The sequence below is a fragment of the Oncorhynchus gorbuscha genome, linkage group LG12 (genome assembly GCF_021184085.1).
Source record: "Oncorhynchus gorbuscha isolate QuinsamMale2020 ecotype Even-year linkage group LG12, OgorEven_v1.0, whole genome shotgun sequence".
Lineage (NCBI taxonomy): Eukaryota > Metazoa > Chordata > Actinopteri > Salmoniformes > Salmonidae > Oncorhynchus > Oncorhynchus gorbuscha.
Genome location: NC_060184.1, coordinates 20,105,928 through 20,351,787, shown reverse-complemented (window position 1 = coordinate 20,351,787; position 245,860 = coordinate 20,105,928). Strand labels below are relative to the sequence as shown.

At 42.3% G+C, this 245,860-nt stretch overlaps 7 protein-coding genes, 1 long non-coding RNA gene and 1 pseudogene across 16 annotated transcripts; 4 read left to right on the top strand and 5 right to left on the bottom strand.

Moving 5' to 3' along the window:
- Positions 1 to 10,838: 10,838 nt before the first annotated feature.
- On the bottom strand, positions 10,839 to 23,473 carry LOC123990672 (tyrosine-protein kinase SRK2-like). The gene is made up of 8 exons (XM_046291410.1): positions 22,816 to 23,473; positions 20,060 to 20,181; positions 17,676 to 17,839; positions 16,443 to 16,611; positions 15,687 to 15,845; positions 13,153 to 13,355; positions 12,795 to 12,960; positions 10,839 to 12,464 (listed from the first exon to the last, which is right to left on the bottom strand). Exons 1-8 carry the CDS (start codon positions 23,190 to 23,192, stop codon positions 12,256 to 12,258), a joined length of 1,569 nt encoding a protein of 522 aa, XP_046147366.1. The 5' UTR covers positions 23,193 to 23,473; the 3' UTR covers positions 10,839 to 12,255.
- A 10,932-nt stretch (positions 23,474 to 34,405) lies between these two features.
- Positions 34,406 to 125,302, top strand: LOC123990670 (5'-nucleotidase domain-containing protein 1-like). The gene is made up of 12 exons (XM_046291409.1): positions 34,406 to 34,719; positions 35,387 to 35,478; positions 35,727 to 35,798; positions 35,969 to 36,078; positions 36,293 to 36,372; positions 36,501 to 36,582; positions 77,858 to 78,032; positions 102,254 to 102,351; positions 111,606 to 111,727; positions 115,901 to 116,074; positions 123,382 to 123,550; positions 123,853 to 125,302. The coding sequence occupies exons 1-12, from the start codon at positions 34,627 to 34,629 to the stop codon at positions 123,966 to 123,968; spliced, it is 1,383 nt and encodes a 460-aa protein (XP_046147365.1). The 5' UTR covers positions 34,406 to 34,626; the 3' UTR covers positions 123,969 to 125,302.
- On the bottom strand, positions 36,744 to 44,424 carry LOC123990669 (collagen alpha-1(X) chain-like). Of its 2 annotated transcripts, XM_046291407.1 has the most exons (4): positions 44,268 to 44,424; positions 43,657 to 43,795; positions 42,796 to 42,831; positions 36,744 to 39,202 (listed from the first exon to the last, which is right to left on the bottom strand). In XM_046291407.1, the coding sequence occupies exons 2-4, from the start codon at positions 43,778 to 43,780 to the stop codon at positions 37,344 to 37,346; spliced, it is 2,019 nt and encodes a 672-aa protein (XP_046147363.1). In that variant the 5' UTR covers positions 43,781 to 43,795; positions 44,268 to 44,424; the 3' UTR covers positions 36,744 to 37,343. The 2 variants fall into 2 exon arrangements, with proteins under 2 accessions (XP_046147363.1, XP_046147364.1); XM_046291408.1 differs by lacking the exon at positions 42,796 to 42,831.
- On the bottom strand, positions 70,409 to 127,288 carry LOC123990671. The gene is made up of 3 exons (XR_006830688.1): positions 127,168 to 127,288; positions 76,611 to 76,716; positions 70,409 to 70,513 (listed from the first exon to the last, which is right to left on the bottom strand). It is a non-coding gene; the product is annotated as an uncharacterized LOC123990671 (long non-coding RNA).
- LOC123990667 (dermatan-sulfate epimerase-like) lies at positions 125,482 to 152,608 on the top strand. Of its 6 annotated transcripts, none has more exons than XM_046291402.1 (6): positions 125,482 to 125,614; positions 128,710 to 129,181; positions 134,260 to 134,513; positions 140,475 to 140,714; positions 149,940 to 150,147; positions 150,363 to 152,608. In XM_046291402.1, the coding sequence occupies exons 2-6, from the start codon at positions 128,754 to 128,756 to the stop codon at positions 152,110 to 152,112; spliced, it is 2,880 nt and encodes a 959-aa protein (XP_046147358.1). In that variant the 5' UTR covers positions 125,482 to 125,614; positions 128,710 to 128,753; the 3' UTR covers positions 152,113 to 152,608. The 6 variants fall into 6 exon arrangements, with proteins under 6 accessions (XP_046147358.1, XP_046147361.1, XP_046147362.1 ...); XM_046291401.1 differs by having other exon boundaries at positions 125,520 to 125,671; XM_046291405.1 differs by lacking the exons at positions 149,940 to 150,147; positions 150,363 to 152,608 and adding an exon at positions 138,884 to 138,931 and having other exon boundaries at positions 125,519 to 125,671; positions 140,475 to 140,612.
- A 5,521-nt stretch (positions 152,609 to 158,129) lies between these two features.
- On the top strand, positions 158,130 to 160,979 carry LOC123991593 (NADH dehydrogenase [ubiquinone] 1 alpha subcomplex assembly factor 4-like). The gene is made up of 3 exons (XM_046293220.1): positions 158,130 to 158,328; positions 158,708 to 158,799; positions 158,905 to 160,979. Exons 1-3 carry the CDS (start codon positions 158,187 to 158,189, stop codon positions 159,205 to 159,207), a joined length of 537 nt encoding a protein of 178 aa, XP_046149176.1. The 5' UTR covers positions 158,130 to 158,186; the 3' UTR covers positions 159,208 to 160,979.
- Positions 160,980 to 161,711: 732 nt separating this feature from the next.
- Positions 161,712 to 171,142, top strand: LOC123990666 (probable G-protein coupled receptor 63). Of its 3 annotated transcripts, none has more exons than XR_006830687.1 (2): positions 161,712 to 162,277; positions 163,946 to 164,099. XR_006830687.1 is itself a non-coding variant. In XM_046291400.1 (2 exons), the coding sequence occupies exon 2, from the start codon at positions 169,504 to 169,506 to the stop codon at positions 170,761 to 170,763; it is 1,260 nt and encodes a 419-aa protein (XP_046147356.1). In that variant the 5' UTR covers positions 161,732 to 162,028; positions 169,378 to 169,503; the 3' UTR covers positions 170,764 to 171,142. The 3 variants fall into 3 exon arrangements, 2 of the variants coding, with proteins under 2 accessions (XP_046147356.1, XP_046147355.1); XM_046291400.1 differs by lacking the exon at positions 163,946 to 164,099 and adding an exon at positions 169,378 to 171,142 and having other exon boundaries at positions 161,732 to 162,028; XM_046291399.1 differs by lacking the exon at positions 163,946 to 164,099 and adding an exon at positions 169,378 to 171,142 and having other exon boundaries at positions 161,732 to 162,277.
- Positions 171,143 to 176,562: 5,420 nt separating this feature from the next.
- LOC123990665 (E3 UFM1-protein ligase 1-like) lies at positions 176,563 to 196,488 on the bottom strand. Its single transcript, XM_046291398.1, has 19 exons — positions 196,237 to 196,488; positions 188,843 to 188,988; positions 186,635 to 186,663; positions 186,438 to 186,535; positions 186,230 to 186,344; positions 185,699 to 185,829; positions 185,541 to 185,599; positions 185,211 to 185,357; positions 184,899 to 185,074; positions 183,226 to 183,405; positions 180,408 to 180,534; positions 179,795 to 179,917; positions 179,386 to 179,506; positions 179,079 to 179,245; positions 178,849 to 178,979; positions 178,640 to 178,720; positions 178,408 to 178,493; positions 178,105 to 178,285; positions 176,563 to 177,855 (listed from the first exon to the last, which is right to left on the bottom strand). The coding sequence occupies exons 1-19, from the start codon at positions 196,311 to 196,313 to the stop codon at positions 177,646 to 177,648; spliced, it is 2,385 nt and encodes a 794-aa protein (XP_046147354.1). The 5' UTR covers positions 196,314 to 196,488; the 3' UTR covers positions 176,563 to 177,645.
- A 505-nt stretch (positions 196,489 to 196,993) lies between these two features.
- Positions 196,994 to 197,802, bottom strand: LOC123990340 (annotated as a pseudogene).
- Between the last annotated feature and the right edge of the window lie 48,058 nt (positions 197,803 to 245,860).

Genomic DNA, 245,860 nt, shown 5'->3' with positions numbered 1-245,860 from the left:
GTCCTTCTCTGTCCTGTCCTGTCCTGTGTGATGACCTTGATCCTGCAAAAGCAGCACCTGCCCGGGTCCTCTCAGGACCCAGCCACTCACAACCAGAGGAGTGAGAGAGAGAGAGAAAATAGATCCCTAATGGCAGGTCAGAACCACAGTGGCCTGGCTAACACTGCTAATGAAGGCTACCACATGGCCAGGCAGTGTCCTCTTCCCTTCCCACGGCTGTCTGCCGGCCACCGCCACCAGGTATTTATCATCAGCCGCCAATCGAGGCGTGATTAAAATATGGTGTTGGGGCCCCGGGATGGGAATGATGGATGGCCCTCCTACCCCGAACCTCCAGAGTCCCAGACTACGTTCCAAGTGGCAACATATTCCCTTTTTAGTTCACTACTTTTGACCAGGGCCTTTTCCCTATTTAGTGCACTACTTCTGACCAGGGCCCTATGGGCAATTATGCCTGGCAGGATCAATATGACCAGGCAGGGCCAGCCAGGGAGAAGTCCATCCATCATGTCAGCCACCCACACACTCATGATGTCCCTTTTGGAGCTGGCCCTGACTGTGAACCTGGCCTGACCCACCACACATGTAATTACACTCAGTCTCTCTTGGACTCCACCTTTTCCACTCACATGACATTTCTATTTTGAAGACAACAGAGGTCGCTATATTGTTGTTGTGAGTTGTTGATTGTCCATCTGGTAAATAAAGTAAATGTAACTGATGAAGGGGAATTGTCTGTCTGATGAGAGGGAATTATAATCATGTGCTTGAGAATTGGTGGTTGTCTGTCATGATCTAGTTCTGCTCTGCCTCATCTGACTTTGATCTATAAGGTAACATGAAATAGCATACATTTGCAAGGACGACAGAGGTTGGAGTTTCTCTTAACTTTCTGTAGTGCCTTGTGAGAATCAGTGGTGTTCTGGTTTAAAATCATGCCTGACTTGATCAAATAAGGTGTATCTGCAAGACTATATCAGATTAGATATGGACCACCACCATCACTTTCAGAGTACACAAAGGATCAAAGGAGGACTGACATGATTGTGAAACATGATTGGTTAATAAGCCCCCCCCCCCCCACACACACCCATTGATGTCAACAGCACCTCTGATCTCATCTAGATTTCTACCTGAGATTGGAAATGATTTTGTTAAAAAAGGATGCAAGATGGCCATTCATGTCCGAATCCAATTTGACACGACACAACCTTGACTAAATGCAGCTAATTTCATTGACAGGGTGTTCTTTTTTTATCCCTTCAAAAACATACCTTTTCCAGGTCGGCAGTAAAACACAAGAAAATGCTATACCTCCTGTGTACTATCTGCTTATTATTTACAAAAGACTAGTCCATTTCTATGGTGAAACACTCCTGGAAACACTCCTTCATTTTGGCCGGCACGTTAGGGGCTCTGAAAAATAGCCTTCCCGTGCCTTTTTTCCTGTGATATGGAAAGGCCAGCATTTGGATGGTGACAGAGTGAGTCTGATTGTCTCTCCTCCCTGGGCATTTTCTCAGATGCACAGTGACATTTGCAGATAAGACTTTAAGTGATTGATTGATCTGCAGAAAAAATTGCAGAGTGTGATTTCTGAGAGAATTCATCAGGGAGTTAACTACATGGAGCAGACAAACAAGCAAGGTTTGGCTCTTGATGCTGAGGAGGTGGCTGTTGACTCCTCCTGGGGGTTACACTGCATCTTTCGAATATGTTAATTGAAAGAGTTTCATTTGATAACTGGCAGAAATATTTTTTTGTTTAAACGATCAAAGAGATTATTTTGCATAGCTAAATCTACTATGTATTAAAATCCTACGAGCAACCATTGCAACTCTGGCCTAATTTGAATCCCTATTGTTTATATTCATGTTCCTTTTAAAAGCAAACAACAAACAAAAGATTTCCAACGATGATAAAAAGTATATTACACCATGAAAGGGGATACTGTTTTGTTGTCTCTCAAATAGATTTTTTGATATGGGGGCCTCATATCAAAACCATGTACTGTAAATCACAGAGCTTAATTAGACTCTGTATTGAATGGCGTTCCAAATGCCTTCTATATCACTTCTCAATACTGTTACTCTGTCAAAGTCACTCATAGATGCCTGCAGACAGAGAGGAGGGGAGAGGATAGAAGAGGTGAGGATGAGGGGAAAGGAGATGCACACAGAGTTAATCCGAGTTTGTCTCTGTGAATAAGGGAATTAACTCTGGACACATAAATATGTTGGGGGAAGAAGAATTACCCATCCCATTCTAAGGAGCCCGTCATCTCACAATCCTCTTTCTCTCTGCAAACAGGAGCAATTCATTTCAATAGTTCTCCCTAAACCTGTCTCATCCACTTGTTCTCCCTTTGAGGAGCAATCACCCCTTGTCTGCTTGTAATTTATGACCACAGTCAAATCCACCATGGTTCTACGGGGATGCCTAGGAAGACCTACTTTGTGTTATTGTGAAATGTTATGGTAAATGGGGAAAAGTACACTTTTAATTGGAACAGACAGGTAGTTTCCGAGGTGGATCTCCATCCCAGTGCCTTTTTTCAGACACTGAAAAGAAGATTGATTATTGTGCGTTGCTCACTTGTGCATCTTCGATAAATCATATCCCAAATATGCAAATAGTTTATCATTCTGAACAGTTGTAGAAGACTGCATAGTTCCATGGATGCTGTCTTGGTAGTTCACTCCTGCAAAATCTGTCACGCCCTGGCCATAGAGAGGCTTTTTATTATCTATTATGGTTAGGCCAGGTTGTGACTAGGGTGGGCGTTCTATGTTCTTTTTTCTATGTTTTTTATTTCTTTGTTTGTGGCCTGGTATGGTTCCCAATCAGAGGCAGCTGTCAATCATTGTCTCTGATTGATAACCATACTTAGGCAGCCTGTTTTCCCACTATGGGTGGTGGGTGTTTATTTTCTGTTTAGTGTGTGTTGCACCTGACGGAGCTGTTTCGGTTGTACCTTTTGTTACGGTGTATTTAGTGTTCAGTTCTATTTAAATAATGATGAACACGAACCACGCTGCACCTTGGTCCTCACCTTCTTCCACCAACGGCCGTTACAAAATTATACTTCATTATTTGTTTTAAGTGTTTGTAATGTGTATTGTTTTTTTGATCGTTTATCAAATATAGAACACAGGAATCTAGTTTTTTAAATCATTGTTAAATTAGCTATCATATTTGGCTACATCTCCATTTCTCCAATACACTAGCTAATTGTTTGGATTCAAATATACCAGCCTAGCTACAGTAGATCTTCCTAGATCCTCATCTCATCTATTGGACCAAAGGCTGGACCAAAAGATTCAGAAATGGCAGCAACCTACATTCATTATTCAGAAGGATTCTTCAGCAGTTTCACAGATGAACCCTTTTACGGCACTCACGAAAAGCAATGTTCAATACGTGATCCTTGTTCCGAAAATTATGTTCTCATTGTTCATAAACTGAACTTCAATTAAACTACTCGGTCTGCTACCCAAAATTTGTACGATTCTTGTTGAAATGAAACAGACAGAGGCCAGTCTACAATAGTCCGCAACGTTTATTTATGAGAGCTCTCCCCATCATATCATGTACATTGGTTTATATATCTCCCATTTCGTCATAAATGTCCCTCCTCTTCTCAGACAATGACAATATAGTCTACAAGTTTTCTCCTATTCATACATTGCTTATCACATCCTGCAACATGTGGCACAATCTACTGCAAACACAACGGTTTCTCCCCTCTTTGTGTGGGGAGACTTCCTTCCCTGTTATCAGTTTGACAGAGGTCACAAGTTGTCTGCCACAGTTCCTCTTCTCTTATGGACAAACATTCTTCATCATTATACAGAGACAGGGTAGAATTCTGTTAGTTATAGTTCTACGTTAAATGTATACATCATTTATTCATTATTCATCAAATTCATAACAATCCACCCTTTGACTAAATCTATTTTTATTATAAATATCTATTATACCCAAAATCAACCACACAAAAATCAATATATGTATTTACAATGACTGTTCTAGGCCTACATCAGAATCATAACTCTTGTCAGGATTTTCGTTATAATCTTCATCAAAAAAACAGTCTAAACATTAAAACAAGAAGGAACCTAAACGTACAAAAATGGTCTCATCTAACACAGGCTCCTCATAAGTGAAGGAGCCGGGTCCATCTACTAGGTCTGGGGGCATGTATTCATCATTCCACTGGTCAGAGCTCGGAATCGGTCCGTATCTCACCATCTGTCGAGCGATGCGTGAAGAAACCCGGTGGCTGTACCGACTCTGATAACATATCCAGAGTGAGCCATGTTTCCGTGAAGCAGAGAATGTTGCAATCTCTGTCTCTCTGTAAGGCAACCCTTGCTCGGATTTCATCTACCTTGTTGTCAAGAGACTGAACATTGGCGAGTAGTATACTCGTGAGCGGTGGGCGATGTGCGGGGCCTGACTAGAAGACCGCTCTGTCTGCCCCTTCTGCGGCGCCAATGTTTTGGGTCACCTGCTGGGATCCGATCCATTGTCCTGGATGGTGGACCAAACAGAGTCGTATTCCTAGTCATAATGTAGGCAAGTAGACGTTGCTCTTATATCCAATAGTTCCTCCCAGCTGTATGTAATAAGACTTAAGATTTCCTGGGGTAACAGTGTAAGTAATAAAAATATAAAAATACAAAATACTGCAGTTTCCTAAGAACACGAAGCGAGGCGGCCATCTCTGTCGGCGCCGGATGTGGACCTCTGGTTGGACGACTGGTCCCATCTGACCGGCTGACTGGTCCTATCTGGTCGGCTGACTGGACTTATCTGGCAGGTCGACTGTTACCTATCTGGCTGACCGGTAATAGGCATCTGGGTGGCTGGACCTAACTATCCGGCATGGCACAACCTAGCAATCTGGCCGGAAAGAGCTAAGTGGACCTAGCTATCTGGCTGGCCGGACATAGCTATCGGGCCGGCCAACTTGGCCTAGCTATCTGGCCGGTTGGTAGCTGGTCCTATCTGGCCGGCCGGCCGACTTGGGGAATAGTTAAAGGAGAGAGGAGGGGGGATGAATGAGTCAATTGGAAGCTAGGGATGATTAGGTGTGGCATGATGGTATGAGGGCCAGATTGGGAATTTAGCCAGGACCGGCCGGCCAGATAGCTAGGTCCGGCCTGCCAGATAGGTAGGTCCGGCAGGACGTCCAGACAGCTAGGTCATATCTGTCCGACTGGGCCCATCTAGTGGGCAGACCTGTCCCATCCGGCCTGCCAACAGGTCCTAGCTGGTCGACCGATCCTATCTGGCAGGCCGAGTGATACTATCAGGCCGGCCGTCCGACTGGTATCATCTGGCCGTCCGACTGGTAGCATCTGGCCATCCGACTGGGAGCATCTGGCCGGCCGACTGGGAGCATCTGGCCGGCCGACTGGGAGCATCTGTCCGGCCGACTGATAGCATCTGGCCAGCCGACTGGACCAATCTGGAAGACAGAATGGTCCTATCTGGCCGACTGGGCCCATCTAGCGGGTAGACCGGTCCCATCCGGCCTGCCAACAGGACCTATCTGGCCTGATAGCCAGGACTGGTTGGACGACCAGATAGCTAGGTCCGGCCTGCCAGATATGTACGTCCAGGCCGGCCAGAGAGCTCGGTTGGGCCGCAACACACGGACCATATGGCTAGGTCCAGACGACCAGCAAGATAGCTAGGTCCAGCATACCAATCTGGCCAACTGGACACCTAGAATAGCAGATAACTGGTTGGTTAGATAGAACCGGCCTTCTGTCTGGCAGGCCTGACATAGGTGTCTGGCCGGCCGGACCTTTATATATATAGTGGGGAGGAGAAGTATTTGATACACTTCAACTGTGAGAGACGGCATCTAAAACAAAAATCCAGAAAATCACATTGTATGATTTGAAATGAAGTAATTCATTTGCATTTTATTACATGACATAAGTATTTGATCACCTACCAACCAGTAAGAATTCTGGCTCTCACAGAACTGTTAGTTTTTCTTTAAGAAGCACTCCTGTTCTCCACTCATTACCTATATTATATTAACTGCACCTGTTTGAACTCGTTACCTGTATAAAAGACACCTGTCCACACACTCAATCAAACAGACTCCAACCTCTCCACAATGGCCAAGACCAGAGAGCTGTGTAAGGACATAGGGGATAAAATTGTAGACCTGCACAAGGCTGGGATGGGCTACAGGACAATCGGCAAGCAGCTTGTTGAGAAGGCAACAACTGTTGGCGCAATAGAAAATGGAAGAAGTTCAAGATGACAATCAATCACCCTCGGTCTGGGGCTCAATGCAAGGACTCACCTCCTGGGGCATCATTGATCATGGGGAAGGTGAGGGATCAGCCCAGAACTACACGGCAGGATCTGGTCAATGACCTGAAGAGAGCTGGGGCCACAGTCTCAAAGAAAACCATTAGTAACACACTACACCGTCATGGATTAAAATCCTGCAGCTCACGCAAGGTCCCCCTGCTCAAGCCAGCGCATGTCCAGGCCCATCTGAAGTTTGCCAATGACCATCTGGATGATCCAGAGGCGGAATGGGAGAAGGTAATTTGGTCTGATGGTTGGTTTGGTTTAAACTCCACTCGCCGTGTTTGGAGGAAGAATGATGAGTACAACCCCAAGAACACCATCCCAACCGTGAAGCATGGAGGTGGAAACATTCTTTGGGGATGCTTTTCTGCAAAGGGGACAGGACGACTGCACCGTATTGAGGGGAGGATGGCTGGGGCCATGTATAGTGAGATCTTGGCCAACAACCTCCTTCCCTCAGTAAGAGCATTGAAGATGGGTCGTGGCTGGGTCTTCCAGCATGACAACGACTCGAAACACACAGCCAGGGCAACTAAGGAGTGGCTCCGTAAGAAGCATCTCAAGGTCCTGGAGTGGCCTAGCCAGTGTCCAGACCTGAACCCAATAGAAAATCTTTGGAGGGAGCTGAAAGTCCGTAATGCCTAGCGACAGCTCTGAACCCTGAAGGATCTGGAGAAGGTCTGTATGGAGGAGTGGGCCAAAATCCCTGCTGCAGTGTGTGCAAACCTGGTCAAGAACTACATGAAACGTATGAACTCTGTAATTGCAAATGAAGGTTTCTGTACCAAATATTAAGTTCTGCTTTTCTAATATATCAAATACTTATGTAATGCAATAAAATGCAAATGAATTACTTAAAAATCATACAATGTGATTTTCTGGATTTTTGTTTGTTTTGTCTCTCACAGTTGGAAGTGTACCTATGACAGAAATTACAGACCTCCACCTGCTTTGTAAGTAGGAAAACCTGCTAAATCAGCAGTATATCAAATACTTGTTCTCCCCACTGTGTGTGTGTGTGTGTGTGTGTGTGTGTGTGTGTGTGTGTGTGTGTGTGTGTGTGTGTGTGTGTGTGTGTGTGTGTGTGTGTGTGTGTGTGTGTGTGTGTGTGTGTGTGTGTGTGTGTGTGTGTGTGTGTGTGTGTGTGTGTGTGTGTGTGTGTGTGTATATATACACACAATTGAAGTTGGAAGTTTACATACACTTAGTCTTTATAACTCGTTTTTCAACCACTCCACAAATTTCTTGTTAACAAACTATATTTTTGGCAAGTCGGTTAGGACATCTACTTTGTCATTTTTCCAACAATTGTTTACAGACAGATTATTTCACTTCTAATTCACGGTATCTCAATTCCAGTGGGTCAGATGTTTACATGAACTAAGTTAACTGTGCCTTGTAAAATTCCAGAAAATTATGTAATGTCTTTAGGATCTTCTGATAGGCTAATTGACATAATTTGCGTCAATTGGAGGTGTACCTGTGGATGTATTGCAAGGCCTAAATTCAAACTCAGTGCCTCTTTGCTTGACATCATAGGAAAATCAAAAGAAATCAACCAAGATCTCAGAAAAAAAATGTAGACCTCCACAAGTCTGGTTCATCCTTGGGAGCAATTTCCAAACACCTGAAGGTACCACATTCATATGTACAAACAATAGTACGCATGTATGAACACCATGGGACCATGCAGCTGTCATACCGCTCAGGAAGGAGACGCATTCTGTCTCCTAAAGATGAATGTACTATGGTGCAAAAAGTGCGAATCAATCCCAGAACAACAGCAACAGCTTGTGAAGATGCTGGAGGAAACAGGCACAAAAGTATCAATATCCACAGTAAGTGAGTCCTATAATCGACAACCTGAAAGGTAGCTCAGCAAGGAAAATGCTACTGCTCTAAAACCACCGTAAAAAAAAGCCAGACTACGGTTTGCCACTGCACATGGGGACAAAGATCTTACTTTTTGGAGAAATGTCCTCTGATCTGATGAAACAAAAATAGAACTGTTTGGCCATAATGACCATCATTATGTTGGGAGGAAAAAGGGGGAGGCTTGCAAGCCGAAGAACACCATCCCAACCGTGAAGCACTGGGGTGGCAGCATCATGTTGTGGGGGTGCTTTGCTGCACGAGGGACTGGTGCACTTCACAAAATAGATGGCATCATGAGGCGGGAAAATATGTGGATATATTGAAGCAACATCAAGACATCAGTCAGGAAGTTAAAGCTTGGTCGCAAATGGGTCTTCCAAACGGACAAAGACCCCAAGCATACTTCCAAAGTTGTGGCAAAATGGCTTAAGAAAAACAAAGTCAAGGTATTGGAGTGGCCATCACAAAGCCCTGACATCAATCCCATAGAAAACGTGCGGGCAGAACTGAAAAAGCGTGTGTGAGCAAGGAGGCCCGCAAACCTGACTCAGTTACACCAGCTCTGTCAGGAGGAAGGGGCCAAAATTCACCCAACTTATTGTGGGAACGTATACCCGAAACGTTTGACCCAAGTTAAAAAATGTAAAGGCAATGCTACCAAATACTAAGTGAGTGTTTGTAAACTTCTGACCCACTGGGAATGTGATGAAAGAAATTAAATCTGAAATTAATCTCTACTATTATTCTGACATTTCACATTCTTAAAATAAAATGGTGATCCTAACTGAACTAAGACAGGGTTTTTTACTAGGATTAAATGTCAGGAATTGTGAAAAACTGAGTTTAAATGTAGCTGGCTATTGTGTATGTAAACTTCTGACTTCAACTGTATATACAGTGTGGCAAAAAAGTATTTAGTCAGCGACCAATTGTGCAAGTTCTCCCACTTAAAAAGATGAGGCCTGTAATTTTCATCATAGGTACACTTCAACTATGACAGACAAAATGAGAAAGAAAAAAATCCAGAAAATCACATTGTAGGATTTTTTTATGAATTTATTTGCAAATTATGGTGGAAAATAAGTATTTGGTCAATAACAAAAGTTAATCTCAATACTTTGTTATATACCCTTTGTTGGCAATGACAGAGGTCAAACATTTTCTGTAAGTCTTCACAAGGTTTTCACACACTGTTGCTGGTATTTTGGCCCATTCCTCCATGCATATCTCCTCTAGAGCAGTGATGTTTTGGGGCTGTTGCTGGGCAACACAGACTTTCAACTCCCTCCAAAGATTAACTATGGGGTTGAGATCTGGAGACTGGCTAGGCCACTCCAGGACCTTGAAATGCTTCTTACGAAGCCACTCCTTCGTTGCCCGGGTGGTGTGTTTGGGATCATTGTCATGCGGAAAGACCCAGCCACGTTTCATCTTCAATGCCCTTGCTGACGGTAGGCTTTGTTACTTTGGTCCCAGCAGGTCATTCACTAGGTCCCCCCCATGTGGTTCTGGGATTTTTGCTCACCGTTCTTGTGATCATTTTGACCCCACGGGTGAGATCTTGCGTGGAGCCCCAGATCGAGGGAGAGTATCAGTGGTCTTGTATGTCTTCCATTTCCTAATAATTGCTCCCACAGTTGATTTCTTCAAACCAAGCTGCTTACCTATTGCAGATTCAGTCTTCCCAGCCTGGTGCAGGTCTACAATTTTGTTTCTGGTGTCCTTTGACAGCTCTTTGGTGTTGGCCATAGTAGAGTTTGGAGTGTGACTGTTTGAGGTTGTGGACAGGTGTCTTTTATACAGATAAGATCAAACAGGTGCCATTAATACAGGTAACAAGTGGAGGACAGAGGAGCCTCTCAAAGAAGAAGTTACAGGTCTGTGAGAGCCAGAAATCTTGCTTGTAGGTGACCAAATACTTATTTTCCACTATAATTTGCAAATAAATTCATTTTAAAAAATCCTACCATGAGACTTTCTGGATTTTTTCCCCTCATTTTGTCTGTCATAGTTGAAGTGTACCTATGATGAAAATTACAGGCCTCTCATTTTTAAGTGGGAGACTTGCTGTAACTATATGATGTCATAATATGGATATCATACATTCTTAGATTTACAAATGCAATCTATGGAATAGGATATTCATGAGGAGTCAGAGGCTACTGGGGTCAATGTGGCAATGACAGCCCTGTGTCCCAAATGGCACCATATTCCCTATATATTGCACTACCTTTGACCAGAGCTTGTACACTGTATAGGGTATAAGGTGCAATTTGGAATGCACAGAGCATTTATGAGGCTTCCGGCAGCCCTATTCTTTTTAATGCAGGGAACACACAGTTGACCGTTTTGGGATTTCATCATGAACACTGGGGAAACCTATTCAATATTTAGGACTACTGAAAACCTGTTATATTATGGAGAGCTATTCAGTATCCTTTAAATGATTAGTTATAGATTAGTTATTTGATAACCTGATGTGCCATATTTACAACTGATTTCATGTCACAGAAAGGCAATTGCAGAGTTATTCTAAGCACTAGGAGAATGTTAGCACCATCGTGTGGCCATTATGGCAAATTACACTTCAGGAATCGGATAGAAATGACCATCGCTTTGGATTATAACTATTACAACTATAATTTATTAGAAAACAGAAAATATTACAGAGAATTCAGTGTCCCTTGACCAAATCATTTGGCAACATATGTTAAACAAATAATCCTAAATGATTATTAACTAAGTCAGCGATTCAGAACTATTACGTAGACTCACCCCAGATTAATAATTAAAACTAATGTCATATGAAAAAAATGAAATCGCTAAATTTAAATTATTCTTATGCTTCAAACGTAACATTCAATTACTCTTACAATGAACAAAACTAAATAAATATTTTCATTTTTCTGATCAAGTGTACACTGACACAGGTTACGACCAATTATTAGACATTGTTCAAATGTTTTAAAAACATTGCACAAAATGATCAGAACAAGCCATAATCAACAAGCACTTGTACAATTCCAGTCTCATCAAACAAGTCCAGTGTAAAAACTTACTTTCAGTCATTGAACCATAAAATACCAGTTCATAACTCAAATCAACATGGTCACTGAGGTGTGGCGAGCAAGCAGTCTTTCCGGTTATTAAATTCCAGGTCCTATTGCAGAATAACAGTATCCCCACTATGACATCAACAGACATTGGTGACTGCACAGTAAGGTTCAATTGAATTCAAATCCAATTCTGTCCAGTCAGAATCAAATCTACAATTTATGTGAACATATTCTAACTACATTATCCTCTCATTCCTATGGTGTGTGTATTGATAAGTGCTCAGAGATAACAGATCACTCACTATGCTTCAGAGACGTACATAAAACAAATACTTCTTAGTGAACGTGACTCAAGCACATCCGTACAGGAGACTCCTGATAAATACTTGGCAGCCAACCAGTGTAGTGGAAGAATGACTGCTATGCAGAGTGAACACAGAACCGGTTTGCCCGGCTTGATAGTTCCGTCAGGCTCACCTGAGAACAGCGGCTGTTCTGGAAGCCCGACCGGGCCATGGACAGGGTTTTGACTTCGTCCAGTGTGTCTAGTGAGTTTAGCTGAATATGAGATGTCGCTCTCAGTAAAACCCACTTAAAAAGTGCATTAAATTAGCAAACAAATCAAAAAGTTACAATAGAGGATTCCCCATCGTAGTCACGACAACTATACACAAGCAGCCAAATAAAACATCCACATACAACATTTTCTCATCAAACCGTTTGTGGTCACACGTGTTCAACCTCATAATATAATCCTAACAAATGCATATCCAACCATAATGGAATCAGGACGTAGACGGTTCAACTATGCTAAAATCAATAGCACCTGCATTCTGGATACTAACTGTTGGGAGAATTAAATGCCATTTATCTTAGGCATATGATTATATTACCTGTGACAGTGGACATACTGTACTTTCCTCTGCTGACTCTTGCTACGAGTATGAGGAGAGCATCATTGAACACTCAATACAACACAGTACTAGTAACGGTTGGCATCATCGTAAGAGGTCACATCCAGGTCAAAGAAGTCCTCCAGCTTCCACTGCAGGGTTTCGAAGGTGGGTCTGTCGTTCTCATTGTCCTTCCAGCAGTCAGACATGATCTCGTACATCACCTTGGGACAGTTTGGTGGGCAGGGCATCCTGTAACCCGTGGGCACACGTTGGACCACCTGGTAGTTGGTCATGGCTGGAACAGTAACAGAAGGGATAATTATTATGATCCTGATGTCACACAATGAAACCTAGGATATGCAAAAACATACACTAGTACTGCGAAAGTACATGTTGGGTCAGTCTAGGCTGGAAACACTCTCTGGACAATCAACTGCAATGGCAGGTTGCATGCAAGTTGTACCAGGTGATGAACAGGTGCCAGATACATTTTTAACATTTTTAACTGTTAACCAGAGGGCATGCTCCTCACTCACAACATCCCATGGTAGTAAATTACAGGATTAACACTGACTGATTTGATAAGCTTTCCTACCAAAGAGATGAACATGTTATTATGTCTTACTCGCATAGGGCATCTGACCGAAGGTCATGATCTCATACAGCAGAATGCCGAAGGACCACACATCAGACTTGATGGTGAACTTGTTGCCATGGATGGCTTCAGGGGCTGTCCATTTCACAGGAAACTTAGTGCCCTCTTTGGCTTCATACACATTCTCACTCTCCATCTAAAATGGCAAAAGTAACAAAAAAATATTCAATGGGCTTTAAAGAGTAGAATTAATCATTGTGGTGGACTTACCACAGTTTGGTGTCAGGTCTTCAAAATAAAGAAATTGAGACTGGTCTTGAGTAACACCTTAGTTGACAAACAGTCAAGTCCCTCCTTGTTTTTCTTAGAAAAATAAAGAGATACCGACCATGAAGACTCTGGCGAGTCCGAAGTCAGCCACCTTGCAGACGTTGTTTTCTCCCACCAGAACGTTGCGTGCCGCCAGGTCTCTGTGGATGTAGTTCTGCTGCTCCAGGTAGGCCATCCCAGAAGCCACCTGAGCAGCCATCTCTATCTGGTCCGAGACACCAAGCTTCATACCCATGTCCTTGGAGGAAGAGCTATTGGATTCTGTCAAAACATAACATGTTTCAAGTTAAACTGTAGTTAGTTTGTATCCTGTGTAGTGAATGATTACTGTGAGTATGAATGGAGTTTAGGCCATGGAACTGTGTGTATGCTAATTTAGAAGAAAAAAAAAAGACGACCTAATCAGGTAAGAGGAAATTGCCTAGGATCAGAGAGCAGGGTCAGGCCCAGAACAGAAGGACAGGGTGTGATTATGGCTAAACAAAGAGAGAGGACCATGGACATTCCACAGGGGAAAGTAGGGAAACTCACTGGAGTCATAAAATGCATAGCTGGAGAGGTGATGCCTACAAGGGAAGAGGATAAAATGTGTTGTGATCTTTCTAAATGTATGCACTCAGCTGACTGTACCCTTGGTATTAAACACTTGAATCTTCAAGCTGTTGGTCTCAATTCCTTATTGCAAAGAGGTTGCAATAGCATTTCTTTTTAACAGAGGGAAGGACCAGGATGAGAAAAACCGGCATCTCATTAAGATGAGTACTACCGTAAAATTGTATAGTACTACGTCTCGATGTTTTTCACTTGAATAACAAACAAATATTCGACGTAACGGAGTGTGTAAGCAAAAGTATGACTATGCGATTCTTTGTAAACATTTACGAAGTTTAGTTCCCAAAAAATGAGTTTGTAAAAGACTGGTGAAATATGGGGGATGCAATGCAGACAGTCTCAGGGCCACAAATGTCAATTTCATATGACCACCTCAAAAGGGGGACCATCACTCTAACAGGCAATGTTACCGCATATTTCACGCAATGGCACAGCATCTGTTATGCGAGTGGACAACATCAGATAATCTAGCAATGCAACTGGTAAATATAGATGGAATTCAATGCACTCATTTAGAGCAATGATGAAATGCACGTGATTATGTAAGGGAAATGGGGATACCTAGTCAGTTGTATAACTGAATGCATTCAACTGAAATGTGTCTCCGCATTTAACCCAACGCCTCTGAATCAGAGATGCGGGGGGCTGCCATAATCGACATCCACGTCATCGCACCCAGGGAACAGTGGGTTAGCTGCCTTGTTCAGGGGCAGAATGACAGATTTTTACCTTGTCAGCTGTGGGATTCGATTTTGCAACCTTTCGGTTACTAGTCAACCACTAACCACTAGGCTACCTGCCGCCCCAGTAGCAATAATGTTAAACACCATGACAATCACAATCATGCTAAACCACAAAGATCAGCATTTTGTGGTGTAGCACAGCTAAAGGAGAGGAGATGGCACAAAGCAGGTTGCTTGAATTATCTCCTTCCCATTTTACACGTGTTGCTAGTCCATAGCATGGCACACGTCAGCCAGACATGATCCTGTAGTCACGGACACATGTCATGAGGGTTTAATTTTTTTTATTTATTTATCCGTTATTTTAACAGGTAAGTTAAATGAGAACACGTTCTCATTTGCAGCAATGACCTGGGGAATAGTTACAGGGGAGATGAGGGGGATTAATGAGCCAATTGTAAACTGGGGATTATTAGGTGACCATGATGGTTTGAGGGCCAGATTGGGAATTTAGCCAGGACACCGGGGTTAACACCCCTACTCTTACGATAAGTGCCATGGGATCTTTAATGACCTCGGAGAGTCAGGACACCCGTTTAACGTCCCATCCGAAAGACAGCACCCTACACAGGGCAGTGTCCCCAATCACTGCCCTGGGGCATTGGGATATTTTTTAGACCAGAGGAAAGAGTGCCTCCTACTGGCCCTCCAACACCACTTCCAGCAGCATCTGGTCTCCCATCCAGGAACTGACCAGGACCAACCCTGCTTAGCTTCAGAAGCAAGCCAGCAGTGGTATGGAGGGTGGTATGGTCACGGAGCTTAAAGGGATCATTCAGGATTTGTACGTCTCTGTGTCAATTAAGAAGGAAGTTAGAGGTAGTTTTGTGAGCCAATGCTAACTACAGATAGCGCAATGACTGGAAGTCTATCAGTATTTACTAGTATACTAGCAGATACCCATAGACTTCCAGTCATTGCACTAATGATAGTTTGAAGGAAGTTTCTAACGCAGATACCATTTTTATGTATCGACAAGTTCATCTGACTCTTGAGAAGTAGATAAAGGGCCACATTAATTTTATTTCAAAAACATCACTTTGTATCACTTTGATTGTTGCCAAACTTTCACTTCCCCATAACACACATAATACAAGTTCAACTTCTGCACCTTATTTAAACTCTTGCTACAGTAGGCACATTGAGATGGTGTTCCACTCTAAACATCCCGTTAAAAAGGAAGGTGCGGTGGGCTTTTACGTGGGTAGGTTATAATGCAATACAACAGTGTTCTTACTCTGAAGGTAGTCCAGCAGACTGCCATTCTTCATGAGCTCTGTGATGATGTAGATGGGTTCCTCCACAGTACACACAGCGTAGAGCTGAATCAGTTTGGGGTGCCGCAGTTTCTTCATGATCTGGGCCTCCTGTAGGAAGTCCTTAGCGTCCATGGAGCCTAGGAGAATAACATGTACATGAGGAGTTGTACTGCACAGTAGCACCGGCTGCAAATTTATCTTACCTTAGATTTGATTAAATAGTTGTTTTTCATAATAATGGGCCTCTGTATGGCTATGTAGATATTCAAAAAAAAATTTAAACAGCCGTTTCCAGCTACAATAATGATTAACATTAACAATGTCTACACTGTATTTCGGATCAATTTGATGTTATTTTAAATGGACAAATTATTTTGTTTTCATTCCAATAACAATGACATTTCTAAGAGACCCCAAACTTTTGAACGGTAGTGTGTGTGTGTGTGTGTGTGTGTGTGTGTGTGTGTGTGTGTGTGTGTGTGTGTGTGTGTGTGTGTGTGTGTGTGTGTAAACCTATCACACATACATACAGTGCCTTCAGAAAATGTTCAGACCCCTTTTCTTAGGGTATAGCATTATTCTAAAATGATGTTAGTTTTAATGACTCCAACCTAAGTGTATGTAAACTTCAACTGTATACACATATATAAATAAAATAATGGAATATAATCATGGATTTGAAATGGTGATTTTCTGGGTTTGAATCCAGTGCTCGTGCAAAACAGGCCATTTACCATGTTTCAGGGTCTTCACTGCTACTGAAGTGGTGTCGTTCCAGATGCCTTCATAGACTTCTCCAAATTGTCCAGCGCCCAGTTTATTCAACAGTTTGACAGACGACCGGTCAATCTCCCAGTGGTCGGCTGTGTTGTAGGACAGACCATGGGTTTGAGGAGCCTCCGTCTGACAGGAGAGAGATGCAACATTTATACCATAAGAAGAGTCAGAACAGAGAGGACAGTTTGTCAGGTCTATATTTCAGTAAAACCACATTACTGTTGTTCTATTGTCCTTCGTGAACGGTTGATGGCGCTAAACACTCATCGGACAGTTTATTTGTTATGCCACCCCATTCACGAAAAATGATCGTTCCTACTGACTGAGTCAGGTGGCCTGCTACATAAAGCAGACACAGGCATTCAGTTCGATTGGACGTTAGAAATAGGCTAAACGAATGACCTAAGCGACTGAGCATGATATGATCGTCGGTGCCAGGCGGGCCGGATCCAGTATCTCAAAGATGGCTGCCCTCCTGGGATTTCCGCGCCCCAGTGTTTACCGAAAAACACCCACAGACAGACACATAAAGCAGCAGTACAACAGTGGTGTGGAGAACAACATCTTGGAACGCACAACTCATCGATCCTTGTCACAGATGGGCTACTGCAACAGACGACCACACGGGGCTTTACTACTATCAGCTAAAAACAAGAAAACCGGCTCCAGTGGGCACGTGAACACCAACACTGGACAATTGAGTGGAAAAATATCACCTGGAACATGAGAGCGAGTTCAGTTTACTTGAGTGGCCTGTGAAGCCCACAGACCTCAACCCAATAAAGCATCTTTGGGATGAAAGGGAACGGGGTGTTCGCAGCATGAATGTACCACTGTCTAATCTACAGCAACGGTGTGATGCCGTTGCTTCAGCATGAACCGACATTCCTGTGGAATATTTCCGACACCTTGTAGAATGCCTGGAGAATTCAGACTGTTCTGGAGGCAAAGGGGGGGTCCGACCCAGTACTAGATTGGTGTACATAATAAACTGGCAAGTGAGTGTACATGGTTGACATTGAAAATGATCAGGGTAATGCATTATCCCCAATATTTGAAGGGTGTTTGTCAACTAGATATCTTTAGCAAATTTGCCAGGCAATGTTTTGGTTCTTGAATTCAGATAAAAAGGGTTGCTAAACAAATGTGCTTAAATCACAGTCACATGATAGTTAAAATAAAGTAAATACCTTTTTACATGGTTCAAGCAAACGCACACAGAGACCATCCTCCAGTTTGGAATAGTGTTCCACTAACTCCCTCAGAGTCAGAAAGGTCCTAGATCTTGACACATAGTAGCCTCCAGTGTCCACCTTCCTTAATTTGTAGTGCTTCACTTTGTCCCTGTCCAATACTGAAAGATACATCCAAAAGCATAAGGGCACAATACTGAAACGAGAAAACGATGACAGCAAAATCAACTATGGTCATGCTAATCTGTGCTGAATGGTAAATGAATAGGGAAATTATGAAATTGAGATGTGTACAGTACATGGCCGTTATGACATAAATGACTTAACCCAGGGCTGACCACATTAAAAACCTTATTTTGGGTGATTTGACTGAACTTATGTATTTTGTCTAGATATTCAAACATTACATAATGAATGTACCATTAGAAAATGGATTAAGTTTAGATTTTTGTTTGGGGGGGGGGGTTCAAAGGCCTACAAACAATAACCCATAATGTCAAAGTGGAATATTATAATATATATATACAAATTTAAAGCTGAAATGTTTAGTACAAGTATTCAACCCCTTTGATATAGTAAACCTAAGTAAGTTCAGGAGTAAAGATTTGCTTAAACAGTTCACATAAGTTGCATGGGCTCACCGTGTGCAATAAGTGTCGATTGACTACCTCATCTCTGTACCCCACACATAAATATATCTTTAAGGTCCAGCAGTCCAGCCCTGAATTTCAAACAAAGATTCGACCAAAGACCTAAGAGGTTTTCCAATGCCTCACAAAGAACGGCACCCATTGGTAGAAAAAATATATATACAGTATACAGATCCACACATCCTTCCCAACTCAAGTTGCCGGAGAGGAAGGAAACCACTCAGTGATTTCACAATGGGGCAAATGGTGACTTTAAAACAGTTAGAAATGAAAGGCTGCGATAGCAGAAAACTTAGGATGCATCAACAACATTGTAGTTACTTCACAATAGTAACCTAATTGACAGAGTGAAAAGGAAGCCTGTACAGAATAAAAAATATCCTAAAACATGCTTCCTGTTTGCAACAAGGCACTAAAGTAACACTGCAACAAATGTGGCAAAGCAAATAACTTTTGGTCCTGAATACAAAGTGTTATGTTTGCAGCAAATCCAATACATTACTGAGTACCTCTCCTTATTGTCAAGCATAGTGGTGACTGTATCATGTTATGAGTTTGCTTGTACATGTTAAGGGCTGGGGAATATTTCCAGATAAAAAAATTAAACATAAAGGAGCTACGCACATAGGCAAAATCCTAGAGGAAAACCTAGTTCAGTCTGCTTTCCAGCAGACAGTGGATAGATGATTTCACCTTTCAGCAGGACATTAGCCCAAAACACAAGGCCAAATCCACACGAGCTGCTCACCAAGAAGACAGTGAATGTTTGAGTGGCCGAGTTACAGTTTTGACTTACATCTACTTGAAAATCTATGCCAAGACCTGAAAATGGTTGTCTAGCAATGATCAACAACCAATTTGACAGAGCTTGAAGATTTTTAAAAAGATTCATGTGCAAATGTAATCGCTGCCAAAGGTGCTTCTACAAAGTATTGACTCAGGGGTGTGAATACTTATGTAAAATGTGATATTTCTGTATTTCATTTTCAATAAATCTAAAAACATGTTTTCACTTTGTCATTATGGTTTATTGTATGATAAGAAAAAAATAATTTAATATATGTTGAATTCAGGCTGTAACAATTAAATGTGGAATAAGTCAAGGGGTATGAATACTTTCTGAAGGCACTGTAGTGAGAAATGTTGGAACATCAAATCACAAATTATAAACATGTACAGTAGTAGAGGCTGATAGGAACAGAATTGTACTTTCCTGTAATCAGGTTGCTATGCCATTATTGTTTCTGCAGAGACTAAGTTTACAGCCAACTGTTAATGTATAATCAAGGGACCGTTTCTGTCAGACTGACAAGGAATGGCCAGCTAGACTCATGTGGTCCTAGGTGATGTTATCAGTCTCTTTGAGAGCAGAGGTATACGTTTGTTTACTTTAAGACCTTGAACCTTCAATCACTTGAGTGGACTATGAGAAACTGTGATTTACACAGAACAAATGGGGGATTGTTCAGGAATGAGGAAACAACTTGTGTTTTTTTGTGCATCGAGTTCCATTCTCATACCAGTAACAGAAATAGATTGATCACAATAAAACCATAAAATGCATTCCTGAACAATAAGTCAGTAAAAAATAAACAGACATTACAAAGTCATTCTAAACCTAATACCAGCATTGTGAGTATACTGATCTGTGTACATCTATGGTAGTATACAGGTTTGACCTGTAGTCTCTTGCAGATGCAACAAGTTCAAGGACATGAGGCTGAGATTTACCTGAGAGTGAGAGCTCTCCTTTTTGACTCTCACAGTGTCTAATGAGGAAGGCTCCATGCTGGTTCCCCTCTGACAGAAGCAGCTTCTCAGCATCCACTCTCTTGGTGTCTGCAAAGTACCATCTGCATACAAGAACAGGAAGAAACAACACAACAGCAGTATCAAAGTATGACAGCAACCCATGCCGTGGTTGTTTACCTCACACCTATATATTAGCATTGACATGCTTCATATCCAGATCATCTAAAAGTAACATCATTGAGTTACACAATCAAGTTTTAGATACTTTAGGATGATTTTAACAGGAAGTGTGATTCATGAACATGCTAATATTAGGTGCAATTGCCTTGGATGCGGAGGGTCTGTGGGAGGGTCTCTGGGAGGGTCTGTGGGAGGGTCTGTGGGAGGGTCTGTGGGAGGCTTTTGACCATTTCTTTGGATTTCTCATGTCTAAGTCATTGTTAGAAAGTGGTTTGGTCAAAATGGGATGTAACATACTACATTGAATATTATATGAATCATATAAAAAAAAATAATGGCCAATGTGGATGTAATCAATAAGCTTAAAGGCCCAGTCATGTCAAAACTGTGGTTTTCATATACATCGCTACACTATGGAGGTTGGAATATTACTGTGAAATTGATGATTATGCTATTTCTGGTGTAAGAGCTGTTTGAAAAGGCAGCTTGAAATGTCAGCCTGTTTGGCTTACCTGGTGATGTCACCAGATAGGCCATAACTGGGGGTGGCAGGTAGCCTAATGCTTAGAGCATTGGACCAGTAACCAAACAGTTGCTAGATCGAATCCCCAAGCTGACAAGGTAAAATAAATCTGTCATTCTGCCCCTGAACAAGGCAGTTTGCCTAGGAACAGTAGGTTGTCATTGTAAATAAGAATTTGTCCTGAACTGATTTGCCTAGTTAAATAAAGGATCCATTAAAAAAAATACACTTTAAAATTGCCAGGCGGTAAATGAGTTAATAAATCAATAAGAAAAAAAGTTCCAATCCTCTGCCAATAACATCTAGTTTCCCCCTCCCCACTGTGACCAATCCCAGAGTCCTAGCAAAAATCTTGCATGAGAAATTACTGTTATTTTTTAAACAATTAATAGAACACACATCACAGTAAGGCACTTAATTGTTACCCTGAAATGATTTGATAGAGATTTAAACATTTATTATTATTATTTTATTTTTTTAAACAGCTGCATTGGTACCGTACTCTACACATCTGCTAATCAAGTTAATCAGGTTACATACAGTGTATATGAGCCACTGTGATACTTCAGGGAAATGACTCCTAATTACCAAGACAAAACCCTCAAGAGTTCCAGTCAGAGACAGTGTGAAAAAAAATATGAAAAAATGTGATTGCAGCTGAACGGAAAGCTGTTTCATGGTGAAGATCAACAGGATAAGACGACAACATGGGTGAGTCACAGCCAAGAGTACTGACGTTGTTCAGAAGATGGACACCTAATTTCCATAAGATTCATTTTGTCTCAAAAAGGCATTGATAAATAGGGTATCGTAAGCTAATTTAGTTATGAATGGTACCTGTTCCATGATTCCAAAAAGTGTCACCAAAACATTCACCTTCACCAAGAAAAGCAGAGTGTTTGGTTTCGACAAAGTGACGTTTCACTCTCGGTCATGTCATGCCAAGTGCAACTGCCTTGCTAAACCAGTTTCTTTCTATATTTAGCCAGTACACTTGTATGGTGTTTTGATGCTACACACAGTTGTAAACACAGTATGAATCAGCTACATGAACTATTCATATTTTTAGGGTTGGACCTCTGCATTTTCCAGATGCATTTTCCTCTGTGATCTGGGGAACTATTAACTAATCCATTGTACTTCCTGGTCATTGACAATCATTAACCAGTTTGATCTCCCACTTAGGTCTACACACATGCAACGGCACCAATAGTGTGGCATTTGACTATTGACCAAATCTGTTCACAATATCCAAAGTAGACCTGCATTAAACCAAACTAGTGCTTTAACATTTTCAAAACAATTACATTACAGCTGGTTAGTCGTATCATGTGTTTGTTAAGGAGTAGTCACCCAAATCTGAGGCCTTACCTAAAACTAGATTATATGAATCCATAAAGCACAGACATTAATCCATAAACCACCAACATTGTGACTCATCATATTCCACAACTCTGGCCGTAGCAATTATTTCAATTGCCATAATATAAACACACCAGAACGTACCAAAGTATCTAGATTCTAGAACATGCTCATTAACTGTGAATGTATGCAAATATTTGCCAAATCCATCTTGGAATGGTCCAGTTGTTTAAGGGATAACAACAGGTCAGTTATGGTGGTTAATCAAATAACCACAACAGAAGTGTGGACGCTAGTGTCCCCTTCAAAAATATTATGGTAAAGTGATCAGTAGGACCAAGGGTAAATAAGCCCCTTTGGAGTCTATGCCAATACTGCTTTTATTCTGGCAACAAGTAACCCAATATCCATAATAAGTAAAGAGGATTTAGTGATGTCGACTGAATTTGAATAGGCTACCCTACTGTATAACTGAAGAATGATACAATGTACTTTTCTGTAGCCTTTTCAGTTATCTTCACTTCTTTGAATGAAGCCATAGAAACACCGTCATTCTTCAAACTTTACCGGTTGCTTTTCTAGTCCAGTATAGCCTACTACATACAGTATGTCAAGCATTTCAACAGAACAATTCATCCAGTGCATAATTGTGTGACTGTAGGCTACTTACGGCTCAGCGTCCAGACTCTCCACAGGTGCCACATAATTGGCTGGAATGTAACCCTTCTTGGCAGCTGAAATCCCAGTGAGCGCTTTTGCGTACCACCAATCGCCAGCACTTTTTTCCAAAGCTTCTAACTTGTCCCCAGCACTGAAGCTCAAGTCCTCCTCTGTTCGGGCGGTATAATCATAGAGAGCGATATAAACGTATCCCGGTTTCTCAAAGGGTATAGGTGGCAAAACCCTGTTTTTGGGACCCTGCGCGTGATCATTTTTAATCACAAAGATTTCTCTCTTTTCGGTCGCCGACTCTGGATCTGACCGTGGTTTATTAAAACACGGGAAAACAGTCTGACAACACAAAAAACAATTCTCTCGAATGTCCATTGTGAAGACTGCCGGGTTAATCGCACTAAATCATTTTGTGATCAAATAAAATGTCAAAGTTATATTTTGCGCTCATATTCCATTGCGGTTCGAATAAATGTTCTCACATCATGAATTGGATCCTAGAAAGTTTGACTCATTTCCCAAACACTTGTCAAACCTGGTCTTTGGACTGGAATACAATTTAGTACACTGACTAGCAGTAAAATAAAATGATTTATTGCCCGAGGCCAACTCACCGCGTCACAGTGTTTCCTGGTTACCTTTATGTCTCATTCACCTGGGGAAAATGGTGTAATTGCAGACCGAAATTCCAGGCGTTTCTATGTGTGGGTGTTCCCTCATATCAGTAAACGCCAATTGATACCTGCCATTGGTCAGTTCCAGTGTTATGGAAACTGATGGTTTCTCGACATAGATGATGTGCATGCAGGTCGCTTGAACTTTTTCTGCGTTGCGGAACGGTTTGTACTGGACTACATGGTTCCACAAAACGTTCGTGTACGTTCTTGAACAGACTGAGAGGTTACGTTTGTTCTGGTTTGGTGGGTGTCGCTTGAAGTAACGAGTAACGTATTTAATGGGCAGTGGCCATGCTGCCAGCGATACCCAACCTCTCTCAGTTTTTCAACTGGTCGTTCAGTACAACACCATTTCTGTTCAATTGTATTTGTATTTATTCGGTATCCCCATTACAGCAGCTAGGGTTCAATCACATTAAGGCACTTACATCACACATAAAACAGTACATCATATTAATCACTTATTACACCACTACATATCTACAATACAAAATGTATAATACCACTATACAACAATGTTACAATGTACGCGTGTGTGTTTATGCATGTGTCTGTAACTGTGTGTTCCAGAACGTAAAAACGTACTGAATGCAGCCCTTATTTGTTTACATAGCATGTTAGGATAATTAACGTGGCAGGTTAGAATAACTAACGTCTCAGGTTAGGATAACTAACAGGGCAGGCTAAGTAAAATAGCGTGGCAGGTTAGGAGACTGAGGTTAAGGTTAGGAAAGGGGTTAGGGTTAAATAAATATATTACTATTTATTTAATATTGCAGATAGATTGTAGCTTCTATCAATGTCATTGTCTTTATCATTTCCAATCCCCAAAATATATTTTATTTGTAAAAATATGATTTTAAATATACCCCTCACCCTCCCCTAATTGGAGTAAACTAATGGAAAACAATACTTAGGCTTCCACTTCCAGCACATACATACTATATACATATAACGGACAGTATATTTTACATGAGTTATCTTTGTTTGTTTTTAGTCCCAGCCTACCCTCAACCCCTCCCATCTATCTCTGAAGACCATTCAGTTTTGGTTTCTGACATATATTTTCCTACTGTGCTGTGATGTTCCACAAAAGTTCTGAACCATTCTATTCTCATAGTTTCTACAGATGCTGAGAGGAGGACGGCTCATAGTAATGGCTGGAATGGCATCAATCACATGGAAACCAATTGATGGCTCCAGCCACCACCACGAGCCCGTTCTCACCAATTAAGGTGCCCCCATCCCCCTGTGTACAGTTGTCAACAACTGTTGCCCCCGACTCGAAGGAAACGGCACGTCCATGGACTAATGCCGAGCATCAATGAGTGTAACTTGACATCAAGAAACTCAGAAGATGTATGTAAGTGGCTCTGGATAACAGTGTCTGCTAAATGTCTGAAATGTAAATGAGTCTAGCCAATGAGAGGGGCAGATAGAGAGAGGACTCATGATGCATCTGTGCTACAATTGCGTTTGCGACAACATGGGCATCACCATTGAGGCTGTCTCTATTTTAAAGTAGTCAATATTCTTTGTCTTCATTGGCTGATTGCTCCCAACTCATAGGAATCCCAACTACTTTAAAAGGGTAGAAGCCTTCAATGGTAATGTCCATGCTAAAAAGGGTTATATCCATGATTAGTCCTCCATCTATATGACAACAGGCACAACTCTGATATAAAGTTTTTTTTTAATTCAAATTTGCTGAAATGCCATGTGTGGCCTTTTATATCATTGCATTCATAACAACCTAACCATTACGAAACTTATATTTGATCAAATAAGCCTAACATAGCAAAGTAAATGAGAACTTGAACACAACTGGCTTACCTGGTTAAATAAAGGAGTAATAACAAATGTTGATAGACCTCCATACAATTCCTAACTTCCTGTGATTATTTTCGTGGACAGGTTCTGGGCTGAGTAAAACCTCTCGCTTCGCCTCTTCCTCTCTGCCTGTGTGCATATTAATTATTTAATATAATATTATAAATAACACTTTTATGAAACTTGCATCTTTGGGTAGCCTTCCATATGCATGTTGTCAGTATGCTCTGGTGTCGTGCACGTGTGACCCCCATTTGAAATTCTCCACTCTTCGGCTAAAGCATATACATTTATTACATGTACTACGGCACACACCTTTTGTGCACATTCCGCGCACCTACACCAGATATATCACCGATGCGGTTGATAAACAATATCAAACTATAGATACATAATTCATAGACTTGATTAAGTCTGGATTAAAATTGTACAATATTGTCCGGTTGTTGGAGGAAACCTCCAATGCATCCCCTTGCCTTTTGTAACATCCCACATGTTTCCGGAGAGATAAATACAATGGCTATGTTCCAGAGCATCAACACGACTGCAGTCGACTGCTGACTGACTGATCAACAAATCACCTTGCATCATAAGTAACAACTCATTATTATTTTGAAATCAGTCAGTCAGTCACAATTTACCATTATACATTGCAATGTTGAGCCTCTCGAACACGGCCATTGCCATTGGAGGCTGCAGACTCGTCATTGATTTTGGGCGTGTTCAAGCAGATAACTTTTGTCAAGTCGGTGACTGTCGTTAGTCGTCATCTTCCAAAGTGTGTTGCATTATGGGATAAAAATTGTCCAACTTGCGCAGACATGATGACTGTGTGAATCTTACAAGAACCATGTGATCAAAGGTCATAAAGTTGACTGCAAATTTCTGCAGTTGCTCTTCATCAAATTCATCCTGCAGCCAGCGCCATTGTCAACCAATCATTATTGTGCTATTTCAAATAATAAAAAAATGTACCAAATGAATCACAGAAAAGTTGTTCCCTGTTTCAGTCACACTTGTGTATAGACTTCAATGTACAAATGTATGTGATTTGAGGTTCTATCACCAATTGAATTGATTGTACAATGTACACACATACTGTATATTAACAGTTTGTGAATGTGTGACATTGGAGACAGGTTTATTTCGACATTACAAAGAAAAACTTTAGAAACAATGGCAGCACTGCCATGTTGCATTGAGCCTTGCTGTTGGAAAACCACATCTGCGTCTGACTGTTGCAGATGCACCTCCCCAACGTTACGCTATAAACACACCGACTGCATCCTGGCATCAATGCTGCATAACATTTTGCACAGATAGGCAACTATACTGATGCAGGTATCTTTTGCAGATGGTCGCATGCAGTTGGACACATGGAGAGAATCATGTTCGCAGTATCCTCAAAACCGTGTCTTTTTGACAACCTCTGACAGCTACAGGAACATAAACACAAAAAATGCTGCTTGGAGACAACTGTCCACGATAGTAGGATTGCCAGGTCAGTTTAGTAGTGAGCTTGTGCTAGATGTGGCTAGTTAGCTAGCTAACCTAGCTTGTGTGTGTAATAAATAATATAAATTATGCTAGTTACTACCCCTGTTAACTTGCCCAAATAATCATGTTTGAAAGAGTGTGTGTGTGTTTAAATAGTAATTGGTAGATGGTAGATACTACTGTACCACTGATAATTGTCAGATAACCGTGTGTCTACAGTAGGTGACATGTCCATGATAGCTATATAAAAACTATAGTTAGGTAATGGTATGGCTTATCATGTTCATATCTATGTAGAAGAAGACTGTAGGAGGAAGTGGAGAGGACTCAGGGACAAATATCAGAGAGAGAAGGGCAGAGAAAGAGAAGAAGAGGTCTGGGTCAGCAGCTTCAGGCCAGCAGCCTGGGTCAGCAGCTTCAGGCCAGCAGCTTCTGCCACATTTTCTTTTCTGGATCCATTTAGTGCCGAGAGCAACGAGTGGCAATTTTAAAGCCAGACCCCTCACGTCATCCACAAGTGTTGTCGCCACCGGTGCATCTAGACCCTCTACGTCATTTACAAGTGAGACCACAGCCTCCACAGGTGCAGCGAGCCTCTATGTCATTTACTAGTGAGACCATCACCGGTGCAGCGAGACCGTCTATAACGCCTACATCATCCACAAGTATGACCACCACCGGTGCAGCCATGGAAGATTATGAAATGGAGGAAGCACCTCTGGATCTATGACCACCTGAGATCATTATGACCCTCAAGGAAGTGACCCCTGAGGACCTTGAACAGGATGTGGCCGTGGAGACAAACAAGGAGAGTAATGAGGATAGAAACATGGAGATTAACGAAGAGGTACAACGTCCCACCGGGCGCCATCGGCGGTACCAGCCCCGAGATCCAACAACTCATTTCAGCAGAGGCTCCTCCAAGCCGTCGAGAGGGATGAAACCAATCCTGATGTTCACAGGAAGGATGAAGAGACCCTCTTTGCCATGAGCCTGGTGCCAACCCTGAAGAGGCTGCATCAGCAAAGAAAAGCAGCAGTCAAGGTTAAAATTCATCAGCTGCTTTTCGATGCGAAGATCAATGGTAGGTTTTTTTCTCCACACCACAGGTAGTGTCATAAGTATTGCGAAAGATGGTCATTTTTACAGTATACTCATGTAGGCCATGTCATGTAGGGTAGGCCAGAAGGCTATACTGGAAAACCTCATCTCTATCAAAATAGATGGCAGAGCCGCAAAAGTTCTTCTGTGATTCCGGAACAAAAACAACACTGCTACCATCAAACTTATACCTTATGGGACAGCTAAACACAATGCTACCTTATGGGACAGCTAAACAAAATGCTACCTTATGGGACAGCTAAACAAAATGCTACCTTATGGGACAGCTAAACAAAATGCTACCTTATGGGACAGCTAAACAAAATGCTACCTTATGGGACAGCTAAACAAAATGCTACCTTATGGGACAGCTAAACAAAATGCTACCTTATGGGACAGCTAAACAAAATGCTACCTTATGGGACAGCTAAACAAAATGCTACCTTATGGGACAGCTAAACAAAATGCTACCCCCATTCACAGCTCAATCCAAAATGGCCTCTCCAAGAACTGAAAGAGAGGCTCCTTTTGTAGGGCTAGCCCCTCCCCTCAGAACAATTACCCCTAATTAATTAAGCAATTACTTTGTCAAACCTACATTTTCCATTAACTAAACATACTAAAGGATATACATTGCAACACGTTTTTAAACAATATCACCACAAAACATTTACAACATTATATCACTACTGACAGTGTCTTTCAATATGCACATTGACATTAATGAGCCATTTGGGACAGGCACTACAAAGTCAGCCCAATTCCCTTTGCTCAGGTCCTTATCCAGCATACCTGGAAGCTACAGAGATAGAGAGGAACAGAACAAACAAACGCGCTCATCCACAACATAGATAAGTATAATACATATTACTTATATTAAATATGAACATTGACACAAGTGTGAAATGTATGTACTAAGACAGAAGTTAACTTGTGTGTCGACCCACATTGTTACCTTATCTGATAATGGAGCAGGGAGGAGTGATGAATGTATGCGTGCGTGCGTGCGTCAAAGAACCAAATGCTGTCCGCGGCCAGTGACGGACTTCCACGTCACAGGCTAATTGGTATTTCAGATCAAAGGATTAATATGAGGCAAATATATAGCTGTTGTTTCTGGGTTAGAAAATATCCTAAAACAGTTTGCTGTCTAAATATTTGCCTGTCATATTCATCTTCTGATCTGAAATACAAATCCCATGAGTAAACAGCAAGAATTACCAACTTTACCACACTGTTCAACTATTTATGCCACTAAGTACACTTTACAAGCAGTATTTAGTTAACATAAATCTCACGTTTTATGGTGTTATATTATGTAATGCTTGTATGTGTTTTTCTCTTCCCCTCCAGAGTTGGAGTCAATTTAGCCGACAAGCTCACAAGAAGGACAGGAAGAGGAGTTGTCTACTTTTTGTTTTTACCTTCTCATCCAATGGGATTTTCTAACTGTCCTTATTCCACTTACTATGTCCTTGTTAGTAGTTTCTCAATACTTAGGACAGCATTCCTTATTAGTTGTACATAGATTTCAGGAAAATTGACTGAATTGAAACTGACACACAGGAGAATTCAGATGCTCTTGTTTTTCTTTTACAAGACTAAAGGTGAAATGTGTGTTTACCTGTATTGTGGCTACACATTCACTTTTAGTTTTTTCAGACACACATGTCTCCTCCACTCCTTTCCGAACCTCATATCTCCAGTGCCCTGCCCTCTCTCTCTTTATGGCCATGTCTGAAGTTCCCCTACTATGTCTAGGCTTTGAGTAGTCCCTGTATCTGTCTGCAGTTGTGCCAAAAAAACATGCTCTTTGTTCTCTTATTTTTACATGCACATACATGCACACACCTTTACTCCCAAATTTCACTTAAATATAACTTCCAAATGAAAAGAGACAAGGAGACTTAAAATAATTTTGGGAAAATACTATTTTATGGACAACGGTGGATGGTTCTTAAAATAACCTTAGTGTTAGGAGGTTCTAAAAAGAGCTGTTTCACTCCACGGCATACTGCCATGGGACTTCACCTGCTGGTGATGACAAGTAGGTGGTCACCTGAAGTGCCTGTCTGGGGGCATGTTGGCACCTGTCCTGGTGACATCAGGTAGGTGACCATTTGGCGTGCCTGTCTCCATCTGGAACGGCTCCTGGAATGACCTCCGCAGGTAGTTGTGGAGAACACATGTGGCCTTCACGCAGGCATCGATATTTGAGGGGCTGAGACCAGGCACTCTCCGATACATTCTCCACCGGGCTGCCAGAATCCCAAAGGCGCATTTAACAACTAACCTTGCCCTGGATAATTGTTTGTTAAAGATCCTTACAGGCTTTGGCAATGGCAGCTGGCGTCCTGTCTCATGAGGTTGGGTCTCAAGGCAAGGCCTTGTCACCGACGAGGGAGTGGAATCTCCAATGTGCCATCCTGAAGTGCCTGGCCAAAGGCAGAGTCCCACCATCACTTCCCGTAAGCACCAACATCGATTGGCACAGAAACAGTAGAAGGCAGCTACCTAATTCCAACATGGTGTAACAGTCAGACGTCTGTTTTTGTCTTGTCCCGTGTATATATTGTTTTCTTCATGTATATTTAATCTATATTTTTAATCTCAATTTCCTTCTACAGACTGAACATACTCTCCCGCCTCACCCAATGTGGTACAGATCTGCTATTTTGTTATACTTAATTATTTCTTCATTTAACTTGGCAAGCAAGTTAAGAACAAATTCTTTTTTTCAATGATGGCCTAGGAACAATGGGTTAACTGGCTTGTTCAGGGGCAGAACAACAGATTTTTATCTTGTCAGCTCAGGGATTCGATCTTGCAACCTTTCGGTTACTAGTCCAACACTAACCACTAGGCTACCTTCCGCCTCAGGTTAGTGGCATACTTTAGAACCGGAAACCCAATCAGAAGCTAGCCAGCTAACTAGCTACTAGCTAGTAGTCAGTTAACTACTGCTAGCGGTCATCACCGTTACCTCGGACATCAACCAGCCTCAGCCCGGTCAATTCCTGCCAGTCTGCACAGATGTGGTAGACTGCTTTTTCTCTACCACATCTCTGGATTCCTACCATAACCTCTGAACCTTTACACCGGATCATCGCTGCTATCCGAGTGGCTACTCCTGGATAATGTCTCTGTCCCGAAGCAAGCACCAGTTAGCCTGGAACTAGCCTGGAGCTTAAACCATCTCCCAGCTAGCAGTAGAGATCCATTGGCCATTTCCTGGGCTACAATACCTCTTTTGCCAATTGGCCTGGGCTCCTTCACTGCCGACACGGAGCCCCACCGATCCATCACGACTGGTCTGCCGACGTACCGGTCCGAGGCATGTTTCTACAGGCTCTTCCGTTGCGACATCCCCCAGAGGACCACCTGCTAGCCCCGGCCTGCTAGCTGTCTGAATCGCCTTGTCTCCAGCTCGCCTAGCTATTCATTGGACCCTATGATCACTCGGCTACACATGCCTTTCCCTAATGTCAATATGCCTTGTCTACTGCTGTATTGGTTATTGATTGTCTTATTTCAAAGGGGGAGACACTCTAGACCCAAACTGTTATAGACCTATGTCCATCCTGCCCTGCCTTTCTAAAGTCTTTGAAAGCCAAGTTAACAAACAGATCACCGTCCATTTCAAATCCTATCATACCTTCTCCACTATGCAATCTGGTTTCCGAGCTGGTCAAGGGTGCACCTCAGCCTAAGGTCTTAAAAAATATCATAACCTCCATCGATAAAAGACAACACTGTGCAGCATTCTTCATGGACCTGGCCAAGGCTTTCGACTCTGTCAATCACCGCATTCTTATTGGCAGACTCAATAGCCTAGGTGTCTCAAATGACTTCCTCGCCTGGTTCACCAACTACTTCTCAGATAGAATTCAGTGTGTCAAATCGAGGGTGTGTTGTCCGGACCTCTGGCAGTCTCTATGGGGGTGCCAGAGTTCAGTTCTCGGGCCGACTCTTTTCTCTGTATATATCAATGATGTCGCTCTTGCTGGTGTTGATTCTCTGATCCACCTCTACGTATATGACAGCATTCTGCATGCTTCTGGCCCTTCTTTGGACACTGTGCTAACAAACCCCCAAAAGAGCTTCAGCACCATACAACACTCCTTCCGTGGCCTCCAACCGCTTTTAAATGCTAGTAAAACTAAGTGCATGCTCTTCAACCGATTGCTGCCCGCACCCTCCCGCCCGTCTAGCATCACTACTCTGGACGGTTCTGACTTAGAATATGTGGACAACTACAAATACCTAGGTGTCTGGTTAGACTGTAAACTCTCCTTCCAGACTCACACTAAGCATCTGCAATCCAAAGTTAAATATAGAATCGGTTTCCTATTTTGCAACAAAGCCTCCTTCACTCATGCTCCCAAACATACCCTCGTAAAACTGACTATCCTACTGATCCTTAACTTTGGCGATGTCATTTACAAAATAGCTTCCAACACTCTACTCAGCAAACTGGGTGTAGACTATCACAGTGCCATCCATTTTGTCACCAAAGCCCCATACACTACCCACCACTGCGTCCTGTATGCTCTCGTTGGCTGGCCCTCAATACATATTCGTCGCCAAACCCACTGGCTCCAGGTCATCTATAAGTCTTTGCTAAGTAAAGCCCCACCTTATCTCAGCTCACTGGACACCATAGCAACACCCACCCGTAGCATGTGCTCCAGCATGTATATTTCACTGGTCATCTCCAAAGCAAACACTTCCTTTGGCCGCCTTTCCTTCCAGTTCTCTGCTGTCAATGACTGGAACGAATTGCAAAAATCACTGAAGCTGGATTCTTATATCTCCCTCTCTAACTTTAAGCATCAGCTGTCAGAGCAGTTTACCCATCAATGTACCTGTACACAGCCAATCTGTAAATAGCATACCCAACTATCTCATCCCCATATTATTACTTACCCTCTTGCTCTTTTTCACCCCAGTATCTCTACTTGCACATTATCATCTGGACATCTATCACTTAAGTGTTAATGCTAAATTGTAATTATTTTGCCTCTATGGCCTATCTATTGCCTTACCTCCCTACTCTTCTACATTTGCACACACTGTACATAGATTTTTCTATCGTGTTATTGACTACGTTTGTTTGTGTAACTCTTGTTTTTGTCGCACTGCTTTTGCTTTATCTTGACCAGGTCGCAGTTGTAAATGAGAACTTGTTCTCAACTGGCCTACCTGGTTAAAGGTCAAATAATACAAATCTACAACAGCACAACTGAATATTTATTTTTTTGTAATTTAATGGGGCAAGTCACTTAAGAACAAATTCTTATTTACAATGACGGCCTAGGAACAGTGGGTTAACGGCTTTGTTCAGGGGCAGAAGACAGATTTTGACCTTATCAGCTCGGGGATTCAATCTAGCACCCTTTTGGTTACTGGCCCAATGCTCTAACCACTAGGCTACCTGCCGCCCGCAATATGTACCCTTGCGAACCCGAGCACGGTGGAGCCTGGATTACTACATGTTTCCCTTCAATGGAGCCAAGACAGTTGTGGAAATTCCACCTCTCCAGGAACTTGGCAACAATGGCCCTCCAGTCTTCCTCCTTGGGGACAGGCATGTATTCACCTACAAGACAGTCCCAAATGGTTTGTGCCACCGTGGACCAACCAACTCCAAAGCTGAATCTGATGCTCCTGTAGGAGTCCCCTGTCACCAAGAATCTGAAATATAATTCAAAAGAATTATCAATATGGTCTAATTTAATATTCCACCCACATATTCTATCTACTCATATACCTACCTCATTGCAGTTTATGCTCTACTAATTATATTGTAATACTCATCAACCATCATTAACAATGCCTTGAAACAGTACAAATCAGTCTGACTGTGTCAATAAACTGTAGCCCAGGCCAACTCTAATTGTAGAAAAAAAGGTGCTGTCTAGAACCCAAAAGTGTTATCTGGCTGTCCGCATAGGAGAACCCTTTGAAGATTATAACAGCTCCAACCATCTGGAGCAGGTGATTGAACTCGCTTCGGTCCAGACGAAAGTAACCTCGAAATTGCTCTCGAAATAGTCGAAGCTCGTGAATGTGACCGTGGAACTCCCCTGCATGCTTTCGGGACTTCAACCATCTCTGGACCCACACAGACCTGCGCTTTCGGCGGGGCTGGTCCCAGTCCAACAGTGCGATCAAAACCATTTTCTATCTTGACTATTTATTACTGCATTTAGGAGGGAAATTATATTGTAGGCTCTCACAATACATTTTTGAAAGTCTTCGAATAAATAATATGTATGCTGCATGGCAAATAAATTAATAAAATATGTAAAGAAATTACGCAATCAAACTGTTTTTATTATGTAATCCCACATTTATTTACTGGATATGTGTACAACAAATATTCAACATTCAGATTTTGCTACTTTCTGTTAAGTCTACGCATACAATTTGATGCATACATTCCATGTATCGAACGCATGACCTACACAGAACACACAGGCAACGCAACACAACGCTGCAAGGCAAATGCAGCGTTCCATTGGAAAGTAAAGCACTTCTGGTGTCCAAAACGCACAAATACAGTCGGTGTGTTCGAAGCGTACTCATCGGCTTTCGTCTTCAGTCGGTTGCTTCAGCCCAACCACGCAAACGAGCCCATTGATTGACAGTAGTGTGCAGGAGTGCACCAGGCAACATCCTTGTTTTCCAGCATTTTCGTTAAAATGAGCGAATATTTTTCCCTTTCAGATTGTGATGTCATTGGTTTTGATTTGGACCACACACTCTGTCGGTACCATTTGAAAGAGACCTCCAGGGTGAGTTTATTTGTAGCTCACGAGCTAAAGCTAACGTTGCGTGCTGTTCTTCGCATTTCTAACAGCACGATACAGTAACAATGTAGCCGGCAATTGCTACCAAGTAGCCTAATGATTGCATGCAACATCACCATCCTTTCCAACTCGCAGTGTCAAGTCAGACATTCACGGTTCACTGCATTTCATCAATAGCTAGTACTCGTAATGTATTACGAAACGAATGGAATATAAAATACTTCCTACATGGTGTTCATATGCTAAACGTTGTAGTCGTATTGCACGCGCCAAAAACCTAAAACGATATTGTTGTAGTGCAGGGGAGTCTTTCTCTTTTGCAACATGAAATAGCTAACATGACATGTATAAGCAACATGCTAGCAACAAAAGATTAGCCAGCAGGCCCTTAAGGTGTATGGTATGAGTCACGTTTGTGTGACATCTGACTGCCAGCTGCAGAAAACCAATGGCATCCTCTGTGTGGAACGTAAATGACATTGAAGCCATGACTTTACAAATCGGTTTAATGCATACGAGGCAGCTCCATCGTGGTAGCTGTCAGTACAGTACAGTGTATATGTATCGTACAGTAATACATGTTCAGTGTCACTGAATGTTCACCCCACCTGTGGATAGATTATAACAGTGACCCCATTGTGCCTCTCTGCAGCTGATCTATGAGAGCTTTACCAGGTATCTGGTGGAGCATAAAGACTATGACAAGGACCTTCTCACACTGACCCCTGCTACCTGGGATTTCTGGTGAGTCACTAGCAGCAGAAGAATGACTGAATACAATCATCCCTTCCTCTCTATGCTGTAATGACCGTGGTGTGCCCTTGTAAATTCAGACTACCCCATTTTCAGGTTGGATAAAGGGCACTTTTTAAGCATAAAGGAAGATGCTGAATAATGCTCACAGATTCTTGTTATTGCCTAGCATAGGACATGGATCAACATGCGTTTTCTTTGGCAAAGACCACTATGAAATGTCTATTCTGTATGTCCAGTTTCAAGGGCTTAGTGGTAGACCTTGAGGATGGAAACTTGGTTAAATTGGCGGAAGATGGAACTGTCTTACGGTAGGTTTACAGTTAAATGCATGCCTTGATATTGGTTTCTGTTAATATTGATAGGAAAAATGGCTGTTTTGAAGTGTTGGTACAGTATTTGGGCACGCATGTCTTTGTTACTCCTCTTTCCACCCCAAATAAATAAAAAACCTGACTTTAAACCTGTTTGTTTTCATTAGAGCAACCCATGGGACTAATAACCTCAGAACAGAAGAGATCATTAAACATTACGGTCCAAAAAGGGAATGGAAGCACTTTAATAGCCTCAATACCACATTTACGAGATCTAGTAAGTCTTAAATCTTGAATCTGTGTGACCCCTTCCTTTTTGTTTGTGCTTTTTTTCTTGTTTTTGTAATGCAGTTGAATTTTCATGATAATGCATGATAATGCAATCTCCTGAAAACATGGGCTTTTTTCTTCTCACTTTATTTCCAATTTACAGAGTGGTGAATGATTGGATTGTTTCTCACAATAAATATATTCTGTTTTATTCTCCGCAGCAAAGTACTATTTTTATGACAACTATTTCGATCTACCCGGGGCTCTTCTCTGTGGAAGAGTTGTGGATATGTTGCGCAAGGTAAAATCTATTCAAATCCATGTCCATTATGATAGTTAATGTTTACACATTTGTTTAAATGAAACATATAAAAACAACAACCTATAAAGCATTTCATTTCAAGAACATTATTTTGTTTTGGTCAACAGCGTGGGAATGAGGTGAATTCAGACTTTTGGAAAGACATGGTCGCTGCCATCGACCACAATTACAACACCTCAGCATTTAAAGGTAGGTTGATCACTTATTTTAGAATCAATCATTTTCCGTTGTTGAACCGGTGCACCATATCAGAATCACTCATTTAATTGGCTGTATCAGTGGGCTCAAAATCAAACAATATTTTCAATTTCCTATCGTACTGTCACAAAAAAATAAACAAGACAAAAGCATCAGTTTCAGAACTTCGACTTTATTCTTTACTTTGGTCAGTAAGTTAAACAGCATAAATGCATCCTCAGGCATAAAGTTGTTGTTGATATAGTACATTTTTGAATGACTGTTTCATAATGCGTGTAACAATAATACACTGCTTGTTTGTCAAAGGTTTGTTACAGCATTGCAAAAAAACAAACACATGATTTACTTTGCATGTATATTACAAGACATTTATTAAACACTTTGAAAACAAAAAATCTGCTGTAAATGTTGCAGGCAGTCAAAGAGCACCATTTTGTGTATTTTCAAACTTTTTAATCATTGTTTGCTGAATACTTGTGCAAATAGGGAATAGTGATAAAAACCATTTAATTCCTAAATTATATTCTTCCCCTGAATTTATTGCTTCCATGAACTGAATGCCTGTCTCAATGGAATACTTCAGAAAATTGCTGCTCTTACTTTTTTAGCTTTTTGAAAGACAAATGAACTTGAAGAATATTACGTACATTTTTTTTTATTCTACAATGACAACCAAATCTCAATGGAAGTTGTAAACTGATCTATTCTTTAAGTAGTTTCTTTAAGGTTTCACGGTTTTATTAGTGTCTGTATCACGTTGAAGCAATCAGGAACCCAGAGAAAGAGCAGTGAACATTGTCGGCAGCGAAGACACCATTGGTCTCCTCATCAGGGACCTGAATGTAGACTTGGTCATGGGCATTCAGCATAAGGACAGTGCTGCCAGACAACTGATCCAAGAAGCCCTTGTTGTACTCATCGTATGAGAACATGATTGGCTCACCATTTTTGTACAGTGCCACCAATGCATTAGCACCATTAACATGCATATGGTAGGAGAAATAATAGAGACCTGGTACCTGGCAGGAGAAGATGCCAGTCTGGGAATCATAGTGCTGCTCACCATTGTAAATAATCTGGTTGAACTGAATAGGTGATCCCGCTGAAGGGTAAGCCCTAGTCAGAACAGCGCTGAAGGCAGACATGGGGGCCTTCATCATCTCATGATGAGGCATCATAATCTCATGGGACTTTATGGGCATGCTCTTCTCATGGTGGTAGACCATCTCACCAGGGGGACCAGGTGGGCCAGGAGGTCCCATAGCACCTGGGTTACCATTGTGACCTCTGGAACCAGGAGCTCCAGGTGGACCCATGGGACCAGAAACTCCCTTCGCCATCTTGCCAGCTGGGCCGGGTGTACCGGGAAGACCTGGGTGACCCTTAAGACCTGGTTGACCTGCTGTACCTGAAGGCCCCACTGGTCCTCTTACCCCTGGGATACCGTTCTCACCTGGTTTCCCAGGTCCTCCAGGTGTGCCTGTGTGTCCCTTTGCTCCTGGAAGCCCATTTGCACCTGGAGTACCTGGAGCGCCAGTATGGCCCTGACCTCCCTTATTACCCTGATGTCCGGTAGCACCTGTTGCACCAGGAGGTCCTGCTGCCCCGGGGATACCTGACTTCCCTGCATAACCCTGATGTCCCTGATCTCCCTTGGTTCCCTTTGCCCCAGGAGCTCCCACCATGCCGACATCACCTTTAAGTCCCTGAATACCTGTCTCTCCCTGGAATCCTCTAGCACCCTGGGGACCAGCTGGACCCGTAAGCCCAGTAGCACCTGTTGCCCCAGTGTAACCTGTTGGCCCTGGCTCTCCTTTTTGACCAGTGGTTCCTGATGTACCTGGTGATCCTCTGTCTCCTGGCATGCCATTAGCTCCTGGTTTACCAATTCCTGGCATGCCAGGTGCACCTGGTTGTCCAGCATGTCCCTGGGGACCTTTAGGTCCCATATTTCCAGGCATACCTGGACTGCCATTCTCACCTGACTTTCCTGGTGCTCCTACCCCAGGGTTTCCATTGTGGCCCTTTGGCCCTGGCAGACCCATGGCTCCTGGAGCTCCATCCCTACCTGGAGTACCTGACTTTCCAGGCTCCCCGGGGTATCCAGTGGCACCAGACTTACCAACTCCAGGTTGACCGGGCATACCAGATGGTCCCATTGGTCCCACTGCACCATTTGCACCTGGTGCTCCATGAATACCAACTCCCTTCTCTCCCTTTTGTCCTGGCAGACCAGGGATACCTGGATGTCCTTTAAGTCCGGGCTCACCCCTTGGCCCCATGCCGCCGGGCAGACCGTGTGGGCCTGGTTTGCCAACAGAAGAGGGTCCAGCAGGTCCTGGGCTTCCAGGGGAACCGGGAGATCCTCTTGGACCCATGGCGCCAGTTGCGCCAGTATGGCCCTTCTCACCAGGCATGCCATTACTACCTGGTTTCCCAGGAGCACCTGAGTTGCCAGGCTTGCCAGCTGCAGAGTATCCAGCAGGTCCGGGGTTCCCGGCTGGGCCCTTTGGTCCGGGATGTCCCATGCCACTCTTGCCGGGAGGCCCAGGGGGGCCCATAGGTCCTGGCTCACCAGGGGATCCTGGAATACCTGGCTCCCCTGCAACACCTGGATAAATGGATAATTATAATTACTTAAAGGTGCAATAAGCATAAATCACTCTGCTTCCTGGTAGCTATAATTCTAATAGTTCGACATAATTTAAGTTTGTGACAACAGCAGTGTAGAGAATCATTGTACCATCTAAACCTCTGTAAAATATGTTTTCAATAACCAAAAATATAGTTTTTTTCAGCTGTTAGAAGCTCTGATGTACAAAACCGAAAGGGAAGCATAGAAATAGCACACACAGACCTACGGCTTCTTAGACCTGACATAAATTAGAATGATCTATAAATGATCTATAATTTTTATGTGAATTTGGTCAGGTCGCCCAAAAAGTTACATATTGTGGCTTTAAGATGCAGTTAACAAGTACAGTCAACTGTAATTGGTTTAGATTTGTAAGTCGCTCTGGATAAGAGCGTCTGCTAAATGACTTAAATGTAATGTAAATGTAGATTCAGGATCTCTTTTTTTTTTTTCTCCATCTCAATAAGTTTGTTTTTCCAGAGTTCATTATAATTCACTCAAGGTGAACTTAGACACTTAGTCCATTGTCTGCTATCAGAGTATTCTCAATTGAAGAGTTGAGTCCACTTTTTAAATTTCTTTAATGCATCTGAATTATTTGTCTTTCATATTATATTTTGATGTATTCTCAGTGAGGCCACAAATGGATTTTAGATATTTTAGAAAGCTGATGACTGATATCTGTGCCCTATTTGTATTGGTATTGAGGAACAACATGCACCAGTCATTTGTTTTTTGCTATTGAGTCCTGTTGCAAACATGTAGTGGCGGAGGGGTTTCCCTGATTGGATTAAACTACCATCTCTCAGATGTCCATCCTGTGCAAAATAGAAGTCATAAAGCAAAGTATGAAATTATAATCTCTTGAATTAGGCTTGAAAATGTAACATTTTGCCTCTGCTTGTCACTGCTCTATATACACAACATGGTCAAAAGTATGTGGACATCCCTTAAAATTAGTGGATATGGCTATTTCAGCCACACCAGTTGCTGACAGGTGCATAAAATCGAGCACACCGCCATGCAATCTCCATAGACAAACATTGGCAGTAGAATGACCCGTACTGAAGAGCTCAGTTACTTTCAACATGGCACTGTCATACTGTAGGATGCCACCTTTCCAACAAATTGTAAAATTTCTGCCCTTCTTAAGCTTCCCTGGACAACTGTATGTTCTGTTATTGTGACCTAGAAACATCTAGGAGCAACAACTGCTCAGCTGCGAAGTGGTATGCCACACAAGATCACAGAGTGGGACCGCTGAAGTTCGTCGCGGGTAAAAATCATCTGTCCTCAGTTGCAAACTTCCTCTGGAAGCAAGTTCAGCACAAGAACTGTTTGTCGGGAGCTTCATGAAATGGGTTTCCATGGGCAAGCAACCTCACACAAGCCTATGATCACAATGCCAAGTGACGGCTGGAGTGGTGTAAAGCTTGCCGCCATTGGACTATGGAGTAGTGGAAACACGTTCTTTCTAGTGATAAATCACACTTCATCATCTGACAGCCCGACGGACGAATCTGGGTTTGGCGGATGCCAGGTGAACACTACCTGCCCCATTTCATTGTGCCAACTGTAAAGTTTGGTGGAGGAGGAATAATGGTCTGGGGTTGTTTTTCATGGTTCGGGCTAGGACCCTTAGGAAATCTTAACGCTACAGCATACAATGACATTCTAGACGATTCTGTGCTTCCAAATTTGTGGCAATAGTTTGGGGAAGTCCCTTTCCTGTTTCAGCATGACAATGCCCAGTGCACAAAGAGGTCCATACGGAAATGGTTTGTCGAGATCGGTGTGGAAAAACTTGACTGACCTGCACAGAGCCTTGACCTCTACCCCATCGAACACCTTTGGCATGAATTGGAATGTCGACTACGAGCCAGGCCTAATCGCCCGACATCCGTGCCCAACCTCACTAATGCTCTTGTGGCTGAATGGAAGCATGTCCCTGCAGCAATGTTCCAACATCTAGTGGAAATCCTTCCCAGAAGACTGGAGACTGGTAAGCAGCAAAGATGGGACCAACTCTATATTAATGGCCATGATTTTGCAATGAGATGTTCGACTAGCAGGTGTCCACATACTTTTGATCATGTCATGTATCATTGTTAAGTCAAGTCCATTTCTCCCTCTCTTTGACCATTTGCATGTCAATTGTTTCCTTTGTCCTGAGTCCTTTGCTTTGGTATTCCCCTCTGAAACACCACAATGCAATTTAAACAACAGAGTCTGTGATTTATGGAGGGATGTTGTGGGAACGGACTGCTTTTCCTAGGGTCATCTTGACAGCACCAGTGGTCTGAGGAGATGGTCACATAAACACTGGTGTACAATGCACAACATGTTGAGACTATATTAGACTACTGTAGCCAGTTATTTTAGTTTAATTTACCCATACTATGTTGAACCCTTTAATTTCCCAAGTTGTCTGTAGTACATGGTATGGTTTGTGGTCCTCCAGTTGTTGATGAATGTGCTTCACCTTTAAACCTTTCCTCCTCTTTGCTAGTGTGGAATTTGTGAGGCAGTACAGGGTAGGACATATTAGGGTAAAATGCAGGCCATATTGGGATATAATGGTTTAAATGTGTGGCATCTGGTCTAAGTCCTGAAATGCTGACAGGATACTTTTATCCCTGTCTTTGAGAGGTTAGCCCACAATACCTCAACAATTTCCTGAACCCATGTTGTTTGTATGCCCAAAAGTAATTAACTACTGAAAACACTACCAAGATTTGAATGTAGTTCAACTACCTCCAAGCTACTGCTAAATTTAGTTAAATTACATAGTTCACTATTCCCCAACACTGTCCTCAAGTAATGTGTGGTGTTGTATTGCTATGGTGTAAAGTACTGATACAAAATCAGTAGGGAACATTTGGTTACAGTGAACGAAGTGGATTGGATGTACTATTTGTTGAAAAACGTGTTTGCCTTTTCCTGCTTTGGAATAGCACTTTGAGAACAAAACGGCGAGACAGGGCTGTAATTTGAAAGCCACTGAGGAATAGGTTTGAAACCACAGAAGAGCAGAATGTGTCAGAACTGGACACTTTGGCAGCCAAGTCATACCTCAGAAACTGGGAGGTGATGGTACTGATCACAGTGGCATAGCCAGCTGTTGAACCTTGACTTGTCTTGTCTGAATGGTTTAGGCCTAGATCACGTGTCTATTGTCAGCATCAAACCATATATATTTCTATATGTAGGCTATGCCATGGCTCTCACATTGTAATATTATATAAACTGAGGATGCATATTTGAGATTATGTGCAATTTTGTCTACTCTACTTTAGGGTGTTTGTTTTGAGAGGTATTGAGACAATTTAAGCACACTACAAAGTGTTTTGTTTGGGAGTGCAATGTGGTAACATCTGTTTTCATTGTTGACTTGTGGAAAAGTATTCTATTTATATGTCAGAGGTCACCGGCCATAAAAACTGCATCAAAACATCTTCAACAAAGCTACTGAGTGCCGGAGTCTGGTTGAGCGGCAACACTTGACTCCGGACCATATTCTTGACAGAATGGTATGATCTCTTCCATTTTGTCAAGCCCCACTGTCTTACCCTCTCTACTTTCCCCGCTGTCTTCTGAGCTTTCTCCTGAAGAGAAGATAGTAGGATATTTAGCAGGATATTTCAATATTTGTCAAGAGTGAGATATCTCGGAAGCAGTGTTATGTGGCAGCTGGTGCATGTTGGTGTTTCAACAAGGCATACAGAAGTAATAATTGCCCCTGGCTCTCACTTCTACAGAGCCTCTGTGGTCTGACTGTCAGCACCGTTGCAGCCAGAAGAATAGTTGTTATCCTAACTAATGTTTATTATCCACTTTCTGTTGATGAACGAGTGTGTCATGTCTTGGGAGCGTGGAAGGATGCATGGGCCCATGGTTTCCTATTGCCACCACAACTATGGTCAGGTGAAAACCCTCAACAAGATTGACTGAGACATTGCCTCAGGTCCCATCAATAAATTTGTTACTGGTTCCCTTGTTAAGGATAATGTGCTATGTAGAGTGTTTTACTAGAAACTGTTAACTTCCACAGTGATGTAATTTTTGTTGTTGTAAATTAAAGTAATGCTGGATATTCTGTAATTTTAAATTCATTAATTGGCTAAATAACATTAAACTGGTTGGCTAATTAGTAACTTTTTAAAACATATATTTTAACAAACCATGCTTACTAGGAATTCAAAACAGTCATGTAACTTCCAGGTTGACATTTTTATTCTCTGGCCAAGAGTTTTTCCTAGTCAGGTGGTGAAGAAAAACTCCTGGTCTGACTGACAAACCTCTAGTACATTCTAGAATTGGAATGAAATCTTCCATAAGCTTTCCACCAAGAGAATGTACTGCAAAGCTGATGTACAAAATATTTTTTACAGCAATAGCATGCTGATAGACATGAAGATGTTGAGACTTACTTTGGACATGGCTCTTGGTAGGATACTGCTGCTTGGCTACTTTCTGTACATGGTAATATCTCTCTGGCGTTGCCACGGCCAAGGCCACCAGGAGGAGGAGAACACTTGTCACCCTGAGGTCCATCTTGTGACGTTAAACCTGCATGAAATACATTTTCAGACATTCTATTAGTTTGTTGGAATGTCAATGGTCTTCAACATACAGAGACAGTGGTGAGACACACAGTACCATTCTATAGTAGGGCCTGCACAACGGCAAACTAACATTTCTGAGCCAGAATTACAAGAAACAAGCACAGTAGGGAACATTGCAGACCCCCAATCTTCAGTCAGATATCCAGAGCTACCTCAGTCTGTTTTGTATGGGTTGTCCCTTCCCCACCGTCAAGTGAACCATCTCATAACAGTGATGATTAAGACCCGTGCTACGGGGAACACTTGAAGCTAGACACCCTCAGGACCCTCTACTTACAACTGATCCTCAACTATGCACCCAACTGACTCCCCCAAGACCCCAACATCCTCCTCCATGGCCCCATACACACTGTACACCTCACAGCACCAGAAACAGAGGGCCACACAAGAGTCACACACACACAGGGTACACGTACCAGCAGAGAAGACTTAGGCTCCAAAAGATCAGTGGGGCTCGGGAGGCTGCTGTCCCGGCACGTTGCTGTATAGTCCTTAAGTCTGGAGGTTAAGTCTGAGCTGGCTGCTGCTACCCAGGCCACTGGGCTCAGGGTATTTATACCAAATCTGTCTCTAACATCACCCACAATCGACCTAGTATAGGCGTCCCGCCCCGTTGTGATGTCAGCTTTAATGAAGGGTGCCATGTCTTCAGAGAGAGAAGGCATGTCACTTCAGGATGATAGTCTCTCATAGCATTTAAAAACCCCACAGCTCCCTCCCTCCCTCCCTTGCCCCATTCTCAATGGAGCAGCACGGAAAGAGGTTTAACTCAGTGTAGGAGACATTTTGATATTTTTGAGGGTATATGTGGTTGTAAGTTCAAGTCGTATACAGAGCTATATGGGTATAACTTTTTTTCTGGGATGTCTTTGACATCTTAATTGCTGTGTTTTTGATGAAGTCTAATAATAACATAAGTGTTCCCCTCTTTTACCCATTGATGCGTATTTTCGACTGCTCAAAAACAGGTGCTGAGGAATGGGTTTAGTACATTACATGTTTACAAAATAATTATATTGACAGTGAGTGAGCATTTTACCCTGGAAAAACGTCTATACTTGAGCTTTTTCCCGGTCACCCCATGCAGTCCCTCTGTCAGGGTAAATAACAATGTGAATGGCCCAGACCATTGAGTCCTTATGGCAGGAATTTTCAGGCAACAGTGTAGTTTCTGCCTTGTGCACGCAAACAAATATTAATATATTGCTCCCTTGCAGGATTTTAATGTCAGATCGTGTATTGTGGTAACAAAATCAATACGGTATGTCAGCTTAGTGAACTCTGGTAAACATTAGTTACATTTATAGCCATGCTATTTTATTCACTGGAGAGCTAGATTGTTTTAACTGTGTGTGGTGTAGAGTGCATACAGCGGTACTATGCCTCCACTGAGCCGCAGTGTAAGATGGGTACATCAGAGGTCAAAGTTGAGTTTCTGTCTTCAGACCTCTTGTGGTCGGGTGTTATCGAAGGTCCACCATGGTCTTTATTTGTGTAATTTTCTTTACTTCTATACTTTTTCATATCTTGTTAACTGATTTGATTATGTGCAGTACCCTTATGTGCATTACCTACCTTTTATTTTTCCCAAGGGTCTCTCAACTGTGTTTTGTGATGTCACCATGGGCTATATAGTAACATTCGTATTACACACAATGTCATGTGGGACAGTCACATGCAGTGGACAAATATACTTAAAGGTGCAATATGAAGAAATCAGCCATTTCCTGATTTCTAAAATTCTAATTGTTCACCTAAATTCAGTTTGTGACAAAACAAGCAGAATCATTGTACCAACTAAACCACTGTGAAATATATTTTCATGAAACTCAAAACATTGTATTTTCAGCTGTTTGAAGCAGGTGTACAAAACTGGAAGTAAATTAAACAAAAACAAAACTTAACGGGAAACAGAACAGTTTCTTAGACTTGCTTTCAATGAGAATGTAAGATCTATAACTCACACTTCTATGTGGATTTGGTCGGGTAGCCCAAAATTAAATATCGCAGCTTTACATTTTGTATAAAGAAGCTTGTGAGGACCAGAAGTCCTCACAAGAATAGTAGACAAACTAAAATTTGACCAACAGGGGACAAATTGTTGGTCCCCACAAGGTCAAATGCTATTTCTAGGAGGTTAAGGTTGGAATTAGGGTTAGAATTACATTTACGGTTAGGAGCTAGGGTTAGTTTTAGGGTTAAGGTTTTGTTTTTGGGTTAGGGGTTATGGAAAATAGGATTTTGAATGGGACTGAAGTGTGTCCCCACGAGGTTAGCTGTACAAGACTGTGTGTGTTTGTCTCCTTATCTGCAGTATTTATCTCTCTTCTTCTTTGAGCTGTTTTGCACTTGTTAATCCATGCCAGCTTAAGTTTTACTGTAGTTACAACTGAAGTGGACTCTAGGATGTGTTTAGGTTTCAGAACCTAACTGTGCTTTTTTGACATATTTTCAACTCTTAGTTTACAGCCCGCAGAAGAAAGCCAGTCGAGCCACTGGACATCCTTGGTAAACCCCTTTAGTTAAATGACAGAGTCACAGGGGGTGGAGTCAACACTTAACTTCACATGTCCCTGTCCCTCATCACACTTTCACCATGAAAGCTACGTGGACCCCACAGTGGCAACATGTTTATTTTTGATTTGCATCTATGATTTCTTTCTGGTGTCCGGATTGTCTTACAGACCGTTTTTGTGCAGGATAGAAGTTAAACACTTTCAAGACCACTCTATTGTATTAGTCATCAGAGTGTTTCATCGTGACAATGGGGCCTGTTAAGAAATGCACAAACGTTGGCATTTTTACAGTAAGCCTTTTTCACATCACTCCTGAACCACTTTATGATGTGGTGGCATTCTTGCTACTCTATTAGAATGTTAGGAGAGTCTATGAAAGGTTCTGACGTAACCTTTGTAGTGCTGCTGTTGAAACTGTTGAACAGTAATGCTTCTCTCCAGACGTGACTAATTCACGTTCATTGGGTTTAATTAGTATGCTGATGACTGGAATTCTGGGGCAGTCGTTTATCCCATTATTTTAGTACAAGATACAGGCACACTGTGGAGATCAAATGTAGATTCCTATGTTTCTCAAATTAGTAAGCACTAGGCAGATGTTTTTAATCTAATTGAAAGCTGAATATGTGTGTGTGTATATATACAATTAAAATAAGCATTTTGCATTCGCCATGGTTTCATGTGTCTGGTGTGCAAAATACCCTGTCAAAACAGCAACTGCTTTTTGTAGTCTATTTATTCTCATGGGTGAAGTTGGACTGGTGACTGGGACTACAAATAAGTCGTTTTGGATTTTTAAATCCTATAATTGACCGTTCAGATAATAGATACAGATAAATATATATTTTATTCTTACAAGCCCAATGATTTACAGCACTCTGTGTTAGATTTATGAAATTAATTATTTTGCCCAATATATTTTTCCATCATAATTGCAGTGCAAACCTTGCCATCATAAAATGATCATCCCTGGGCTTGTCTTTGCTGCCCGGGTTATTTGAATCATTGTGGTGGTGGTTGCTTCAGTTTTAGATTGCTGGGAAGGCATAGGCTGGGTGAGACAGACACGTTTGTCTGTGTTTAGAATCTCTCTCCTCTGTTTGCTCCCAGTGATTTGAGGATGCCACACTGCCTGAGAGAAAGGAGAAAATAATTGCAGGTTGATGATGTAACTATGCCAGTTAAAGGAGTAGAAAGTGGGAGTCTAAAGATAGCTTGTTTTAGCTGGGAAGTGACTGGGATACAGATATAACGTTTTAATAAACCCAATATGCCACTAAGAGGCAGTTGCAGCTTTATGAATGGAAGGATTGATGTTGGCCCTCCAAGCTGAGTAAGGGTGCAATTACAGGGACCCAAAAGAAAAACATCTAGGGTCAAAAGCAGAACGGACCAACCTGAGGAGGCTGAGGTTGTGTTTCAAATAGGAACCAGAAATCCAAAATGCATCCCTCCTGACTTTGTTGTTGTCATTTTAAGATGTAAATACTTACATTAAGAAATGACTGACAAGCTGATAATCAGAGAAAGGGGGGATTAAGGCCAAAAGCGTTGAATGTTTTATTTTTCACGCTAAAGTCTTGAGATTGTTCCAAATCAGATTTGGTTCCAATTTTAGGCTCTCCTTGAGGACCAGGTAATGGGAGGGGATTGTTGGAAGTCAATTATGTTCATTGAGGCAGTACACAACACAAAGGAGAACCTTAATGACTAGTGCCTTTCAGTCTAACTATGCCTTCCACAGCTCTTTAAGTGGAACAAACGGCTCACATGGATGCCTGAGCCAATCCCATGGCTTTTTTCTGCTATTGAGACACCAGCACTGTTGCTCAATCTTCTTTCAAATGTGTGTGTGTGAACTCTGACCAGGACAAAATAAGATGGAACATTTTGTCCCAAGTGCATTATTTTTGAGTCTGAAATAATATTGTAATTTGCAGCATATTTTCTACTAGCTATGGATCTAAGAGTATTCTGACCAAGAAGTCTGCCTCTGGATTAAAATCTGCAAACTATATACAGTACCATTCAAACGTTTGGAAACACCTACTTTTTTATTTTTACAATTTTCTACATTGTAGAATAATATTTAAGCCATCATGACACACATACATAATCATGTAGTAAACAAGAAAGTGATAAACAAATAAAAATAGATTTTATATTTGAGATTCTTCAAAGTAGCCACCCTTTGCCTTGTTGACACCCCCAGCTGCTGTCTAGTTTGGCGTCCCCAACCCAGACCCAGAGTCCAGCAACTCATGACCCAGGGACGCTGGGGGTGTAGAGGGCTCTGGCCTGGGCTTGGCTGACCTGGCAGTCGGCCTTCAGGTTTCCGCCTCTGGAGGCGGTGTAGGAGTTAGTGGTGAGATAGCAGTGTTTTCCCCTACCGCTGCTGATAAATCATGGCCGCCACAAAAACAAAACTAAAGAATATATATATATTTTTTAAACATACATGTTGGGGGGGGGGGGTGAGAATTGTAAAATGTTTTCAAAGTGAACTTAAAAGACTAAAACCAGATATGAACTATGTGGAAAAGACAATAGAGCTATATATAAAAAAAAAAAATAAGATCATCTTTGAGAACGAACAATCACCAAAATAAAAACTAGACAGATTGAGAGAAACTAAAATGCAATAAATATCATGGCATGGGGCCCCCATCAACTTTGAAATAATGTTTGAGTCACTCAGATAGCATGAGAACATGGCATAAGCCATGGCAAAATGTTTTGAATAGCATAAAATGAGTTTTTAAAATAGCACAATACATTCTCTGTGGTCAAAAGGAGGGCCTCTAAAACCATGTCACTGGACACACCCACTACTCCGAATTGACATATGTGCCCAGTAGGATGCACTTTTTTTTGTTTTTTTGCTATTCTGGGAGGAGCTCCTGTGTTTACCAAATTATGAAGCTCTCAAATTAATTATGGTCAGATAAAAAAAAGAATAAGACGTGCAACCACTATTGAGAAATCAAGCCGTTGCATGTTGGTAAACATCCCATAGTTATATTTTAGGGCTATCTTTGTATACTGCATTTTCACTTTGGTCTTTTGACAAGGATTTGGTTAAATGCCTTGACCCGAACTTAGAAGTGCCAAAGCTTGCAAACAGCATTCAAGAGTGAGCAGCTTTGTCTGAAACAGTAGATCCACCTTTTGGTTGAATATCCCTAATATGTTGTGGACCGTGGTTTAGATTAGCCTTGAATCCTAATCTCTGCACACATTGTTTCTAGTGTTTCTGAAGCTGTGGCCTATCATTCTTAGTGCCCTGTAGTATGTCTTCATACAGTAGTGTCAAACTTCTGGATTTCCCTTTTTAAAGTTTGTCATTGGTCAGGACAGTTTTAGTTTTTCTTGGTTGGATCTTTATTTTAGGTGTGTGGGTTAAGAATCTCTGAACACCACTCTCAGTATGGTGGGAAGAATGTTTGGTTTAAGAGGTACTGTAGGCTAGCTACTTCCTCTTTGAACAGAAACCCAGGGCCAATGAATGAGGAAGAACTTCTGAATAAGTCTTTTCTTGTGAATACCGTGGTGGAATAGAAGGGGGGGAAAGCTAAATGTTTATTTTGTTGGAAGTTCATTTACATTACTATCATTAGACTGGCTAAAAAAGGATTCCATTACTATATCTGCTCAACCAATTATTCTTGATGGTGCTAAATTGTCTGGATAAATGTTTAGTTTTCCTCTTATTTTTTGGTCCATATGTTACAAAATGTCAATGTTTGGATCTTTGTAGGTCCCCACCATATGTGTTCCCTCATTTTATGCAATTATTGTTGGCCATCTGTAGGCTTAGGTGCTGTATGCGTGTAGCGATCATCAGCTGAGCTCTGAAATCCATATATTAAAGGCTGTTGACACGTGTTGTTGTTTAGGTGTGTTTGAGAAATGAAAGAGTGGGAGGAGAATTACAGATTCTTTCTGGCATGACAGGATTCTTAGTTGGAGCAGAAAGCACAGAACATTTAAAGATAGTGTTGGGTTCTCCTCTCTTCCCAAAATGGGTGCTTATGTGTCCAACAGCTAGAACAAGACAGTTTTAGAAATGTGTGGAGTTATATTTGTAAACAAAGGTAAGGAGCAAGCTATTTGTAGAATCAAGCTTTTACCGAATTGTTTAAATATTATTTAAAAAAAAAATGTTTTCTTTATTTTTCTTCTCCACGTCCTTGGCCTCCTCACAGGAGATGAATTAAATAGGTCTGCACATCACTGACTCTTGAAGCACTGTCCTACCAGGAAAAAAATCATTACATATTGCCTATTTGAAATGTGTTAATTTGAGAATTTTGTCTCTGTGATCATTTTCTTTAATATGGCATCTAGCAACAGACGCTACTAGTGATGTGGCAGTCAGACAAAAACAATGACATGGAGTACCAGATTGTTTAGATGAGCTACTGTAATTGGCAGTGTTTAACAACTTTCACTCAGCTGAGGTGAAGTCAATTTCCCCCACGTCAAAAGACTCCCGTTGTTCCTCCACAACTAATAGGCCAAGTGTGCATGTGAGATATGAGTCTGGTTTAACTGCTTTGGGCTCTGTAACTGTCCTATAATGACCGCTGGTGAGGGCCTGTTAACCATGCCCCCGACTTAATCACTATGAAACATCAATGTCAGTTTTGCTCAGTGGCCATATTTTTTTACTTTGCAAAGGAAAGAAAAGTGATTTAATAGAACCCTCAATTTTCTCGTTTTTTTCCCCCCAGCAATTAAGTCAGAATTAACCAAACAGCATACCATCATCAGCAAGAATAGTTGTACTAAGACTGCTTATTTTGAAGTATTTTGGTGCCAAGGAAAAAGTGACTGAGTCATAAATTGCTGATTTGGTAAAAGCCAGTAAGCTTACATTAGCCTTTCAAGATACTGGTGTTTACAATGGAGTATCACAATGTGAATGAAAATTGTCATCAAAGATATGTACTTGTATTAGCCTATTTCGCACGTTGTTGTAAGTGGATTAAAGCTGCATAGATAGCCACTATACCTATATTTTACTGCACATTTGGGACAAAAGCATATGTACTGCACTTTGCCTGAGTTTTGCTGAGGGGCCGGGAGGAGCACACAGGAGAAAATTCATGCTTAATTGTGCCAGTAAACACATAGATGACAACACTGAAATGTGCTTTGTTGCCCGGGAAATCCTGCAGCTCTTAATAAGAAGTACTATGTCAGTTAATGCAAATGTAGTATTTGAATATCAAACTTCTCTCATCAAACCAACCACTTCAAATGTTTTCATTGCTTATTAGTGCCTTTCAAAGTGAATAAACACCATAGCAGTTGCTCAAAAATATCTAAAGCCTTTTATATCTTCTTTAAAATACTTTATTCAACCAAACTGTTATAATTCACAAATAGTCTTACAAATACATGGAGCCATGGCACAAAGGTGAAATCTGTCAAGATTCCAACTGCTCTGGTCTGCAGGGTAGAGAAAATCAAGTGTATAGCGTAGACTTGGCATATGCCTTCAAAATCAATCTAATAAATGTTTTGCTCACTACAGTACACCGCAGCCATGATAAGTGAGCTACGTGGTTTACCAACCATTATCTCCTGCCTGAAATGGTATTTATTTTCTGAGTAACCAACATTTGTCTAAAAAAAGTCCCAACTGATTGGAAGGACACTTGCTACAGAAGGTTTTGTTTGGTGGTCATCCTTCTCTATCCATTGGGACTCTCTGCAAAAATTTGTGAATGGATCTTGTCTATACTGCTTTTTTTCAAGACAATCACCAAACTAGTGTACTTTACTTCTGTAAAATTAGATTGTGAAATTTAAATGAGCAGAACTTTAAAAAAAATCTTCTTTGGTCTTTGCTTTTAATGAATCGTTTAAGCATGCATGGGCAATGGTTTAATCTAGCCATGGATGTGTTTCTCTTTAAGGTTGAATGCTTGTCATGAATTGAGCATGTACATGCAGCTTGTGTGTTGACATAGCAACTGTATCCATGTACATGCAGCTTGTGTGTTGACATAGCAACTGTATCCATGTACATGCAGCTTGTGTGTTGACATAGCAACCGTATCCATGTACATGCAGCTTGTGTGTTGACATAGCAACTGTATCCATGTACATGCAGCTTGTGTGTTGACATAGCAACTGTATCCATGTACATGCAGCTTTCTAATGCTACATGTTTAACTTGGTACCATGATGTTATCCATGTCTTCGCACACTAACTTTGTTATAAATGATACGACAGCTAGTCGAAAACTGGGCAGGAAAGGCAATTTGCCTGTCTATGTTTACATTTACAGTGTACCCACAACCACTGTGAAATGAGTTGGCCAAACGAATTTGCAGAAACATGTAAGGAGTGAATCATTGAGGCATTATAGTAGGAGATCTCAGGCTTTGGTCTTTATTTATAGCAGTCATTGTGTCCTGACTGCTTTTCAGTTTTGTATCCATAACTCCTGGTTTGTTTCAATGGCATGGCAGAAGTTCAGTTATAAGGTTGCACTGGTGACATAAGTTGCATTTGAAATGTGGCTGGGCTGTTTTTAGGGTTCACATACAGGAAGGGCACAATTTACCTTAGAGATATCCTCTCCTCAGAGACAAGCTATTTGAGTGTCAACATTTTCACGAGATACAGCTTCTTATTTTATCAATTAACAGTAGAACTCCATATTGTTAAAAATGGTTTTGGTTCTTGAAAACATGTATCTATTGTATGGTTCAGTTTATAGTAGGGTAGGGTGCTAGTATGGTGCCTGTGTAGCATGAGAAATGTACGTCTGTTTCCATACAACTTCTGGTAACTCTTCGAAGGGTGGGAATGTCAACTGTTACGTCTGACACTAAATGGTGCCCTAGTTTTGTTTGTTCTTTGTTCTGTGCTAGATTAGTGAGATACGACAACTCACTGGGCACACCAGGTCATTTCAATGTAGATAATTAGGTAATAGTTGGTTGAAACATCAATGAGATTACAACCTACAGTATATTCACCCACTCAAAAAGACAGACAAAAGTTAGATACATTTCAAATGTGTTATCAACTATGCTTTCAACCGTTTCAAAAGCATAACCAAATTCCAATGGAGAAACGATGTCTGATTTTTGGTTGTCACCCAAATGTCCATCACTGCGCTTTCAACCATTTAATAGTACAGCAAAGTTTAAATGCGAATACAATGTCAGACATTTTGTTGATTTATACGACAGATTGTGTTATCACTGTGCTTCATCTAATAGCAGAACTAAATGACCTGGATTGCAGTTGAACTTACATTAAAAGTACATGGTGCAAGATATCAATGCCGTGTCGATTCTCAGGAGATTATTAGAGCAATTGTGAAGATCTCCACAGACCAGCAACGACCTATGCATGATATCTTGAACATGCACACTTTATATGATTATATGATTATTATATGATTATATGATTATGATTACTTTATATGATTATGTGATAAGAACTTTCTAGTTACATTAACCTCAATGTGGCCATGGATGTGTTTCTCATTTTAAGGTTGAATGTTACATTAGTTTGTAAGATGGCCTTAACTGTAGGCTATTTACTGTATTACAAAGTAATATTGAATTGTTTAGTTGACAAGTCAATATCAACATTTAAAGGAGAAGTACAGTATGAGTGATAAATGTGTGGTTACATTTCATTTGCTCTGTTAACGATAACAGTAGAAATACCTACTGTACAAAACCAAATATACCAGAAAGTCATTATAGATTAAGGTGGACATACTGTACACTACATGAAATACACTACATGACCACTCTTCAGGGAAGGATTTCCACTAGATGTTTGAACATTGCTACGGGGACTTGCTTCCATTCAGCTACAAGCATTAGTGTGGTCGGGCGATTAGGCCTGGCTGTTCAAGGTGTTCAATGGGGTTGTAGTTAGGGCTCTGTTAAGGCCAGTCAAGTTCTTCCACGCCGATCTCGACAAACCACTTCTGTATGGAGCTTGCTTTGTGTTGTCATGCTGAAACAGGAAAGGGCCTTCCCCAAACTGTTGCCACAAAGTTGGAAGCACAGAATCACCCAGAATGTCATTGTCAAATCAAATCAAACTTTATTTGCCACATGCGCCGAGTACAACAAGTGTAGACTTACCGTGAAATGCTGAATACAACAAGTGTAGACTTACCGTGAAATGCTGAATACAACAAGTGTAGACTTACCGTGAAATGCTGAATACAACAAGTGTAGACTTACCGTGAAATGCTGAATACAACAAGTGTAGACTTACCGTGAAATGCTGAATACAACAAGTGTAGACTTACCGTGAAATGCTGAATACAACAAGTGTAGACTTACCGTGAAATGCTGAATACAACAAGTGTAGACTTACCGTGAAATGCTGAATACAACAAGTGTAGACTTACCGTGAAATGCTGAATACAACAAGTGTAGACTTACCGTGAAATGCTGACTTATACAAGCCCTTAACCAACAAGTGTAGACTTTACCGTCAAATGCTTACTTATAAACCCTTAACCAACAGTGCAGTTCAACAAGACGAACATATTTACCAAGTTGGCTAAAATAAAAAGTAATAATAAAAATGAACACAATAAGAATCAAAACAACGAGGCTATATACAGGGGGCACCGGTACCGAGTACAGGCTAGTTGATGTAATCTGTACATGTAGGTGGGGGCGAAGTGACTATGCATAGGTAACAAACAAACAGCAAGTAGCAGCAGTGTACAAGAAGGGGGGATAGGTTTATGACAATCATAAATACCTCTTCCCCCTTTTTCCTCTCTACCCTACTGATGTTACATTTGCAAAACCCTTGGTTAACATAGAGATTCTGGGAACATCAGAAGGTAGGGGGAAATGAACTATATTCTGGTAATCCGACCAATGGAACATATGCGGTGGTACTTAATGAATATGATGTCAGTTCATTCTCATCAATGATAAGATGACATAAACTCTACAGTGGAAAGTCTACACATCAGAGTTATCGGATTCACATGGAATTGTTGTTCAATTTAAATGTTTGAATATGAAATTATTCATTTATTATTTATTTTATATTGATGGGATGAAATGTGATTTTAGCTTCTAAAATGTGAGATTTGGGTTTTCATAAGGTAGGGCTCTGCTCAATCAGTGGTCCGCCCCTGTGAAGGGACATGGGCTATAAAAAAAATCAAACGCGCCCTCCTCTCCCTTCCTATATAATCCCTTGACGACAATGTAACCTCCTGTTCCGAGGATGACGGTCCGATGTCAGAATGGTTCAGATAATAACTACAGAACGAAGCCAACATCAGCGTGAGCTTTGCTTGTGAATTGTATGAACTTTGAACTCTTATTCACAACAGAAGTGATACCTGCTAGCCATTGAGTTAGCAACAGCCGCTGCAAACGAGGGAACAGAGTATCGTCTGTGATTTCCGTCTCATTCAACTTTGGACGAAGCGTTTGTGGTAATTACACACACTAAACAAACGTTTATCCAGTCATGGTTGGTTTCATTGCAATCCTCTGGTTGTTACTAACACAACCATACGTGATGGTTCTTTTCCCGGGATGTATTGACCGAAACAAACCGATTTGAAGACACCAATCAAAGATCTCATTGCGCACCAGTGGTAGGACCGGTCTATCGCTGATTGACTGTATTTTGGCCCAATGACCACGGATCATCTTGAAATCTAGCTTGGAAGATAGCCAATGAGCTGAGGTCAACGGCAATAGGTAATGGTTATACGTTTGAAGACCAGCCTTTGTCGTAAATTCTGATGTAAAAGAGGTTCATTCGCCATTGCAAATCCTACTTGACGGAGCCACAAGTGTTACCCATAGCAGTAATATTGTAATATTGTAATATATGCCATTTAGCAGACGCTTTTATCCAAAGCGACTTACAGTCATGTGTGCATACATTCTACGTATGGGTGGTCCCGGGGATCGAACCCACTACCCTGGCGTTACAAGCGCCATGCTCTACCAACTGAGCTACATAGTCAATAGCATTTTCAGCAAGTTTATATATTTAAATTATGGAGAATAGATCAGGAAAAGCTAAAACAAAGTCTAGGTATACAGATTTAACCCAAATTATAGACGAAATTGATAGAGAAAGCGAGAGAGTAAATAGTTACCCTTTTTTTTTTATTTTTTATATATATATATTTTTGGTGTGTGTTAGAATAGCATTTATGTATTTTGTAATATAGTTCTTTCCTTCAAAATGTATCACTGTACAAATTCGGCCACTTCGGTACTGTCACGGTTTTCTTCCTGGGAAGGAGAGGCGGACCAAAACGCAGCGTGGTTATAGTTCATGGTTCTTTAATAAGAACTCAAACATGAACAAACTACAAAACAATAAATGTGAACCGAAACAGCCCTATCTGGTGCAGTAAACACATAGACAGGAAACAATCACCCACAAAATACCCAAAGAATATGGCTGCCTAAATATGGTTCCCAATCAGAGACCACAATAAACACCTGCCTCTAATTGAGAACCAATCTAGGCAACCATAGACTTACCTAGACACCTAAACTGAACACAACCCTATAAATTTACAAAAACCCCTAGACAAGACTTAAACACACAAATCACCCATATCACACCCTGGCCTAACCAAAATAATAAAGAAAACAAAGATAAGTAAGGCCAGGGCGTGACAGTACCCCCCCCCCTCCAAAAGGTGCGGACTGCCGGCCGCACACCTAAACCCATAGGGGAGGGTTTGGGTGGGTGTCTGTCGGCTCTGGCGTGGGACGTGGATCCCACTCCACCATAGTCTTTGTTCGCTTTTTTAGCGTCCTTTGAGTGGCGACCCTCGCTGCCGACCTTGGCCTAGTAACCCTAACAAAGGGCCCACCTAGACTGAGGGGTGCCTCATTACTGAGGAAGCTCAGGACCGAGGAGTAGCTCAGGCAGGTTGGCGGCTCTGGCGGATCCTGGCTGACTGGCGGATCCTGGCTGATTGGCGGCTCTGGCGGATCCTGGCTGACTGGCGGATCCTGGCTGACTGGCGGATCCTGGCTGACTGGCGGATCCTGGCTGACTGGCGGATCCTGGCTGACTGGCAGATCCTGGCGGATCCTGGCGGCTCTGGCGGATCCTGGCTGACTGGCGGATCCTGGCTGACTGGCGGATCCTGGCTGACTGGCGGATCCTGGCTGACTGGCGGCTCTGGCGGATCCTGGCTGACTGGCGGCTCTGGCGGATCCTGGCTGACTGGCGGCTCTGGAGGATCCTGGCTGACTGGCGGCTCTGGAGGATCCTGGCTGACTGGCGGCTCTGGAGGATCCTGGCTGACTGGCGGCTCTGGACAGACGGGAGACTCTGGCGGCGCTGGACAGACGAGGCACACTGTAGGCCTGGTGCGTGGTGCCGGCGCTGGTGTTACTGGGCCGAGGACACGCACCTCAGGGCGAGTGCGGGGAGGAGGAACAGGGAGTACTGGGCTCTGGACACGCATAGGATGCCTGGTGCGGGGGGCTGCCACCGGAGGGCTGGTCCGTGTAGGTGGCACTGGATAGACCGGACCGTGCAGGCGCACTGGAGCTCTTGAGCACCGAGCCTGCCCAACCTTACCTGGCTCGATGCCCACACTGGAGACACCGTGAGCTCCACAGCATAACACGGTGCCTGCCCGGTGTCTCTCGCTCTCCGGTAAGCACAGGAAGTTGGTGCAGGTCTCCTACCTGGCTTCACCATAATTCCTGTGTGCCCCCCCAAGAAAGTTTTGGTTGCTGACTCTCGGGCTTTCTACCGCGGCGCCGTGCTCATTTCTCCAACTCCATTCTCCTGTAACCTTCCTCGCACTGCTCCATCGAATCCCAGGCGGGCTCCGGCAACAAAGATAACTAAGGCCAGGGCGTGACAGGTACATTTGGTTACATTTGTATGAGACACCTGGGTGACTTCATGCTCATTGTCATGTAGCTCGCTCATTTTTGAAGTCTGTCTAAAACTCAGCTATTGTTGCCATTTTATGTTCTTCATTAAAATCATTAAAATCACCACCAGCATCCTATCTGTATGTTTGGCTGTTCTTGGTCATTTGAAAGATGATGCAGCATCAATAAAAAACAGAAAACGTATGTTTATTTCCTTGTATTTTCTTCTACCAGATCTATTGTGCTATATTATCCTACATTCAATTCAAATTTCCACAAGATTCAGAGTTTTTCCATTCAAATGATACCAAGAATATGCATATCCTTGTTTCTGGGCCTGAGCTACAGGCAGTTAGATTAGGGTATGTCTTTAGGTGGAAATTGAGAAGAGAGAGGGGGGGGGGTGCCCCAAAGAAGTTAATGCCAATACGGCATGCAAAACAGGCAAGCCCCCAAAAATATGTATATATCTTAGACATACAGTGGGGCAAAAAAGTATTTAGTCAGCCACCTATTGTGCAAGTTCTCCCACTTAAAGAGATGAGAGGCCTGTAATTTTCATGACAGACAAAATTTGAAAAAAAAATCCAGAAAATCACATTGTAGGATATTCTGTAAGTCTTCACAAGGAACTTGTTGGCTGACTAAATACTTTTTTGCCCCACTGTATATTTATTTTGTTTGCAACTATTGTTGTAGTGTTCTCAATTTTCCTTTTTAAATTTTATACATATTTTATATTTTGTTACATGCTTAATTGAACATTTTCACAGGTTCTAAATTAAATAAATAATCAAATAAGAGTAAGTGCCTTTTTTTGTTGTTGAGTATAATTCAAAATGTAATACGAAATAGTGCCTCTTTGCTTGACATCATGGGGAAATCAGCAGAGACCCCAGAAAAAAATGTTGATCTCCACAAATCTGGTTCATCCTTGGAAGCAATTTCCAAACGCCTGAAGATACCATGTTCATCTGTACAAACAATAGTACGCAAGTATAAACACCATGGGACCTCGCAGCCATCATTCTGCTCAGGAAGGAGACTCATTCTGTCTCCTAAAGATGCATGTATTTTGTTGCGAAAAGTGCAAATCAATCCTAGAACAACAGCAAAGGACCTTGTGAAGATGCTGGAGGAAACGGGTACAAAAGTGTCTATATCCACAGTAAAACAAGTCCTATATCGACATAACCTGAATGGCCGCTCAACAAAGGAAGAAGCCATTGCTCTAAAACCACCATAATAAAGCCAATCTACGGTTTGCAACCGCAGATGGGGACAAAGATCATACTTTTTGGAGAAATGTCCTCTGGTCTGATGAAACAAAAATGGAACCATTTGGCCATAATGACCATCATTCTGTTTGGAGGAAAAAGGGGAAGAACACCATCCCAACCGTGAAGCACGGGGGTGGCAGCATCATGTTTTGGGGGTGGTTTGCTGCAGGAGGGACTGGTGCACTTCACAAAATAGATGGCATCATGAGGTGGGGAAATGATGTGGATATATTGAAGCAACATCTCAAGACATCAGTCAGAAAGTTAAAGCTTGGTCGCAAATGGGTCTTCCAAATGGACAATGACCCCAAGCATACTTGCAAGAAAAGTTGTGGCAAAATGGCTTAAGGACAACAAAGTCAAGGTATTGGAGTGGCCATCACAAAGCCCTGACCTTAATCCTATAGAAAATTTGTGGGCAGAACTCAAAATGCGTTTCCGAGCAAGGAGGCCTACAAACCTGACTCAGTTACATCAGCTCTGTCAGGAGGAATGGGCCAAAATTCACCCAACCTATTGTGGGAAGCTTGTGGAAGGCTACCCAAAATGTTTGACCCAAGGTAAACAATTTAAAGTCAATGCTACCAAATACTAATTGAGTGTGTAAACTTTTGAGTCTAACCCACTGGGAATTTGATGAAAGAAATAAAAGTTGAAATAAATCATTCTTTCTTCAATTGTTCTGACATTTCACATTCTTAAAATAGTGGTGATCCCAACTAACCTAAAACAGGGAATTTTTACTAGGATTAAATGTCAGGAATTGTGAAAAACGGAGTTTAAATGTGTTTGACTAAGGTGTATGTAAACTTCTGACTTCAACCGTATATAAACTATTTATACATTTAATTTACAGACAACTTGCTATGTCGTGATATGTTTCGTTATTGGGATTTGAGATTTTGGCCATATAACCCAGCCCTACTCTCAGCAGCGGGTGTGGCTGAAATGTCTGAATCCTTTAATTCGATTGGCTGTCCACATATATATCGTGTACTTCTAAAATGTTGGCAGGTTTGTTTGCAGAGAGTGTGAGGGACGCCACGTTTCTTTGATCAGAAAGTGTATTTTAGTCATCAAGACTCAATGTTTCACTGACATGCAACCATTATGTGGCCTTTTTAGGGGTGTGAAATGTCAAAGTGAGGTATGTCAGCCACAGAAAACACCAGATAGTCAAACACGCTATTCAACTAGTGACCCCCACTCATAGAATGAGAGAGACTATTGGCATAAACTATATGTATTTTACCACACTAATATAGAGTTGCTTTGGATAAAAGCATCTGCTAAATGGCATATAATCATATTAGATTTGACTTGTTTTGGTCAACATTTTATACTATTCCTTAATTAGAAAAACAATCGTCTCTCCCTGTAGTTTATGAGCAGATATCGCGTCTCTGAACCACATTAAAACTGATAATGAAGTATGCTTTACTGATGTGTAATATCTGTGAGATTTGGAGTGGGATGAAAGATTGATGGCAGAAATTAGTTAGTGTTTATCGTGTTAATATTTTCACTGCAGGGTTTCGTGTCTCGAACTGTGGTTGGGGTTCTTAGCTTCATTATGAGATTTGAATAGACCTTCCCCAGTAGTGGCAAATGTGGGTGTGTTCAGAACTATGCTTAGATTTGAATGACGTGTGAGTTGGTTGCCCTCTAGGTCTACATATATGCGTACAATGGTCAGTTTTCCATTAGAATACAGCACACTAGAGCACAGTTTTCAAACTGTCTATTGAAAATGTGTAACCTAATGTTGAATCTTACATCTTCAGGTGTATCTTAACCCATTGAAGCATCATTCAGAAGTATTCAATGTGAATGTTACCAACCCTTCCACTGTTGTGTTGTACTTTTACTGTAGCACCTTGATGTTGCCATAAATCAGATGATGAAATGAAGATGAATCTCATAAATCTCACTTATAGTGTCTAGCACTACTGTAGCTATAAATAACTGTCTGTTTTGGGGCTGCCCAGCGGCAGATCTGAATGCATTGTTTATGGAGATTGTACCTTTAGACAGGAGGGGATCATTAATCTCCATAAGTGTAATCATCCCCTATCGTTAAAACAGAACCGGGCTAGACTTGCTGCTTGCTGGGATTTTTCACTTTCTGTCTCTGTTTTTTCTCCTTTCCCCCTGTATTCCCACTCAATAGCCTAATATTAGACAATTAGGGTTATCTTTTGCAATATTGGGCTATGTAATGGTGATTTTTCTCCCTGATGATGGGGAATTTAAGATGAGGCTTCACTTGACTGAAGATCAGATCCTGAAATACAATTCCACCCAACTTTTATTTTCCTAAGATGTCCATGCTAAATATAACTTTGGTTTTATATAATGACAGATTTCAATGTCCACACTTTTCCTTTTAGGGGAGAGTGACTATGTAACTGGCGTCAGTGTCCCCAGAGTTAACTGCACATTGGTGTCCCAAAACCACCATCCCATTCATCTGAATTGCCATCCATTGTTCTTTGTGTATCACTGTCTTTGTCTCTTTCTTTTTTTGAAACATGTCAATATATCATCAGGAGAGACTTGGTGAGTGTCCTTTTGAAAATAGTTTTTCATCCCCAGCGAGACTGTTCGCTGGGGATTTTATCTCTGTAGCCATCATGATGCCAGTGGTAATAGGTGGCAGACATCAGCCCGAGGTCTTCAGTTTTCCCTCTTGGGGTCTTAATCACATGTAAAGGACTGTTTCGTAGCATCTTTCTTAACCCAGACACTAAAGGATACTCTGCTGATAACAGACTGCATCCAATCCTGAAGACGCAAATATGTGTTGAACCATCTTACAAATGTTTGTGTCCATTCAGTAGGACAAACGGATAACATAAGAGTCTGTGACTTTGGCTTTGTTGAACCATGCCACTATTGTTACCGTGGCTCACAAACTAAAATGCCCCTTGTCTTTTCGCTGACCTCAAAAAATCGAAAAATATATCATAGGTGATCCAATGCAGCAATTTGTGGTCATTCGTCTAAAAATGGCCCATGCTCGGCCGCTGGTGGCTGTGCAAATATTTTCCCAGGGTTCACGCAGGTGCAGGCAAAAATATCCCCATGCTATGTAAGGTTACACTGTTTTGTATCTTCAGAGAAAACAAAACAACATGTTTTCCTAGATTATAGCTTTCCTCTAAATAGATGTGCTCCATATTATTTATTTATACTTGGCCATGTAGTTGTTATCTATCAACTTCAATTAGGACTACATAAATGTTTATTTTCATTTCCATAACCTATAACTTCCCTCCCTGGTGATTCTGTAGATGATAAGGAAAATGTTTGACTCAAGCTCCTTTCCCTTCACTTATGATGCAGCTGTTTGTGAACTTGTGCTGTGCTCTGCCCTAATTTTCATTCTGTTGATTTGTGCATCCTGTCGACACTCTTTGATGTGAGGCGAGAGTTGTCCTGTCGGACGTGGTGCACGCCTCACCACAGCTGCTGGGCAGTGCTCCAGTCAGGCCCTGCCCCCTCCTGTTACTGTGCCAACGTGTAGGAGCTGTAGTAGCCCCCCACATATTCACTTTAAAGCCACGTACACACGCACACATACAGACACACATATGTATGCCACACACACACACAGATAGTCCAGTGTCCTATTTTCTGTGCACCACTGCTGCTACATGTGTAACTCAAACGGTTCCATAGTTTCTTGATATGTGTATAGGCTGTGGGCTCCGCCCCTGGTCAATCCCTAGACAACCATTGTCACTTCCAGGTTTATGGTGATCTAGGAAGTGGGGTGTCAGAATTTAGGGGGCCAATGTGGTTTTTAGAAGGGAATGGCTGATGAACCTTGAGGGAGCATGGCAGCACCGGGTGGCTCAATATTGAGTCATGTCTGAGGGCCGTGCGAGGAAAATTGCGGATTGTGAGAAGAAGCAAGGCAGAAAGAAGGGCGCGAGGTGCAAACCCGAACCGACTGCAAAATACAAGCTGAGTACTTTCTTGTTGGGGTCAAATACAGGAGAGAGAAATGCACTTTACAGCCGTGAAGGCCTTGAATAGTCGACAGATAGTGAACTTTTTATCCTGATAAAAGTGAGGAGAAAGAACCTGTGTTGTCAGGTGATATGAAGGCTTTCCAAGCCTCATCCCAATGATCAGGAAAATGCTCGATGACACTGGCCCAGTGTGAGTACGATTCATGGAGAAAGTGGATCCATGCCTTGTAGTATCAGGTTGGGTTCAATCAATTAGATCAAAGTATCCAGAGGGGGACTTGTTTTGATTTGTGTGTGTTTGCTGCTCAGAGGGAGAGTGCGCTGCGCGTTTTGAGACTCGGCGCGAAAGCGGCTTTGCTCTCTGGAGCAGAGCGCCACTGAAAGAGTGATAACTGGGGTGGGTTGAGTGTTAAGGTGGACCAACTGAAGTTGGGGATCCCCGGTGTTTATGATGCATGCCGTTTGATGCAAACCAGACCCGGTGTTGAGTGCGAGACTGAGGAGACCCTGTCTGTTTTTTGAGTTTTGGTGCTGCGTGTTTACAGAATAGTCATGCTAGTTAATTATCCTGTGAACGCTTTTGTTCCGAACCCATTATGGTGTTTCAGGTGCCAATTAGTTTGGTCATGTTGCAATATGTAGGAGGGAGATTCCAAGGTGTGAAAAGTGTGCAGGAGGGCATGGGAAATGTGTGTAGTTTCGGTGGAAAAAGTGGAGTGTTTTAAGTGTGGAGGTTGGCATTGTTGCTGTGGATAAGAAATGTCCTATGAGAGTGATACAGGTTGAAGTTTCCAGGGTGAGAGCAGGGCAGGAACGGTCATATGCTGAGGAAGTGAGGAGAGTAGAGGATGGTGGACAGTGAGGGTGCCTGAGAGGATCCCTGTGAGGAGTAGGCAAGTACAGAGTGACCCCAACTGTTTGCTTTAGTAAGGTTGGCTTCTTGCCATTTATTGCAAGGATCGTTCATTTGAAACCCACAGATGGAAAGGAAATCTCCGGAGATTGAATTGGTGGTTACCAGAGATTTTAGTGCAGAAGAACTACAACGGGTTTAAGAGAAGGATTTCCAGCCTGCCAGGGATAATGGTATATAGAATGACTGTACAAAACATTTTAAGAACACCTTCTTAATATTTAGTTGCACCCCAGAACAGCCTCAATTCATCAGGGCATGGACTCTACAGGGTGTCGAAAGCGTTCCACAGGAATGCTGGCCCTTGTTAACACCAATGCTTCCCACAGTTGTTGGCTGGATGTTCTTTGGGTGGTGGACCATTCTTGATACACACAGGAAACTGTTGAGCATGAAATACCCAGCATCATTGCATTTCTTGACACCTGGCATCTACTACAATACCCTGTTCGAAGGCACTTACATTTTTTGTCTTGCCCATTCACCCTCTGAATTGCACACATACACAATCCATACCTAAAATGTATTAAGGCTTAAAAATACTTATTTAGCCTGTCTCCTTCCCTTCATCTGCACTGATTTTGAAATGGATTTAACAAGTGACATCAATGACAGATCATAGCTTTCACCTGTATTCACCTGGTAAGTCTATGTCATGGAAAGATCAGGTGTCCATAATGATTTGTACCCTCAGTGTATATATGGTTAGAAGGCAGTGAAATTGCAACCCAAGGCTGGCATGCCATCTTAGGGGAATGGTTACATTCAGCGGATGAGTTGGTCAGAGTGGGAACTCTCATAGAAAGGGATTTGCAGGCCTCCAATACATACTGGTCCCAAGTCAATAAGACAGTGAGCAGCAGAAGAACTCCAAACCTCCCTCTTTCCCTCCTTTTGGAGGAAGGAAGCCTCCAGGGAACATTGGCATCTTTCAGCCTGCCAATGAAGGGACTGCACTCTCCAATCCAATCATGCTGCTGTTACTGTTTAGGTCATTCGATGCCATGCTCTTCTTGATAGTGGATGCACATACACCCTTGTACAGGAATCATTGGGGTGGTGGGTGAGAGTGCCCAAAGAGGAGTTGAAACCATGCCTTGACTGTTCTTTTGTCTTAGCGGATGGCCAAGCCAACCAAGCCATGTGTCTACAGTTGAAGTCAGAAGTTTACATACACATAAACTCTCCTTCCAGACTCCCATCAAACATCTCCAATCCAAAGTTAAATCTAGAATTGGCTTCCTATTTCGCAACAAAGCATCCTTCACTCATGCTGCCAAACATACCCTCGTAAAACTGACCATCCTATCGATCTTCGACTTCGGCGATGTCATTTACAAAATAGCCTCCAATAACCTACTCAATAAATTGGATGCAGTCTATCACAGTGCCATCCGTTTTGTCACCAAAGCCCCATATACTACCCACCACTGCGACCTGTATGCTCTCGTTGACTGGCCCTCACTTCATACTCGTTGCCAAACCCACTGACTCCAGGTCATCTTCCACTGCAAATCTACTATTGCAGTGTTTTACTTGCTATATGGCCTTATATGGCTATATGGCCCTATATGGCCTTTTTTTGCCTTTACCTCCCGTATCTCACCTCATTTGGTCACATTGTATATAGACTTATTTTTCTACTGTATTATTGACTGTATTTCTGTTTTACTCCATGTGTAACTCTGTGTTGTATGTGTCGAACTGCTTTGCTTTATCTTGGCCATTGTAAATGAGAACTTGTTCTCAACTTGCCTACCTGGTTAAATAAAGGTGTTCTCAACTTGCCTACCTGGTTAAATAAAGGTGAAATAAATAATAGAAATATTGTGCATGCGAAGAAAAATGATGAAGGAACAAGGCCCCGTGTTAATTTTAGAGGCATCAATGTGAAGATCACTCTTGACGCCTTCTCCATGCCTCAAATTCAGGAAATACTGGAGTCCTTAAAGTATTCAGAATTTTGTGCAGGTGGGCATAGACCCTGACAGCATCCAGAATACGGCATTTGTTACTCCGATGGGCTTATTTGAGGTTTTCATTCTTCCCTTTTGTTTGAAAAATGCTGGAGCATCGTTCCAAATGCTCATCGAAATAGCCCTTGCAGATGTGAAGGGGAAGTGTTGCTTTGCTTCTGTAGCTCAGTTGGTAGAGCATGGCGCTTGTAACGCCAGGGTAGTGGGTTCGATTCCCGGGACCACCTATACGTAGAATTTATGCACACATGACTGTAAGTCGCTTTGGATAAAAGCGTCTGCTAAATGGCATTTATTATTATTATTATATATTATTGTAAACACTGATGACATGCAGTGTTTTCCCGCTCACAGCAACACCTGGAAGACTTGAGAGATGTGTTCAGCAGGTTGCAAAAAGCCGGGCTCATGGTGAACCTGAAGAAATGTAACCTGTTCCAGAGGAGCATTTCTGTCTCTGGACATGTGGTGTCGTCTGTGGGCATCGTGACACAGGCAAAGAAGGTTGATGCTGTCAAATCTTTTCCAATGCTTTGGTCAGTCAAGAATGTGGAGAGATTTCTCAGTATGGCAGAATGCGATCATCGCTTTATCCCTCACTATGCAGACCGCTCTGCTCCTCTCAATGCTCTGAAGAGGTAGGATGTGTCTTGGGCTTGAACATCAGAATGCCAGAGGCCTTTCTAGTACTTGAAGTAAGCCCTAACCAAAGCACCAGTGCTCCTCTCCCTGACATCTAACTTCCCTACAAAATAAAAGCAGATGCCTGTGACATCGGTCTTGTTGCTGTTTTGACACGAGATTGGCGGTGAGTGAGTTATCACCTATGGATCAAGACTGCTGAACTCTGCTGAGAAGAACTACGGTGTCTCTGAGCAAGAGTGCCTAGCAGGAATTTTGGCAGTGAAAAGGTGTCGGCCTTTCCTTGAAGGTAGGAAGTTCGAGGTCATTACTGACCACTCAGCCCTGGTCTAGGTGTTCAACCATCCAAAGCCCAATTCAAGACTGGTAAAATGGATGATCAGACTACAGGAGTTTGCCTTCAATATCACCTACAGAAAATGACAATGCAACATTGTTCAGGATGCTCTCTCCTGTGCCCTGGTTGGGATACAGATGCAATCCACGGTCTGCTTCAGCCAAGCTTCCAGCAGTCACAAATGTCCATTCTCCGTGGAGTAGTCTGAAATGCCTTCATCCCAACAGTACGACCCCGAGGTGCAGACCATAATGAAGGAAGTCCAGGGTGAGATACCAAGACATGCAAGCATCAATTAAGCCATTGAAAATAGGTATCTGTTCCTCCCTGTTGGACCTTTTAAAATATCAAGAGCCTTTTCAGATTGTATCTCGGCCTTTTACTTAACTTACAACATAGTTGCAGTTCTGGACAATGGAGGTATAGAAGTTTCAACTGTTTGTGCCACAGGGGATGAGAGAGTAGTTCTTGAGACACATCCACCAAGTGGACTGTCGTGGAAATCTAGGGAAAAAACAAAACATCTTGATCAAAAACAAAAAAAAACATCTTGTAAGTATTCAACCGCCTGAGTCAATACATGTTAGAATCATTACAGCTGTGAGTGTTTTCTAGGTAAGTCTCTAAGAGCTTTGCACACCTGGATTGTGAAACACATGCCCTCTTTTATTATTTTCAGAATTCTTCAAGCTCTGTCAAATTGGTTGTTGGTTATTGCGAGACAACCAATTTCAGGTCTTTCCATTAGAGGTGGACCGATTTTTATGATTTTTCAATGCCGATACTGATTATTGGGGGACCCAAAAAAAAGCAGATACCGATTTAATCGGCTAATTTAAAATATATATTTTTTATTTGTAATAATGACAAATACAACAATACTGAATTAACACTTATTTTAACTTAATATAATATATCAATAAAATTAAGTGTTCAATTTGGTTTAAATAATGCAAAAAACAAAGTGTTGGAGAAGAAAGTAAGAGTGTAATATGTGCCATGTAAAAAAAGCTACCTTTTAAGTTCCTTGCTCAGAACATGAGAACATATGAAAGCTGGTGGTTCCTTTTAACAGGAGTCTTCAATATTTCCAGGTAAGAAGTTTTAGGTTGTAGTTATTATAGGAATTATAGGACAATTTCTCTCTATACGATTTGTATTTCATATACCTTTTGATTATTGGATGTTCTTATAGGCACTTTAGTATTGCCAGTGTAATAGTATGGCTTCGGTCCCTCTCCTCGTCCCTACCTGGGCTCGAACCAGGAACACATCGACAACAGCCACCCTCGAAGCAGCGATACCCATCGCTCCACAAAAGCCGCAGCCCTTGCGGAGCAAGGGGAACAACCACTCCAAGTCTCAGAGCGAGTGACGTTTGAAACGCTATTAGCACACACCCCGCTAACTAGCTAGCCATTTCACATCGGTTACACCAGTCTAATCTCGGGAGTTGATAGGCTTGAAGTCATAAACAGCTCAATGCTTGAAGCACAGCTACGAGCTGCTGGCAAAACGCACAAAAGTGCTGTTGGAATGGATGCCTACGAGCCTGCTGGTGCCTACTATCGCTCAGTCAGACTGCTCTATCATATCATAGACTTAATTATAACATAATAACACACAGAAATACGAGCCTTAGGTCATTAATATGGTCGAATCTGGAAACTATCATCTCGAAAACAAGACGTTTATTATTTCAGTGAAATACGGAACCGTTCCATATTTTATCTAACGTGTGGCTTCCATAAGTCTAAATATTACTGTTACATTGCACAACCTTTAATGTTATGTCATAATTACGTAAAATTCTGGCAAATTAGGCGGCCCAAACTGTTGCATGTACACTGACTCTGCGTGCAATGAACGCAAGAGAAGTGATACAATTTCACCTGGTTAATATTGCCTGCTAACCTGGATTTATTTTAGCAAAACATGCATGTTTAAAAATATATACTTCTGTGTATTCATTTTATGACGGGCATTGATGTTTATGGTTAGGTACAGTTTTCGCAAATGTGCTTTTGTTAAATCATCCCCCATTTGTCGAAGTTGGCTGTCTTTGGTTAGGAAAAAATAGTCTTCACAGAGTTCGCAATGAGTCATGTTAGCAGGCAATATTAACTAAATATGCAGGTTTAAAAATATATACTTGTGTATTGGTTTTAAGATGGGCATTGATGTTTATGGTTAGGTACACATTGGAGCAAATTTTCGCGAATACGCACCGCATCGATTATATATATAGTCAACGGACACGCTAGATAAACTAGCAGGACACGCTAGATAAACTAGCAGGACACGCTAGATAAACTAGTAATATCATCAACTATGTGTAGTTAACTAGTGATTATGATTGATTGATTTTTATAATATAAGATTAATGCTAGCTAGCAACATACCTTGGCTTCTTTCTGCATTCGCGTAACAGGCAGTCTCCTCATGGAGTGCAATGTAATCAGGTGGTTAGAGCGTTGGACTAGTTAACTGCAAGGTTGCAAGATTGAATCCCCGAGCTGACAAGGTACAAATCTGTCATTCTGCCCCTGAACAAGGCAGTTAACCCACTAGGCCGTCATTGAAAATAAGAATGTGTTCTTACCTGACTTGCCTAGTTAAATAAAGGTGTAAAAAAAAACGGTCAAATTGGTGTCCAAAAATACAGATTTCTGATTGTTATGAAAACTTGAAATCGGCCCTAATTAATCGGATTAATCGGTCGACCTCTACTTTCCATAGATTTTCAAGCATTTACTTCAAAAACTGTAACTTGGCCACTCAGGAACATTGTCTTTGGTTAGATTTTTTTTGCTAGTTGAATTTTCCATGCAGTCTGCTTTATTTGTGAAATACACATCTTCCTTTCATGACATACGTGCCCTCCCATATTCTTCTATTAGTGGTGTTGGTGTTTAGTGACCATTATTAATGTAGGGGAAACACTGAGAGCCCTATGGGCCCTGGTGAAATGTAGTGCACTACATAGGTAATATGGTCTCATTTAGGATGCAGCCTGGGTGTCTTACTGTAGCAGGGTGACATCCAGAGGGACAACAGGGTCCTTGGCCCTCGGTCCACCCATAGGTTGTCAGGCAAGCCAGGCAGCCACTCTGGCCAGGCTGTTCTGTTTATCTGGAGATAAAATGAAGTGTGAGAAAAATGGTGGAGGAGACTGCAGGACTGGAGATTACATTTACATTTACATTTAAGTCATTTAGCAGACGCTCTTATCCAGAGCGACTTAAAAATTGGATCACAGCCAGATGTTTATTTCCTAAAACTACTGATATTTCAAAGAGAGAAACAGAGTTAATCAGTTTTTGCCTAATGTTTAGGTTATGTAAACTTTCATTAGGACACATCATATCACACTGCAGAGTTGGTTGTGAGACTGATGGGTGCTTTTGTTTGTTTTGTTTTGTCTTCCAATGCTGACCTCTGCTGTTAAAGTGATGCTAGTTTTGAAAGTTGCGCTTATGATCCAAAACTGGTCCCGAATTCCAATTCATACAATATGTTATGAATTTGTAGGTGGTTAAGATCCCGTTAAATCTGTTTAAGAATGTTAGCATGATGGATAACATGAATAAGCCTTCCAGTACAAATCTGTATTTCAAATTAAAATAACAAAAATGACATTGGCTTTACTAAATAGATTATTTTATTTGCAATGCATGGCTTCTCATTGCTGAAACATTCAAGAGATTCTCATCTGGTATCAGTCTCCCCCCTCTTCTGCTGAGGTGCATGAATAGGGTTGCTCTTGTTCTTGGTAAATGCAATGTTGCTTTTGTACCACATGATGGCAGTATGCTCAAACCTTTTACAGCCTCTAGAAAGTCCTGTTTAGTTTGTGAAAGTAGAGGGTCCTTAAGAGAGTGGCGGTTGAAATAATGTTTATTTTCTTTACAGAATGTTGGAGCTGTAACAGATGTCCTTTAGCATGTCACCCTTATATACATGTTGCATATGGAAGCACTGGCAACTCCTACATAGTAGGCTACGTAGATGTGAGTCAATGTTTGTGTTTAGCCCTTTTCTAGCTACAGAAGACATTCCCATTGCATACACGGAACGTTATATAGCTATTTATCATTTGCACATGGGCCTCTGGTTTCTGGAGCTTGTGAACTGCCTAGGGACAGATCTAGGATCAGTTTCCCCTCCCCCAATCCTAACCTCAACCATTACTGGGGGAAATGTCTAGGGGTGACTTAACCCTACTCACATGCTATGCAGCTAGCTAGTTATTTGTCATTTACCCATGCAACTTCTGGTGTCTGTAGCTTATTACCTTTGTTGAGGTAAGGACTCTGGGCTGTTGCCTTGAGAGAGGGAGTGGAAAAGTAGAATAGAAGGGTGAGTGTCCTCTCCTCTCCCTGCTGTCTGTAGTGTGTGCACTGTGATGCTCCTCTCCTCTCCCTGCTGTCTGTAGTGTGTGCACTGTGATGCTCCTCTCCTCTCCCTGCTGTCTGTAGTGTGTGCACTGTGATGCTCCTCTCCTCTCCCTGCTGTCTGTAGTGTGTGCACTGTGATGCTCCCTCCCTGGGAGCTCCTCTCCTCTCTCCCTGCTGTCTGTAGTTTGTGCACTATGATGCTCCCTCCCTGAGAGCTCCTATCCTCTCCCTGCTGTCTGTAGTGTGTGCACTGTGATGCTCCTCTCCTCTCCCTGCTGTCTGTAGTGTGTGTACTGTGATGCTTCCTCCCTGAGAGTTCCTCTCCTCTCCCAGCTGTCTGTAGTGTGTGAACTGTGATGCTCCCTCCCTGAGAGCTCCTCTCCTCTCCCTGCTGTGTGTACTGTGATGCTCCTCTCCTCTCCCTGCTGTCTGTAGTGTGTACACTGTGATGCTCCCTCCCTGAGAGCTCCTCTCCTCTCCCTGCTGTCTGTAGTGTGTGTACTGTGATGCTCCCTCCCTGAGAGCTCCTCTCAACTCCCTGCTGTCTGTAGTGTGTGCACTGTGATGCTCCCTCCCTGAGAGCTCCTCTCCTCTCCCTGCTGTCTGTAGTGTGTGCACTGTGATGCTCCTCTCCTCTCACTGCTGTCTGTAGTGTGTGTACTGTGATGCTCCCTCCCTGAGAGCTCCTCTCCTCTCCCTGCTGTCTGTAGTGTGTGTACTGTGATGTTTCCTCCCCGAGAGCTCCTCTCCTCTCCCTGCTGTCTGTAGTGTGTGCACTGTGATGCTTCCTCCCTGAGAGCTCCTCTCCTCTCCCTGCTGTCTGTAGTGTGTGTACTGTGATGCTTCCTCCCTGAGAGCTCCTCTCCTCTCCCTGCTGTCTGTAGTGTGTGCACTGTGATGCTCCCTCCCTGAGAGCTCCTCTCCTCTCCCTGCTGTCTGTAGTGTGTGTACTGTGATGCTCCTCTCCTCTCCCTGCTGTCTGTAGTGTGTGCACTGTGATGCTCCCTCCCTGAGAGCTCCTCTCCTCTCCCTGCTGTCTGTAGTGTGTGTACTGTGATGCTTCCTCCCTGAGAGCTCCTCTCCTCTCCCAGCTGTCTGTAGTGTGTGTACTGTGATGCTCCCTCCCTGAGAGCTCCTCTCCTCTCCCTGCTGTGTGTACTGTGATGCTCCTCTCCTCTCCCTGCTGTCTGTAGTGTGTACACTGTGATGCTCCCTCCCTGAGAGCTCCTCTCCTCTCCCTGCTGTCTGTAGTGTGTGTACTGTGATGCTCCCTCCCTGAGAGCTCCTCTCCTCTCCCTGCTGTCTGTAGTGTGTGCACTGTGATGCTCCCTCCCTGAGAGCCCCTCTCCTCTCCCTGCTGTCTGTAGTGTGTGCACTGTGATGCTCCTCTCCTCTCCCTGCTGTCTGTAGTGTGTGTACTGTGATGCTCCTCTCCTCTCCCTGCTGTCTGTAGTGTGTGCACTGTGATGCTCCCTCCCTGAGAGCTCCTCTCCTCTCCCTGCTGTCTGTAGTGTGTACACTGTGATGCTCCCTCCCTGAGAGCTCCTCTCCTATCCCTGCTGTCTGTAGTGTGTGTACTGTGATGCTTCCTCCCTGAGAGCTCCTCTCCTCTCCCTGCTGTCTGTAGTGTGTGTACTGTGATGCTTCCTCCCTGAGAGCTCCTCTCCTCTCCCTGCTATCTGTAGTGTGTGCACTGTGATGCTTCCTCCCTGAGAGCTCCTCTCCTCTCCCTGCTGTCTGTAGTGTGTGCACTGTGATGCTCCCTCCCTGAGAGCTCCTCTCCCTGCTGTCTGTAGTGTGTGCACTGTGATGCTTCCTCCCTGAGAGCTCCTCTCCTCTCCCTGCTGTCTGTAGTGTGTGTACTGTGATGCTTCCTCCCTGAGAGCTCCTCTCCTCTCCCTGCTATCTGTAGTGTGTGCACTGTGATGCTTCCTCCCTGAGAGCTCCTCTCCTCTCCCTGCTGTCTGTAGTGTGTGCACTGTGATGCTCCCTCCCTGAGAGCTCCTCTCCCTGCTGTCTGTAGTGTGTGCACTGTGATGCTTCCTCCCTGAGAGCTCCTCTCCTCTCCCTGCTGTCTGTAGTGTGTGCACTGTGATGCTCCCTCCCTGAGAGCTCCTCTCCTCTCCCTGCTGTCTGTAGTGTGTGCACTGTGATGCTCCCTCCCTGGGAGCTCCTCTCCTCTCCCTGCTGTCTGTAGTGTGTGCACTGTGATGCTTCCTCCCTGAGAGCTCCTCTCCTCTCCCTGCTGTCTGTAGTGTTTGCACTGTGATGCTCCTCTCCTCTCCCTGCTGTCTGTAGTGTGTGCACTGTGATGCTCCTCTCCTCTCCCTGCTGTCTGTAGTGTGTGCACTGTGATGCTCCTCTCCTCTCCTCTCCCTGCTGTCTGTAGTGCGTGTGCACTGTGATGCTCCCTCCCTGGGAGCTCCTCTCCTCCCTGCTGTCTGTAGTGTGTGCACTGTGATGCTCCTCTCCTCTCCCTGCTGTCTGTAGTGTGTGCACTGTGATGCTCCTCTCCTCTCCCTGCTATCTGTAGTGTGTGCACTGTGATGCTCCTCTCCTCTCCCTGCTGTCTGTAGTGTGTGCACTGTGATGCTCCTCTCCTCTCCCTGCTGTCTGTAGTGTGTGCACTGTGATGCTCCTCTCCTCTCCCTGCTGTCTGTAGTGTGTGCACTGTGATGCTCCTCTCCTCTCCCTGCTGTGTGTAGTGTGTGCACTGTGATGCTCCTCTCCTCTCCCTGCTGTCTGTAGTGTGTGTACTATGATGCTCCTCTCCTCTCCCTGCTGTCTGTAGTGTGTGTACTGTGATGCTCCTCTCCCTGCTGTCTGTAGTGTGTGCACTGTGATGCTCCTCTCCTCTCCCTGCTGTCTGTAGTGTGTGCACTGTGATGCTCCTCTCCTCTCCCTGCTGTCTGTAGTGTGTGCACTGTGATGCTCCTCTCCTCTCCCTGCTGTCTGTAGTGTGTGCACTGTGATGCTCCTCTCCTCTCCCTGCTGTGTGTAGTGTGTGCACTGTGATGCTCCTCTCCTCTCCCTGCTGTCTGTAGTGTGTGTACTGTGATGCTCCTCTCCTCTCCCTGCTGTCTGTAGTGTGTGTACTGTGATGCTCCTCTCCTCTCCCTGCTGTCTGTAGTGTGTGTACTGTGATGCTCCTCTCCTCTCCCTGCTGTCTAGTGTGTGCACTGTGATGCTCCTCTCCTCTCCCTGCTGTCTGTAGTGTGTGTACTGTGATGCTCATCTCCTCTCCCTGCTGTTTGTAGTGTGTGTACTGTGATGCTCCCTCCCTGAGACCTCCTCTCCTCTCCCTGCTGTCTGTAGTGTGTGTACTGTGATGCTCTCTCCCTGAGAGCTCCTCTCCTCTCCCTGCTGTCTGTAGTGTGTGTACTGTGATGCTCCCTCCCTGAGAGCTCCTCTCCTCTCCCTGCTGTCTGTAGTGTGTGTACTGTGATGCTCCTCTCCTCTCCCTGCTGTTTGTAGTGTGTGTACTGTGATGCTCCCTCCCTGAGAGCTCCTCTCCTCTCCCTGCTGTCTGTAGTGTCTGTACTGTGATGCTCCTCTCCTCTCCCTGCTGTCTGTAGTGTGTGTACTGTGATGCTCCCTCCCTGAGAGCTCCTCTCCTCTCCCTGCTGTCTGTAGTGTGTGCACTGTGATGCTCCTCTCCTCTCCCTGCTGTCTGTAGTGTGTGTACTGTGATGCTCCCTCCCTGAGAGCTCCTCTCCTCCCCTTTCTCCTTGCCAGGATAAACACCTGGCCTGCACTGGCCTGATGAATACCTCCACTCATCTGCACCCGGGATGTTTCCCTATGCCTTCTTTTCTCTTACTCGTCAGAAGTGGCTCTGCTTCTTTTTTCACATATTGGTCACGTTCTTTTGCTCCGGTGCAAATACAACTCTACTAAGTCCTGTTTTAATAAGCATGCACATGTGTTAATGTTCATTTTAAATTTGCCCTTGTGTCTCCTGTGTATATGACAAGCATATCAGTTGCATTCCAGTGAGGGTATGGTACAATGCAATATTTCTGGGTTCCTGGGTTCCTCTTAAAAAGAAAACAACAATTAGTAGAAAAGCATGTGTTGCCACTTCAAATGACCCCTTCCCATTATAATGTATTCACATTGCTTTTGGTGCTGCATTTTAGCAGGCTGTTTTCAGTACAGCAGATTAAGTGGGATGTTTTGACTGCCTGTTTTTATAACAGAGATCAGAGCATTGTACCAAATTTATCCCGGCTGGAGGTGCCTTGGAGCAGCCTATGGGTCTTTGAAGAACAGACTGCCCGTACTGCTGTCTGAGTGGGGGTGGGACGTGACCCATACATCCCCCTAACCTCCTGCTGTTTCCTGTGATATAGCTCAGGGAGTGAGCTGTCCATTCTGTGGTTAAGTCTACATAAGTCAGTCTTGTCCTTCAGTCCAGTCAGTGTCACAGGGCACCATCTCATCATCCTGGCCAGACTGAGAATGCATCCCAAATGCCACCCTATTTCTTTTGTAGTACACTACTTTTGACTAAGGCCCAAAGTGTTCTGGTATTAAAAAGGTGCACTTTGTAGGGAATAGGGTGCCGTTTGAATGTGTCTGGGGCTCATTATCCTCTAATGAAAACCATATACTGGTTGAGATCCTTCTAACTTCAAATAGACAGTCCACTGGTTTAGAAGGAGAGTTGTGTCTGTCTTCTGACCTGGCCTGCCAGGATGGCACACAGCCGTATTGAATAGAATTCATCCACTTGGTTAGGGCTGTCTGCCAGATGACATTTGTAATACTCCAACTGTACATGGAAAATAGAACGACCAGAAGATCATCCTTGGCTTAGCTTACTGACTTACCCACACGTTAATGAGAAAATAGATGTTCTGTGTCCCACGATTGTCTCTCAAATCCATTACATCTCTTCGTGTATAGGACAAGGCTTTACTTCTTTGACAGGAACAGCTTTTTGGAAAGAGAGAGGAGTGTGGTCATCATGGAATTCTTGTAATGAAATTGCTTTCTTCTCCATCCAGGGATAATTACCCTGTGTGTGTGTGTGTGTATGTATATATTTGTACTTGGGGGGGGGTTGAGTTGGGCTGAAGACATATTTGTTTTGCAAATGGAAAATAAAGTACACTACATGACCAGAGGTATGTGGACAACTGCTCGTCGAACATTCCAAAATCATGGGCATTTAATATGGAGTTTGTTCGAGCTTTACCTAGTTTAACTAGCTTTACTTAGTTAAATAAAGCTTACATTTAAAATTACACCACTCCAGCCGACGCTTGGCATTGCACATAGAGATCTTAGGCTTGTGTGCCTAAGCTGCTCGGCCATGGAAACCCATTTCATGAAGCTCCCAACGAAAAATTATTGTGCTGACGTTGCTTCCAGAGGCAGTTTGGAGCTCGGTAGTGAGTGTTGCAATCGAGGACAGATGATTTTTACACGCTTCAGCGCTCGGAGGTCCCGTTCTTTGAGCTTATGTGGCTTAGCACTTTGTTGCTCCTAGACCTTTACACTTCACGATAAAAGTATTTACAGTTGACTGGGGGGACCTCCTATGGGGGCAGAAATTTGATGAACTGACTTGTTGTAAAGGTGTCTTCCTATGACTGTGCCACTTTGAAAGTCACTGAGCTCTTCTTTAAGGCCATTCTACTGCCAATGTTTGTCTATTGAGATTATGTGGCTGTGTGCTTGATTTTATACACCTGTCAGCAACTACTGGGGCTAAAATGGCCTAATCCACAGATTTGATTGGGTGTTGACATACTTTTGTGTATCTACAGGTGTAGCTAGGATCTTAATTTGAGCATTTTCTCACAGGAGGAAAATAGTCCTGTAGCAACAGGAAATGTTAGTTATTCTATAGACTATAATTAATTGACATTTTTCCAGGGGTTGATACATTTTTAGTTAGGGCAAATCAAGTCTGACATTTTAAAGTGGTAACCTTTTTTAAACCTTGAATAGGCTACACGTTTGCATTTCCTGCTGTGCAACAGCATGATCAAATGAAGATCCTACATCTCAAGTATTCGCTACTATTCAAGTTATGGGTCTCTAAGTGTGTTGTTGTTTGTCTGCCCCTCAGAGGATGCTGGGTGGTACTTTCCCAGTGTGAAGAGGGACCCTGGTCGTTACCTGCAGCCCTGCTCTGAGTCTGTCAAGACCTGGCTGAGGAGCATGAAGAGTGCAGGGAAGGTCCTCCTGCTCATCACCAGCTCCCACAGCGACTACTGCAGGCTCATCTGTGACCAAATCCTGGGGTGAGTTAGTAGTGCACAATATGTCATTTGGGACGCTGCCCATAAAACACACCTGATAGGGGCCAGGCACTAACCATATTGGTTTAGCCCCAGTATGTGAGATGGGAGAGCAGAACCAGTCAGGCTATATTTATTTTATGGTTTTATGATGAGCCCCTAATGCCGGGCTATTTAACTCCAGTCCAGGAGGGTCTAACACTTCTGGTTGTCTTCCTCGCCTTCAAATAAGGGACCGTTTTAGACCTGGGATACCAGGTGAGTGCAATTAACTACCATGTATAAACACAAACCAGAAGTCTTTTCGGCTTTCCGGGACCAGAGTTGAATAGCCCTGCCCTACTGGCTCATCTCTCCCAACCCACATTGTGTACAGCTCTCTCATGCCATTACACCTCATTCCTTCAGTCACCAGAGCATCCGCTGACCAGCTAGCAAGTGTCTTCACTGATATTTTCAACCTCTCCCTGACCCAGTCTGTAATACCTACATGTTTCAAGCAGACCACCATCGTCCCTGTGCCCAAGAATGCCAAGGTAACCTGTCTAAATGATTACCGCCCCGTAGCATTCACATATGTAGCCATGAAATGCTTGAAAGGCTGGTCATGGCTCACATCAATGCCGTCATCCCAGACACCCTGGACCCACTCCAATTCGCATACCGACCAAACGGATCCACAGATGAGGCAATGTCTATTGCACTCCTCACTGCCCTCTCCCACCTGGACTAGAGAAACACCTACGTGAGAATGCTTTTATTTTGACTATAGCTCAGCATTCAACACCATAGTGCCCTCCAAGCAAATCACCCCCTCTCAACACAGTACACTGTCAACCCTCATTCCCAATCTTACTATGGCCGAGCCTGACCATTATGTAGTGGTGCTGTTTGTGCTAGCAGACTCTCCATAGACCCATTATTACTAGCCAGCTGCAGCTGTGGACTGACCTAGAACAGGGGACTGGACTGTGTCAGTACCCCCCCCCCCCCCCCCCTAAAACCTCTTACAAATTCGGTCAGGCAGCAAGGGGAAGTCTTGCGGACTGGTGCTGTGGCTGGTCTTGCTGATGGCAAAGTGTGTTTAATAAAATGCTTTTGTGAAGTGTCTCTGCACATGATCTAAACAATCACACATCACCAGTATTACTTCACAGTGGAGAACTTAGTCGTGAGTTTTAATCCAACCAATGCCATAGCCTAGCTACAGTAACGTTTGATGCTCATCTGGTAAGTAACCAATCACACATCCAGATAATCTATTCTTCTGTCCCACTCTGCTAGTGTAGCTGGCCGTTATGATGGACAGTCAGACTTAGGGGAGAGGGGCTGAAAGTGAACTGTTTGTTCTGGATGCCTGCTAGCTCTTCAGGGACCTCTGTGGCCCAGGCTTTCCCCACAGATAACTGAAGCCAGGAAATGGTGCAGGCTGTGTCTTGCCGTGTGGTGGCTCAGGGATAAGCTTTGCTTTGTTCTGCTGTACGGGTTGGCCTGCATGTGAACCTCCTGTGTGAGACAACATTTGGCTCCACAAGAAACCCAGATTAGTTCCAGTCTGGAGTCTATAAACAATATGCATTTCAACACCTCTCTAATGCATAGACACTCCCCAGTGAAGAATGCCCCCTCGTGATCTGACTTTGGTTTCTGTTGGGAAGAAATAATGTCACCTCTTTTTAAAGCCCATGCTTCTCTCAGGAACACCATAGAGGCGTGTAGGCTGTGGACCAGGGACAGAGAGCTGTCAGAAGTCTCACAACAAGACCAGGGATGCCAGACAGGCCCCTACGTGCCAAGTGTAGCTAGGTGTCTCCTGGCCTCCTGCCGTTGGACACAGCAAGATGAAACCACAACAGTCTACATTACAGCTTAATTTATACACTCACCAGCGAGTGTATTAGTTTATACACTCACCGGCCAGTTGATTAGTTACAACACCCCATACACTAAATTGAAGAAGCCGCTCCATTGGGTCCTCAATCACCAACACTGGACAATTGAGGAGCGGAAAAACGTTGTCTTGCCCGACAAATGCTGTTGCATCATGCTGATGGCAGTGTCTGGATTTGGTGTTAACAGTCCATGGCCTCATCCTGCCTGGTGTCAATGGTACAGGCTAGTGGCGGTGGTGTACTGGTGTGGGGAATGTTTTCCTGTCACACGTTAGATCCCTTGATACCAATTGAGCAACAAAGGTTTCCGACACCTTGTAAAATCCATGCCCCGAAGAATTCTGACTGGTTTTTTTGGGGGGGGGGGCTGGAGGCAAAGGGTGGTCTGACACAGTACTAGAAGGGTGTACCCAATAAACTGGACGGTGAGTATATGTTTGCTCCGACTGGTATTTTTAGACCTCCCTGTAATACTTTTTGCTGGCTAGAATTGGATGTATCTATAATGTTATGTCAGGAATATATTTGACTAGCTCCTAAGTCTGTAGAATGTGGATTTTCACCAGTGGAGGCTCCTCAGAGGCAGATAGGGAGGACCATCCTCCTCAGTGAATTTCAGAAAATGTTTAATATTGAAACATTGAAGTTATCCTTTTTAGATAAAGCTAAATATATTAACTTTACCAAATGATTAAAACGTACTGTTTTGCAATGAAGGTCTACAGTAGCCCCAGCAGCACTGTAGGGTAGCACAGTGGTGTAGCCAAAGGACAGCTAGCTTGTTTCATCCACTGGGTACATTGACTTCAATATAAAACCTAGGAGGCTCATGGTTCTTACCCCCCTCCATAGACTTACATAGTAATTATGACAACTTCCGGAGGACGTCCTCCAACCTATCAGAGCTCTTGCGGCATTAACTAACATGCTGTCCACCCAATCAAAGGATCAGAGAATGAATCTAGTACTGAAAGCACTGCAGTGCATAACATGTGGTGAGTAGTTGACTCAAAGAGACAGACAATGGTAGAACAAATGAATTTCTTCCAAAATTAAGGAGCAGTGAAAGAGAGCTATATTTCATAGTGTGTGTGTGTACACGGTACCAGTCAAAAGTTTGGACACCTACTCATTCAAGGGTTTTTCTTTATTTTTACTATTTTCCACATTGTAGAATAATAGTGAAGACATCAAAACTATGAAATAACACACATGGAAACATGTAGTAACCAAAAAAGTGTTAATCGAATCAAAATAGATTTGAGATTCTTCAAATAGCCACCCTTTGCCTTGATAACAGCTTTGCACACACTTGGCATTCTCTCAACCAGCATCACCTGGAATGCTTTTCCAACAGTCTTGAAGGAGTTCCCACATATGCTGAGCACTTGTCAGCTGCTTTTCCTTCACTCCCCGCCCGACTCATCCCGAACCATCTCAATTTGGTTGAGGTCAGGTGATTGTGGAGGCCAGGTCATTTGATGCAGCACTCCATCACTCTCCTTCGTAAAATAGCCCTTACATAGCCTGTAGGTGTGTTAGGTTATTTTCCTGTTGAAAAACAAATGATAGCCCCACTAAGCCAAAACCAGATGGGATGGTGTATCGCTGCAGAATGCTGCGGTAACCATGCTGGTTTAGTGTGCCTTGAAATCATAAATAAATCACAGATCACATCATTATTTGGGAGGCAATTTCTGAGGCTGGTAACTCTAATGAACTTATCATTTACATTTACATTACATTTAAGTCATTTAGCAGACGCTCTTATCCAGAGCGACTTACAAATTGGTGCATTCACCATATGACATCCAGTAGAACAGTCACTTTACAATAGTGCATCTAAATCTTAAAGGGGGGGTGAGAAGGATTACTTATCCTATCCTAGGTATTCCTTAAAGAGGTGGGGTTTCAGGTGTCTCCGGAAGGTGGTGATTGACTCCGCTGTCCTGGCGTCGTGAGGGAGTTTGTTCCACCATTGGGGGGCCAGAGCAGCGAACAGTTTTGACTGGGCTGAGCGGGAACTGTACTTCCTCAGTGGTAGGGAGGCGAGCAGGCCAGAGGTGGATGAACGCAGTGCCCTTGTTTGGGTGTAGGGCCTGATCAGAGCCTGGAGGTACTGAGGTGCCGTTCCCCTCACAGCTCCGTACGCAAGCACCATGGTCTTGTAGCGGATGCGAGAGCTTCAACTGGAAGCCAGTGGAGAGAGCGGAGGAGCGGGGTGACGTGAGAGAACTTGGGAAGGTTGAACACCAGACGGGCTGCGGCGTTCTGGATGAGTTGTAGGGGTTTAATGGCACAGGCAGGGAGCCCAGCCAACAGCGAGTTGCAGTAATCCAGACGGGAGATGACAAGTGCCTGGATTAGGACCTGCGCCGCTTCCTGTGTGAGGCAGGGTCGTACTCTGCGGATGTTGTAGAGCATGAACCTACAGGAACGGGCCACCGCCTTGATGTTAGTTGAGAACGACAGGGTGTTGTCCAGGATCACGCCAAGGTTCTTAGCGCTCTGGGAGGAGGACACAATGGAGTTGTCAACCGTGATGGCGAGATCATGGAACGGGCAGTCCTTCCCCGGGAGGAAGAGCAGCTCCGTCTTGCCGAGGTATCTGTAGCAGAGGTAACTCTGGGTCTTATATTCCTGTGGTAGTCCTCATGAGAGCCAGTTTCTTCACAGCACTTGATGGTTTTTGCGACTGCACTTAAACTTTCAAGGTTTTTGAAATGTTCCTTATTGACTGACCTACATGTCTTAAAGTAATGATGGGTTGTCATTTCTCTTTGCTTATTTGAGCTGTTCTTGCCATAATATGGACTTAGCCCTATTTGGTAAAAGACCATCTTCTGTATACCCCCCTACATTGTCACAACACAACTGATTGGCTCAAATGCATTAAAGAGGAAAGAAATTCCACAAATTAACTTCGAAGGCACACCTGTTAATTGAAATGCATTCCAGGTGACTACCTCATTAAGCTGGTTGAGAGAATGCCAAGAGTGTGCAAAGCTGTCATCGAGGCAAATGGTGGCTGTTTGTAGAATCTCAAATATGAAATATATTTTGATTTAACACTTTTTGTGGTTACTACATGATCCCATATGCGTTATTACATAGTTTTAATGTCTTTACTATTATTCTTCAATGTAGAAAATAGTAAAACATAAAGAACCTTTGAATGATTAGGTGTTCTAAAACTTGTGTACAGTACATGTCAAAAGTTTAGACACACCTACTCATTCAAGGGTTTTTCTTTATTTTTACTATATTCTTCTACATTGTGGAAAATTATTTTTTAGTCTTCAACGCTACCAAAACATTTTTATTGAAACTGATGGAGTCACGCATGATTCACCGGACAATATTTTGAAAGAGGAAGTAAAGTTCTAATTTCAGTCTCCTCCATCTCCACTAACTGAAGCTAATTGTATGGATTTTTGTCCTATTAATAATGAAACGTTTACATCTACAGAAAGACTCATGTGAAGACCAACTAACAGAGGAGGAACTTCTTGATGCAATTAAAGCCTTTAAGTCTAGGAAAATTCCAGGGCATTATGTCATACCAGTGAAAGTGTACCAATTTTTTTTATATACTCAGAGGACCATTATTAGCATGTTTTAAACACTCCTTTATAAACAGTAGATTATCGGACACATAACAAGAAGGTCTGATTTCATTATTACTGTGGTGTATGTATAAAGATCCAGTCCATTTAAAAAAAAAGAACTGGAGGCCTCTTACACTTCAGTGTTGTGATGCAAATTTCTAGCTAAATGCTTGGCGCATAGAATTGAAAAGGTATTGTCAGATATTATTCATCCTAATCAGACAGGTTTTTTACATGGACGATACATTGGCGATTAATATAAGACAAGTACTGGAAACAATAGAATACTATGAATCGTGGAAATCAGGCCTGGTTTTCATGGCTGACTTTGAAAAGGCTTTTGATAAAGTACAACTGGAGTTTACATATAAATGTCTAGAATATTTCCATTTTGGAGAATCTCTTATAAAATGGGTTCAAGTTATGTATAGTAACCCTAGGTGTAAAATAGTAAATAATGGTTACATCTCAGAAAGTTTTAAACTGTCAAGAGCAGTAATGGCGCTGACAGAGATGGTCGCCTCGCTTCAGGTCCTTTGGAAACTATGCAGTTATTTGTTTTTAAGTATTATTTCTTACATTGTTATCCCAGAAAATATTGTGTTATTACATACAGCAGGGAAGAACTATTGGATATAAAGTGATGTCAACTTACCAACATTACAACCAGGAATACGTCTTTCCCAAAGTGGATTCTTTGTTCGGACCTCCACCCTGGACATGGGATCTTATCCCAGAGGCCGACCCAAAACAGCGCTGTCACCGCAGGAGAGGCAGACGGAGCGACCTACTGCTCAGACTCAGAAGTCTAGCACACCATCCACCACTTCCGAGCATATTACCCACCAATGTCCAATCTCTAGATAACAAGGTGGATGAAGTTAGTGCACGAGTTGCCTTCCAGAGAGACATCAGAGATTGTAACATTCTCTGTTTTACGGAAACATGGTTCACTCGCGATATGTTGTCAGAGTCAGTACAGCCACCCGGTTTAGTCATGCATCGTGCCGACAGAAACAAACATCTCTCTGGTAAGAAGGGCTGGGGGTGTATGCCTTTATGATTAACGACTCATGGTGTAATCACAACAACATACAGGCACTCAAGTCCTTTTGTTCACCTGACCTAGAAAACCTTACAATCAAATGCCGACTGCATTATCTTCCAAGAGAATTCTCTTCAATTATAATCACAGCCATATATAACCATACATCATGAGGCTGCATCTATTGTAGCTGGGGATTTTAACAAAGCTAACCCGAGAACAAGACTACCATCAGCATATCGAATGCATGACACGAGCTGGTAGCATTCTGGATCATTGTTATTCTAACTTCTGCGATGCATACAAAGCCCCCCCCCCCAATCTGACCATGACTCCATTGTGTTGCTCCCAGCTTATAGACAGAAACTAAAACAGGAAATGCCAGTTCTCAGGTCTATCCAACTCTGGGCTGACCACGCTTCAAGATTGCTTCGATCACGTGGACTGGGATATGTTCTGGATAGCCTCAGACGATAACATTGATGTATACGCTGACTCGGTGAGCGAGTTTATTAGCAAGTGCATCGGAGATGTAGTACCCACTGTGACTATTAAAACCTTTCCTAACCAGAAACTGTGGATTGATGGCAGCATTCAAGCAAAACTGAAAGAGCGAACCAATTCAACTGCTCAAACATGAGACGTATGTGGCAGGGTCTACAGTCAATCACGGATTACAAAAAGAAAACCAGCCCCGTCGTGGACATCAACGTCCTGCTCCCAGACAATTTAAACAACTTCTTTGCTCACTTTGAGGATAATACAGGGCCACTAACACTGCCCGCTACCAAAGCCTGTGGGCTCTCCTTGTCCGTGGCCAAAATGAGTAAAACATTCAAACGTGTTAACTCTCGCAGGGCTGCCTGCCCAGACGGCATTAATAGCCGCGTCTTCAGAGCATGCACAGACCAGCTGGCTGGTGTGTTTACTGACATATTCAATCAATCCCTATCCCAGCCTGCTGTCCCAACATGCTTCAAGATGGCCACCATTGTTCCTGTTCCCAAGAAAGCTAAGGTAACTGAACTAAATGACTACTGCCCTGTTGTACTCACTTCTGTCATCATGAAGTGCTTTGAGAGGCTAGTCAATCACCTCCACCCTACCTGACACCCTATACCCACTCCATTTTCCTTACCGCCCCAATAGGTCCACTGACGACGCAATCACACTGCACACTGCCCTAACCCATCTGGACAAGAGGAATACCTATGTGAGAATTCTGTTTATTAACTAGAGCTCAGCATTTAACACCATAGTACCCTCCAAACTCATCATTAAGCTCGGGACCTGAATTTCTTTTAACTAGGGAAATTGTGTCACTTCTCTTTTTTTACATTTTATTTAACCTTTATTTAACTAGGCAAGTCAGTTAAGAACAAATTCTTATTTTCAATGACAGCCTAGGAACAGTGGGTTAACTGCCTGTTCAGGGGCAGAACGACAGATTTGTACCTTGTCAGCTCTGGGATTTGAACTTGCAACCTTTCGTTTACTAGTCCAACACTCTAACCACTAGACTACCCTGTGCAAGTAGAGTCTGGGTATATGCAACAGTTTGGTCTGCCTGGCTAGTAGCGAACTGTGTGAAGACCATTTCTCCTAACAAAGAGTAATTAATTTGCCAGAATTTTACATAATTATGACATAACGTTGAAGGTTGTGCAATGTAACAGCAGTAATTAGACTTAGGGATGCCACCCGTTAGATAAAATATGGAATGGTTCCGTATTTCACTGAAAGAATAAACGTTTTGTTTTCTAAATGATAGTTTCCGGATTTGACCGTATTAACAATCTAAGGCTCGTATTTCTGGGTGTTATTAAGATTTCATATTTGATAGAGCAGTCTGACTGAGCAGTGGTAGGTAGCAGCAGGCTCGAAGGAAACATTCAAACAGCACTTTCGTGCATTTGCCAGCAGCTCGTCGCTGTGCTGTTTATGACTTCAAGCATATCAACTCCCGAGATTAGGCTGGCAATACTATAGTGCCTATAAGAACATCCAATAGTGAAAGGTAAATGAAATACAAATGCTATAGAGAAATAGTCCTACAATTCCTATAATAACTACAACCTAAATCTTCTTACCTTGGAATATTGAAGAATCATGTTAAAAGGAACCACCAGCATTCATATGTTCTGAGCAAGGAACTTAAACGTTAGCTTTCTTACATGGCAAATATTGCTCTTTTACTTCTCCAACACTTTGGTTTTGCATTATGTAAACCAAATTGAACATGTTTCATTATTTATTTGAGACTAAATTGATTCTGTTGATGTATTATATTAAGTTCAAATAAAAGTGTTCATTCAGTATTGTTGTAATTGTCATTATTACATATATATACAAATCAGGGGATTTAATCGGTATCGGCTTGTTTTGGTCCTCCAATAATCGGTATCGGAAAAATCATAATCAACCTCTAGTTTCGACCCCGCTCTGTGCAACTGAGTCCTTGAATTTCTGACGGGGCGCTCCCAGGTGAGGAAGGTAGGAAACAACATCTCCACCCCGCTGATCCTCAGCACTGGGGCCCCACAAGGGTGCGTTCTCAGCCCTCTCCTGTACTCCCTGTTCACCCATGACTGCGTGGCCATACACGCTTCCAAGTTAATCATCAAGTTTGCAGACGACACTATAGTGGCAGGCTTGATTACCAACAACGGCAAGACGGTCTACAGGGAGGAGGTGAGAGCCCTGAGAACAAGACGTCCATCAGCATAGTGTGGTGTCAGGGTTATAACCTCTTACTCAACGTCAACAAAACAAAGGAGATGATCGTGGACTTCAGGAAACGGCAGAGGTAGCACCCAACCCCCCCACCTCCCATCCACATTGACGGGACAGTTGCGGAAAAGGTGGGAAGTTTTAAGTTCCTCTGCATACACATCACGGACAAACTGAAATGGTCCTCCCACACAGACAGCATGATGAAGAAGGTGCAACAGCGCCTCTTCAACCTCAGGAGGCTGAATAAACGTTGCTTGTCACCTAAAAACCTCACACACTTTTACAGATGCACAATTGAGAACACCCTGTCGGGCTGTATCACCGCCTGGTACAGCAATTGCACCCCACTCAACTGCAAGGCTCTCCAGAGGGTGGTGCGGTCTGCACAACACATCCCTCCAGGAGACCTACAGAACCAGATGTCACAGGAAAGCCAAAGAAATCATCAAGGACAACAACCACCCGAGCCACTGCCTGTTCACCCCGCTATCATCCAGAAGGCGAGGTCAGTACAGGTGCATCAAAGCTGGGACCGAGAGACTGAAAAACAACTTCTATCTCAAGGCAATCGGACTGTTAAATTATATGAGCAAAAAATATTCAATATTATTTAATGGTAAGCCAGGCAAATTTAAAAGGGCCTATTTCTATAACAACTATAAATTCGGAGGGCAGAAATGAATAAATATTAAAGCTTAAGACCTCTCACTAAAGGCATCAGTCATAAAAAAGTTCAATACTAATATACTAGTTATACTGGTAAATTAGTAAGAATGTCTCACCCCGTGTTCAAGAATGGCCTTTACCCTTTATTCAGATGACAACTGCTCACTTTCAGTTATTTGAAAACAAAATAATCTCAAATATCGTTATTTTTTAAATTTTCAACAAGACTAAGAAAGTTGGTTGCAATTTAAGTTTAATCCACCTGAAAAGACAGAACAAATAATAACACAAATATTTCAGTTTGGGCCGCCTAATGTCATAATTTTACATAATTATGACATTGAAGGTTGTGCAATATAACAGGAATATTTAGACTTATGGATGCCACCCGTTAGATAAAATACGGTCTTGTTTTCGAGATGATAGTTTCCGGATTCGACCATATTAATGACCTAAGGCTCGTATTTCTGTGTGTTATAATTAAGTCTATGATTTGATAGAGCAGTCTGACTGAGCGATGGTAGGCACCAGCAGGCATTCATTCATTGAAACAGAACTTTCCTGCGTCTTGCCAGTAGCTCGTCGCTGTGCTTCAAGCATTGAGTTGTTTATGACTTTAAGCCTATCAACTCCCGAGATTAGGCTGGTGTAACTGATGTGAAATGGCTAGCTAGTTAGCGGGGTGTGCGCTAATAGCATTTCAAACGTCACTCACTCTGAGACTTGGAGTGGTTGTTCCCCTTGCTCTGCAAGGGCTGCGGCTTTTGTGGAGCGATGGGTATAGCTGCTTCGAGGGTGGCTGTTGTCGATGTGTTCCTGGTTCGAGCCCAGGTAGGGGCGAGGAGAGGGACGGAAGTTATACTGTTATACTGGCAATACTAAAGTATTCTTAAAGAAAAACTAACAGGTCTGGGAGAGCTGGAATTCTTACTGGTTGGTAGGTGATCAAATACTTATGTCATGCAATAAAATGCTAATTAATTACTTAAAAATCATACAATGTGATTTTCTGGATTTTTGTTTTAGATTCCGTCTCTCACAGTTGAAGTGTACCTATGATAAAAATTACAGACCTCTACATGCTTTGTAAGTAAGAAACACTGCCAATTTTGCAGGTTATCAAAAACTTGTTCTCCCCACTGTAACTATTGTAAAATAGATTGTGTCTTTAAAATGTGTATAATATGTATAAACAGAAGGTAGAAGCCTAAGTGTTATGGTTCATTAGTTTACTCCAATTGGGGGAGGGGTGGTAGGGTTTGCGGGAATAATAATAATACAGTGCCTTGCAAAAGTATTAATTCCCCTTGGTGTTTTTCCTATTTTGTTGCATTACAACCTGTAATTTAAATGTATTTTTATTTGGATTTCATGTAATGGACATACGCAAAATAGTCCAAATTGGTGAAGTGAAATGGAAAAAAATAACTTGTTTAAAAATATATATCTTAAAAACAGAAGTGGTGCGTGCAAATAAGTGCATCAAGGATGTCGTCCCCATAGTGACTGTACGTACATACCCCAACCAGAAGCCATGGATTACAGGCAACATTCGCACTGAGCTAAAGGGTAGAGCTGCCGCTTTCAAGGTGCGGGACTCTAACCCGGAAGATTACAAGAAATCCTGCTATGCCCTGCGACGGACTATCAAACAGGCAAAGTGTCAATACAGGGTTAAAATTGAATCATACTACACCGGCTCCAACGCTCATCTTATGTGGCAGGGCTTGCAAACTATTACAGACTACAAAGGGAAGCACAGCCGCGAGCTGCCCAGTGGAACGAGCCTACCAGACCAGCTAAATCACTTCTATGCTCTCTTCGAGACAAGCAACACTGAGTCATCCATGAGAGCATCAGCTGTTCCGGATGACTGTGATCACGCTCTCCGTAGCCGACGTGAGTAAGACCTTTAAACAGGTCAATCAATTACCAGGATGTGGGGCCAGGTGAATTACTAGGATGTGTGCTCCGGGCATGTGCTGACCAACTGGCATGTGCTGACCAACTGGCAAGTATCTTCACTGACATTTTCAACATGTCCCTGATTTGAGTCTGTTATACCAACATGTTTCAAGCAGACCAAGAACACAAAGGCAACCTGCCTAAATGACTACAGACCACTCACGTCCGTAGCCATGAAGTGCTTTGAAAGGCTGGTAATGGCTCACATCAACACCATTTTCCCAGAAACCCTAGACCCACTCCAACCCTAGACCCACTCCAACCCACCCCCCAAACAGATCCACAGATGATGCAATCTCTATTGCACTCCACACTGCCCTTTCCTACCGGGACAAAAGGAACACCTATGTGAGAATGCTATTCATTGACTCCAGCTCAGCGTTCAACACCATAGTACCCTCAAAGCTCATTACTAAGCTTAGGAACCTGGGACTAAACACCAACCTCTGTAACTGGATCCTGGACTTACTGACGGGCCGCCCCCCAGGTGGTGAGGGTAGGTAGCAACACATCCGCCACACTGATCTTCAACACGGGGGCCCCTCGGGTGCGTGCTCAGTCCCCTCCTGTACTCGCTGTTCACCCACGACTGCATGGCCAGGCACGACTCCAACACCATCATTAAGTTTGCAAACGACACGCAGTGGTAGGCCTGATCACCCACAATGACGAGACAGCCTATAGGGAGGAGGTCAGAAACCTTTTTTATTTTATTTTTTCACCTTTATTTAACCAGGTAGGCTAGTTGAGAACAAGTTCTCATTCACAACTGCGACCTGGCCGGGTGTTGCCAGAATAACAACCATTCCCTCAACGTAACCAAGACTAAGGAGATGATTGTGGACTACAGGAAAAGGAGGACCGAGCACACCCCCATTCTCATCGACGGGGGTGTAAGGGAGCAGGTTGAGAGCTTCAAGTTATTTGGTGTCCACATTGTGACGGCCCTGAATTTTTCTGAACCGTCTCAGTGCAGCTCCTTCCAATAGGGCACTTTCCCTTTAATTCCCAATTAAATAGCCAGTATCAGCTGCGCAAAAGGGGGGTTGTGATGGAGACGTGCATGAGGATGTGTTCAACCCTCTGTTCCGAAGCTTCTCTATTCCGTTTGTTTTGTTGCCGTTAAACGTGTGTTTTGTAGCCTAAGAGAGTTTACCCAGGATCGGATCCACTCTTTGCGTCCCTGGACTACACCTCTCCGTTCTTCGTGGCCTTTCTCCGCTGGAGATCTATTGGCGGATTGGATTGTCTGACTGACCGACTGACTACCACCTTTTTGTATACGGTATTTCATTTGTTTGGATGTGATGTATACTGTGATTTGGGTAGTTAGTGGTAGTTGAGGACTTAATTAAGAGTTGATCCGCTTTAAGGTTCTGTGGTAAAGTAATTGTTATATTGATTGTATGTTTAATACTGGGTTTACGCTACACGGAACGAACGGACAAACATCGCGAGACAAAAGTCACTTGAGTTCACTGAACTCCTTTACCGGGCAGGACTCTTTTTAGGCCCGAGGTACAGGACATTTCTGGAGGAACCAGAACTCATTGTGATATTATTATATATGTGTGTAATCATTGTTGTTGCTAATACAACCCACGCAACAGAATATAATTGTTTTTGAAGTTCTTTTCAATGTTTTAAGGGTTTATGAAAAGTTTATTTCCATCCTGACTTTTACATACGTCCTTTGTATTGGTGTAGACTTGACGGACCAGATGGGACTCATTCCCACCCAAACTAAAAGGAGAAACTAATGTTTTCTCTGGTAGGCACAACCTACCTGGCACCCCTATAAATAATAACCTCAAGTCAAAACCGTTACATAAAAAATGGCACCCCAGATGGGACAGCTCAACATTGAGAACTAACCAAAGCAAATATTTTGTGTGGAATTAAAACAATGGATTCACCCCAAGATAATGTGCTCATCCATGTCATACCTGTCAATGGGAATACACAGGGCCATTCTGACCATCAAGCTGACAATACAAATCATAATGTGAATGGAGATAATGGAGTTGATTTGGGCCAGAGCCCTGGGAATCTGAATGCTCGGCCTGAGCCACAGGCCACAGGAGGTCTAACCAGTTACTCACTTATTGACATGGATCTGTGTGGAAGTACTGAGCTAGTCCTCCCTCTGACACCCAACCTTCCTCCATTGTCTGGTTTATCTCCAGAGGTTGTAGTCTTACAACTTCAAGGTGACATCCTTGATATTCGTCGGACTCAACAACATCTCCAAACTCTTATCCACCATAAATTCAAATGTCTGAGGGAAGAGCAACAACAGAGTGCCATGGAATTCAGAAACTCACTGAGCACTCTAACCCACACGCTGACAGAGCTCAGTGAGAGTGGAAGACGGGAAATGACTGGTGCCATGGACAGGCAGTTTGACTACCAACGAAACCAACTCACTGCCACTCTCCAATGGCGCCTGCAACATCACCACACTGAGGTCCTCAAGGACGTTAATTCTGTTTTTTCTCCCATGGTTAACACTGTAGACCACTTGCAGACAGAGCTCTCTAATTGTGTTAAAATGTTGGATGACGTGTCTGTGGACATGGCCTCCATTAGGCACAACTCCTTACACAGAGTTTCCCTGGTGTCCACTTCAGTTCAGACCACTGAGGGCCAAGCTGGCACCTCTGAACAGCCAAGACCAGGCCATGCTGCAGCCACCCCTTGCAGGATGCAATCCACCATGCATCCTGGTGTTCATTTTCATTGTCCGATAACGCCCTCCCCCTCTACTTCCTCAATCCCTCCTAGCTCGTTTGTTCATTGTGATTTGAGTAGACGTCATGTGGGGGCGATGCCCATTAAATTGCAATTTCCCACCTTTGGGGAAAAAAGATGACAGTCCTGATCCGCTAATGTATCTAGAAAGATGTCGTGACTTTCTTGCCCTCAATCCCCTGGCTGACGAAGAACTCCTTGCCACATTGAGGAATGTGTTGCATGGGACAGCTCGAGACTGGTGGGATGTGGCACGTCTCACCACTACCTCCTGGGCTGACTTTGAGGCCAAGTTTTCCTCTGCATTTCTATCTGAGGACTACGCAGATGAATTGGCAGACAGAGTCAGAAATCGAGTACAAGGAGAGAAAGAGAGTATCCGTGACTTTGCATACGGTTACCACTCCCTGTGCAGAAGGTGGAAACCTGGCATTGAGGAGGAAGAGGTCATTAAATTGATCTTGAAGAACATCAACCCACTACTAGCCAGTCAACTCCGAGAACGAGTCACCACTGTCGATGGACTGGTTCGCTTGGGACAGCAGTTTGAGAAGGACAGAGAATGCCAACAGCAATATGACCAGAGAAAGAAACAGACACCCAAACAGTTACCCAAGACAGACCCTCAACAACAGCCAGAGTCTCCAGCCAAGACCCCTCTCATGTTTTGTTGGAGATGTAGCCAAAAGGGACATTCTTCAGCTACATGTCCAAGACCGTATCAAGTAAACCCTTCCAGAAACCACAAATCACAACAGGCCAACACACCTAACTCTCTTCGCAGCAATGACCATCCTTCTCTGGGTGCTTTAACCAGAGCTGAAACCCCAAGAGTCACTGCCTACGCCCCCCATCGACATCCCCTTCCTTTCAGTTAATACCGCACCAACTGGTGTTACCCCTGTCCATAGGCCCATGGACAGGAAGAGCCATCTTGGATACCGGGTCATCCTACACACTGCTCAATGAGAAACTGTGGAAGGAGGTTAACGGTCCACAATACAACTTGAAGCCGTGGACAGAAGGTCCACTCTATCTGGCTGATGGTGAGGCTAGACGACCCCTTGGATGGAGTGAGGTAGAGTTCCGCCTGTGTAACCGCTCCTATATGATTCCTTCTGTTATCCTACAAACCAGGAACCTTGCTTTTCCTGTCGTGTTGGGAATTGATTTCATGTACTTCAGTGGTGTCCAGATTGATATCGCACACAATTGCTACTGGTTTCCATACAATCCGAGCGAGAAGCATTTCTTCCAATCAGAAGCTATGAAGTTACATGATTGGGGTTCAAATGTGGCAGTCTTCTCTGCCATTGCTCCGGTACCACTAACCCTCGATAATCCTTCTGACGATCTCCTTTTACAGGCTGTGAGAAGAGCTCAGCTGGAACAGCCAGAGGAGTTAAGGCTGTTGGAACAGCTGCAGAATAATGCTGATGTATGTACTTCAAAGCTGGGACGCACCAGGCTCCTGAAGCACAAAATATTCCTTACACAGGAAATGCCGATCAAGCAAAAGCCATATCGTTTGTCCCCAGCAAAGCTAATCATCCAAAAGGGACTCATAAATGATATGTTAACCCAAGATATAATAGAACGTTCCTCCTCTCCCTGGGCTGCTCCTGTTGTCCTCATCCCAAAAAAGACTGGTGGTCTTAGATTTTGTGTGGACTATAGGAAGACCAACAATGTTTCCCAGACTGATGCCTATCCTCTTCCCACCATCCATGAGATCCTGGAGTCGTTGTCTGGCGCTGTTGTGTTCACTACCCTTGACCTCAATAGTGGTTATTGGCAGGTTGAGATGGACCAGGAAAGCAAGGACAAGACTGCTTTTGTCTGTGCTGAGGGCTTGTTTTCCTTTAAGGTGATGCCCTTTGGATTAAAGAATGCCCCTGCCACTTTCCAAAGACTCATGGAGATTGCGTTAGGTGAGCTCAAAGGGAAGATCTGTTTCGTCTACCTGGACGATATAATTATCTACTCTCAGAACAGAGAAAGACACTTTCAAGATCTTCAAGCAGTGTTGGACAAGCTACGAGAAGCTGGTCTGACCTTGAATATGAAGAAGAGCAACTTCTGCCAAACCTCCCTGAAGTTCCTTGGCCATATTGTGTCTTTCGACGGCATTCATGTGGATTCTGAAAAGACAAAGGCTGTACAAGACTTCCCTGTGCCAACCACACTCAAGGCCCTTCAACGGTTCCTTGGTATGGCTGGATGGTACCATCGGTTTGTGTCGAACTTCTCCCAGGTGGCAGAACCCTCAACGCGTTGAACCGAAAAGGAGCGAAATTCCAATGGACGGCAGAGTGCCAGACCTCCTTTGAAACCCTGAAACGACATCTCGTCACACCTCCCATTTTAGGTCATCCCAACTTTGATTGCCCTTTTGTTGTTTACACTGATGCAAGTGATGTTGGACTTGGTGCTGTCCTAGTCCAACAGACTGGACTTGGCACTGAAGAAGTGCTAGCGTTCGCCAGTCGGACATTGAATGGAGCAGAACGGAACTACTCCACAACCGAGCAAGAGTGCCTTGCAGTTGTCTGGGCTTTGGAAAAGTGGAGGTACTACTTGGAGGGTAGACACTTCACTGTGGTCACTGACCATTCCTCCCTTGTGTGGGTGTTCAAGACCAACAAACCAAGCACCAGACTCATAAGATGGGCTCTACGGTTGCAAGAGTTCACCTTTGCAGTGGAATACAGGAAAGGAAAATACAACACTGTTCCAGATGCCTTGTCCAGAGCTCCTGCTTGTGATAATGGTGGCCCTCATCTTACATGTGCTACTGTCCTGTCAAGCAGTCGAGACTCGCCCAAAACGGACTTTCCCATCTCTGATGAGGCCATATGGAAAGCTCAACAGGATGATCCAGAAGTACAGGCTTTGTACCAGACTATCCTGGAAGATGGAGAAAAGATGGTCAATCCTACCACAAAGCTGACCATCATTGAAGATAAAGTCTACCGAGTCGTACAACTACCTCACAGAACACTCTACCAAATGTACATACCGGACACTCTACGCCTACAACTGCTTCAACATTTCCATGAAGACCCATTAGCTGGTCATTTGGGCAGGTTCAAAACCTACAAGCGGTTGCAAGCATTACTCTACTGGCCACATCTGAGCATGGATGTGAAGTCACACATCCGAAACTGTCAGGTTTGTCAAATGTACAAACCAGAAGGTAGAAAGCCTGCTGGCATGTTGCAGCAAACGGTGGTTACCCGACCTTGGGAAATGTTAGGAGTGGATTTGATGGGTCCATTTCCTAGAAGCTCCAATCAGAATGTGTACATGCTTGTTTTTGTTGATTATTATTCAAAGTGGGTGGAACTCTTTTCCCTGCGTCAGGCCACAGCAAGGACCGTCTCTAACATCCTTACGAAAGAGATCCTGACTCGCTGGGGAGTGCCTGATTACATCCTGTCTGATCGAGGTTCCCAATTTGTCTCTGATCTCTTTGAGGAGACCTGCCAAAGATGGAACCTGAGGCAGAAGTTGACCACGGCCTATCACCCACAGACCAATCTCACTGAGAGAGTAAATCGAACCTTGAAGACAATGATTGCTTCCTATGTAGGGACCCAGCACAAACACTGGGACAAGCACCTTCATGAGTTTCGATTTGCCCTGAATTCTGCTGTGCAAGAGTCCACTGGAGTCACACCTGCAGAGCTGAACCTAAGTCGTCCTCTCCGAGGACCCTTGGATATGGTGCTACAGCCCCAGCAGCTTACTCCAGACGCTGCTTGCTATGACCAGGTAGGCCATCTCCATGACTTGAGAGCTCTTGTCTCAAAGAACATGATCCAGGCTCGACTCAAGCAGAAGAGAAATTATGATAAGAACAGACGAGACATGCAGTTCCAGCTTCGTGATCGGGTGTGGCTTCGCTCTCATCCTTACTCGAAAGCTGAACAATTCTTCTCGGCCAAGCTCGCTCCTAAATGGCAAGGACCATATAGGATTGTGGAGCAGATGGGCCCTTTGAACTACCGAGTGGTGAAAGAGGACACAGGTGAAGATATGCGCATCGTCCATGTCTCACGCCTTAAGGCCTGTTACCCTCGGCTGAGGAATTGGAGGCGATTGAGCGCCGCAAGGTCCTGGATATCTTTGAAGAGGATAGTGAGGATACTTTTCTCGGATTCCCAGACCCAGAAGTCTCGCACCTTAAGGCCTGTGACTCCTCAGCTGAGGAGCGTGAGCTGCAAAAAGTAATGAATCTTTTTGTAGAGGAAAGCGATGAGGAGACCTTTCTCGGTTTCCCCGACCAAGATGTGCCTTCCAGGGCAATGGTCGGCTTTTTCCAGGGGAGGGGGTGTGTGACGGCCCTGAATTTTTCTGAACCGTCTCAGTGCAGCTCCTTCCAATAGGGCACTTTCCCTTTAATTCCCAATTAAATAGCCAGTATCAGCTGCGCAAAAGGGGGGTTGTGATGGAGACGTGCATGAGGATGTGTTCAACCCTCTGTTCCGAAGCTTCTCTATTCCGTTTGTTTTGTTGCCGTTAAACGTGTGTTTTGTAGCCTAAGAGAGTTTACCCAGGATCGGATCCACTCTTTGCGTCCCTGGACTACACCTCTCCGTTCTTCGTGGCCTTTCTCCGCTGGAGATCTATTGGCGGATTGGATTGTCTGACTGACCGACTGACTACCACCTTTTTGTATACGGTATTTCATTTGTTTGGATGTGATGTATACTGTGATTTGGGTAGTTAGTGGTAGTTGAGGACTTAATTAAGAGTTGATCCGCTTTAAGGTTCTGTGGTAAAGTAATTGTTATATTGATTGTATGTTTAATACTGGGTTTACGCTACACGGAACGAACGGACAAACATCGCGAGACAAAAGTCACTTGAGTTCACTGAACTCCTTTACCGGGCAGGACTCTTTTTAGGCCCGAGGTACAGGACATTTCTGGAGGAACCAGAACTCATTGTGATATTATTATATATGTGTGTAATCATTGTTGTTGCTAATACAACCCACGCAACAGAATATAATTGTTTTTGAATTTCTTTTCAATGTTTTAAGGGTTTATGAAAAGTTTATTTCCATCCTGACTTTTACATACGTCCTTTGTATTGGTGTAGACTTGACGGACCAGATGGGACTCATTCCCACCCAAACTAAAAGGAGAAACTAATGTTTTCTCTGGTAGGCACAACCTACCTGGCACCCCTATAAATAATAACCTCAAGTCAAAACCGTTACAACATCAACAACAAACTAGAATGGTCCAAACACACCAAGACAGTCGTGAAGAGGGCACAACAAAGCCTATTCCCCCACGGGAAACTAAAAAGATTGGGCATGGGTCCTGAGATCCTCAAAAGGTTCTACAGCTGCAACATCGAGAGCACGGTTGTGGCTGCAGAGGGTAGTGCGTACGGCCCAATACAGTATATCACTGGGGCTAAGCTGCCTGCCATCCAGGACCTCTACACCAGGCGGTGTCAGAGGAAGGCCCTAAAAATTGCCAAAGACCCCAGCCACCCCAGTCATAGACTGTTCTCTCTAATACCACATGGCCAGCGGTACCGGAGTGCCAAGTCTTGGACAAAAAGGCTTCTCAACAGTTTTTACCCCCAAGCCATAAGACTCCTGAACAGGTAATTAAATGGCTTCCCGGACTATTTGCATTGTGTGTACAACCCCTCATTTACGCTGCTGCTACTCTCTGTTTATCATACATGCATAGTCACTTTAACTATACATTCATGTACATTCTTCCTCAATTGGGCCGACCAACCAGTGCTCCCGCACATTGGCTAACCGGGCTATCTGCATTATGTCCCGCCACCCGCCAACCCCTCTTTTATGCTAATGCTACTCTCTGTTCATCATATATGCATAATCACTTTAATCATATCTACATGTACATACTACCTCAATCAGTCTGACTAACCGGTGTCTGTATGTAGCCTCGTTACTTTTATAGCCTCACAGCTGTATGTAGCCTCGCTATTGTTATTTCTCACTGTCTTTTTACTGTTTTATTTCTTTACTTACCTATTGTTCACCTAATACCTTTTTTGCACTTACTTACAGGTTAGAGCCTGTAAGTAAGCATTTCACTGTAACCTGTTGTATTCGGCGCACGTGACAAATAAACTTTGATATATGTATTCACCCTCTTTGCTATGACGCCCCTAAATAAGATCTGGTGCAACCAATTACCTTCAGAAGTCACATAATTTATTTAATAAAGTTCACCTGTGTGCAATCTATATACACCTGTTCTGAAAGGCCCCAGAGTCTGCAACACCACTAAGCAAGGGGCACCACCAAGCAAGTGGCTCCATGAAGACCAAGGAGCTCTCCAAACGGGTCAGGGACAGAGTTGTTGAGAAGTACAGATCAGGGTTGGGTTATAAAAGAAATATCAGAAACTTTGAACATTCCATGGAGCACCATTAAATCCATTATTAAAAAATGGAAAGAAATGGCACCACAACAAACCTGACAAGAGAGGGCCGCCCACCAAAACTCACAGACCAGGCAAGGAGGGCATTAATCAGAGAGGCAACAAAGAGACCAAAGATGAGCTGCAAAACTCCACAGCGGAGATTGGAGTATCTGTCCATAGGACCACTTTAAGCCGTACACTCCACAGAGCTGGGCTTCACAGAAGAGCGGCCAGAAAAAAGCCATTGCTTAAAGTGTTTGCCAAAAGTCATGTGGGATAGTCCCCAAACATATGGAACAATGTACTCTGGTCAGATGAGACTAAAATGTAGCTTTTTGGCTATCAAGGAAAACGCTATGTCTGGCGCAAACCCAACACCTCTCATCACCCCAAGAACACCATCACTGTGAAGCATGGTGGTGGCAGCATCATGTTGTGGGGATGTTTTTAATCAGCAGGGACTGGGAAACTGGTCAGAATTGAAGGAATGATGGATGGCGCTAAATATTATTGAGGGAAACCTGTTTGTCTTCCAGAGATTTGAGACTGGGACGGAGGATCACCTTCCAGCAGGACAATAAACCTAAGCATACTGCTAAAGCAACATTCAAGTGGTTTAAAGGGAAGCATTTAAATGGCTTGGAATAGCCTAGTCAATGCCCAGACCTCAATCTAATTGAGAATATGTGGTATGACTGAAAGATTGCTGTACACCAGCGGAACCCATCCAACTTAAAGGAGCTGGAGCTGTAGTGCCTTGACGAAAGGGCAAAAATCCCAGTGGCGAGATGTGGCAAGCTTATAGAGACATACCCCAAGAGACTTGCAGCTGTAATTGCTGTAAAATGTGGCTCTACAAAGTATTGACTTTGGGGGGGTGAATAGTTATGCACGCTCAAGTTTTCAGTTTTTTTGTCTTATTTCTTGTTTGTTTCACAATAAAAAATATTTTGCATCTTCAAAGTGGTAGGCATGTTGTGTAAATCAAATGATACAACCCCCCCCAAAAAAATATATTTTATTTCCAGGTTGTAAGGCAACAAAACAGGAAAATTGTCAAGTGGGGTGAATACTTTCACAAGCCACTGTATATTCTAAAGAAAGTGTGTATATGTATGTATGTACACTGCTGTTCAAAAGTTTGGGGTCACTTAGAAATGTCCTTGTTTTTGAAAGAAAAGCACAGTATCTGTCCATTAAAATACCATAAAATTGATCAGAAATACAGTGTAGACATTGTTAATGTTGTAAATTACTATTATAGCTGGAAACGGCTGATTTTTAATGGGATATCTACATAGATGTACATAGGCCCATTATCCGCAACAATCACTCCTGTGTTCCAATGGCAGGTTGTGTTAGCTAATCTAAGTTTATAATTGAAAAAGGCTAATTGAGCATTAGAAAAACATTTTGCAATTGTGTTAACACAGCTGAAAACTGTTGTCCTAATTAAGGAAGCGTTAAAACTGGCCTTCTTTAGACTAGTTGAGTATCTGGAGCATCAGCATTTGTGGGTTCGATTACAGGCTCAAAATGGCCAGAAACAAAGTAATCTATTCTTGTTCTGAAAAATGAAGGCTATTCCATGCGAGAAATTGCCAAGAAACTGAAGATCTCGTACAACGCGGTGTACTACTCCCTTCACAGAACAGTGCAAACTGTCTCTAACCAGAATAGAAAGAGGAGTGGGAGGCCCCAGTGCACAACTGAGCATGAGGACAAGTACATTAGTGTCTGGTTTGAGAAACAGACACCCCACAAGTCCTCAACTGGCAGCTTCATTAAATAGTACCCACAAAACACCAGTCTCAACGTCAACAGTGAAGAGGCAACTCCGGGATGCTGGCCTTCTAGGCAGAGTTCCTCTGTCCAGTGTCTGTTCTTTTTCCCATCATATTTTATTTTTATTGGCCAGTCGGAGGTATGGCTATTTCTTCGCAAATCTGCCAAGAAGGCCAGCATCACGTCTCTTCACTATTGACATTGAGACGGGTGTTTTGCGGGTACTATTTAATGAAGCTGCCAGGGTGTATGACTCTGAGACAGATGAGGTCCTGCATGCATATGACCTAGCTTTAGAATTGTTAGTTTTATATCAAAAGGCAGTGCTCTGAATGATCCTGGGCCTCCACTCGGGGTAAGTACTGTACCTGACCACGTAGGGCTTCAGTGAGAGGTCTCTCTCTCATAGTGTAATCCCCATCAGCTCTAGCCAGGTCAGCAGAGAGGAGGTCCAGGTAAACTCCTGGCGACAGCATGCGACCCTGGTCTGAATGTCTGCTAGTGCGTGGAGCGTGATGCTAACACTAAGCCAGTGTTAATAATTACCATGAGTGTATGTCTTTTTTGGCCTGAGTTTGTTTTTCTCAGTCTGTTCCTTAATTTGGGCATGCTTTTCATCCAAAATTCTGAATGCTGCCCCCTACCCTAGAGAAGTTAGATTAACTGCACTGTCCAATTTACAGTAGCTATAACAGTGAAATAATACCATGCTATTGTTTGAGGAGAGTGCACAGTTTATGAATTTTATTAATAGTTATTTTTTAACCAATTAGCCACATTTGGGCAGTCTTGATACAATATTTTGAACAGAAATGCAATGGTTCATTGGATCAGTCTAAAACATTGCACATACACTGCTGCCATCTAGTGGCCAAAATCTCAATTGTGCCTGGGCTGGAATAATACATGATTGCCTTTCTCTTGCATTGCAAAGATGATGGTACAAAAAAAAACACTTTTTTTCTTTGTATCTTTTACCAGATCTAATGTGTTATATTGTCCTACATGCATTTCACATTTCCACAAACGTCTCAAGTGTTTCCTTTCAAATGGGATCCAAAAAATATGCATATTCTTGCTTCAGGTCCTGAGCTGAAGGCAGTTAGATTTGGCTATGACATTTTAGGCGCAAAAAAAGGGGGCAGATCCTTAAGATGTTCCTTAACATTTTCCTCATGCTCTTTTCATAAATACACTGTTTATGGTTAATGTTTTTCATCAAATCGCCAATGTTTAGTTCAAGTAAGAGTTTTTGTGTGCAACACAAATCCAATTGGATAGCGGCCAGGTTTTGATTTCACCGTATTTGCTGATGTATTTTAATAATCAGGGGTTTGTTTCTCATTGGCTGTTGCAGGAAGGACTGGGAGGAGCTGTTTGACATCATCATCACCAACGCCTTGAAGCCTGGATTCTTCTCACTGGTGCCCCAACAGAGGCCCTTCAGGACCCTGGGTGAGTACCTGCTTCCCTGCCTGTCTGTATGTCTGCCTGTCCATACAGGATCCCACCTCCCAGGAAACCATCAGAACCATACGTACAGTACACTCCACCAACAGTAAACACTGTAGATCAGCTCTCTGCCGACATCATAAAGAGCATTACAGGGCTGTGGACTTTATAGCCTAGTGGAATCTCATGATGATGGTTACTGCAAATTATTTCCCTTTTTTAGGATGAGAAAAGCACTACTTGTGGAGTTGTCTTCCAGAAGATAAAACCCAAACTCAAATCAAATCTCTTCTGAAACTAGTAAGATAAACTAGCATCAAGACAGGTGGTGACCATCACACCACCTCTACTTGAAGACATATTAGGGTTTAAACTAGGTTCATATTAGCTGTCAGTATTTCTAATTTGATCTGTTATCCACACGTGATCATAGTTTTCCTGCTCAGGCACCTGATATTTAATCACGGTCAGTTCCTAAAGGTGTGCACAAACTCTGGTAGGCTCCCCCATCTGGACTGCGTGCCTGCCAGGAATGGATGCGGTATGTATGTAACACAATGACCCAGTCACTCAAATATTCATACCTCCTCCAGCCCTCGCCACGTTGGCAGATATAGCCTCAGTCAGTGGCTGCTGCTATTCCATACTATAGCAGAGATATTGGGAGAGATCTTATTCCATAATGTAGCAGAGATACTGGGAGAGATCTTATTCTATAATGTAGCAGAGATACTGGGAGAGATCTTATTCCATAATGTAGCAGAGATACTGGGAGAGATTTTATTCCATAATGTAGCAGAGATACTGGGACATCTTATTCCATAATGTAGCAGAGATACTGGGAGAGATCTTATTCTATAATGTGGGAGAGATCTTATTCTATAATGTAGCAGAGATACTGGGAGAGATCTTATTCCATAATGTAGCAGATATACTGGGAGAGATCTTATTCCATAATGTAGCAGAGATACTGGGAGAGATCTTATTCCATAATGTAGCAGAGATACTGGGAGAGATCTTATTCCATAATGTAGCAGAGATACTGGGAGAGATCTTATTCCATAATGTAGCAGAGATACTGGGAGAGATCTTATTCCATAATGTAGCAGAGATACTGGGAGAGATCTTATTCCATAATGTAGCAGAGATACTGGGAGAGATCTTATTCCATAATGTAGCAGAGATACTGGGAGAGATCTTATTCCATAATGTAGCAGAGATACTGGGAGAGATCTTATTCCATAATGTAGCAGAGATACTGGGAGAGATCTTATTCCATAATGTAGCAGAGATACTGGGAGAGATCTTATTCCATAATGTAGCAGAGATACTGGGAGAGATCTTATTCCATAATGTAGCAGAGATACTGGGAGAGATCTTATTCCATAATGTAGCAGAGATACTGGGAGAGATCTTATTCCATAATGTAGCAGAGATACTGGGAGAGATCTTATTCCATAATGTAGCAGAGATACTGGGAGAGATCTTATTCCATAATGTAGCAGAGATACTGGGAGAGATCTTATTCCATAATGTAGCAGAGATACTGGGAGAGATCTTATTCCATAATGTAGCAGAGATACTGGGAGAGATCTTATTCCATAATGTAGCAGAGATACTGGGAGAGATCTTATTCCATAATGTAGCAGAGATACTGGGAGAGATCTTATTCCATAATGTAGCAGAGATACTGGGAGAGATCTTATTCCATAATGTAGCAGAGATACTGTATGCCTTGGGGCTTTTTTGGATACAGCATCACTGTCACTTATTTTGCCTCAGTTATTATGTTCCAATGGTGTTGCTGTATTTGCCTGTCAAGTTGATCACATAAAGAGCTGACAAGTACAGCTCAAAGCTAAGCTAGCGACTATCAGCAGGTTGCTAATCATGTCACCACAACAGTTTTGTGTGTGCAGTTTTATGTCCATTGATAATTCAAAAGCTCACTAATTCTGTACCTACCGAAAAAATGTAAAACCCCATTTGAGATTTTTTTCAACATGAGCTTTAAGTTGATGGACTGGGACACATACTGTAAGGCAATGAGCTCTAGTCTTATACAGGACATAATAACATGATCTACTCCTTAAGAAGAGCCCAGTTCCTGCCAGGTACTGTATTCGACTAAGAGATTTTAGAAATGGATTCTTTACTTTGGCTGCTGGTGTCAGACTCCTCCTAGTCTCGTATTAAACATGACCTTCCTTCAGCGGTCATTTGTCCAAAGGATGTCAGCCAGGCCAGGTCTCTCTAAATATTTGCCTTGTGCATACAGCCTCACTTTGGTTACAATGAAAACGCCACCGGATTTCACATTCTAATCTGGAGGGGAACTCAGAGATAGAAATATGTGTTTTTGTGCTCAGTTGTGGTCTTCCAGAGACCACATACTTCTCATTCCATCTTCTGTCAAGGTCCATACGTCCTCACAGCTGTGTGTGTGTGTGTGTGTGTGTGTGTGTGTGTGTGTGTGTGTGTGTGTGTGTGTGTGTGTGTGTGTGTGTGTGTGTGTGTGTGTGTGTGTGTGCACGCGAGAGTCCGCACCCCCAAATCTCTGCTTTCTATCTTCTGCCACAATATTTATATCAAATCGAACGTATCAACAACAGTGTCTAAAAGATGGCGCCGAAGAACATGGCTGATGTTTTACATTCTCCCAACCAATTGTGCTATTTTGTAATTTTTTTTGCGTTTTGTGTAAAAATTTTTTTAACTTATTGTGTACATAATGTTGCTGCTACCGTATCTTATGAATGAAAATAAGTTCTGTACATCAGAAAAGCTATTACTCACCGTGGACTAGAGGTTGACCAGTTATGATTTTTCAACGCCAGTACCGATACTGGTTATTGGAGAACAAAAAAAAGCCGATACCGATTAATCGGCGTATTTATTTATTTATTTGTATTAATGACAATTACAACAATACTAAATGAACTCTTTTATTTTAACTTAATATAATACATCAATAAAATCAATTTAGCCTCAAATAAATAATGAAACATGTTCAATTTGGTTTAAATAATGCAAAAACAAAGTGTTGGAGAAGAAAGTGAAAGTGCAATATGTGCCATGTAAAAAAGCTAACGTTTAAGTTCCTTGAACTTGAGAACATATGAAAGCTGGTGGTTCCTTGTCTTCAATATTCCCAGGTAAGAAGTTTTAGGTTGTAGTTATTATAGGAATTATAGGACTATTTCTCTCTATACCATTTGTATTTCATAGACCTTTTGATTATTGGATGTTCTTATAGGCACTATAGTATTGCCAGTGTAACAGAATAGCGTCGGTCCCTCTCCTTGCCCCGAACCAGGGACACATCGACAACAGCCACCCTCGAAGCATCATTACCCATCGCTCCACACGGGCCGTGGCCCTTGCAGAGCAAGGGAGACAACTACTTCAAGGTCTCAGAGCGAGTGACGTCACCGATTGAAACGCTGTTAGCGCGTACCCCACTAACTAGCTAGCCAATTCACATCGTTTACACCAGCCTAATCTCGGGAGTTGAAGTCATAAACAGCTCGACGCACAGCAGAAGAGCTGCTGGCAAATGCACGAAAGTGTTTGAATGAATGCTTACGATCCTGCTGCTGCCTACACTTCTCAGTCAGACTACTCTATCAAATATCAAATCATAGACTTAATTATAACATAATAACACACAGAAATACGAGCCTTAGGTCATTAATATGGTCAAATCCGGAAACTATCATTTCGAAAACAAAAAGTTTATTCTGTCAGTGAAATACGGAACCGTTCCGTATTATATCTAACGGGTGGCATCCCTAAGTCTAAATTTTCCTGTTACATTGCACAACCTTCAATGTTATGTCATAATTATGTACAATTCTGGCAAATTAATTACGGTCTTTGTTAGGAAGAAATGGTCTTCACACAGTTCGCAACGAGCCAGGTGGCCCAAACTACTGCATATACTTTGACTCTGCTTGCACGGAACGCAAGAGAAGTGACACAATTTCCCTAGTTAAAATAAATTCATTTTAGCAGGTAATATTAACTAAATATGCATGTTTAAAAAATATATACTTGTGTATTCATTTTAAGAAAGGTATTGATGTTTACGGTTAGGTACACATTGGTGCAACGACTGTTTTTTTCATGAATGTGCTTGTTAAATCATCACTCGTTTGGCAAAGTAGGCTGTGATTCGATGATAAATTAACAGGCACCGCATCGATTATATGCAACGCAGGACAAGCTAGATAACTACACATGGTTGATGACATTACTAGTTTAACTAGTGATTATGTTAAGATTGATTGTTTTTTGTAAGTTAAGTTTAATGCTAGCTAGCAACTCACCTTGGCTTCTTGCTGCACTCACATAACAGGTAGTCTGCCGCTTTCAAGGAGCGGGAGACTAATTCCGGACGTTTATAGGAAAACCCGCTATACCCTCAGACGAACCATCAAACAAGCAAAGCGTCAATACAGGATTAAGATTGAATCCTGCTCTGCCGCTCATCAGATGTGGCAGGGCTTGAAAACTATTACGGACTATAAAGGGAAACCCAGACACCAGCTGCCCAGTGACGCGAGCCTACCAGATGAGCTTAATGCCTTTTATGCTCGCTTTGAGGCAAGCAACACTGAAGCATGCACGAGAGCACCAGCTGTTCTAGATGACTGTGTGATAACGCTCTTGGTAGTCGATGTGAACAAAACCTTTAAACAGGTCAACATTCACAATGCTGCTGGGCCAGACGGATTACCAGGACGTGCACTCAAAGCACGCGCGGACCAACTGTGAAGGGTCATCAATGACATTTTCAACCTCTCCCTGACCGAGTCTGTAATACCTACATGTTTCAAGCAGACCACCATCGTGCCCAAGGACCACCCTGTGCCCAAGGAAGCGAAGGTAACCTGCCTAAATGATTACCGCCCTGTGGCACTCACGTTGGTAGCCATGAAGTGCTTTTGAAAGGCTGGTCATGGCTCACATCAACAGCATCCTCCCGGACACCCTAGACCCACTCCAGTTCGCATATCGCCCCAACAGATCAACGTCTGCTAAGCTTATCCTTAACACTGGGGCCCTTCAAGGGTGTGTGTATTTAGTCCCCTCCTGTACTCCCTGGTCACCCACGACTGTGTGGCCAAACACGATTCCAACACCATCATTAAGTTTGCTGATGACACAACACTGGTAGGCCTGATCACCTACAAGGAGGAGGTCAGAGACCTGGCAGTGTGGTGCCAGGACAACTGCCTCTCCCTCAATGTGAGCAAGACATAAGAGCTGATCGTGGACTACAGGAAAAGGCGGGGCCGAACAGGCCCCTATTAACATCAACGGGGCTGTAGTGGAGCGGGTCGAGAGTTTCAAGTTCCTTGGTGTCCACATCACAAACAAACTATCATGGTCCAAACACACCAAGACAGTTGTGAAGAGGGCACGACAACAACTTTTCCCCCTCAGGAGACTGAAAAGATATGGCATGGGTCCCCAGATCCTCAAAAGGTTCTACAGCTGCCCCATCGAGAGCATCCTGACTGGTTGCATCACCATCTGGTATGGAAACTGCTCGGCATCTGAACGTAAGGCGCTACAGGGGGTGGTGCGTACGGCCCAGTTCATCACTGGGGCCAAGCTGCCATCCAGGACCTATATAATAGGCGGTGTCAGAGGAAAGCCCATAAAATGGTCAGAGACTCCAGGTTATAGACTGTTCTCTGCTACCGCACAGCAAGTGGTAACGGAGCGCCAAGTCTAGGACCAAAATGCTCCTCAACAGCTTCTACCCCCAAGCCATAAGACTGCTGAACTTTTTTTTAAATTGCCACCGGACAATTTACACTGCCCCCCCCCTTTGTACGCTGCTGCTACTCGCTGTTTGTTTGTTACCTATGCATAGTCACTTCGCCCCCAGCTACATATACAGATTACCTCAACTAGCCTGTGCCCCCGCACACTCGGTTCCGGTGGCCCCAGTAAATAGTGTTACTATTTATTTTAGCCTACTTGGTAAATATTTTCTTCTTCTTGAACTGCGCTGTTGGTTAAGGGCTTGTAAGTAAGCATTTCACGGTAAAGTTTACATTTCTTATATTCAGCGCATGTGACAAATAGTTTGATTTGAACCTGCAGCCGACTTTGTCCAGGGCTGTCGTTTTAACAAATGAAAGTAGAGGTTTTCCTGCTGCTGGTCTTAAGCACCAATCAGTTAAGCCAGGCACAAGGACTTTGAAGATGAAACTCAATATGAATAAAAGTTTATACAGTTATATTTACACAATGGAGATTCCAGTAGGCCTAAGCTCTTTTACTGAGTTCAGCTAAACATTCAATTTGTTTTCAAGGAACTTTCTGGGGCCTCCCTCCCAGCAGTTACTATTGTGTGAGTAATGCTGTGAGAATTGTGTGGTGCAGTTTAGATTCCAGCTTCTCTGTATCTTGTATTGGCTATGCTCCACTACCCCCTTGCACAAACTGAAACAGACTGTGGTTTTTGCTAACCAGCAGCAGCCCAATCAAGCAGGCCAAAACCCCCTCCAGTCAACCAGGATTGACTATATAGATATAGACTTTTTCTCTTAGTGAAAAGTACTTGGCTGTTGTTGAGCATTAAGACATAAACCATGTTGTTCCTGAAGTTTGGAAAGATCATTGGGTGTTATTTATGAACTGTAAATGCTTCCATGAGGTCATTGACACACTTTCCTGTATAATGTGTGACTTCTGTGAGTGAGTGCCTGAAAAAGGCGGAAGCAGACGAGCCTACATGGTTGTGTCCCAAATGGCACGTTATTCCCTACACAGATCCATGTATGCCCTGTTCAAAAGTAGTGCACTATATCTGTTTAGGAAACATACTCATGGAAGTACAGTAGCTCCAATTAGACACCTGTGAAAAATCTATTTTAAATTAGTTACTTTTATCCCTCACAAGTGATGTACAGTGCCTCGCGACAGTATTCGGCCCCCTTGAACTTTGCGACCTTTTGCCACATTTCAGGCTTCAAACATAAAGATATAAAACTGTATTTTTTTGTGAAGAATCAACAACAAGTGGGACACAATCATGAAGTGGAACGACATTTATTGGATATTTCAAAAAAATTTAACAAATTAAAAACTGAAAAATTGGGCGTGCAAAATTATTCACAAAAGTTTTATCTTTATGTTTGAAGCCTGAAATGTGGCAAAAGGTCGCAAAGTTCAAGGGGGCCGAATACTTTCGCAAGGCACTGTATATGATAGTATCCATATTTGTTAGAATCCATATTTTTTACCGACTGGCTCAATTCGGTCTTATGTAGCAAAATTTGAAATAGTGTTTTTTACTTTGGAAAAGTAAATACTGAGCTAGAAAATGGTATATCATACACTACAGTTGAGGAACAATTGGAAAGTAATTCTGCTTTGAAAGTTGATAAACTTGTAACCTCACTTTTGAGAAAATGGCCCTTGAATTTTTGGTAAACCTACTGGAGAGCTCATTTTAGTCTACACTCATTTAGCATCGTACACACTCTCTTAAGCCTTAGCCCCAGCCATCTCTTTAAGGATTCACATGTGAGGCCATGTACTAACCACAAAAAGTACAGGCTGCATGACATCAGCGGCCTCGTGGTCCAAAATAGTCAATAAATCACCCATTTTAAAAATGAATTTAGGATATGTCAATCAAGCAAACCAGGCAAATAAAAGCTACTTTCTAAACAATGTTTTCGTTCTTTTCTAGCTTGTTAGCTAGCTATCTAATGTTAAGTTAGCTGGCTAGCCAGTTCAAATAATGACCATATCATATAATAATAATAATAATAATAATATATGCCATTTAGCAGACGCTTTTATCCAAAGCGACTTACAGTCATGTGTGCATACATTCTACGTATGGGTGGTCCCGGGGATCGAACCCACTACCCTGGCGTTACAAGCGCCATGCTCTACCAACTGAGCTACAGAAGGACCATATGGCTTGACACGGTCTTCATTGTTTCTGGAAAATAAACTTTACCAAAGAAATCTTAGAATGTAGACACTGTCTCATTGGCCTAACGTTATATCCTAATTTGACTTTGGTGCAGGTCTCATTACCGTCTCTGGTAAACACATACTATATCAAATAAAATCAAAGTTAATTTGTCACATGCACAGGATACAGAAGGTGTAGTGAAATGGTTACTTACAAAGTAGGGTATGTTGTTTAGGCATGTAGCTAGCTAGCTAAACAAAGAACCATAATCCCAACTCCTAACGTTACTACCTTGCATGAAACTGCAGGTAGCCAGCTAGCCAACCAGTTTCAGTGTTAGATGGCTAACATTAGGCTATAACTAGCAATGCAAATGGCTCCGAGATATTAATAATATTACTCCACAGATCATATACGTAATGTTAGCTAGCGAGCCAGCCAGCTAACCGTACGCTTTAACTTGAAATTTAAACTACTTTCTGTCAAAATTAGAAACATATAACATCTGAAAATGTAGCTAGCAAGACTATCCTACCCATATACATGGATATGGACGCTTCTCCCTATCGGTCACGGATGCCATGGTTCCCCTTAGTTTGAAGATGTAATCTGGATACAGGTGTTTTATACAACAGCCTTCTGTGTGTTCTTTTTTCAACTCCCTCTGCATATTTGCAATCAAATAACAGAATTTTCTCCATCTCCTTAGCTATCGTACTCTAATTCCACCGGGCATTCCACTATATTCAAAACTCGGTCCTCCAGAAAGTGGAGAACAACACTTTTGCAGTTCTACATTATATCTTAAAATAAACATCTGTTAGAAAAGATTACCTACCGATACTGACCAGCTCATGTTATAGACAGAAGTGCGCTACATGGTAGACAAATCCGAACTAATCTCTCGGCATGTCCAACCCATCCAATATCTCAGCCAATCATAGCTAGTGGAAAGGTTCCTGCCTTTTTCCGTGGCTAAACCAACTAGGCTTGTAATTCCACCATTTTATTCATATTTACAGATGGCATACACGTTTGTTGTGAAGGCACATGAAATATTCCAGAATGCATTTCTGCCCCCCAAAAAATGCGCTTTGATTTTTTTTTTTTAAGTTTACGTTCAAATGCCTCTCCTGTGAAGTAGTGACACGCAACATACGCCTAGTTTCCTGAAAGGTGTCACATTTGCTTGTGGACTCGGTGTTGTGATTGTGTGCTAAGCGGTGTGGTCGTGTATGTTCATGTCGCTAAACAGTGTAGTCGATCTGTGTGGTGACTTTGGTTGTTGTTGTCTTTTTCCTGGCTGTAGTGAATGATGTGGAGGAGAGCGAAGGACTGCCATCCCTGGACAAGCCTGGCTGGTACTCTCAAGGCAACTGGCCCCACCTCCACCAGCTGCTCAAGACCATGACTGGCAATCCTGAGCCCAAGGTAAGATTGATAGATTGGTTAGTTGGTTTAATCTTTTCTTATCTAGAGGAAATTCTACTGATCATGTTTTGAAATAACTAACAAGCTGTGTAATAAATACACTGAGCAAAAATATAAATGCAGCATGTAACAATTTGTAAGATTCTACTGAATTAAAGTTCATATAAGGAAATCAGTGAATTTAAATGAATTAATTTGGCCCTAATCTATGGATTCATATGACTGGGAATAGAGATATGTATCTGTTGGTCACGGATACCTTAAAAAAAGGGTAGGAGCTGGGATCAGAAAACCAGTCAGTATTTGGTGTGACCACAATTTGCCTCATGTAGTGTGACACATCTCCTTCGCATAGAATTAATCATGCTGCTGATTGTGGCCTGTGGAATGTTGTCCCACTCCTCTTTAATGGCTGTGTGAAGTTGCTGGATATTGGTGGGAACTGGAACACACTGTCATACACGTAGATCCAGAGCATCCCACACATGCTCAATGGGTGACATGTCTGGTGAGTATGCTGAACGTTAAAGAACTGGGACATTTTCATCTTCCAGGAATTGTGTACATATCCTTGTGACATGGGGATGTGCGTTATCATGCTGAAACATGAGGTGATGGCGGTGGATGAATGGCACGACAATGGGCCTCAGGATCTCGTCATGGTATCTCTGTGCATTCAAATTGCCATTGATAAAATTGTGTTCGTTGTCCTTAGCTTAAGCCTGCCCATACCATAACCCCACTGCCACCATGGGGCATGGGGCAGTTGAAACGGGGATTCATCCGTGAAGAGCACACTTCTCCAGCATGCCAGTGGCCATCGAAGGTGTGCATTTGCCCACTGAAGACGGTTACGATGCCGAACAGTCAGGTCAAGACCCTGGTGAGGACGACGAGCAAGCAGATGAGCTTCCCAGAGACGGTTTCTGACAGTAGTGTGCAGAAATTCTTTGGTTGTGCAAACCCAGTTTCATCAGCTGTGTCGGGTGGCTGGTCCCAAACAATCCCACAGGTGAAGAAGCCGGATGTGGAGGTCCTGGACTGGCTCATTTTACACGTGGTCTGCAGTTGTGAGGCTGGTTGGACATACTGCCAAATTCTCTAAAATGATGTTGGAGGTGGCTTATGGTAGAGAAATGAACATTAAATGTTCTGGCAACAGCTCTGGTGGACATTATTGCAATCAGCATACCAATTGCACGCTCCCTCAAAACTTGAGACATCTTTGGCATTGTGTTGTTTCAAAACAGCACATTTTAGAGGAGCCTTTTATTGTCCCCAGCACACGATGCACCTGTGTAATGATCATGCTGTTTAATTAAGTTCTTGATATGCCATACCTGTCAGGTGGATGGATTCTCTTGGTAAAGGAGAAATGCTCAGCTAACAGGGATGTAAAAACATTTGCGCACACAATTTGAGAGAAATAGACTTTTTGCACATATGGAACATTTCTGGGAACTTTTATTTCAGCTCATGAAACATGACCAACACTTTACATGTTGTGTTTGTATTTTTGTCCAGTATATATCCAAATAACCACATCACTTCCATATTATCCTGGGATTTGTGTCAAAATGTTTATCCACAAAGCAGTGTAGGTTTGCTTTGAGCTTCCATTCCTGGCAGATGCACAGAGATCTGACGTCCTCTATAAATCAGCTCGGGGTTATTCGCACCGGTGTGAAGGAGAGGGAAACATGGCCGTGTACACCTGCACAACTTAGCATAAGTGTCAACAGGGCTAGAGTGCCAGCCCAGAGAGCTGCCTGTCCTGCTGAGAGGGTATGTGATAAACAGGACCTTACTGTAGAGTACACAGCCCATATGATTTCTGACAGGCAGGCAGCCAGCTCTTCTCCCTCTGAGCCCCTTTTTGAGCCCTCTCTCAGCTTTAAGGAAAGGCTCCCACTCACTGACTTGTGCACCCAGGGACGCCCATCATCCACGTCCTCAGCGTCCCCTCCCTCTCCCCCACCCCTCCCACCCGGACAGGAGTGCTCAATGCCCCCCTCTGTTCTCGGGCCACGTGGAGAAAGCGCTCGAGGAATGCAGTATCATCCTCCACAACCTGCACTTATGGCAGCTTTAAGGAAGCCCCTCTGGGGTGACCAGAGGGTAATTGCTATTCGGGATCCTTGGGATGTCCATTCCCCATTGAAGTTGAGATTTAAAATGGTTATGGTAAGGGTTCGGTTGGGATTTATGGTTAAGGGTAGGGGTTAAGGTTCCGGTTAGGGTTCAGGGGTAGGGATGTCTCAAGCATCCCGGATAACTGTGATCTGAGGCAGTCTGTTTTGGGTTCTCCTCACTTTCACCTGACAGGACTTAATGCCGGCCGGCTGAATGGGAGGCATTCAGGGCAGATTACAGTGCCCTGTAGCAGTGAGCACAGGTCTGGCTGCGACATGGAGGATCAAAGCTTAGACACTGAGCTGCCCTGCTCATACAGACTCAATGAGTCAATGATTCAAATGGCACTCATTTTCCTCTGTGAGTCATTTTGTTGTAGTAAGCGTACTCCACCCACTTCTCTCTATCTGGAATCTCAGACCCTTTTCTCCCTCCAGACACATTTAACCATTCTTAAAGTTCTGTTGTGTCGTTACAATTTCATGTATGAGCAAAGCTGCTGTAATGATCGGATTGGGGACTAAGCAACATGGATATAGTCCTTACATCCCTGGCCCTCTGTCAGATATGTGATCTCCCCTTCCCTCCTCTCTGTCTGTCTGCATCCCAAATGGCACCCCTAAGGGCCGTCCGTGGTCAAAAGTAGTGCACTACATAAGGAACAAGGTGGCATTTGAGATGCAGGCTCCGTCTGTCCCAGCCAGGCCCCACACAGTGGAGCACAATGGGCTCTGGTCACCCTGTTTCCTCCCCAGGGGAAAGGCCATGCTGTCAGGCTGATATTAACTTTCTCCTAAGGAGAAGGAGGGAGCTGCAGACTGTAGCAAGTTATATCTTCAGGGGAAAGAGTCCTCAGAAGAGCAGTCTTGTTGTAGTTGAAACCTGAATGATGTTGCTTTATTCGTCCCAGCCTTAGGAAACTGTGTTTAGCATCTAGAGAGCCACATGAAAGTCTCTCAAATAATGTTTTGCCGCTGTGTTGGAATTGGCCTGCAAATATTTATCATACTGATCTGATGCCTTTGCCTGCAGTGGGGAGAAGAAAAACAGTTGGTGCACTCCGCAGCAGTGCCCTCTCTCGCTCTCTGTGGCCAGTTTCTCTGAAAACCTGATCCCTATGCCCAGCTCCAGAGATCCACAGGCCCAGCTCACAGCTCCACAGCCGAGGCCCTGGCTGGCCAGCTGGCTGTCCTGTTAATTTGTGCGTGGAACTGCAAGACCTGGTCACAGACACTGTAAAGGGCCTGAGAAGAGGAGGGGGTTTCCGGAGTGAGTCCAGCAGCCCACATGAACACATTAGAGACCCTCCACTCCTCCCTCACCACCTTCTCTTAGTGGTCGTCTGCCTGCCTCCAAAACAAACACATACACACCACTCTGCATTCCACACAGAGAGCTGTGTGAAGGACTCTTTAAGTGTGTGTCTTAAGCACCAAAATAGTATCATCCTCATAGAACACTGGCCTCGGTGGCCTGGTGTAATAACCTTTATTCTCTCCTTAAAATAACCCATCATGAAGTCAGGGTTTGGTGATGTGCTGCAGCTGATTCCATTATGTCAGCATTCTTGTTTGTTTTTCCTCGTGGTTCTCTAATCCCTCTGACAGTCTTCTTAACCCTTAGGTTCCATTGGAGTTGCAGAGCACACAACTATATACATTTGTTGCAATGGGTTTTGAATGTCAGGAAAGGGGTTGCCAGTCGGTTTAGTTATGTCGTTCAGCTAAGCCGGTCTTAACGTGTTTTTCTTTCCAGCAAAACTACAAAAGAGACATGATTAGTTTTGCAGCCACATCGTGTCTGGTCTAGTTTGCCCTAGGGGCAGTAAGACATGTCAGAGTTATTGAATTCGACTGCGACTGAATGCCCCCTTTGAAACAAATCCAGCCAAATTGCTATTCTCTCAGCGCTTTACAACTGAACCTTTACAAATCGCATAAAGAAGTAGTTGCTCTATGAAACGTCTACGTAATTTACAGAGCAGCTGCTCAGATAATGGCATAATTCTTTGTCTATGTCCTGTCTCCTACCCTCCTATAGGTGGTGTACTTTGGGGATAGCATGCGGTCGGACATGTTCCCTGCTAGCATGTTTGGGAAGTGGGAGACTGTGATGATCGTGGAGGAAATGGAGGGAGAGGGCGTCCCGAGGAGCGACGCAGCAGAGACCAATGAGGCCCAAGTGGAGCCTCAGGAGAAGAAGGGAAAGTTTGAGGTAAGTTCACACCAGCAGTTGTTTCAGTTTAATGTGTTCGCCCACCTTGCCCCTGCTACATAAAAGACATATTCTCCCAACCCCCAGTTCATTGGCTGAGTGCCAAAATATACCCAATGTAGCATGTGTGTCTGAGAATGTGCGTGTGTTAATTTTGTAGCATTATCAAAAGACATTCTGCAATTGCATTGGTATACCGTGGTGGTTTCATCTTATTACAGTTTCACATCTAAAAGAGGAACCTGTAAAACAAGTTTATGTGAGTCTGTATTTCTCAGAGTAAGCCTAGTGTGAGTACAGTAAAGTCAGAAAATAAACATTTTAGGGAAGCTGACGTACTACTAGGAAGGAAACTATGAAGTAATCCGTACGACCAGGATGCAATATCACCCAGTGTTTCCCTCACTGACCAGGCCATGGAGGATTGTTTTGTTCCAGACAGTAGAGAAGTTAGATGAGTCAGCATATCTGTTGCCAGGAGCAATGAGAGGAACGTCCTTGTTTGGCCAAAACACCACTAGGATAGAGGACTCCTTCCTCTGAAGGGACTGACAGAGGAGGTTGTGCCACGTTTGGAGCACGGGACCTTGTAGATGGACAAATTGTCTCCGCCTAGACTCACACCTCTACCTCTGTCTCTCTCTTTTTCCCTTCTCCCCCTCTCTTTGTCTCCCCCCTCTTCTCTCTGTCTCTCTCTCTGTCCCTTCTCCCTCTCTGTCTCCCCCCACCCCATTTTTCTCTCTCTCTCTCTCTCTCTCTCTCTCTCTCTCTCTCTCTCTCTCTCTCTCTCTCTCTCTCTCTCTCTCTCTCTCTCTCTCTCTCTCTCTCTCTCTCTCTCTCTCTCTCTCTCTCTCTCTCTCTCTCCCTCCACCCCCATCTCTCCCTCTCTTATTCTCTCTCTCCCTCCACCCCCATCTCTCCCTCTCTTATTCTCTCTCTCCCTCCACCCCCATCTCTCCCTCTCTTATTTTCTCTCTCGGTCTCACCCCTCCACTCACTTCTCTCTCCTTTTTTTAATCTCCCACCCAGCCTCTCTCTCCACTTGCCTTTCCTTTCTAAAACGTATTTCCCCATTTGCCTCATTTAATAGATATTCCTGGAAGCTCCAGTTGGTCTCCATCTCTCTTTTGCTCTGCTGCAGCCAGAGTGTATGTAAACACATTAATAGACACTCTTAAGAGAACTGCCTGGAATGACATGTTTCTCCCAGATTCCTTTTGGTTACAATTTGTCCCTCAATATCTGGTGGAACTTTCTACGTGAATAGGCTACTGTTTGTAATGTTGTGCATCGCGTTGCCTCTTACTAATGATATATTATGAGGTTCAGTGTAGAGAAGAGGGAGAAGTAGTTAGTGCAGAAGTAGCCAGAATGTTTCCATGGCTCAGAGTTCAGAGCTGATCTTTTATCTACGTTCTTTTAACATGAAAGATCGTGGATTCATTTAATCTTATGAATGACTTCTAACAAACAGATCTTCTCAGCATGCAACTCCGTCTCCAAGTCTGGTTGGAAGTCAAAAAGCGTAATTCAGAAGAATGTCTTCCATCACACTTTTCACCAAGAGGGACAAAGTAGCAACAGTTTTTTTTTTGACGCAATGCCCTTTCTCCCAGTTGAACTGAATCACATTTCAAGGAAGTATCTGCAAGAGTTGAGTAATTTAGATGCATACGTGTCTTCTGCTACCTCTAGTTTGATCTGTTATCAGTCCGTACTTGTTAACCACATCCTGTTGTTAAGGCATGTTCTGCCTTTCAGCACATTTTAGAGATTAACATGTTGGACCGACAAATGGCACTGATAAGGATGAGTAAGAAGGGGGGGGGGTGTAATAATGGTGCCAGAGGGGGATGGCTGCCGTTTTACAGGCTCCTAAGCAACTGTGCTATTTTGTTAGTTTTTTCACATTATGTACAAAATCAGTTACAAATAATGTTGCTGCTACAGTCTCTTATCACCAAAAAGACCTTCTGGACATCAGAACAGCGATTACTCACACAACTGGATGAAGATTTTTTTCTTTAATGAATCGGATGCAAAGGATATACTGGTCTCTCTCAAGACCAGGCCCAATTCACTGTCCTCCGCGTGAAGAAAAGACAGAGAAAAAGGGGGAGAAGGGCGGGGTGCCTTGTGAGAATTCCCTGGCGATTAGGTAAACCACCACTACCTTCCGTATTATTGGCCAACAGACGGATTATCAGGACGTGGACTCAAAGCATATGCGGACCAACTGGCCAGTGTCTTCACTGACATTTTCAACCTCTCCCTGACCAATTATGTCATACCTACATGTTTTAAACAGACCACCATAGTCCCTGTGCCCAAAAAAGCGAAGGTAACCTGCCTATATGATTACAATTGAGTACAGTTGAAGTTGAAAGTTTACATACACCTTAGCCAAGTACATTTAAACTCAGATTTTCACAATTCCTGACATTTAATCCGAGTAAAAATTCCCTTCTTTCATCACATTCCCAGTGGGTCAGAATTGTACATACACTTAATTAGTATTTGGTAGCATTGCCTTTAAATGTTTTAACTTGAGTCAGACGTTTCGGGGTAGCCTTCCACAAGCTTCCCACAATAAGTTTTGGCCCCTTCCCCCTGACAGAGCTGGTGTAACTGAGTCAGGTTTGTAGGCCTCCTTGCTCGCATACGCTTTTTCAGTTCTGCCCACAAATGTTCTATGGGATTGAGGTCAGGGCTTTGTGATGGCCACTCCAATACCTTGACTTTGTTGTCCTTAAGCCATTTTGCCCCAACTTTGGAGGCATGCTTGCGGTCATTGTCCGTTTGGAAGACCCATTTGCGATCATGCTTTAACTTCCTGACTGATGTCTTGAGATGTTGCTTCAATATATTCACATACTTTTCCTTCCTCATGAAGCCATCTATTTTGTGAAGTGCACCAGTCCCTCCTGCAGCAAAGCACCCCCACAACATGATGCTGCCACCCCAGTGCTTCACGGTTGGGATGGTGTTCTTCGGCTTACAAGCATTCCCCTTTTTCCTCAAAGTATAATGATGGTCATTATTGACAAACAGTTCTATTTGTGTTTATTCAGAACAGAGGACATTTCTCCAAAAAGTACGATCTTTGTCCCCATGTGCAGTTGCAAGCCGTAGTCTGGATTTTTTTATGGCGGTTTTGGTGCAGTGGCTTCCTCCTTGCTGAGCGGCCTTTCAGGTTATGTCAATATAGGACTCGTTTTACTGTGGATATAGATACTTTTGTACCTGTTTTCTCCAGCATCTTCACAAGGTCCTTTGCTGTTGTTCTGGAATTGATTTTCACTTTTCACACCAAAGTACATTAATCTCTAGGAGACAGAATGCGTCTCCTTCCTGAGCAGTTTCACTGCTGTGTGGTCCCATGGTGTTTATACTTGCGTACTATTGTTTGTACAGATGAACGTAGTACCTACAGGCATTTGGAAATTGCTCCCATGGATCAACCAGACTTGTGGAGGTCTACAATTTTTGGCTGATTTTCTTTTGATTTTCCCATGATTTCAAGCAAATAGGCACTGAGTTTGAAGGTAGGCCTTGAAATACATCCACAGGTAAACCTCCAATTGACTCAAATGATGGCTTTAGAAGCTTCTGGTAGGCTAAATGACATGTCATTTTCTGGAATTTTCCAAGCTGTTTGAAGGCACAGTCAACTTAGTGTATGTAAACTTGTGACTCACTGGAATTGTGATACAGTGAAATAATCTGTCTGTAAACAATTGTTGGAAAAATGACTTGTGTCATGTTATGCACAAAGTAGATGTCCTAACCGACTTGCCAAAACTAGTTTGTTAACAAGAAATTTGTGGAGTGGTTGAAAAACTAGTTTTAATGACTCCAACCTAAGTGTATGTAAACTTTCGACTTCAACTGTATCTGTAAGAGTTGAGTAATTTAGATGTGTCTTCTGCTACCTCTAGTTTGATCTGTTATCAGTCCATACTTGTTAACCACAACCTGTTCTGACTTACAGCACTTTATATAGATGAACATGTGGAACCGACAAATGGCACTGATAAGGATGAGTAAGAAGGGGGGGGGGGTGTAATAATGGTGCCAGAGGGGATGGCTGCCGTTTTACAGGCTCCTAAGCAACTGTGCTATTTTGTTAGTCTTTTCACATTGTTTGTAACTGACTTCGTACATAATGTTGCTGCTACAGTCTCTTATGACCAAAAAGACCTTGACATAAGAACTGCGATTACTCACATCAAACCGGACGAAGATTTTTTCTTTAATGAGTCAAACGCAAAGGATATACTGCTCTCTCAAGACCAGGCCCAAATCCCTGTCATCCACGTAAAGAAAAGACGGAGAAAAGGGGGGAGAAGGGTGGGGTGCCTTGTGAGAATTTGCCGGCGATTATGTAAACCACCACTGCCCTCAATATTATTGGCCAACAGACGGATTATCAGGACGTGGACTCAAAGCATATGCGGACCAACTGGCCAGTGTCTTCACTGACATTTTCAACTTCTCCCTGACCAATTATGTAATACCTACATGTTTTAAACAGATCACCATAGTCCCTGTGCCCAAGAAAGCGAAGGTAACCTGCCTATATGATTACACACCCCCTTCCCCCAACAGATCCACAGATGACGCAATCTCAATCGCACTCCACACTGCCTTTTCTCACCTGGACAAAAGGAACACCTATGTGAGAAGGCTCTTCATCGGCAACAGCTCAGCGTTCAACACCATAGTGCCCACAAAGCTCATCACTAAGCTAAGGGACTAAACACCTCCCTCTGCAAATGGATCCTGGACTTCCTGACGGTAAGGGTAGGCAACAACACATTTTCCTCTCTGATCCTCAACACTGGGGCCCCTCAGTGGTGCGTGCTTAGTCTCCTCCTGTACTCCCTGTTCACCCATGACTGCGTGGTCAAACACGACTCAAACACCATCATTAAGTTTGCTGACGACACAACGATGATACATCCTATAGGGAGGAGCTCAGAGACCTGGCAGTGTGGTGCCAGGACAACAACCTCTCCCTCAATATGAGCAAGACAAATGAGCTGATTGTGGACTACAGGAAAAGGAGAGCCAAACAGGCCCCCATTAACATTGATGGGGCTGTAGTGGAGCGGGTCGAGAGTTTCAAGTTCCTTGGTGTCCACATCTCAAACAAACTATCATGGTCCAAACACACCAAGACAGTTGTGAAGAGGGCACGACAACAACTTTCCCTCCTCAGGAGACTGAAAAGATTTGGCATGGGTCCCCAGGTCCTCAATTTTTTTTTATAGCTGCACCATCGAAAACATCCTGATCGGTTGCATCACCGCCTGGTGTGGCAACTGCTCGGCATCTGACCGTAAGGCGCTTACAGAGGGTAGTGCGTATGGCCCAGTACATCACTGGGTCCAAGCTTCCTGCCATCTAGGACCTATATACTAGGCGGTGTCAAGGGAAGGTTCTAAAAATTGTCAAAGACTTCAGTCACCCAAGTTAGACTGTTCCCTCTGCTACCGCACGGCAAGTGGTACCGGAGCGCCAAGTCCAGTTCCAAAAGGTTCTTTAACAGCTTTTACCCCCAAGCCATAAGACTGGTGGACAATTAATCAAATGGCCTCCCGGACTATTTACATTGCTGCCCCACCCCAACCTTGTTTTCACACTGCTGCTACTCGCTGTTTATTATCTATGCATAGTCACTTTACCCCTACCTAAATGTACAAATTACCTCGACTAACCTGTCCCTTCATACCTTCATTATTGTTATTTAATTTTTTAACTTTTTTTAATTGTATTTTTTTAAACTTTAGTTTATTTAGTAAATATTTTCTTAACTCCATTTCTTGAACTGTGTTGTTGGTTAAAACCTCTTGAGTGTAGGGGGCAGTATTTTGATGTTTGGATGAAAAACATACCCAAATTAAACTGCCTATTTCTCAGGCTCCGAATCTCGAATATGCATATAATTGTCAGATTAGGATAGAAAATACTCAAAAGTTTCCACAACTGTCAAAATATTGTCTGTGAGTATACCAGAACTGATATTGTAGGCAAAAACCTGAGGAAAATCAAACCAGGAAGTGGCTTCTATTTTGAAAGCTCCATGTTCCATAGCCTGCCTTCGCTCCATTTAAAGGGATATCAACCCGATTCATTTTCCTATGGCTTCCCCATGGTGTGACCAGCCTTTAGCTTCTTGGATATAGGGGGCGCTCTTTTAATTTATGGATAAAAAAACGTTCCCGTTTTAAACAAGATATTTTGTCACGAAAAGATGTTCGACTATGCATATAATTGACAGCTTTGGAAAGACAACACTCTGACATTTCCAAAACTGCAAAGATATTGTCTGTGAGTGCCACAGAACTAATGCTACAGGTGAAACCAAGATGAAATTTCATACAGGAAGTGCCCCAGATTTTGAATGTGCTGTGTTCCAATGTCTCCTTATATGGCTGTGTATGGGTCACGAATGAGCTTAAGACTTTCTGTCGTTTCTCCAGGGTGTCGACAGCATTGTGACGTATTTGTAGGCACATCATTGGAAGATTGACCTTCAGAGACTACATCTACCAGGTGGCCGCTTGATGTCCTCCGTTGCAATTATTGCATAATCTCCAGCTGCGTGTATTTTTGGTTTGCTTCGAGGAGAAACACAGCTGCCACGAATGATTTATCATCGAATAGATATGTGAAAAACACCTTGAGGATTGATTCTAAACAACGTTTGCCATGTTTCTGACGATATTATGGAGTTAATTTGGTAAAAAGTTTGGCGTTGTAGAGACTGCATTTTCTGATATTTTTTTTTAGCAAAACGTGATGAACAAAACGGAGTGATTTCTCCTACACAAGTAATCATCATTCGCTCACACCCACATGCATTTATACTGACTGTACACACACCCACTCACATACAATCATAATATACGCCGCTGCTCTGTTTATCATATCTCCTGATGCCTAGTCACCTTACAGTACATACATACAGTAAGGTACATGCAGTATCTAACTATCACTCCAGTATTCCTGCACATTGTAAATACAGTATTGGAACTGGCCCTGTATATAACTTCTTACTTTGTCGTTTTCTTATTTTCATTTCGTATGTGTTCCTGTTCTACCTTATTTGTAGTATTACATTGTTATTGATTACTGCATTGTTGGGTTTAGAGCTGGCAAGAAAGGCATTTTCCCTACTTGTGCAGGTGACATGAAAACTTTAGACTAACTCCACACTGCTTTTAATTTTGAAATTCCTGTTAAAAAAGTGGATCCATCATTAGTAATGAATTTTCCTACTAGCACGTGTGATGTGCTTTCAGGACCAGGGCATGAAGGCGCCCTCTGCTCCATCCGAACAGTGGGGATCCTACTTTGTGGACACACACAAGACTCCTGGAGGGGATGAGGAGAGCCAGAAACTCACCTGGTGCTGCCATAGCATCCACAAATACAGCACAATGGCCATCCCCAGTGTGGAGTCTATTGCAGGTACAGGGAGGAGAGGGCTATGGGGGCTCACTGACTCTTGTATTGCGTAATGGCCTACCTAACTACTGTAGCGTCTTGTCTTGAGAGAGGCGTGCTTTGTTTGTTTGAAGAGGCATTTGACCCCAGATTTCCTCTACTACTCATTCCTTATTCTTGTTGAGAAGTGTCCCTGGAAAATGTTCTGTTCCTTTTTGTGAAGGTTGGTTTTTAGCAAAGCTTTGGGGGTTACTGTCTCAGCTAAGCAGGCCAAACTGGTTGATGTGACATCATATTATTCATACATTTATTTCAACCCTCCTTAGATCTCCCTCTGGACTACAAGTTCCCCAGGTTCTCTCCCAACAAACCCTGCACCACCGGCTACTACCCCAGACCCCCAGATTCCCTGCTGAAGAAATGCCAGAGTCAGTCGTCTTAAAGAGTCCTTCTTCCCAGAGTCGCCCCCCTCAACCTCCTCAGCCTAATGGGGAGGAATGTGCCTCCATCTCACCTGTAGTTCCACACCTGAACCACGCCAATCATCCCTAGAGCACAGGAAATCACGCTCACGTTGATAGAAACCATGCGAATGTAAAAGCACAGTATCGCTCTGTAAGTAACTTGGCTACATTTGAACGTTGTTCTGTACGTGGATTATTGTACGTGTGTGTGTGGAAAATGTGACTTGCCAATTGTCTAGGTATCTGTCAGCATACAGTGCTGATTAAAGCACATTCATATTGTTTTATGTGAAGACCACTATTTTTTTATGTAGGTAATTGGTGTTCCAGTTGAACCCCCTATACTGTAAGTGCATCATTCAATGTAAGTCAATAACTCTTTAGAGTAGTAACAAACCTTTCAAGCCCCACAAATAATGTCCTACATTTTGTTTTTGTGTGTCCTTACCTCAAATCTGATCTGAAATGCAACGTTGAACAGTCCCAGCAGTGTTTGTCTCCCGAGAGAAATTCAGAATAATCCATTATGCCTGGTATTAGTGTGTGTATAATACATAATAAACAGACATTTTGGTTGTGTTTCGCTGTATGCATTTCAATAACAGTACATTAAGATGCCCTTAAAAGGTAAAGCATTTCCCCTGTATTGATTTTGTGTAAGGTGTGTAAGAGCATTGTTCTTGAAGAAATGGCACAATTTCTGTGGAAAAAAATGTAATAGTAAAGGAAAACTGTAATACTAGGTGGTTAATACTATGCTCTGTGTACTCTATGTATTATCTTGGTGCAGCAGTAAACTATAGTGCTGTTGGGGTGACTGTAAAAGTGTGGAATACTTAGGCTTCATATGCAGTACCAATTTGAATATATGCTTTAACCGACTCCTGAATGGTTACATGTGTTGGTGGACTGCATATAGACTAGTTGTATTATATTGATAAGAAACAGTCTGAATATGCTTTTAAGAGTATGTTGATAGTAAGTACTGTATTAGTTGATAAGAGAGGACAGGAGACTTTAATTGGGAAGCCAAAGTGGGTTATTATTTATGTTATAAATAATTGTTGGCGTTAAACACAATGCAGCTTTAGTGATCCATTTACTTTTTTTCATGTGATTTGCAAACTTTTATAAGCCCATTTGCCTTATGTTCAATTCATTAGTGCTCTTGTGTTCTAGAGAAGATACAGGGAAAGTGTTTAATGTACTGTCTATGAAATAAAGAAAAATGTTCTACAATTTTGTTACACTGCCTTTTCTGGTACTTTGTGTGTTTTCTTGACAGTAAAAATAAAACATTTCTGAAAATGTGTCAGTCAGAGATCATGACCAAATTGGAATAGACTGTTTCAAACCTATTTGAAACTATTGGCTGCCTGCCTTCAATTCTATAAATCTGTTCTGCCTACCTGGTTGTTTGTGTGTACAATCATTACTTTACTTTACTTTCGGTCTCCCTCCCACGTCCCACTTCTCCAGGCACTTACCCATACTGCCCCTCATACAACAGTTTATGACGTTCTCTCCAAAACAGCAATATCTCCCCTTACGCAGAATGTTAACTTTTTTTCACCACTTGAAAGATTCAACGCATCGATGAATGTCGCGGGGATTCTATTATGAAGTGAGTGGTAGGAGTATCAATTCTGGACTACAATTTTACAACAACTTGTTTTGACAGGTAGGCTTATCTTAATCAGTGTACCATTTTGTCTTTACACCAAGGCTTCACTGATCGGGAAAATGTCAATTTCAGTGCGCAATCTGCGCGTTAGCCTATTTTGAGGTTATGTAGTGTGGTACTAGTAGGTGTAACGTTTTTCCAATGTGGGAATAATAATTAATTAAACTTAAGAAAAGTACTATTGAAGTAGATGTACATATAAAACGAAATAATGAACTCAATAGTTTTCTTAAATATGACACTGATGACAAAAGTCACATACAAGGATAGTTAGTACTCGATGACATTCGATAGCCTACCAAATGGAAATGTGTAGGGTGTTCTCAGAGGTGTGTATAGGTATTAAAATATATAACTATATATGTCCTATGAAAACTACTAATATGAAAAATGTCTTAATATGACTATCAAGTTTGTTAAGACGCTATCGGCCTGAAAATGGCTATCCAAGGTAAGGAGGTGAGAGCAGCCAGGTAAAGAAAGATATGTGGAGCTGCCTAGTAAATATTGCCATTGTAAATATAACCACGAGTTTAGGGTTTGTTTTATTACTTTCTAGTGATGGAGCAGTATAGAATACTTTCCAAAATACATTATTGGCACATTTCTACAGTAATTACAAGTCAGTTCATCAAATTTCTGCCCTGCTTGAGCTGCCTCTGTCAACTGTAAGGGCTGTTATTGTGAGGTGGAAACCTGTAGGAGCACCAACGGCACAGCCACTAAGTGGTAGGCCACACAAGCTCACAGAACGAAATTGCTGAAGCGTGTAGCACATAAAAATCGTCTGCAACACTCACTACAGAGTCCCAAACTGCCTCTGGAAGTAACGTCAGCACAATAACTGTTTGTTGGGAGCTTCGTGAAAGAGAACGCTACCTGCTCAAATGCATAATACCAACTGTAAAGCTTGGCTGAAGAGGATTAATGGTCTGGGGCTGTTTTTCATGGTTTGTTGCTAGGCCCCTTAGTTCCAGCGAAGGGAAATCTTAACACTTAGAATGACATTCTAGACGATTCTGTGTTTTAAACTTTGTGGCAACAGTTAGGGGAAGGCCCTTTCCTCTTTCATGACAATGCCCCGGTGCATAAAGTGAGGTCCATACAGAAATGCTTTGTCGAGATCAGTGTGGAAGAACTTGACTGTCCTGCACAGAGCTCAGACCTTAACCCCATCGAACACCTTTGGGATAAATTGGAAAGACTGCGAGCCAAACACCAGTCCCCGACCTACTGTAACTAATGCTCTTGTGGCTGAATGGAAGCATGTCTCCGCAGCAATGTTCCAACATCTAGTGGAAAGCGTTCCCAGAAGAGTGGAGGCTGTTATAGCAACAAAGGGGGGACCAACTCCATGTTGATGCCCATGATTTTGGAATGAGATATTCGATGAGCAAGTGTCCACATACTTTTGGTCATGTAGTTGAAGTTATTTTAAAAGAGATGGCTAACAACAGCATGCAAACTGCAATAAAAAGCACAGTTCCACGTACCTGATGATGATCATTTGAAACTTAACTTCTTGTTGAAAGTTACTGTTTAAAAGGGAGACGCTAACAAATTAGCAACAACATCCTCTTCGAATAACACCTGCTGCAGCCACTGCAAACTAGCCTACAACAAAAGCCAGGTAGTTAAACCGTTGCTCGCTATTGCACAGGGACGTGTTGGCCTTCGAGAAGGCATACGTTTCCATGCATTTTTGTAAAAACAGTCCAACCCATTACAAGTCAATGTGATTGGTTGATTCCACTGTCACTCTAAAAACGTTGCCCTAATACAATTAAATGTCAGATGCCTTCTATCAAGCTTCTGATGGCCTAGCCAATGGCTGATTTATCTCCCCAGAGACCACCATAGAAAAATCCTGATTGGATCTTTTTTTTCTCTTCAGTGTTATACTCCTTTCCTTTCCAACAAAAACTGAATAGATTTAATCAGAACATTATTGAAAATAATATAACAATTATTATTTGTATTATTTTATACATCCTTAGCCTTTCTCTGTCTAAAGAATCCATATGTTCTACTGGACATGTTGAACTCTTGTCATGGTGACGATTTTACAAAATTACAGTCTTGGTCTTGAATTGGACTCACATTTTTCTGGTCTTGGTCTTGACTCAATCTCAAACCTCTCGTCCCCCTCCCGGTCTTGGTCTTGACTCGGTCTTGCCCCCCCCCCCCCCCCCCCCCCCTCTGGTCTTGGTCTTTACTCAGACTCAGACTCAATTCGCTCCAGTCTTGGTCTTGAATCAGTCTCACTTAAGGTGGTCTCGAACAGAACACTGCTAGGTAAAACTAAATAGTGTAGCATAATACACAACAGACAACTCATGCCAATGGAACTGCCCAGAGTCTAGACTCTCTAGACAACCTTAAAATCACCAAATGGTTTTCTGTTAGACAAGTTTCAAGAGTAAGGTCCTGGAATGTACGTCCATGTTTCTGAGAAGAGATGACTAACACTACCATAGTGTCAAATGTATCTGTGTCATCTTGCTCATCGGTGAAGTCAAACCAGTAGAACTGATAAATAAGAATACCAATCAGGGACTCTATGACCTTTAGAGTGTTGAGGACAACGTGTCTGACTATGTGGGTGTACATGGCTAGACCTGCCTGAGATACTGTCAATACAAGAATGAACTAGGCCCCAGGAATCATAGCGATGAACACACAGATGTCATAGCACACTTTACACATTACTGCTACCTCTTCCCAAGACACACATGGGGGAGGAGGAGGGGGGGAGGGGTCTGTTATGATTAATCATAAAGATAAGAGTTGCATTTTTACAACAGAGAGCTCAGCTTTCCTTTCAATTGTGACAGTCTACAGCAAGTCCTATGGTTTTGTAGTGTTTAATAACCTTTCAGAACAGTAGAGGATAGCCAGAATGATCAGGAATACAGCTGTATCCAATTATTCAAGGAATGCACCCTTTGTATGAAAAAGCTGGGGAGTCGAGAGAGAGAATATGGCTGGCTAGCTTTCTCAAAGTATTTTCCTCTCCCCTTTCCTTTCCTCCTCAGCTGAGCTCTGTTGGAAATGCCACAGCGCCCTCTCTGATGTGAGGATGAGGTCCTACACCAGAGGGGCCCCCACAGCGTTCTTCATAAGTCTACTGTGGCCCCTGGTGTCCCCGGTGGTAGGGGTGGGAGAGGAGACGGACCCCACTGGAGGGATACCCTTCATGGGAGGGAACTACGATGGACACCCCATGCTGTTTTTCGGCCAGGGTGAGGTGGAGGAGTTGCAGGCGGCAGCTGCTGGGACTCACCGGGAGATGGCTGCAAGGATCCGCGAGGCGGGGGAGGCCATGCTGGAGCACCCTGAGGAATACCTGCCCCCCTGGAGCCCGGCCGAGTACAGCGCCCGCTGGAACGAGGTGTATGGAAACAACCTGGGAGTGTTGTCTATGTTCTGTCTGCTCTACCCACACAGGGCCGGGGCCCTTGACCTGGCCAAGGATTACATGGAGAGGATGGCAGCTCAGCCTAGTTGGTATATTTTCTATCTTGGTTTTTCCCATATTTTTGTGTACATCTTCTTATCTGAGATATTGCTGCAGAAAGCACATCTAAATGCAATCAATTGTCTGTGAACATCATCCCTACTTATAGGGACAAGAAATATGAGATACAATCTGTGGAAACAGTTTCTGAGTAGTTACTCAAATTCAGCCCCTGTGGGAACAGTTACTGTGTACCGTAGATACTCAAATTCAACCCCTGAGTGAATTGCTTGCTTCTCAATTGCAGAAAACTGCAGCTTAATCAATGTATTTGTCCTCTGTACATCACCATGTGTCCACTGGGGATACATGACAAATCCTACTCCCCTTCTTTATGGCCAGACGTGCAAGTAGAGATGCATTGTGGTCCGATGGGCCTGTGGTCCAGGAAATATGTTTAGCAGCTGTTCGAATTCACTGCTGAACATGCCCCCGTTGAAAGGAAATGAAATGTTCAGATGTTGAGCTGCCTGGCCTGGTGCAGTGGGATGGGAGGACTAGGGTTTCAGCCTCTACTACTGCTCTGGATTAGAGGTCAGAGGCTGAAATAGTCATTTGACTGGGGTTCTCTGAGTGGTTACATGGGAAATCTTATCTGCTGTTCACATTGTTCACCCCCAACCAAAAGGATGTGCTAATGGCGGTCCCAGTCTACAGAATCAGAAGGGAATCGCTTAAAGTCTGAATTATGTTATATTTTAATCAAAAGTATATGATATTTATTTAACCGTACTAGGCTATCCTGCAGACTTGTTCACATAGGCTAAGAAGAGGGCATCTATGAGATAGCATGTTGTTTCTGTATTTTAACCAACCCTTAACAGTACTGTACTTCAGATGACCCCGACCTCCTGTGAGGGTTGTGATTGTGAAACTTCTGTGGTTTTAAGATTTTCACTAACAGTACAGTATATAAAGTCCTTTATAACAAGCTTTCTCTGCACGTCGCAAGCCAAGGAATTCAGTGTTAAGGAGGGGTCTCTGACATGAGGCAAGGCATTTTACTGTCGCAAACAATTTTGGTCATGGCGCCTGCGTTCTCAGAACGTCTTTGCTTTTAGCTTCATGGTCAGAGGGCTTCCCTTTTCCAGTTTCACCTTCTCCTTAGCTCTCATTCCTTTTTCAGAAAACAGCATTACCTCAGCCTCATTGTTTAAATCCTCTACTTAGTCTTTAGCTGCTGCGTCTAGCCACCCCGTTCAGAGGGAGAGACAAGGTTTTCTTCTGGGTACTGACCAGAAGCATTAGTGCCAATACTTCTCACAATATTTGTCCATGGCACAAGTTAACAAATGAAAACCCACTGAGCACATTTTCCCAGTTTAACCACATACAATGTGAGCACTCTCCTCAGCCACACATTTACTATAGTTTCTGAATCTCACAGGGATCCTTAAAAGTGGCTCTGACAACTTGTCGAGGAGAACCATATTCCCGACCGGTAAACTCCAGCTTGTGGCATACTCTGGTCCCTGGTTTATTTTAAGGCAGTCCATGTGTAAACACACAGAAGAGACGTCTTGTGTGCTTTGGCGTAATGTAATATACAGTACAGTACAGCAGTACTCATTCTAAATACTTTAACAGTGCATTAAACTTGGTTTGTGAACCAAAGACAGTCGTCAAAAAAAAACAGTGCCCCTTTTATTCAAATTCATTTCTTCCCATGTAGAAGGCACATTCATTTAGCTTCTACACAGCTCTTTGACAGGTGGAAATAATGTATTAGTTACATAAAATTGAAAAAATGTGTTGTTGCCTACCCTTACCACCTAGGGGCGACCCGTCAGGAAGCCCAGGATCCAGTTGAAGAGGGAGGTGTTTAATCGCAGGGTCCTTAGCTTTGTGGGCACTATGGTGTTGAATGCTGAGCTGTAGTCAGTAAACAGCTTGAGATTGCATCATCTGTGGATCTGTTGAGGCGGGATATGAATTGTAGTGGGTCTAGGGTTTCCGGGATGATGGTGTTGATGTGAGCCATGACCAGTCTTTCAAAGCAAAGAAGTGAGTGTTACACGGCGGTAATCATTTATCAATGATGTTGCTCTTGCTGCGGGCGATTCCCTGATCCACCTCTACGCAGACAACACCATTCTATATACTTCCGGCCCGTCCTTGGACACTGTGCTATCATACCTCCAAACGAGGTTCAATGCCATACAACACTCCTTCCGTGGCCTCCAACTGCTCTTAAACGCTAGTAAAACCAAATGCATGCTTTTCAACCGTTCGCTGCTTGCACCCGCACGCCTGACCAGCATCACCACCCTGGATGGTTCCGATCTTGAATATGTGGACATCTATAAGTACCTAGGTGTCTGGCTAGACTGTAAACTCTCCTTCCAGACTCATATCAAACATCTCCAATCGAAAATCAAATCAAGAGTCTGCTTTCTATTCCGCAACAAAGCCTCCTTAACTCACGCCGCCAAACTTACCCTAGTAAAACTGACTATCCTACCGATCCTCGACTTCGGCGATGTCATCTACAAAATTGCTTCCAACACTCTACTCAGCAAACTGGATGCAGTTTATCACAGTGCCATCCGTTTTGTCACTAAAGCACCTTATACCAGTCGGCTGGCCCCCGCTACATATTCGTCGCCAGACCCACTGGCTCCAGGTCATCTACAAGTCCATGCTAGGTAAAGCCCCGCCTTATCTCAGTTCACTGGTCACGATGGCAACACCCATCCGTAGCACGCGCTCCAGCAGGTGTATCTCACTGATCATCCCTAAAGCCAACAACTCATTTGACCTCCTTTCGTTCCAGTTCTCTGCTGCCTGTGACTGGAACGAATTGCAAAAATCGCTGAAGTTGGAGACTTTTATCTCCCTCACCAACTTCAAACATCTGCTATCTGAGCAGCTAACCGATCGCTGCAGCTGTACATAGTCTATCGGTAAATAGCCCACCCATTTTTACCTACCTCATCCCCATACTGTTTTTATTTATTTACTTTTCTGCTCTTTTGCACACCAATATCTCTACCTGTACATGACCATCTGATCATTTATCACTCCAGTGTTAATCTGCAAAATTGTAATTATTCGCCTACCTCCTCATGCCTTTTGCACACAATGTATATAGACTCCCCTTTTTTCTACTGTGTTATTGACTTGTTAATTGTTTACTCCATGTGTAACTCTGTGGTGTCTGTTCACACTGCTATGCTTTATCTTGGCCAGGTCGCAGTTGCAAATGAGAACTTGTTCTCAACTAGCCTACCTGGTTAAATAAAGGTGAAATAAAAAATAAATAAAAAATAAAATAGGCAGGTTAACTATGGTGGTCTGTTTGAAACATGTAGGTATTACAGACTTGGAGAGGGAGAGGTTGAACATGTCAGTTTAAGACATTTGTCAGTTGGTCCACGCATGCTCTGAGTACACGTCCTGGTAATATGTCTGGCCCCGCGGCCTTGTGAATGTTGACCTGTTTAAATGTCTTAAAGGTCTCACATCGGCTACGGAGAGAGTGATCACACAGTCGTCCAGAACAGCTGGTGCTCTCATGCATGCTTCAGTGTTGCATGCCTCAAATCGAGCACAAAAGGCCTTTGGCCCGTCTGGTAGGATCGACTCACTGGGCATCTCGCGGCTGGGTCTCCCTTTGTAGTCCGTAATAGTTTGCAGCCCTGCCACATCTGAGCTGGGATAAAAAAAATCACATTTTAAAGTAAGGCAGCTTCTTTGATATCTGGCACGGAGTAAAGTGTATGGGTCCATGTGATGAGTGGAATGGATTTCTACCTACAGTATGACTTTTATATGTTCTGAGAAGAATGATTGTCAAGATGGGGATGCTCAAAATACAATTTCCTTATTGGATTTTTATTTTACTGCCACATTTTACTGTAATTTTTACTATAATTACACAGAGAGAGCTTTTTAAGACCTTTTTAACACCTTAGCAGGTGTTATATGATATTAGCGCATGGGTAAGGACTAATTTGCGTAATTTCACAATTAGTAGCTCTTAAAAAAACAATTCAGTCAGCATTCAAAATGTATGAGGTGCCAGCTACCTTTGACATTGCACAGAGTGCACTATATATCACTTTAAAAGGCAGTATATGTTGTTGGACTTCAAAGCATGTGTGAAGATGCTGTTTTTGCTATTTAGATCTTTGCCAAATCAGAAAATGGGCCTGAGAAAAATAAGTTAAAGTCTACACATTCGATGACATTTAACTTACAAGAATATGTAGTTAACATTTTCTATTTTTATTGTAGCTTATAGTTCTGAGCGAATAGTTTGTTTTGAGGTCAGTTTGGTTTTGGTTCGATGAAAAAATAATTAATAACCAATGGATTTTGGTTTCGATAATGTTTTTAGACATTAAATGCACTATGCTTTATGTGAGTTGAATGCTGTAGCAACACATAATACAACTTTTCATATGCCATCATGGTAGTGACTGCACATTACTGCTTATCACTTAACCATCCTTTCTTAACACTTTAATCAAATATTTCAGTTTTGTGTATATTACATTTTTTTCAGGCCTATTTGATGACTTTATTATTTGATTCCAAGTCATCATCTCTATAGAGCTGCTGTCTGACAAAGCCACCATTTTGGTAGTGTTTCAAAGTAAATAAGGCATACTTTTAGGACTGCTGAATAATAAATATCAGTCTTAGCTCAGACAAGTAGGTGCACAATGGATTATAGGGACAAGAAATTCCACGTTAGTTAATTAATATGTTTTCTACACTAAACTTTGTAGAATATTGGCCTTTTGGAAAGCCCCCTACATTGCTCAGTTCGAACTTGATCTGATTTATCCAGAGAAACTGCTCATTGCGCTCACAGAAAAAAATGAACGAAATGGAAATTCAAATAATTGAACAGATGTCTTTCAATTCGTTTTTTTTTTTTTTAAAGAGAAAGCTCTAGCTGCCTTCCTTGGGCTTGAGTGAAAAAGGAATTTCAATTAATTCAAGACTATTCGTAAGGATACTACATATTGTGTTAAGTCTTTCAAAGTAAGGAAATGGCACAATATAAATCTGTATTTATCACAGAGGACTATACTCATCAATCATTTTCTGTGTGTTGCAGGTTGGTTAAAGATGCTCCTTGGGATGAGGTTCCTGTAGCCCACTCTCTGGTTGGCTTCGCTACAGCCTATGACTTCCTGTATGAGTACCTGAGCAAGGTGCAGCAGGAGCACTTCCTGCGGGTGATCGGTAATGCTACGCGCTTCATGTATGAGAAGTCCTACGTCCGTGGCTGGGGCTTCCAGTACCTGCACAACCACCAGCCCACCAACTGTGTGGCTCTCCTCACTGGCAGCCTGGTCTACATGGCCCAGGGTGAGTACATCTGGTCCATACACTGTGAACGTGTGTGTGTGTGTGTGTGTGTGTGTGCAGATAAACACAAACAAATGTATTATTACATCATCAGCTTTCAGAGGGTTCCTACAGTTTTTACTCTGTAACCTAGATCATGTCATTTTGGTGGTGGATCATTCTTGATACACACAGGAAACTGTTGAGTGTGAAAAACCCAGCAGCGATGCAGTTCATGACCCACTCAAACCAATATTTCGGGCAGCTACTACAATACCCCGTTCAAAGGCACTTAAATCCATGTCTCAATTGTCTCAAGGCTTAAAAATACTTAATTAACCTGTCTCCTCCCCTCCATCTAAACTGATTGGAGAGGATATAGCAAGTGACATCATTAAGGGATCATAGCTTTCATCTGGATTCACCTGGTCAGTCTATGTCATGGAAAGAGCAAGTTTTGTACACTCAGTGTAGATCCAGTAGATTGTTCAGTTTCTACTTAGTCTATTCATGTTCCTGGAATACTGTGGCCTCTTCTTGTTAACTTGTGTCACATCCTGAGTTAGTCAAACATTCTGGGCTGGAATTTCCATTCAGTGAGCCCGGGTTTATTCTCCATAGCTGCACTTAATCCCTCATAATTGTTTCTCCAGCGGAGACTCTCCACACGATTCCATAACATTCTGGATTGACCTTTTCCCAGTGTTTCTCTTAGTAGAGACTTAAGGAAGGAACACAAGCCTGAAAAAAAGGGCCTTATTATTTCCTGCTCATTTCAAAACTGTTCCTTCTATTGTTTTGCTTTCAATTTCCTGGTTGTGTTTTATTGGATGTTTCAGGCAGAGAGGCAGAGAGGCCAAAGGAAGGTGAAGTTGTTCTTGTTGTTCCCAGCAGTGCTATGGTATAACTTGCTTTGTTTACAAGGGATGTGTGAATGAGAGTTGATGTCAACTAAATGACAGCATGGAGATTACTGTGGTAATCCTGTTTTTTCTTGGAGTCTGGTTTATGATACTGAGCGGAGGGTTGAAAAAAAGGGGGGGGGTGCAGACTGGATAATTATAGTACCCCTTTTGTTTTGAATCAGCTTTTTTGTTTCAAGTCCAGGAAAAACTGAGTTTGGTCCAGCAGCTTTGGTTGTTAACTCTTCTGTTACCTTGGAGATAAACGTCATTTGGTCATGGCCTGGGGTCTATGTACTGACTGTGTTAAATGGTTAAAGCTGACTTTGCACCTGTATGTTTTTGATCAGCTGCAAATTGTTAAAAGGTAGCTTAACTAACTAACAGTTTTGCATAGGGTATAGCAGATTGAGAAAAGGCAGATAACCGTTACCTTGCTCATTCTTGGACCAGTTATTTAGGGGCCTAACTCTGGCATAATTATTTTACTGTGTGCATATTCACTTCCTGCATTCCTTTGTCATGAATTTATCATTCATATCCTGTGCAAAAGTATGACATTACAGGAAAATATTATTCTATCAAGAACCCAGTGAAGAAATGGAACTTTGCCACTAAGGTTCTGCCAGAAATCAATCCTAGCAAACATTGGCTTCATGTCACATTTAATTCAGAGCCATTGTGTTGCACATGTCTATAGTACTGAGATTTATGAAAGAATACAGCACCTCTCTTTAAAATATGTGTATTATTTTATAGGGGATGTAAAAAGCTCATTTGAAGCATTTATTTAGAGGAAGGGATAGGCTCCATCTGTTGGAAATAAAGGAAAACATATCTGTCCAAAGCATAAAACCTCTTAAGACCTCTATGAGAAAGTTAATCTCAGCATATAGCTACTGTGTACACTATAGTCTTATCATCAGAAGGGATATTGTATGGGCTCTATCCAAAGGGTGAGTCACGGGGAGAGAGTGGATCAGATGACTAGATCGCAGGACAGCAGCTGATATGGGATCAGTGCATTCTGGATTCCGGTGTCTGCATGTTGACGCTTGGCGGCTGGTCTGACTTGCTGGGATCCTAATTGGACAGCCATGTGTGCAGTAGTTTACCATGGGTTCATCAGTACTTAACCATCAGGATTTCACCCTAGGACCTGAATCATCCACCTGGCTGCTACGGCCACCAGGTGCTCAAGTGCTCAAGTTGTATTATTTAGTGTAGAATGTTGGGACATTCAAAGTCATAGCCACAATCAGACTATATTGTGTTGCTTTCTTAAACAAAAGCTGTTATACATGAACACTTGATTGATTTGTGAAAAAGTGTCTATTTTACACGTACTGTATAACCTATGGGCAAAGTGGGTTGAGTCGACCAAGTTCCCTCGTTATTTCAATGTAATTTACATCATATTCAAACACGAATTAACAACAGGGTTGGTTTACATTTTGACAGTTTGTTGAGAACTTTATCAGATGTCAAATAGAAAAGTACCAGTCAAAAGGTTGGACACAACTACTCATTCAAGGGTTTTCTTAATTTTGACTATTTTGACTATATATTTTATATTTGAGATTCTTCAAAGTAGCCACCCTTTGCCTTGATGACAGCTTTGCACATTCTTGGCATTCTCTCAACCAGTTGTGTTGTGACATGGTAGGGGTGGTATACAGAAGATAGCCCTATTTGGAAAAATACCATATATTTTAAGTCCATATTAAGTCCATATAAGTCCATATTATGGCAAGAACAGCTCAAATAAGTGAAGAGAAATGACAGTCCATCAAACCCTAAGACATGGAGGTCAGTCAATCCAGAAAATGTCAAGAACTTTGAAAGTTTCTTCTAGTGCAGTCTTAAAAACCATCAAGCGCTATGATAAAACTGGCTCTCATGAAGACCGCCCACAGGAAAGGAAGACCCAGAGTTACCTCTGCTGCAGAGGATAAGTTCATTAGAGTTGACATAGTTCAAGTAACAGCCACATCTCAACATCAACTGTTCAGAGGAGACTGCGTGAATCAAGTCTTAATGGTCGAATTGCTGCAAAGAAACCACAACTAAAGGACACCAATAATAAGAAGAGACTTGCTTGGGCCAAAAAACACAAACCAATAGACATTAGACTGGTGGAAATCTGTCCTTTGGTCTGATGAGTCCAGATTTGAGATTTTTGGTTCAAACCGCTGTGTCTTTGTGAGACGCAGAGTAGGTGAACGGATGATCTCCGGATGTGTTGTTCCCACCGTGAAGCATCAAGGAGGAGGTGTGATTGTGTGGGAGTGCTTTGCTGGTGACACTGTCTGTGATTTATTTAGAATTCAAGGCACACTTAACCAGCATGGCTTTCATCAAGACAAAGGCTAGCTACTTTGAAGTGTCTAAAATCTAAAATATATTTTTATTCGTTAAAAACTTTTTGGGTTACTACATGATTCCATATGTGTTATTTCATAGTTATTATGTCTTCACTATTATTCTACAATGTATACAATTGAAAAATAAAGAAAAACCCATTAATTAGTAGGTGTTTCCAAACTTGTGACTGGTACTGTAGATCTGCTGTCTTTGCCCGGTGGGTACAGTATGGAAAATGATTTTGCCAATACTCTCAGCTTTAAGCAATTGTCTAGACTTGTTGATTCTCCCACCTTGTATAATCTAAACCCACTTGATTGGCATCATGTCAATAAATGAAGCAGAAACTGAAGCAGAAACTCTTGTCAGCCCACTATCATTGCATTTAACCTATGTCATATGTCATATTTGGTTATTTCATTCTTAGAAATCATTCTTTGTTCATTCTTAGAAATGAAACAAGAGGCTTCAGGAATTTTCCTCAACTGGGTCCAGACACCTTTTTTGTGATTTCACAAATTTAGAGAAACTTTCCCCGGACAGCAAATCCCCCAACAAGGCTCCAAAAAACCACCCAAATACATCATTTTAGAATTGGCAAAGCTCTTAGTATTGTGATGTAGGTCTTTGGATGCTGTACACATTAAATTGTGTAATGCCGAACTTTATCCGCAATGTTATTTTCCATTTTGTTGTGTCTCGAGCGATACATCTCCGTCCATTTTACAGGTAACTGCCAAAAGAAAAGAAACACTTGAGTAAACGAGTGATACAAAGTATATTGAAAGCATAGGGTACTTCCACACAGGAAGTTCCAGACACTTGTAGAATCTATGCCAAGGTGCATTGAAGCTGTTCTTGCATGTGGTGGCCCAACACCTTATTAAGACGCTATATGTTGGTGTTTCCTTTATTTCGGCAGTTACCTATAGCAGCAGGCTACACAGAAAATGGAACCGCTCGAGACGGCTCGAGTTGCGGGAAAGGGCATATAACTTGGCGGATAAAGTTCAGAATGACACAACTTCATGTGTACAACATCTAAAGACCTGCATCACAAAGCTTTTCTGTTTCTAAAAGGATGTTTTGAGGTGTTTTATTTTTTATTTTGTTCATGTTTTTTAGGGCCCCCATACTACACAATGAGGATGAGGAAGTGATTTGCTGTTTGGGGTAAGTTTCTCTAAAACATGTCAAATCACAAAATAGGTTTTTGGACCCTTCTAGAACATGCCATTTAAATCAAAAATGGAGATTTGGTTGTAAAAAAGAGAACTTCTCTTTTAATGGCTCATCAAATCATAATTATTTTTTTAACTCAAAGGAGTAGAAGGCAAGTCAAATGGCACCATATAAATAGTAAATCCCTTGACCTCCCACATTCCTGCGAACCACAGCGTCATGGTGCGGGCAACTAATGTGTACTGATGAGGGCTCCAGAGCTCCAGAGCCAGTAACATCACTAACAGCATGGCTGAAGAGAAGCCATAGATAAGGCCCCAGCATGACAGCAGCATTATCCACTCAGCCAGGCATTAGGTAAACTGAGGCACATCATTAGGCTCCAGATCGATTGTGGAGGTCATGGCTAGAGCACAGTGTTACTGTACGTGATGTGATTGAGCCATGGGTGGTAGAATTTCTTACTGGTCATTAAGATTATTTTGACTTTATAAAATGAATCAGATTAGTTTGGGTATTCCCCTGACTTGATTTAATTCTATGTATTTTTTTCTATTCTTTTCTATGTACTTTTTATATTCTATTGTAATTATATAAAACATGTTGGTTCATTAATTCTTACATGATGCCCTTGTCTAAAAATGGAAAATGCAGAACCGTCCAAACAGTGTGTGGACTTGAGAGTATGGAACCGGAGTGTGGGCAATAGTGTAGTGAGATGCTGTTTGTGTAAATGTGGTCTTTGTGTGCCTGCAGTTCCTGTTTAATGGTAAATACCTGCTCTGTGTAGGCCACTGATCTGCTAGCCCAAACCAAACACAGGGGTGGACTCCGGCTCAGGGGCTGGGCTGTGGGCACCGGTGAGTGGGTGGCTGGAGCCAGTCCACTAGGTAGCTGCCAGGCACCAGTGAACGACTGGGATTCCTCAATGAAGTGTGGCTGGAGTGTTTATGTGGTCACTTCTTCTCATAGTAAACTCTGTGTGTGATCCAGAGAGAGAGAGAGAGAGAGAGAGAGAGAGAGAGAGAGAGAGAGAGAGAGAGAGAGAGAGAGAGAGAGAGAGAGAGAGAGAGAGAGAGAGAGAGAGAGAGAGAGAGAGAGAGAGAGAGAGAGAGAGAGAGAGAGAGAGAGAGAGAGAGAGAGAGAGAGAGAGAGAGAGAGAGAGAGAGAGAGAGAGAGAGAGAGAGAGAGAGAGAGAGAGAGAGAGAGAGAGAGAGAGAGAGAGAGAGAGAGAGAGAGAGAGAGAGAGAGAGAGAGAGAGAGAGAGAGAGGCAGAGAGGCTATACATTAGTCTGGTATGGTAGTATCATGCTTTCCATATAACGTGAGTATGAAGTCCCTGAAAATTAAGAAATCTGAATTTTAAATGACTGAGTAGCTTTAACTGCATGTACAACTACAGTACCTCACTTTAGACCACATATTACACCTATTTACTTAGTTAAAGTCAATGCAACAAACACTTTAGGTGGCTGACAGCAATCTATCTCAAACCCACTAAGCTGACCCTGGTTTCTCCTCTGTTCCGTTCCAGGTTATCTGCAGGAGGCCTACCTGTGGACTAAGCAGGTTCTGGCCATCATGGAGAAGTCTATGGTGCTCCTCCAGGATGTGACGGACGGCTCGCTGTACGAGGGCGTGGCCTACGGGACCTACACCACCCGCTCTCTATTCCAGTACTTATTCCTGGTGCAGAGACACTTCTCCATCAGCCACTTCGACCACCCCTGGCTCCACAAACACTTTGCATTCATGTACAGGACCATCCTGCCAGGTAATACAACAATTGATGTTGTACACTCTGCTCTGCTCTGCCATTCAATTGCATAGAACATAATTAATGTTTCCTTTTGCAGACGTTGCTTGGTTCTATTGACTTTTTACCTCTAACTGTGCAGTCTAGATATCACGTGACATATTAAAAGGTCATATGGATATTGTATAGGGAGCAAGACCATTTTTTAAAGGAAATACAGTGCCAGTCAACAATCTGTGAATAAGTGTTCATAAATGCCTTAGTGAACTGCTGAGGCACCCACCCTGGCCCTGCATCCAGCCAGCGTCCTTCTTGGCAATGTTTCCCAAGTTCGAAGTAGATTAGGTATGAAACCCCCTGAGTGCATTACCACCATGTTAGAGAGTGTAACTACTCATTTGTCCTGATATGGGATATGCATGCGTGCACTTAATAGCTTCCTGGAGGTCTGTCAGAGCTGTGCTGATCCCTCTCCTCTGCTCTCCTGTCCTTTTCTGGCTGACTGTCTGAAAGTCAGGGGGAGGGCAGTGCTGGAGGAAGGGCCTCCTCCCAACACTTTGTATTGTATTGTATTGACTGGGGCTGAGCAGCTGTAGGAGATCTAGATTTGGAATCCCACCATATTCGGCATGAGGCATTTGTTTGTCCAAGATCTAGCTTTGCATCACGGCAGGAATGTTGTAAACAGACGGTATTTCAGAATGGGAAACACACACCTAGTATCACACCGCTTGTGCACTATCACAGCTCAGGTTGTGACCCAGATGCAGACACAGGAGGTGGATAGTTCCAAACTCAGAATATTTATTTTACCAGTGGTAGAAAAAGTACCCAATTATCATACTTGAGTAAAAGTATAGATACCTTTAACAGAAAATGACTAAAGTAAAAGTGAAAGTCACCCAGTAAAATACTACTTGAGTAAAAGTCTAAAGTTATTTGATTTTAAATATACTTAAGTATAAAAAGTAAATGGAATTTCAAAGATATACTTAAATATCAAAAGTAAAATTAATTATATATGGCAAACCAGACGGCACAATTTTCTTGTTTTTTTAAATTACGGATAGTCAGGGGCACACTCCAACAATAAGACATCATTTACAAATGAAGCATTTGTGTTAAGTGAGTCCGCCAAATCAGAGGCAGTAGGGATGACCAGGGATGCTCTCTTGATAAGTGCGTGAATTGGACCTTTTCTGTCCTGTTAAGCATTCAAAATGTAACGAGTACTTTTGGGTGTCAGGGAAAATGTATGGAGTAAAAAGTAAATTATTTTCTTTAGGAATGTAGTGGAGTAAAATTAAAAGTTGTTAAAAATATAAATAGTAAAGTAAAGATACCTCAAAAAATGACTTATGTTTTGTACTTTGTACTTACAGTTGAAGTCGGAAGTTTACATACACCTTAGCCAAATACATTTAAACTCAGTTTTTCACAATTCCTGACATTTAATCCTAGTAAATATTCCCTGTCTTAGGTCAGTTAGGATCACCACTTTATTTTAAGAATGTGAAATGTTTGAGTTTAAACGGACAATGCACATTAATCAACGTTTCAGTAAACGTGCTGACTGTCCCTGTCTGCATGTTTTTTGTTCACAAATCTGATTGTCCCTGTCTGCATGTTTTTTGTTCACAAATCTGACTGTCCCTGTCTGCATGTTTTTTGTTCACAAATCTGATTGTCCCTGTCTGCATGTTTTTTGTTCACAAATCTGACTGGCCTTGTCTGCATGTTTTTGTTCACAAATCTGATTGTCCCTGTCTGCATGTTTTTTGTTCACAAATCTGACTGGCCCTGTCTGCATGTTTTTTGTTCACAAATCTGATTGTCCCTGTCTGCATGTTTTTTGTTCACAAATCTGATTGTCCCTGTCTGCATGTTTTTTGTTCACAAATCTGACTGGCCTTGTCTGCATGTTTTTGTTCACAAATCTGATTGTCCCTGTCTGCATGTTTTTTGTTCACAAATCTGACTGGCCCTGTCTGCATGTTTTTTGTTCACAAATCTGACTGGCCTTGTCTGCATGTTTTTTGTTCACAAATCTGACTGGCCCTGTCTGCATGTTTTTTGTTCACAAATCTGATTGTCCCTGTCTGCATGTTTTTTGTTCACAAATCTGATTGGCCTTGTCTGCATGTTTTTTGTTCACAAATCTGACTGGCCCTGTCTGCATGTTTTTTGTTCACAAATCTGATTGTCCCTGTCTGCATGTTTTTTGTTCACAAATCTGATTGTCCCTGTCTGCATGTTTTTTGTTCACAAATCTGATTGGCCTTGTCTGCATGTTTTTTGTTCACAAATCTGACTGGCCCTGTCTGCATGTTTTTTGTTCACAAATCTGATTGTCCCTGTCTGCACGTTTTTTGTTCACAAATCTGATTGTCCCTGTCTGCATGTTTTTTGTTCACAAATCTGACTGGCCCTGTCTGCATGTTTTTTGTTCACAAATCTGATTGTCCCTGTCTGCATGTTTTTTGTTCACAAATCTGATTGTCCCTTTCTGCATGTTTTTTGGTCACATCTGATTGGCCCTGTCTGCATGTTTTTTGGTCACAAATCTGATTGGCCCTGTCTGCATGTTTTTTGTTCACAAATCTGATTGGCCCTGTCTGCATGTTTTTTTGTGACAGTGTGATAGGTGGTGCAGTTATGTGTGTCTGGTGGCAGTGTGTTCCAGACATGGGAAGCTCTCACAGAGAAAGCAGATTGACTAAAGGTGCTTTTCCATAATTAAGGGAAATATGCAGTCACCTCTCATGGCATACCTTGTGGATCTGCTGCCATATGTTTGGGTTTTCTGTTTAACAAAAATGCTGAGTGGAGGTCATTTCAGGTCATTTGGATCTTGAATACAAGACATGCGTCGGTGTATTGCACAAGATTTTCCTAACTCAGGAGCTCATGCTTTCTAAGGATGTAACCGTGATGATGGCTATTGGGCTTTCTATCAAGCACTTTGAGAGCATGTTTGTAGACAGACTGAATGGGTTTTAATGTTGTACAGCAAGCTTCGGCCCAACTAGTCAAGCAGTATGTTAAGTGGGGGAGTGTCATAGATTTGAAGTACAGTTTTGCTACCTCTGTAGTCAAACAATTTCATATAAATCGGAAATTAGCTAGGTTGAATTTGGTTATTTGAATTGCCTTTTTCACCTGCTTTTTAAAAGAGAGGTTGGAATCAAGTATGATGCCAAGGTACTTAACATCCGATACCACCTGGAAATTATCCCCTGACACATAGACATCTGGCTCAGTAGCAATGGTTGCCCTCTTTGTGAAGAACATGCAGATAGTTTATTTTACATTGAGATGCAAACACAAGTCACGGAGCCACTTTGTAACCTGGACCATTACAGTAGTGAGTTCTTGTGCAGCTTCTTGTTTGGTCTTTGCATGCGCATATATCACTGTATCCTCTGCATACATTTGAACTTCAGACCCAGTACAGACAGAAGGCAGATCATTAATGTACAGGCTGAGCAGGAAGGACCCCAGTATTGACTCTTGGGGCACACCCACATCATAACTAAGAGTGGGCGACATCTCATTGCTCACTCACTGACACACTGAGGTCTGCCTTGAAGATATGATTTCATCCATCTCAAGGCATCGGGGGAAAAGTTGAACTTGGACAATTTTGTGATGAGAACCTCATGGTTAACAGTATCAAAAGCATTCCTTAGGTCCAGAAACACAGCCCCAACAACGCCCCCTTTGTCCATCTTGGACAAAGGCCATCCACTGCTTTCCACTCCGGTGAGTATCGCTGGCTCGGAGATGTTAGGCCCAGGATTCAGTTGCACATCCCCGGAGAGCAGGAGGGTAGTGAACAGGTATTTTAACATTTTACGATTAATGTTGGACTTGTGTTTGTTACGCCTAAGTGATTCAGTGGAATAGGGAGTGAGGTAGACTTGGCCATTATTCAGAACATTATGGTATGCCGTGTACTGTCCGCTCCTGTGGAACGGTGAACCAATGTGTTTTGTGTTGATATTCTCCGGCAGTAGATTGATTGTGTCATCCCAGCAAGGACGCACAGAGATTATCAGTAGAGCAGCTACATGACTGACAATCATGGCAATGTACTGGAGATAAAACACAGAATTGTGCTTTAAATCTTTAGTTACTGGAGTTACTTAGCTGGGGTCGGCGTACACCGGATGTTTTAGACAGAATAAGAGCATCTGGAGGAGAAGCAGCACCTGCCGCAACAACCTCCCTTCCGTCTGCCATCTCATGTCAGAATAATAGTAGAGAGCATTATTTATTTGAGATTTTATTTCTTTCATCACATTCCCAATGGGTCAGACATTTGTATACACTCAATTAGTATTTGGTAGCATAGCTTTTAAATTGTTTAACTTGGGTCAAATGTTTCAAGTAGCCTTCCTTCTCGCACACGCTTTTTCAGTTCTGGCCACACATTTTCTATCGGATTGAGGTCAGGGCTTTGTGATGGCCACTCCAATACCTTGACGTTTTTGTCCTTAAGCCATTTTGCAACAACTTTGGAAGTATGCTTGGGGTCACTGACCATTTGGAAGACCCATTTGTGACCAAGCCTTTAACGTCCTGACTGATGTCTTGAGATGTTGCTTCAATATATCCACATAATTTTTCAACTTCATGATGCCATCTAGTTTGTGAAGTGCTCCAGTCCCTTTCTGCAGCAAAGCACCCCCACAACATGATACTGCCACCCCATCCCCCAGCTTCACGGTTGGGATGGTGTTATTCAGATTGCAAGCCTCCCCATTTTTCCTCCAAACATAACAATGGTCATTATGGCCAAACAGTTCTATTTTTGTTTCTTCAGACCAGATGACATTTCTCCAAAAAGTACGATATTTGTCCCCATGTGCAATTGCAAACCGTAGTCTGTATTTTTTATGGTAGTTTTGGAGCAGTGGCTTCTTCCTTGCTGAGCGGCCAATCGAGTTATGTTGATATAGGACTCATTTTACTGTGGATAGAGATACTTTAGTACCTGTTTCCTCCAGCATCTTCACAAGGTCCTTTGCTGTTGTTCTGGTATTAATTTGCACTTTTTGCACATTGATTTGATTCGCACATTGATTTGCACTTTTCGCAAAGTACGTTCATCTCTAGGAGACAGAACGCATCTCCTTCCTGAGCGGTTTGAGGTCTGCGTGGTCCCATGGTGTTAATACTTGCATACTATTGTTTGTACAGATGAACGTGGTACCTTCGGGTGTTTTGAAATTGCTCCCAAGTATGAACCAGATTTGTGGAGGTCCACAATTTGTTTCCAATATCTTGTCTGATTTATTTTAATTTTCCCATGATGTCAAGCAAAGAGGCACTGAGTTTGAAGATAGGCCTTGAAATACATCCACAGGTACACCTCCAATTGACTCAAATGATGTCAATTAGCCTATCAGAAGTTTGTAAAGCATTTTATGGAATTTTCCAAACCCAAGCTGTTTAAAGGTATAGACAACTTAACGTATGTAATCTTCTGACCCACTGGAATTGTGATACAGTGAATTATAAGTGAAATAATCTGCCTGGAAACAATTATTGGAAACATTACTTGTGTCATGCACAAAGTAGATGTCCTAACCGACTTGCCAAAACTTTAGTTTGTTCACAATACATTTGTGGAGTGGTTGAAAAATGAGTTTACTGACTTCCACCTAAGTGTATGTAAACTTCCGACTTCAACTTTAAGTACTTTACAAAGGGTCGAGGTTCGTAATCCAAGGCTGGGTCAAACAGGGACAGAACGGCAAGCAGGCTCAGGACATGCAGATACGTCAGATCCGGGAAGACTAGAAAAACAAAGTTGAGAGCAGGCGAACCAGGAAACACGCTGGTAAAACCTGACAAGACAAGACAAACTGGCACAGACAAACAGAAAACACAGGTATAAATACACAGGAGATAACTGGGAGACACCTGGTAGGGGGTGGAGACAAGCACAAGACAGGTGAAACAGATCAGGGTGTGACAGTCTGATTTTGGTTATTGCTGTTGTTGTTTTTGACTTATAAACAATTTATTGTGGTTAAATATTTACTACTGGTTGCTAGATTTTAATATACCTTTTAATGCCAAACTGACATTCTTCTTAGATCCTGAGAGTAAGCTAAATTTATGGGAACCGTGTGTTTTGGGGAAATGGCTTCAGCAATAAAGCTAGGGAGATGCTAATTTCAACAGGGCCTGTAGTTTCTCTTTCCCTTTTAGGACATGGCATGCCATGCATTTTTTACATTTGTGTTAAAAATGCAAAAATTCTGTTGAAGCTACATATGTAAGATTTACAGTGTATTTGAGGTTTAACAAAGGCTTCTAAGTGTTTATACAAATGTATAATAATCCACATAATAATTCATATTTATAATCCACATAATAATTCACATTTCCTGTTGCTGCAGGATTATTTTCCTGCTGTAGCAAACTGCCTTAAATTAAGATTCTACAATGCCTTTAGAAAGTATTCAAATCCCTTGACTTTTTTAAACATGTTGTTGTGTTACAGTCTGAATAAAAATGTTATTAAATATAAATTTTGTGTCACTGGCCTACACATAATAACCCATAATGTCAAAGTGGAATAATGTTTGTAGAAATGTTAACAAAATTAATTTAAAAATTCAAAGCTGTAATGTCTTCAGTCAATATGTCCTGCCTGCTCCCCCTTCCTGGCGCTCAGGGGCGCCAGGGTGCCCATCATTACGCACAACTGTCACCATCGTTACGCGCACACGCACGTATTTGTACTCACCTGGACTCCATTCCTTTGTTGATTCTCCCTCCTATATCTGTCTGTTTCTCGGTTTGATCCCAGTGTCAGCATTAATGTCGTTATGTTTCCCCTGTCCAGACGCTGTCCGGGTTTTGTTTCATGTACATTATTTATTAAACATCACTCCCTGTAGTCTGTCCTTACACATAAAGTTTGAATAGTAATTGACTCAAGACATTGCAGCATTTCATTTTTTAAATTAATTTGTAAACATTTCTAAAAACATAATTTGTTATGGCAAGCCTAAATAAGTTCAGGAGTAAACATTTAGCAATAATAGTGGTTAACATGATTTTTGAAGAACTACCTGATCTCTGTACCACACACATACAATTATCTGTAAGGTCGCTTCGTCGAGCAGTGAATTTCAAACCCAGATTCATCCACAAAGACCATGGAGGTTTTCCAGTGTCGAAGCAAAGAAGGGAACCTGTTGGTAGATGGGTAAAAAAGCAGACATTGAATATTCCTTTGAGTAATTAATGACACATCTGCCTGTGAAGTAATTAATTACACTTTGGATGGTGTATCAATACACCCAGTCAATACAAATGTCAGCGATTGGGTGCAGAGTTATAGCGGAGTCAGGCGCAGGACACAGGTATTAACAGAACTGAGTTTACTCAAAATATCAAGCAAAATTCCAAATAGGAACATACAAAAAACACTAGCACAAAACACAACCACTAACCACATAAACAATCACGGACAGAACAGGAATGTATGCCAGAGGGTTAAATAAGGAACGTGATATGTAATAGAAACCAGGTGTGTGTGTAATACAGACAAAACAAAACGAAACTGAAACATGGATCGATGGTGACTAGAAAGCCGGTGACGTCGACCGCCGAACACCACCCGAACAAGGAGAATGGCCGACTTCGACGGAAGTCGTGACAACAAAGATACAGACGTCCTTCCTAACTCAGTTGCCGGAGAGGAAGGAAACCGCTCAGGGATTTTACCATGGTGACTTTAAAACAGTTACAGAGTTTAATGGCCGTGATAGGAGAAAACTGAGGATGGATCAACAATGCTGTAGTTACTCCACAATACTAACCTAATTGATAGAGCGAAAAGAAGGAAAACTGTACAGAATAAAAACTATTCCAAAACATGCATCCTGTTTGCAACAAGGCACTAAAGTAATACTGAAACAAATGTGGCAAAGCAATTCACTTTTTGTCCTGAATACAATGTGTTATGTTTGGAGCAAATCCAATACAACACATTACTGAGTACCACTCTCCACATTTTTTAGCATAGGGGTGGCTGCATCATGTTATGGGTATGCTTGTAATCGTTAAGGACTGAGGAGTTTTCCAAGATAAATAGCACAGGCAAAATCCTAGAGGAAAACATTGTTCAGTCATCTTTCCACCAGACACCAGACACTTGGAGATGAAATTCACCTTTTAGTAGGACAATAACCTATACCACAAGACCAATTATAAAATGGGTGGTTCGAACCCTGAATGCTGATTGGCTGACAGCCGTGGTATATCACGGGTATAACATCGGTATGATAAAATATTTGTATTTACTGTTCTAATTACATTGGTAACCAGTTTATAATAGCAATAAGGAATAGCAATAAGGCACCTCAGGGGTTTGTGATATATGGCCAATATACCACGGCTAAGGGCTGTGTCCAGGAACTCCACATTGCTACGTGCATAAGAACAGCTCTATATCATACCCATGGTATACCCGTGATATATCACGGCTGTCAGCCAATCAGCATTCAGGGCTCAAACCACCCATTTTATAATTAGTCTTGTGTTTTAGTTATTGTCCTTATTCCTGAGTAGCCTAGTTACAGTTTTGACTTAAATCGTCTTGAAAATAAATGTCAAGACTTGAAAATGGCTGTTTTCACAGTTTGAAGAATTGCAAATATTGTACAAACCAGGTGTGGAAAGCTCTTAGAGACTTAACCAGAAAGACTCTGTTATCACTGTCAATGGTGATTCTAACATGTATTGACTCAAGGGTGTGAATACTTATGTAAATGAGATACTGTATTTCATTTTCAATACTTTAGCAAAAAACATGTTTTCACTTTGTCATTTTGGGGTATTGTCTCTAGATGGGTGAGGGAAAAAAATATTTAATACATTTTTAATTCAGGCTGTAACACATCAAAATGTGGAAAAGGTCAAAGGGTATGAATAGTTTCTGAATGCACTGTATATGTATACAACATGTACCATATTTCTTACATTTTGTAGACTACTCAAGATGGAATCATAAGAAGGTATATTGTTTGTACAACCAAACTGAACCTTGGACTGATCAGTATGTAGTGGTCACTTCAAATTTGTAAGAGTTTTATGATAATAACATTCAATATTTCCCTAACAAACCAGTATGAAAAGCCACTATTGCAGTTGCCTCCTCCTACATTTTAACTGTAAAATAATCCATATGGATCTTGGCCCTGGCCTGTTCCATCTCACCAGGGTTCCAGAGGACTGTAGCTGTAGCAGATTCCAACTACAATTGGTTCTACGGGCCTGAGAGCCAGCTGGTGTTCCTGGACCGATACGTGATGAGGAACGGCAGCGGGAATTGGCTGGCTGATCTGATCCATCAGAACCGGGTGCTGGAGGGGCCAGGACAGGCCGGGAAGGGACAGAGATGGTGCACACTGCACACAGAGTTCATCTGGTGAGACTGAGTCACTCTTTCTCTCTCTCTCTTTCGCTCTTGTCTGTTGGTTTAGTTTTACTGTTAAATGTGCTGTATTGTATGGATTTAGGCCTAAAGTTTATTATCATACTGATAATGAAATCATTTACACCATTCTGAATGTTAAATAGCATTTTGAGCAAACTTAATTTGTATGTATGAAATTAATATGTTGTTGTTTTTCAATTCTGCAGGTATGATCCAAGCCTGACTCCCAGGGCTCCTGCAGACTTCGGTACATCCCAACTCCACTACTTTGAGGACTGGGGGGTCGTCACGTATGGAAGTGCTTTACCTGCAGACACCAACCACACCTTCCTCTCTTTCAAGTCGGGGAAGCTGGGTGGACGGGCCATATTTGACATTGTTCACAGGAACAAGTACAAAGACTGGATCAAAGGGTGGCGGAACTTTAATGCTGGCCATGAGCACCCTGACCAGAACAGCTTTACGTTCGCCCCTAACGGTGTTCCTTTTATCACCGAGGCTCTGTACGGGCCCAAGTATACCTTCCTCAACAATGCAGTGCTGTTCTCCCCAGCTGTCTCAGGGAGCTGCTTCAAGCCATGGGAAGGTCAGGTCACCGAGGCCTGTGACTCCAAGTGGCTGAAGTACAAGGTGGGGCTGGCGGCGGACGCCCAGGGCAGGGTGGAGGCGGCTCTCGAGAGGCAGGGGATGGTGTTCATCCGTGGGGAGGGCCAGTCGGCCTACAACCCTGACCTGAAGATCAGGAGCTTCCAGAGGAACCTGCTGCTCCTGCACCCCCAGCTGCTGGTCCTAGTGGATCATGTCCATCTGGAGACAGACAGCCCAACCAGGGCCATGAGTGCCTTCTTCCACAACACGGACCTGTCCTTTAAGGACACCAAAATAGATGGTGTGCATGGAGCCTTTGTCAGACATGGTGAAGACCCGTATAAAATGTTCTGGATGGATGACACGGGCTTCAGTGAAAAGGGGGTATTGGGGTACTGGAACTATCCACGTGGTTACCCCTATAATGGCTCTAACTATGTGAATGTGACAATGCCACTGAGGTATCCACACACCAGGGTGGCCTATATCTTCTTTGGGCCGGGGGTGGACGTGCAGAGCTTTAGCCTGCGTGCTGATGCTAATAGGGTGGACATTTACCTGGCCACCAACGAGCACACCTACACCATCTACCTTCTGACAGGAGAGGTGACCAACAAGCCTCTGTTCGCCATGGTACTGGTGGACCAGAAGAAGATTGTGTTTGAGAAAGCAGCAGGAGTGCTGAACGACACGCCAGAGGAGGTGGAGGAGTATGTCAACGTAGTAGAGGACAACCTCCAGCATGCCAAGCCTGTTTTCCAGCAGCTGGAGAGACACATTCTGGGCAGGGTACTCAACACGGCCAGCTTCCGCAAGGCAGCTGAGCGCCTCCTACAGTTCTCAGACAAGAAGAAGACAGAGGAGGCTATCGAGAAAATGTTTGCTCTGACTAAGAAACAGGGCAAAGAAAAGGGGGCCAAGAAAGTCTTGGGGAACCTTGGGAACGAGCTCTCAGAGAGCCTGCCTGACATATTTGCACAGATCGAGGTGAGTGAGAAGAAACAGAGATCGAAGAGCACAAAGCGGATTATTGAGGAGAGCTCAGAGGAGGATGGAGACTCCAGGGCCTTTATGGATTATGGAGACTCAAATAAAGGCAGAAAGGGTGCCTTTGTGAAGGGTCGCAAGTTCAAGGAGGTCCACATGTCTGCAACAGCCAATAGTGACAGTCTGTCAAACGTAGCCTCTTATATCAGACTATTCCTAATCTTAAACATAGCCACCTTCTTCCTGCTACTGGCTGTGTTATTGACACGCTTCCAGAGAGGCAGAAGTCTACACACCCAAAGGTGTTTCTATGGCATTCTCCTCATCGACAGCTTAATTTTACTCTGCCTCTACTCTTCCTGCTCTCGCACACAGTGTTGACATCATTACTGTGCAACGACGGGGAATGTCAATGTACAGACAGACCTATTGAACTATTGTAGTTTGCCATGGGTGATTAAAATGCACCATACACCTCAGTCTGAGCCAAATCTACCTGATGGGTGTCCAGGAAATCATTCATTCCAAATAGGAATTGATAGACTTGACGATATTAAGCTAGACCACCTCTGAGATCCTAAGCTTCTGTGGAGCTTGAGAATGGAGTCTGTATAAACTTTGTCATGTACAGTTTTTAGATTAGACCCCCTGACTCATATCAAAGATCTCCAAGGCTAGCCACTAAAATGCAGATGTCTCTGCCTCTCTCTGTGTACGTTTTGACATGCAGTCTAAGTCATAAATAATATAGAAAGGTCAGGTGATTGTGGAGGCCAGGTCATCTGATGCAGCACTCCATCACTCTCCTTGGTCAAATAGCCCTTACACAGCCTGGAGGTGTGTTTTGGGTCAATGTCCTGTTGAAAAACAACTGATAGTCCCACTAAGCGCAAACCAGATGGGATGGCGTATCGCTGTAGAATGCTGTGGTAGCCATGCTGGTTAAGTGTGCCTTGAATTCTAAATAAATCACAGTTTCACCAGCAATGCACCCCCACACTATCACACCTCCTCATCCATGCTTCACGGTGGGAACCACACATGCAGAGATCATCCGTTCACCTACTGTACTCTGTGTCTCACAAAGACACTGCCGTTGGAACCAAAAATTTCACATTTGGATTCGTCAGACCAAAAGACAGATTTCCACTGGTCTAATATCCATTGCGGGTGTTTCTTGGCCAAGCAAGTCTCTTCTTCTAATTGGTGTCCTTTAGTAGTGTTTTTTTCGCAGTAATTCGACCATGAAGGCCTGTTGAGATGTGTTTGTTACTTGAACTCTGAGAAGCATTTATTAGGGCTGCAATTTGGCGTGCAGTTAACTCTAATGAACTTATCCTCTGCAGCAGAGGTAACTCTGGGTCTTCCTTTCCTGTGGTGGTCCTCATGAGAGCCTGTTTCATCAAAGCGCTTGATGGTTTTTGTGACTGCACTTGAAGAAACTTTCAAAGTTTTTGAAATGTTCCGTATTGACTGACCTTCATGTCTGAAAGTAATGATGGACTGTCGTTTCTCTTTGCTCAAGCTGTTCCTAATGATGGACTTGGTATTTTACCAAATAGCGCTATCTTCTGTATACCACCCCTACCTTGTCACAACACAACTGATGGGCTCAAACTCATTAAGAAGGAAAGAACTTCCACAAATGAACTTTTAACAAGGCACACCTGTTAATTGAAATGCATTCCAGGTGACTACCTCATGAAGCTGGTTGAGAGAATGCCAAGAGTGTGCAAAGTTGTCATCAAGGCAAAGGCTGGCTACTTTGAAGAATCTCAAATATAAAATATATTTTGATTTGTTTAACACTTTTTTGGTTACTACATGATTCCATATGCGTTATTTCATAGTTTTGATGTCTTCACTATTATTCTACAATGTAGAGAATAGTCAAAATAAAGAAAAACCCTGGAATGAGTGTCCAATGAGTGTCCAAACTTTTGGCTGGTACTGTATGTTCAAACAAGATATATTTTTCTGTTATTTTCTACTCTTTGCAATGAAAAAGGAACAATATGCACAGATGTGCAATGTTATTGTCATTGTGTATTTGCATTTGCCTGATGAATGTGGGGACTTTGCAGATATAAAACAGTAGAAATATGTTACTTCAGGTGACAGGCGGTGGTCCTCTCTGTGTCTATAACTGCAGCTTGATACTATTGCATTCCACCAAATTGGCTTAACTGCAAAACAAAAAACATTGTCATCCCCATTTAAGTCTTGTGATATTGTTCTATAGCTGTCAGGGTCCATGTAATGTCTATCTATTCCATTTAGATTAATACACTTTTGAATATTAATTTGACTTCTGTAATAGATTTACTTTCATGCTCTCAAATGTTTGTCAACAGTATGTTGGTGAAGGCCATACCATTATGCTAGCGTTGATTTTCCATTACAAAACCCACCTAATATAATTACACACTTGAACCTCCTGATTTTATAATGTGGCATTATTTTGAAACATTTGTCATTTACTGCCCATGTTTATTGTTGTTACTGTCTATTCTAGTGGGTCTACAGGCGGCATAACAGGGATGAGGGTTTTTGTGTTATTTTGATGGGATATGTACCTTGGTAAGGAGGAAACCGCTACTCTGCTAAATATGGGATTGTTAGGGAAGGGAGAACTAAATGCTAGGAGAGGGGTAGATTTTCGGTGGGTTTTGGTGGAGGAGATTTTCAGGAAATATGTAAATAGTCCTGAACCTGTACATACTTTATGTATACAGACATACAGGTAACTACAAAAATAATGGAAACACTTGAGTAAATGAGGCATACAAATTGTATTGAAAGCAGGTGCTTCCACACAGGTGTGGTTCCTGAGTTAATTAAGCAATTAACATCCCATAATGCTCAGGGTCATGTATAAAAATGCTTTGCGGGACTATATTTTGGTTACCATGGCTATAGCCCTGTAGGATAACAGTGCTCCCATCCACAGGGCACGGGTGATCACTGAATGGTTTGATGAGCATGAAACGTCTTAGTCACCACATCTCAACCCAATTGAAGACGTAGAAAAAGGAGGAAGGGAAGCGCTACTAAGGTACACAATAGTACATTTTGGTAGATAGAAGGTGCTCCTTAGGCAAAAGGGGTAAGTTGGTCATCAAAAAGAAAGGAGGACCAAGGCACTCTTCATAATTGATTAAAATGCCTTTATTAGTATGGCATGTTCAATAGAAACAAAGTTTTTAAAAAACAGACACATTTTGGCTGCATGGCCTTCGTCAGGGAGTAGGAAAAAAAAGGAATAGAATGTCTCTTTTGAACAGCTTTTCAATTAGCCAATTGAACACTTATGGGAGATTGTGGAGTGACGTCTGAGACAGCGTTTTCCACCACCATCATCAACAAAACACCAAATGATTCAATTTCTTGTGGAAGAATGGCATCACATCCCTCCAATAGAGTTCCAGACACTTGTAGAATCTATGCCAATGTGCATTGAAGCTGTTCTGTCTCGTGTTGGCCCAACGCCCTATTAAGACACTTTATGTTGGTGTTTCCTTTATTTTGGCAGTTACCTGTATCTGTCCTCAATTTAGTGTGTGTATGATCAAGTTTTCCTCAGATCAGGAGGTTGGTTGTAGGAAGAGGATGCAGCTATCAATATTTACTCACTGTTACTCAGTCACACAGATAACAAGGAGAGACATGCAAACAAGTCTTTAGTTCCTTTGACGTGTTCTGTACATGTGAGGGTGGGCTCTGTCCAACTATCTTTGTAGGAGTCTTTCTCTCTCTGTCTGTAAGATAGACACATTCCCAGACGTGTCCTGAACATGTGCAAGTCAATATTATGGCCTAGAGCAGGGATCAACTACTAGATTCAGCCGCGGGCCGATTGTTTCTTGAGTGGATGGTCGGGGGGCCAGAACACACTTACAAATCATTTGTAGACTGTAAATTGACCGCAAGAAGCCCAAATGTACATAATATTTTACAAAAAAAGTATATTTTCAAACCTTGCTTACATTTGTATAAGCTCACGTATATGATCTCTCTATTATGCGTGGAAATACTTGGGGACAGATTTCGCAAATTAAAATCACTTATAGCTGATTTCCTGGTGTTTTTACCATTTTTTATGTCCAACAATGAAAATGTTGCTCAGAAGACTTGGGGAGCAAAATAAAACCACCTGTGGTCTGCCTGTAGCGGAACCCTGGTCTAGAATCTAGACACATGACTCCTCAGCCTGCAAGTGGGAGGAGCTACAACCCATGACAGTGTTGCCACTAGTTGAATTCAGTTTGATTAGGTGAGTGTGGTGCTCAATACACTATACCACTATTGCCTAATCGTGCTGTATCTCGCCAATTAATTTAACTAAACTATGCGTAATGGAAGCCCTAGCCTTTTGTGACAGCGCAGAGATTTGTCTCTGGATACCGAGATTATGAAAGCACTTATGACAATCAAGTAGCAGCTTTTGGTCAGGGAATGCACGCAACAAGCAACAATCAGAATTCATTCACTAACATCAAGGCGGTGGCCCGTTCCTGTAGGTTCATGCTCTACAACATCCGCAGAGTACGACCCTGCCTCACACAGGAAGCGGCGCAGGTCCTAATCCAGGCACTTGTCATCTCCCGTCTGGATTACTGCAACTCGCTGTTGGCTGGGCTCCCTGCCTGTGCCATTAAACCCCTACAACTCATCCAGAACGCCGCAGCCCGTCTGGTGTTCAACCTTCCCAAGTTCTCTCATGTCACCCCGCTCCTCCGCTCTCTCCACTGGCTTCCAGTTGAAGCTCGCATCCGCTACAAGACCATGGTGCTTGCCTACGGAGCTGTGAGGGGAACGGCACCTCAGTACCTCCAGGCTCTGATCAGGCCCTACACCCAAACAAGGGCACTGCGTTCATCCACCTCTGGCCTGCTCGCCTCCCTACCACTGAGGAAGTACAGTTCCCGCTCAGCCCAGTCTAAACTGTTCGCTGCTCTGGCCCCCCAATGGTGGAACAAACTCCCTCACGACGCCAGGACAGCGGAGTCAATCACCACCTTCCGGAGACACCTGAAACCCCACCTCTTTAAGGAATACCTAGGATAGGATAAGTAATCCTTCTCACCCACCCCCCCACCCTTTAAGATTTAGATGCACTATTGTAAAGTGACTGTTCCACTGGATGTCATAAGATGAATGCACCAATTTGTAAGTCGCTCTGGATAAGAGCGTCTGCTAAATGACTTAAATGTAAATGTAAATGTAAATGTTTTGCCATCTCATAAATAACACATTTTCACCTGTTTTTTTTCAATAAAGAGTTTTACGCAAGATCTCAAATGTGTCTCTTCTGTCTCAAATGTTGTGATGATGTGTAATAAACTTGAATTGAGTTACTTAGATAATAATTTGAGTTACAAGACAATGAGTCCATCATTAATCTCAATGCCTGCATTCAGAGGTGATCAGACTGTCAGAAACATTTCGTCGGTAGTGTGACAGCCAGGCCAAAATCATGTTTTACGTAAACCATCACCTTTGAAACATTTCCAACATTGCTCAAATGCTACTTCACCTGACAGTTCCTATGAATGTGAGTAGTGGCGCCCAAGTCAATGACATTTCAGCAAAAGAATGTATGTGTTTCTAATAATGTATGCTATGGTATTTTGAAATGTGGTATTTGTCCTTGCCAGTTGGTCCTTGCCAGATGTGCTCTGTAGTGTTCACATATGTAAAGGTGACTTGGTTGGTTAAACTATTCAAGAGATATACAACACCTTCATGGCTCCCATATAACTCAAACCCAAGTCAGACTCACTCAAACTTAACCTATACATAAACTAACAAATACAGATTTTATATTTATTGCATTTATGAAGGTAAAACCTGCTATATATGTTTTTCTACAAAGTAAAAAGACTAAAAACCTGTATGACTCTAGTGTTACCTTACTACAATAACCAGTCCTCTTTGGTCATAGGCTTACAGTGCCTCCAGAAGTGTCACTCACACTCACTAATACTAGAACAAACACTGAACTATAGGCCGCCTACACCAAAGAGGCTGGGAGACTAAGGACACAGCTGGCACTTAAACCAACTAGCAAAAGCCTAAAACGGAGTCTTAACCTTAACCAAACCCATAACCCTGACCCTAACCCAAACCTTAACCTATAATGTTTTATAAATTAAATATCGGTTTTGTCGTCAGGCGCCTGCGTGTCCTTATAGCCTTTTCCAGAGGCATCATACGGTTTCCATCCTCTGCCTGCCTGTCTACCTACACTGTTGGTTACTGTACTGAATAGACTCCAAGGATCTGCTACCACCTGCTGGTAAGTGTGTCCCCAGTGAAATAATGAATGTGGAACCCAGATGCTTGATGTTCTCCGGGCCACACGGGTTCGCTGTGGAATTTCCAGCTACCATGATATAACTTTCTCGCTCTCCGTTAAAATTGTTGGACGAACTTCACCGTTCCCAGGGTTGATTATGCCAAAAATGGGGGCACGCGTTGCACGGTTGTTTAGGAATTTTAATTTAGAAAACCGGGTACATCGTGAGATCGGGAAGGCAAAACCTGAAGCGGCACCTCGACATCAGACCCACATTGATCCTGTTCAGAGTACACAGAGTGAGTACATACATAGGACTTTATGTCATTGCAATGACGTACTGTTGACTAGCTCCAGACAGTACTTAGCTTACTCAAATCGGAGGGTCATCAAAGTCAGGTACGCCTGCCAGGCTAGCAAGTAACGTTAGGTAGCTAGTAAAGCTTACTCTGTACTGGGTGGTGTTTCGTACAGCTTAGTTAACTAATTTGAAACCGAGGTTTAAGTGTGGGTGAATGTGTGGTGACTATCAGTTTTCCAATTATGTTGCAAGCACATAGCTAGCTATCTATGTAACTTTACCAGCAAAGATTCCTAGTGTGTCAGTATGCAAATTACCCATCCATCACTAGGGTTTACCCTCTACCTCCATGCTCGGGCTGATTCTGTTTCCTTCAGTTACTGAGATCTCTGATGCCATCCACAAGAGAAACGACCCTCTACTGGGGTTCCTGAAGTCGGTTTATGTGGACTCAAAGGATCCTACAGAGGTGAGCCTAAATAATGACTATTAAATTTAAATTTCAGTTATTGATTATTTGATAGCTAGGCCTTTATGTGCTTGATTATAACCCTACTCTGTTTGATCCTAACAGGCTCCAAAGGAGGTGACTGAGGAGAAAGAGGAGCGCAGGCCTCTAATTTCCAGCCTACCTGGGGACCCCTATGGTGTTGTTGAGATCATTGATGTCCCTAAAGGCAAACTGTCTATTATTGAGGCCCTCCAAGCTCTCAACAATCATAAGAATGCTCCCCAAACATGGACATTGGACAAGGTTGCCCTGGAGTACTCTCTTGACTTGAAAGATACTAAAGCACTTCTGGAGCATTTCATCCCCTTCGAGGTTAAGATCATACCACCAAAGACGGAGGATGCAAAGAAGATCAAAGATATCTAGGACGAATATGCATTATTCCTGGTCTTTAAACACAACAGCCATCAGCCAAGTGTATTAATTATTGTTGTCCTCGTCCAGATGAAACTGCAATATTTGGAGTTCTACATACTGTAATGAAATGAGGGAGAAGCATGAGGTTTTGAGGTATGATTTGAATGCATGTTGACGTTTATTGTCATGAATCTTGTCCTGGAGGCAGAAATGAGTGATTTCCGCTAGATGTCAAAATTAAGACAATTGGATATTTGGTTAGAGTTAGGCAGTAGAATTAGCAGTTGTGGTTAAAGGGATACTTGGGGATTTTGGCAATGAGGCATAAAATGGTATCCACAAGTTAATCTGCCTCTGCAGAAGTAAATAAAGGGCCACACTGCCAAAATCCCGAAGTATCCCTTTAAGGTTAGGTTTAAATCAGATTTTCTGGCTGTGCCAGCTAGTCACCACTCTGCAGAGCTGCCTCCAGGGCAAGATTCATGACAATAAATTATAACCTGCCATTTGAACCCAGTACCCTTGGGTCCAGAGCTAGACATGTTACCACTGCTCCAAAAATATGGCGTCCTTGTGGAGGTGGTAATCAGTGTTATAAACACCAAGGTCGTAACAATAAAAACATATCATTTGTGACAGCATATTTCAATCTCAATACACATTTACTAATCCCATTAAAGATGAAATCTGCAGTAGGGGGAAACGGCACCACTGGCCACCCCACCATCGGTGTTATCGTTTTTGCCAAACTGCGGAGCATCAGCATAGTAAAAAAATAAATCTACATATTGTGCTCCACTATTGCGTGTGCAATGATGTCCGAGGGGAGAAAACGGTGTTTGTTGTTTGCAGTAACTTCTTTGTTGTAATATTGCAAATGGACGTGGCTGTTTCCCCATGAAGGATTCCTGCTTTATAGTTATGACTGATAGCTATGATATTTGGCCTGCAAATGAATGAATGATTATAGACAAATTACTTTTATTTAAGGGCTTCATCCCTGTATGTTGAGTCGTAAGGCTACATGTTCACATACAACTGACCCTGTGGTAAATGGATCCCAGTTACAAAACTGGTTCTAGATGCTAGTAAGTTGTCACTTACCAGTTGTGCATCTCTCTGCAAGTATCAAGCTACTCTACTCTTTAATTTGACATTTATATAAACAAATGTTCTGCATGTTTGTCAATCCTGTTCCAAGAGTGGAAATCATTCAATATATTTAACTTGTTTTTGTCTTCCATGTGTGCCCCCAATATGTCATGATATATAATCCTCCAGTGTGTATCAAGTGAGGCCTGCAGTTTGCAATGACCAGTGAATGTATCTCTGTGTTCAGTGTGGGGATATCCTGCCAAGACCTTCTATAGTTTATATATAAATGCATTGCTGGACATTTCATGAAAGAGTGAATAATCAGGATGCCATTATTTACTTGTCATTAATGTTGATGAAGATGTGAATTAAAGGGATGTTTGAGAGATGTTTAATACATTTGAAATGTAATTAATGTGTAAATGGATTGATTTATTATGGAAGGGGGTGCCCATGTAATAAAAAAGTATTGTATTTTAGGGTTCATACTTGGACAGTGTCATGTTCTGTGGCCTACTCCACATTGTGATTAAGTTATAAACTCTTATTCATGAGATATGAGTAGTGGGTTCTTTGTTGATTCAGTAGCAATTGTGTGAGGTTACTTTGGTTTGATGGTCTCAGTTTTCACAGCTTGCTGCAAACGCACAATTTTTGCAAAATAAAGGACATTGTTTTTAAAAGTTGTTTTAATGTAGGCCTTTTTATGGCAAGGACATTCCAGAATGTTCCTCAGCAGTTATCAGTCTTCCTGTTCCAATGTGTGTTCCCATTTTACAACCGGATGTAACTAGAAGGGATGTATGCGATCTATTACGTGCACAGTATTTATAATATGTCTTTCCAAAGCTTGAATGTGTGAATGACATGCTTGGATTGAGTTATTCACACTTAACAGCTCCTTGGATACTGCTGAGTTCTCTCATCGCTCCTCTCATCATTACTAAGTGTAGTTTCTGAGATGGTGGCAGAGAATAGAGCACTGCTGATACGGAGGCACTGACCTTGCTATTATCTATTTAGCGCTGACTTTAAAAAAATATAGTGTAACTTGCACAGCGTTTCCCAAATTAGGGGTTGAGACACCATGTGGGGTCGCCTGATTTGAAAATGGGGTAGTAAGATGTGTAATAAGCAGTTGTAAACAGCTGTAAGTAGCTATTATTAGTGGAACATCTAATGACCAAACATACACTGATTGGAATCTTGTTGTAACATTTTATTTTTCTGAGTGTTTGATGATGATTGTATACAATGTAACAAACAATACAACGCCTATCACACGTGCCCTGTACACCTAGTCATGCAACCAGACATTTACTCCTCTTTATGGCCATTATCCATTTCAATTGGAGCTCGAGATAATGGGCGTGCCCTAACGGAGGACCGTACCCAATCCTGTCCATACTACTGGATGATGGGACTGTCAGTTAACCGGGATACCGACAGAGGTTTCAGTGACGCAATATTAGAGCCTACGGTGGACCCCGACAGTGACAATCAAAATGATCGTTCTCAGGATAACATAAAGATTAGGGTAGAGCTATAGGAAAGAATATCAAATGACAGACAATCAACTTGTTCAAAGCCCGTTTTGAGTCATGATTCTGTCTGGTAGGCCAGTAGGCCAATCCAGCCGTTTTTTTATTTTGCTGCGAAATCAATTCCTTGCTAAACAAAGCTATAACGATATGCGGAGGAGCTACATTTTACTTCACTGCTTTTGTTGAATTGTGTAAGTGTCATTCGCCGTTTGTCGCTCTGTAAACAATATTATTTGATTAGACGTGTTAATTAACGTGCAATTAGAGATGAATTACACCTCGAATATGTAGTTGTGACGTGACTTCGAGGAATTACAAAAAGCATCTGGACAGCGAGATGGATCGACAGAAAGACTATATGAAACAAGCAGCGTGAAAGGGTCTGTCTTAACTGAAACCCAATAACGATATTGGCCACCTGAGACTTTGGAAGGAAAAAGGTAATTTAACTTTTTCTAGACCGAGGATAATATAATCGAAATAAATACTCACTGAAAAGTGGTTTCAGTTAATACAATGCAAACATTTTAAAACAATTATGTTTTATTAAATTAATATTAGGCTATCATCAAACAAGCATAATAATAATAATAATACTGTTATCAAAAATAACCAAGTAGGCGTATAATTTGAATTTGTATGAGTTTGTTTCAGTGTCTGTATATCGCAGAATGTATAGGCTATGAAACTCTATAGCCTCACAATCAATAATTTCCTGTGATGAGATACTATTTTAATAGGCCGGCAGATAATGGATGACTGTAGGCTATTGCAGAAAATGCATCAAAAGGAACGTTTATACATTTTAATCACGTCGTTTAATCACTAATTTCTACACCTCTTACCATGTTAATGTGGACTACTATTATTTGTAACTTTACAACTGTATGAATTACTATGAATTTATGATGTTTTATTTCCCCATTTGATAACTGAACAACATTATCCAGCTCAGAAACATATGTGTAATTCAAATTCCTATTTAGACACTCCAAAAGATAAACGCAATTTCCATTAACTGTGTGGTTAGCAGCATAACTTTTGCGTCTCTTAGACTCATCTAAGGCTTTAAGGCCCATATGATACATCAACATGATCATTTGCAGTGGTTAATGAAAGGCTCAACATTGTTTTGAAAGAGATCCAAAGCATTCAGATAGGTAGGCCTAGTGGCTGGCAGCAGGTCCCTGTTGCTAGGTTCCACAACTACTCAACATGCAGTGTTATCATTGACTTGCAATGTACCAGGCAGTTCCTTCTTACCAGTTACTATGGTTTCTGTGGATATGTATAGTACCAGTCAAAGGTTTGGACACACCATTCCAGGATTTTTCTTTATTTTGACTATTTTCTACATTGTAGAATAATAGTGAAGACATCAACACTATGAAATAACACATATGGAATCATATAGTAACCAAAAAAGTGTTAAACAAATCAAAGTATATTTTATATTTGAGATTCTTCAAATAGCCACCCTTTGCCTCGATGACAGCTTTGCACACTTTTGGCATTCCCTCAACCAGCTTCATGAGGTAATAACCTGGAATGCATTTCAATTAACAGGTGTGCCTTGTTAAAAGTTCATTTGTGGAATTTCTTTCCTTAATGCGTTTGAGCCAATCAGTTGTGTTGTGACATGGTAGGGGAGGTAAACAAAAGATGGTCTTTTGCCAAATAGGGCTAAGTCCATATTATGGCAAGAACCGCTCAAATAAGCAGAGAGAAATAACAGTAATAACAGAGGAGACTGCGTGAATCAGGCCTTCATGGTCGAATTGCTGCAAAGAAACCACTACTAAAGGACACCAATAATAAGAAGAGACTTGCTTTGGCCAAGAAACACGAGCAATGGACATTAGACCAGGGGAATTATGTCTGATGAGTCCAAATTTGACATTATTGGTTTCAACCGCCGTATCTTTGTGAGACACAGAGTAGGTGAACGGATGGTCTCCGCGTAAAGCATGGAGGAGGAGGTGTGAGGTGGGATGGTGCTTCGCTGGTGACAAGGCACACTTAACCAGCATGGCTACCACAGCATTCTGCAGCGATACGCCATCCGATCTGGTTTGTGCTTAGTGGGACTATCATTTGTTTTTCAACAGGACAATGACCCAAAATACACCTCCAGACCGTGTAAGCACTATTTGACCAAGAAGGAGAGTGATGGAGTGCTGCATCAGATGACCTGGCCTCCACAATCACCTGACCTCAACCCAATTGAGATAGTTTGAGATGAGTTGGACTGCAGAGTGAAGGAAAAGCAGTTAACAAGTGCTCAGAATATGTGGGAACTCCTTCAAGACTGTTGGAAAGTATTCCTCATGAAGCTGGCTGAGAAAAAGCCACAAGTGTGCAAAGCTGTCATCAAGGCAAAGGGTGGCTACATTGAAGAATCTAAAATCCATTTTGATTTGTTTAACACTTTTTTGGTTACTACATGATTCCATATGTTTTATTTCATAGTTTTGACAGTTGCATCAGCTGCATCCTGAAACAGTCTTATTCTACAATGTAGAAAATAGTAAAAATAAAGAAAAACCCTTGAATGAGTAGGTGTGTCCAAACTTTTGAATGGTACTGTACATGTACTCTAATCTCTTTCTAGCTCTTCCATCACATGCTTTAAATGACTATATTCTGCTGAATATCTGAAAATGGAAGAATACTGGCCTAACCACCAATTCATGTTTATTCTATTTGAAAGTGGTAAGTTAAAAGGTTGCTTTTATGAGTCAGCCATGTGTGCATAGCTGCCAAATGGCTTTTGGGTCATTCTGTATGAAAAGGGGACAGATACTGTAGGCCATGATTTTCCCTGACATTTAGCTCAAATAATAGTTTTTGGGATTACTGAAAACCTCTGTAATGACGGAATGGCCCATATCCTCCATTTCCCTCGCTACTTGTATAATTTGTATCAAGAATTATGTAGAAACAACATTGTTTCCACGTCACTTCAATGAAATAACGTGGAATAGATGTTGAATTGATGCTTGTGCCCAGTGGGAATTAGAATATAAGACTGCTACACAGTGCAAAATTGGTGCGACTGTATCTATCAACAATGCCTGCCATAATATCCTCATGAGGAGAGCAGAGCATGATGATCAATCAGTGTCAGTGATAGGAGGCAGACCTAGATTTCAGTCTGAGCTTTGTTTGCACACATCCATTCGGTCTTAATCAGAATATAGCACACAACCACCAGTCATTGTATTATCACCTAATAATACATATGTTCCTGTTCTATTCTGGCTAGCCAGTTTATCTCATTAATTAACCATTTTACTCTCTCCCTTGGTGTGGTGAGGTGACTGACAATTCTATTGATGCATAATGGTAAATAGATAGAATTTGCCTCAAGGTTTCAGTCTAGCAACAGCCATCACACAATAATATCCTCCGTGCAGTGTACAAATTAATGTTAATGTAGAAAAAAAGCAGACCAATTTACATTTTACTGCAAGTTATTTAAAAGGCCTTGAATCCGCTTTATCACTTTGAATGTATCACTTTGTGTGTTCAACCCACATGGAATGACTAAAAATAGAAATGAGAGAGAGAGCACATTTGAAAGTGCTGCAGGAATGTTAGAAAATCACACTTAACAGAGGCTTTATGCCTCGATCACACGTGCAGCGTTATTGCGCAAAATGGTACACAGCATCATCTGGATGTGTGCAACAAAAGTTCAACATTCACTGTCAAGCCGACTACGCATACAGTTTGATGCATGTGTTCAATAAATCCAACGTATACACCACACAGAACGCACTGCAACTGCCTCTGTAATGCAATGCTGCAAGGCAAACACAACTTTCCATTGGAAATGAATGTACTTTTGGTGTGATCGATGTGTTACTCCTCGACAATTAATGTTTTTTTATGGTCTCTGGAAAAACACATGCTTAGGAGATCTTATGTTTTCTTCTATGACATCATATTCATCAGCTAATGACACTATGAATTTTAAAGCATATATATAATCAAAACCACACTGCTAACCTTAGTGCCTGACCCTAACCTTAAATGAAGACCAAAAAGCACATTTATGTTTTCATACATTTTTACAATATGGCCAATTTAGACTTTGCACTCAGTTCTGCCTCCAGGACAAGACTCATGACAATAAACGTCAACCTGAAATATGTCATACATTTTTTTAAAGATCTCCCAAACCTGTGTTAAACACCGAAAATAAGGTCTGAGGTTTTCCCAAAACTCCATTCTTTCACAATTAATTCCCCCATATGAATGGCTGAATGAACCAGAGGTTTCATTTCCATTTTATAGTACTACAAGCTGGTGAGCTCTATGGATGGAACTGCTTATAGTTTGGCAGTTACAACATTTTCTGTTTGAGGTTTGCCGTGGAGCCATTCTAAATGATACCAGCCTGTCTAAAATAACAGTATCCAATGTTTATATAAGCGATAAGCCTTTTTTATTGCAGTCTTGAGTTGTCCCCATAAAAACATTGACTTGGTCAGTGACATGGTTTGAGAAATTGCTCCCTGGCATGGTTTAATTAATGCATTAAATTGCTATGATATTTTGGAGATGGAGAGCAGTGGTTAGTTGTTTGGCCTGCTTATAATAGTGTAGTAACCGGGCTTATATCTAAATAGCTAAACTCCAAGGACTGAAGTCCTTTTAGCCCTTACAATACAAGTTCTGGATATAAACCATATGCCAGACAAAGTACCAACAAGTAGTCTTAGCCTTATCTAAATAAAGTACAGGAGAGTGGGGTCAGTTGAACCAAGGTATGATGTGCCACCCATGTTTCTAGGAAAGTATACCAAATATTTAGGAAGAGGTCATCATTTCATGGAGTCTGAAGGAATAAACCACATGGAAAAAGTGGTAAGCAAGTTTGGTCCAAAAAAACAGATTTTCACCAAGTCAAATGAATTTGTGTTAGAGGTTTCATAATGCTTTTATCTAAACCAAAGTAGATCATTTAAATATTGTTCTATACATAATTTGGGGTCTATATAAACTACAATGGTACACAGCATCCTAAACCTAGCATGGAAGTCCACCCTTGTAGCTGTGTGAGCTAATATAGTCAAAATGTTTTCCTTTGGACAGTTGAGCCAATGGCCATGGAGTAAGTTTAGGATATGGCAAGTTGACCAAATGTAAGTGTTTTCTTCCCAGGTGTAATGCAAGGCATTAATCGCAGGAATACGACGTCAAAACAAATTTTATTTGTCACATGCGCCGAATACAACAGGTGTACCTTATAGTGAAATGCTTACTTGCAAGCCCTTTAAACAACAATGAAGTTTGAAGAAAATACCTAAAAAAAGGTAGGGAAATAATAACAAATTACTAAAGAGCAGCAGTTAAATAACAATAGCGGGGCTATATTCAGGGGGTTAATGGCTTATTATGGCTTGGGGGTAGAAGCTGTTTAGAAGCCTCTTGGACCTAGACCTGGCGACCCGGAACCACTTGCCGTGCAGTAGCAGAGAGAACAGTCTATGAATAGGGTGGCTGGAGTCTTTGACAATTTTCAGGGCCTTCCTCTGACACCGCCTGGGGTAGAGGTCCTGGATGGCAGGAAGCTTGGCCCCGGTGATGTAATGGGCTGTACACAATACCCTCTGCAGGATGCTCTCGATGGTGCAGCTGTAAAACCTTTGGAGGATCTGAGGACCCATGCCAAATATTTTCAGTCTCCTGAGGGGGAATAGGTTTTGTTGTGCCCTCTTCACGACTGTCTTGATGTGCTTGGACCATGCTAGTTTCTTGGTGATGTGGATGCCAAGGAACTTGAAGCTCTCAACCTGATCCACTACAGTCCCGTCGATGAGAATGGGGGCGTGCTTGGTCCTCCTTTTCCTGTAGTCCACAATCATCTACTTTGTCATTATCACTTTGAGGGAGAGGTTGTTGTCCCTGCACCACGCGGTCAATCTCTGACCTTCTCCCTATAGACTATCTCATTGTTGGCCAGCATCTCGGAGTCGCCTCTTCACTGTTGACGTTTAGGCAGGTACTATTTAATGAAGCTGCCAGTTGAGGACACGTGAGGCACCTGTTTCTCAAACTAGACACTAATGTACTTGTCCTCTTGCTCAGTTGTGCACCGGGGCCTCCCACTCCTCTTCTATTCTGGTTAGAGACAGTTTGCGCTGTTCTGTGAAGGGAGTAATACAATGTTGTACGAGATCTTCAGTTTCTTGGCAATTTCTTGCATGGAATAGCCTTCATTTCTCAGAACAAGAATGGACTGATGAGTTTCAGAAGAAAGTACTTTGTTTCTGGCCATTTTGAGCCTGTAAACGAACACACAAATGCTGATGCTCCAGATACTCAACTAGTCTAAAGACCAGTTTTATTGCTTCTTTAATCAAGACAACAGTTTTCAGCCGTGCTAACATAATTACAAAAGTGTTTTCTAATGATCAATTAGCCTTTTAAAATGATAAACTTGGATTAGCTAACACAACGTGCCATTGGAACACAGTAGTGATGGTTGCTGATAATGAGCCTCTATACGCCTATGTAGATATTCCATTTTTTTTTTAAATATGCAGTTTCCAGCTACAATAGTCATTTATAACATTAACAATGTTTATACTGTATTTCTGATCAATTTGATGTTATTTTACATTTTATTTTCTTTCCAAAACAAGGACATTTCTCAGTGACCCCAAGCTTTTGAATGGTAGTGTATGCAGATATCTTTGTTATAAATAATAATGTATTTCCCTTGACGGAGTGATGCTGAATATAAAACACTCAATTTACCCCACTCTCCCCCATGTAGGCTAGGCATTCTAACATCTGTAAAAACACACTTCTTCTGGGAAAATAAATTACCTGTGGCATTAAAGCGATACATAAATACGCAAAAAATCTCATTAAATCTTTAAATGCATTCTGTACACCAGTTCCACCAGCTGATTGGCAGAGTTGAAGTGGAGTTACCTCTAAATGGAAACCTAAAAATGAGAGACAACAACTTTATGTTAGTGTTGGGAAGGCCATGTTGTTTATAGGGAAGTGCAGTATTTACTGAGGATGAAGAGGAGTGTGGCAAGTACAGGGAAGATCCTTGCCAGTCCCATATGAAGTTGGTAGCTTTTTGCAGTTTTAATGTCTTCTCTGTGCCCTGTGTGCAGTGTCAGGGTAGGATTTTGCTGACTGACTTTTCCCCACAAGGGCCTTCCCTCCCGTCCAACACTGAATGGATTAGAGGCTTGAGTGTCTCATTCACTGTAACACCGAGGGGATTTGGAGGGAAAGGATGTTATCTCAATCTCTGTTGATCTCCTTTCAAAGTGCCTAATCATGGAGACAGTGAATTACGTGCAGATCAATGTGTATATGAACGTTTCAGTTTGACAAATGCATTGAAAGAAGTCATTTAATTTTATACATAATATTGTCTTTTGAGGAATGCAACATTTTAAAACAAAGAATACCCATTTTAAATGTATTAATATTATGGAAAAACAGACAAAGCTATTTAGACATTTATGTTTCTGTGTTGCCTCCATTTCTCTCTCCGTCTCCCCAGAATCTCTCCTCCATGCTAAGATGCTGGCTTCTTCAGGACTAAGAAATGCATCAGAGGTATCATGTTTGGCGAGAGAAGAGCTCCAGTAACGATGCCTAAACCCAAGCCTGCACCCCTTGGGGAAGAATGGTTTACTCCACTGTCGTTCCCCCTGTGGAGGCAGGGGAGTCCAACAACGCCAGCCTCTGCTGCCTCGTCATGAGGCTGCTGAACCTCTCTGACCACCTCCTCCAGGGCCAACCTGACATGGAAGACATGTCCATGCAAAACAGCTCCAATGTCATCTCCTGGTCACCTCTGGACCTGGTCACAGTCACGCCAACATCTGAGGCCCAGGATAGTGTGCAGGGCGTCAGCCTGCCCCTCCAGGTGTTCTTCTGCATGGCCATGGTCTCCATCCTGTTGGTGGCCTTCCTGGGGAACGTGGTGGTGGTTCTGATGGTCTACCAGCGCGCTGCCATGCGATCCGCCATCAACATCCTATTGGCCAGCCTGGCCTTCGCAGACATGATGCTGGCTGTCCTCAACATGCCCTTCGCCCTGGTTACTGTGGTGACCACACGCTGGATTTTCGGGGATGTTTTCTGCCGAGTGTCGGCAATGTTCTTCTGGCTCTTTGCCATAGAGGGCATGGCTATCCTGCTTATAATAAGCATAGATCGGTTCCTAATCATAGTCCAGAAACAGGACAAGTTGAGTCCCCACAGAGCCAAAGTGTTCATAGTCATCACTTGGACTCTCTCCTTCTGTTTCTCTTTCCCACTTGCCACAGGTCACCCTTCTCTCCAGATCCCCTCTAGAGCTCCACAGTGTGTTTTTGGCTACACCAGCGAGCCGGGGTACCTCGCCTACGTATTGCTCCTCATGATGGCCTTCTTCTTCATCCCCTTCATGGTCATGTTGTACACTTTCATGGGGATCCTGAACACCATCCGGCACAACGCTGTGCGCATCCACAGCCACCCGGACAGCATCTGCCTTAGTCAGGCCAGCAAGCTGGGCCTCATGAGCCTGCAGAGGCCCTTCCAAATGAACATAGACATGAGCTTCAAGACACGTGCCTTCACCACCATACTCATCCTCTTCTCGGTGTTCACCATTTGCTGGGCGCCCTTCACCGCCTACAGCCTGGTTTCCACCTTCAGCAGCCCCTTCTACCACAAGGACAACTTCTTTGAAGTCAGCACCTGGCTCCTTTGGTTGTGCTACCTCAAGTCGGCCCTCAACCCTCTCATTTACTACTGGCGGATCAAGAAGTTCCGCGATGCCTGCCTTGACCTGATGCCCAAGTACTTCAAGTTTCTCCCTCAGCTGCCCGGCCACACGAAGCGGCGTATCCGACCCAGCGCTGTGTACGTGTGTGGGGAGCATCGCTCTGTGGTCTGACTTGGAGGACACAGACTTCACTGCCATGTAGGATTTGTTCGACCATTTATCCAGTTTGCTCGCACTAGTCAAATTCATGAGGAGATGTGATTGCTGTTTCGACAAGGACAGTATATTTTAGCTGTGTTGAATTTGTTTACAAAGCATGTACATTAACTGCTTCTGTGGTTTTGATTATGGTGAAAGGCAGCCAGGCTATTACATTTTTTTCATTGATATTTCTGTTTGATTGTTTTGTGCCTATTAATTAGTCTATGCCAGTCAGAATGCTGCTACATCTGCTGAAAATGTGCTATTTCAGTGTACTGCACTTAGGCCTCTCTTGAATGTAATAAAACATTAACATTTCTTACCATGTTAATACAGTCTTTGGCATTTACTTCTGGTTTGGTTTACTTCTTTATAATGCATGTTAGATTTTTGACTTATACTGTACTTCTGCAATTATACTATGGTTTACACACATCATAAAAAAGGCAATGAAATGAAAAAAGTTCCTTAGCAACCCACTAATTTTTTTATTTTTGTTGCTGCAGTCTATTTGTTTAGATTGACTCAACTTGGCCTTGAATCCTATTTGTGTTTAATGTACCATGCACACTAGAGACGCATTACACCAGGGTTTGCCAAATGGTGGCCTGCGTGCAGTTTTATTTGGCCCCCAAAATCTTCTTTAAAAATTCTTTAATAATTTCATTGTTGTGCATAAAAGACTAAGAACCTCAGAAAATCAGCTCCCAGAGATTTTCATTTTGGATATCTGTTCGTAAGTATTCCCACGCATGGCATGATCGAATACAAATGTATGCAAGGTTAGAAATGATGTTTTAGTCTAATATTATATGTGCGTGTGGTCAATTTGCAGTCTACAAATGATTTGTAATTATTTTCTGTTTCCCTGATCATCCGCTCAAGAAAATAATTGGCCCAAGGCACATCTCTGCATCACCCAGTGGTGTCTCTTTCCTGTCAGCCCCTCCACCGAGTGGCTACACACGTGAAACGTTTCCACAGTGCATTTATGCATGATCTCACCATACACTTATTTCCATAAGTCCGCCTTCATCTTGGCTATTGATATTAGCTACACACTTCAATGTTGCATTGGTCACACCGCTTATAAAACAGTGTTGAATATGGTAATGGTATATTGCCAGTCAGTCATGTCTGATGCCTGGACTATTTGAAGGTGTTTATGCACAAGGTTCTGTTTGATATGCTAACAGGTTTTAGTGGAATTCTTCTGATGTATTTAACATTCAACTGGGTTAGATAGTAATAGGTAAACAGCTCATTTCTGTTAATACGAACTTAAATTACAAAAGCAAAAGGTCATCTCTGCAAACACATTTGGGTCATGGTCCCAGGCATTGTAGTCTAAAACGGATGCCAGACTCTGAAAGGTCAACGGGTTGATTTCCAATGTGGAAATTTAGCCTCAAAGAGACGTTGGCCTCTGCAACCCTTTGTAGCTGGGCCAGGTGAATTTAGATACATTCAAAAGAACATAGTTGTACCAAGGCGATTCTTTTCAGCTTGAATAATATAAGGGATGGTGTTCTTAAATCAGCTTCCTCTCTGGAATTCATTATTCTGCCAGCAGTGACTAATGAGCGTGCTAAGGGCTTTCAAGCTATAAATCATAGCTCCGAGCACTATTACTAAGCAACAGCTACTTGGGGGTGTCTCAAGAGAAGGTGGATCTAGTATTGTTCAGTAAAAGGTGTTTCTTCCTCTTAAGGAGCCTTGTGTTTAAATAACATGCATTATAGAATGTGTTGAACATAACACGAATGATATCCAATTATATGGGCAATAAATGGTATGTGATGTGTGCCATGACCTGATTATTCTATGATGTTGCAGTTGCTCCTGTGGACTGTCTACTAGCAAGATCCGTAAAAAAAATATTTCCTGGAAACACATTGCCCATGCACCCTTGAGTCATCCCGTCAGCTCTAAGGTAATGAGCCTGAAGTTCTTCTTGTGTACAGGTGTATTCTATGAAGTCAATTTGAGGACTAAATGATTTGACTTGAAACTATAAAAAACATAAACGAAAATAATAATAATTGTTAGCAAATGGAGAAGAAATGTGTGTTGAGATCAAAACCTCCAAAATGCTAACAAAAATATAATATTCAGCAATTGTCACGTTTGTTTGATCAAATATCTTGTTCTTGCAACTGAAAAGTGATGGCGAGCAACAAGAGAAAGGAGATGGACGGCCGGTGAAAAGCGATGGCGAGCAACAAGAGAAAGGAGATGGACGGCCGATGGAAAGCGATGGCGAGCAACAAGAGAAAGGAAATGGACGGCCGATGGAAAGCGATGGCGAGCAACAAGAGAAAGGAGATGGACGGCCGATGGAAAGCGATGGCGAGCAACAAGAGAAAGGAGATGGACGGCCGTTGGAAAGCGATGGCGAGCAACAAGAGAAAGGAGATGGACGGCCGATGGAAAGCGATGGCGAGCAACAAGAGAAAAGAGATGGACGGCCGATGGAAAGCGATGGCGAGCAACAAGAGAAAGGAGATGGACGGCCGATGGAAAGCGATGGCGAGCAACAAGAGAAAGGAGATGGACGGCCGATGGAAAGCGATGGCGAGCAACAAGAGAAAGGAGATGGACGGCCGTTGGAAAGCGATGGCGAGCAACAAGAGAAAGGAGATGGACGGCCGATGGAAAGCGATGGCGAGCAACAAGAGAAAGGAGATGGACGGCCGATGGAAAGCGATGGCGAGCAACAAGAGAAAGGAGATGGACGGCCGATGGAAAGCGATGGCGAGCAACAAGAGAAAGGAGATGGACGGCCGGTGAAAAGCGATGGCGAGCAACAAGAGAAAGGAGATGGACGGCCGATGGAAAGCGATGGCGAGCAACAAGAGAAAGGAGATGGACGGCCGGTGAAAAGCGATGGCGAGCAACAAGAGAAAGGAGATGGACGGCCGGTGAAATGCGATGGCGAGCAAAAAGAGAAAGGAGATGGACGGCCGTTGGAAAGCGATGGCGAGCAACAAGAGAAAGGAGATGGACGGCCTTTGAACAGAGATGAAGGGCGGTCCACTGACTTGATTACTAGAGTAGGGGGTAAAGATACAAAATCCACTGAAACCTTGGACTGGGGAGAAAAAAAATGACAGTTAACTTTCGTGCTTGGGCCCAGGCTCTACGTCATGCACATAGCTCATCCAGCTTGAGCTCTTGCTTGTTTCCATGGCAATCGGAGGCACTTGCCTGTAGGTTCTGTTACATTGCTTGCATCCATCCTTAATCATCAGATCAGTGTAGATGAAGGAAAGGAAGACACTTTACAATATTGAGATGCACCCACCATCTCTACAGTATGCTGCCAGTGGCTTTACTAAAGATCAGCTGACAGACAACTACCATATGGTAGAAAATGGAGCAGGTCTAGACGGACCTTCCTAAAAACCCATGAAGAAAAGCATTTTATAATCATGTTTCTTCTATTACAGTGGTCTACATTCGGTTCAGTCTAAAAATGTATCATTCAGAAATCTATATGTGTAGAACGTTGATTACTACCTTTCAGTTAAATATCCCCTTTGGCATCCCCCTTTGAAAGCAGCAAATCTCGTTCCATCTGGCACACACAATCCAGATAATGTAATATTATCCAAGCCACTCACTCAACCGTTCACATGGTACCATGATGGGGGGATAAAAATGATATAATTTACTTCTGGCATAGTCTAAAGACAAAATCCTTTACCTTTTCAGTCTATTTTGCTGTTCAATATTAGGGAATACTCCCCTCTCACGGTGGTGATGATTATAATATTGTGCATTAGGAAGTAATGAGGCAAAAACGTAAGAGACAAATCGAAATTGACTGGGCGAGGGGTGGTCCAAAATAGGGGAGGGTTATCAAAAAAATATTTTTGCTTTGGGAGGGTTGTGTGTTTTTTTGAAGGGGGGGGGGTACATTTGTGCTTCTGCTCGTATTTTCCCTCTTAAAAAATGGCTTGACTTACTTGATATTACACTAATAAAACGTTTAGAAAACGTTTGTGAAGGTTTGGTATGGCTTTAGCTACTGCAGGCCTATGATATGAAAGCAGTGTGCCACGGCGCTTACAACTAACTTTGACAGTTTAACTTGAGGTGAGGAAGACTTGTTCAGGCCTACCAGAGTTACTCCTATAATTTAAGAATATGCTTCTCTTTATACAAAATATTCAGACCAAAAATTACCCTCCTTCTGCATCTGTGTCGTAGCATGCCACCAGCATATCTCTCTAGGGTTAGGAAAGTATTCAGACCCCTTCAACTTTTCCACATTTTGCTACAGCATTATTCTAAAATAAATTAAATCGTTTTCCCCCCTCAATCTACACACCATACTCCATAATGACAAAGCAAAAATATTTTTCTGATATTTTTGCACATTTATTTAAAAAATAAATAAAACAAATATACATTTACATAAGTTGGAAGGTGAACCTTGACCCCAGTCTGAAGCCCTGAGCGCTTTGAAGCATAGAGTTCCGAGATGGGATTGTGTCGAGGCACAGAACTGGCGAATAGTACCAAAAAAATTCTGAGGCATTGAAGGTCCAAGAACACAGAGGCCGCCATCATTCTTAAATGGAAGAAGTTTGGAACCACCAAGACTCTTCCTAGAGCTGGCCGTCCAGCCAAACTGAGCAATCGAGGGAGAAGGAACCCGATGGTCACTCTGACAGAGCAGAGTTCCTCTGTGGAGATGGGATAAGCTTCCAGAAGGACAACCATCTCTGCAGCACTCCACCAATCAGGCCTTTATGGTAGGGTGGCCAGATGGAAGACACTCCACAGTAAAAAGCACATGACAGCCAACTTGGAGTTTGCCAAAAGGCACCTAAAGGACTCTCAGACCATGAGAAAAAAGATTATCTCGTCTGATGAACCCAAGATTGAACTCTTTGGCCTGAATGCCAAGCGTCACGTCTGGAGGAAACCAGGCACCATCCCTATGGTGAAGCATGGTGGTGGCAGCATCATGCTGTGTGGACGTTCTTCAGGGGCAGAGACTGTGAGACTAGTCAGGATTGAGGGAAAAAATGAAAGGAGCAAAGTAGAGAGATCCTTGATGAAAACTGCTCCAGAGCGACTGGGGAGAAGGTTCACCTTCCAACAGGATGACCCTAAGCACACAACAAAGATAACGCAGGAGTGGCTTCGGGACAAGTCTCTGAATGTCCCTGAGTTGCCCAGCCAGAGTCCGGACTTGAACCCAATTGAACATCTCTGGAGAGACCTGAAAATAGCTGTGCAGCGACACTACCCATCCAACCTAACCGAGCTTGAGAGGATATGCAAAATACAGGTGTGCCAAGCTTGTAGCGTCATACCCAAGAAGACTCTGCTTCACCAAAGTCTGAATACTTATGGGTCTGAATACTTATGTAAATGTGATAGTATTTTTGCTTTGTCATTAAGGGGTATTGTTTGTAGAATGATGAGGGATACTTTTTTAATACATTTTTGAATAAGGCTGTAAACATAAAAAATGTCGAAAATGTAAAGGGTCTGAATTCTTTCCGAATGCACTGTATGTATTTGTTTTTACTGACAAAAAAAATCAACCAATCCAAACTGTGCCACAGCCAATTGATGAATGGAAAGAGACATCTGTTACAAAACACGAAAAAGTTGAATGACATTCTGAGATTGTTGAGCCAAGCCTTCAATACTGGGTAAGCCTACAAGATAGGGATGGATGTATTTTCTGTTTGTTGAGCTTGACAGCCTATTTATTGTGGTGTTGTAAATGCAAACCATAATATTAAAGTGCCCAGTCAGTATGCTTTGTTTATTGGTTGTATGGTGCATTGACATTTGTTACATATATTTTATATAATCATAAATATGCCATCAGAATGTAGAACATCTGATTACCCCCTAGTTGATCATTGTCTGCAGTTGGCTCTGATCGTAGTGTAAATGAAACGGGGAGGGAGAAGGAGCTCGTCTGTGGTGGCGGTGAAACCTCAACTTTCTGGCCCGTAGCCTACGTGGCATGTGCCACACAAGTGGCAAAGTTGATATCCACGTTTATAAACACAGGGTAGCTAGTTATTGTTTTTCATTGTATGAGGGGGAGGGTCTTCAATTTATTTTATGACACCTTTAGTTGGACTCGCCCCCTCCCCAGTAAATTTAGATCTGTCCCTAATACAAGTTTCATGTGCAGTTGGTCCCAGTGTGTGTTATCAATGGAGGGCGCCAGTGGTCTGTGTATCTTTCATTTCAGTAGAATGAAGAAGATACTGAAGATACAGTAGCCTGGATGAGGCAGTGATTTAGGACTACTATGGATACATATCTAGCTTCTGTGAAATTTGAAGTGACATGAATAAAATAGTTACCACCTCTGAATTATCATGTTGAATATAAACCCAAAAGACACAAACTAAGTTACATTCCAAGAGAGGCTAAGTGTTTTTTAATTCAGCCATGAATTATTTATTACATTACCGCACTGAGGACTTAATTGGAATGTTAATTCAAATGACATCCCAAAGGAATTTACTGCAAATCATTTGAAATAACAGGACCATTCACAACGCTACTACGCTAGGTGGGTATCAGATATTTCTTAGTCTAAATGGGTACGACAGTTGAGAAATCAATTTGTAAGACAATTGTGTTTGGGGCAGCTGATCTACAGAATGTCATTATTCATTTCTGATTTTTTTCTAGATCTCTAGATATTCATTGGCTGCTTTGGCGAGCAATAAATCCGCAATTGATTGTGGGTAAATCGGTACTAACAGGCTGATCTACAAATAATAATGAGTAGTTAGGTGATTTGTAGATCAGATCAGTCAGCTGGCAGTTTCCAACTGCAACGCAGTCGATGTGGCACAAGCCCATTCACTCTTCAGTCCCAGACGTCTTCTTCTGAGACAGGACCAGATCCTTTACCTCGCTGGTTAGGGAGACCAGCTCCTTCCGGATGGCCTCTGCCTCGTCCCCCTCCTCTGGGTTCTCTCCCTCCCGCTGCTCCTGCTTTTTCCCCTGGCTCTGGCTCATCAACCTCTTAACCACCAGACCCTGGTAGCCCGTCAGCAGCCTGTGCTGCTCCTGGAATAACCACACCCGTCCAAAAGCATCAGTATGACGTCATCTTAAAAATGCTGTCAATTGTAAACAGGTCACAATGTAAGTGCTGCAGAAACAGATCTCCATAGGTCCCCCATAGAGCTAATCAAAAACATCCCAACAACATAAAAGGCTGCAAATATACACCATTCTAACTATTACTGGTATAATAACACTAGCAATTTAGTGTAATGTATTATCAATGAGAACCATGGAGAAAGGGAGCAGTACCTCAGAGACGTGGCCCACCAGAGTCCCTATGATCTGGGGGACACAGCGTCCGGGGGCGTGCAGCATGCAGTGGGTGCTGGACTGGAATAGCAGCACACTGGTCAGGTGGAGAATCAGGGCTGGGTCCTCAGTCTCCTTCAGCTGCTCTATCAAAGCCTGGCGGTGCAGGAACAGGGCCTGTCTATAGGAACCAGAACAACATGCACTGCCCAGTCAGCCAACAATGTGTAGCACCTCAGACAGTGACCCAGGTCCATGATTATAGACAAGGTAAATGCTTGGACTTAAATTTGCTCCCTTTACCTTTCTCTTTTCTTGTCTCCCTTCTTCAGCATGAATCCACATACCTCAACTGCCGTTTCTATATTGGTTAAAAAATCTTCAATTGTCTGAAAATAAAATATCAATAGTGTCAGAAAAGCTTTGCATGCATATGATACATATATGAGAGCAATCTCAAAGTAATTAGCTTTGTTTTATAACATCTGCAATGATAAGTAGTAAAACCTCCATCAACTGAATGAACATAACTTACTTTTCCATTCAGAGTGTTATGCACTTTCATAAGAGGCCCTTTGGTTTCCACTGGAAACATTCCTAATATCTTCACTCTGACCTAAAGGGAGATATATTGACATGCATTGTGACATTTGGGAATGTGTAGAACATGGATGAAGCCTCACTAAAGTACTCGACCAACAGGAATGACAAGGTTTGGAATGACAAGCTGAGAGGATAGCTAACCTCATTGGTGATAGAGCTGGGATTCTCTGCTGACATCATGAGTTCAGCTGCCATGAAATTCACCAGGATGTTGGTAACGTCCGTGCACACTGTCTTCAGGACGTACTTGGCAATGTGGACCTGGGTCTCATCTGTGGACTCAAATAATGATGGATCAGTTGATGTTTATGCTGCATTACTAGGTTTTTCATTCAATGAGGATTACCTGGGAGTTAAATAAAGCAGTTTACCAGAGAAGAGCTTGGTCCCTTTCTCAAAGAGCCTGATGTTGTTGTACAGGTTGGAGAGCTCCTCCTGGAAGTCTTTCACACTTCTCTTCTTTGTCACCCCAGTCGTGGAGCTAGTGGAAGACATGAACACAGTCCGAACCACCTCCTGGTAGGTCTTAGTCAAAGGCCTGCAGGCAGAGCAAGACTCTTGCATGTTAAAACTGGCGCATTGATGCACAGTATTTATTTTGTGTGTTGTGTAAAGGGGTTAAAACATTGTGCTTGAAAGTGATTGTGACTGATCTTTGAGTGTGACAGGAATCACTACCTTACTAAATGCTCCGCCAACTCAGAGAGGATTTCTTCGGGGCAGTCACACACTCTCTCTTCTAGGACAGCAGTGATCTCCTCCAGGGCCATGAAGGGGACTTCAGTCTGTTTGTTACGATCTGCAAAAGAGTGAAAGAAAAATATAATTGGCCTTAATGGGTGTACTACAATTACCTTGGTCTTACACTAACAAGCTTAATCACCCAGGAGAGCAATCTCCTCCAACACAACTGTTAAGATCTCATTATAGAGGACTACCTCACTGAACAAACAATGTAATACTGTACATTAATTGACATAGGGTTTTATTGTGCACACCCACAACTTCAGCATGTGATCCAAACGGGAGCAGTGCTACATAGTGAATTCATTGTGGAACCCAGGCAACATAATGACTGTAGTCTTACTTTGTGGGATGACTGCGAACTCCTCGTCACTGTCATCGTCCCTCCTGCCCTTCTTCTTGGTTTTGCGTATCCTGACCTCTCTGGCATTGCATCCTCCACCACCTCCTTTACTGCCACTGCCCTCTAGGAATAAAAATAATATCAGAGTCAAACAACTAATTAACACTCTCTGCAGGGTCTGCAGAAAGCAGATGTTTCAGGTTTTCAGGGATGCAGTATTTTTAACCTAACCTCCGTTTTTCTTTTTACACCTGCTACGTTAGGTTAATTAATGAATAACGGAGAATTGACCAGGAGTCAAATCTCTCCAACTACCCTGCAGAAAATACCTGGGCTTAGAAGAGTTTATTTATTTATTTTATTTTACCTTCATTTAACCAGGCAAGTCAGTTAAGAACAAATTCTTATTTTCAATGACGGCCTAGGAACAGCGGGTTAACTGCCTGTTCAGGGGCAGAACGACAGATTTGTACCTTGTCAGCTCGGGGGTTTGAACTTGCAACCTTCTGGTTACTAGTCCAACGCTCTAACCACTAGGCTACCCTGCCGCCCCATGTCTAGTTGATAACCTAACAAACATTTTCTAGAGGGATTAGAATGAGGCCTGTACTACCTGTAGTCTTTTTCCTCCTCTCCGCCTCCCTCTTCTCCTTTTTGGAGGGGGCTGTATTTTCTGTCATCATAGCGCCTTGCTTGAGATCATCTTCAGTTATCAGGAAAACAGGGTTGTTCTTGGCTTCCTGAAAGAGAACAGCATGGAATTGATGAAGTGGAAAGGAGACACTTTGCTGACTTTATTGTCGCCATGGGGAAGTTTTGTTACAGTGTCATGTCCACTTTTAAAGTGGTGTTTAAATAAAAACCAAATTGACAAAACTTTCACGAGAGTAATATACCAATAAAAAGACTAGCCTGCTGGCCTTACTGGGTCGAAAGGAACATTAGCTCGAGCTATTTAGAAGGGATATCACACCTGGCACAAATTATTGTCTAGTTGTTTTTCATGCTGTGGGGTAGGCCTGGCGGTATACCATATGTAATGATATACCTGTATAGATGCAGGGACCGGTTTGGGTTTTTACTTTAACTTCTATACCGGTATTTGAATGTTTGGTTTGTTAAATGTGATGCCATGTGTAATATCAATTTCTATAGTTTACTTTGCTACTTGAGTCATCTCTCTCCACTCTTTCTCTCCTTGCCACTTTCCACAGTCCTAGCCAGGTCCCCTGTCACTCAAGGAGTGCATTTGATGTTCCTCAACCATGAGACATTTGCTTCAGTCTGCATGGTCAATGCAGCACATGCAACAATGTTCATGACAACAATGATGTTTTCACTCTGCTTCTTAATATAAATCCACTTGCGTTCTATAATGACATTATTAGTTTGTGTTTCTTAAATCAGCAAACAGCTAGTTTGTCTTTTCTTAGCAAGTTGCCCTAAATCTTGTGAGACGCTAATTGTTAGCCGCTAATGCTAATAGCTAGCTAATAAATGTACTGAGTAAGAGCAAGCGTAATTAGCTTTACAGCCTGATAATACCAGTAATGGTGTAGACCTAAATCAGCATGTTGTTTGTGAAACAGTATCTTCTAAATCAAAGAGGAATATGCAAAGCAAGAATATTTTAGCTACATGAAGTAGCTAAGAAAAAACATGCGATGTAGCCAAAGCTTATAGGTCCCCTAGGAAACACTTATCAACACTTTAGTTCCTATATAATAACTCATCCCTGGCATTTTAATTCGTTGTCATCTCAAACACTGTATTCAAAGTGCCCACTATTATATTATCACTATAGAATTAGAATCATCATTCTATTTCCATGATTCCAACAGTTTCTCTAATTCGCAAGTCAAATAGCAATTGCAACATTAGGTTAAAAATAAGTCCTAGATTACTTGACAATATCGTGCAGCCCTACGTGTGGAAATTCTCTCAATTGAGCAGTGGTAAGTAAAAATACTTTAAAGTACAACTTAAGTCATTTTCGGGGGTTTCTGTGCTTTACTTTAATATTTTTGACAACTTTAACTTCACTATATTCCTAAAGAAAATACTGTACTTTTTACTCCATATATTTTCCCTGACACCTAAAAGTACTTTTTGAATGCTTAGCAGAACAGAAAAATGGTCCAATTCACACACTTGTCCAGAGAACATCCCTAGTCATCTACTACATCTGATCTGGAGGACTCACTAAACACAAATGTGTTGTTTGTAAATGATGTCTGAGTGTTGGAGTGTGCCCCGTGGCTATCCATAATCTTTTTTTTTAAACAAGAAAAGGGAGACATTTGGTTTGCTTAATATAAGGAATTTGAAATTATTTATACTTTTGATACTTAAGTACGTTTGATCAATTACATGTACTTTGATACTTAAGTATATTTAAAAACAAATACTTTTAGACTTTTACTCATGTAGTATTTTACTAGGTGACTTGAACTTGAGTAATTTTCTATTAACATATCTTTATGACAATTGGGTACTTTTTCCACCACTGCAAATGAGTAAAGGAAATGCAGAAATTATAAAAGTGCTGAAATTTGTTTTGGTTGAAGTTGAATTGAACAGTATAAAACTGTCAGAATGGAGAGAATCAATTAAATCACTTAGAATGTATGTGTTGCCACCCTAGGATCTATCACTACTCAAAGCAAATGTAAAACTTTAAGTATTCAAAAACTAAAAATACCGTCAAACCGTCCAATTTAAAAATAATATTGTGATATAATATTTTGCCCACATCGCCCAGCCCTAACGTGGTGCCCTATACCTGCACCCAGAAGGGAATAGTTCAAAGACACAGCTATACACGGAACGTACAACACATTAAGAACACCTTCCTAATATTGAGTTGCACCTCCACCCCCTTTTACCATCAGAACAGCCTCAAATCGTTAGGGCATGGACTCCATAAGGTGTCGAAAGCATTCCACAGGGATGCTGGCCCATGTTGACCCCATTGCTTCCCACAATTGGGTCAAGTTGGATGTCCTTTGGGTGGTGGACCATTCTTGATACACACAGGTAACTGTTAAGCGTGAAAAACACAGAAGTGTCGCAGGTCTTGAAACAAACCGGTGCGCCTGGCACATACTATAATACCCTGTTCAAAGGCAATTCAATATTTTGTCTTGCCCATTCACCCTCTGAATGACACACACACACACAATCCATGTCTCAAGGCTTAAAAATCCTTCTTTATCCTGTCTCCTCCCCTTCATCTACACTGATTGAACTGGATTTAACAGGTGACATATATAAGGTATATATGCTAGGTACAAAAACTTTCACATGGATTCACCTGCTCAGTCTCATTGAAAAAGCAGGTGTTCTTAATGTTTTGTACAATTAGTGTATCTCCATCTCAAAAGACAATGACAATCTGCCCATCAGGTAACTTCATGACAGGTGTGAAATACCTTCTGAGCTTTATGCTGCATGGTTTCCTCAAAGAGACAGAGACAGTTGCTGATGAACTTCTCACTGACCACCACGGTGTCTCCCAGGACCCTGGCAGTCGACAGCACGTTGGTCGTTCTCATGGCCTCGTTGATTATGATGCCAACGTCCTCCATGGACAGACAGCTGGGCAGAATGGGCTACATGTCAAAAGCAGGGGGAGCACATGTGACACTGTAAGTAACTCAAGAAAATTAGATTATTTTATATACAGTGCATTCAGAAAGTATTCAGACCCCTTGACTTTTTCCACAATTTGTTTTACGTTACAGCCATATTCTAAAATGTATTACCCCACAATCACAAAGCAAAAACAGGGTTTTTAGAATAATAAAAAAAAACTGAAAACAGAAATATCACATTCACATAAGTATTCAGACCCTTTACTCAGTACTTTGTTGAAGCAATTTTGGCAGGGATTACAGCCTCGAGTCTTCTTGGGTATGATGCTACAAGCTTGGCACACCTGTATTTTGGGAGATTCTCCCATTCTCTGCAGATCCTCTCAAGCTCTGTTAGTTTGGATGGGTAGTGTCGCTGCACAGCTTTTTTCAGGTCTCTCCTGAAATGTTTGATCGATCGGGTTCAAGTCCGGACTCTGTCTGGGCAACTCGAGGACATTCAGAGACTTGACCCGAAGCCACTCCTGCGTTATCTTGGCTGTGTGCTGACGGTCATCCTGTTGGAAGGTGAACCTTCGCCCCAGTCGCTCTGGAGCAGGTTTTCATCAAGGATCTCTCTGTACTTTGCTCTGTTCATCTTTCCCTCGATCAAGACTAGTCTCCCAGTCTCTGCCGCTGAAAAACGCCCCCACAGCATGATGCTGTCACCACCATGATTCACCGTAGGGATGGTTCCTGGTTTCCTCCAGACGTGACGCTTGGCATTCAGGCCAAAGAGTTCAATCTTGGGTTCATAAGACCAGAGTATTTTGTTTCTCATGGTCTGAGAGTCCTTTAGGTGCTTTTTGTCAAACTCCAAGCAGGCTGTTATGTGCCTTTTACTGAGCAGTGGCTTCCATCTGGCCACCCTACCATAAAGGCCTGATTGGTGGAGTGCTGCAGAGATAGTTGTCCTTCTGGAATGTTCTCTCATCTCCACAGAGGAACTCTGGAGCTCTTTCAGAGTGACCATCGGGTTCTTGGTCACCTGCCTGACCAAGGCCCTTCTCCCCCGATTGTTCAGTTTGGCCGGGCGGCCAGCTCTCGGAAGTCTGGTGGTTCCAAACTTAAGAATGACGGAGGCCACTGTGTTCTTTGGGACCTTCAACGCTGCAGAAATGTTTAGGTACCCTTCCCCAGATCTGTGTCTCGACACAATCCTGTCTCGGAGCTCTACTGACAATTCCTTCAACATATTTCAGTTGTATTTATTTATATAAATTGGCAAAAATATTTTTGCTTTGTCATTATGGGGTAGTGTGTGTAGATTGATGAGGAAAAAAACGATTTAATACATTTTAGAATAAGGATGTAACGTAACAACGTGGAAAAAGTCAAGGGGTCTGAATACTTTCCGAAGGCACTGTATATTTTAAATGTGACAAGTTAGTTACTGAGCAAAATCAACAAATTATGCTGTAAATAATTTGTGATTTGGCAGAGAACGATTGATAAAGCAGGTTGGCATGGACCTGCACATCGGCCCATGTGGCAGAGTTGACAGCCTCCTCCACAGAAGCCTCCACCTGGTCTACCAGGGCCTGGCCTACACAGGCTGCCCTGAGAAACAGCAGCTTGCTGGACTTGAAACGTTTCTTGATGTAGCTCACTGGGTCAGGGATGCCAAGTCTGATCAAAGAATCAAACTCTGTGTGGAGGGAACAGAGGACATATGAGGGTACAAAATCAGGTTTTAGGCAGATTTCCAGTATGGAAATTATGAAAAAGAAATATTGCAACCAATAAGCTTAGGATATCCCCTAAATAATCAAAGGTGGGAGTACCTAAATAGCCATTCTGCTTGAGGAAGGAGTCCACCCAGGCATTCTGTGTTTTGGAGTAGATGTCAGGGATATAGACAGCTTTGTCCTGCCGGCCCCCCACCACAGTGCCTTTCAGACGGCCAGTATTCACCAGCTCCTCCAAAACAGCTGAGAACCAAAAGTTAGCTGATCAATAGCATGACATACAACTGCATTTGATTTATTAGGCGTACTCAAAACATTGTTTGTACAGAACACACAGATCAAATTATTATACTCCGAAAACACAGTACAGTACTGACAATTCAGCTAGGTCTGAATTTTAAAACAACAGAAGGAACAGCTACTTACAGTAGAGAAGATGTTCCTGAAAACCATAGACGCCAATCACATTACCAACTGGTGTTGGCCTACAAAAGGAACTCAAAAGGAATTAAGTATTAGGAGCAGGGCGGGGGAAAAAACAAAGATCGTGTTGGTTAAAAAAGCAAGACAGATATGGAACATACCGAGTCACCGCACTGAAAAGCCCACGGATGCGAGCTGCATGGCGAGAGACAAATGCAGGGGTAAATAAGACTCCCCTGTTGTACTCATCCATCTGGCCTTGGATTACTTTCCCAAGGCGCTTCGACAGCTCCTACGAGACACAGCATAGCACACAATCAGACAAAGTGGTTAACATTTCAGATAACTGTGTGTACAGGTCCATACATGCACCTCAAGCTGAAACTCAAGCTACCGACAAAGCACACAGATACTTAACTTTCAAAAGACGATTGACATCAAAGTATAAACATGATTAAAAAAACAGATATTTTCTATAAGCATCACCTCAAATATAGAAGAGGTGATGGTATTGACAAGGAGACAGAGGTGGCTCTAGACTCACGGTTAGTGCTATCCGGTATCCTTGGGACGTCCCTACCCTAAACACTAACCCTTACCTTAAGCATTTTGAATTTCAAGTTAAATGGGGTGACGTCAGAGTTGGGGCATCCCAAGGACCACGTTTAGAGTTTTTTCCCCCCTTGCCTCACCTCAGTCAGGAAGTCCCCTGGAAGGTCATAGTTTTTACATAGTTCTGGGATGTTCACAAAGCCTGCCTCTTGTAGTTTATCATTCACCTCCTCAGAAACTCGATTCAGGTAGTTTCTAGAAGACAGTGGGAATTCAGAACAAATCTAATAGTCCAGTAGCTGACAGTACTACAATGAAAAAATGTGTTGTGTGAAACGTCCTACTCACTCATCGATAAGCTGCCCCAGCACCAGTTGAACGCTTTTATCAGATCTTGCAATGTCATTTGCTCTGGCCTCAACATGAACCCAATCAACGTTGATATCCTGTAAACAATAATTTAAAAAACATTGTTGTCAGAAACACTTAACTACAGTGCTACAAACTAGGAAGAGGAATTAGTAGTACTGCAGAGTGACACACACCTTCTGTAGGTCCACAATGTTGACCCGACCTTTGGAAAGCAGAAACAAGATTTCTTAAATCTATGTCACCATAATAGTATTATATATACAGTTGAAGTTGGAAGTTTACATACACTTAGGTTGGAGTCATTAAAACTTGTTTTTCAACCACTCCACAAATTTCTTGACAACAAACTATAGTTTTGGCAAGTCGGTTAAGACATCAACTTTGTGCATGACAAGTAATTTTTCCAACAATTGTACAGAGACATATTATTTCACTTACAATTCACTGTATTACAATTCCAGTGGGTCAGAAGTCTACATACATTAAGTTGACTGTGCCTTTAAACAGCTTGGAAAAATCCAGAAAATTATGTCATGGCTTTAGAAGCTTCTGATACTCAAATTGACATAATTTGAGTCAATTGGAGGTGTACCTGTGGACGTATTTCAAGGCCTACCTTCAAACTCAGTGCCTCTTTGCTTGACATCATTGGAAAATCAAAAGAAATCAGCCAAGACCTCAGAAAAACATTAGTAGATCTCCACAAGTCTGGTTCATCCTTGGGAGCAATTTCCAAATGCCTAAAGGTAACAATTGTACGAAAGTATAAACACCATGGGACCACGCAGCCGTCATACCGCTCAGGAAGGAGATGCGTTCTGTTCTGTCTCCTAGAGATGAACGTACTTTGGTGCGAAAAGTGTAAAACAATCTCAGAACAACAGCAAAGGACCTTGTGAAGATGCTGGAGGAAACAAGTACAAAGGAATCAATATCCACAGTAAAACGAGTCCTATATCGACATAACCTGAAAGGCCACTCAGCAAGGAAGAAGCCACTACTCCAAAGCCACCATAAAAAAGCTAGACTACGGTTTGCAACTGCACATGGGGACAAAGATCAAACTTTTTGGAGAAATGTCCTCTGGTATGATGAAACAAAAATAGAACTGTTTGGCCATAATGACCATCGTTATGTTTGGAGGAAAAAGGGGGAGGCTTGCAAGTCGAAGAACACCATCCCAACCGTGATGCACGGGGTGGCAGCATCATGGTGTGGTGGTGCTTTGCTGCAGGAGGGACTGGTGCACTTCACAAACTAGATGGCATCACAAAGCTTGGTCGCAAATGGGTCTTCCAAATCGACAAGGACCACAAGCATACAAAGGTATTGGAGTGGCCATCACAAAGCCCTGACCTCAATCCTATAGACAATTTGTGGGCAGAACTCAAAAAGCATGTGCGAGCAAGGAGGTCTACAAACCTGACTCAGTTACACCAGCTCTGTCAGGAGGAATGGGTCAAAATTCACCCAACTTATTGTGGGAAGCTTGTGGAAGGCTACCCGAAATGTTTGACCCAAGTTAAACATTTTAAAAGGCAATGCTACCAAATATTAATTGAGTGTATGTAAACTTCTGACCCACTGAGAATGTGATGAAAGAAATAAAAGCTGAAATATATAATACTCTCTACCATAATTCTGACATTTCACATTCATAAAATAATATGGTGATCCTACCTGACCTAATACAGGGAATTGTTAATAGGATTAAATGTCAGGAATTGTGAAAAACTGAGTTTAAATGTATTTGGCTAAGGTGTATGTAAACTTCTGACTTCAACTGTGTGTGTGTATATATATATATATATATATATTATATATATATAATATATATATATATTATATATATATATATATATTAAATTTAAACTAGGCAAGTCAGTTAAGAACAAATTCTTATTCACAATGACGGCCTACACCGGCCAAACCCAGACGATGCTGGGCCAATTGTGCGCCGCCCTGTGGGGCTCCCAATTACAGCCGGTTGTGATACAGGCTGGAATCGAATCAGGGTGTCTGTAGTGACGCCTCTAGCACTGAGATGTAGTGCCTTAAACTGCTGCGCCACTCGGGAGCCATGTAGGCCATTTAACAGACGCTTTTATCCAAAGCGACTTAGTCATGCATGCGTATATTTTACATAAGGGTTGTCCTGTGAAATTAAACTACTACCCCGGCATGGCAAGCACCAAGCTCTACCAACTAACTGAACTACAGAGGATGGTCTTTTACATAACCTTTTGTCCATGTCAATAAATGTAGGTGTATGTTAAACCTTGAACATCTACGCAACCATGATCTGAGATGAATGAGTGCAACACTTTTTTCCTTTATGACAAAGGTATTGGAATCAGAAGATGATTGCCTAGCCAACTAACCTCCATGGACGTAGAGCTCATCCCGTATCTCTCTACTGATTTGGGATGGGGTTATGTACTCTTTGCCATCAAGTGTGTGTACCACATCCAACTTCTTCTCTTCAACCAGCTTGGCAACGATTTCAATGCAGTTCCTCTCGGACAACCTGGGAAGGATTTACAGTAGAAGGGGTATTTAGACACAAAGATCCTAGAATTTAGTTCTATATGAAATTCTATGCATTCCCAACAGTGGCCTTCAGAATGTATCCAAACCACGGATTACAGGCAGTATCCCTACTGGGCTAGAGATACCTCTTACAAGGAACGGGTAACGGACATACAAGAAAGCCCACTACGACGTCCGACGAGACATCAAACATGGAAAAGGACAATACAGGAGGAATCCTATTACACTGGCTCCTACTATTGTTTTATTTGGCAGGGGTTGCAGACGATAACAGATTACACAGGGAAACCCAGCCATGAGTTGCCCAGCAATGCAGAACTCCCAAAAAAGCTAAATGCCTTTTATGCTTGTGTTTCCGGATGACTGTGATCTTGCTCTCCGTGGCCGATGTGAGCAACCGTTTAAACAGGTTAACAATCACAAAGTGGATGCTCAAGTGTTTTAGTACTATATCTCTTGACACAATGATGAAAATAATCATGGCCTCTAAACCTTAAAGCTGCATACTGGACCCTATTCCAACTAAATTACTGAAAGAGCTGCTTCCTGTGCTTGGCCCTCCTATGTTGAACATAATAAATGGCTCTCTATCCACCGGATGTGTACCAAACTCACTAAAAGTGGCAGTAATAAAGCCTCTCTTGAAAAAGCCAAACCTTGACCCAGAAAATATAAAAAACTATCGGCCTATATCGAATCTTCCATTCCTCTCAAAAATTTAAGAGAAGGCTGTTGCGCAGCAACTCACTGCCTTCCTGAAGACAAACAATGTATACGAAATGCTTCAGTCTGGTTTTAGACCCCATCATAGCACTGAGACAGCACTTGTGACGGTGGTAAATGACATTTTAATGGCATCGGACCGAGGCTCTGCATCTGTCCTCGTGCTCCTAGACCTTAGTGCTGCTTTTGATACCATCGATCACCACATTCTTTTGGAGAGATTGGAAACCCAAATTGGTCTACACGGACATGTTCTGGCCTGGTTTAGATCTTATCTGTCGGAAAGATATCAGTTTGTCTCTGTGAATGGTTTGTCCTCTGACAAATCAACTGTAAATTTCGGTGTTCCTCAAGGTTCCGTTTTAGGACCACTATTGTTTTCACTATATATTTTACCTCTTGGGGATGTTATTCGAAAACATAAATGTTAACTTTCACTGCTATGCGGATGACACACAACTGTACATTTCAATGAAACATGGTGAAGCCCCAAAATTGCCCTCGCTAGAAGCATGTGTTTCAGACATAAGGAAGTGGATGGCTGCAAACTTTCTACTATTAAACTCAGACAAAACAGAGATGCTTGTTCTAGGTCCCAAGAAACAAAGAGATCTTCTGTTGAATCTGACAATTAATCTTAATGGTTGTACAGTCGTCTCAAATAAAACTGTGAAGGACCTTGGCGTTACTCTGGACCCTGATCTCTCGTTTGAAGAACATATCAAGACCATTTCGAGGACAGCTTTTTTCCATCTACGTAATATTGCAAAAATCAGAAACTTTCTGTCCAAAAATTATTCAGAAAAATTCATCCATGCTTTGGTCACTTCTTGGTTAGACTACTGCAATGCTCTACTTTCCGGCTACCCGGATAAAGCACTAAATAAACTTCAGTTAGTGCTAAATACGGCTGCTAGAATCCTGACTAGAACCAAAAAATTTGATCATATTACTCCAGTGCTAGCCTCTCTACACTGGCTTCCTGTCAAAGCAAGGGCTGATTTCAAGGTTTTACTGCTAACCTACAAAGCATTACATGGGCTTGCTCCTACCTATTTCTCTGATTTGGTCCTGCCGTACATACCTACACGTACGCTATGGTCACAAGACGCAGGCCTCCTAATTGTCCCTAGAATTTCTAAGCAAACAGCTGGAGGCAGGGCTTTCTCCTATAGAGCTCCATTTTTTATGGAACGGTCTGCCTACCCATGTCAGAGACGCAAACTCGGTCTCAACCTTTAAGTCTTTACTGAAGACTCATCTCTTCAGTGGGTCATATGATTGAGTGTAGTCTGGCCCAGGAGTGGGAAGGTGAACGGAAAGGCTCTGGAGCAACGAACCGCCCTTGCTGTCTCTGCCTGGCCGGTTCTCCTCTTTCCATTGGGATTCTCTGCCTCTAACCCTATTACAGGGGCTGAGTCACTGGCTTACTGGGGCTCTCTCATGCCGTCCCTGGAGGGGGTGCGTCACCTGAGTGGGTTGATTCACTGTTGTGGTCATCCTGTCTGGGTTGGCACCCCCCCCCCTTGGGTTGTGCCGTGGCAGAGATCTTTGTGGGCTATACTCAGCCTTGTCTCAGGATGGTAAGTTGGTGGTTGAAGATATCCCTCTAGTGGTGTGGGGGCTGTGCTTTGGCAAAGTAGGTGGGGTTATATCCTTCCTGTTTGGCCCTGTCCGGGAGTGTCCTCGGACGAGGCCACAGTGTTTCCTGACCCCTCCTGTCTCAGCCTCCAGTATTTATGCTGCAGTAGTTTGTGTCGGGGGGCTAGGGTCAGTTTGTTACATCTGGAGTACTTCTCCTGTCCTATTCGGTGTCCTGTGTGAATCTAAGTGTGCGTTCTCTAATTCTCTCCTTCTTTCTTTCTCTCTCTCGGAGAACCTGAGCCCTAGGACCATGCCCCAGGACTACCTGACATGATGACTCCTTGCTGTCCCCAGTCCACCTGGCCATGCTGCTGCTCCAGTTTCAACTGACCTGAGCCCTAGGACCATGCCCCATGACTACCTGACATGATGACTCCTTGCTGTCCCCAGTCCACCTGGCCATGCTGCTGCTCCAGTTTCAACTGTTCTGCCTTACTATTATTCGACCATGCTGGTCATTTATGAACATTTGAACATATTGGCCGTGTTCTGTTATAATCTCCACCCGGCACAGCCAGAAGAGGACTGGCCACCCCACATATGCTCTCTCTAATTCTCTCTTTCTTTCTCTCTCTCGGAGGACCTGAGCCCTAGGACCATGCCCCAGGACTACCTGACATGATGACTCCTTGCTGTCCCCAGTCCACCTGACTGTGCTGCTGCTCCAGTTTCAACTGTTCTGCCTTATTATTATTCGACCATGCTGGTCATTTTTGAACATTTGAACATCTTGGCCATGTTCTGTTATAATCTCCACCCGGCACAGCCAGAAGAGGACTGGCCACCCCACATAGCCTGGTTCCTCTCTAGGTTTCTTCCTAGGTTTTGGCCTTTCTAGGGAGTTTTTCCTAGCCACCGTGCTTCTACACCTGCATTGCTTGCTGTTTGGGGTTTTAGGCTGGGTTTCTGTACAGCACTTTGAGATATCAGCTGATGTACGAAGGGCTACATAAATACATTTGATTTGAATACCTGCATGTGCAGACCAGCTGGCAAGTGTAAAATATATTTTCAAACTCTCCTTGTCCCAGTCTGTAATCCTAACATGTTTCAAGGTCATCACCATTGTCTCTGTTCCCAAGAGCACCAAGGTAACCTGCCTAAATGACTACCCAGCCCTGTAGGACTCACATCTTTAATTATGAAGTACTTTGAAAGGCTGGTCATGACACATCAACACCATCATCCATGACACCCTAGACCCACACCAATTCGCATTCCACCCCAACAGATCCACAGATGATGCAATCTCAATTGCACTTCACACTGCCCCCTCCCACCTGGACAAGAGGGGAAATAACTATGTGAGAATGCTGTTCATAGACTACAGTTCAGCATTCAACATCATAGTCCCCTCCAAGCTCATCACCAAGCTAGAGACCCTGGGACTGAACCCCTCCCTCTGCAACTGGATCCTGGACTTCCTGATGGGCCGGCCCCAGGTGATGAGAGTAGGCAACAACACCTCAGCCACACTGAACCTCAACATTTGGGCCCCCTTTGGGGTGTGTGCTTAGTCCGCTCCTGTACTCACTATAGTGGATTGGATCGAGAGGGCTGTAATGGAGCGGCTCAATAGCTTCAAGTTCCTTGGCATCCACATCACTAAGGACTTACCATTTTTTTTTTTTTTTTTTTACCTTTATTTAACCAGGCAAGTCAGTTAAGAACATATTCTTATTTTCAATGACGGCCTGGGAACAGTGGGTTAACTGCCTGTTCAGGGGCAGAACGACAGATTTGTACCTTGTCAGCTCGGGGGTTTGAACTCGCAACCTTTCGGTTACTAGTCCAACGCTCTAACCACTAGGCTACGCTGCCGCCATGGTCCACACACACCCACACAATCGTGAAGAGGGCATGGCAGCACCTCTTCCCACTCAGGAAGCTGCAAAGATTTGGCATGGGCCCTCAGATCTCAAAAAGTTCTACTGCTGCACCATCGAGAGAGCATCTTGACTGGCTGCATCACCACTTGGTATGGCAAATGCACCACCCTCGACCAAAGCGCTAGAGAGTGCTGCGGACATCCCAGAGAAAGGCCCCAAAAATTGCCAAAAACTTCTGCCAGCCAAATCATAGACTATTCACTCTGCTACCATCTGGCAAACGGTACCGGAGCGTCAGCTCTGGGACAAACAGGCTGAGACAGCTTCTACCCCCGATGCATTAGACTGCTAAAAAAGTAAATTAATGGTACCCGAACTATCTGCACAAATGACCTTATCTTGTACTAACCCTACGCACACTCACTATACAGTGCATTTGGAAATTATTCAGACCCCTTGACTTTTTCCACATTTTGTTACATTACAGCTTTATTCAAAAAATGGATTGCATACCCCCTTCCCCCCCTCAATCTACACACAATACCCCATAATTAAAAGCTAAAAAAAATGTTTAGACATTTTTGCAATAAATATAAAATGAAAATACATTTACATAAATATTCAGATCCTTTACTCAGTACTTTGCTGAAGCACCTTTGGCAACGATTACAACCTTGAGTCTTTTTGGGTATGATGCTCCAAGCTTGGTACACCTGTATTTGGGGAGTTTCTCACATTCTTCTCTGCAGATCTTCTCAAACTCTGTCAGGTTGAATGGGGAGAGTCACTGCACAGCTATTGTCAGGTCTCCAGAGATGTTCGATCGGGTCCGGGCTTTGGCTGGGCCACTCAAGTAGAATGTCCCGACTCGTCCCGAAGCCACTACTGCTCTGTCTTGGCTGCGTACTTAGGGTCATTGTCCTGTTGGAAGGTGAACCTTCGCCCCAGTCTGAGTTCCAGACGCTCTGGAGTAGGTTTTCATCAAGGATCTCTGTCCTTTGCTCCATTCATCTTTCCCTCGATGAAGACTAGTCTCCCAGTCCCTGCTGCTAAAAAACATCCCTACAGCATGATGCTGCCACCACCATGCTTCACCGTAGGGATGATGCCTGGTTTCCTCCAGACATGATGCTTGGCATTCAGCCCAAAGAGTTCAATCTTGGTTTCATCAGACCAGATAATATTGTTTCTCATGGTCTGAGAGTCCTTTAGGTGCCTTTTGGCAAAATCCAAGCGGGCTATTATATGCATTTTACTGAGGAGTGGCTTTCATCTGGCCACTCTACCATAAAAGCCTGATTGGTAGAGTGCTGCAGAGATGGTTGTCCTATTTCAGTTGAAGGCATTCAGTTGTACAACTGACTAGGTATCCCCCTTTCCATTTCTGTGAGGTTCTTCCATCTCCACAGAGCAACTCTGGAGCTCTGTCAGAGTGACCATTGGGTTCTTGTTCACCTCCCTGACCAAGGCCCTTCTCCCCTGGTTGCTCAGTTCGGCCGGGTGGCCAGCTCTACAAAAAGTCTTGGTGGTTCCAAACTTCTTCCATTTACGAATGATGGAGGCCACTGTATTCTTAGGGACCTTCAATGCTGCAGAACTGTTTTGGTACCCTTCCCCAGATCTGTGCCTTGAGACACAATCCTGTCTCAGAGCTCAACGGACAATTCCTTCGACCTCATGGCTTGGCTTTTGCTCTGACATGCATTGTCAACTACCTTATAGACTGGTGTGTGCCTTTCCAAATCATGCCCAATCAATTGAATTTACCACAGGTGGATCTCAAGGCTGATCAATGGAAACGGGATAAACCTAAACTCAATTTCGAGTTTCATAGCAAAGGGTCTGAATACTTATGTACACTTCCATTCAAAAGATTGGGGTCAATTAGAAATGTCCTTGTTTTTGGAAGATTTTGTCCATTACAATAACATCAAATTTATCAGAAATACAATGTAGACATTGTTAATGTTGTAAATGACTATTGTAACCGGAAACGGCAGATTTTTTATGGAATATCTACATAGGCCCATTATCAGCAACCATCTCTCCTGTGTTCCAATGGCACGTTGTGTTAGCTCATCAAAACCCCTTTTGCAATTATGTTAGCACAGCTGAAAACTGCTGTACTGATTAAAGAAGCATTAAAACTGGCCTTTAGACTAGTTGAGTATCTGGAGCATCAGCACTTGTGGGTCTGATTACAGGCTCAAAATGGCCAGAAACAAAGTACTTTCTTCTAAAACTCGTCAGTCTATTCTCGTTCTGAGAAATGAAGGCTATTCCATGCGAGAGATTGCCAAGAAACTGAAGATCTCGTACAACGCTGTGTACTACTCCCTTCACAGAACAGCGCAAAATGGCTCTAACCAGAATAGAAAGAGGAGTGGGAGTCCCTGAGGCACAACTGAGCAAGAGGACTAGTACATTAGTGTCTACATCATACCTAGTAACTGCAAATTGATCTCGTACTAGTACTTCCTGTAAAGCTCCATTCTTGTGTATTTTATTCCTCGTGTTACTATTTTATTTGTAACTTTGCATCGTCGCGAAGGACTTGTATGCAAGCATTTCACAGTAAAGTCTTCACCAGCTGTATTCGATGCATGTGACAAATAACGTTACTATCTCAAATGGGTAGATTTAGCAGCTGTTTCCTATAGAAGGCCAGGGGTTCATTACCTAACAGACTCTAGTTGACAGTTAGGTAATACAATATTAGTCCCGCTAAAAACGTCTGCAGGAAGCCCATAGGCACAGTTTATTTTTTAAGTATGTTGTATTTGTTATACTAAAAAAGAAATTGCCAGCTAACGTTAGCTGTCCTGCTGGTTCAGCCCACCACACGTTAGCTCAAGTTAGCCAACTTGGACTGTAACGGTAATTCTATGACTGCCCAGACATAAACAGTCAACAAGTAAGTTATCTAGCTATCTAACTTACTAGTTACATCTGACTATAAAGTTCAGAGAAGCTAGCTAACGACTTGAGTATCGTTAGCTATTTTGGAATAGCCAGCTGGCTTTCGCTACCTCTGCACTGTGTCAGCAAACTGTGCTCTCTGGAAATCCGCTGCCAGACGTCTGATTTCTTCCCAGGCGGCTGCCATCGTATTGGTGGGTTTCTAAAACGATTCCACTACAGGTTTGCATGAGCGATAATCTTCAACTCTATGGCTATATTTCTTGCTACTAGCTAAACCATGTTGTGCAAAGTACAATAACGTGAGCTAGTAGTGATTCACAAATTCACACGTCAACATAACAGCAGCGTAATACGGAAAGCCCGAGAGTCCAAAAAGCACCATGATTTTTCCCACCCATTTTTCCCGTAACTTCGCCTCCGTCCTCCCGTGTGACGTCACATAATTCAATTAATCATCATCATCATCTGGCACATGCACGTCACATTTTTGGGAAAACAGCGAACAAACACAACAATTTCACTGATTCACACATATTAGCCTGTTATTATTATAATAGCCTAATTTCAACTGCTTGAGAGCAGGAAATGCAAGCTAGCTACAAATGGTTTGAGTATCATTGTTGTAAATTACTCACTGGAAATCAGCCTACAAACAAATTGGCTTATTGAAAAACATGAAATTGTATGATTTCATCCTAATATGCAATGCTGTAGCCTACATAAATTACAAGGAGGGGAATTATCTCCTTATATACATTATACTCCAAAATTAGGTGTCCTGGTTTTCAGACAAGAGATCAGGCTATGTTTCATGAGCTACCATAACATTGGTTGAACCACAACATTGCAGAAGGAAATGAGCTATCAACCCTAAAACCAAGGGTCAAGGTTATTACAAACATTTTTAATCGTAGGCACGACATGTGTGTTCGCACAGAAATGGGACCTCTTTACATTGAAATGTCTGCGCCAGTCAGAATACTGCAGATTCATTTCTTCGTCTGAATGTAAACAGTGTGAGTTGGTTAGCTTGCTCTTTGGGGGAGAGGAAATTATCCACATGTATAAAGTCATCTCTAGGCACAGAGTTCTCATTGGCCTAAGAGCAATTGCTTCAGATCCAGCAGCTAGTGGGTTGTACAGCTTTTCAGTGATGTAATTCGTGAATTGAGTTCTCAAATGACAGATAGAATTTACAACTGGAAATTGTATTCAGGAAGTATTGATCACTGATGTGTTCTCTAAAGGTTTTTCCATAGGTGTGTATATCAATGTGTTTGACCAATTCATAGCTCACCCTGGCATGGTCAGGGTTCCAGTTGCTCACAATCCAGCAGACCAATTACGTTTTAATTGGCATTACGAAAGCTTCCCCCTCCTCTTGGCTGAATACAACTGACCCATAAGGCATTTCAATATCTGCATCTTGCCTATAATTCAAAGTCAAATTGAATATTTCCAAGACCTGGCTTTTAATAAGTGTGGGACGGGGACTCTAGATTCCTCCACACCCATTTTTGGAAAGGTGGGCACTGCTGCAATGGTGGTAGATTTGATAAATCACTTTTTGTGTTTCTGTGATGGATGATGACCCCATTTGACTTATTGTATAGGTCTCAGTCAGATGTTAAAAAACAGCCATCAATATTGAACAGGGTGCTGCATGTGTCCAAATCATAGGAATGACCAGAAGGTCACAGCCTTTTTAAAACTATGGTCTTATTATTAACCTCCTTCATAATATCGTCAAGATGTTCTTCCTTCTGAATTGGTCATTTTTATGATTCAATGGGTCTTGCAAGCCAGTTACTTGGTGGTTTAATAATGTAACAAGGCAGTAAATGTATTGGTTTTGTTTCAGTGTGTATATTTTATCAGGTGATTATTGTTTACCTTATAGCCTTTATATCACAAATATTGGAACACTATCTGATCACAGATGTCCAACATAGGAACATGTCCATTTATTTTAGCTTACATAGCAAGATCACAATCGATGCATGGGAAAAGAATATCAAATATCCTAAGAAGCTCATACTGTAGGTTGATCATGTTTGAATAATAACCTATAAACCAACTAATTTCATACATTACTAACAAATGAGAAGATATGCTGGTCAGAGAAACTCAGAGGATAATCAAATCATATAGGCTGCTGATTCATTATACAGTACAACTGTTGCTTTTACGTTTAAAAGGGCAATTTACAAACCTTGCGCATCCCATTCATTCAACATTTATTCATCACATTTGAGGAGGAAAGCGCACTGTGAATTAGGCTTCCAGTTTGATGTTGACCAATCGAGCATAACGATTTGCAAACTAAATCATGTTATTTTAATAACAAAGATGGTAGATAAATAAGAGAGTTTACTCGAACCGTTTACCATTTTAAAAAATGGTCAAGGTTCCTGTCTGTGTAGGTGGGCATTTCCTCTCTTACGCGAGCCTGCTTTTCCCATGTGAGCATGCCTTTCCTGTGTGAGCTGATTCCTCCATAATATCTGTCACACTCATGGGAGAGAGGAAACAGCTGTTTCTGGTCTAGCAGTGTATGTGCAACGTTTTAGACTGATCCAATGAACCATTGCATATCTGTTCAAAATGTTGTAACAAGACTGCCCAAATGTGCCTAATTGGTTTATTAATACATTTTCATGTTCATAACTGTGCACTCTCCTCAAACAATAGCATGGTATTCTTTCACTGTAATAGCTACTGTAAATTGGACAGTGTAGTTAAATTAACTGGCTATATCAGATATGTCTATGTTGTGGGATATTTTGTTGTTGCTTACAACCTCATGCTAATCACATTAGCCTACGTTAGCTCAACCGTCGCACGGGGGGGGACACCGATTCTGTAGAGGTTAATTAACCCTGTTGCTGCGATGGGTAGGATGATTGTCTTTCTAGTCAGCGACCAGGGTTTGCTTCCGTGAACAAAAAGACAAACACTTCTAAATGAATGATTAATCTACCAGACTCTGCCGTTTGTTCTTTTACATGAACTATCATCGCATTTGCGTAATAGAATAGAGTAGATTAGAGGTACACTATTTTTAGGATTTAGGCATATAAGGCCATTTCTTTTGTAGGGTCCGGTAAAAAAATGGCCATTTTATAAATGCCTTTCATGCAATCCTACGTATAGTCCTAAAAAATCTTTCCCAGTGGCACGTACCAACTCACCCAATGATGAAAATATTGAATAGCGGTGATGCATGGACAATGCACTCGTGCCAATAGTCTCCCAATATCATAACCTTAGACAATGTGTTGCCATTACACGTTATCATATTTTTTTCTATTTAGAATAGAGACAAACTTGCACAAAACACATTTTAGAGGTTTTTGGAGTCAACCCACCTGTCACTGTGGGAGAGAACTGGCCATTGCTGCCACTTTCTGGTATTGTAAAAAAAATATTTTTAAGTACATTTCATTGGTTGATTGATTGATATTACAGCAGAATATGCTGTATTGGGCCATTAGTGTTTGCTTTTTGTTCTGTTGCCCACCTAAAACCTTTTTACATTTTTTGAACCACTAAAATGAATGAAACTATGTTTTTTCTGTAGATACAATCCAGTCTGAATATGACCCAATAGGAATATGTTGCAAGTGCATCTGGCTAATGCGTTCAGATCCATGGTTTGGGAAACACTGCCCTGGGCCTGTATCCACAAAGCGTCTCAGAGTAGAAGTGCTGATCTAGGATCAGGTCCCCATCTGTCCATATAGTCTTATTCGTTGTGATCTAAAAGGCGATCTGCATTCATACTCTGAGAGGCTTTGTGGATATGGGCCCTGGTCTATAGACTCTCCCGTCTAGCTCTATTAAGAGGTCAAGTTAATGAACTGTGGTGAGTTTTTACCCCGTTTTGATGAACTTGTAGTTTCCAAGTACAGACTCTGGAGGGCAGTAAAATACAAGTAATGTCTTTGCATTGATGTCTGCAGATGGCGTGAGGTAGCATTAAACCGGTCACAGCACTGTCATGGAAGCCCAAGATTAAGCTCTGAATAGGAAGCCACTATAATATATAAGTCTCAGTTGTCTAGGCTAGTAAATACAGGTATGTCTCAGACTCACAGACATTCTTATAAACTGTTTTTACACATTAAGTGTCACTGTGTTGGAAACCAATTATTGTCTTATTTTATGTAATGGTTATGGACCAACTAATAGTTTTAATTTCTGCGAAATCCCCCTTGAAGATCTGCATGGCTTTGACATTTGAGAGGTTTTTGGTTGAATGGGAAAGCAGTGGTCTATGTAGCAGCAGCAGGAAAATGCCTCTGTCCTTGTAGCCACTCTGAGATCCCACTTTCTCTCTCTCTCTCTCTCTCTCTCTCTCTCTCTCTCTCTCTCTCTCTCTCTCTCTCTCTCTCTCTCTCTCCCTCTCTTTCTCTCTCCCCCTCTCTTTCTCTCTTTCTCTCTTCTCTCTCTCTCTCTCTCTCTCTCTCTCTCTCTCTCTCTCTCTCTCTCTCTCTCTCTCTCTCTCTCTCTCTCTCTCTCTCTCTCTCTCGCCCTCTTACCCTGCTCTCCTGATTAACCTGTGGGCCCCGCTGTGCCCAGTGTCAGCCAGTTCCATCTTCAGACAGAGCAATTTATTTTCACAGGGATTTTTTTTCTACTTCAAAATGGACTCCATTGAAGCCTACAGAGAGATCGGATAACTCTTAAGCACTCATATGTAGGCTCGACTGTGCATCTAATTTAGATATAGGATTTACAAAAGCAAAGTGCATGGTCTTTTCTCCCACCACAGAATGGAGCTCTGTTTGCATTACACAAACAACTAGTGCACCTCCTTAGCATTTGATCTAAATTGTCAAGGAACATTACTATAGCAACGAGTGGAGGGTGCAGGGTAAAGGGCTCCATTTAGATAGGGGCTGCAGGTGGCTATTTCCTCTTTGTGTAAGACCAGATTCTCATATCTTCAGAATAAAATAGGACTGACCTTAGAGGAAAACAGGGAAAACATTCTGTCCTTGTAATACATTTTATTTTGTATGTCAATGAGTACACATATTATTATTGCTGTGTTTATTTTGTGGGAGAATGCTACAACCTTGTGCAATGTGATATTCCATCTGTATGGAGATGCCTTTTTTTGTGCATTTTCAGCAGGAGAGCATAATACTATTTAGTTCACACAGTATGACTATATTTCAGCAAATGTGAGATACCACATTTTCTCTGCCTTAAAAGTCGAATTTAATAGAATTCCAAAAATAGATGTGACCTTATGTGGCACTGAGCACCTACAGGTTATGGTGAATTGGACTACAAATAGAAGTGTACTCATTCAAGTTGGTCTCATCCTGCACCCGTGTAGCATACACTTCACTATTGTACCATAGCAACAGTCCGGATGACTACGAACAATTTGCACCACTTCCCAAAATGCAGTTAGTTGCCTGTTATAATTCATATTCTACATGTACTATGTTGATTGTAATGACAGGATACAGTTGAAGGACAGACTAGACTACATGCTGCACACACTTTCACATGAAGAAAGCTGAAAATGCGGTCAAGAATGTTCTTTGAGATTTTTTGTCAACCTTCTGTTATCAGTGTGTCTAGACCAGAGAAGTGGTTTGTCAATGAGAAGCCCTGCCCATTATTTTCTTCAGCAATACGGTTTGGTAACACTTTATTTGGATAGTCCATCTGTAGATGCTCTACAGACTATATACAGTAACATTTCAACTAACTATCTACTAACCCTTACCCTAACCCTAGATCTTAAGTCTTAGCCTAACCCTTATTCAAAACCTAACCCTAACCGTAAACTTAGCAAGCAGTTGCTTATCAACAGATAGTTTGTTGATAGTATGACCATCTGTAGAGCATCTACACATGGACCCTCCAGACTATCCAAATAAAGTGTGACCTACGGTTTTAACCAGGTGTTGCCATGACATATCAGAGATGTCATCAGGTTGTCACCTGTGTTATGGTCTGATGACCAGGGCCCATTCAGATCCACTAGGACTGAGACAGGGGTTGCAGAGAAAGGTGATTCCACAAATCCACACAACCTTTCAAAAGTGTTGACAGCCCTGGTGGTGATCTTCTTCCGATTCCTTGAAAGGAAGAGAGTGAAAGTGTTCCTATGACTGCTCTGTTGTAGCTAGTGGAATGTAGGAGGAAGATACGCTATTCAGGACAAGCAACCATTTATTGCAGTAAACCCTCCCACAGAGAAGGAGCTTTCGAATCATTATGCAAAGAAATTGGGGTCACTAACGCTGCCACTTGGTTACTGTGGGCAAAGCTGCTGTTCGATGTCTTCATTTGTTTGCTTTCTTGTGTAACAGCAGAAACATGTTCATGGGGCATGTTTCACAGCTCTGTTCAGAATTGTACTCAAATAGCCCTGTCGTCTTTTAACAGCTTGTGTTACATTATTTAGTCTGTAGAGTTATGTCACAAATGCTAATGTGTGTCGTCTTATTGTCATGAAAGACATTGATCCAATTGATATATAACAGTGAAACATGCTGAAAAAAGCAACGAGCCCATTTGTTCAATTAGTAGTTCAACACTTTTGGATTGACTATTATGGGTTATTTATTTTCTGGAGTATTCGGTGTGTGAAAATGTTGTAGCACTTTTATCGAAGCTTAAGAGTCTCATGAGTAAGGCTCTTGTGTCGTCTGGTCTCCCTTCTGTCCCCCTCAGGAAGGAAGAAATGAACAATGCTGATGTGCTTACTTGACATTTGGCTCTCTAACAGGTATAAGAGAACATCCTGAAAGGCCTTGTAAGTAGCATTTCTGCCTGTCCAAACTATCATTTGTAACGAGACACATCTCCTAGCCTGTTAGGTGTTAAGCAGAGAAGGAAATGAAACATGATAAAGACAGGAAAATAACAGAGTAGTGCTGGTGTGAGAGCACAATTACGTACCTTCACAGTAATGTCTCTCTGGGATGCTCTCTTAGATTGAACACTGCTATATCATCCTATGGGTAGCATTCATGCAGGCCTGAATGTTGGAAATCATGACATGTTTTTTATTTGGTCTTTGCTGTCTTTGCTGAGTGAATGCAGATCGTGATTGCATGTTCTGGTTATGAATAAATGGTTGACATTAATTTCTTGTTAACATCTAGCTTAACAAGTATGACAGTGTAGAAGTGTTTTATCCAGTATTCCTATTAATCCAGCTTTGACCAGCATTTAAATGCCCCACTAATGATAGATATAACAAGCTATTAAAATTCAGACATTTCAGTTTTGTCTCTGTAAAAGTGAATTCCTCTTGATTGAAACGGGTCTTACTAATTATGCAGAAGCCAACTGGACATTGTGTATGATGGCAGTTCAGTTGGCCACATGAAGGGTAGAACAGAGGGGGTGGGTGGAGGGGGAGAGATCTTCAGCTGTCCACGTCTTCTGCTGTAGTTGGAGAGGTTTGGAGGGTCGTCTACACAGCAGCCACTCTCATGCAGTAGTTGGAGATGTTTGGGGTGTGAACACAGTAGCCAATAGTCCTTTCAGGGGTATATAGGCAACTACACCAGCAGTTTCTATTGAGACCAACATGTTCAGTGAGGGTGGGTAGACATTTTTATTTCTATGTATTTTTCTCTCCTGGGTGAGGTGCCTATCTATCATGCAGCAGAAGTGCTGGGTGAATTCACAAAGGGATTGTATTGCCCACAGCAGGGGCCTTGGTTTGGCGCTTATCTTTTCATTACCTGACAGGAGAAAAAGCCCCATGGTCCCAGATATAACCCTGGTATCACCCCTCAACAAACACTCCATCCTCTGGGGGACAGCTGGTGTTCAACAAGTGGCAAGGTGGAGCCTTACCTGACAGTGTATAGCCTAGCACTGTGATGCTCACCTGTGATCTTCCCTGATCCCGTCACAGGGGTGGAAATGCGTTTGTGAAAGGTGGCCATACTAAAGGATCATAATAACCCGAAGATGGCATGGCGGTCACCTACCTGCTGGGATCTGACCGATGCAAATGTCATTATATAAATGTCATGACAGTGTCCTGTTCTCACCCATGCATTCACAAGATGTGTTCATATTGACTATCTTTTGTGAGTATTTGTGATTTATAAATATCAGGAAACATAGTGTAGGTCTGTAGTTAGTGCAACTTTTGCGTAATTATTGTCCGTGTCTTTATTTTCAGCCGGAACAGGACCTTGTCCATGTTCTTGTGGCATCCTGGATCTGGTGCTGGTAACATTGGCTGTCAGTCTCTCAGCATGTCATTGTCATTCCTGAGGGCTCAGCTGGGAGATCCTCTTGACTGGCCATCTGGATGCCTAAAAACATGTTCTGTCCACAGATAGATAGGTTGACAGATATCCTTATTTTTCCTCAGCCGCAACCTGGTTATATGGAGCTGCACATGTCCTTGTTTTCACTGGGAAAAGATTTGTATTGAAATAAAACAGGAGTCGCTGACAAAAATATTTTTGGGGTGAAAGGGTGTATGGAATGGATGCTTTGTAAATGGCTGACTGCCAGTCAGAAAGTGTAACTGACATACTGGTTTTGTCATTGAAATGTATCAACATCCTAAAGGAGAGAAGGATTGTAAAAAAAAAATCTGAATTTATAGTGTGGTAGAAGTTTGGCACATATACAATAGAATAGAATAGTCTGAAATAGCACCTGATGGATTCATTCTGACTTAGTGTTTAGTTTTGTCACTAACTCAATGATAAACATTTAGCTAGGAATATGATGAAAAGATGAGGAATTAAACTATTATGGCTGTGCCATGGTGAAAGCACAAGTCAATAACGAGAAGGCAGAAAGGTAAGTTTGGCTATTTACTTCATGGTGCTAGCAATGACTGACCTTCCACACCTATGGGGCTTGCACGCCATACTGTATATGGAAGTGTCTGTGCACGCTCCTTAACGTACCTACAACCCAACAAGCTCTCACGATCTCACGTCAGAATTAGACGTTCATCCATGTTCCTCAACCAACAAACTTCAAAGTTGTTTCAAACATACAATTTTGAGGGTGGTTGAGGTTGATTTGAGGGATTAACTCCACTTTTTTTTACGGATCTTTTTTAAAGGATGCTCTTAAGGATCCGCCCCTTTTTTTCAATATTCGCCGAAAATGACATCTAACTGCCTGTAGCTCAGGACCTGAAGCAAGGATATGCATATTCTTGAGACTATTTCGAAGGTAACACTTTGACGTTTGTGGAAATGTGAAAGGAATATGGGAGAATATAACACATTAGATCTGGTAAAAGATAATGCAAAGAAAAAAAACATGTGCTTTTTGTATTTTTGTTGTACCATCATGTTTGAAATGCAAGACAAAGGCCATAATGTATTATTCCAGCCCAGGTGCAGTTTAGATTTTGGCCACTAGATGGCAGCAATGTATGTGCAAAGTTTTAGACTGATCTAATGAACCATTGCATTTTGTATCAAGAATGCCCAAATGTGCCTAACTGGTTTATTAATAACTTTTCAAGTTCATAACTGTGCACTCTCTTCAAACAATAGCATGGTATTCTTTCACTGTAACAGCTACTGTAAATTGGACAGTACAGTTAGATTAACAAGAATTTAAGCTTTCTGCCAATATCAGATATGTCTACGTGCTTAGAAAATGTTCTTCTTACTTACAACCTCACATTAATCGCATTAGCCTACGTTACCTCAACCGTCCCGTTGGGGACCCACCGATCCTGTAATTAAGGTTAGGGTTAAGTTTAGGCATTAACTCTGAAGGGTTAAGGTTTGGATAGGCTTAAAACCAAAATCTCCAAAACAACTTTTTATCACTGGATTCAAACATGCAACCGTCAGCACCATAGGCAAATGCCTTACAATGTACATACAGTTTAGACCTACACACACACACACACACACACACACACACACGTGGTGTTCAGTGCCGTTTATGATGAGGGAGGACATTTGTTTTGTTAATGAGCATGGCCTTATTTCTATTACAGCATGTTGGATGACTATTAATATTCCATTCACCCAGTTCAATGTAACAGTGATAGATTTAGGCTACTACATGATACTCAAATGTTCCATATACCTATCATGAGGTTTCTACAACCTAGCCAACGAGTGAAAGTTTACAATGCAGGTGCACACAGGACGAAACAATAATTTGAGATGACAGGCAGTGACATATGGACAAATAGTGACACATTCAATAATGCCTTGCACACTCTTGCCTGCATCTAGCTTATCTAGAGTGTAATCATTAGTCCAACAGTTGCAAATGAGTTATTAATTTTCGTATTTTTATCCCTGTTTTGTCTGCTTCCTCTCATCTTTTTCCTTCGTTGGTGGACTTCAATGAACAACACATCAGCTGTATGTGAACAGGTTAAAAAAAAAAAACTTTCCAAGCCAAACCATGTCACAACTGCTAGACGCAGCCTACGCCATTGTCCCCATATTAGCTAAAGTCATTTCCTAGTCAACATAGCTAATAGAACTAATGCATTTGTAAACCCGCTACAATCATGTAGTAACGTTAGTGTACAGTCAGTAAGCAGTTACACTGGCGGGCCCCAGTGGCAATAAATGAATAACACCAAAAGAATACCTTGACTTGGAATAGTTCCAGTGTTGTGTTGGATAGTCATAGCCAGCTAGCTAACATAGCATCCCTCTGTTTGAGCCTGGTGTTTGAGTAGCTAAACTAGAAAGCTGCATTGGCTAGCTCAGTAAACAAAACTGAAAATAAAAAATAGAAAATGCATTTCTCTTTCTCTCTTGCTTCTTTTAATTTGTTGAACACTGTTCAACTATTGTCTTTGTCTCCAAGTCATCTACTCACATGTTGTGCACTGCAGTGCTAGCTAGCTGTAGCTTATGCTTTCAGTACTAGATTAATTCTCTGATCCTTTGATTGGGTGGTCAACATGTCAGTTCATGAGAGCTCTGATAGGTTGGAGTACGTCCTACGGAAGCTGTCATAATTACTGTGTATGTCTTTGGAAGGGGGTGAGAACCAAGAGCCTCCTAGGTTTTCTATTGAAGTCAATGTACCAAGAGGAGGACGGAAGTTAGCTGTCCTCCAGCTACACAATATGGTGCTACCCCACAGAGTGCTGTTGAGGCTACTGCAGACCTTCATTGTAAAACAGTATGTTTTAATCAAATATTTGGTCACATGTGAATATATTTTGTATAGTTTTATCTAACGTTTTACAATTTGTAATTTTTTAAATGAAATTCACTGAGGAAGATGGTCATCCCCTTCCTCCTCTAAGGAGCCACCACTGGCACACACACACAGACACACACGCACAAATGTAGAGGTTACTGCATATAGTGAATGTGAATCATTTGCATTCTGGTGTTAAACATACTGAGGAGAAAATGAACTCTGACACAGAATTAATAGAAAACCATTTTAGTCTGGGTCACAATCTCTCCTTCTGATGGGGACTGCATTATAGTTTTTTCCAACTGCTTACACACATTTTTCAAAACTGTCTCCTTTTTTCAAAACTCTACACACAATTCCCAAAAACTGCACACAAAAAATGCAAAATGCCTCACATCTCCTTCAAAATGTAACACTGCATTCAAAATGCCATAAACACATGTCAGAATGAAGCATTTGCATCAAATGGCAAACACTGCTTTCATAATAGTACATTTTTGGATATACCATGTAAACGCTGTTGTTCTAAATCTAAAGCTATTTGGTCTTTCATTGGCTTATATCTACATTTCAATACAATGTTCTACAGTGAAAGTCATCTGCTGAGAGGGGTAACAAGTACACCAATGCAGGGTAGAAACAGAAAATATTTATTAGGCCAAACATTACTGTTGTATACAGTAGCATACAACAAAACCATAAACATATGTAAACCAAAAGTATATTCTTTAGAATACAGTAAAGAACAGAATTGTGTGTGGGGTCCCGGGGGGGTAGTCTGGGAATTGGTAGGGGGGAGGGGGCTGCTAAGCTATGCTTCATATCTTCTCCGGCCTGGGTCTGGCCACAATACTTCGTCCACATCACAAGATACGTTTTCTCTTGCCAAACATCGAGGGAAGTATCTCCTAGCATGGCGTATCCAACCTTGGACAGAGGCGACCTCTATGACCCCAGATGCGTCCTCCATTGCCTGGAGAAGCGGCATGCGGGCATAGGGTTGGCGATCATACACTTTCCCGTGCCAGGCTGAGAAGAATTCCTCTATGGGCTTTAGAAAAGGTGAATATCGGGGTAGGTACAAAACTACAAATTGTGGATGGGTGGCAAACCAGTTTTGGACCAGAACAGCCCGGTGAAAACTAACATTTCCCATAAAACCACAAATCTAGCAGGCTCCTGATCTGGATCAGGGACAAGCATTGTGTAAATTGTATCCAGAGAAGTGAGCATATGGCCGGTGTTGTACGGACCCAGTGTGGCATTGTGATGGAGGACCCCGTTTTGAGTGATGGCAGCACACAGTTATATTACCCCCACGCTGTCCAGGGACATTGGTAATTGCCCTCTGTCCTATTACATTTATTCCGCGGCGCCTGGTTTTGGTGAGGTTGAAGCCAACCTCATTCACATAAATAAATTCATGGCGAATTACATGGGCATCCAGCTCCAATACTCTCTGTGACAGACAAAAGGATATACAGATGAGTAAATATGGTATGTCTGAAGTACTGGAAGTAGTGTTGCATACATACCTCTACAAAGTCATGTCGCATATTCTTGACTCGTTCAGAGTTTCTCTCAAATGGCACCTTGTAAAGTTGTTTCATCGTCACTCGGTGCCGTTGGAGGATGCGTTGTATGGTCGACAGGCTTACAGCATTGATGTTGTTAAATATGGTGTCATTATTCAAGCTATGCTCTCTTATCTCTCAAATCCCAATTGCATTGTTGGTCAAAACCATATTTATAATTGCAGTCTCTTGTACATCTGTAAACAAGCGTTCTCGTCCTCCATGATGTCTTTGCCTTTCCACTCCGTACAGAATTCAAACACAGTATGTGTTCAGCATAGGAACTGTAAACAATGTACAAAAAAATGTAGTACATCATGATAACCAACCTCATTAATTCAATGCAGTGCAGTAAATGGATGGCTTAGTTAGAAATGTTTATGCAATACTATGCAGTCATACGTATTTTACAGTACATTACTGTAATGCTAAAATAGTCATTAGATAGTTGCATACCTGTTCTCATTTCTGAAAGTTCGAATTATGGACGCCACTGTAAATCGACTCTCAGTCCAGCCTCTCTCATGGTCAAACCGTGTTGCCCTAATCTAATCAGAGATGGCTCACCTTCCTTCTCTTCTTTGCCCTCGTCCTCTTCTTCCGCTTCCTCTCCCTCCTACTCCTCTTGCTCTCTGTCCATTGTTGGCATCCATTGTTCAAAACAGGTAATCTGACCTTTGACCTATTTATAGGCCTATACTACAGTAAAGCAGTGATTGGTTAGTGATCAGTTAAGCTATTAGTGTTTGCACATGTGAGGAGTGTGTGTGTGACTTGGTGAATAAGTGTAGCATTTTGATTGGTTGTGTTTGGAAAAGGAAACTTCCTGTTAGATTTTTGTGTTTTAGGTAGAAAATTGTGTGTAGTGTTTTGAAAAAAGTGTTTTATGCAATTGACAACTGAGTCAAAGGCTGAGAAATAGCTTATGGTTTTGGATATTTGGTGTGTAGTTTTGCACTTTGAGTGAGAGGTTTCAAAAATGGTGTGACATGATTTTTTTTTGTGTGTAAGCAGTTGGAAAAAACTGTAAAGCCTGTAGTCACCGCCCCTCCTTTGCCTCGTGCATTTCCTTCCATCTATTACAGTATCCCCCCCTCCACACACGCACACACACACATGTTTGAAAAAAATACTTTCCTTATTCTCTACCAGATGAAATAGGGATTACTGAACCCCACAGAAAATTACCAAATGACGTAGGGTAATTATGAGTGGTTATGGGTCACAATTACCCATGCGCTCACAAATATTGCACACTCAGGTTTTCAGTGAACTTAGAAAAAGCTGTAAAAATGCATAATCACTGTCGTTCAGCATGGTGATCTTTAATATGGTTGTTATGTTCCACATAGTTTCTCCAACTGATTATTCGATAGGGTGACATTTGAACAGCACACTTACATAAATACATAAGTCATCCAATTCAATATGAGTGGGAAGGGTATGATTCTTAAAGGGCCTAAACTCCCTCAACCAATCATGAAAAGAGCACATTTACATTGGGACCTTTGTTCACATTTACATTTCAAATGTACTGTATTAACCAACAAAAACTGGACTGACTCTCTGAAATGCACATTTTTCTTCATAAATGGAATAACAATAGGTTAAAATGTGGCACCACTTTGAGAGTTTATGCAAGGCTAGGTCTCAGCGAAGCTAAGATCTTTCTTTTTTCACAGTACAAGAAGTTTGTGGTTGAAATGCCTAAATAGATTCTTGGCCGGGGGAGCAGTGAACCTAAAAGGAATGTTGAGCTAAATGAATGTCGAGAAGTACACCTGATCCACATTAAACCCATTATCTTTGTCCACTCGTCCTGCAGATATCTACATTTTTCATACCTGTTACCTCACATTGGGGGGTGGAAGATAGAGTCACCTTTTATCCTGAAATACAGCAGTTTTTTTCACATTGGGAGCTAGAATCTAGCAACTAGGGGAAGTGCATGATTTTGGAAATTAATTGTGTAACAATGGGGGAGACTAACTTTGATCAGAGTAGCCGATAATTGCATCCAGCTCACTGTCACACTGTAATGCCAAATCATGCTATACTGTATAGTCAGTGTTCAACTAACTGGTAGAGAGGCAGTATTCTGTGACATTTTTGAGACTCACACATTATGTTGCATTCTTTTTCAGGGTCATTATGTACAGTGACTCCCTTGTTAGTGGTACAGGCTTTTCACTATGGCCAGCTGTTTATCTGCACACACACACACACACACACACACACACACACACACACACACACACACACACACACACACACACACACACACACACACACACACACACACACACACACACACACACACACACACACACACACACACACACACACACACACACACACACACACACACACACACACACACACACACACTCTCTCTCTCTGCTGGAGGCAGAGGGGTTTAGCTATCCTTTTCTGCAGCAGGGTTTCAGAGGGAGTGTGAAAAGTTCATTTAGATTTATCAACAGCAACAACAACAAAAAACAGAACAAAGAATAAAGCAACACATTCTCTGCTGGGACCTGTATCTACTAGCTCATTTGCATAAAGGTCTGCAGATCAAAATTAACGGGTGCTCTTTTAAAAAATATTACTGTGCAGCTTGTTTCAAGCCCCCTCACTGTTTTCTAGTGCCTCCCTATCAAAGGCACAGGAAAGCAGGGAGAGGTGGGAGTTGTGTGGCTGTGTATGTGTACGCCTGTGTGTTGAATGTGAGTTTTTTCTGTCAGCTCCTGTCACATTTTCTCTCCTTTTTTCCATTGGTCAGCTTATCAGTTCCTCGTGCTTTCAGGCTTGACAGAGACTGTCTTTCAAATAGCTATTCAATTGGCCAACCAATTCCTTATCTCTCTGGAGAAAATTAAGCTGACTAGTAGTTATACTTAAAGTGCAGCATGAGAGCAAGTGTGTTGGGGGAAATGTTTTCATAGGCCAAGGCACACACCTGGATGCTGGTCTACACAACAGAGGGAAAAGTGCTGTAGTGGTGTTTCTGCCTAGGCATCGGGTCTGAGGGGCAGAGTGATTCACTTTGTTTTATCTCTTCCTCTGAAGTCTCCTGGTTTCTTGATTGTGGTAGAAGGTGGTCATCTCTGGATATGGTAAAGATTTTTGAAGGGATTGTAATCATGACTGAAGCATTTCATCCTTTTCACATGGATGTGTTTATTCACAAATGTGTCTATCTGTGAGTGTGTGCAGGGTAGGAACGTATGTGTTGCCTCTGCGTGTGGTGTGTGTGTGTGGGGTGGGAACCCGCTCGCACATTTGTATAATTTTGGTTCTCACATATGCTCAGAGAAAAATGTAATAAATCAAATTAAAAAGCAATACCTCCCATGTGTTCCTAACTAAAGCAGTTTCTGCACCATTTGTCATTACATTAAATTAGTCATTTATCAAGTTCCAATGTAGGTTGGACAATGTTTTCAAATGGACAAATATCAGGAAAAAAGTTAGAATGAGGTAGAACCCGTTACTAATGAATGTATATTTAGAAAAATAGTTGTGCCTTGGAAATTTCTCATGAATAAAATCAAAGTGAACACAACTAGTGTTTCCTTATTGATGTTGATGAATTATCATTGGGTAGGCGTGGTGCAAGAAAGGGGATATACATACTTGACTGTATTTACATTATCTACAGTGTATGCTTAGCTTTTATTGTTTCAGTAATAAATTGTGAGGAGAGGGCTTGGGGTTCAAATCTCAGTACCGAAGAAATCAGACGTAGGGGAGACCGGGGAACAAAGTAACTGTTTTAGGCTTTTGCTTAGTATGAAAATAATATTTGAGGTAGATTCATCATTTTTTTCTATAAACAACATACAGTACATGCAGTATCTTATCTGCCTTTACAGACTGTAAAGGAGTTTCTAGGACATACAAGTTGTGTACAATTCAACCGAAAGTGGTGGAAGTAAAATGTTGCTCTTGTATTTCTCACAGGGTTAATAGTAACAGGCTTCAAGGTTATTGTAACACGATATTCAATGGTAAAAATCAGGGGTAATTACAAAATGTTATGATTTGAAGCTGATATTTTGATGAAAATACACCAAAAAAAAGAATTTTATTAAATGTATATTTTAGGTATGTCATATTGATCAAAAATGGAGTAGCCAAAATGATCTTCTGTCATTAGAATTGTATGATCAACTTCCTGTCCACCATTCTGTTTCTCCCTATAGACAGGAGAGTAAACAACATCCTTTGTTTTTCTTCTATCTTGAGCTATCCCATCTGCCGCAGCTTAATTTAAATATGCATGAAACCAAACGTTCAGTTAAACATGATGAATTACATTAAATACATCATGGTATGTTATCATTCATTCCTTGAAACATTGCCATGCACAAATATCTTATCAATGAAGGGCACAATAGCTAATAATTCACAAATAGTCTTATACATGTTTTTTGCTTTATTTTGAGTAACAATAGAATGACAAATTATAGAGCCTCTATACCAGGGCTCTTCAACCCTGTTCCTGGAGAGTAACCGTCCTGTAGATTTTCACTCCAACCTTAATCTAGCACACCTGATTCTAATAATATAGTGGTTGATAAAGTGAATCAGGTTAGTTACAACTGTGGTTGGAGTGAAAACCTACAGGAGGGTAGCTCTCCGGGAACAGAGTTGGAGTGAAAACCTACAGGAGGGTAGCTCTCCAGGAACAGGGTTGGAGTGAAAACCTACAGGAGGGTAGTTCTCCAGGAACAGAGTTGGAGTGAAAACCTACAGGAGGGTAGCTCTCCAGGAACAGGGTTGGAGTGAAAACCTACAGGAGGGTAGTTCTCCAGGAACAGAGTTGGAGTGAAAACCTACAGGAGGGTAGTTCTCTAGGAACAGAGTTGGAGTGAAAACCTACAGGAGGGTAGCTCTCCAAGAACAGGGTTGGAGTGAAAACCTACAGGAGGGTAGCTCTCCAAGAACAGGGTTGGAGACCCCTGCTCTACACCATCATTATTAGGTCATCAGTAGCCCAACATGTAGCCTGCTGGCTGCTCTGTGTCTCTCAGACTCGCTCTCTCAACACCTTGGGCTCAGGGACCAGTGGTTGTGCAAGTTTAATTTAGTTAATATAGTATTGATTTCTCCTCTGTTTTCTCAGTGTTTTTACAGCTGCGTGGCCCCAGGTGTGCCAGTGAGTACACAGTCAGGAACAGAAGCCCAGGTTTATCAACAGCTCTGTCATTTGTAATGGCCTTATTACCTGCATGATAAACAACTGCTTCTGGTCATTTGTTGCTAAGGTGTACAAACTCAACAGCCATTTGGCTGTGTTTTAAAATGTACTGCCGCACATGGCAGTGCATAGTGAAGTGATGGAGAGACTTGTTTTAGATGGAAGCCTTCCAATATGAAAGAAATGAAGGATTAATTATAACTTGTGCCCATTCTCTCTCAGATCCTACCTCATGAACTGATCATGTTCATCAAGAATAAGAGCCAGTAGCATATCTTCCACTACTCACCTGGCTCGGGGACTACTTAAAGATTCAAATCACCTGGATCTAAATCAAATTTCCATATCCATGGGGTCTTTTTTTCTCCCTATTCCAGGGGTGTGAACAAAACAAACAAGGCTTTCATTTATGCCTATAATATTAGACAAATAATTAACCTACAAAAATAAATGGTAAGCGGAAATGGGAAACAGTCATTCATCACGGTCTTTTTATAGTTTAGAGGTCTAGGTATATAGTTTAAATGACCCTTGCTGTGAATTATAGTGAACATAGCACAAACAATCTCCTCAAAAAGTTAAAGGGGGAAAATTGAGGGCAGACAATATTCTCTTTAAATATTAAAACTGCTAATTAGTTCTCAATGCCTGCCATCATATAGTAATTTCAGGCTGGAAAAAAAGGATCCAGTGACTATAGTTTTGTAACTCTAAACCACCAAAGAGTAGAAAAAAAGAGTAGAAGTGAAGAATTGAGATATCAGAACGGGTGGCATTGCTTTATGAGTGTTCTGGATAGTTCCTTTTCTGTCGGTGGTGAACAATTTGAGAGAAATGTGCCACGACATGGGCAGGACCTTAAGCAGCTACAATTAGAGCCAGTCTCTGATTGACATCTATTTCCACTTCCAGAGGGATGTGCAGAAAACCCCCAGCCTTGTTGGCCTTGCTGCAGACTGTATCAGAGCCAATTCCTCTGGGGATCCTAATCTTAGCTGCAAACTAAGAAATCGGGGTCAGGAAAATGCAAGGAGAATTCAGGAGAATACTGCCAGAATACTGGCACTGAAAAGTAGATTTCCTATACAGAATGTCTCAACCCTCTGATGCGCCTTGTAGAGAGTAGGCTAGTCAAAAGGTTGTTCCTGTGTGGTCTGTGTAACTAACAGGCCTAGATGATTATACAAAATACTCACATTACTTTTGCATGTAGTAGTGAGCATGCTTTCTGTTTACAGGTCGAAGGTCATCTAGCCCAGGGTGTCCCAAACTCGGTCCTGGGCCCCCCCCCCCCCTGGGTGCACATTTTGTTTTTTGCCCTAGCATTACACAGCTGATTCAAATAATCAACTCATCCTGTGTATTGCTGATCTAACCCTGATCTAACCTACTACAAACAGCACACAGTTCTGTCATTCACGAAGTGGACATAAAGGCACTGTAGTTAAATTGTTAGCATTGTTTCAGTTTTGATTATTCAGAGCTATGGCAGAACCTTTAACTCTATAATCATCATCGCTGTTCTGTTCCATATGTCAATGCTCATTCTAATGTCTCCCTTCCTTTCTCTTTCTGATATTAATTAAAGTGTTTTAGCCCATCAATCAACATAGGTAGTGAATTAGCATTTGTTACATGCCATGCAACCTATTACAAATGACTTCCTTTCAATACGTCATGATTCAGTCCTAAAAAAGGGCTCCACATAAAATCCTTGGACATTGGCTACAATATGCAGCATTTCCTGTTGGATTAAGTTTACTGCAAGGGCATTCAGCAAGGTAGCAACACATGTAAAATGACATGGCATTGTCGAATGAGAAGAAAAAAAATTACTTGGGAAAGTGGCAGTGGTTAACATTAATGAACCAGGATTTTTCTGGAAAAATTAGATTAAAGCATTAATGTCCAAGCATGAAATAAAGATCGTAAAGTGTTGGAAGCCTGTCTGGAGGATAAAGTCATCTGATTCAAAGAAAGTTAATTCTATCAATTTTAACTCCTTTTAAAAGATGTGTCACGACAACAGTATAAAAGTGTGAATTGACAGAAGAGTAATAGGATCAGTTGTCATAGCAGAATTCATACTGTACATACTAGCGGAGGTTGGTGGCACCATAATTGGGGAGGACGGGCTCGTGGTAATGGCTGGAGCGGAATCAGTGGCATGGTATCAATTACACTACCATTCAAAAGATTGGGGTTACTTAGAAATGTCCTTGTTTTTGTCCATTAAAATAACATCAAATTGATCAGAAATACAGTGTAGACATTGTTAATGTTGTAAATGACTATTGTATCTACATAGGCGTACAGAGGCCCATTATCAGCAACCATCACTCCTGTGTTCCAATGGCACGTTGTGTTAGCTAATCCAAGTTTATCATTCTAAAAGGCTAATTGATCATTAGAAAACCCTTTTGCAATTATGTTAGCACAGCTGAACGGTTGTCTTGATTAAAGAAGCAACAAAACTGGCCTTCTTTAAACTAGTTGAGTATCTGGAGCATCAGCATTTGTGGGTTTGATTACAGGCTCATTACATTTACATTTAAGTCATTTAGCAGACGCTCTTATCCAGAGCGAATTACAAATTGGTGCATTCACCTTATGACATCCAGTGGAACAGCCACTTTACAATAGTGCATTTAAATATTTTAAGGGGGGGGGGGTGAGAAGGATTACTTTATCCTATCCTAGGTATTCCTTAAAGAGGTGGGGTTTCAGGTGTCTCCGGAAGGTGGTGATTGACTCCGCTGTCCTGGCGTCGTGAGGGAGTTTGTTCCACCATTGGGGAGCCAGAGCAGCGAACAGTTTTGACTGGGCTGAGCAGGAACTGTACTTCCTCAGTGGTAGGGTGGCGAGCAGGCCAGAGGTGGATGAACGCAGTGCCCTTATTTGGGTGTAGGGCCTGATCAGAGCCTGGAGGTACTGAGGTGCCGTTCCCCTCACAGCTCCGTAGGCAAGCACCATGGTCTTGTAGCGGATGCGAGCTTCAACTGGAAGCCAGTGGAGAGAGCGGAGGAGCGGGGTGACGTGAGAGAACTTGGGAAGGTTGAACACTAGACGGGCTGCGGCGTTCTGGATGAGTTGTAGGGGTTTAATGGCACAGGCAGGGAGCCCAGCCAACAGCGAGTTACAGTAATCCATACGGGAGATGACAAGTGCCTGGATTAGTACCTGCGCCGCTTCCTGTGTGAGGCAGGGTCGTACTCTGCGGATGTTGTAGAGCATGAACCTACAGGAACGGGCCACCGCCTTGATGTTAGTTGAGAACGACAGGGTGTTGTCCAGGATCACGCTAAGGTTCTTAGCGCTCTGGGAGGAGGACACAATGGAGTTGTCAACCGTGATGGCGAGATCATGGAACGGGCAGTCCTTCCCCGGGAGGAAGAGCAGCTCCGTCTTGCCGAAGTGCAGCTTGAGGTGGTGATCCGTCATCCACACTGATATGTCTGCCAGACATGCAGAGATGCGATTCGCCACCTGGTCATCAGAAGGGGGAAAGGAGAAGATGAATTGTGTGTCGTCTGCATAGCAATGATAGGAGAGACCATGTGAGGTTATGACAGAGCCAAGTGACTTGGTGTATAGCGAGAATAGGAGAGGGCCTAGAACAGAGCCCTGGGGGACACCAGTGGTGAGAGCGCGTGGTGAGGAGACAGATTCTCGCCACGCCACCTGGTAGGAGCGATCTGTCAGGTAGGACGCAATCCAAGCGTGGGCCGCGCCGGAGATGCCCAACTCGGAGAGGGTGGAGAGGAGGATCTGATGGTTCACAGTATCGAAGGCAGCCGATAGGTCTAGAAGGATGAGAGCAGAGGAGAGAGAGTTAGCTTTAGCGGTGCGGAGCGCCTCCGTGATACAGAGAAGAGCAGTCTCAGTTGAATGACTAGTCTTGAAACCTGACTGATTTGGATCAAGAAGGTCATTCTGAGAGAGATAGCGGGAGAGCTGACCAAGGACAGTGGCTCATAATGGCCAGAAACAAAGACCTTTCTTCTGAAACTCGTCAGTCTATTCTTGTTCTGAGAAATGAAGGCTATTCCCTTTAGCAGCCTCCACTGGTACATATTTTCATTTCTATAATCCCCACTCTCAAAATGCTTTCAATTTCCAACCCCAGGTACCATTAAAGGACCAATGCAGTCAAATACTTTATTTTGATTTGCTTTATATATATTTCCACACTATGAAGTTGGAAAAATACTGTGAAATTGTGACAGTGATGATAATGTCCCTCTAGTGTAAGAGCTGTTTGAAAAGGCCGTCTAAAATCTCAGCCTGTTTTGGTGGGACACAGTTTTGTCCTGGTAAATTAGTTAATAGACCAATAGGAAAGAGAGTTCCAAACCTCTCTGCCAATAACAGCACATTATTTTGTTTTCACCTCCCCACTCAGACCACTCCCAAACAGCTTTGCTAAGAAGCTATTGTTGTTATATTTTGACTATTTTAATTGGGGAAAAAATCACAGTATTGTACTTAAATGTTAGCCAGAAATAATTTGATATTGAGATACAAATGGTTGCATTGAACCTTTAAAATCAAAGTGCCTAGTTGAGATGGAAAGGTGATGTGATAAGATGTCAACTGTCATACTGTGTGACTGCTTGTTTCTGTGTGACCTGTGAAGCGAGGCTCAGCTGTGTAGCTGCTTCTAAATCAATTTTGTCTCCCAGCCAGGTGCTGCTCGGAGTGCGTTTTTAAATCAATGTGGCCCTTCCCCTGCGGAGCCACACAGTTTGCAGGGCAAAAACATCTCACCCGTAAGTCAGATCCTTCTCCCGTAAGTCAGATCCTTCTCCCGTAAGTCCGATCCTTCTCCCAGTAAGTCAGATCCCTCTCCCATAAGTCAGATCCTTCTCCCGTAAGTCAAATCCTTCTCCCATTAAGTCAGATCCCTCTCCCGTAAGTCCGATCCTTCTCCCGTAAGTCAGATCCCTCTCCTGGCAAGTCAAATCCTTCTCCCTGTTAGTCAGATCCTTCTCCCGGCAAGTCAAATCCTTCTCCCAGTAAGTCAAATCCTTCTCCCAGTAAGTCAAATCATTCTCCCAGTAAGTCAGATCCTTCTCCCAGTAAGTCAAATCCTTCTCCCAGTAAGTCAAATCATTCTCCCAGTAAGTCAGATCCTTCTCCCGTAAGTCAGATCCTTCTCCTGTAAGTCAAGTCCTTCTCCCAGTAAGTCAGATCCTTCTCCCGTAAGTCAGATCATTCTCCCGGCAAGTCAAATCCTTCTCCCAGTAAGTCAGATCCTTCTCCCAGTAAGTCAAATCCTTCTCCCAGTAAGTCAGATCATTCTCCCTGCAAGTCAAATCCTTCTCCCAGTAAGTCAAATCCTTCTCCCGTAAGTCAGATCCCACTCCCGTAAGTCCGATCCTTCTCCCGTAAGTCAGATCCCTCTCCTGGCAAGTCAAATCCTTCTCCCTGTTAGTCAGATCCTTCTCCCGGCAAGTCAAATCCTTCTCCCAGTAAGTCAAATCCTTCTCCCAGTAAGTCAAATCCTTCTCCCAGTAAGTCAAATCCTTCTCCCGTAAGTCATATCCCACTCCCGTAAGTCCAATCCTTCTCCCGTAAGTCAGATCCCTCTCCCGGCAAGTCAAATCCTTCTCCCAGTAAGTCAGATCCTTCTCCCAGTAAGTCAAATCCTTCTCCCAGTAAGTGAGATCATTCTCCCGGCAAGTCAAATCCTTCTCCCAGTAAGTCAAATCCTTCTCCCGTAAGTCAGATCCCTCTCCCGGCAAGTCAAATCCTTCTCCCGTAAGTCAGATCCCTCTCCTGGCAAGTCAAATCCTTCTCCAGTAACTCAGATCCTTCTCCCAGTGAAAGACACTTTATGTTTGATCAGAAAATGTTGTTGGATGCTCCTTATGGAGGGTATGAAGCAATTAAAGAGCCTACGGAGGTATGCAGAGGCCAAGTTAGCTCTACCGCATCGCCGTGGGCTCCGTATAGCTCTGCATTGACATGGTTGGTTGACTGTAGGTGGAGGCGAGAAGGTCCTGTATAAACACAAACTCACTTTCTTGACAACTTCCTTCCTTTACAACAGCTCTGCTCAACAGCTCTGTGCTGCTCCGCAAAGTGCAAGAAGTATGAATGGCCTGACTTGAGGCTGTATCACTGTAAATACTGCTCGGCCAATGCAGATATCGGATAGACCATGCACAGGCTTTAAGTCAGATTCTTCTCCCCGTAAGTCAAATTCTTCTCTCTGTAAGTCAGATCCTTCTCTGTGTAAGTCAGATCCTTCTCTCTGTAAGTCAGATCCTTCTTCCAGTAAGTCAGATCCTTCTCCCGGTAAGTCAGATTCTTCTCTCTGTAAGTCAGATCCTTCTCTCTGTAAGTCAGATCCTTCTCCCGTAAGTCAGATCCTTGTCCCGGTAAGTCAGATTCTTCTCCCCGTAAGTCAGATCCTTCTCCCGGTAAGTCAGATTCTTCTCTCTGTAAGTCAGATCCTTCTCTCTGTAAGTCAGATCCTTCTCCCGGTAAGTCAGATTCTTCTCTCTGTAAGTCAGATCCTTCTCCCGGTAAGTCAGATCCCCTCGGGCTGGCACTATGAAATTGACTTGAGAATTGAGCTGTGGGAGAAAGATATGATGGCTCAACTTTGCCTGACTCCCTCATCTTAGGTGAACTCTTGAGTAAAACAGAAACGTTAGCTAGCTTAAAAGTAAACTTTTTAGTGCATCTTATTATCAAACTTAACTTAAACTTAAATACTTATTTTCCACCATAATTTGCATAAATTCATTAAAAATCCTACAATGTGATTTTCTGGATTTTTTTTTCTCATTTTGTCTGTCATAGTTGAAGTGTACCTATGATGAAATTACAGGCCTCGCTAATCTTTTTAAGTGGGAGAACTTGCACAATTAGTGGCTGACTAAATACTTTTTTGCCCCACTGTGTATAAGTGAATTTGGATGAAAGTACTTTTAAGTTAAAGCGGACAGTCTGCACTCATAGTCATTGTATCATTTAAAATCCAAGGTTCTGGAGTACAGCGCCAAAACAACCAAAACAATTTCACTGTCTGGAGATGAACAGCTTTGTTCGTACAAATTCTAAATTAAAGTTTCACAGCAGGGTAGAAAATATGTTGGACAGACAGCATGAAAATCAATGCACTTACAGAGTGTAGTCTAGTGTCAGTCAACCCGTAGCATCTGGGTTTACCATGCAGCTATGTGAAAAACCCAGTTATTTTCACTGACATTTGAAGCCCTTTAGCGCTGTATATGTCATAATTAAGTGTGATAAGCATTCCCTGCCAGCATAATATCAGTGCATGTAACACAACACCCACACTTGATCTAACTTTAGTTTCTTATTGGCTTCGCTTAACAAGAAAAACTCACACTAGCTGAAATTTTCGTTATGACCCTCATTCATTCTGTCATCGAGTAATCATAGTTTCACAAATGTATTATGATCATCGATACTTCAGTTCACAAATGTCCAATTACAGCTTAACTTGCCTTCTATTGTTGAAATATACACCAAGGTTTTTCATGCAAGGTTACAGTCAGGCATTTTCTCCCCAGAAAGATTCACACATATAATTTGGATGAAACGACTGTAATTTCCCGTCTTTGTATTCCCATGGCCAGACTAAGATAGAGATATGGTCCATATCTCTGCCTTTTTGGCAGCCCCCTTGTAGAAGAGTCTTAAGAGCCAAATCCAATTAGTTTAGTTAATATTCACATTACAGTGCTGGGAATCCAGCCTGGACTTGGCCAATCTGAGTGAACAGTGGTATTGATTTTACTTATAGTCTCCTAGGCCTTCCTATACATGTTTGATCTACCCTATAAATGTTTAAATGCAACTAGATCTTAAATACTGTATACCTGGAGAGGAATAGAGGGAGTGGGACATTAGATGGTGGTCTAGATCATGAATGCTTTGATTACCCACTATTTGATGGTCTTGAGGTTCTATGCACTGCCAGAAGAAGTTTAATCTCAAAGATGCATGGTTAACAAAAGTTGCACTTCACATCCATCTGCCACTTTAGGATCTAAGGAAAGAGGCTTAAGTGCGATCTCCCATGCTGTCTCACTGAGATGGTGTATACCAGTATAGGGATTCTTATCTAGGGGGCCCAGCCAACATGTCCCTATAATGTGAAGATAATCTCAAACATTGGCAGCTACTCGATTCCATTAGCTGATATGAGCAACTTGAGTGGATGGTTGGCCACTGAAGTTGGGGCAATCAGATTGAATTGACACCATCATTTCCTGGACTTGATGTGTCGAAGCTCAAATCTGTTTACTAAGCTGCAGTGCATGGTGACAGCAGATTACACTCACATTGACAGTGACATGGGCAGCCAGCCTTTTAATGTAAAAAAGGTTTCAGGAAAAAAGTAAGAAAATGTATGCAATACTGTAAAGCTAGCAACATGGTCAATCCGGAGTCTGCATTGGCCAAACTGCAGAAGTCAGAGTATTGATATTTCTTGCACGTACCGCACCCTCCTGCCGTCAACCAATCATGTCAATGCGGAGCTATACGGAGCCCTCCGCATTGTTTAAAAATTTGGGAGGTGCACAACATTGCCGATCGGAACTTGATTTTGCCTCTGCAGATCTCTGGAGGCTCTGCAATTGCGTCACACCCTCCTCCGTACCAAGCCCATGGGCTGCATAAATGTTTAAGTCGCTCTGAATTAGAGTGTCTGATAAATTACTAAAATGTAAAGTGTAATGACTTATGAGGCCATTAACTTTCATTTTAGACCTACACACACAGACACCCAAACTTGTAACCGGCAATGAATGTTGTTCAGAGAGAAAAGGTAATTCGACATCTAGCAGGGATGTTCATGCATTAATAGTATGGTTTATGACTTATAGTACATGAATGGTACAGGTGTCACAATAGATTTGTCACCAAATTTGATCAGTCTTCTTCCTACCCACAGTAAGGTCAGGAACACACCAACTGTAGATCTTCACACACTGAATTGGAAGATTGAAAGAGACCTCGACCAATGAGAGGTGGCGTTTGCAGGTCTGGATACTAATCTACACGGGGATCTACAAGGATAGGAGCAGAGCATCACACACACAGTGGGAAATCATGGGAAAAGCTTTAATTTTCTCAACTTGTGCAGCTCAAGACATTTCCCCTTGGATATAAGTAGATTAAGGAAGTGGTATTGCTCAGTGTGAAGTAGCAGCAGGTAGATAATAAGATACTGTACCACTTACCATTTACTTTGCAGGGTTTAATGTCATGGGCTTGATCCCTGTGTCATTGTTTGGATTCGCTGTGTGGAGGCACGTTTTGATTGGCAGCATGGCATTTTAAATGGCTCCCTCAACGCCCTGCTACACTACAGCCACCGGGCGCCCGGTGTTGCCATAAGCCATTGAGGGAACGCTTTCTTTTAAATTAATGAAAGCTGCTCTTCTGCCCACGTTGTGTCGTGTCCAATGGTAGTGTCCAACCTCAAGAATCACAGAGGTTCAATTCTTGATGGCTGATGCAAGCGTTCATTCTATCTTGTTAATTGAAAGAATGAGAAATAAAGTTGATTTCTGTTAGTTTCTGGTGTAAGCAGGTAGATTGTCACATTGGTACGATACTGATGGTGACGCAACGCAACACTTGTAGTGTAGTTGAAGTGTCAGGCTGCCTGGGAGTAACAATGGCTTGCAGGTGGTTGCTGCTTTCTGGGGTTTGAGCTTAACCTCGAGCCAAAACAACTACTTAACCTAAGTGTGTCTAGAGGAATAGTAAGCAGCTTCTGCTGCTTCTTAATGGACGGATGGAGTGGCTACCAGTATACTAGCACAAGGCTTCAGTCAGATCTAAAGCACAGGGTGGCCCTCGCAACTTTCCAGAAGGACAGCAAGCAAAATAAAGGCTTACATATTCTTTCAAATAACCATGTGTGTGTAACCCAGCTCTGAAATCGAATAATATTTCAATATGGGAATCTATGAACATTTCCCTTGAGGAAATGGACAAATGGAATGCAACATCTTTTACAGTCCTGTGGTTCGTTCTATAACAAGTGGCCTGTAGAGGAGTGGGAGTCCTCCGCCCTGCTGAAAGTTCAGAGCACAGCTGGCAGAGCAGTGATCAATTCAGTAACAAAGCACACAGCAACATGGTGACTGACTCAAAATACTGCCGGCTAATTGACTACTCCGAGTGGTGTTGCAATTTGGTCACGCCTTGTGCAATCAGGATAGAAAAACTCAATAGACTGAGTTAACCTGCTCCCAGAGACGAATGAGTTCACCCTAATCACACAATGTGGCGACATTAAAGGCCCAAAACAGCAATTTGTATCTCAATGTCAATATTTCTGGGTAACAATTAAGTAACTTACTGTGATTTTTTTTTTCAATTTAAATCGTCAAAAAGAAACAAAAATAGCTTCTTAGCAAGAGCAATTTCCCAAGCAAGAATTTTGCTAGCACTGTCTGGGAGTGGTTTGAGTGAGGAGGGGAAAACTAGCTGTTATTTGCAGAGAGGTCTGGAACTCTTTCTCTTATTAACTAATTTATTAAATAATTAACTAATTTACCGCCTGTTGATGTCACCAGGCAGGCCAAAACTCTATCCCACCAAAACAGGCTGAAATTTCAGGCGGTCTTTTCAATCAGCTCTTACACTAAAATGGCATCATCAAAATTTTAACAATTTCACAGTATCATCCCAACGTCATAGTGTGGAAATATATATAACACACAGGGAAATCTTGTTTTTAACTGCACTGGGCCTTTAAGGAGCAGGCAATATTCATGTAGAGCAATGTGTAACTTCCTAGTTTGCTCAAATATGCAGGTAATATTATCTTTAAATAGAGCCCCCAGTAGCCTACAGTGATGTTCTGTTTTACATCAATGGTTAAAAGGGGCTTCCACGTGGGGTCATAGATGGGGTGTTGAACAATCCCATGCTGTGTTCACAGGACACATCCATTCTGTGAACTCCTCTGTCCTCAGAATACCCATTTACTATGTGAAACAGTCAATAGCAACTCATAAGGAAAAATCCATCAGTATCTGGAGTGATGGTGTCCATATCAATAGCCCCTGCTCAAAGAACCCCTGGCCATTTGAGTTCACATAGTTAAAGTAGCACACATCCCATGCCAATTTTGAACATGAGCGGTGCCAGGTAGTCTAGTGGTTAGAGCATTGGGACAGTAACCAAGAGGTTGCTGGATCAAATCCCTATGCCGGCAAGGTAAAAAATAAGTTGTTCTTCCCCTGAACAAGGCTGTTAACCCAATTTTCCCTTGTAGGCTGTCAATGTAAATAACATATTTTTCTTAACTGACTTGCCTAATTAAATTGAACTTTAAAAAACAAATTTGCAGACAAAGCTGAAGCCTAAAATCTTTCTCAACAGATTGTTTCAGATTCAGTGCTCGACCTGTGTTTTGTCATACATCAAACTTGCAGATGCCTCTGACTCATTGAAAATACATTTATTTATTTTAGATTTTTACCCTCAGCATACATACATCACACCAAATTCCTGTAGAAATGTGCCTACATTGTCCAATTATAGCACCACATCACATATGATCAATACAAAGACTCATCTTTACATGATAAGTTACCAAAATGGCTTGTTGTTTGCCAATGAAAAAGCCCAGGTCTGAAGAGCTGTAAATGATGTACATTTGACATTTTAACAGTTTAGTCATTTAGCAGACACTCTCATCCAGAGTGATTAAAAGTTAGTGAATTCATCTTAAAATAGCTAGGTGAGACAACCACATATCACAGTCATAGTTAGCAACAAAAATATCCTCAACAAAGTAGCTATCAGCAAAGCTGTCTTGTGTTAATAAGAATATTAGTGCAAGAAAGGCAAGGAAGTTCATTTTCTTTCTTTCTTTTTTTATATATATATTTTATTTTGGGGGAGGGCTGTGTTGGTCAGCAGGTCACTAGCCCAGTGTAAACCGAGTGTGTTGGTGAGGCAGCTAAACCACAAACAGAGAGAGGCATTTACTGATGTCCTTGATTCACCTCTATGGGAGGTCTGACAGATTCAAAAAGTTATCATTTGGGTTTTGGGGGAGGGCTAATGCTGACCACTCAGCTGACCATGTGGACATGTGTGGGTGTTGTATTGGGGGGTCTGGACATCCCAGTCGGGCCCAGGACAGGACCCACTTCTATTATCGCCAGACAGCAGGGTGTCTTTATCTTCTGCCATGCACATAGCTCTTCACTCTGGCAGGCTGGTGGGCAACTCAGTCACACTGGCACAGCATCACAGCCCAGGCTTTGAAGCTGGCTGAGCAGGCCTGATACCCCTGGGCAGCACTGAACTTCTGACCCCTGTGTCTTGGAGACGAGTGTCACAGCGCTGTAATCCCCTAATCCTTTTTCACAACGAATTTATCTTCACATAAAATGCGTGATGTAGAAAAGGTACGCATTTAGAGAGCTTGGATAGACAACCCTGTCCTTGGCATCTTTAATGGGGACTTTCTTTGTGTCTGCTTGTTTGTGTTGCCTAGAATAGGAGAGGAGGAGATGAGGAGTGGGCTTGCTTTAACCATCATTATTTGCCATCTGCTGTTGCCGCCGGTGCCTCCAATTGCCTCTGTGCTGTATGAAATAAGCCTGTTCGCCATGTAAAGCTGAGAGAACAGGCAGAGAGGAGTGCAGCTGAGCAAGTGACCGAATAATCCCCTTAACACATGGGATGGTGCAGGCACCAGCTCTAATTGATTCTGAAATTACTTGGGCTCTATCTGGGTGGAAAATGAAAGGTTTGAGATTCCTGCATGGGTTTCTGTTCTAGGAGCCAGGATCGGAGGTCTGTATTATGCTAGATTCTAAAATGTGTTAGATAACTCCAGAATCAGATAAGAGACACAGATTAGCTTTGACGCGTTGAATGTAAAGTATGTGCACGCATATTTCAGTCTTTGTAGGACCCTATATAAATCTTTAATACTTCATTTTCTCTGGAGGTGGAGAATTTTCAGACAAGGGGCATTTTCGGGGGAAGGGGTAGTTGTTAGATTTTTGTCTTTAGTTCCCATCACATATTTATTGAATCTTCTTTCAGAGGCTGGAAGGCAGAAAAAGAGTTGATGGTACCTCTGAGAGATGTTCTGTGTGCCAAACTTTAATATTTTTTTCTCGCTCTAACCCAGCGACTGATTAGGCTGTCAGAATTATTTTCAGACATCCCTATTTCAGACTGTCTAGTATAATCAAACAGATGTACTGTATTCTCAAATCCTTCTTATATTATCATAGTAGCGTCCCGATATCAAGCTTTACATTTCTCAGCAAGACATATCTTGCAGATTTAATCTCTTACATTCAGTAGTTGTAGGAAGGTAAATGATGGCTTGCACTACTTTATAGACGAATAAAATACAGAAAGCGCCTAGTCACCCGTATTTACAGTATTAATTGCTTATCAGTTAAAAGGATGAACAAGAGCAGTCACTGAGGCCCCTTGAGTCAAGACTTCCGCATTACTTATTTAGGAGCCGTTTGACTGCACAGATTGGTCCTTTCGAGGATCGTGGAGTGGCGTTGCCAAGTTAGTTCCCCCTAGTGGGAGCCTGATAAACTGCAGAGGACAGCTTAGCCTGCATGCACATGTGGGAGGATTCGACAGGCCAGGATCCTAGATTCAGCCACGAGTCAATTTTTTCTTGAGCAGATGGTCGGTGGGCCGTAATATAGTTACAAATAATTTGTGGACTGCGAATTGACCACAAGAAGCCTAAAAATATATAATGTTTGACTAAAACATAATAATTTCTAATCTTGCTGTCACACCCTGGCCATAGAGAGGCTTTTATTCTCTATTTTGGGTAGGCCAGGGTGTGACTAGGTTGGGCATTCTAGTTTCTTTATTTCTATGTTTTTTGTTTCTATGAAAATGTTAGTGACCACTGTTCTAGAGTTTTCCCTGTTAACACTGTCAATGTTTCTCTTTGCTGTGGGAATTGAAATCAAGTAGCAAGCTAGCATTGATTTGCTTTAACAAAGACATCTTTTTTTGAGCATCTGATGACCTAACGTGGTGAGTGATTAACATTAATTTCTCCTGTCCATAGTGTTGCAGTCATAACTCAAGTGGTACTCTGCCCTATGTCAGCGTTCCCCAACTGGTGGCGGTGGTTTTATTTGGCACCCCAAGTCTAGAGAGCAAAAAACATTACTATAATTGTTGGACATAAAAAAGACTGTAAAAACAATAGGAAGTCAGCTCCAAGTGATTTTAATTTAAGAAACATGTTCCCAAGTATTCCTATGCATAATAGAGAGACACATGATCATTTGCAAATGTAAGCAATTGTAAGGGCTCTCGTCGTTATGAGGATCGGACCAAATCTCAGCGTGGCAAGTGTCCATGATTTATTTACATTAAAAAAGCAAGAGTGAAAACAGAAAACAGTTCTGCAAGGTGCATAAACTAGACAGAAAACAGCTACCCACATCACACCATGACCTAACCAAATTGAGAAATAAAATGGTTCCCCCCCCCAAAGGTGCGGACACTGGCCGCAAAACCTGAACCTATAGGGGAGGGACTGGGTGGGCATCTATCCACGTTGGAGGCTCTGGTGCGGGACGTAGATCCCGCTTCATCTCTGGCTCACCCTACTTTGGTGGCGTTTTGAGATTACTATTAGGAAAAGTGCTATAGAAGGTTTAGAAATGATTAAATTATTATATATTTGAATCTGATTCTTTTCAGGAGTAAATGTGCAATAACACTTTTGATGTTTAGAATGTGACACAGATTCCATCCTATGCCAATTGTCTGAGGGAGGAAAAACTAATTAAAAGTTATATTTTTAAAGTGATTAATCCTACACGGGTAATCCCCTTGTCAGAACCTTGCTTAAATCGAGAAACAAACGCTCCCATTGGATTACAGGAGTGAAAGGCTGACCCAGGACTCCTGGAGAGGAACTGTAGGGGATATAGTCTTTTAATTGTCTGGCTGCTCACTAACAAACACATCTCTTTTCAACCAACCTTTACGCCAGCAACTCACCTCGGTAAAAGACTCATTCATTTGACAGTCTCCCTCTGTCCAACTAGAGTGTATGGCCCACTGCTTCTAGCTAACCTTTTATGGGCCTTACACAACCTGAATTAACGGGAAGAACAAAACACCATGTTAGATTAACATTTTTATACTGAACTGAATTAAGACCTCCAGATTGAATCCAGATTTGAAATACGTTTCTTCTGATCATGTCTTGTTAGTTGTACATGTTCTAGTACATGTTATATAGTTTAGAATAAATACAAAGATCACCAGTACCTATTGTACATGTCTACATTGATGCCTATCCCATCTGTCAGAATAAAACAAAAACACAGCAATGAGGATATGTGCTTCTACACCTGCATTGCTTGCTGTTTGGGGTTTTAGGCTGGGTTTATGTACAGCACTTTGAGATATCAGCTGATGTACAAAGGGCTATATAAATACATTTGATTTGATTTGATTTGATATAAACAAATTCTTCATCTACCATCCTAAACCAAATCAACCAAAAACAACTGAGAAGCTATGCACCTGACCCTTGGGAGACCGGTGTTGTGATTTTAATTTGAAATGCATGGCCTGTGTGGTGACGGAGCCAGTGGCATTAATCTGTTGCGCATCCCCAGTGTGGCACAAAAGCCTCTGTCAACGACGCAATAGGGGGCTGTCTCCAGCGTGGGGCTATCTGCAGAGCTCGATGCTTTCCAGATGAAGTGTTTTTATTTCAGGAAAAACAATCAAATAAATAACATTTCAATCTCACCAAACAGAGAGAGAAATAGGGTGATTTGGGAGCTTTCTTCTTCCCAAATGTATTGCCTAAAAGTTTTTCCTACAGTGAACAAAGGTGGCTCTGCATGAGGAGAGTGGGACTTTGCAGAAATGACTTAAATCAATCCTATAATACAGAATCCCTTATCCAAAACATTTCAAAGATTGGTCTTTTTACATGTAATATTCACCAAACAGGTAGAGATATGATCTCAAGATTGTTCAGATACTTTTTCCCTTTCTATCTGAATTTAACATCTACTCATTTCTAGTAAACCATCAAAGATTTCCCCTTTTAATGTTATTATAGAGTCATTACATGACGTCTTCAGCATAATACCTGCGAAACCTGCCATTAATGCCAATGAGTTGGATTCCATCCCAGGGTTTATCAATCTTGGCCCTTTATCTGTTTTTCAAATTGAATTAGCGTCAACCCCAAAACGTCTCAGTCTAAAGGGATTTAATGCAAACTGCCTGAAATACTCCCCTCCTCCCAGTAAGTCTGCTGCCTGACATCTTTGAGTGGAATCCCAAGCTACAATAATGAATCCCTTTGAAATGGAGTTCCACCGTGTTGCCTTGCATTAAAGTGCTAACGAGAAGTCAATCAAGAGGATCAGCGGGATCTACTGCCGCGCCGAGAAAAACGCCCATCGCACCCAAAGAAGAGATATGCCACATCTAATCGCACAGTGTAAGGGTATTCACATGAACTTTGAGTCCTAGAAGTGGTAGAGACTAAAATATAGAGATTTGATAAAGGGATTAGTCCTCCAGCACATTATAAATCATTACAATGATCTGATGAAAGGCTAACGGATGTCCCACCATGCTCAGTATCTAGGCCACAGTGGGATGCTGTCTCTCTCTCTCTATGACAATGGTTCATTCTCACATACCTCTGACCCACTTGGGTAAAAGGGACAGAAATAGCCTAATCCCCATTCCCTTATTACCCATACAGATAAGATGGTAGCTACTCATGGGGTTTGGGCCAGCAGGTATTCATGGTTCTGCTGATAATAACGCTATCCCACAGTTAGTATTAGGAACAGGCTAACAATTGTAGTTATTAAAAGGGATGTTTGTTTACCTTTCTTGTAAAGGGAAATAATAACTGTCTCAGCATCACCTAAACACTGGTTTAATCAACCTGCTGTCCATAATGGACATGAAAGCAGCAAAAGGAGAAATGGGCGGACTGGGACCAAAAATTGGCTTTGGTATTTCTAACACACTGGCCCATTTTTTTCCTTGAGGCCCCCACTCCAGCCCTTGTTGTCATTATTAGCCAGATAATGATAGTTTTGAGCAAAAAACCCAAGTTAGACTGGACCTCTAGCGCTAAAAATGGACCAGCCCATCCAGCCAGTCCGCCCCAGAAAGGAAGACCACCCCATCTCCAAAGAATCACAGAAAAAACACAGATTGTGTAAACAAAAGCTATTAGAAGCATATGTATTAGTTGGTAAACCAGAACAAATGCTTAGAGACGTTTTTTCTCTTTGTGTATGCAAATAAGTCCATGATTCAAAGCATGTGGATTAGATCTGTTGAATCCAAGCTTTTCCTAATCTATTTACAAACAACATTAATCATACAGGTGATAGTGACCTAGGATGTGGCTATATGGCGTTGTTTCTAGAATAAAAAAATATGGACGAACAGAAATAGGATGTTTTGTAATATCAACACATGTTGTTTATTACCAATTACGTGTGTCCAAATAATGTTGAAGTGCATGTCCATTGATTTCTCTGTGTGAGAGAGCAGCACCCCAAACACTGGCTCCTGACACCCTGGTGCTATTAGTGGGCTGCTTTGAACAGGAAGTGATAGAAGTAGAGTACACCCAAATTGTTATTTCAGATATTCCATCTGTGTGGAGGAAATGTAAAAGTCAACCCAAACAGTTTGAAAACTGCTTGACAAGTTTAAATGACCAGTTAGATAATGCCAACTGTAAATTGTATCACCTATTGGCTTCGATTCTAAAGATTAGGGGCGTAATACACAAAAAAAATATATAAAAGCAACATGCAACAATTTCAAAGATTTTACTGTTACAGTTCATGTAAGGAAATCAGTCAATTTTTCAAAAATCATTAGGCCCTAATCTATGGATTTCACATGACTGGGAATACAGATATGGGTCTGTTGGTCACAGATACCTTAAATAAAAAGGTAGGGGCGCGATCAGAAAAACAGTCATCAGTCAACAGTCATCTGGTGTGACTACTATCTGCCTGATGCTTATTCGACATATCTCCTTCATATAGAGTTCATCAGGCTGTTGATTGTGACCTGTGGAATGTTGTCCCACTCCTCTTCGGCTATGTGAAGTTGCTGGATAGTGGTGGGAACTGGAACATGGATCTCATCACGGTATCTCTGTGCATTCAAATTGCCATTGATAAAATGCAATTGTGTTCATTGTCCATAGCTTATGCCTTCCCATACCATAACCCCACCGCCACCACGGGGAAATCTGTTCACAACGTGGACATCAGCAAGCCGCTCGCCCACACGACGCCATACACAAATTAGTTTGGTTTGACTAAATACAACCATTAAAAAGCACACATAAAACTTGAAAATCCATACATGCACATTTGTCTGGGACTTTTTTGTGCAGAAATTCTTCAGTTGTGCAAAACCCACAGTTTCATCTGCTGTCAGGGTGGCTGCTCTCAGACGATCCCCCAGGTGAAGAATCCGAATGTGGAGATCCTGGGCTGGCGTGGTTACACATGGTCTGCGGTTTTGAGGCTGTTTGGACGTACTGCCAAATATGGTAGATAAATGAGCAATCAGTTATCTGGCAACAGCTCTGGTGGACATTCCTGCAGTCAGCATTCCAACACAACATTTGAGAGAAATACGTTTTTTGTGCATATGGAACATTTATTTCTGGGATCTTTTATTTCAGCTCATGGGAATCAGAATCATGGGACCAACACTTCCCATGTTGCATTTATATTTGTGTTCAGTATATTAGACACACTTAATATGTGACCGACCAGCTCAAATTGGTCTTATGTAACAACATTTGAATTTGTGTTTTTTACATTGGATAAAAGTAGAGACTCAGAGCAACAAAACGGTATATCATACATAGCATCTGAGGAACAATGGGAAAGTAATTCTACTTTGAAAGTTGACAAACATGTGAACTCACTTTTGAGAAAATGGCCTTTGAATATTTTGGTACCTACTGGAGAGCTCTCCTTTTTTTTACACCCAATCAGCATTGCTCACACCCTCTTAAGCCAGCCCCACCCATCTCTTCAAGGATTCACATATGAGGTCATGTGCTAAACAGTGAGTAGTGTAGTAAAGAGTAAGACTAAAAGTGGTAAAGTAGCCTACAATAAGGAACATTTTCAGGTAAACAGAAATTGTTCTCCCTAAAGATATGCTACATGACCAAAAGTATGTGGACACCTGCTCGTTGAACATCTCATTCCAATATCTTGGGCATTAGTAGTGAGTTGGTCCCCCCTTTGCTGCTGTTGGTCCCCCATTTGCTGCTCCCAAGTGATCAAAGGCACTGCGTCTCAGTCCAAGAGGCATCACTACAGTTAGAGCGTTGGACTAGTAACCGGAAGGTTGTGAGTTCAAACCCCCCAGCTGACAAGGTACAAATCTGTCGTTCTGCCCCTGAACAGGCAGTTAACCCACTGTTCCCAGGCCGTCATTGAAAATAAGAATTTGTTCTTAACTGACTTGCCTGGTTAAATAAAGGTTAAAAAAAATATATATATATTTAAAAAATCACTACAGTCCCTGGTTTGAATCCAGGCTGTATCACATCTGGCCATGATTGGGAGTCCCATAGCACGGCGCACAATTGACCCAGCATCGTCTGGGTTTGGTCGGGGTAGGCCGTCATTGTAAATAAGAATTTGTTCTTAACTAACTTGCCTAGTTAAAAAAAGGTTAAATATATATATTTTTTAAATAGCCGCCACTCTTCTGGGAAGGTTTTCAACTAGATACTGGATCATTGCCGGGTGACTTGCTTCCATTCAGTCACAAAAGCATTACTTGAGGTCGGCACTGATGTTGGGCAATTAGGCCTGGCTCGCAGTCATTGTTCCAATTCATCCAAAAGGCGTCCGATGGGGTTGAGGTCAGGGCTCTGTGCAGGACATTCAAGTTCTTCCACAATGATCTCGACAAAACATTTCTGTATGGACCTTGTATTGTCATGCTGAAACAGGAAAGGACCTTCCCCAAACTGTTGCCACAAAAGTTAGAACCACAGAATCATCTAGAATGTCATTGTATGCTGTAGAGTTTAGATTTCCCTTCACTGGCCATAGACTATTATTCCTCTTCCACCAAACTTTACAATTGGCACTATGCATTGGGGCAGGTAGCGTACTCCTGGCATCCACCAGACCCAGTGTTGTCCGTCTGACTGCCAGATGGAAGGGTGATTCATCACTCCAGATAACCGGTTTCTACTGCTCCAAAGTCCAATGGCAGCGAGCTCAACACCACTCCAGCTGATGCTTGCATTGCGCATGGTGATTTTAGGAATGTGTGTGAATCTCCCGACTAACAGTTATTGTACTGACGTTGCTTCCAGAGGCAGTTTGGAACTTGTCAGTGAGTGTTGCAACCGAGAACAGGCAATTTTTACGAGTTGCAAACTTCAGCACATGGCGGTCCCATTCTGTGAATTTGTGTGGCCTACCACTTTGCAGCTGAGTCGTTGTTGCTGCTAGACGTTTCCACTTCACAATAACAGCACTTACAGTTGACCGGATCAGCTCGAGCAGGCAGAAATTTGACGAACTGACTTGTTGGAAAGGGAGCATCCTATGATAGTGCCCCTTTAAAAGTCACTTAGCTCTTCAGTAAGGTCATTCTACTGCCAGTGTTTGTCTATGGAGATTATATGGCTGTGTGCTCAGTTTTATACACCTGTCAGCAATGGGTGTGGCTGAAATAGCCGAATCCACTAATTTGAAGAGGTGTCCACATACAGTGCATTCGGAAAGTATTCAGACCCCTTGACATTTTCCACTTATTGTTACATTACAGCCTTAATCTGAAATGTGCTAAATAAAAAATGTTCCTCAATCTACACAAAATACCCCATAATAACAAAGCGAAAATAGGTTTTTAGCCATTTTTGCAAATGTATAAAAAATAAATACAAAATAACCCTATTTACATAAGGAATTGTCGAAGGAATTGTCCGTAGAGCTCCAAAACAGGATTGTGTCGAGACACAGATCTAGGGAAGGGTTCCAAAACATTTCTGCAGCATTGCAGGTCCCCAGGAACATAGTGGTCTCCATCATTCTAAAATGGAAGAAGTCTGGAACCACCAAGACTCTTCGTAGAGCTGGCCACCCGGGGATCGGGGAGAAGGGCATTGGTCACGGAGGTGACAAAGAACCCGATGGTCACTCTGACAGAGCTCTTGAGTTCCTCTGTGGAGATAGGAGAACCTTCCAGAAGGACCACCATCTCTGCAGCACCCCACAAAACAGGCCTTTATGATAGAGTGGCCAGACAAAGCCACTACTCAGTAAAAGGCATATGACAGCCCGCTTGAAGTTTGCCAAATGGCACCTAAAATGACCCTCAGACCATGAGAAACATGATTCTCTGGTCTGATGAAACCAAGATTGAACTATTTGGGCTGAATGCCAAGCGTCACATCTGGAGGAAACCTGACACCATCCCTACGGTGAAAAATGGTGGAGGCAGCATCATGCTGTGGGGATGTTTTTCAGCAACAGGGACTGAAAGACTAGTCAGGATCAAGAGAAAGATGAATGGAGCAAAGTACAGAGAGGTTCCAGAGTGCTCAGGACCTCAGACTGGGACCAAGGTTCAACTTCCAACAGGACAACGACCCTATGCACACAGCCAAGACAATGCTGGAGTGGCTTCGGCACACGTCTCTGAATGTCCTTGAGTGGCCCAGCCAGAGCCCGGACTCAAACCCGGTTGAACATCTCCGGAGAGACCTGAAAATAGCTGTCCATCCAACCTGACAGTGCTTGAGAGGATCTGCGTAGAATGGGAGAAACTCACAAAATACAGGTATGCCAAGTTTGTAGTGCCATACCTAAAAGTCTGTAATTAACACTCAAGGTTGTAATCGCTGTCATCGGTGCTTCAACAATGTACTGAGTAAAGAGTCTAAATACTCATGTAGATGTGACATTGCAGTTTTTATTTTTGTTGAAATTTGCGAACATTTCTAAAAAACTGTTTTTCCCTTTGTCATAATGGGGTATTGTGTGTAGATTGAATTTTAGAACAAGGCTCTAACATAACAATACGTGGAAAAGGTCAAGGGGTCTGAATACTTTCCGAATGCACTGTAGTACAGTCTTGAACATTTTATAATTTACAATGTGGTAAAACACTACTTTTGAGGCCCAAACTATTGTACTACTATTTTTATGGCAGACCCACATCAAATCTCAATTCTCAACACACACTGAAGCCTCTGTGCTAGGGATTACCAGAGAGAGGCTGTTAATCTTATCAGGCTTTTCAACGACACACATGGCTGATGTGATGTGTAAGGTTATGCAACACCAGACTGGCTAAGATTTGTACAGTTCCATTAAGGATGTCACACCCTGATCTGTTTCACCTGTCTTTGTGCTTGTCTCCATCCCCCTCCAGGTGTCGCCCGTCTTCCTCATTATCCCCTGTGTACTTATACCTGTGTTTTCTGTTTGTCTGTTGCCAGTTCGTCTTGTTTGTCAAGCTTACCAGCGTTTGTTCCTGTTGGCTCCTGTCTTTTCCCGGCCTATCTTTTTCTTGCCCTCCTGGTTTTTGACCCTAACCTGTCCTGACCCTGAACCCGCCCGCCTGACCAATCTGCCTGCCCCTGACCCTGAGCCTGCCTGCCGTCCTGTTCCTTTGCACCGATCTGGATTTCCGACCTCTGCCTGACCTAACGCTGAGCCTGCTTGCCGTCCTGTACCTTTGCCTTTGTTGCTGTAATAAACATTGTTACTTCGACATGGTCTGCATCTGGGTTTTATGTTATCCTGATAAAGGAGGAGGTATTTGTTCCTTTTATTGTTTGACAGCCTCGGTGCTGGAGAACTGACATATTCTCCAATAAATCGTAGCTTACGGCTTCATATATATACACACCGTCTGAAATAGAAGAACCTTATCTACATGTCCCTTTTGAAGCGGCAATCTTATATTTTAACAAGGAAGTCTGAGTGCATGCAGGACAGTCTACACTAAATCCTGATTTTATTGCTGTTGATATTGAGAATACAGATTTTTCCCTGTTACGATTTGGCAGCCATCCAATGTTTTTTATTGTCATTTTATTTGGGTTAGAAGTTGTTTTGCAAACGTATCCAGTCCATTCACATGCAGACCACTTAGGGTCCCTTTGCTATGATTGGTGACCCCTGGGGGATATTTGAACCCTGGGGCTGATCCCACACCTCACCACATTGCCTCCTGCTGACCGCATACATCACACACCCATGAACTTTCCCTGGAGGCACCCTTTCCCTATACAGTGCGCAACTTTTGACCCTAGTGCACTATGAATAGGGTGCCATCTGAGTCACCCAGAGTCTACACTGTCACTCAACCGAGGTACCAGCAACACAGTTGCTGACAGGTTCACAAGGCTGCCAAGGAAGTTCTCGCTTTCTGTCATCGTAACTGACCTATCCTTACAAGAAAACACATGTCAATTTTGCAGTTTCACGTGTGAAATAGCTATTTTCACATGTAGAGCTTAAATTTCACGTGAAACCATATTTTCACATGTATTACAATGAGTTCACATGTTAACACCACCTTTTCACTTGGGAGAAGAAAAAATAGTTTTCTTCTCACGTGTGAATTCAAGTTTTACATTTGAAAATCGGATATGCAGTTTCACACATGAAAAACTGTGGAATTACATTTTCACATGTAAAAAAACATCACATGTTAACATCTTATTTGCAGTTTCACATGTCACAATCTTACTTTCTCATGTGGAATAGGAAGTTCACATGTGATGTTAACATGTTACAGTAGCAATGTTTCCAAATATGAAATGTCAGGGGCAGTATTGAGTAGCTTGGATGAAAGGTGCCAAGAGGTGCCCAGAGTAAATGGCCTGATCCTCAGTCTCAGTTGCTAATATATGCATATTATTATTAGTATTAGAAAGACAATACTCTGAAGTTTCTAAAACTGTTTGAATTATGTCTGTGAGTATAACAGAACTCATATTGCAGGCAAAAACCTGAGAAATTTCACTTCCTGTTTGTATTTTTTCTGGGGGTGGCAGATTTTCAACCAAGCTCTCATTGAAATTACAGCGAGATATGGGTGAGTTTTCACTTCCTACGCCTTCCACTAGATATCAGCAGTCAATAGAACTTTGTCTGATGACTCTGATGTGAAGGGGAGTCGAATGAGACAGCAAATAGTCACCAGTGCCACGAGTTGACCATTATTTCACCATGCGTGTTCACAGGGGAAGGACCTGCGTTCCACCGGTCATCTGAAGTCATTCTAATTCTCCGGTGGGAACGTTATTCAAGATATATGTAAACAACATTCTAAAGATTGATTCAGTACATCGTTTGACATGTTTCTACTGACTGTTACGGAACTTTTGGACATTTCGTCACGTTATAGTGGACGCGCTTTGTGACTTTGGAATTGTTTACCAAACGAGCTAACCAAAGTAGCTAATTGGACATAAATAACGGACATTTTTGAACACATCAAGCATTTATTGTGGACCTGGGATTCCTAGGACTGCATTCTGATGAAGTTATTCAAAGGTAAGGAAATATTTATCATGTTTTTTTCTGGTTTCTGTTGACTCCAACATGGTGGCTAATTTGGCTACTGTTCTGAGCTCCGTCTAAGATTATTGCATGGGTAGCTTTCACCGTAAACTTTTTTTAAATCTGACACAGCGGTTGCATTAAGGAGAGGTATATCTATAATTCCATGTGTATAATTTGTATTATCATCTACATTTATGATGAGTATTTCTGTTGAAACGATGTGGCTATGCAAAATCACTTGATGTTTTTGGAACTAGTGTGCCAATGTAAACTCAGATTTTTTTTATATAAATATGAACTTTATCAAACAAAACATGCATGTATTGTGTAACATGAAGTCCTATGAGTGTCATCTGATGAAGATAATTCAAGGTGAGTGATTCATTTTATCTCTATTTCTGCACTTTGTGAATGCTATATTTAGCTGGAAAATGGCTGTGCTTATTGTGGGTTGGTGGAGACCTAACATAATCGTTTGTAGTGCTTTCGCTGAAAAGCCCATTTGAAATTGGACACTTTGGTGGGATTAACAAGATTAAGATTAATTTTAAAATGATATTAGACACATGTATGTTTTAGGAATTGTAATTGTGAGATTTCTGTGGTTTGAATTTGGCGCCCTCTATTTTCACTGGTAGTTGTCATATCGATCCCGTTACCGGGATTGCAGCCATAACAAGTTTTAACTCAAGTTCACTTTTAAAAATCTTAGTGCACATTTTTTTTGCGCATTGTATAAAAGTGTTCAAAATACACTGAAAACATCCTAAATATTAAAAGAAAATTATGAATTAGCGATTCATCTTGATTAATCACAGCAAATCCTGCAATAAACTTGATTACATTTAAAAAAAATATTTTGACAGCCCTACTTGACATTAAATTGTCAAAATGCACATGTGAAAGTGCAGCAGACATGAGTTTGTCATGGTCACATGATGAGGTAGCCTCGCCTACTTGGTTTTTAATCCTGTCAGTTACACAAGTACACGTGAAATGTTTAACCTGTCTAGGACTGTGTCATGACGTTGGCCTGGGGGTAGGTTTATGACAGTCATAAATACCTCTTCCCCCCCTTTTCCTCTCTCTACCCTACTGATGTTACATTTGAAAACCCATTGGTTAACATAGAGACTCTGGGAACATCAGAAGGTGGGGGGAAATGAACTATATTCTGGTAATCTGACCAATTGAACATCAGAAGGTGGGGGGAAATGAACTATATTCTGGTAATCTGACCAATTGAACATATTGAATGATGAATATGATGTCAGTTCAGTTGTCATCTGAGACATTCTCATCAATGATAAGATGACATAAACTCTACAGTGGAAAGTCTACACATCAGAGTTATCGGATTCACATGGAATTGTTGTTCAATTTAAATGTTTGAATATAAAATTATTGGTGAAGAGATAAAATTTAATTTTAGCTTCCAAATGAGAAATTTGGGTTTTCATAAGGTTAGGGCGCTGCTCAATCAGTGGCCCGCCCCTGTGAAGGGACATGGGTTCTAAAACTTTTCAAACACGCCCTTGCCTTGACGACATTATAACCTCCTGTTCCGAGGATGTGAGGACCACGGTCCGATGTCAGAATGGTTCAGATAATAACTTTGAACTTTGAACTCTTATTCACTACAGAAGTGATACCTCCTAGCCGTTGAGTTAGCGACCGCAGCTGCAAACGCAGGTCAGGAAGGAACAGACAGAGTATCCCATCTACCACACAACGACGTTACTACAACGTATCCAATTAACCAGCAGAGACATTCTTCAAAGGCCTCGGTTTGGCAACACGGCCTTCCATCTACCACCAACCTACTGAAGCTCAGCTCAGAGTAAATATTTATTATATTTTCCTTTTCCAAATGGGCGGTAATTTAGAATGCATAAGATACTGTATTTACGATAGCACCGCTTCTTCCTTTGTTACTCAGTCCTCCCGCTCTTTCACTCAAACCCAGCCCCTTTTCTTTTGTGTAACAAGCTGTCATATCTGTTCCGCCCGCTAGGGACGTTTTCCTTTATGATGTAATTTGTAATCAAGTTATGATTAATCATGTGTATGTGTATTTCCGTGTGATTAGTTAGGTATTTTATAAGTAAATAATTAAACCCAATTGTGTATTGCTGATTCAAATTGTTAGCCAGGGTTCGTGAAGGTAAGCAAGAATTTACAACTTTCAGATGAGACTGAATTAAGGTGACGATTAATATTGACTGCTACTGATGTAAAATATTACTAGGTCTTTAAGAGTTTATTCAGAAGATAACAGCTCTATAAATATTATTTCATGGTGCCCGGACTCTCTAGTTAATTACATTTACATGATTAGCTCAATCAGGTAATATTAATTACGGATAAATTATTTTATAGAATAGCATGTCATATCACTTAATCCGGCATAGCCAAAGACACAACAACTGGAACCCCGTTCCGCTAGCGTTCCGCTGGAACCCCCCCCCCCCCCGCAACAGCCAGTGAATGTGCAGGGCGCCAAATTCAAAACAACAAAAATATCATAATTAAAATTCCTCAAGCATACAAGTATTTCACACCATTTTAAAGATAAAATTCTCGTTAAACCAGCCACCGTGGCTGATTTAAAAAAGGATGTACAGTGAAAGCACCACAAACGATTGTTAGGTCACCACCAAAATGAATCACTAACCTTTGATGATCTTCATCAGATGACACTCATAGGACTTCATGTTACACAATACATGTATGTTTTGTTTGATGACATTCATATTTCTAAAAAAAAATCTGAGTTTACATTGGCACGTTACGTTCAGCAGCTCTAAAACATGCGGTGATATGGCAGAGAGCCACATCAATTTACAGAAATACTCATAATAAACATTGATAAAGATATGACTGTTATACATGGAACTTTAGATAAACTTCTCCTTAATGCAACCGCTGTGTCAGATTTATTTTTAAACTTTACGGAGAAAGCAAACCATGCAATAATCTGAGTACAGCCTTTAGACAACAAAGCAGCCAAAAACATACCCACCATATTGGGTAGTCAACATTACTCAGAAATAGCATTTTAAAAACCTCTAGCGACTCCCAAACCCGCATGCGGGAGCGTTAACATCGCCTGAAACAAATTAGCATAACGCAGCAGACATAAATATCCCTAGAAAATATTCCTATTCATGAAAATAACAAATGAAATATATTGAGACACAGCTTAGCCTTTTGTTAATCACCCTGTCATCTCAGATTTTCAAAATATGCTTTACAGCCAATGCTCGACAAGCATTTGTATAAGTTTATAATAGCCTAGCATAGCATTATGCCTTGCTAGCAGTAGGCAACCTTGTCACGGAAATCAGAAAAGCAATCAAATTAAATCATTTACCTTTGATGAACTTTGGATGTTTTCACTCACGAGACTCCTAGGTAGACAGCCAAAGTTCATTTTTTCCCAAAATATTATTTTTGTAGGCGAAACAACTCTGTTTGTTCTTCACGTTTGGCTGAGAAACCGCAGTGCCAATTTTTTTCCAAATTAGCTCCATAATATCTACAGAAACATGGCAAACGTTGTTTAGAATCCATCCTCAAGGTGTTTTTCTAATATCTATTTGAAAATATAACCGGACAATTCCTTTTTCTCTAGGACCGATTGGAGTAATGGCTACCTCTGTACTTTATGCAAGAATCTCTCTCGGAGCCACCATGTGACCACTTACGCAATGTGCCCCCATACGGCTATTCTTCAACAGAAATGCGTAAAACTACATCACAATGCTGTAGAAAGCGTAAGCTCATTGATGCTACATTCACAGCCATATAGGGAGTCATTGGAACGCAGCGCTTTCAAAACCTGGGGCACTTCCAGATTGGATTTTTCTCAGGCTTTCGCTTGCAACATCAGTTATTTTATACTCACAGACAATATCGTTACAGTTATGGAAACGTTTGAGTGTTTTCTATCGAAATCTGTCAATTATATGCATATTCTAGAATATTTTCCTGACAAAATATCCCATTTAAAACGGGAATGTTTTTTTTCTTCAAAACGACAATAATGCCCCTAGAGTTCCAAGAGGTTAAATATTCCCTACCTTTGATGATATTCATCAGAATGCACTCCCAGGAATCCCAGTTCCACCATAAATGTTTGATTTGTTCAATAATGTCCATCAGTTATGTCCAAATATCTTCTTTTGTTAGGGCGTTTGGTAAACAAATCCAAAAGCGTGTTTAGGTCGCGCCGAAAGTTGGACGAAAAGTTCAAAAAGTTCCGTTACAGCCCGTAGAAACATGCCAAACTAAAAATGTAATAAATCTTTAGGATGTTTTTAACCTAAAACTTCATTCATTTTCCAACCGGACATTTCTTTTGTCTGTACAAATTAAGTGGAATGTAACTACGTTTCACGTGAGCATGCCAGACAGAGGCTGAGGCACTCTGCCAGACCACTCACTCGAAGAGCCCTTATGAGCCCCTCCTTTAGGGTAGAATCCTCAAAACAGGTTCTAAATAATGTTGACATCTAATGGAAGCCTTGGGAAGTGAAACCTAACTAATATCACCCTGTATCTGCAATGTTGGCTGAGTTGAAAAACTACAAACCTCAGATTTACCACTTCCTGGTTGGATTTTTTTCTCAGGTTATACTCACAGACATCATTCAAACAGTTTAGAAACTTCAGAGTGTTTTCTATCCCATATTAATAATAATATGCATATATTAGCATCTGGAAAAGAGTAGGAGGCAGTTCACTCTGGGCATGCTATTCATTCAAAAGTGAAAATGCTGCCACCTATCCCAAAAAGGTTAATATCACATGTGGGAATGTTAGTAAACCACATGTGCCTTAGTTGTGAAAAATGTATGTGAAATGGCAAGTGTCTGAAAAACACATGAACATTTTTTATTCATAATTTTATGTGACATTTTTCACATGCGATTTGTTCACATGTGGTTTTTCACGTGTTCTTTTCACATGACTTTTTTGTTTTTTGGTTTGTAAGGGTAATTATTGTTAAAATAACAGACACCTAATATGGAAAATGATGAGCTGATTAATGAAATGGCTGCCATACAGTAGTTTACCAAATAATTCAGTGCTAGAATGAGGTTTCTAGCACTTACAGTGCATTCAGAAAGTATTCAGACCAGTTAAGTTTTTTCCACATTTGTTACATTAGAGCCTTATTCTAAAATGGATTCAATATTTTTTCCTCATTAATCTACACACATTTTTGGTTCAGTGTATTTTGCACTCCTACAGTTGGAGTGGTGTGCAATGTCATCTGGGACCGAACCCCCCCAGGTCATATTACTGATCTTGTTCAGCACATTACCAGTACATACTACTACACCTTCCTACACATCTAATCAATCAATCAATAAATCAGCCGATGTCACAAAGTGCTATACAGAAACCCAGCCTAAAACCCCAAACAGCAAGCAAGCAGATGTATAAGCACGGTGGCTAGGAAAAACTTCATAGAAAGGCGGGAACCTAGGAAGAGACTTAGAGAGGAACCAGGCTCTGAGGGGTGGCCAGTCCTCTTCTGGCTGTGCCGGATGGAGATTATAACACTACATAGCCAAGCTGTTCAAACGTTCATAGATGACAAGCATGGTCAAATAATAATAATCACGGCGGTTGTAGAGGGTGCAACAGGTGAGCAAGTAAATGTCAGTTTACTCCTGAGGATGGATTCATTTTACTGCATCCTTTTTGTACAGAAAGTTTCTGATTTTTGAAATGTTACATAGATGGAAAAAGCTGTTCTTCAAACAGTCTTGATATGTTCTTCAAAAGAGAGATCAGGGTCCAGAGTAAAGCTGAGGTCCATCACAGTTTTATTCAAGACAACTGTACAACCATCAAGATTAATTGTCAGATCCAACAGAAGATCTCTTTGTTTCTTGGGACCTAGAACGAGCATCTATGTTTTGTCTTAGTTAAAAAGTAAAAGATTTGCCACCATCCACTTACTTATGTCTGAAACATAGGCTTCCAACGAGGGTAATTTTGGGATTCCCCATGTTTCATCAAAATGTAGAGCTGTTTATCGTCCTCATAGCAGTGAAAGTTAACATTATGTTTCCTGAATGACATCGCCAAGTGTCACGCCCTGGTCGAAGTATTTTGTGTTTTTCTTCATGTATTTGGTCAGGCCAGGGTGTGACATGGGTTTTTGTATGTGGTGTGTAGCTTAGTGGGGTTGTAGCTTAGTGGGGTGTTCTAGGAAAGTCTATGGCTGTCTGAAGTGGTTCTCAATCAGAGGCAGGTGTTTATCGTTGTCTCTGATTGGGAACCATATTTAGGCAGCCATATTCTTTGGTTGTATTGTGGGTGATTGACCTTAGTGTCCTGATATCCTTGTTCGGTGTTAGTTTACACAAGTATAAGCTGTCTTCGGTTTTCGTTACCTTTATTGTTTTGTAGTGTTTGTGTTTATTCGTCTTTACGTTTGTTTCAATAAACATGGATCGCAATCGACACGCTGCAGTTTGTTCCGACTCCTTCACCCTATGAAAACTGTGACACCAAGAGGTAAAATATATAGTGAAAACAGTGGTCCTAAAAAGTAACCTTGAGGAACACCGAAATTTACGAAATTTACGAAAATGCAGTAATTGTTTTTGGAACTTTTTGGAACTTAAAATTTGCTATCGTAAATGTTTGCAACACCTCCACCTTTGCGGGATCCGCGTGGGATATGGCCACTAGTGTAACCAGGAGGAGAGGCCTCATTTAACACAGTCAATTCTAAATTCATCAGGCTTAAGCCATGTTTCAGTCAGGCCAATCACACCAAGATTATGGTCAGTGATTAGTTCATTGACTATAACTGCCTTGGAAGTGAGGGATCTAACATTAAGTAGCCCTATTTTTAGATGTGAGATATCACAATCTCTTTCAATAATGACAGGAATGGAGGAGGTCTTTATTTCAGTGAGATTGCTAGAGGGAACACCGCCATGTTTAGTTTTGCCCAACCTAGATCGAGGCACAGACATGGTCTCAATGGACAACACTGACTGTGTATAAGTCATGAAAGATCTGTCATCCCGCAGAAGAAGAAGCCGGGTGAGGAGGCCCTCGAGTGATTACACGTGGTCTACAGTTGTGAGGCCGGTTGGCCCTATTGCCAAATTCTCTAAAATGATGTTGGAGGTGGCTTATGGTTTGATATGCCATAACTGTCAGGTGGAAGGATTAT

Coding starts and splice junctions, on each gene's coding strand:
- LOC123991593 (XM_046293220.1), top strand. CDS start 158,187: ATGCCAAAAATGGGGGCACGCGTTGCACGGTTGTTTAGGAATTTTAAT. Junction 158,329..158,707: donor TCCTGTTCAGAGTACACAGA/GTGAGTACATAC, acceptor TGTTTCCTTCAG/TTACTGAGATCTCTGATGCC. Junction 158,800..158,904: donor ACTCAAAGGATCCTACAGAG/GTGAGCCTAAAT, acceptor TGATCCTAACAG/GCTCCAAAGGAGGTGACTGA.
- LOC123990672 (XM_046291410.1), bottom strand. CDS start 23,192: ATGGACATTCGAGAGAATTGTTTTTTGTGTTGTCAGACTGTTTTCCCG. Junction 13,356..15,686: donor TCTGCTGGACTACCTTCAGA/GTAAGAACACTG, acceptor ATGTTTTGACAG/AATCCAATAGCTCTTCCTCC. Junction 12,465..12,794: donor CGGTCAGATGCCCTATGCGA/GTAAGACATAAT, acceptor TTACTGTTCCAG/CCATGACCAACTACCAGGTG.
- LOC123990667 (XM_046291402.1), top strand. CDS start 128,754: ATGAGGTCCTACACCAGAGGGGCCCCCACAGCGTTCTTCATAAGTCTA. Junction 134,514..140,474: donor CCTGGTCTACATGGCCCAGG/GTGAGTACATCT, acceptor GTTCCGTTCCAG/GTTATCTGCAGGAGGCCTAC. Junction 150,148..150,362: donor CTGCACACAGAGTTCATCTG/GTGAGACTGAGT, acceptor TCAATTCTGCAG/GTATGATCCAAGCCTGACTC.
- LOC123990665 (XM_046291398.1), bottom strand. CDS start 196,313: ATGGCAGCCGCCTGGGAAGAAATCAGACGTCTGGCAGCGGATTTCCAG. Junction 178,721..178,848: donor CCAGCTCTATCACCAATGAG/GTTAGCTATCCT, acceptor ATCTCCCTTTAG/GTCAGAGTGAAGATATTAGG. Junction 177,856..178,104: donor TGGTGGGCCACGTCTCTGAG/GTACTGCTCCCT, acceptor TGGTTATTCCAG/GAGCAGCACAGGCTGCTGAC.
- LOC123990666 (XM_046291400.1), top strand. CDS start 169,504: ATGGTTTACTCCACTGTCGTTCCCCCTGTGGAGGCAGGGGAGTCCAAC.
- LOC123990669 (XM_046291407.1), bottom strand. CDS start 43,780: ATGGACCTCAGGGTGACAAGTGTTCTCCTCCTCCTGGTGGCCTTGGCC. Junction 42,832..43,656: donor TACCAAGAGCCATGTCCAAA/GTAAGTCTCAAC, acceptor TCTTCTCTTCAG/GAGAAAGCTCAGAAGACAGC. Junction 39,203..42,795: donor CAGCGGGGAAAGTAGAGAGG/GTAAGACAGTGG, acceptor CCATTTATCCAG/GTGTTGCAGGGGAGCCAGGT.
- LOC123990670 (XM_046291409.1), top strand. CDS start 34,627: ATGAGCGAATATTTTTCCCTTTCAGATTGTGATGTCATTGGTTTTGAT. Junction 36,079..36,292: donor TACCACATTTACGAGATCTA/GTAAGTCTTAAA, acceptor TATTCTCCGCAG/CAAAGTACTATTTTTATGAC. Junction 36,373..36,500: donor TTGTGGATATGTTGCGCAAG/GTAAAATCTATT, acceptor TTTGGTCAACAG/CGTGGGAATGAGGTGAATTC.